At 40.4% G+C, this 288358-nt stretch overlaps 1 protein-coding gene across 7 annotated transcripts; it reads right to left on the minus strand.

Annotated features, from left to right (window-relative positions):
* Window positions 1–45067: 45067 nt before the first annotated feature.
* Window positions 45068–216201, minus strand: ATP11C (ATPase phospholipid transporting 11C). Of its 7 annotated transcripts, none has more exons than XM_055565175.1 (31): window positions 216156–216201; window positions 215239–215337; window positions 138665–138784; window positions 132390–132479; window positions 130086–130166; window positions 127840–127947; window positions 114747–114875; window positions 112818–112921; window positions 110419–110469; window positions 109391–109455; window positions 108961–109042; window positions 107908–108058; window positions 107121–107318; window positions 102189–102350; window positions 101370–101521; window positions 100294–100365; window positions 98116–98189; window positions 96139–96242; window positions 95490–95671; window positions 93865–94128; window positions 89828–90002; window positions 85124–85226; window positions 83354–83499; window positions 79231–79290; window positions 70910–71037; window positions 65392–65527; window positions 62891–62956; window positions 60586–60689; window positions 57022–57175; window positions 50577–50681; window positions 45068–47629 (listed from the first exon to the last, which is right to left on the minus strand). In XM_055565175.1, the coding sequence occupies exons 2-30, from the start codon at window positions 215263–215265 to the stop codon at window positions 50580–50582; spliced, it is 3390 nt and encodes a 1129-aa protein (XP_055421150.1). In that variant the 5' UTR covers window positions 215266–215337; window positions 216156–216201; the 3' UTR covers window positions 45068–47629; window positions 50577–50579. The 7 variants fall into 7 exon arrangements, 6 of the variants coding, with proteins under 6 accessions (XP_055421150.1, XP_055421149.1, XP_055421146.1 ...); XR_008708645.1 differs by lacking the exons at window positions 215239–215337; window positions 216156–216201 and adding exons at window positions 56836–56902; window positions 209835–210307 and having other exon boundaries at window positions 47596–47629; XM_055565174.1 differs by lacking the exon at window positions 216156–216201 and having other exon boundaries at window positions 215239–215416.
* Between the last annotated feature and the right edge of the window lie 72157 nt (window positions 216202–288358).

The following is a 288358-nucleotide window of genomic DNA, read 5'->3' on the forward strand; positions in this document are numbered from 1 at the left end:
TAAAAGCCAAGGTCCTTACCATGCCATTTATGATCCAGACCCGTTACTTCTCTGGCTTCATCTCTGTCTGTCTCTGTCTCTCTCTCTCTCACACACACACATACACACACACACATAACTTCTGCAACACTGGTTCTCTTCCCATTCCTTGAATTTGTCAGTATTTTTCCATCTCAAGGCTTTTACACTGATTGTCCCCTCTGCCTAAAACACACCCTCAGACCCCTCTGGTGACATCCTACCCTCTCTTAGGTCTTTGTTCACTGTCACCTTGCCAGTGCTGAAATGAACAAGAAGCCAGTCAAAGCCTTACATTCGTCATACATACACAGTGAGGGGTGGGCTTTGGGTGAAAAAGAAATGAGAGGACGGCCTCTTGCTGGGTTCGGAATAAGACCTGGATCAGACAGGAGGTATCTCTCTTAGGGGGCTGACCTCTGCTTCTGTGCTGGAGCAGGTGAGGAGCAGGTTTTTTATTGAGCCTTCAGAGAGTGCTTGGTTGAGAAGATACCATAAAGGGACTTTTGCTTTCAATCCTTGGGAGCAACTCCTAAGACTGAAATGCCTCCCAGTGCCAAGCATTTGCAGGCATGCCTGAGAAATGCAATGGATAAAATGAATCTCAATTTTCTGATGGATTTTTAATACTTTTATCTGTTTCCTTTATAAGAAAGTAAACTTACAATTTCACAAATTGTAATAGTTCAAATTGTAAGAGAACACAGGTTTCAGTCATAACTGATTTAACAGCCTCAACCCTCCAGGACACAACTAAGAACTAGGAAAAAAACAAAAAGCTTTTAGGAACAGAAATAGACACACAGATATAGATACTAGGTAAACTAGTGGTTACCAGGGGGAATGGGAAGGAAGGAGGAGCAAGATGGGGAAGGGGATTGAGAGGTGCAAAGTACTAGGTATAAAAGAAGTACAGTATGGGGAACACAACCAATATTTTGTAATAACTTTATTTGCAGAATAATTTATAAAAATACTGAATCACTATGTTGTACTATTGAAACTAACATAATATTGGATAAGTCAAGTATACTTCAATCTTAAAAAAAAAAGCTTTTATGCAACCTGAAGAGATCATACTAAAGTTCATATACATTACTATTAATAGAAGCAGAATCCCCACAACCGTACTCAGTCTATTTACTCATATTTTGCAAACAACACTAACACGTGTGGTTCTCTCGTTTTCTAGCTCATAACACACCAGAATGGGCAACGAAGGAGGGAGATTAGAGGATCAGGCAGTAACTGCTGGCTGGTAGAAACAGTTAAAATAACAGCAGCAAGAAATGGCAGCTATGAGGGGTGGGAGGAAGGCACAAGAGGGAGGGGATATATGTATACATATAGCTGATTCACTTTGTTGTAGAGCAGAAACTAACACAACATTGTAAGGCAACTACGCCTCAAAAAAAAAAAAAGAAGGAAAAAGAAATGGCAGCTAACAGAGAGGGGATATATGGAAAGATTAGAAAACCAGGCATTGCAAATTAAGAGGCAGAACAATCTGTGCCCAATTTAATATGAGGACAAACAGACCCATCACGGTTTAGGAGCCCTTGAGGCAACACTATATAGAACAAATTAAAATAACTAATGCTATTATAAGGATAATCTTGAAACATCAGGAAAAGATGCAATTATTTCCAGGTTCAGGAGTCAGGAAGATAAATAATCTTTTTGAAAAGCTTTCCATCTAAAATGGTTAGATTGGGAAGAGGGAAAAAAAATCAAGCTCTAAAAGTGCTGAAACCTCAGTTACCCAGAAAACCGTTTATGCGGAATCACTCAGAAATTAGTGTTACCCAGTAAGTGACCCTGGAGAAGGCAATGGCACCCCACTCCACTACTCTTGCCTGGAAAATCCCATGGGCGGAGGAGCCTGGAAGGCTGCAGTCCATGGGGTCGCTAAGAGTCGGATACGACTGAGTGACTTCACTTTCACTTTTCACTCTCATGCATTGGAGAAGGAAATGGCAACCCACTGCAGTGGGTTTCTTGCCTGAAGAATCCTGGGGACAGGGGAGCCTGGTGGGCTGCCGCCTATGGGGTCGCACAGAATCGGACACGACTGAAGTGACTTAGCAGTAGCAGCAGTAGTAAGTGACCCATTATCATTGGAATCCATTTTATACCACATTGCAACATATATTAAATAATTAACTTTTGTTGTGATTTACACATCTTTTTTGTTGTGATTTACACAGCTAAACTCTAACAAAATCAAATCTGCAGTGAACAAGTTTTCACAACTACTTCTCTGTTACAGAGACAGTTTGCCTTCTTTTGGACTGCAAGGAATGAAAAACATATCTTTCTTTTTTTTTTCTTTTTTTCTCCGTCATCGGGTAAGGAAAGTGTCAGGGGGAAGACACCTCTATTCAAGGCAAGTTCAAAAGGTAATTTTATACTAAGTATGGGCGCCATCTAGGCTAGATTTTCTGAGTGATGAAGATAACCCATAGAAGTCATTTAAGGAAAGAATTTGCATGCCAGGAACTGTTTGATGGGTGCCACGGATGACTGTAAGAAACAATTTCACTTCTTCCCAGCTCTAGACCTATGGGTTCGCTCTCCCTGAATGAAGAAACCACATATCCAAAACTGAACCCCAAATTTCCTCTCCCTCCTCCATTCCTGGTCTTTTATCTCTCCCTGCCTCATCACTTTAACGAGAAACCTGCATTTGACCTAATCTCCTGCGCTGTTCCTCAAACCTCACAACTAGCCACCAAGTCAAATCAATTCTACTCTTTCAATTCCCGAAAAGGAGTACGTCAAGGCTGTATATTGTCACCCTGCTTATTTAACTTATATGCAGAGTACATCATGAGAAATGCTGGGCTGGAAGAAGCACAAGCTGGAATCAAGATTGCTGGGAGAAATATCAATAACCTCAGATATGCAGATGACACCACCCTTATGGCAGAAAGTGAAGAGGAACTGAAAAGCCTCTTGATGAAAGTGAAAGTGGAGAGTGAAAAAGTTGGCTTAAAGCTCAACATTCAGAAAACGAAGATCATGGCGTCTGGTCCCATCACTTCATGGGAAATAGATGGGTAAACAGTGGCAGACTTTATTTTTGGGGGCTCCAAAATCACTGCAGATGGTGACTGCAGCCATAAAATTAAAAGACGCTTACTCCTTGGAAGAAAAGTTATGACCAACATAGATAGCATATTGAAAAGCAGAGACATTACTTTGCCAACAAGGGTCCGTCTAGTCAAGGCTATGGTTTTTCCAGTGGTCATGTATGGATGTGAGAGTTGGACTGTGAAGAAAGCTGAGCGCCGAAGAATTGAGGCTTTTGAACTGTGGTGTTGGAGAAGACTCTTGAGAGTCCCTTGGACTGCAAGGAGATCCAACCAGTCCATTCTAAAGGAGATCAGCCCTGGGTGTTCTTTGGAAGGAATGATGCTAAAGCTGAAACTCCAGTACTTTGGCCACCTCATGCAAAGAGTTGACTCATTGGAAAAGACTCTGATGCTGGGAGGGATTGGGGGCAGGAGGAGAAGGGGATGACAGAGGATGAGATGGCTGGATGGCATCACCGACTCGACGGACGTGAGTTTGAGTGAACTCCGGGAGTTGGTGATGGACAGGGAGGCCTGGTGTGCTGCGATTCATGGGGTCGCAAAGAGTCGGACACGACTGAGTGACTGAACTGAACTGAGCTTCTCTCCTTCTCCCCATTCCCTGAACTGACTCAGTCCATGCCTTTGTCCACTCCCGCCCAGCTTGTTCCAACTGCTCTCTAACTGGCAGCCCTATTTTTGTACTTCCTCCTCTGCTCCATATGCCACACACTGGGTCCTCCCTACAACCTCCAGAGTCGTATTTGCAAAAGTAAGAAGCTCTACCACACACTAATACAGCCCACCACTGTGCGCCCTGTGCGCCCATACAACCCTATGCAGCAGCCTTGCTCTATTCCTCTATTCACAATGCTCTGATGGCTCCCCACTGCCCTACAAAGTAAAGCCCTTTAACATGCCTGATCCAGCCTCTGCCTACTCCTCCAAATTGATCTCCTGTGTTTCCCACACTTTCCACTCCCATCATTACAAAAAGACTCCCCCAACCTACGATGCTGTCCCCTTTCTACTCTTTTGGCCACATCTTATTTCCTCCTTTGCCTACATCTTATTTCCTCCTTTGCCTAGATGACCTCTCCCTACCTTTCCCCACCACATTCCGTGCTCAGTCTCCAATCCACCTGGACATTTGGCTGCATCCTTAAAGTTGCAGATCCTTCTTCACCCTCTCCCTGAAGTCTTCACTTAACTTCCTCTGTCGAGTCAGCAGAGCCTTTTCTGGCTACCCCACAACGGATCCTGCACAAACAGGTGTAATTTGTTTTATTATACACCTTGGCACATCCTGGTAGCGAGCAGGCTCTAAATGATCATCCTTGAAATGATCTCTCGGAAAGTTCTGTCCCGTGATGAAAAGCCTTGTAAATATATGTTTTAAATGGATGAATAATTTTTAAATAGATGAAATCCTTTCCACACATAAAACTATCATCCTAGGGTGTATGTCCTAACAGCCAAGTTAGCTACAGACCACTCCCAGGACGTTCTGTTGGTCCAGCCAGCTACTAAAAATGCTGAAAGGCAAAACAGCACAGTTTGCCCACGTAAAAACACAGCACAGCAACCGGTGTCATTCAGGTGCTGTGACTTATAATGCTGAGGCGACAGAAGCCTGCCAACACGCTAGAGCCTACAGAGGTAAGGAGGATGAAACACCGCACCCAACTATAGAAACAGAGAAATCACTGGAGTAGAAATGTCAACTTCGAGTTCATAGCACAGCTAATTTGATGTTTGTTAAGAAAGCATACATTTCTTCTATGGAGATTTTTTTTCACTCTCAGGAAGATGCAAGAGGCAAACACAAGACACAAAGGACTCCCCACACTTCCCTGAGCTGCCCAGGTTCCAGTGAGGGTCTGGTGTAAGCATTTCAAGCCATTTCAGACGCTCAACACCTGAAGAAGGAGCACGTGCCCCATTACCACACTCCCCTTACTGCTTGATCACACCTGGAAACCCATAGTACGTATGTATGCTAAGTCGCTTCAATCGCACCGGACTCTGTGCGACCCCAAGGGCTGCAGCCCGCCAGGTTCCTCTGTCCATAGGGATTCTCCGGGCAAGAATACTGGAGTGGGTTGCCATGCCCTCCTCCAAGGGATCTTCCAGACCCAGGGATGGAACCCGCGTTTCTCACACCTCTTGCAATGACAGGCAGGTTCGTTACCACTAGTGCCACCTGGAAAGACTCGGAAACCAATAGTACCCGTCCCCAAAAATCAAACGTGGAGGGCTTCTGAAAGAGAATAAGCTGCTGCCTTGGCTTACTGCAGTCTAACCACAGGGGTTGGCCTAGAAGGAGGCAGAGTATTTTGAACATGTGTGGTGGCTATTTGATTTTTCAGAAAATTGTCTCCAAGTCTATTTCTGGGGATGCCAAAACTTCCTGGGCCAGGCTGAGCACCTGCTAAGGCAAAAGCACCACGGGCTGCCGAGGAAGACACATCCGTGAACTGCAGTACCTCGAAAACTTGCCTGAAAAGCCCTGACTGAACGTAAGATAGCAGAGCTGCACCCTCCCCATCGCAGGGCCCCTCTGGCGGGGTAAACACGTGTGCATCGGTGTGTGCACCACGGCCGCCAAGTGACCGCGTCCACGGTCCCCCAATAGCCGCTCTCATCCCTCACCCACACCGCGAAAGTGGCAGACGAAAACTTCTGCCTTTATAGTGAGGACCCCGGGGAGACAGGAAACTCGTGGACCCAGCTAGAAGGACGCACTAGTCCGAGTGAGAAAGCCAAGGCACCGGCGGCACGCTTTCTCTACAACGCCCCCTCCCAGCGCGGTGCCAAAGGTCTCCGACTCCGAGCACTTTTTTTTTTTTTTTTTGGATTTGCTTTCCCCAAACGTGCGATTCAACCCCCAGCCCCCGCTTTTCCAGCATTCATACAAAGGAAATGCACTTTCGAGAGGCGGGGGCGGGGAGCATCTGGTCGGCGGGATGCGGAGTTGGAAGATACGGCGCAGCCCCACCTCCCCCAGCAAGCTGGTTCAGGTCCCTTCTCCGCTCCTCGCCCGCCCCGGATACGTCCTCGCACCACCCGGACCTTCTCACGGTCCCGCGGCAGCGCAGCCCCGGGCCGGAGGAAAACGGCGGGCCAGCCAAGGGCTCGGGCGGCAGGGGAGGGCGAGGGAGCGGGCGCCGGTGGAGGAAGGACAAAGTGCGCCCGGCAGCCGGGCGGCCGGGGCTGGAGCGCGCGAGGAGAGGGGCGCGCGAGCCGGGCGGGGGGCGGCGGGCGCGAGGGGGGAACTTACTTGCGACGGAAGCTGCTTGCAGCAGGCTGAAGTAGCTCTTGCTGTACTTATCGGAAATCCGCACGCGCTGCAGAGCCATGGACATGTCCACCTGCAGAGGGATGTCCTGGGTAGCATGCACTAACGCGCCGCCGTCCCGGTTCCAGGGCAGTTCCCAGATACTGCCACTCGGGGCCAGGGTCCGGGGCTCCGGTATCCCCGGCGCGTGCCCGGGGGCCGTGCCCAGGTGGTACCGGGAGCCCGCCGCCGCCGCCATCCTCAGCGGGGAGCTCGACCGGGACAGCTGGCCCGGCCCGCCACCGCCGCCGCCGACCTCCACCGTGCGTCCGGCCCCGCTGGTCCGGGCTCCGGCGGGGGCGTTCAGCTGCCCGCCGGCTCGTTGCCGACGCCACCACAGCCCGACGACCCCGAGCCCTCTCGTGGGGACGCGGGCGCCAGAGGCTGAGAGCGCGGCGCGCCCGGAGGCCGGGAACTTGCTCGGACTTTTGGGCTCCAATGGGCGCTTCTGGCCGTGGCCTCAGAGGGCGACTCCTCCCGGGAGCGCACACACGCCCCCTTTTAGCTTCCCGAAGGATGGGGGGCGGGGATGTGGAGGAGGGACTCCGGTAGCCCAAAGGGAGAACCCCTGCAGAGACGCCCATTGTCGGGGGAGGGGAGGCGGCAGGGGCGAGCACAAGTGGTGGGAGGAGACGGCCCGGCCTTGCACTCCTAGGGTAACTCTTGAAACTCGAGCATCCCATCCGGCTAGCCCTGGCCAAGACAGATTCGCCACGCGCGGGAGTGGCTCAATGAGAACGCTTGCTCGTGGCCCTGCCAAGATTGCCTACCCTTGCCGGAGCCAAGAGTGTGCTATAGCCCTGGAGGGTCTGAACGGGTCTGTGCCCTCCCCCCACCCCCAATGCAAACACCCACACCCACACATCCCGCCCCCTTGGGGGTGCTAAGTCCTGAGTCCTGATTCTCAAACGCTGGGGTCTCAGGAAGCGCCCTGTAGAGACACCTGGGCTGCCATCCCTCTCTGGCTTTGGAATCTTGGCGTGTCCTAGAGGGCTCCGGAACGCAGAAGAAAACCGGAAGGCAAGAGGAGGCGACCCCTTAAAGAAGCAAGAAGTGGGAAGGAAAGGAGTCGACCTCTTCCTTGTCCCAAAGCCCCCGGAGATGGGGTCGATGAACTACCGGACTCCGCAGAGCCGTGGTGGGGGTGGGGGTGGGGGTGGGGGGTGGCGGGGTGGGCGGGGGTGGGGGCGGTTGGGGCGGTTGCTGCTCAGAAAGCTGTGGCCACTGGGGGAGAGGCCTGGGGATGTGAGCATAAAAACTGCAAGTCTGAAACTGAGTTAGTGCCATCGGAATTCACCACGAGTTTGCTTCAGCGCTACAAGTCTTTATGGGAATTGCAACTGCCATTTCTTTCTTGTTGAATCCTTATTCTTCTCAAAATGTTCTGGCAAGAGAGTGGTCTGATATTACATAGGCCAATTATTCCTGGTCCATCTTTTAAAGGCTCTATGGGAAATCACTGATCTACACCTCTTGAGAATGCGTGCAGCCAAATACAAAAGGCAAGAGTTATGAAAGGGAGGAAAATATACACACATTCACACACACACACACACACACACACACACACCCCCCCTCTTCCTCTAGGCAGTTTCAGTTCTGTCTGAATGTGTCAAGTTAACAGGCACAATGTTTTCCAGCCCCTCTCTTGAATGTGTGGAGACGTCCCCCCTCTACATTGTGGACAAGATGACATTAAGAATTACACTGACACCACAGTTGTTCTTTTACAACTTTATTTTAATAACTAAGTTAAAGATAAATAAAAATAGCAGTTTCTAAAACTACTAAAATGCCTATATAGGAGGATATTTTTTATAATCATAGGGTGAAGAAGGCTTTACTTAGCATAACAAAAAAAGTATGAGATTGATCCACATATGGAAAGATGTCTTGCTGTACTGTCAAGTGAAGAAAGATGCAAAAAGATATTTATAGTTTGATCCCACTTCTTAAACACTATACCTATGTTTATGCTTAGAAAGTGGTTAGGAAGGATACAAATTGCTAACAGCAGTTATCTCTGGAGGGTAAAATTAGGAATCAACTAATTACGGGGAGCTATCACTTTTTGCTTCATAGGTAATTATATTAAAATTTTCACAATGGGCATTTTTTTTTTGTAACACATTTTCTAGATAAAGACGGAAACAAAAAATAAACTTAAGTTCTGAAGGGTATTAGAAAATTAACAATGAAAAAGAATTTTCTAATTATAAAAGGAATAGATGCCCTGATTTCACATTATGCTACAAAGCGATAGTAATCAAAACACTATGGTACTAGTGCAAAAACAGACACATAGATCAATGGAACAGAATAGAGCCCAGAAATGAATCCACACTTATATGGGCAATTAATCTATGACAAAGGAGGCAAAAACATACAATGGAGAAAAGAGCCTCTTCAGTAAATGGTGGGCTTCCCTTGTGGCTCATCTGGGAAACAATCTGCCTGCAATGCAGGAGACCTGGGTTCGATCCCTGGGTTAGGAAGATCCCCTGGAGAAGGAAAAGGCAACCTGCACCAGTAGTCTAGCCTGGAGAATCCCATGGACTGTACAGTCCATGGGGTTGCAAAGAGTCGGACATGACTGAGCAACTTTCACTTCACTTCACTTCAGTAAATGCTGCTGGGAAACCTGGACCACTTTCTCACACCATATACAAAAATAAACTCAAAATGGACTAAAGACTTAAATGTAAGACCTGACCTCCTAAAAGAAAACATAGGTAGTACTCTGCTATATATTGCATAAAAAGTTGTTAAAAGAGTAAATTCTAACAGTTCTCATCACAAGGAAAAATATTTTTTTCTATTTTTTAAATTTTATATCTATATGAGATGAATATTCACTAAACTCATTGTGGTCATCATTTCATGATGTATATAAGTCAAATCATTACACTGTATACATTAAACTTATATAGTGCTGCATGGCAATTATATCTCAATAAAACTGGAAGAAAAAAAGGATCACAATCATTAAAAATAAATCAAAAAGATCAATAAACTGACATAAAATTTAAAACTTCTGTGTAATTAAAACTCATTAAAAAAGTCAAACCACAAATGGTAAGTCTTTAGTAAAGAAATAGTTTCCAAAACAATAAGATCCTTCAAGAGATATAGAATAGCCAAAACAATCTTGAAAAAAATACTGTTGGAGGACGCACACTTGCCAGTTTCACAACTTACTACAAAGCTTCAATAATAAAGTGGAAATAGTATGATACCAACATTAGAACAGACTTATAGGTCAGTGGAATATAACTGAGATTCCAGAAACAAACCCTTACACCTAGTGCTAAGTGTTAAGTTGCTTCAGTCGGCTCCAACTCTTTGCGACTCCTTGGGGACTGCAGCCCGCAAGGCTCCTCTGTCCATGGGATTCTCCAGGAAAGAATACGGGAGTGGGTTGCCATTTCTTTCTCCAGGGGATCTTCCCAACCCAGAAATCTAACCCAGATCTCCCGCATTGGGGGCAGATTCTTTACCGGCTGAGCCATGAGGGAAGCCCAAGAATACTGGAGTGGATAGCTTGTACCTTCTCCAGGGGATCTTCCTGACCCAGGAATTGAACTGGGGTCTCCTTGCAGGCAGATTCTTTACCAACTGAGCTACCAGGGAAGCCCAGACCTAGAGTCAATTCGTTTTTGACCATGATGCCAAGACAAGTCAATGGAGAAAGAAAAAATTTTTTTAACAAATGGTACTGAGACAACTGGATATCTATGAGCAGAAGAATGAATTTGGACCTGTACTTTACATCATATACAAAAAATATTCAAAGTATATTAATGATCTAAATGTAAAAGCTAAAACTACAAAACTTTTAGAAAAAAACAGAGGCATAATCTTTATCACCTTGAATGTGTCAACTGTTTCTTAGATATCACACCAAAAACACAGCAACAAAAAAGCAGATAAACTAAGTATCATAATTTTTTAAAAATCATTCAAAAACACTATCAGGGAAACTCCCCTGGGAGTCCAGTTTCTAGAACTCCAAGCTTTCACTGCTGGGGGGTGGGTTCAGACTCTGGTTGGATAACTAAGAATTCTACAAGCCATGTGGTACAGCCAAAAAAAAAAAAAAAAAAAAAGGAGAGAGATACTATCAGGAAAATAAAAAGACAACTCACAGAATGGGAGAAGATATTTGGAAATCATATATCTGTCAAGAGTCTACTGTCCAGAATATATAAACAATTCCTACAACTCTTAAGATAAAAAAGACAAGCCAATTTCAAAGTGGACAAACGATTTAAATAGACATTTCTCCAAAGAAGATATACAAATAGTCAATAAAGAGGTGGAAAGATGTTCAACATCATTAGCCATCAGGTAAATCCAAGTCAAAGCCACAATGAGATACCACTTCAAGTCCATTAGAATGATTATATTACAAAAAAGACAGACAATTACAGGCATTGGTAAAACAGTAGAGGAAATGGAACCCTCATTCATTGTTGATGAGAATGTAAAATTGTGCAGCCACTGTGGAAAACAGTCTAGCAGTTCCTCAAAAAGTTAAATATAGAGTTACCACATAACCCCAGCAATCTCACACCCATAAATCTACCCAGGAGGAATGAAGAAGTGTTCACACAGAGAGCTGTACATGAATGTTCAGAGCAGCATTATTCATAATACCCAAAAGGTTGAAACAACTTAAATGTCCATCAATAGATGAATGGATAAACAAAATGTGATATATCCATACACTGGATTATTATTGAGCTTTAAAAAGGAATGAAATTCTTGTACATACTACAATGAGGATGAACCTTGAAAACAAGATGCTTAAGTGAAAGAAGCTAGTCCCAAAAACCACATGTTTTATAATCCCATTTATGTGACATGTCCAGAATAGGCAAATATATAAAGACAGTAATAGAATAATGATTGCCAGCGAATGGGAGGATGGAGGGAGTATGGGTAACAACTAAAGGGATTAGAATTCCTTTTTCGGGAGATGAAATATTTCAACATTCATTGTGCTGTGCTGATGGATGCTCAAGTATGTGACTATGCTAAAAGCCATTGAACTATTTTTCTTGAGGTATAATTGATTTACAACATTATATTAGTATTAAGTATACAACATAGTGATTCAAAAATTATATAGATTATATGTCATATATACTTATTATAAAATATTGGCTATATTCCCTCTGCTGTGTGTTCCCTATATATACTTGTTGCTTATTTATTTTATACATAATAGCTTGTACCTCTTAATCCCCCACCTATTGTTCTACTCCCACCTTACCTTTCCCCACACATAACTATAGTTTGTTCTTATATCTGTGAGTTTTATTATATTTTTTGTATATTGTTTTTAATTTTTTTATATATTGTTTTAGTTTTTTAGATTTCACATACACTATTTATCTTTCTCAGTCTGACATTTCACTAAACATAATACCCTCCAGGGCCGTTCATGTTGTTGCAAATGGCAAAATCTCATTCTTTTTTATGTGAGATGTAGTTCATTGCATATATATATACCACATGTTCTTTATCCATTCCTCTGTTGATGGACAGGATTTTAGTTTCCTGATCAGGGAACCCCCCTGAAGTGGAAGTGTGAAATCTTAACCACAGGACCACCAGGGAAGTCCGAAATGTATAGTTTAAGTGAGCAAAATGTATGTATTTTAATTTTATTTCAATAAAGGTGTTAAAAATAATATCCTTAACATGTAAAGAGTATTTATAAATTAATAAGAAAAATGCAATGGAAATGGTCAAAAGATAGGAGATAACTCTAAAAAATTTTAAAACCTAATATATACATAAGCATATATATATATAAATTTTTTATTTTCATATTTGTAAAAATAAGCCAAAAAAGTCTCAAAATATCATTTTCACTTGCAGAATTGGCAAAGATTTTTACAATACTGAACATCAGTTAATGTGGCCTGCCAAGCACTTTCATGTACTGCAGGAGTGTAAGTTGACACAAACTTTCTGGAAAGCAGTTTGGCAATCAGTATTGAGACCCTAAAAATGTACATATCCTTTGACTCAGCAAATCTCCCAGGAGTTTCCCCTACAGAATTAATCAGAGATTTTGGCAAAGATTTATATACAAAGACATTCTCTATATCATTATTTATTATATTTCCAAATTGGAAGCAACCTACATTTCAAACAATAGCAAGATTAATAAATTATGATACATACCAAAATCAATTATGCAGTTATCAAAAATGACATTCCCTTGAGATGGAACTGTTCTGTATCTTGATTGTACTAATGTCAATATGCTGGTTTGATAGCATACAATAATGTTACAAGATACTGTCATTAGGGGAAACTGGGTGAAGAGTATATGAGATCTCTCTGCATTATTTCTTACAACTGCTTATAGATCTACAATCATCTTCAAATAAAAATTCTAATTTTTTCAAACTGACATTCTTGAAGAATTTATTTTATTTTTATTTTTGGCTGCACTGGGTTTTTGTTGCTGTGCTCAGGATTTCTCTAGTTGCGGCTTCAATAGTTGTGGCGCATGGGTTCAGTTGCTCCGCGAAATGTGGAATCTTCCTGGACCAGGAAGCGAACCCATGTACCCTGCATGGCTGGCAGATTCTTAAACCCTAGACCACCAGGAAGTGCCTTGAGGGATTTTTCAGACCATGAGAAAACATTCATGATCTGATGGTGATTGGGTTGTCTGTATGCAAAATGAATATACACTGTAATCTCAACTGCATGCCATCTGTAAGCATTGAGAAAATGTTGGAAGAAACATTGAGGAGGGAGGGAGGGAGGGAGGTAGGTAGGTAGGTAGATGGATAGATGATCAGAAGATAAACAGCCAGCCAAGCAAATTGATAAAAGAGAGAGAAGGCTGGGATTACATGAGCTCCTTGTATGTCATCCGTACCATGGATTCCACAGTCATTAGAAATGACTACCTCCTTCACATTACCTCCTCTGTGAAGCTTGGCCACAGTTCCTGAGCCACTCCCCTTCTGTCATGACCCTTTGTCCTATCACTGATTCTCATCAGTATGAGGACAGGAAAAAGAGCTTATTAAGCACTGTCTTCCAGGGCCTGGAATATAGGTGACACTTGAAATATCAGTTAATTGAATGGGTGAATAAAATAATAATGGATGAATAACAGTTTTTTTAATTTACTGTGGACCATTACTGGAAAAAACATAATCTCAGGGTTTCTCAAGGCTAAAAGAAGAAAATGTAACAAACTAGTATGTATAAAATAGACAAGCAACAAAAATCTACTGTACAGCACAGAGAATTATGCCCATTATCATATAATAACCTCTAATGGAGTATAATTTGCAAAAATACTGAATCACTATGCTGCACATCTGAAACTAACACAGTATTATAAATCAACTATATTTCAATAAAAAAGAAGAAAATGCATGACTCTATTCTTCAATTTGCAGAACACATTCAGATCCACCTTCGTGCAACTGCTCTTAGGTGCAATCGTTGGGGCCCTTGCTACAGGTCAAACAATAGAATATGATTGGAAATCAGGTCATTTGGTATTTCATTAATGTCCTTGGATGAAGGCTGAGGATGAACTAGGCTTATAACAAATTCCTCTCTCTAGTAACAGTGATGAGATAAGCTTTCATCCCATTTGCCTAAATCCATAAATCTCACCTATCCTAGGTAAAATAGAGGGAATCTGAGTAACACAAATCAGTTCAGTTCAGTCACTCAGTCGTGTCCAACTCTTTGAGACCCCATGGGCTGTAGCATGACAGGCCTCCCTGTCCATCACCAACTCCCGGAGCTTACTCAAACTCATGTCCATTGAGACAGTGATGCCATCCAACCATCTCATCCTCTGTTGTCCCCTTCTCCTCCAGCCTTCAATCTTTCCCAGCATCAGGGTCTTTTCAAATGAGTCAGTTCTTCACATCAGGTGGCCAAAGTATTGGAGTTTCAGCTTCAGCATCAGCCCTTCCAATGAATATTCAGGACTGATTTCCTTTAGAATGGATTGGTTGGATCTCCTTGCTGTCCAAGGGACTCTCAAGAGTCTTCTCCAACACCACAGTTCAAAAGCATCAATTCTTCGGCGTTCAGCTTTCTTTATAGTCCAACTCTCACATCCATACATGACTACTGGAAAAAACATAGCTTTGACTGCACGGACCTTTGTTGGCAAAATACTGTCTCTGAGTAACAGGAATAGTAAATTAGGCAGAGGCTTTGAGAAACCAGAATCTCTGAAATGCTGAAAGTGGAAGGGGACAAGACATTCAAAGGCTCCCTTAGTTGCTTCTTACTACCTTTGATTTTGAGATGTTCTGTTGACATGTGTGAGGATTACCAAATAAAAACTCATTTGCAGAATAGGAATAATAGCAACCTCACAATTTGTAGAGATTCAGTCCAGTTCAGTTCAGTGGCTCAGTCATGGCTGATTTTTTATTTTTTAATTTTTTGGTTGTACCACACAGCCTCTTAGTTACCCAGTTCAGTTCAGTTCAGTCGCTCAGTCATGTCTGACTCTTTGCAACCCCATGAATTGCAGCATGCCAGGCCTCCCTGTCCATCACCAACTCCCAGAGTTTACCCAAACTCATGTACATCGAGTCAGTGATGCCATCCAGCCATCTCATCCTCTGTCGTCCCCTTCTCCTCCTGCCCCCAATCCCTCCCAGCATCAAGGTCTTTTCCAATGAGTCAACTCTTCACATGAGGTGGCCAAAGTATTGGAGTTTCGGCTTCAGCATCAGTCCTTCCAATGAACACCCAGGACTGGTCTCCTTTAGGATGGACTGGTTGGATCTCCTTGCAGTCCAAGGGACTCTCAAGAGTCTTCTCCAACACCACAGTTCAAAAGCATCAATTCTTCGGCACTCAGCTTTCTTCACAGTCCAACTCTCACATCCATACATGACCACTGGAAAAACCATAGCCTTGACTAGAAGGACCTTTGATGGCAAAGTAATGTCTCTGCTTTTTTTTTTTTTTTTTTTTTACTAACTAGAGATGTACAAATTTATTTTTTTTCTCTCTGCTTTTTAATATGCTGTCTAGGTTGGTCATAACTTTCCTTCCAAGGAGCAAGCGTCTTTTAATTTCATGGCTGCAGTCACCATCTGCAGTGATTTTGGAGCCCCAAAAAATAAAGTCTGACACTGTTTCCCCATCTATTTGCCACGAAGTGATGGGACCAGATGCCATGATCTTCGTTTTCTGAATGTTGAGCTTTAAGCCAACTTTTTCACTCTCCTCTTTCACTTTCATCAAGAGGCTCTTTAGTTATTCTTCACTTTCTGCCATAAGGGTGGTGTCATCTGCATATCTGAGGTTATTGATATTTCTCCCGGCAATCTTGATTCCAGCTTGTGCTTCCTCCAGCTCAGCATTTCTCATGATGTACTCTGCATATAAGTTAAATAAGCAGGGTGACAATATACAGCCTTGACATACTCCTTTTCCTATTTGGAACCAGTCTGTTGTTCCATGTCCAGTTCTAACTGTTGCTTCCTGACCTGCATACACATTTCTCAAGAGGCAGGTCAGGTGGTGTGGTATTCCCATCTCTTTCAGAATTTTCCACAATTCTTTGTGATCCACACAGTCAAAGGCTTTGGCATAGTGAATAAAGCAGAAATAGATGTTTTACTGGAATTCTCTTGTTTTTTCGATGATCCAGTGCATGTTGTCAATTTGATCTCTGGTTCCTCTGCCTTTTCTAAAACCAACTTGAACATCTGGAAGTTCACAGTTCACATACTGTTGAAGCCTGGCTTGGAGAATTTTGAGCATAACTTTACTAACGTGTGAAAGTGAAGTCGCTCAGTTGTGTCCAACTCTTTGCAATCCCTGGTTCCTCCGTCCATGGGATTTTCCAGGCAAGAATACTGGAGTGGGTTGCCATTTCCTTGAGTGCAATTGTGCAGTAGTTTGAGCATTCTTTCACATTGCCTTTCTTTGGGATTGCAATGAAAACTGACCTTTTCCAGTTCCATGGCCACTGCTGAGTTTTCCAAATTTGCTGGCATATTGAGTACAGCACTTTTACAGCATCATCTTTCAGGATTTGAAATAGCTTAACTGGAATTCCATCACCTCCACTAGCTTTGTTCGTAGTGATGCTTCCTAAGGCCCACTTGACTTCACATTCCAGCATGTCTGGCTCTAGGTGAGTGATCACACCATTGTGATTATCTGGGTCGTGAAGATCTTTTTTGTACAGTTCTTCTGTGTATTCTTGCCTCTTCTTCTTCATATCTTCTGCTTCTGTTAGGTCTATACTATTTCTGTCCTTTATTGAGCCCATCTTTGCATGAAATGTGCCTTGGTATCGCTAATTTTCTTAATGAGATCTCTTGTCTTTCCCATTCTATTGTTTTCCTCTATTTCTTTGCACTGATCACTGAGGAAGGCTTTCTTATCTCTCCTTGCTATTCTTTGGAACTCTGCATTCAAATGGGTATATCTTTCCTTTTCTCCTTTGCTTTTGGCTTCTCTTCTTTTCACAGCTATTTGTAAGGCCTCCTCAGACAGCCATTTTGCCTTTTTGCATTTTTCTTGGGGATGGTCTTGATCCCTGTCTCCTGTACAATGTCATAAACCTCTGTCCATAGTGTAGAGATTAGATGTGATTATGTTACACAAAGGACTGTATCAAGTTGCACACTGTGATAGGTTCTTTGCTTTGTACAATAAGGTGTATCTGCCATTTTTGTCTGCTTAGCAGCTGTGTACTTCAGTATTTCTATGCAGAACCATCCCTGTTCCACTCTAAATCTACGTGGTGCACATAAGACTGCCAGTAACCGCATGCCCACCACCCCATTCCAGGGTGGAAAGGTGACCCAGGCCTAGTAGCTCGGTGTATTCTGTTTCCTTGGCCACTCTGATAGGTGTAAACCAGTAAGATAGTATCCCAGGACTTTCTGGAGCCAGTGAAAGGGAGAGTAAATCTTTGCTGGAATTGTCAGTTCTAAGAGTGAGGTAAGTCTGAGAGTCAAAGAGAGCCTGCAGTTGCACAGATTAAGCCATTTTCTTCTGTGCTTAAAACTATTTGCAATTGGATTTCTTTCATTTGCAACCAAACAAACCCAACTAATATGCTAACACATAATCTCATCTAATTCTGGGTTGGCATCAGGGCACCTTCTGTATGTATGCATAAACCCACAAAAGCATGTTGAACATAGAGACATCCCTTTGACACCAGACCTCCAAGATATTATAAACTAATTGATCTGAGCCCAGGCCCTGCTGGGCATGACTTAAAATTAATCCCTCCTCAGGAAATTCCACAGAAATCTTTTCATTCATTATCATTTTTAAAGATTTATTTATCTATTTATTTATCTTACTTTTTGGCTATGGTGGGTCTTCATTGTTGACAACAAGGGCTTTCTCTAGTTGCGGCGAGTAGGGGCTATTCTCTACTTGTGGGGCTTGGGCTTCTCACTGCAGTGGCTTCTCTTCTTACAGAGCATGGGCTCTAGGGCACGCAGGCTTCAGTGGTTGTGGCACTCAGGCTCAGCAGTTTCGGCTCCTGGGCTCTAGAACACAGCCTCAAAAGTTGTGGCTCACAGGCTTAGTTGCTCCGCAGCATGTGGGATCTTCCTATAGCAAGGATTGAACCAGTGTCTCCTGCAATGCTAAGTGGATTCTTTATCACTGAGCCACCAGCGAAGCTCCTCAGAGGGAAATATTTTAATTTCTGTCATTTGTTAAAGGAAGTGAATACTTCAAACTTTGCCCTGTTTAGATGGTCATATGGTTTTGGGTTTTTTTTGGCCATGGTGCCTGTGGGATCTTAGTCTCAAAACCAAGGATCGAATCTGCACCCCCTGTATTGGAAGCAGGGAGTCTTACTCACTGGACCGCCAGGGAAGTCCCATTTTTTTCTTTCTTTTTTTTTCAGCTTTGAGGTATAATTGAATTAAAAAAAAAAAAAAACAACAGTACCTTTAAAATGCTTTCAGAATATCTCCAATGCAGTTATACTTGCAGTGGAGAAAACAACTGCTCCTATAAAGGTTGGCAGTCCTTTTATGAAACGCTTTGGGTACCTACCCAGAGTATGAGAAAATATTGGAAATGTAAATGTTAACTACTTGGGACTAAATTTGCGTCAGAATTAGAAATTTGGAATCATTATTCCCCAACTCGAATTTTTGGCTAGGACCACCTCTTTCCACATTAGCCATGATGAATGAGTTCAGGCTTAAACAATGAAATGGAAATCGATTCTACTGCTGAATTTCTATACTACCCAAACAAGTAGTTATTACGGTGGACTGGAATTCTGAAGAGTGTTCATGTAAATAGCTTAATTTTAAAAAACCATTTTAACCAGAGTGGTTATATAAGTCACATGAGGATAAAAGAAGTGCAAGTGTTCAATCTAAAAAATAAAAATTAATAAATTTTCAAAAACTAATTAAAACAGAAACAGACTCATAGAGAATAAACTGGTGGTTGCCAGAGGGAGGGGGTGGGGCATAGGTGAAATAGGTGAAGGGAGTTAAGAAGTACAAACTTCCAGTTATAAAATAGTCACTAAAATAAATAAGTCACAGAGGTGTACAATATGGAATATTGTCAATAATATAATCACCTTGAATGACGACAGGTGGTAACCAGACTTATTGTGGTGACCATTTCAAAATGTATATAAATTACTGGGCTTCCCTGGTGGTTCAGATGGTAAAGAAGCCTGCAATGCGGGAGACCCGGATTCAGTCCCTGAGTTGGGACGATCCCCTGGAGAAGGAAATGGCAACCCACTCCAGTATTCTTGCCTGGAGAATTCCCTGGACAGAGAAGACTGGCGGACTACAGTCCACGGGGTCGCAAAGAGTTGGACACTACTGAGTGACTAACACTTTAATTTTTCATAAATTATTGAATCTGTGATGTACACTTCAAGTTAGTATCATATTCTATGATACAATTATACTTCAATAGGTAATAAACCAATGCTAAATCCATAATTATATTTGTTCCCTCATTATTTCTCAAACATATATTCTTTAGTAACAATGAGCAGTGAAATATATAAAACATGCTATTTACTTTATGTAAGGCCAAATTTAAAGATGCAAGTCTTTGTAAGATTAGCAGGTCACAATATAGAGAACAAACTAGTGGTTACCAATGGAGAGAGGAAAGGTGGAGGGGCATGATAAGGGTAGGGGAGTAAGAGGTACAAACTGTTAGGTATACACTAAGCTACAATGGGACTTCCCTGGTGCTCCAGTGGCTAAGACTTCGGGCTCTCAGTGCAGGGGGCCGGTTCCATCCCTGGGCAGGGAACTGTATCCCGTAAGTCACATCTAAGAGCTTGCATGCCGCCATGGTGAAAGGGGGAGTCCATGTGCAACAAATCACACTTGGTGCAGCCAAATAAGTACATTAAATAAACAAATATTTTTTAACAAAATAAAATAGATTTTTAAAAAGATCAGTAGGTCACAATCTTCATTTGCTATAAGCCAGGGTTGCTGTTATTACTACTACTAATAATAAAATTAATGTGTCCCACCCTCATTTTCACAGTTCATTTTCATTCATACTTTAAGTACTTTTTCATCTCTTATCTCCTTTGATCCTCCTAAGAAACCTATAAGGTCGATGCAGTTTATTTATCCCCACTTTCTAGGTGAGGAAACTGAGGTTTTGAGAGACTGAGTTGCCTGAACTCATGCTATTAGTTTGTAGGAAAACTAGAACTAGTCAGTTAACTAATTTTAGCATTTTTGAGGTGAGGAAAATCACACAAATGAATTGTGATTTTCAAATCTGGACCTTGAGTATATTATTCCAAACCAAAATGTTTTTTTAATTTCTCAGACTTCCTCTTTCCTAAAGCAGTCATAGTCCTTACAAAGTGTAGTCTCCCAATCCATGAAGAAATTCACCTATTAACAATTGTAATATCATCATTTAAGATTCTACTTTTCTAGTACCCATGCTTTTTTTTTTTGGTAGTAGTTGTATTGAGACAGAATTCATATACCATATAATTCTTCCATTTAAAGTGTATAATTCAGTGCTCACAGTTGTGCAATGAGCATAATAATTTAATTGTAGAACACTTCATCCCTCCAAAAAGAAATCCATACTCTTTAGCCATCACCTCCCAAGCTCCCCCAGCAACACCAGGCCTAGACAGCTACTAACCTACTTTCTGTCTCTGTGGATTTTCCTATTCCGGACAACTTTATAGAAGTGGAATCATATAACATGTGACCTTCTGTGTCTGATTTCTTTCATGTAGCATACCATTTTCAAGGTTCATCTATGTTGTAGCATGTGTCAGCACTTCATTTCTTTTCACAGTTTAATATTCCACTGTGAGACTCCCCTGGTGCTCCAGTGGCTAAGACTCTGTGCTCTCAAGGCAGGGGGCCTGGTTTTGATCCCGGGTCAGAGAGCTAGATCCCACATGCTGCAACTAAGACCCGACACAGCCAAACAAATAAATAATAAAGAAATGTTTTAAATAATATAATATTCCATTGTATAGTTAGACCACACTTTGTTTATCCACTCATCAGTTGGTGAGGGACACTATTGAGACCTTGATACTTTTGAACTAACAAAATATTTTTTCTCCTTAAGCACTGTCATTTAAAAAGTCTAATCTTGAATGTGCACAGTTAAAATTTTAAACCAGAGCTACACTCACTTTCAAAGCTTAGAACCACCCTTTCCTGTGTAAAACCCTTCCAAGGTCACTTACTGTTGGCTAGCTGATTGACTCTGGGTTACTTGTGGGGTTGAGCATCTTTTCCTGTTTCCAAGTCCTTTATCAGTTCTCTTGGAATCTGTACCCTTCATCTGTTTCCACAGGTCCAGAAGGAGTAAACTTAGAATGAGGTGTGAATGTAAAAAAAAAAAAGATCAGTTAGGGAGAGGGAAGCTAAGACAGGGTGATGATGAGAGGGGAAGAATGGGGGCCTTAGGCTCAATTCCCAGCTCTCTTCCTTGATCTTGAACACCTCCTTTTCCCTAATTTGGATTTCCTCTTTTCCTCCCCCCTTTTTCATCCCAACCAGATTTCTTTTCTTAGGATCTCATCCTTCTTCCTCTATGATAATTTATTCTACCCAAGATCTTTGTCTGTCATCCTATCTGGAGACACTCAAGCCAAGACAGAACAGCCTCATCTGAGCCTCCCCCAGGAGGAACAGTGTGTTACAGAGATAAAGATAACCTTAATCTCAGTATTTAGTAAAATGCTGATTTTTTTGTGTAACTTGTAACAAATACCCTTGCAGTTGCAGAAGAATTTCACCATCACTACCAGGTCACTGAGCCTGGGCTGTCAATTAAGACCTGGATAGTCTATAGCATTGGACTGGATTTCAGCCACTAGTTGTGCTTCTGTTTCTATTGCAGACCCCTCCTGGGCCACTGTGGTTCTTATGGACATGGATGCAAGGGACACTCCTTTCCCCACCTTCTTCCTGCTACATGGAAAAATGAGCCTGAGTGTTTTGAAGCTGCAGATGAAAGTCTATTGATTTATTACTATTGATTTATTCTCTAAGACACCACACTATTTTTGTTTTTAAGTGTATAAATCCACAAAGATGAAGAGAATGGGAAAGGGCCTCTGAAAGAGAAGATTTCACCACAATTTGGAAAGTCAAAACCGGATAAAGGCTGATTAGATATGAGAGAGCCAAAGCTGAATAGGGGGAGGCTGGGACTCACAGAAACCGGATGTGGATCAAATGGAGCCAGTTTGCCTAGGAGAACCCTGGAAAGTCTGGGGATTTGGAAATATCAGGTACTCTGAAAGGTGACAGTGAGATGTGAGCCTAAAAACAGGAAGATTCATGAAAAGACTTTGTGTGGGCAAAGTCCTTACTGTCCCCCCAGCTGCACCCCTTACACCTTAGACCCCAGCCACACATACCACTCTCACTCCAAGTGAAAGAGCAGAGATGTTGCAGCAGAAATGAAAGGCCTTCAAAAAAATCCAAATTCTGCTACTCAAGGGTCTCCAATCATAGGGCTCTCTTTCTTTCTTTCTTTTTTTTATTTTTTTTTTTAAGATTTCTGAATTTACTTTTGGCTGTGCTGGGTCTTCATTGCTGCACGGGCTTTTCTCTAGTTGCAGAGCAGGGTCTACTCTCTAGTTGCAGTGTGCGGGCTTCTGATTGCAATGGCTTCTCTTGTTGCAGAGCACGGGCTCGATAGAATCGTTCAACTTTAGCTTCTTCAGCATTACTGGTTGGGGCATAGACTTGGATTTCTGTGATACTGAATGGTTTGCCTTGGAAACAAACAGAGATCATTCTGTCATTTTTGAGATTGCAAATAAGTACTGTATTTTGGACTCTTTTGTTGACTATGAGGGCTACTCCATTTCTTTTAAGGGATTCTTGCCCACAGGAGTAGATTTAATGGTCATCTGAATTAAATTTGCCCATTCCAGTCCATTTTAGTTCACTGATTCCTAAAATGTCGATGTTAACTCTTGCCATCTCCTGCTTGACCACTTCCAATTTTCTTCATTCATGGACCTAACATTCCAGGTTCCTATACAATATTGTTCTTTACAGCATCGGACTTTACTTACATCACCAGTCACATCCACAACTGGGCGTTGTTTTTGCTTTGGCTGCATCTCTTCATTCTTTCTGGAGTAATTTCTCCACTCGTTTCCACACTTCTCCTAGACTGATATAAGTCACCAAATGCAATGACAGACCAAGATAAACAGCAAAAATGATCTGGCCCCACCTCCTTCCCCACACTCCTAGCACTCTGCTTCCTGGTACACTTTGTTCTGCCCACTTTAGCCTTCTTCCTGTTCCTGCAACAAGCGCATTTTTAGGTCTCTACTCAAATGTTACCTCTGCAGAGATAACTTCCCAGGCACTCTATTTAAAACAACAGCCCCCCACCAGTCCACCTATTACATTGTTTCATTCATTTGTAGCAAAGATGATTTCCTTCAAGTAGATTATATGTTCACATTTCTTAGTGGACTGTACAATTACCTTCATGAGCTTGGAAGCTCCAGGACAGGTACCTTTTGTGTCTTGTTTATTGTATCATCATCACCTGAAACAGTGCCTAGTCCTTTATTTGACAAGATGATACATGGATGGATGGGTAAGTGAAAAAAATCCATGGAAGTAACAGACATAACTCAGGGAATGGAGACCTTTAAAAACAATGCTAATTGTTTATACACTGGAAGATTTAAGTCACTATTATAAACTATAAACAATAATAGTATACTATGGAAAAGGAATGGGCTTCCCAGGTGGCGTTAGTGGTTAAGAACCTGCCTGCCAATGCAGGAGACATGAGATGCAGGTTCAGTCTCTGGGTAGGGAACACCCCTGGAGGAAGTCATGGCAACCCATCCCAGTATTCCTGCCTGGAGAATTCCATGGATGGACAGAGAAGCCTGGCAGGCTACAGTCCATGTGGTCACAAAGAGTTGAATACAACTAAGTGACTTAGCATGCACGCATGCATGAAAAAGGAATAATCAGAGTTTTAAAAAAAGAGAGAGCTCTTAGAGTGGAAAATGATTGGCAACATTTTTAAAATTCCATTAAAGGGCCAATTTCAGGCTACTATCTCGATGTCACTGAATGTCAAGTTGGGAAAAGAGGCACAGTGTTGGTTGGGACAGGCTGCTCTGAGTCGATTCCTGGGCACCACTGAGGTACAGGGGGGCTGATGCATTAGAAACTGTGATGTGCCATTCAGGTCCCTCTTCTGGAGGTAAGGATTTATTCTTCCATTTGTTGAAAATGCTGCCAGATAAATTGCTTCCGCTGTCAGCACCCCACAGGGATTGCCTAAACTGAAAACAGCTATCCAAGCCAAGGTCCTGGTCTCTGCCAAGGGCAACCCAATGACTGAAGAGCATGGGGTATCAAGATCTAGCTCCCTTGCTCCAAACAGGAGCCACTCTGACAAATAATCCCATCTCCAGATTTTACTGGAGGGGCTGGATGAGGCTTCTGTTCAGGATGCTTCACCAGTTGACTTCTGCCAAATCCATCTTCCTTCTCTTCCCAACTCCTCCACAGGAGTTCATCTCAGTAACACGTCTTAACAAGACTCCTGTTTCTATTTTCTTTCTGACATCATGAATTGATGTCAACAGATGATAGTAAGGAGGAAGAGTAGGGGTAGGAATTCCTCTTCCTCCTCCTCACTGTTTTTAGAGTGGAAAACTGGGTTTCTAGGAAAGTATAGTGTGGGTTGCCTGGCAGTGTTGAGTGAGAGAGCAGAGACAGAAAGAATGAATTCAGAAGGCCCAGAATCCCACAGAAGCCCAAGAAAGAAAGAAGAAAGAAAATGGGGAGGAGCATTTCAAAGATATCAGAAAAGAAATAGAAGAACATTTTTTCTAGAACTGAAAAATACAAGTATTTATATTAAAAGGGCCCATCGAAAGCAAAATGAGATAATTTTTAAAAAAGAAGTACACTGAAACACACCCTTATGAATTTTTCAGGATACCAGGGATATGAAAAAGAACTCAGATATTTCAAGAGGGGTAAAAATAAATTGGGATTGAACTTCTCAGTAGCAATACTGAATTCTAGAAACTACTGGAAAAAATACATGACAAATGGAGGGAAAATACTTTTCAATTTAGAATTCTTTATTGAGCCAAAATCCCAAAGAAATATGAAGGTAGACTGAAGATATTTTACAGCCATGCAAAGAATATTATTTAAAAAGTCTGTCACCCATAACCTTTCTTAGGATGTTACTAGAGAATGTATTCCCTCGAAATTAAGAAGTAAATCAATAAAGAGGAAGACAAGGAATCTAGGAGAAAGTGATTCAGTCTACGAGCACAAATCAGGGAAATGCTAGAAAAGTTGATGTGTAGGAATCCTGGAAAACAACCAGCTCAGGAGGGATGAGAACAGAGGGCTCTGAGATGGAGCTGCCCCATCTCTTTGTACCTCCATCTAACCAAGTTCAAGTACGCTTACACTGGGGCCTTTTTGTCCACCCATGGAAGCTTTAAGAACTCTGCAGCTCATGGGGGAATTTCCCTGCTGGTCCAGTGGTTAAGACTCAGGCTTTCACTTCCGCAGAGCAGGTTCAATCCCTAGTCAGTGAACTAAAATCCCACAAGCCATGTGGTTTGGCCAAAAAAAATTAAAAAAAAAAAAAAGAACTCCGCAACTCAGAGAAAGAAGAATTGGAGTCTCCAACACTTCACTCTTAGAAGGCCCCCAGGCTCCTTACACAAAGGGGTCCTTCTCCAGAAATTTCCTCCCCTCCAGAAATCAATATTTTAGAGCAAGAATAAGACGTCATTTTGCCTCAATAGATACCACTCCACCAAAATGTGAGGAAGAATATCACATTCTTTCACAAAATTGTTCTTCAGACCTTTGATTTCTCTTCGTTCTCCAAGTCTATGCTTCCCAGCCACCTTTTAGGGACCAAAGTGGTTTCCAGGCATTTTGGTCCTGGGAAAATATGTTTAAAATGAACTGGTCACAGGTATGGAAAGGTCTTGTACTGACTGCAAGGGAATAATTTAATGTTCAAATTTATAAGCCAATCTTCCCTAAATTCAGGTAGCATGAGGCACCCTCTCATGTCCTAATCACTATAGGGCTCAGAGTCTGAGACTCTTGGATTCCATAGAGAACCGCCCCACCACCACCACCAACATACAGCTGTCCCATGAAGGTCAAGAACAAAGAGCCAGCAGACCAATATGGTGCACCAGGAATCCCAGCTTTACACCTGGTGAAATCCCAAACCAGAACTGGCAAATTCATGCCTGTGTTTCCTTGAAGTCCCTAATTATTTTAGGAGACATCTGAAGAGGAGATAAAGAACTAGGGGAGAACTCTGAAGTAGGTACCTCAGTCTGCATGTATGAATACACCTCAACAAGAGCTGCAGGGACTTCCCGAGCCGTCCAGTGCCTAAGATTCTGTGTTTCCACTGTAGGGGGCTGGGTTTGATCCCTGGTCAAGGAGCTAGAGGGCTTCCCTGGTGGCTCAGTCAGTGAAGAATCCGCCTGCAAAGCAGGAGACCTGGGTTTGATTCCTGAGTTGGGAAGACCCCCTGGAAGAGGGCATGGCAACACACTCCAGTATTTATGACTGGAGAATCCCCATGGACAGAGGAGCCTGGTGGGCTACAGTCCATGGGGTTGCAAGGAGTTGTACACGACTGAGCGACTAAGCACAGCACACAGGGAGCAAGATCCCACATGGTGCAACAAAGACCCAGCATAGCCATATTAACACAAACAAACAAACAAAAAACAAGAGCTAGCTCTAGAACTGTGTGGGGTTCTAGGGAAAGGAGTGCAAGGGACTGGCTATGGTGGATGCTCTTTTGATAGTATGATTCCAAGATAGACTTACTCATGCCTAAATTCATTTCTTGTATTAGTCTAAGGCAGAGAAATCCTTACCACAGATATTGGTTCTTAAGACTGTTGATGCTTATTTTCTGTTTCCTCAGCCAAAAGGAACCTTGGCATATCACAGCCTCTCCCTGGCCCTGAGAACAAACTCATGCTTGTTCTTAACTTCAAATTAAACATGAATATTTGGAAGAATGTTTCAAAACCAACCTGTTTTAGCAACTAAAAGTATAGAGAAGCCTTGACTTGGAGTAGAACTCAGAGAACAATTTTATAAGCCATACACTGTATCACAGTGAAGGAGGAGGACCTACAACTATTTTAATTACAAGGACAAGGCTGGGAAAATGGAGCTTCCACTAGAAAGAATTAGCCTGCCAGGTTGTAGGTTGTAAGCAAAATAATTGTATATGTGTGTTGATTGGTTGATTTACAATATGTTAATTTCTGGTGTACAGCAATGTGACTCAGATACATAAACAGATACATATAGATGTATATGCATACATATACATTCTTTCATATTCTTTTGCATTATAGTTTATTACAACATATTGAGTATAGTTCCCTGTGCTATACAGTAAGTCCTTGTTGTTTACCTAATTTATATATAGTAGTGTATATCTGCCAATGTCTATGTCTGTCAATTTCTATGTCTGTGAGTCTATTTCTGTTTTATAAATAAGTGCATTTGTATCATATTTTTTAGATTCCACATATAATATCATATAGTGTTTGCCTTGTCTTACTTCATTTAGCTTGATAATCTCTAGGTCCATCTACATTGCTGCAAATGGCAATATTTCATTATTTTTTATTGCTGAGTAGTATTCAGTTGTGTATAGGAGGGTTCCTTTTTGTTCACACTCTCTCCAGCATTTATTATTTGTAGACTTTTTCATGATGGCCATTCTGAGGAAAGTAAGATGATACCTTTGCAGTTTTTATTTGCATTTCTCTGATAATTAGTGACATTGAGCACCTTTCATGTGCTTATTGGCCATCTATATGTCTTCTTGGAGAAGGAAATGGCAACCTACTCCAGTTTTCTTGCATGGAGAATCCCAGGGACAGAGGAGCCTGGTGGGCTGCCGTCTATGGGGTCGCACAGAGTCGGACATGAGTGAAACGACTTAGCAGCAGTATATGTCTTCTTTGAGGATATGTTTATTTAGGTTTTCTGCCCAGTTTTTGATTCGGTTGTTTGTTTTTGTTGTTGTTGAGTTGTCTGTATATTTTGGAAATTAATCTGATATCAGTTGTATCATTGGCAAATATTTTCTTCCAGTTGTCTACATCATCTCCTCCCTCCCTACACTTCTAATTTCAACTTCTACCACTCTCCCTCCATTTTGGTCCCACTGATCTCTTGGCAGTACCTCCAATATGCCATGTAAATGGATCTGTGCACTGGGAACAGCCAGGATAACCCTCATACGTTCATCCATATATCCTTTTCTTGCTTATTTCAACTCTCCGCTCAAGTGTCACCATGTCAGAGAGAACTTCTTCCACTACTATATCTAAAACAACATTTTCTGAACACTTGCATTGATCGCATGTTCATTAAACTTCCTTTGTAATGTAAAAAATGCCTGACATAAAGGTAATTGGACACAGAGAAAAAAATACTCGCAAAATATGTGACAAAATATACTTTTCCCTAATATACTGATACAAAGGGTTCTTTCAAAAAAGGAATGAATAAAAATGAGCAACCGAATAGAAAAATGAGAAAGGAAATGTAAACTGTCAAAAGAAGAAATACATGCTTAAAATATTTAAACTCACAAGAAGCAAAAAAAAAAAAAAACAAATACTACAAAGAGTAAAGCACTATTTTTCTTCTAAACCTATGGTTGACAAATCTTTTCTGTAGTAGAAATAGTAGAAGTTTCCATGTTGTGGGTCACATACAGTCTCTGTCGCATAGTCTTCATCATCTTTTTTTTTTTTTTTTTGGTTGCACTGCACGGCTTGCAGGATCTTAGTTCCTCCACTGGGGATCGAACCTGTGCCCCCTGAAGTAGGGAGCGCAGAGTCTTAACCACTGGACCATCAGGGAAGTCCTCACACCAGAATTTTAAATACGCACATTCTTTGCTCCAAGAATTCTCCATCTTTGATTTTATATCAGAAGTTAATTCAGTAAGTGTGCAAATATTTTGGTTGAGAGTGCATTGTCACTCCATTCACAGTAGCAGGCAGGAAGAGGAAAAGGAGAAAGCTGCATAGGCATCAAGCAGGCAATAGTAAAATAATCCATGGTTGGCACTAGTGGTAAAGAACCCACCTGCCAATGCAGGAGACATAAGAGATGAAGGTCAATCCTGAGTCGGGAAGATCCCCTGGAGGAGGGTGTGGCAACCCAGTCCAGTATTCTTGCCTGGAGAATGCAATGGACAGAGCAGCCTGGGGGACTAGAGTCCATAGGGTCACACAGAGTCGGACATGACTGAAGTCACTTAGCACGCACTCATGAAATCAATAAAATACTACACAGTGATTTCAAAGGATGCTATATATCTGAATCAGTTAACGTGAAAAGGTCTTCATGGTCTTTTTGGTTAAAAAAAATATATATTTATATATGTAAATATATACATGTAAATATGTGTGTGTGTGTGTGTGTGTGTATATATATATACACATAAAATGGTGTGTTTATCATGGTTTATTTTATACAAAATTATACACGTGTAGTGTGTATGTATAGCCGGGACTTCCCTTTAGCTCAGATGGTAAAGAATCTGCCTGCAATGCAGGAGACCTGGGTTCGATTCCTTGGTCAGGAAGACCCCCTGGAGAAGGAAATAGTAACTGACTTCAGTATTCTTGCTTGGAGAATTCATGGACAGAGGAGCCTGGTGGGTTACAGTCCATGGGGTCACAAAGAGTCAGACATGACTGTGTGACTAACACACACATGTGTATAGCCATGTTAAGTATATACGCTTGCATAGAGATAGTCTGAAGCATATAGTTAACGGGAGTGGAGTAAGATGTTATATGACTTATATTATTAGGTATTGCTTAATTTTGAGAAGGTATCATCATTATAATCAGAAAAAATACAGCTCTTATTAAATTAGAAAAACATCAGGTGAACCAAAATTGATTTTTGCCTGAAATGCAATAATTTTCTTCCAAAATTATTCTTACAATAGGATCATGGTAGATATTTTTCACCATTTGAACAAATAGTTTTACTGGCTTCTTGTGTTTTTTCTTGTACTAAAAGTACAAAGTTACTCGTTAATTTATCATCTTATGAATATTCTTTTAGGAAATCAATCATGCATTTAAATTTTTGCCACTTCTTTTTCTGAAACTCTGTGTGAACATTCACTGACATTGTAAGATCACCATATTCTCAAACAAGGGCACGGAGAATGGAACTAGAAGAACATCACACACTGACCACTGCTGTACAGAAGCTGGGGCGTGGGAGCGTACAGAGAAGATGGATGGTCAGAGCACTCCAAGTGCATCACTCTGTAATTTGCAGGCAAGTCGTCCTCAGTTACTATATCTTGCAAGTTTGTGTATTTGAAAATGAACATGTTAAAGAACATAAATATCACAGCCTTGTGGTCTACATAGCACTTCACTTGTACCATGTTTTACACAAATGAGTAGCTTTTATGGATCAACAATGTATAATTCAGTATTCAAATAGCCCTTACTGACAAAATAGGACTTCAGATGAAAGCTCTTACCTCAGAAATGGGATGCCTTTATTCTTGGAGAAAAACTGTTATTTTTTGTGTTTGCATTTTTTTTCTTTGATTGTAAGAGTTGTACATGCTCATTGTGGAAGATTTGCAAACTATGAATTGTCCGACTCTTTGTGACCCCATGGACTGTAGCCTACCAGGCTCCTCCGTCCACGGGATTCTTCAGGCAAGAATACTGGAGTGGGTTGCCATTTCCTTCCCCAGGAAACTATGCAAACTATGGAAAAGCAGAAAAAAAAACAAAAACAAAACCTAGCCTTAATTCCATTATCTAGTGGCCACCATGATTAATATTATGACATTCCCCCCAGTCATTTTGAGATCATACTGTTTATAATTTTGATTTTTTTTTTTTTACTAAGAATTAGAGTGTACTCATTTCCCATAAGTGTGAAAAAACACATCTTGGATTTCAATATCAAACTAGTCACAAAGTAAGGGTAATGGGTTACATTTGTACAACGTGTTCTTCCACAGTTATATCGTTAAAAATTTCAAATAGACAAAAACGCATTTTAAATACCACAAGGAAAATCAAAGTGGAAAAAAACCCACTAAAATTTAAATACTGGAGTAGACAATGTTTTCAATCAAATGGTCAGAAGATTTTTTATAATCCAAAGGAGGGTCAGTGTTACTCACAGCCTTTGATGACACTTTAGTGATGGACAAAAAAGTTAAAATTGCTATTTAAGTTGTATATACAGGCCCACTTTAAGGCATAAAAAGAAAACAAGATAAAAATCTGTCATCCCTTTCTAGTTCCAAAACTATTCAACAGAACAGATAATTTAAATGTCAGAAAAAGGCTTTTCAAAAGCTTCCAGAAATATTGACAAATTATATAAATAATTTTCACCTAATATTTTTGTCATTTAAGAGGTATTCTTAATAAAAACCACTTTCTGAAGTCTTCACAATTTTACCTGTTAAACAATCGTGCTATTCAATGAAAATTCAAGGCAAATTTATATTTAGATTTCAATAGTACATGTTCATCCTTAAAGGTTATAATTTGTTTTAAATAGCACAACCATCTGTCCTGTGATGGCTCACATGAGTTTAATTATTGGAGAAGTTTGAGTGGAATTTCTCCCATGAATACGCATCCTGCTGAACTGTACTGAAAACAAGAGATTTGACTCTGACATTTTTATCCTACAATAAAATTACAGTTGAGTTCATGATTTTTCAGTGGTGTAGATCACTATTGTCTGCTACCTTATACATTACATTCAGCTCCCGTCTATCATATAATATCATAAAGCAGTTGCTACTCTTAGAATAATTTTCTTTATTCTTATTTCCTTCTTTTCAAGTTTGTTTAAGTTGTCATTTCCACTTTTTTTTTCAATTTTACCTTATTTTTATTGTGGTAACAGTGGTTATATGTTTCATGTTTACAACCTTATATTTCCACTTCTGTACACTATAGCATGGTCACCTCCAAAAATTTAACCATCCATCCACCATATAGTTGACTCACTTTACCTGTTTCACTGTCACCCCCAGTCTCCATCCCACTGGTAATCCACTACTCTGCTCTCTAAATCTATATGTTTATTTTTGTTTGGTTTATTTAGTTTCTTGTTGTTTTTTTTTTTTAATATTCTACATATGAGGGAAATCAAACAGTATTTGCCTTTCTCCCTACAACTTACTTAACATAGTTCCCTCAACGTCCATCCATATTGTTAAAAATGGCAAGATTTCATCTTTTTAATGGAAGATGAGTATTCCATTATATATATGTATGTATTCCATATATCGGAGAAGGCAATGGCACCCCACTCCAGTACTCTTGCCTGGAAAATTCATGGGCGGAGGAGCCTGGAAGGCTGCATTCCATGGGGTCGCTAAGAGTCGGACACGACTGAGCGACTTCACTTTCACTTTTTACTTTCATGCATTGGAGAAGGAAAAGGCAACCCACTCCAGTATTCTTGCCTGGAGAATTCCAGGGACAGAGGAGCCTAATAGGCTGCTGTCTATGGGGTCGCACAGAGTTGGACACGACTGAAGCGACTTAGCAGCAGAAGCAGCATTACATATATATATATGTATTCCATTATATATAAATACATATATATGCATATATATAATATATATAATATTAAAAAGCAGAGACATTACTTTGCCAACAAAGGTCTGTCTAGTCAAGGCTATGGTTTTTCCTGTAGTCATGTATGGATGTGAGAGTTGGACTATAAAGAAAGCTGAGCACTGAAGAATTGATGCTTTTGAATTGTGGTGTTGGAGAAGACTCTTGAGAGTCCCTTGGACTGCAAGGAGATCCAACCAGTCCATCCTAAAGGAAATCAGTCCTGAATGTTCATTGGAAGGACTGATGCTGAAGCTGCAACTCCAATACTTTGGCCTGATGTGAAGAATTGACTCACTGGAAAAGACCTTGATGCTGGGAAAGATTGAAGGCTGGAGGAGAAGGGGACGACAGAGGATGAGGTGGCTGGATGGCATCACTGTCTTGATGGGCATGAGTTTGAGTAAACTCTGGGAGTTGGTGATGGACAGGGAGGCCTGGCATGCTACAGCCCATGGGGTCGCAAAGAGTCAGACACAACTGAGCAACTGAACTGAACTGATAATATATACCACATCTTCTTCATTCATTCATCTGTTGATGGACATTTAGGTTGTATCCATGGCTTGGCTATTGTAAATAGTGCTGCTATGAACATAGAGGTGCATGTATCATTTCAGGTTATACTTCTTGTCTTTTCTGGATATATGCCCAGGAGTGGGATTGCTGGATCATATGGTAGTTCTATTCTTAATTTTTGTAGGAATCTCTATTCTGTCTTCCACAGTTGCTGTACCAATTTCCATTTCCACCAACAGTGTAGGAGGGTTCCCTTTTCTGTATATCCTATTTAACACTTATTTTTTTATCTTTTAGATAATAGTCATTCTATCTCGTTGTGATTTTAAGTGTCCCTGATGATTATTAATGTTGACTATCTTTTTGTGTTTCAATTACTGTTGGCCACCTGAATATATAAGGAAGAATTCCTATAGCATTCTCTGAGTCAACGTGGTCCTGTCAACACCTTGATTTCAGACTTCTAGCCTCCAGAACTAAGACAGAATACAATTCTAAGTCATGAAGTCCGTAGTAATTTGTTCTTCCAGCCCCAGGAGAGTAATTCAGGGACACATGGCTTGAAAACAGTATACGTGAAAATATCTGGGCCAAAAGTCAGATGTGACTGATAAAGAACGCTAATGCTGCCCTGAGCCACAGTAACAGAACCAGTTAATAGAACAAGGAAAGAAATTTTTGACAATATAGCCAGAGTATTGCACTTTGTGCTTAGTACCACCTTTCAGGGATGAATGGGAGCCTAGTTAGAGGCAAGTGACCAGGACGGTGATCATTTTGGAAAGCTGTTCACACAAAGGATGATTTGACATCATTAGAGAGGGGTATCCTGTAAAAGGGGTGAATGACCATGATAGCAATCCTAAAAGATGTGAAAGGCTTTGTCAAAGACAGAGTCACCTGATTTTGTGTTGTTCCAGGAGGCAAAATTGGGTCCAGCAGGTGGAACATAAAAGCAAGATAAAAGTTATCTAATGTCTGTTGATTGTTGTTCATTGTTTTTGTTCAGTCGCTGAGTCATGTCCGACTCTGGATCCCACAGACTGCAGCACGCCAGGCCTCCCTGTCCATCACCAACTCCCAGAGTTTACTCAGACTCATGTCCATTGAGTTGGTGATGCCATGCAACCATCTCATCTTCTGTTGTGCCCTTCTCCTCCTGCCTTCAATCTTTCCCAGTATCAGGGTCTTTTCAAATGAGTCAGCTCTTTGCATCAGGCCAAAGTATTGGAGTTGCAGCTTCAGCATCAGTCCTTCCAATGAACATTCAGGACTGATTTCCTTTAGGATGGACTGGTTGGATCTCCTTGCAGTCCAAGGGACTCTCAAGAGTCTTCTCCAACACCACAGTTCAAAAGTATCAATTCTTCAGTGCTCAGCTTTCTTTATAGTCCACTGTCACATCCATACATAACCACTGGAAAAACCATAGCCTTGACTAGATGGACCTTTGTTGGCAAAGTAACATCTCTGCTTTTTAATATGCTGTCTAGGTTGGTCATAACTTTCCTTCCAAGGAGCAAGCGTCTTTTAATTTCATGGCTGCAGTCACCATCTGCAGTGATTTTGGAGCCCCAAAAAATAAAGTCTGACACTGTTTACCCATCTATTTGCCATGAAGTGATGGGACCAGATGCCATTATCTTAGATTTCTGAACGTTGAGCTTTAAGCCAACTTTTTCACTCTCCTCTTTCACTTTCATCAAAAGGCTCTTTAGTACTTCTTCACTTTCTGCCATAAGGGTGGTGTCATCTGCATATCTGAGGTTATTGATATTTCTCCCGGAAATCTTGATTCCAGCTTGTGCTTCATCCAACCCAGCGTTTCTCATGATGTACTCTGCATATAGGTTAAATAAGCAGGGTGACAATATACAGCCTTGACATACTCCTTTTCCTATTTGGAACCAGTCTGTTGTTCCATGTCCAGTTCTAACTGTTGCTTCCTGACCTGCATACAGATTTCTCAAGGGGCAGGTCAGGTGGTGTGGTATTCCCATCTTTTTCAGAATTTTCCACAGTTTATTGTGATCCACACAGTCAAAGGCTTTGGCATAGTCAATAAAGCAGAAATAGATGTTTTTCTGAAACTCTCTTGCTTTTTTGATGATCCAGCGGATGTTGGCAATTTGATCTCTGGTTCCTCTACCTTTTCTAAAACCAGCTTGAACATCTTAAAGTTCACAGTTCACATACTGTTGGAGCCTGGCTTGGAGAATTTTGAGTATTACTTTACTAGCGTGTGAGATGAGTGCAGTTGTGTGGTAGTTTGAGCATTCTTTGGCATTGCCTTTCTTTGGGATTGCAATGAAAACTGACTTTTTCCAGTCCTGTGGCCACTGCTGAGTTCTCCAAATTTGCTGGCATATTGAGTGCAGCACTTTCACAGCATCATCTTCCAGGATTTAAAATAGCTCAACTGGAATTCCATCACCTCCACTAGCTTTGCTCATAGTGATGCTTCCTCAGGCCCACTTGACTTCACATTCCAGGATGTCTGGCTCAAGGTGAGTGATCACACCATTGTGATTATCTGGGTCGTGAAGATCTTTTTTGTATAGTTCTTCTGTGTATCTTGCCACCTCCTCTTAATATCTTCTGTTACGTCCATACCATTTCTATCCTTTATTGAGCCCATCTTTGCATGAAATGTTCTCTTGGTATCTCTAATTTTCTTGAAGAAAAATTCTTACTGGAGAAGGGAATGGCAGACCACTTCAGTATTCTTCCCTTGAGAACCCCATGAACAGTATGAAAAGGCAAAATGATAGGATACTGAAAGGGGAACTCCCCAGGTGCCCAATATGCTACTGGAGATCAGTGGAGAAATAACTCCAGAAAGAATGAAGGGATGGAGCCAAAGCAAAAACAACACCCAGTTGTGGAAGTGACTGGTGATGGAAGCAAGGTCCAATGCTGTAAAGAGCAATATTGCATATTAACCTGGAATGTTAGGTCCATGAATCAAGGCAAATTGGAAGTGGTCAAACAGGAGATGGCAAGAGTGAACATCGACATTTTAGGAATCAGTGAACTAAAATGGACTGGAATGGGTGAATTTAACTCAGATGACCATTTTATCTACTACTGTGGGCAAGAATCCCTTAGAAGAAATGGAGTAGCCATCATAGTCAACAAAAGAGTCCAGAATGAAGTACTTGGATGCAGTCTCAAAAACAACAGAATGATCTCTGTTCATTTCCAAGGCAAACCATTCAATATCACAGTAATCCAAGTCTATGCCCCAACCAGTAATGCTAAAGAAGCTGAAGTTGAACGGTTCTATGAAGCCCTACAAGACCTTTAAGAACTAATACCCCCAAAAGATGTCCTTTTCATTAAAGGGGACTGGAATGCAAAAGTAGGAAGTCAAGAAACACCAGGAGTAACAGGCAAATCTGGCCTTGAGGTACGGAATGAAGCAGGGCAAAGGCTAATAGAGTTTTGCCAAGAGAACGCACTGGTCATAGCAAACACCCTCTTCCAACAACACAGGAGAAGACTCTACACATGGACATCACCAGATGGTCAACACCGAAATCTGATTGATTAAATTCTTTGCAGCCAAAGATGGAGAAGCTCTATACAAGTAGCAAAAACAAGACCGGGAGCTGACTGTGGCTCAGATCATGAACTCCTTATTGCCAAATTCAGACTTAAATTGAAAAAAGTAGGGAAAACCACTAGACCATTCAGGTATGACCTAAATCAAATCCCTTACGATTATACAGTGGAAGTGAGAAATAGATTTAAGGGACTAGATCTGATAGACAGAGTGCCTGATGAACTATGGACGAAGGTTTGTGACATTGTACAGGAGACAGGGATCAAGACCATCCCCATGGAAAATAAATGCAAAAAGCAAACTGGCTGTCTGAGGAGGCCTTACAAGTAGCTGTGAAAAGAACAGAAGCAAAAAGCAAAGGAGAAAAGTAAAGATACACCCATTTGAATCATTTATCATGCAATATTAATTATCTCAAACACACCAAAAATCAGAATGCTTCTGAGACATGCAAATAGTTATGCCAAAGTCTATGCCTTAAAACATCTATAAACATAATTCAGAAAAAAAAAGGGCCTTTTTCTCATCATTGCATCTGCAATGCCTGGTCTTCCTCTATGAAGAGAAGGGCCAGCGAGAGGGCTGATTGGTGGCCCCCTGGGAACCTGGGACAGCTGTGGTGGCTGGACTTGGAAGCATGGAAGTGAAAGCAAGAAAGAGTAGCAGCCTCTTGTGGAGCTTGTACAAAAAGGGAACACAAATGGGACAGTAAGTTCCAGCTCCTTAGAATTCCACAGAAGAGGGGCACCACTCAGAAACAGGTTGGAGAGGCCTGGAGGAAGGTCTTGAACCAAGGAGATTTTACATGATTCTGGAGGCCTTGGGATGGTGAGTGGGCCCTTTTCTGGAGAGCTCAGTAGAGTTTGAGATCCAGGCACGTCACGTTCTGACCCACTTATTCATCTGCATTTCTAGTCAGTTACATGTTGTTGTCACTTAAAAACTAATTGGTGGAAGACTTCTCTGTTGGTTCAGTGATTAAGAATCCACCCACCAAATAGGAGACATGGGTTCCAGCCCTGCTCCGGGAAGATCCCACTTGCAGGAGGACAACTAAGCCCGTGCGCCACAACTACTGAGCCTGTGCTCTAGAGCCTAGGAGCCACAACTGCTGAAGCCTGCATGCCTAGAGCCTGTGCTCTGCAACGAGAAGCCACTGCAAAGGAGAAGCCCATGCACCGCAATGAAGAGTAGCCCCTGCTCACTGCAACTAGAGAAAAGCCCACACAGCAATGAAGACCCAGCTCAGCCAAAAAATAAATAAGTAAATAAAATCTTAAAAATCAGTGGGGAAAGTTAAGAGGAAGAGAGCAGTTTTAGATCTATACACGTCACAAACTCCAATACTTTGGCCACCTGATGGAAAGAACTGACTCATTGGAAAAGACCCTGATGCTGGGAAAGATTTAAGGAAAGAGGAGAAGGGGACAACAGAGGATGAGATGGTTGGATGGCATCACTGACTCAATGGACAGGAGCTTGAGCAAGCTTCAGGAGTTAGTGATGGACAGGGGAGCCTGGAGTGTTGCAGTCCATGGGGTAGCAAAGAGTCGGACATGACTGAGTGACTGAACTGACTGACATATTACAAAAATAGCTGTAGCTGACAGCATGGCACAAATACAGGAACCATCGTGCTTCCAGTAGGGCACTGTGCTGGATCTCCACAACAATGACCCAGTGCCATCAATGGAAAGTAACGTGGTAGCTGGTGCCTTCTGCATATGGAGGCAGAGAACAGTGCAGCACATTGGAAAGACTTCCACTAAAGAAAGTTTTGGTGCTTAAATAAGTAAACTGCAGCTATCTAGAAAATCTAACTATGTAGAAATTTGACAGTGCAGGATGAAGGAGAAATTGCTTAAAAATAATGTGAAAGGTAGTTGTTAAGGAAATATCGCAAACTCAAGGGGAGGTGCTCAATAAATATATTTAAAAAATCAATTCAATTAAATCTGTAACCCTGCCTAGTTCCCGGCTGCATAAATGAATGTGAGTGAATGAATGAAAACTGTCCTTCCGTGGGTCCCCCTCCTCAGGGCTGCTCTATGTTCTTGGAGCTAATGCTAAGGTTTTGGAGACAGACAAGGGAAACTATCTGGCCCTCACTCATCATCCACACTTACACTGCAGAGATCCATCATCTGATCTACATGATGTCTCCTACAGCCAGCAACTCACCTGGCTCTTGCCATGCGGAGGCTTGAAATTGTCTGCCAAGACTGGCTGGCTGGGATCCTGTCTGCCTAGAGGTACTGGGCTGTTGCTGCTTTGCAGGAAAGCGTAGGTCTTGCCTGCCCTTTGCACTCCAAGACTCCTTTCTCATGTCTCCTCCTCAAGACACTCTATGGCCAAGACTCCCCTTTGTCCTCTCCTCTGCAAACCTTCTATATTCTTCTTAAAGATCTGCCTTTGGAACACAAAAGCCAAAACCTGTGCAGCTTTTGGTACTATATACTTCTTAAAGTTGTAAACTGGGGTTGGCTATCGGTTTGAATATGGATAAGGCAAAGGGGAAGATGCAAAGAACACTCCTCCCCCAGCTTGTCATCTCTCTCCCTTGGGAGTTCAAGCCGGTTGAGCAATAGGCTCAGGCATCAGTCAGTCAGGGATAAAACACACTGGTTCATTTGTTATGTATTTTGTTAACCAGAATCTCTGGTCCCAGAATTGCTCTAGGCATTAAGAATACAGAAGTGCCTAAAGCAGACAAAATAGCCATCTATTATTTGCAAAGCTGCATTTTAAAACTTGGTTCAGCTTGCGGTGGAAATGACATCCCTGAATTGAATTGATTCATGTAGTCAAGAGACTTCACTGGCTGGAAAACTGAAGTCACCCTTCCAATATGGCTTCCTGTCCCCAGTGAGCTTATTGCACAGAAGATCCAGGAATGGAGAAAAGAACAGAGCAGACTCCAGGCTGGCAGCTATAAAAGAGAAAGGGCCAGAGCAGACTGAAATACACACACGTGTACACATGTGCACCACAAAATAACCCCTTCTGCTGGCTCACCAGTTAGCACTTGAGTGAGTGGAGAGGGGCAGAAACCTTGTTCTACATGCTTTAGAGAGTGAGAGTTCATATTTTATTTAGGCAGAAACATAAGAGGGAAAACTATTCCCTTTGTTGATTGCAGCTTTTTATTGAGACCCCTTGTGAATTTTTCTTGAATTTGGAATGTGACATAGGTGAATTTATCTAGATATGCTTACTCCTTCATTTAGCTCTAGTATTTATGCTACAGTGTCTTTATTATTACTAATTGAGAAGGCTGTATTATACAAAGGCCTTCTACTCCATTAATTATGTATCCATAAATCATATGACTCACACAAAATGCCTTACCGAAGTGAGTTCAGATTAGAGGCATTTCTCCAACTTTCTGCTCTGCTGTTCTGTGATAATGGGGAGTGACCCCTTCAAGCCGCTTCTCAAGGAACCTATGGCAGGCACCAGCTGGAGGCTGTGGGGCAGGCGGGAGAAGCCAAGGCATTTGTACCTCAGGCTGTGTCTCCAACGGTGGTTGATGCTTGTGTGGGCCCAGCTGCTCCAGATAGGTCTACCATCATTCCTGTTTCTGCCAAGTGGACCAGACCCCAGGATCCAGGATCTCCACCTTCTCCTTGTCCCCTCAGCCTGAGTGCTTCTGGCCTCCTGTTGTTGTTCAGTCACCAAGTTGTGTCCAACTCTTCATGACCCCATGGACTGTAGCACACCAGGCCTCCTACTCTTTCTAATCTCTGGGCGGCTGCTTTACAAAGAGTCCCAATTGAGGACTTCCCTGATTGCCTAGTGGTTAAGACTTTGCCTTTCAAGTCAGGGGGTGCAGGTTTGATCCCTGGTCAGGGAGCTAAGATCCCACATGTCTCACGGTCAAAGCCATAAAAAAATCCAAAGAGCCCCAGCTGGCTTTGCCCCTTTGCCATCACTTGTGTAATCAATTCCCTTTTTACGTTCCCTCCGTTTTAAATACATGGAATGGTCTGATTTCTACTTTGAAGCTTGACTGAGGATTTTGGCTTGAAAACTATCTTCATTTACATCTTTCTCAGATCATGAAAATGAACTCCGTCAACTGAGTGGGAAGGAAAGAGTGTTCCATGGAAAACTGATGTCTGATGATGAATTCCACGTTAGATGGTCTATGCAAAAAGGTTTCCTTGGTCCAGTGTTTGGAGTGGGTTAAAAGAAGTCAAATGGGTTTAATATTAGAGTTCTTATAGAGTTGTAACTTAGGGCAGTAATACACAGAACTTCCCAAAGTTATTTAACCAGAGAGTGCTCTCTTTTAAGGATTTTCTAATAACATTACCCAGGACTTTAATGCTTCATACAACCCAGTTTGGGAAATAATAAATAATTACTTCAGCCAGACTTTTTGCCGGGAGTGAGGTAGAATCATTTGAGATGGACAGTGCCTTCAATATTCCCACGTTCTTTAAGTGATGTACATATTTTAGATACCAGGTGGCTAGGTTGATGTCTCATTATTAAATTGAAAGGGGTTATTTGCATTCTCTAATGTCAGAAAGTGAAGCGGAACTGAAGAGCCTTTTGATGAGGGTGAAAACAGGAAAGTGAAAAAGCTGGCTTAAAACTCAACATCCAAAAAACAAAGATCATGGCATCTGGCCCCATCACTTCATGGCAAATAGATGAGGAAAAAGCAGAAACAGTGACACTTTATTTTCTTGGGCTCCAAAATCACTGCAGATGGTGACTGCAGCCATGAAATTAAAAAAGACGCTTGCTCCTTGGAAGAAAAGCTGTGACAAACATAGACAGCATATTAAAAAGCAGAGGCATCACTTTGCTGACAAAGGTCCGTATAGTCAAAGCTATGGCTTTTTCAGTAGTCATGTATAGATGTGAAAGTTGGAGTGTAAGGAAGTTTGAGTGCTGAAGAATTGATGCTTTTGAACCGCAGTGCTGAAGTGGGGAAGGCAATGGCACCCCACTCCAGTACTCTTGCCTGGAAAATCCCATGGACGGAGGATCCTGGTGGGCTACAGTCCATGGAGTTGCGAAGAGTCGGACACAACTGAGAGACTTCACTTTCATGCACTGGAGAAGGAAATGGCAACCCACTCCAGTGTTCTTGCCTGAAGAATCCCAGGGACGGCGGAGCCTGGTGGGCTGCCGTCTATGGGGTCGCACAGAGTTGGACACGACTGATGTGACTTAGCAGCAGCAGCAGCAGCTGAAGAAGACTCTTAAGAGTCCCTTGGATTGTAAGGATATCAAACCAGTCAATCCTAAAGGAAATCAACCCTGAATATTCATTGGAAGGACTGATGTTGAAGCTCTAATACTCTGGCCACCTGAAGTGAAGAGCTGACTCATTGGAAAAGACCCTGATGCTGGGAAAGATTGAGGTCAGAAAGAGAAGGGGGCAACAGAGGATGAGATGGTTGGATGGTATCACCGACTCAATGGACCTGAGTTTGAACACACTCTGGGAGATAGTGAAGGATACAAAGCCTGGCGTGCTGCTGTCCATGGGGTTGCAAAGAGTCAGACATGACTGAGGGACTTAACAACAATTTGTATTCTCACTCAGATGAGGCGGGGGAAGCTGGGTTTGAAAGATCAAACTTGCCTCAAGAACCACCTGAAAAAGCAGTACTTGAGGGAAACCCAGTACAAAATCAAATTAGATGAAAGAGAAATTCTAGCCTAGGGCATTCTGAGGGCACTTGCCTCAACCTTAAGGGCACTAGCATGACTCTTGTTCATGGTCTGATATGGGTTAGACCATCACATCCAGATGGGCCCACAGGAAAACTGACTTCAGGAATTTCCTCTTTAATTTTTGTAGACTCCAGCAGATATGCTTGAGAAGTGCTAGACAGACTGCAGGGTAGAGTAGCAGAAAACACATGGATCAGACCTAGGTTCAGTCCTGAGGGCCCAGGGACAAGATAATTAACTTATCTGAGCCTCAGTTTCTTTATCTGTAAGAATCCAGAGTCTCATGATTAATCTCTACACAGAGCTGCTGTGAAGATTAAATGAAGTATGTTAAAAACATTCTGTAAAGTGCGATGCAGATATTTGTTAATAAATTATAGTCTTCTAGAGTCAGCTCAATGCCTTCTCCCATTAATATCTGTATGCTTCGTTATGTTCTAGCTTTATTTTTCAAATTATGATTTTGAAATAATCTGCAAAAACAGTGCAAAGAATTCTCATATACATACTCTCCACTCAGATCCCCCCAAATGTATACAATCACAGCAAAATTTTAAAAATCAGGAAATTAACATTGATATAACCTATATATCACAAACTTCACCAATTACCCCACCAATGTCCCAATTTCTGGTCCAGGATCCGAGGATCACACGCTACACTTGTTATCATCTTCCTTTCCTTTATCTGGGCATCCCTGGGTCTTGGTCTTTAATCATGTTAATAATGTTGATGATTACAAGCCAGTTAAAGTGTAGAATACCCTCAGTTTGGGTCTGATGCTGTCTCATAGCTGATATCAAAAAAGTGTTAATACTTATTTCATAGGGTTGTGGGGATTACTAAAGGAGTGAATGTATGTAAAGTCAGTGGAACAGTGCCTGACACATAGTAAATGCTGCTTAAGTGTTAGCTTATATGATGAGCTAGGAATTTAGTGACTTTACTGGTAGGAAATCTGTCTTAACAAATTGATGAAGAGATCAAAGAAGCAGCAGGCATTTTAACTATGAACATCTGTTGCCTTTCCCTACCCAAAGAGCCAAGGCCAAAGGCCCATGGCTAGCAGGAACTCAGCTCCACCAAGAGGGGCACTGATCAGCCAGTGGCCTGCCCATAGGATGAGGACTTTTTCGCTCTACACAGCAGTGCTTTTTCACAGTAGGTCCACATACTAGGAACTGAGGTCACATTTCCTTACCCATCCGTTGCTGGAAAAATGTGTCAAATAAAAAATGCTGTGAAATAATTAAGCCCCTCATTTTCCTGACAACTATTCCCAGAACTCAGGCTTTCAAGCTTCGTTAGTATGCACCCAGCGCTTCAGTCGCGGACACATTCACTGAATAACCATAGTGATAACCTCAGCCCCTAACCTTTGTTCTTACTGAAGGGGCCAAACCACTCAGTCCGTCACAATACTTACTTCACTGGCCAATCCTGGGCAGACTCCACAGTGAGGCAGTGCCTTACCAGGCTGGATGGGGGAAGGGAAGGAAACCTAAACAGACTAACTCCAAGAAGGTAGAAAGAATCTAAGACACATGTATGAAAATTTGGTAAATAACAACTATTGATTACAAGTGTCAAAGCATCAACAAAACCCCTTTATATAAAAATACCAATGCATTTCTCTGGCTAGTAAATGCCATTTTACAAAGCAATTATGATCTTTTACCTCATATGCTGATCTTTTACTTCATTTGCTCTCCCCTCACCCCCAAGACACCACTTTACAGGTGAGAGAAAAGAGGATCGAGGGAAATGGCTTAGTGGCAAAACTGAAACTTGAACTTGTGTCTCACCTCCTCATAGAGCACATTTCCTACTTAACAAAAAAAGAGGAAATGCATTTTCTCAATGTAGGTCAAAGACTAACAGGATTAAAAGATGATAAAAATACAGAGACGGAAGTGTACAAATGTAATGAAACCAGCTACCCAGGTGACTAGTTTCTTAGGAGTCAAGGAAAGCAGGGTTTTTCAAGGAAAAGGGACACTCACAAGGCATTAGAGGCAGGCTGAGCAACAACAGAGGGAAGGAAGGGAGGGGGAGGGGTGCGAGGGAGAGAAAGATGTACACACACACACACTCTATTGTAAAATCCCTGCATCTTTGGCTACTTAAGAATCAAATGATTTCAGGAACTTCTCTGGTGGTCCAGTGCTAAGACTCCACATTCCCAATGCAGGGGTCCAGGTTCCATCCTGGGTCGGGGAGTCAGATCCTGCATGCCACAACTAAAGATCCAATGTGCTGCAACTAAGACCCAGCGCAGCCAAATAAATAAATCAATATTAAAAAAAAGAACCAAATGATTTCAATGGGATGCAGACGTGGACCATATATAGCACAACGTCCAACAAGTGAGTACTGCCTAGCACACAGCAACCTAGCAATACATATTTGCCAATTTAGCTGGACTTTTCTGTATACAGCAACCAGATCCAGCCTTATTCAGAACTCCCAAATGTCAGAACATCCCCAAATTAGTTCTGCCCTCAAATGCCAGTTTGTACGCAGAAATGGTCAATCTTTTGTGAGCTGTACAGGCAAAGCAGAAATTAGGAACTTATTTCCTATAACCAAATTTCTTCCATATTACTTTTATGTCAAACAGACCTTTACAAAAAAGAGACTGAAAATGTCAATTATATCATACCAAAGTTTATTGATTACATCAAACAAAATTTCTGTAATGAAAAAGGCAAGTTGCATTCATAAAAGATGGCATTCACATTCATTATAGAAAGCAATGATGTAAAAAATTGCTGAAGTGAAAAATGTAATATTGCAGTCCCATTTTGTAAGCTGAAAAATGATTTTGTCAACACTTGCATAAAATCTGCATTTATATACTGCATGTTATTAAAAAATTCTGTCACTAAATTATTATGAATTTTGCAAATTTAGGCTTACATTTTATACTGTTGCTGGTGTAAATGTGGTAGATATGGAATTTATGTTTTCAGTTTAGTAGTAACATCCTCAAACAATGGACAACAGTTATGAAAACTATAAGGACAGTTTGTAGTTCAAAATTATTCAAATGATGGGTATATGATCCTATTATTACATTTTATCAGTTTCTCTGGCACAAAATAAGGTGGTTAGATTGTAGTGATAGGAATACTGGATGGCTTACTTCTGCTAACCTCACGCCAACCCTTTTTTTTTTAAGCTCCTTAGTAAAATATCTATCTTTTAAAAAGTCAAGTCAGGTCCCTTTCAAGAATCTAGGCCATATCACACATCACTGTCATCGTGAATTTGAGCTGCAGTGTAATGTGTACCTTATAAGACAGACTTTACATCCCCCTTCCTTATCTTTCTTCCAGGTTGCAAGGAATTTTACATGCCACCAGTTATATTTCTGCTATCCTAGATATTTTGATTATGTCAAACCTCCAATGGTCTGCATTAAACAAGGCTCTCTAGTCAAGGTGGGCTCTTTGTATTCACAGTCTCTATAATTCTTATGTAAAACAACAATAATAATACAGCAACAATTATAAACACAAGAACAACAACAAAACATCAAAAGCTTTCCTGGCTCTGATTTTTAGCTCTTTGGAATAGTAGAGAATATACTGACTTGGTTTCCAGCAGACTACTTCAAATACTAGGCTACTAAAACACAGCACACTTAGGAAGGCGTGATGACACCTAACAAATACTCAAAAATAATACTGATAGATGGTAACAAATGAAATAATGAAAAAGGGTCAGTAATGATGGAAGGGCTTCTGACAACTGAAATTATGTCCTTTTGAGAATTTAAGAAAAATTATACCTAAACATTAACACAAAATATAAGTGGAAGAATCAAATATGTCAAACGGACTTTATAAATACATTGGTATAGACTGAATCTAATACTTCTCCAAATCAGGGTACAATATAAACACTAATAATAGTACAGGCATGCCCGAAAGACAACCAAAAATGGAAACTGGAACAAAAATACCTTTTAAAAGACCATTTCAATCTAGGAGTCAAATGTAGTCACTTATATCCAAAAAAAAGTGTATGTTTAATTTTAACATTTAATAAAGACATATCACATTTATTTTTGTTTTAAGTGAGCTCTTTAGGAGGCTATAACCTCCCTCTAGTCCAGTAAGTGGAGGATTTAACCAAGGTGAATCTTGTGGTTTAGAGTTAGACCATTACCCTAGCCATGTTTGCTAAGAGAGACAATATTCATGTTCAGAGTCATGTTATGGACCCTTCCTCCTTCCCAAATTGCCAAGTTAAAAAAAAAAGTGCTGCATATGCGCACAGATGCAACCACTTTCAAACAGAAACTGTTAACAGTTTCAAATAAGCTATTCTTCCTTCCTCTCCACAAAAAAATTATAAAAGACTGATGTTCAGAATGCCATTTTAATGTAACTGTGGTTTTGCCCATTTTACCCCTGATCCCAGTAAAACTAATATTGGAAAAATCTGTTATATCTTTAACTATTTTGAGGGTCACTGAAGTGACTGGAAACGATTTCTTTTCAAATCTAGTAGTCTTCCACCCATTAAGTGTAATTCAGAAGAACAAAAATAAATAATTTTTTTTTTTATTTTTGCAAAAATACCCAGGGTTAACATTCTTTCCACCTTTCAATGCACTTTTTGGCAAGGATAATCAGCATGTAGGTGAACAGAAAGGATTACCTACTATCTGATGCACTGATTTAGTTCTTTTATATTTTCAAGTATTCCTTTCATATGTGGAAAAAATTTAAGATCATCATTCAGTAGGAACAAGAAATGTGATCCTAACAGCCCATTTCTTTTGCCAGGCAAAAAAGTAAGTTTAGCAAAATCTATTCATTCCCATTGCATGACTTCTACTTTATTCTATCATATTTAAATCCATTCACAGAGTTCATGGGTTAAAAGAGCACCCATTTGGTAGTTATTCTATCTAAAGCCAGAAATTCTATATATTCTTGCTTCCAACTTTCATATAATTCATAACTTAGCGCTTTGGCCATAATGGCTACTTATAATAATTATAAATGCTTAAGAGAGTCATTTGGTATTTTACTGGACATTTATTCTGAACCTCAGACATAAGATAGTGGTTTAGTTAGTTGCATATCAAGTATCCTGAGATGATAACTTTTTGAAGTTGTTTCTTCATGCTTTCTCTTTTATCTGTAACCACTGTCAATATGCTTGTAGGACAATAACATAGGCAGTTCAAGATTCGGATTCTGAAAGATGTAAAATATACGGAGTTAAAACATTAATTTTAATAATAATGTGAAACCATCTGTTTAGCACTTAAAAAAATAAATCATATAGTAAATTTTGTTATGAGAGTACACCAATTGTCTTTAAAAAGCTGTCAAGTTTTATTCACATGCTTGGGGAAGAAAGTGACACAATAGCCAGTTTTTATCTTTTCTTCATCTGTCAGCTGAATAGATTCAGACTTGCTTTTTGCTTTTGGATTGCTCCAGGGTTCTCCTAAGAACTGTTACCACTAGGACAGCAGAGGCTTAGCTGACTAGGATCCCTTCTAGCTGTGAGCCCCACCCCCATGAAAACAGGGACGTTTTATTTAACTTTTTGTCTCTAGCACCCAGTCCAGTGTCTGGCACACAGCAGGTACTCAGGACATGATGAATGAATGAACTGATCACTGGTTTTTGGTTGTGTTAATTATGACAAACTCTAATATTCAGTTTTGAAAGATTGTTAAGAAAGCACTTTTACTTAAAGAAACATGTTTCCTCTCTATAATACCTAAGTTAATTTTTTTCTGATAGATCATTATGAGTCAATTGACTCTTCTGTTTCCCTTATTCATTATCTTTTTAGAAAAGAAACCACAGAAAACACCCTAAGAAATCTAGATTCTTCATCCTCTAAACACTATCACACACTATCATTAGGATGCAGCATGAGAATTGGTGCCTGTAAATCAGGTATGTGGAGAAGTACAAGTCCTATTGTCAAGGAGGTGAACCTAACCTTGATTCAACACTCAAAAATTCAAATTTTAAAAACTTGAGTAATGGAGGGCCTTAAGGGGTGTACTATTTTCTTCCCCTTTTAGTGCACCTTCCTTGCCATGCTTGGACTAGAAGTCCTGTAGAATACCTTCCATTTCTTTTGATGTTTCATTTTCTTATACTGGGAGCTTCCCAGGTAGCGCTAGTGGTAAAGAACCTGTTTGCCAATACAGGAGATGTAAGAGACGCAGGTTCGATCCCTGGGCTGGGAAGATCCCCTGGAGAAGCGCATGGCAACCCACTCCAGTATTCTTGCTTGGAGAATTCCACGGACAGAGGAGTCTGGTGGGTTATAGTCCATAGGGTCACAAAGAGTCAGACATGACTGAAGCAACTTGGCACACACACACATTCTCACATTAGTTCTTCAGGTAGCAGGGGCAAGTTGACACTAACCAAAATAAGGCTGACATTCACACGAGAACTTATATAAGGAGTCAGGCAGTTTCCTTAACAAACAAGGGACAAACTCGGTGGCTAAACTAATTGCCAGATTTCTTTTCCTTGGAGAAGAAATAATGTAATATGAAAATATATTCCTAGAAGAAATAATTACTTTAAAAATAAAACAATTGTTTTTGAAAAAAAGAAAACAAAACCTTACTTAGCTCTAACACTGTAGGAGTTAAGGCCCTGGAGAGACCAAAAGCAGTAGCAATGTCTGCTACCCAGCCTAGTCTCCCAAACCACAGACCAAGCTAAGTAAAGCAATCCAGGGGGATAAAAAATTCACTAAAATACACCACACAACTTAGGACACGGCTATCTGGGACAAGATGGTCAAAGACTTTGAAGGCTACTGGGAAGCAGATTCATTACTGAGGGAAAATATTTTGGATGGCATCACTGACTCAATGGACATGAGTTTGAGTAAACTCCAGGAGTTGGTGATGGACAGGAAGGCCTGGCATGCTGCCGTCCATGGCGTCGCAAAGAGTCGGACACAACCGAGCAACTGAACTGAGTCACTCCAACTGGGTAAAAGGAGGCAGACTGAGACAAAATGAGTCGCCTCCCAAAATAACACTGCAGATACAGACTGTGATGAACTGTAGGAGATAGAAGAACCAATGGCTTCAATATTTTAGCTCAACTTTTATCCTTTGCTGAAGGGTAGGGAAGCTGATAGCTGATCAAAAAATGGGCCTATGAAGTGGCCTCACAATTGTTAGCATCAAAGTGAACTGATGTGCAATGTCATTCATGATGATCATTAATTTTTATGTGTGCATGAAAGATGCCCTGCCCTAAGCTGTGTGGAATTGTTTCTAAGCTGACAAATTTGTAAACCTCATTCATGAAGTACTTTAAACGTCCATGGATGGATAAAACACCTTGAAAGGCCTGGGATGACAGAGGCCTCTGCAGTGGGAAACAGAATACATATAGAGGAATTCCTCCCATGGCATATCAATTCCTTCCAAATTTTTTTTTGGGGGGGAGGTAAATGAAATAACATGTTATATGATGAATTTACTCACTTTTGGAAAAAATAATTATGATGCATTCTAAATCATTAGGCTAGCATCCCCCTGAATGGCTAGGAAAGCTTTCACCTCCAAAAGTTGAAATACTTAGCTTGAATAAAACTTGACACTACAAAAAGTGATTAGAGTAGATTGGTTCATTACCATACACTTGGGGATCAGACATTTACAAAGACATCAATATATACCTGCAAACACAGACATAGCACATGGAGGTGCAGACACATTGAATTATTTCCACATAATTCCCAAAAGAACATGCAATACTAAAACTCACTTGATATTATACAGATGCAATTTTGGAATATTTATTTTTAATTTTCCAAATGATCTTTTAAAATCCAATTATATTTCCTGATCAGTGGTAACAAGCATTTTCATGTGATGCCATGAAAACATGCCCCTTACAAATTAAATATATTATATTACTCTTCAGCTCTGGAAAATGCATAAAATTTTATTTTGGGGCTTAGCAAATTTAAAATATGTATTTCTCCATATTCCAAGTAATGCATCTTTATATTTTTTCAAAGAATAGTATAAAGTTCACCACACCAACAGCAGAGAAAATTTAGAGAGTGATATTTTCATTTTTTCTTTATAATGCTGTTAATCTGTTTCTTTAAAGCCAGCCCACTTGTTGTAACACTAGGTACCTGTTAAAATATATTAGATTCATCTGAGAATGTTCGTAAAAGAAGAGGTCTGACTGAAGGTCTGGTGGATAATGAGTCAGATGCCTTTTTACAGCTTAGATTGCTCTGTAATAGTGAGGTAAAGATACTTAAAGCATTTAAAGATTGGTAACCTACCTGGTGATAAAAATGTAGGAATAGAAAAATCATTTCCTATAAGACTACTCTTCTGGCCAAAAGTACACATGATTATACTATAGCAAATGCATAACATTTAAATGAATACACTTAAAGACCTAAGAAAGTCTCCACCTCACATTGAATTGTTTTCATGGTAGAATACAGACATTAGTAGTACGTGGCAAACTTGAGTTTTTGAAATGACACTGGTAAGTTATGCGGTAGATGAAGGCAATATGGTTTGATTAGTAAACCTTACCATCCTTTTGGTGAACACCTCTGAGAGTTGTTCTGGTACTCTGAGTGTACTGAACAAAGAGAAATTTGTGCAAAACATTCCTATCTTAGTGAACAGACTAGCTCTAACACGCTGTGGCTTCTACTGTGTACCAGGAACCAGTGGGACTACAGACCTACAGTCCAGGTTTTTGATTCTCCATTGTGACAATTGAGAAGGTGAACAAATGATTAAAGGAAAATGGCAAAATATTCTTAAGTATCAAACAGAAGATATAAAGATGAGTCATGAGAATTTTTCATAAAGAATCAGAAAATGGTGTCAAGCAAATGAGAATGCAAGCAAGTTGGTACATTAAGAAAGGAAGTCACCTTATTCACTCCAAGAGAAACTGTGATTGCTGGAAGTTTGAGAAAGCATGAAGATAGTAGATGTTCCTGAGGAAGGGAGGCGTTTCGTTACCTTGTTCACAATTGCACAAAAGGTGGAAAATTGCAGTAGAAAAAAGAGAAATGCAGAAACCAAAAAGAAAGAAAAAAGTAAATATTCTCTGAAATGTAAGACATTTAAAAGAAACCTTGAGAATTAGAAGTCGAAATGACGTTAGTTTTAAAGACGTTACTTTCTGAAGTAAAAGCAGAGTTAGAGTTAGGAATAGTTTATTGTATGAGCAAACTGCTATTTCTCTGTATATCAATTTAAAAACTTTTGGTTCATGGGAATATTCACTATTTTGAATAAAATAATTTAAAAGTATGTTTCTCACTGAAATAAAGCTCATCTCTAATCATTAATTCACTAATTTACACTGTTTACAATTCAATGATCAAAGAGCTATGCTCAGGATCCATCACTGACCTATCTTCAAGTAACTATCTCATCTTGTCCAGTTGCACACATGTAATACAGACTGACCTTGGGCATTTTCAGGTTAAAAACCTAATCAAAACTAAATAATGGAAAAACTGTTGGTGAAACCACACTTTCGTACCATTTACCTCTGAACCAAAGCTTAACTTCCGTTATTCTAACGTAATTTCATTGGTTTTCCCCCTTTTTTCCTGTAGAAACTCTTTAAAAGCATTGCCTGAAAAGCTATGAATTTTTCCTTTAAAACACTAAGAAAAAGTGAAAATCAATGACTTAAAGTTTAGTTAGAAAACCTAAGAGGTTAGTTTTTTCCCCCTTATTCTGTGCCTGAAGCTGTAGGCTAATTTATAGACTTGGTATGGTATTGCTCTAGCAAAACAGATGAGTGGTGAACTACGGGGATGAGCTTAACAATTCTGCTAATCAAGATTACCCATATTATCTACTTAGCAACTAATAGAAATAGGCTTAACAAAAAGAAACCAGCTAAAGTAACACATATATCTAGCAGAGTCTAATAAACGTTTATACTTCCAAAGGAAAAATTTTGTTTATTCATATATGCTTTAACATAACTACATTTCTCCTGTTCATATTTTACCTTAATAAAATTGGTGACATGTTGGTAACATGCAAATTACCAATTGATAAAAGCTAGAGAGATTAATATTTAGTTTCTGAGAAAAAAATTTTAATTGTTTGCCTTCTCTTTTGTAGGCAAAAGCCTTGCAACAAGATTAACATGATACCAAACCCCCCACCCTGTGTTTAAAATACAAGCCCATCTATTTAAGAGTGTAACTTGAAACACATTTTGGTGCGCTCAGAATCTTGTATCCAACTGTCAGAGATAAAAGTTTTTCTATGAAGTAGAAATTTTAGGGATTTATAGGCTACTTTATAAAGGAAAACAGAAATATGAGAGTACAGAAGGCAGTAGAGAACATGAAAAGAGTAAAGCAATAAAAAATTGATACAGCTAGCAACTGGTTGGGGGCGGGTAGCGGGGGTAGAAGCTTGAGAGATAACAAACAAAACAGTATGAAATTTCCACATTCCTTTGCAGTCATCTAGGGAGCTTTGACACTGGCTCAATTAGCAGTCTGTCAAAGAGGCCAATGCATAAAGGTCCACCTCCACAGCCACGATGTTAAGATTCAACTTTATTTTTGTCTAATCTAGATCACAGGGCTGTTACCCTTAGAGCTCATGGTTGTATGAGACACTGTAAGGATTTCAATAGTCATCATCAGTCACTATTGTTACTAAAGGAGAAACTATATTCTCTAAAGTGCTTTCTCTGGGAATTTTGCTCAGATACCTGACATTCTTCCTTCTCCTGGCTGCCACTCTGAAAGAGCTCCCTATGTAACTGAATGTTTGCTTTTGTTTGTGCAGACGTCACTTGCAAGGTATAGCCATGTTGCCGCATTCATTCTCATTACATTATAGTGTTTCCATGTCTACTAGGCAAAATCAAGCCTCCTTTTGATCATGGTGGTTTCCATGGGAAAACTTAACATAAAGATACATGGAAAATTCCTCCGCCTGAAACGGTAACTGGTATTCATTCACTAGTTGGCTAGAGGGTCCAGGTGTATTTCATTGATTAAGAGCCAGTCCAACAAAAGTGCTGAGAAGGGACATGGCTTTTCTAAGTACCCCAAATCGTAAACTTTATATTTCCTTTGAAGTGTTATCTGCTGTACCCACTGTTCAGTGCTCAATGATAATTTCATCATATACTTGTTGGCAGCTTAGAAGCTAAAGAAAAGCCCTATGATCCTTAATGATGGGATTTTAGCTCAAAAATTAACTATGCTGCTGAAAATAAGGGTGTGAAAATGTATTTACCTCCTGAGTTAAATGACTGAGGGAATCTATTTTGGAAGATAGCAGAGTTTTTTATACTGCTAGTATCAAGACAGAACTCAGCTGTGGTGGGGGCTGCCAGACTGGCCTTTTTACCGGAGGCTTCTGGAGTTAGTGACTTGGACCCTGAGATGGCTCAGCTGTGCTACAAGCCATAATATTGACTCTACTATTCTGTTTATACCTGCTTTCAGAAGTGTTCTAAATAAATCCCTTTATAACTCAACTAGAGTGAGAGCTCCCTGTGAGCTGGAATGATCAACCTAGCACAGCAGCTAGCTTATCCTGGACCCTCGGGCAAAGTGTTCTGAATTGAATGGAATTCAACAGAAGGCTGCTTCTACAACAGTTAAACGTAAATGGCTTAGCTTCCTTCTCAAATTCCTTGGAGACATTTTCTCTATCCACTACCGAGTTTCCCTTCTTAAAGCAGCTGCCAAGACTCACAGGCAGATAGCACAGGCAGTCTACTTGCCACAGGCATTTCTGGCTCTCCCTGCAAAGGATCTGACCCTTACTGGTTGAAGTCAGGGGGATCTTCTACTTTTAGCTAGGGACACACACTCTACCCCATTAGGGAGCCTCTCAGGAATGAGGTGGACCCAGTGTAAAAGAATCTCTTGCTGCTCTTTAAATGAGGCCAATGTCTTAGCAAGGGATACTGAATAAATAGGAAGTCACCCAGAATGCCAGATTGTTGCTCATTGAAGTGTGAGTTGCTCAGTCGTGTCCAGCTCTTTGCAACCCCATGGACTGTAGCCCACCAGGTTCCTCTGTCCATGGAATTATCCAGGCAAGAATACTGGCGTGGGTAGCCATTTCCTTCTCTAGGGGATCTTACTGATCCAAGGATTGAACCTGGGTCTTCCACAGAGCAGGCAGATTCTTTACCATCTGAGCCACTAGAGAAGCCTTTAAGATACTCTTTCTTTGAAGAAAGATTTTTGAAGTGGCCTCTGCCTCTCTGATGTGGCCAACTAGAGCCTTGTGTAAATAGATGGCTTATCAGAGAAGTCATGGCTGCCATGTTTCAGTTGCCCTTTATGCATTGATATGCACTACTTTGCTCTTGCATTTTCTCACAAGGGGGAAAAAAAGGCAGTGCTGATGAGTGCCCACAATGTTCTGTCTTATCTGCAAGTTTCAAAATCCCATAGGGTCTGAAAAACCATTTAGCCTTTCAGACTTTGGATGTTAAAGAGAGATGTTCATCAGTAGGTGGTTCAACACATGTTCACTGGTTCAATGATGACAGGAATAAATGAATGAATGAATGAAGGTGATTATGGGAATTCTGGTTGTTCTAGCACATCAGCATGCCAAGCTACAGCACAGACACTAGAATTCCTCCTATCATGGACATAATTCATGGCAAACAAAGTTCATGCTTAACCCTGGAAATACTCTATACTGCTAAGTAAAAAGGGCTGCAGGCCCAGAACTCCATGCTTTCTTTCAACAGAAGTCTGGAATCTGCTGTTTGCATGGAAAGAAAATGTTCTAAGTCTTTATCTGTGACTGCCTTGTAGCATCCCTCCATTTAATGACCATTTAATTTATGTAAGTCACATCCAGCCAGTGTCATTTTTTTTAAAGGGCCTATGGAAGAGGATAAAATATTATGTTTGAAGGTTTTGATTTCTGAGATTTTTTGTCTCATCTTTAGAGGATGAAGCTTTGTCAACTTATAAGCTGGCTGTGAGCCATCGTTTAGCATGAGCTCCATTACCCCAAATAAGAAAAACATCAAGGAGCTCCTCAGAGTGTATTTCCAAATACAGAGATCCTTTGTAGACAAATCTCTATTATGACAGGCACCAAAATATTTCTTACCATGACATTTTTAAAATTTGGTTTCATACAAATTGCCACTTGAGCCATTAGAGAAGTAACCTGTTATAACCCTGTCCAACTGGTATTTACAAATAAATGCCACTTTCCCATTCTAAGACTAAACACCAGGCTGGAGGGAGTCAGTAGTGGGTCTACTGGAAGGATTAGAGAGATTAAGGTGGTTTTAGCTAGGTTAATGTTACTGTGTCCACTTTCATCCATAAGGCATGCAGAAGCATGGAATTAAGGCCAGTTCTGACCACCTAACCATATAGTGATTGGCCAGTTTATACCACGAATCAATGTGGCTTGTGCCACTGATAATCTGATTGTTTTTCATTGGGGTTGATACTGACTTGGATTATGAAGCTTCTCTTTTATACACCCAATCACTGAAGATTTTTCCCACTATAGACATTTTAGTTCCCTATCCTATATGATGCCAACCACTGGAATCTACCAATAGGAAAAAAAATAAAAATCAAGATGAACCAGTTTTCTGGCTAAACTGGCAAATTTAATCAAACAGATCAGGTAGATATACCTTAGACTACTTCTTGAAAATACTGCCTTGGAGGGGCTATAAGATCTAATTGGTGTCAGTATGATCGAAATAGGGTTTTGTTGGGCAAAATTAGCTAGTGTTGGCAGGAATGAGACATATTTACTTAACTTGTAGGTCAAAATTTGCCAGAAGTTTTATTTTTCTAGGCTAATCTACCTTTTTCAGTTTAAAGGCTTTTTAAGAAAGGTTCAACAGATATCAGACAATGCAGGCCCAAGCAATTAGGCTGACAGAGGGTAATAACTTCGCATTGCTGCAAAAAATTTATCATATAAGCAGCAAAAATAAAAACACACTCATAAAACCATCTTAAATTTTTACAAGTGTGTTTGAGAGGGGAAGGATGTAGAAACCACATCCAGGGAATTCTCTTTGGTTTAAATATACTCTTGGACAGACAGGGCTAGAAGCAACACAGAGATTAAGCAGCACTATAATTAAAGGAAGGGGAAAGGTTTGAAAGAGGCAAATTGGGATTATCAACTGAAAAAAAAGTCTGAAATAACCACAGGGAAATTTCTAAGGTTAAAGCCGGAATGCTTTGTTTAAAAAAAAAAAAAAAAAAACTGAAACGTTGGTGTGGAAATTCCCAGCGTGAAAATTCTAGGCTAAATAAAAAAAAAAAAATCATTTTTTCTGTTTAAAGTTCCATATGGAGCATATGAGATACTCCATATGGATCACTAAAGGTCACATAGAACACTATTAAGGAATCTACTTACCACCTGCATTGGATAACGAAGTTTTTTATTATACTTTTTATGCAGATGAGGAAATTAAGTGATGAACCTGTAAGGAGGGGTTTAACATGCTGTAACTAAGGCAATTCTCTAAATAAAGTTTTTAGTTCACGGCAGATATTGAAGCCCCTTAGAAAAATCAGTTTATAATATAAAGTTAGTTCTTACCCTGGTACTTCTTCTTCTTACACTCCTTAATACAATCCTGAGCATCTCGGGGGAAAGGCTGACAAATATTAGAAGAATTATGGTCAACCATACGGATACAGATGACAGCATTTGAGCAAATACGAAATACATTCTCTGTTGTTTCAAGAATGGCCTAGAGTGGAAAGAGAATACATAATGGAAAAGCAAATCAGTTCCTGTTATATGAAACAGAAATGTTACTGAAACTAACTGTTGCATTTAAAAGGAATCCTCATTATATACATTAATAAAAATAATCTTTAGAACAACCAAAAGTAGTAAACAGATTTCATTTACTAAATGTTTGGAAAGAAAAGGGATGATAATCAAAGGGGAAAATGCACTTGACTTGAAAGTAATCAAAGGGATAATAAAATGCACTTGACTTGAAAACAACTAAGCGATCTATTTTAAGGTTGCCAACTGGAGAGTATTTATTTGCATTCGAAAATGCTGGCACTTCTGACATATTCAAGAGAAATGATGATTAACTTTTATGTTAACAAACATTTTACTTCCTTGGCTGTTTTATTAATGTAAGAAAGGATTTGTGCTCTACATTTGGAAATTTAAAAGACATTTTTATTACCGCTGCCCCACCTCCACAAAACCCCTATGTAAGCATAATAAGGACTGTAGTTTTTCTCTCTCAAATGTGAGAAATCTACCATTCTCATCTACAAATATATACTGAGTACCAGAGTGTGCAAAGTAGGTTGCCAAAAGAATATTGCTACACACATTAAGCCTTGGGGTCCAGAAATCCAGGAGGATGCTACATTCTGCCGGGTTTAGTCATCCATTGAACCGTTAGGCGGCCACTGAGAAGTCCAGCCAGTTGCCCTTCCCTGTCTGAGCTGAACCACTGAGAGACTCACTACGTTAGCATGAATGTCGTCTGAAGCTGAGGGGGAGGAAGTGCAAAGCAGCTGCTTGAGCTCAGGGCATGTACCAAACTATCCTTGGATTAGGAGCCTTAGGTATGTAAGTGGCTGGTCCCATTTAGTAGATGACAAATAGTGCTCACTGAAGATAATGGAAAAGCAAATGAGTTCCTATTATATGAAACAGAAGTGTTACTGAAGCTGCCTGTTGCATTTAAAAGGAATCCTCATTATGCACATTAATAAAAATAATAAGATACACTGGTTTCTCATTTAAACACTGATGTTTGTGCACTGTCATGCAACATAACATGATCACATCAAGCTCATGGCTCTACACAGATGAGGACTAGACTGTGGAATATATGTGCACCCACTACCCACTAGATTGTGGGGCTTCCTAGTAGCTCAGTTGGTAAAGAATTCGCCTGCAATGCAGGAGACCCTGGTTCAATTCCTGGGTCAGGGAAGATCTGCTGGAGAAGGGATAGGTTACCCACTCCAGTATTCTTGGGCTTCCCTGGTGGCTCAGTTGGTAAAGAATCCGCCTGCAATGTGGGAGACCTGGGTTGGATCCCTGGGTTGGGAAGATCCCTGGAGAAGGGAACGGCTACCCACTCCAGTATTCTGGCCTGGAGAATTCCATGGACTGTATAGTCCATGGGGTCACAAACAGTTGGACATGACTGAATGACTTTCACAGAGCACTAGATTGCGAGAATAGTAAGGTGGAGAAACTTAAGAGTTTTCTAGGGCTCCTACCATAGAGAAAAGATTTCCACAGAGCTCAAGTCCCACTCTAATGCAGAAGAGCACCCTGACAAACGTTCCAGGCAGCTAAGACACAGTAAGCATCCAGCAGACAATTCTGACTGCTAGTTACTGGGTATTCCTTTGCATAGTGCTCATAATACTCTGTTTCTAAAAGCTCCACAGTTTTCTTTCTGATTTTGACAGTATCTATGGAGTCTTGCAAGGGAGCAGTAAAAAACAAAAGATATTATTTTTAGAAGGGTTTTGGAGCTCAGAAATCATTCTCACTGCCTGTCCCTGAAGAGAGGTGAGTCATCATGTCTCAGGGTTGAGCATGTCCGGAGACTAGCTGTAATCAGCGTTCAGCTGAAGTTTTACAATTTCTAGTCACATTTTGCTGGTTGATTTATGATTAATATAAATTTTATATTCATGGAGTAGCTCAACTCAGACAGGTCTACTTAAGGACAGCACTAGAGGCAAGAAAGTAAAACAAAGATTTATTCACATTTCATTTTTAGTCAGCATCTCTAATCAATAGAAACAGGTATGACAATATGTTAAAACGTGTCAACGATTTGTTTTAATCAATAAGGAACAGTCTGGAGAGAGTGAGAAACTGGTTCAGTTTGCTAGAAACATTTCATTCTTGAGGAAATTTTGCACAATTAGCTCAGATGCTGACTACACAGATTCCTAGACAGAATTATGGTCCTGTGGGTAGATCTTACTATTGTATATCACATTTGGTTAATCAACTTTGATGCATTTGTATATTATTAAAAAAATAGAGACTTCCTTCAGTGTCACTGCTTCAAATAAATGTGTCAAATAAATGCTGTAAGTATACTTTCTGGAGTTGCTACTTCTGCAAGTGATTCGGTTTTCCATATTTTTATTATTTGAGGCTTTTATTTTAAAAAGCTTTCCAAAACAGTATGAGTTTATTCTAATTAAGTCTCAAGGGACATAAACATGGTCCTCTGTGATAATGTGGAATGTTTTGTATGTACAATTTTGCTCAAACTAGTGAAAATATGTATGCCTGGAATTTCAACCAATGGATTGCTTTAGCCCTGTTCTCTGCTGTTGGTTTCCTTGTCAGGGGAAATCACCAATGAATGAAAACAACTGTGATATTTAAAAATAAAATATAGGCCTCTGGCAGTAAGGAAAGGAGATGAAACTCTGATTTTAATTTCTAATGACTCTCCCAATCACAGCTTATGTGCACTCACTGGACTCTCGTCTTCTTGAGGCAGGGGTATAGTCTATTCATTGCTGTATCCCATAGAGTGCCTCATGCAAAATGGATTCTGAATAAACATCTACTGAACCAAGATGAATGGAATGAACTTTAAATCCAAGCTGCAGAGTCCACCTTTACCTTCCCCAAAACAATGGGATGGTGATTTCAAGATATAACCACCCTCTGAGTATTCAGTGATATCTATTCTGTACCTTGAGCACATCTGCAGTAGCAAGAATGAGAGTGATATACCATAAAGGGAGAACAGGGTCCACATGGATAAGGCTGTATCTACTGGCCACTACATTGTGCAGAAATTTCATAGGATGAGTATTTCCACTGGAAATCATATAGGAGAGGCCATGCTAGAAATTAGTTTCACTTTACAGAGAGATGTTTATATACCTTCAAGCTGAAAGATTTGCACAAGGGCTACCAGAAGGTCAAAAAGTCTTTTGAGTAATTTGTGCAGTCTATAAACTTACATTTAAAATCTCACCTAAAATTAGCAGCATTACTGGCTAGAAGTAACTTCCAGTCCATTAATATTGAAGACTTGCCATCTTATCAAAACTTTAAAAGTATAATTAATGTTGGCACATATAATATACATATTCTTAATATTTACATATCACTCCCATATGTTTAGTTGCTTACCATATAATTCCTCCCCAGAAGAATGAGAAAAATACATAAAATGCTAAAGAACCCCAAATCACAAGGTGGTTGATCCATGTCCAGAAACGAGTATCCAAGGCGAGCTGAAAAGATACAACACAGGAAATTTCATGATGTGTACACACCACACCAGGCAGTGTCTGGTGGCATTCAATAACTCATACATGATATCTGTGGGAGGATCCAGCTTGGCCAGGCAACCAAAGCCGAACGGCACTAGAAGAACAGAACCCAGACTTCCCAAAGAGCTTTGCCCCAACATATTTAGATGCCAGAGTACAGGCATGGAGGTATGGACAAGGAAGTACCCACTGCAGATGCCTCACTACTGAAGGAAGGACAAGGAATGAAGTCATGGTAAGATCCCGGACACTGGAGCCCCCATGTCCTTAAGTGGTGGTGGTCAGGAAGCTGATGGCAAAAAGAGAAGGCCTAGCTGATAGAGGCAGGTATACCGAGGATCAGGAGAAGAGGGAAAGAGTAGCTAGGAAGAAAAGACCAACTACACAAAGGAGTCATGAGACCTCAAACACAACATAAGGGAGGTTACTAAATGCAAAGGCAACTAGCTGTACATATCAGGCATCATGGAACCACAGATTGCGGGTCTATGTAACATGCCTTTCAATTGCAAACCCCACAGCTACTCCATTGAATCAATAACTTTTTCAGCTGCCTGAGATTTTAATCCTTTCATGTTTCCTCCAGGACTGATTGTTTTTTCTGACTGTGGCACCTGGGATTTTCACATGCAATCTAAAAATAAAAAGTATGGTCCACTCTGCTTTCTTAAAATTTCTGGGCCACAATGCTTACTATCCAGGGCATTTCATTCTTGAAGAGGAGGTGGTGTCTGTTTTGTTACTTGCTGTTCTGACACCCTGCTCCTCAGCTCTCTGTTAATAGTCTCTCATTCATAAACAGGATATTGATAACATTGTGAATGCAGCCCAGTCTTGAATCCCCTCCACCCCACCCCCCACCAAGCTGCTAGGAAACATGTCACAGTAATACTCATGTAAAGAAGATGGACTGGATGGCTTTTCAGAGACAGATGAAAAATGTTGCAGTAAGGCCAACTTTAACTATGAAGGGTGCTTGAAGGCCCTGGGGCCATATACAAGGCCAGGGGTAAAAAAGGGTGGAGAGAATCCCCTTTTAAGTCATGATCCTATGAAATATAACAGTAAATAATAATAATTAGCATCTATTGTACCAATCTCGTTCTATGTGCCAGACACTACTTTAACTGCTTTATACATATTCACTAATTGACTTCTCATAAAAAATCCCAGGGGAGGTAGGTGGTCCTTTTATTTCTATTTCATAGAAGAGGAAATAGAAATGCTGAGAAACAAGGTCACTTGCCCAAGGACACCCAGCTAGTAAGTGGCTAAACCGAGTTGAATTGTAACATTTTCTAGCAAGCCTAAAATATCACTGAAATAGTACATGAAGAATGCAAACATGTTAGTTCTATTCAGTACGACAAATGGATCATGTATAAAAATGCAGAGGGGAAATGGTTAGAGGCCCTTTGTCAATTATACTTCTGAATCTAGTTCTGATCAATGGGCAGAATGAAATTCATTTAAAGGTACTCATTCTTGGACTCCATGTGAGGTGTTTATTACTGGAATGATCAAAATAATTCGATTATACCTTCAACTGTAACGGTGGCCCAACTCATGAGTCTTAAGGGCAGTATTCAACATACAGCATTATTACACGGCTGCATGTTAATGACAACGATTTTGCCAAAACTGCTTTCCTTGAATGTTATCTGCCATATATTCTTATGCATTTCATCACTAATATGGGTAAATTTCAGTGATGAACACATTATATGAAATATCATCACTACCAAGCTCTTTGGCACACATATTTTGCTCACAGACACTTATTTTCAACTGTCTTAAGTATCCAAATTCCTTTAAGGACTGGCCTTCTTAAACAGATATATAACTTTAAAAAATATTCAAGTATTTAACATGGAAACACACACACTCACAGTCCATTTATATACCACTTCTCATAACATCTCAAAAACAGCAGGAACAAAGGAAGAGATTTCCAATATAAATTAAAAAAAAAAGAGGATAGAAAATATACTGGAAAAAAATGGATCACAAATAGTATACAAATGTCGAAATCTCTAATACCACACATAATTTTAATAAGCATTCAGACTTGAATAACAGCTCACAGTAAAAATTAAGATATATTAGTATAAGACCAGAAAGTATTAAAAAAAATATGGTGTTAAACATAATAAAAATCTAACCTTCAGAGTTACGGTGAATACCAAGACTGTAAAAATAATGGTTCCAAATGTCCAATTTCCATATACCTGAAAAACATTCAACAATTACATGTACCATGAATACACAAGCCTGCTTAAAACAATAAACAGCCAGTTTAATCTTGTGTGTAACTGACAAGGATTTTTGTATAAATTGTTTAGGGAAATATCTGCTCAAAAGATCAGGCCAATATGTTGGCTTTTACTGTGAGCCTAAATTTTCTTGAAGAGGTACACCACATGTGTGGTTGCTAGGGTTTATTTCATGAATCCATGTAGCATAAAACAAAGAACAGACTAGCATGATACAGGCAGGAAAAATTCTGTTCCACTACCAGTAACGTTCATAAGACAACTCATTTGGATGTCTCCTGTCTTTACAGAGTTTGATATGGGCTTTTCCTGTCAAATTGCTCTGAAAGTTAAAGTCACTAAGTCATGTCTGACTCTGCGACCCCATGGACTATACAGTCCATGGAATTCTCTAGGCCACAACACTGGACTGGGTAGCCTTTCCCTTCTCCAGGGGATCTTCCCAACCCAGGGATCGAACCCAGGTCTCCAGCATTGCAGGTGGATTCTTTTCCAGCTGAGCCACCAGGGAAGCCCAAGAATACTGGAGTGGGTAGCCTATCGCTGCTCCAGCAGATCTTCCTGACCCAGGAATCGAACCAGGGTCTCCTGCATTGCAGGCGGATTATTTACCAACTGAGCTATCAGGGAAGCCCAATATACCTCTAAAGATCTCAAACAAGGACTAATTTGCAGACAAATGAACTTACATTTTAAAAATAGAGTATATGGTGATATGGTGACAGGGTAACTAGACTTATTGTGGTGATCAATCAGTACATACAAATATCAAATCATTATACTATACAACTGAGGCATATGTTACATGTCAGTTATATCTTAATAAAAAACCAAAATAATTTTGTGGCTATAAATATTACAGCTGTTAGTATGAGCACATCAAAGAAAAGCAGATACCATGTATAAATCCGAACGATGGCAATGAATGGCACATATGCTTACCAAATGCTGTCAAGATCTGAATGCATAACATTAAAACAGAAAATGAAATGTAAAAGGTTTTTAAAAAATAAAAACAAAAAATTAAGGTTAATAGCAAAAAAAAAGGATTTGATCAAATCATACATGGTGTTATGTTTAACTTCTGATAGTAGTTCTTATTACAATTTTAGCAAACATACAATAACGTCTAATTCATTTGGACTTCATGAACTCAAAATGAGAGATGAATTAAACATAGGGTGGGTTGAGGCTCTCCATGCACCACCAGTAGAGTTTGCTGAGCAAATGAACCATATCAACAGAATTGTGGGAGAGTATAGTCAGCTGTCTATAATTTATGTACCAAATAAACATAAAATAAAAAGGTAAAGTTACAGAATCAAGTCATAAAGCTGAAGGGATCTGAGAAATCATACAATCTAATTTCTTCTGCTTACCACTGGGCAAAGGTGACTTTGAAAACTGAAGTGATTGGCCTGAGGATGCACACAGATTCACTAGGGAACTCTCCCTGGCAAATGCTATATGTACCTACACTAAAGTACTAAATCTATATTTCATCAACACTTACTCAGTGATTGAACTGATTTCTGTTAGTCCAAATTAGAGAGGTTTTAACTGTAGTACCTAATTTCAGTATATCATTCAAATTCACTGAGCCTATCACTTCTGTAGTAGATGGTGATTGCATGGTTCTAGACATAGTCATTGTACTCAGTAAAGTCTTTTTGAAACTTAGCTTTGCTTCACATGATTATAAACTATGAATGACCATAAAAGAGGAAGCTGAGAAATAGCAAAGAACCTAGTGGAAGCAGCATGCAAGGTGGGTTCGATTTTCCACTGTGTGGCTGCCAAAGACCTCACCCCATCAGCAATTCTCTCCTAGAGCACAGCCAGGGCAAAGTCACCCCAATGCAGGTGCTGACCTACGGAGTCGCTTGCTGGGAAGACACTGGCAGGATCAGTGTAGCCTTTCTGGAAAACACTATGCACCCATGTGGAAAGGAAGCAGGAAGAGAAGGGAATTCCCTAATTATTGGGCAAATACTACAAACATATGGCAGCTACCTCCTTGCACTCTAAGCACAGACTAAGAACTGAGTGGGGACAGACTTGGCTTTTAAAACAGCAAAACCCTGGCTCACATCAAAGTGTACAGATTCAAAGTCTAAAGTCCCAAGAATTCTGTTCATCTAGTAAAAATTACAGCCAAGTTAAGCTTCCAGAGGTTTGCACATAAGCTTTCTAGTTAGGTGTGCATGCAGGAAGTGATTTTTTACTTTGACATTTCAATTGTTCTAAGGATGCTGTGAGAACTAAATACCATACCTTTAAGAAATAATTTGCAAAATGATTACAGCTATAGTATGTGTATGATAGACCCAATGCCTATGGAAAAAAATTAAACCATGCTTATAACAGCAAAACACGTAATTTTTTTTTACCTTTCCATTTTCGTCTAAGGATGTAGTCTGAAAAAGAAAGTAAGTCCCAAAGAAAAACACTGTTCCTTCAAATGCAGCCAGAAATGTCCAGTATAGGAATGGGCCCAACTGTAGCATGGCGTTTCCAGATATTTTCCTATTGAGAAATGGGAAAAAACACAAGTTAACGAATCTCTGTAGGCTGTTTATTTAAAGATACAGTGAAACGCTGAAGGTGCGCATGGGGTTTGACCCTGTTTATAGAATGAAAGTTCCTCGTGAGGGATTGGTAGGCTTTCATTAAAAAATCAAACGGAGACACAGGTTTGTCTTTGTGTAATCACCTACTGTCTGAGGTGTTGGAGTAAGTTGTTATAGTGCTTCTAAGTTACGATTCTGATCACTGATAATATTAATATCATCAATAATAATAATCAGCTCATTTATTGAGTACTTATTATACGCTTATAAAAATGGGTTAAGAGTTTTATATAGTCCATTTGTGTACACACAAAAACCACGAGATAGGTATTCTTATCACTACCATTTTCAAATAATGAGCCTCAAAAAGGTGTATCATAACTGTTTCCAAACTCTGATCCACACTGGAATCACAAGGGGATCTTTAAAGACATTGATGTTTGGCTCCCACTCTCATTCTGATTTAACTGGCATGAGGTATAACCTGGCTAACCAGGACAATTTTAAAACTTCCCAGGTAGGAGTTCCCTGGTGGTCCAGTGGCTAAAACTCTGTGCTCTCAATGCAGCTGACCCAGGTTCCATCCCTGGGCAGGGAACTAGATTCCACATGCTGCAACTAAATATACTACACACTGCAACTCAAGAGTTCTCTTGCCACAACATAGATCTTCAATCCCACTTGCCACAACTAAGATTGAGCACAGTCAAATTTAAAAAAAAGTACAACTCCCCAGGTAATTCTAATGTGCAGTAAAGTTTGGGAACCACTAGTACAGCTATATGCCAGAGCTGACTTTAAATCACATGCTCTCAACCAAACAAGCTACCATGACTTTGTAACTATAATTATAAAAATACTTCTTTTAATCAAGATCTCTTCCTGGGAATTTAACCTTTCTTAGGTCTTTGGTGCCCTTTATATTTTTAAAATGAGTCAAATAACATGTCTGAAGCTGTACAGCCAGGCTTTGATAAATGGCGGGTGGACAGATCCAAAGTTTAACATCCATCAAAAATAAGAGTGTTCTGGGTACAAGTCAGGATGTCGAATAAGGCTACCGATTCTAATGGGACAGAGCTACAGAAATAAGATAGGTCTGTGCATGGAATTCTTTAGTTCTATTTCAAATTCCTCTTAACATGTATCAAAAAATCACTCAAATAGAGCACCTGTTGCCAATATTATGAAAACTGTCATTGAGCTGTAATGAATAAGAAAGACCTTTGTAATGTAAGTGCAACTGATCCCTGTTCTGTTGGTATGGAGTGCTATGGGCTTTCCTGAAAAACAGCAATTAAGCAAATTTTACCTACTAAGATGTCCAAGTGCACACAGAAATCAGCAATGGAGCTGCTGCTGCTAAGTCACTTCAGTCGTGTCCTACTCTGTGCGACCCTACAGATGGCAGCCCACCAGGCTCCTCTGTCCCTGGGATTCTCCAGGCAAGAATACTGGAGTGGGTTGCCATTTCCTTCTCCAATACATACATGCATGCTAAGTTGCTTCAGTCATGTCCGATTCTGTGCGACCCTATGGACAGCAGCCCACCAGGCTCCTCTGTCCATGGGATTCTCCAGGCAAGATTACTGGAGTGGGTTGCCATTTCCTTCTCCACAGCAATGGTGGGGATGCATAAAGCTATACGCTGCTATTTGCCCTAGAAAGCTGCAGGAGGAAACAGGTAACTGCTTTCCAGAAATGAGCTCTACCCACAGCCAGTAAGTCACATTCCCAAGGCAACTGGGAGCCACTGGGAAGGCAATTCTCTTAAAGAGCCTTGAAAGGAGCACCCAGCAAATGCCAGCCAATGAGGGTTTTGAGAGTCACTGAGTGCGGTTGAGGCAAGAAGTGGTTCCTCTCTTTCCAGCCAGTCACTGGATTTACATCACGCATTGTGGGAAGAAAGGAAGTAGCGTCATGGTGTGTTGGGTTATAGCTGAGGTTTTCCAGCTGAACTCAGGTGAATGACGGACCTGCTGTAACTTAGAATGTGGTAGCTAATGTGAAAGGAACAGGAGGGAATGAAGATGAGGGGTGCTGACCAGCAGCACAGGCCTGAGCATTTCCATATAATCGGAGGCAGCAGGTATACCAAGACCTTTCTTTTGCCTTTTAAAGTGGTAGAAGACTATGCCTCTACCCTCGAAACAAGTACTACAGTTTACTTTTCAAATTTCTCTCAAAAAATACGAAAAGATCCAGTTATGTCACATTTCACATCAAAACTTTTGGTAAACGCCTGCATCACTAAGACCATGAAGGTGACATCTATAATATGTTACATAAGGCCACACGTCACATTAAGTGGTATAAATGTGGAGAAAGCCACATATGAAGACTGGAGTTTCCTGTTTACAAAGGAACACTCAGAGCAATGGAGCAATCTCCAACACAGTGACAGGCTGAGAGCAGCGTCTTGTCAGGGCAGGCAGGCAGGAAACCGCCTTTTGGGCTATGTGATAGGTATGCCCTGGCTTTCATCTCTCCATCAGATGTGGAAACTATACCCTCTATGCAAAATTGTTTAAAAATTCATGACGAGGCTTCCCTGGTGGCTCAGTGGTAAAGAATCCACTGGCCAATGCAGTAGACATGGGTTCAATCCCTGATCCAGGAAGATCCAGGAGCAACCAAGCTCATGAGCCACAACTATTGAGCCTGTGCTCCCTAAGAGAAGCCACCTCAATGAGAAGCCCATGCATATCACAACTAGAGAGTAGCCGCTGCTTGCCACAACTACTGAAAGTCCCACATGCACCAACGAACACCTAGCACAGCCATAAATAATAAATAAAAGAATAATTAAAAAATCATGAGCTACACCCGTGTGTCGTTACTAAAACTTCATAGAAACCCTTACAAGAATTTGTACTCAATAGGTTGCTTCAAGTTTTCAACATTCTTAATGTGCAAAAGTGCTCAGCATAGCCCTGAAGTTATGTGGAGAAGGGTGTTATTAATAGCACAGTAAGATTATATAGCTCCCATCTATTGAAAATTTTGGCATGGCAACCCACTCCAGTATTCTTGCCTGAAGAATACTCATGGATATAGGAGCCTGGTGGGCTATAGTCCATGGGGTCGCAAAAAGTAGGACAGGACTGAGCGACTAAGCACACTGAAATTTACTATGTGCACCGCTGTGGGCTTCCCCGGTGGCTCAGTGGTAATAAATCTGCCTGCAATGCAGTAGACTTGGGTTTAATCCCTGGGTCAGGAAGATCCCCCGGAGGAGGGCATGGCAATCCACTACAGTATTCTTGCCTGGGAAATCCCATGGACACAGGTGCCTGGTGGATTAGAGTCCATGGGGTCACAAAGAGTCGGACATGACTGAGAGACTGAGCATGCATGCAGGCACCACTGTAAGTTTTTCCATGTAGTCACTCATTTAATCCTCCCCCAAACACTGTGATTAGATCTGTTGTTACTGAAGAGGAAACTAAGGCCCATCTCAGTCAGGTGACTTCAGCAAGGGCAGAGCTGAGATTAGGGCATAGGCAAGGTTACAGCTCTTGGTGGCACTGAACAAGAGGCATTCGGCTCCCTGCCACCCAAATCCCTCTTTCACCAGAGTCACTGCACTACTGGTCTTCACTTTAGTTGTTGTCTGAAGATAGAACACTGCTGCTCAAGATTTGAAAACCACCAGCTTGTGGAAAAGAGCACAGGTCTGGTCATCAGGAGGAGGGAAATTGGATCTTGCCCTGGCCTCTCATTATACCCTCTATCCTTAGGCAAGTCATTTCTTGGCCTTGAGTCTTCATTTATTTAAACAAGAGGGTATGAGAGCTCATGCTCTGGAAGATTTATACCAAGGGTGCTATGATTCTTCTGTTGATCAAACTATACCCTTTCCAAGAAATACTAGAGCGGAACACAGTAACACCATGAGGAAGCAATCAGCAAATACCAGATTGGGGGAAACTCTACAAGGTAAATGATCAGGTTTTGTTAACAAATAAATTGTCATAATAACCTACAGATTAAGAGAGTCTCAGAAGCCTATTAACCAACTGCAGTATATGGGCCTTATATACAGTTTCAAATAAGCATGCTATAAGACATGAGTCAACTGGAAAAAACCTGAGCATTGACTGGATATTTGACAATATAATGGACTTGTTAAATTTTTAGGTATGGTAGTGTACTGAAATAACTATTTTATATAATGATTGATATTTGCTTTAAAATAAGTCCTTGATAGAGAAGACAAGGTTATTAATGAAGTAGGATTGGCCGTGAGTTGATATTCAAGCGGAGTGGTGAAGACAGGGAAGTTCACTACATAGTGAATACAATAGTATTGTTGCTACTTCTGTGCATGTTTTAAATTTTTCATAATATCTTTAAAATGAGAACAAATTTATAACTCTGGTTAAGTCTAACAATTCCTAATTGTGAGTTTTATGAGTCATATACCTTCACTTTGCACAAATTAACCTTACTCAACTCACTCTATTGCAGTTGCTCCCCACTATTCAATAATGCTTACAATCTGCAGTAAATTAACATCTTTATCCTTAGCTGTAGGCTTCACTTACAAAAATCCAATTTAATCAAAGGTTAAGCAACTGGGGCTAGTGCCAAGTACCCATCCAAGAGAAAAACAACTATTTCCAACTAACACAACATGAATATAAAGGCTTGATGAGTTAATTATTTTCTTCAACAATGCCATTTTAGAATGGGGGCTAACAAGGCAGGGAGGCTATGTTTCAGGGGCAGTTTACAAAAGAAAGCCTAACATAACATCGTCAGTTCAATCTATTATATCTTTGGGTGGCCCTTTTTTGGGTGAGGGTGTTGTTCAGTTGCTAAGTCGTGTCTAACTCTGTGACTGCATGGACTGCAGCATGCTTCCCTGTCCTTCACTATCTCCCAGAGTTTGCCCAAACTTATGTCCATTGAGTCGGTGATGCCATCCAAACATCTCCTCCTCTGTCCTCCCCTTCTCCTCCTGCCCTCAATCTTTCCCAGCATCAGGGTCTTTTCCGATGAGTCAGCTCTTCACATCAGGCAGCAGGTGAGGAGATGGCAGGTAGTTAAAACTAGTCTGTCTTCATCTAAGACTCTAGAACTCTATGACAATGTAGGCAAAGTTTTAGGAACTACTGATTCTGAACTAAATAATTTCACCCATCCAAGTATAAGACATATACCTAGGACAAGTCATTTTCCAGCTGGATGGTTTAGTTTAAGTAGCTAAAAATTCAGAACAGAACCATGTAATCAAACCAGGAGGGAAGTTCTGTGTCCTTCTGACCTGCAGATAAAATGAAACCCACAACTTCGAATGTCTGAGGGGATTTTACCTTACGTATGTTCAACTTACATGTACAATCGGGGATCTGAGGTCAATGTGTCAATATTGATGTGCTGTTCCAGTAGACTGTAGGCCAGGATGGGCAAGGATGTGAAGCAGATATTGTACATTGTAAGGTAAGCAGCATCATACAGTGGCTATAATGACAAACCACAAAAGAGAAATAAATGTACTGGAACAATCATCTGCCAGAGGATATTAAACTGTCAGGAAAAATCACAAGCTAAAACAAGACAGTTTCCTTTCATACTTTGTGTGACAGCACAAAAAGGTTTTGTAAATAAGGTCACTCTGATGAGTATAGAAAAGAAACTAACATATTGTAATACATCATATTAATATACTCTCCCTTTAAAAACAGGCTCTTATTCAGAATGTTTACATGCTATAAACTCTATTTCTAACAGATACTAACCAAGAACTTTTCAAAAATTTTCAGTGAATGAAGACCAATTAAGTATAAAAGAGGAACTCCTTAGGAAAACTAAATACAAGCAGTGGCCAGCCTGTGTCACAGTTTTTTGGCTTAACATTTTACATGCTTTTAAATACCACTATGACCCTCTCCGGACTGTATTTATGATACGAATGTGGCCATTTACTAAGGATTAAATAAATATATTCACAAAAATCAAAGCTAAACATATTCATATGGTCATGACTCTTTCTTGCCCTGAATTCCGTAGGCTCCAGACTAAACTTCCTGCTGGTTGTCCCATAGGACAACCTGCAATTCACAATGTCTAAAAGCAAACTCATTCCCTTTAAATCCGCTTCCTCCCATGTTCCCTACTTCAGTAAGTGGCCCCACAATGTTTGCAACCCTAGTATATACCTTGGTGCCCGGTACTGCTTACTTGCTCAAGACATTTTTTTTGAATTGAGTGATTTTCTTTCTACCTCATTAGCCATTCCTTCTCAGGCTCCTCTTCTTCCTGAGCCCTCTGTGTTGGCGTGTTCCAGCACTCCATGTGTGGAACTTTATACTCGCTCTCTAGCTGATCTCATACAGTCCTGTGGTTTTAATACAACCCATTCACTGAAAATTCCTGTATGTAGCCCAGACCTGTTCCATATGACCAACAGCCCACTCAATACCTCCTCCTAAGTGTCTAGTAACTTTCAAATTTATGTCCAGAACTGTCCTGACTTGTCTCACCTGAAATATGCTTCTCTTGAAGTCTTCCTCATCTCTGGAAAGGGCAACTAAATTTTTTTGATCAACCAGAACTGAAATCTTGTATTTATCCTTGACTCTTCTCTTTTTCACAATCCCTATCCAATCTATGAAGAAGTGTTTACTGGCTCCACTTTTAAATACATTCAGAACCACATTACTACTTAGCCCTTCCACTCTGACCATCATGCAAGCCTTTAGTTGTTCTCCCTGCTTCTTCTCCCTTTGACCCGTAGCCTATTCTCAACAAAACTACCTGAGCAGCTATACTAGAAAATAAGTGAAATCAAATCACTGTTTTGTTCAAACTCTCCAGTGGATTCCTTTATCTCTAAAAGTAAAGAAGTTTCTACAATGGTGGGGCTGTAAAGTCCCCCTTGATCTGGCTTCTCTTTACCTGTCTGTCACCTTCTTAGTCAGACCAATCTTGATTTAACTTGCCACGTCCTCTCTCTTGAACACATTTCCTCCACCCTGTTTTTCCCGTCTTATAGTACTAATCACCTTTTAATTTACATGATAAATTTATTATGTTTACTGTATCTCTTTTCACACTAGAATTTAAGCTCTGTGTGGGCAGGGATTTTTACTTGTTTTATTGATAGCTGTAGCTTATGAAAAAGCAAAGCAGCCCATGACACCCAAGAGTTGGCCTGGCACTCACAGCTAGGCACTGGTGCTCTGTAGAACACAAACAATTTCACAAAACAGCAACATCAAACAAGGCCACTGTGATTGTGATGGATGGAGACAAAAACACTTGACCACTCCATAACCACTTCTGAACACAGACACAAAACATTGTCCAGATCACAATAATGACCAACATCTATGTTCTGGCTAATCCAGGTGACTACTACTTCTTGACCAATGACATGTTAGCTTCCTGGACAAGATTTACTAACATGGCCAGTCATAAAATTAATCCCATTTGCTAACAGCAGCCAGCAAGGCCCTACTATTTCTTAAAACCTTCCCCAAATCACCTAACTCAAGCCCAAATCTTACTAGACTTTTCTAACACTCTCTTTCTAAGAGGCTCCATTGTTCCTCATGGTGTACATTCTTTCTGTTGCATTGACTAATAAACCTAGCTTGATGAACTGCAAGTGTTCTCTTGGCTTTGACAATCTTGAATTCCTAGAACAGAACTTAGCTTGCAGGAAGCATTCAACAAAATCTGGATGAATGAATGACTAGACATTGGAAGCTATAACGTATTTGTATAGGACTGATCTGACATTATAAATATTCCTTTACTGAAAAAATATTAAGGTGTTTATAATGAACCTTGTTTTGATGAAAATATTTTGATGAAAATATTTACTGAGTTCAGTAATTTCTACACAGTGCTACATGTTGTAATATAACTATTACCTATGACCTGAATACACAATATCCCATATTCACATGTATCTTTTACACATACAAAATGTTTCTGATTAATAAAATGCATTTAAATTTAAATGTGACACAAATTAACAGAATTATACATTTCTCAATCAACGTCTACTAAAGATACAATATCTATCATAGTGGACGTTGATTCAAAAAGATTGGTAATGACTTGAATAGAGCATCAGTTCATTCATTAGTTGACCTCAAAAACATATGCTGGGAAAAAAAAAATTTACTGAGTGTTTACCAAGTGTGAAATACTGAGAACAGAGAAGATTCATGCCCTGTATGCAAGGAGTTCGAATTCTAGAGGGGGAGGCAATTGCTTCTTGGCCTTTCAGCTAAGATCAAGTGTAGAGGGGGAGGCAGCGTGGTGACTGTATAGCGAGCTGGGAGAGCCTAGAGGAGGGGACCACACTTCTCGCCTGCAGCAGACACAAAGCAAGAGATAATGTATGCAACCTTTTCAATGAGCTTAAGAACACATAATACATATAAGACGGAGACAAAATGTGGTCCACTGGAGAAGGGAATGGTGAACCACTTCACTATTCTTGCCTTGAGAACCCCATGAACAGTATGAAAAGGCAAAAAGATAGGACACTAAAAGAGGAACTCCCCAGGTCGGTAGGTGCCCAATATGCTACTGGAGATCAGTGGAGAAGTAACTCCAGAAAGAATGGATGGACGGAGCCAAAGCAAAACCAATACCCAGTTGTGGATGTGACTGGTGATAGAAGCAAGGTCCGATGCTGTAAAGAACAATATTGTATAGGGACCCGGAATGTTAAGTCCACGAATCAAGGCAGATTGGAAGTGGTCAAACAGGAGGTGGCAAGAGTGAACGTTGACATTTTAGGAATCAGCAAACCAACGGACTGGAATGGGTGAATTTAACTCAGATGACCATTATATCTACTACTGTGGGCAGGAATCCCTTAGAAGACATGGAGTAGCCATTATGGACAACAAAAGAGTCCAAAATGCAGTACTTGGATGCAATCTCAAAAACGACAGAATGATCCCTGTTCGTTTCCAAGGCAAACCATTCAATACCATGGTAATCCAAGTCTATGCCCCAACCAATCATGCTGAAGAAGCTGAAGTTGAATGGCTCTATGAAGACCTATAAGACCTGTTAGAACTAACACCCCAAAAAGATGTCCTTTTCATTATAGGGGACTGGAATGCAAAAGTAGGGAGTAAGGAAACACCTGGAGTAACAGGTAAATTTGGCCTTGGAGTACAGAATGAAGCAGGGCAAAGACTAATAGAGTTTTGCCAAGAGAAGGCACTGGTCATAGCAAACACCCTCTTCCAACAACACAAGAGAAGACTCTACATGGACATCACCAGATGGTCAACACCGAAATCAGATTGATGATATTCTTTGCAGCCAAAGATGGAGCTCTATACAGTCAGCATAAACAAGGCGGGAGCTGACTGGCTCAGATCATGAACTCCTTAATGCCAAATTCAGACTTAAACTGAAGAAAGTGGGGAAAACCACTAGACCATGCAGGTATGACCTAAATCGAATCACTTATGATTATACAGTGGAAGTGAGAAATAGATTTCAGGGATTAGATCTGATAGACAGAATACCTAATTAACTATGGATGGAGGTTCGTGACACTGCACAGGAGACAGGGAGGAAGACCATTTTCAAGAAAAATAAATGCAAAAAAGCAAAATGGCTGTCTGAAGAGGTCTTACAAGCAGCTGTGAAAAGAAGAGAAGCCAAAAGCAAAGGAGAAAAGGAAAGATATACCCATTTGAAAGCAGAGTTCCAAAGAATAGCAAGGAGAGATACGAAAGTCTTCCTCAGCAATCAGTGCAAAGAAATAGAGGAAAACAACAGAATGGGAAAGACTAGAGATCTCTTCAAGAAAACTAGAGATATAAGGGAACATTTCATGCAAAGATGGGCTCAATAAAGGACAGAAATGGTATGGACGTAACAGAAGATATTAAGAGGAGGTGGCAAGAATACACAGAAGAACTACACAAAAAAGATCTTCACGACCCAGATAATCATGATGGTGTGATCACTCACCTAGAGCCAGACATCCAGGAATGTGAAGTCAAGTGGGCCTCAGGAAGCATCACTACAAACAAAGCTAGTGGAGGTGATAGAATTCCAGTTGAGCTTTTTCAAATCCTAAAAGATGATGCTGTGAAAGTACTGCACTCAATATGTCTACAAATGTGGAAAACTCAACAGTAGCTATGGGTCTGGAAAAGGTCAGTTTTCATTGCAATTCCAAAGAAAGGCAATGCCAAAGAATGCTCAAACTACTGCACAATTGTACTCATCTCACACGCTAGCAAAATAATGCTCAAAATTCTCCAAGCCAGGGTTCAGCAATACGTGAATGGTGAACTTCCTGATGTTCAAGCTGGTTTTAGAAAAGGCAGAGGAATCAGAGATGAAACTGCCAACATCCGCTGGATCATGGAAAAAGCAAGAGAGTTCCAGAAAAAACATCTATTTCTGCTTTACTGACTATGCCAAAGCCTTTGACTATGTGGATCACAATGAACTGTGGAAAATTCTGAAAGAGATAGAAATATCTGACTGCCTCTTGAGAAATCTGTATGCAGGTCAGGAAGCAACAGTTAGTACTGGACGTGTAACAACAGACTGGTTCCAAATAGGAAAAGGAGTACGTCAAGGCTGTATGTTGTCACCGTGCTTTTTTAACTTATATACAGAGTACATCATGAGAAATACTGGGCTAGAGGAAGCACATGCTGGAATGAAGATTGCCAGGAGAAATATCGATAACCTCAGATATGCAGATGACACCACCCTTACGGCAGAAAGTGAATGCAGATGACACCACCCTTATGGCAGAAAGTGAAGAAGAACTAAAGAGCCTCTTGAAAGTGAAAGAGGAGAGTGAAAAAGTTGGCTTAAAGCTCAACATTCAGAACACTAAGATCATGGCATCTGGTCCCATCACTTCATGGGAAATAGATGGGGAAACAGTGGCAGACTTTAATTTTTGGGCTTCCAAAATCACTGCAGTTGGTGACTGCAGCCATGAAATTAAAAGATGCTTACTCCTTGGAAGGAACGTTATGACCAACCTAGACAGCATATTGAAAAGCAGAGACATTACTTTGTCAACAAAGGTCCCTCTAGTCAAGGCTATGGTTTTCCCAGTAGTCATGTATGGATGTGAGAGTTGGACTGTAAAGAAAGCTGAGCGCCAAAGAATTGATGCTTTTGAACTGTGGTGTTGGAGAAGACTCAAGAGTCCCTTGTACTGCAAGGAGATCCAACCAGTCCATCCTAAAGGAGATCAGTCCTGGGTGTTCACTGGAAGGACTGATGTTTAGGCTGAAACTCCAATACTTTGGCTACCTGATGCGACAAACTGACTCATTTGAAAAGACCTTGATGCCGGGATAGATTGAGGGCAGGCGGAGAAGGGGACGACAGAGGATGAGATGGTTGGATGGCATTACCAACTCAATGCGTTACCAACTCAATGGACACGAGTTTGGGTAAACTCCAGGAGTTGGTGATGGACAGGGAGGCCTGGCGTGCTGCAGTCCATGGGGTTGCAAAGAGTCGGACACAACTGAGCAACTAAACTGAACTGAACATAGAAGATGGAGATACTTTGCACATACAAAGATTTAAGTTCAGCAAAATATATTACTGAACTAAAAAGTACCCCCCAAAGGTGTTAGATTTCTGTTAATTCTCAAGGGAGACAAATAGTCTGTTGGCACACTGCACTACATTCTCATTGAAAACCATCCATTCATTTTTTGGCTTATGAGAAATTGAAAGGAAAAAAAAAAACAAATAGATTGACTGGTGTGTAATTTAGTCTTGAATTTTATTCAAACAAAAGGATCATCAATCTATTTTTGTTCCACTATGGTACTTTGAGTGTATATGAGAGATAATTATAATTTTTAGATGCATAATCAGAGGAGACAGAAAAGTCCTCAAAACAAACAACAGGTTTGACAATACGGTTGTTGTGAAACCTTTTATGAATGGTATCTTTTCATGAAGAAAAAAGACCAGTCTATTCCAGCTTTACTAAACAAAGAGTTGATTTTTGTTTAAATAATCTGCATCCTGGTGCCATTTCTACCTTCTCCATGGCTCATATCTAAGTTCCTGGGTTGCAGAGAACACCTGAAGTAGACCTAAACTGAAAAAGGCTGACTAACCTGTATGTATTCCACCAGTGAAGTTGCTTAGTCGTGTCTGACTCTTTGCGGCACCATGGGCTGTAGCCTACCAGGCTCCTCCTCCATCTATGGAATTTTCCAAGCAAGGGTACTGGAGTGGGGTGCCATTGCCTTCTCCAGGAAGACACTCACTGTACTGCAAGCTCCATGGGGTAAGAGCTTTGATCACTGTTACATTCCCAATACTTAACAGGGCACACAGTAGGCACTCAAGAAGTATTTGTTAAATGAATTCACATACCAGTTGAGCAACTGAGGAAGGCAAACATCAACTCCTATGAGAACCTAAGCAGACCCTAGACAGCCCAGGGTTTCAAAAACCCAGGGTTTCCTTTCTTTCTTCATACAATTTTTGTTTGGTCAACATGGTTTTAAAAGCCAGCTTCCCTGTATCAGTTTGCTTCAAAAGTTCAAAGTGTCTTTTTAAAACTTGCGTTCATCATCCATGGAAGTGAGGAATTAAAAATATTTTGAGCAATAGCAATCTGAATGTTCAAGGAAAGTGTAACTATCAGAATTTTAAAAATTGTTACCAATGTTGTTACTTTCTAATACAAGAAGGCTGATGGCACATCCTACAGCCAGTAGATAACTAATTCATAAAGTGATCAGCTTAGCAGGCACCGTGGGGCTGATGACATGGCACTGATATAAGAGACAGCATACAATGTAGCAAGGAGGCAAGTTTAAGAGAAAGATAGCAGTCACTTCCTATTGGAAAGAATACATTCTCTAAAAATACTGCCAAGAAATTAGGAAAAAAATCACTTCCTATCACGAGGAATGGGGCAGGCCTTGAAATATAGAAACTCAGTTTCTAATACCTGTGATGATGTTACCAGAAGCTCAGCTTGGTAAAAATCACTGAATTGATCATAGGTAAACTACAAAATTTCTGAGTCATTGAGCATTATAGCTCCCTTAGTCAGCTATACTTCCACTAGAAGCAATGCAAAATGTATTTCAGCTGTTAAAAGAAACCTACAAACGTGCCTGCTCATCCAACCACTTACATATCAAGTCAACATATAGCACATTTTGTATGCAAAAAATGTTCAGAAAACTACAGAGGGCTACAAGTATAGAATTCTTTAACTAATCCAAGGCTTTATCCAGAAATTACTGCCTCTTGGCTAGCTTAAACATCAATTTTTTTTCCCTAGAAAATCAACTTGAGAAAATGTAAAGATAAAAAATTTTATTTGATGAAATATAAATATAGTATAACAATTTAAAGTTATTGTAAAACATTATATACACTGACAAAAAAAATTTTTTTAAAGGATCTCAATTCTAATAGGATGTACCAAATAACTTTCAAAAAGAAAATAACAATAAGACCATTACTGAAGCAAAGACATAAACTTTTGTTATTGGTCAAAAACCAGGCCAAGAAGATCAACTGTTGAACCAAGAGAAAAAAAAAATCCTTTTATTTTGGATATACCTCTTTAAGTATCTACAATCCAGTACACAAAATATGATTTATTAACAGCAAGTATAAACTACATTACAACAAATACCTAGGGAAACCAACCTGCTGTGAGAATCCACAGAAGAACTGGTACAAAAATTGTGGCAAAATGAAACAAAGGTTCTGTAAAAAAAAAAGAAGAAAAGGTTTAATATGTTTCACTCCATCAACTTTTTGAAACTAAAACAGGAAACTGTATTCAATAGTATAGGCAGTCCTAAATGCTTCTAATGTCACAATGCAATAAACTTCTACTCCTGAGTTGTAAGGAAACAATTCAAAACAATAGATTACATTCATATTGATATCAACTTCTGCTCTTCCCAGGCAGAAGATAACCTCACTTACTTTATGAGATCCTCTTGGTGTTCTAGAGAAGAAATGAGCTCATATAAAATGAACACCTAATGGTACTGCACCTTAAATGCCAAGTGGGTTTGTAAAATCATCACAAAGTAGACTGACATAAAGCTCTAAGTGTATATTTTAAAGTCTGTTAATGCCAATAAATAGTCAGGAAATTACTATAGTATATATTGACACAAACAAGTATCAACTAATGGTTTATTGCCTTTGTTACTGCCTCATTAAACAACCAACTATTATTATTGATCATCTACTACAAGTGAAGATGACACTGTGTGATACAAAAAAAACAAAACCTCTCATTTCTAAGTGAGTTATCACTTAACTGGGAGAATATGAAAAACAGATTAAAAAAATACAAGCTGAGAATGCATAAGGCAGTAAAAGCCACCAGGTGAGAGGATAAATACTAAAATTAAATTAACGTCTTCAGGCAAAACTACCAGCACTAATGTTTTCAAATGAGTGCTGTCCTTCAATATAGGCTTTGACTGTATTTGAGCACTGCTGTCACTTGCTCATGTGTCTCTGGATTTCTCTTTGGGCAGCCCCTTCAATAGTCCATTTTTGAGCCACGTCAAAAAACCATCTCTTTCCTTCTGTCACACGTTCTCACTTAGCTAATTTCCCATTCTGGGAGACTTGAGGCTGTTTTTAAAAATCCAGTGGCTCCTCTGCCGCAGCTGAGGATATTTAGGTAAATACACTGCAGGCTGTGGAGGTCATTTCTAAAGAAAACTGCTACACGTGTTTTGAGTAAGTCCTACAGCACCAGAGTGTCAGAGCTCCCAAGGTCATTCTCTGGAAGGGCAACACTCATTTGTATAGATCAATTCTGGCAGAATGCAAAATACTGTGGGTCTACAGTACTTTATGTATATAAAAGAAGTGCTCTGAGGAAGAGACAGTGCTAGGTGTGGATTATGGGGGTGCTTTGTGGGAAGGGGAGGTCTGACTCTCCCATTAGAGTAACAGTTCCATGAAAATAAGGACTTTGCCTGTCTTATTCCATTATGAATTCTCAAGGGCCTGAAATAATGCTTGGCACATGGTAACACATTCAAGCATATTTGTTGATTGAATGAAAAAAGAAGTTAGACTGTGAACTAGGTGTTAAAGATGAATACGATATGGTGATAGCAGGAACCAAGGCAAGACCATATGTATTTTAAACATATCACGTAGCACAGGGTGGGGTGCCTTAAAAGCCAGACTAATTCTTAGACAAAGGAGAGTGAAGTTTCTGGAGGACAAGTTGAAAAGTGGCATTTTCTAAACATTAACCTGCTGAATTATGTAACTGAGTGGAGAAACAGAAAGGAGGAAGACCTGTCACTGCAGGGCAATAACAACTGGAAGATGCAAAGGCAAGATAAGAGGAAGGCAGGCATCTTAGCTCAGCCAGAGTGGGCAAACATATTAGAGATCATCTTGGGACGAAAGGCAGCATAAGAAAGGAACTATGCTAAGTCAGTAACTAAGGTGAAAATGGGCACAGAGATTCTAATGAAGACAGAGAGTTTCTGCATAAATAATCCGCTAAATTGAGAACAGGGATATGTAACTTACTGATCACTGGTAAACATTAGCCATCTTAATACTTGTTTTGTTTTTCTTAACAGAGTGTTCCTTCCATCTGGTGGCAGTTGCTTGAATTGCAGGCCAAACTCTTAAAGAGGCAAACAAGCTTCTGGAACAGGATCAGAATGCTAGGCAGATATGTATGGCCAAAGCTTCATGGGCTCCCCTTCAAGGGGGAGGTAAGAGAGAACAACCATCCATCCCCACGTGAGGCTGTTAAGTTACTGAGTCCAAGGCCCCGTAGACTCTATATAAATAACATAACTACACCGAAATGGCAGAAAAGGAGAAAAAAAAAAGTAACTTTGGAAACAGTATTTTGACTACATACTCTAAGGCTAAAGAGCTAAAGACAGAAGTGCGCACACACATATTTCTCAAGTTAGTCAGGCTTGTTTCTCACAGGAATATATGAGTTAGCAATTCTGGAACTACTTTAAGTATAAACTTGAGGATTTAGCAAATAAATAAATAATGCAAATGAGAACCAGGTTTCTCACTGCTGAAGAAAGGAGTTCAGTTCAGTTGCTCAGTCGTGTACGACTCTTTGTGAAGAAAGGAGTTACTAATATGGAAAAGGGAAAGGTTAGATAGAATGAACCTTGTCGTGTTGCCTTTAATCAAAGGTATCCATACAAACTGAGTTCAAGTATTGAGCTTATAAGGATACCAATGACAATGAGCACAACGAGCACCAGATCTAGATTTCTAAATACCATTTGTTAAAAAAAAAAAAAAAAAAAAAAAAGGACCAGAGATCCTTGGAGAAAAGTCTGAATCCAGGACTGGGGAAGGAAAAAATACAAGAGGCGCCTAGAATATCATGTGGTACCAGAAAAGACAAGACTTAAAAAAAGGTGATGGTCAGGCATGGGTATATCCAATGGGTATAAAGTTTTAGTAAGTTCTAGAGATCTGCTATACTTAACAGGACTGTATTCTTCCACCTAATAATCTGTTAAGGAGATAGAGCTCTTGTTACATGTCATCACAATAAAATAAGTTAATGATGGGGACATGGTGAAAGGACACGGGTGCCAAGTCTGTGACAATCTGAGGAACAGTGAATGATGGTAATGAATTTCAACACAAAATAAAGTAGCTGGTTTACTGGAGAATGCTCTTTTCAAACAAAATTACACAAGCAAAACTGAGGTGCCCTGAGACCCTCAAAACACCATCTGAATCAATGTTTCAAGTTGACATTATCATGAATGGGACATCCTGACAACACATCCTCCTGATATGATGCCCTCAGCAGGTTGCAACAGCGCTTCTGTGGTAATTGTGCCCAAACTTGAGTATAACAACAGGCAAATATTAGACAAACCCAAATTGAGGGACATTCAACTAACTCAATGGCCAGCATTCTTCAAACATGTTAAGATCATAAAGACAAAAAAGACAGGAACTATCCCATGTTAAAGAAGACTAAGGAGATCAGGATCCTTAAATGCAGGCATGAGCCTGAAATGGACCACAAAACAAATATCTGTGGGACCATTAGCAAAATTCCAATACAGTATATAGACTAGTTAATAATGTGCTAATTAATATCAATTTATTGATCTTGGTAACTATGCTGCGTGTTATCTAATGTGCTAACAGTGGGCAAAGCTGAGCAGAGAGTATACGAGATTTCACTAATTTTGCAACTTTTAAAAAGTACGAAATTATCTCAAAATGAAAACTGAAAAAACTTCAAAAAAATAAACAGAACAGAATATAGGATAGGAGATCAAGTTCTGGTACATGGTTAAAACAGGTAAACCTAACGTATATGTTGCATAAATTATATCTAAATTTATATATCATTTATATTACTATATATCATATAGTAATGTCAATAGGATAAGTCATTGGTGCAAGGGTGGAAAAGATTGGAAAAGCACAAGGGAACTTTCTGGGGTGATAGAGATGGTCAATATTTGATTCTGGTGGTAGTTTCATGGATGCAAACATTTGTCAAAATCAAGCTATTAACATTTAATGGGTACACTGTACTGTATTTAAACTATACTTCAAGAAAGTTTACTTAAAATTTTTCATCTCAAATCTCTTTCATTAAAAGGAATTTCTGGTTTCTGATTCATTAAACACACCACCTTTGTTTTACTGACCACAAATTTCAGGGCTAAGACACTAAAAGAAATACGAAAAAAGAACCAAAAAACCCTACAACCAAGCTAAGTCAATGCTGTGTTAAACTCTCATAAATTACAAATATTTTATCACATACCTTATAGAAGAAATACTGGACAAGGTGTGCAATTCTCACATAATATAGATGTCCATGAGCCAGCAGCAGTTTCTTTAAATGTTTAAACTTTGGGACCGCATAATCGCTATTCCTGGATGCTTGGCGACCTTCTTTGCCTTTAATACCTAAAATAAGACAATCTCCATAGGGTATTTGTATAGAGTAAGTAACCACCTCATCTGTTACTTCCAGGTTTTTCTTGCTTACAAGTACAGTTCAATTGAATAGTTTAGCATTGTTTTCTTAAGCAAAAAGTGCTTTTATCGGTGAGATTTATCAATAAAAAGTAAAATTGTTTAATTGGCAATTACCTATTTATAACAAAACATAAAACAATTAATGAAATCATTATTTTAATCATGGTAAGGCAAAAATTATACTGAGGAAAAATTTTAATCTGAAAAATATCTTGAAGGTACTTGGTAAGTGATTAATTATACATGGCACCAGACTAGGTGTTATACTAAAGCAACTCAGAAACCTGGGGTTTATGGTTTAAAAGTAAACTGAAGAGTTGTAATGAGATGGTTAAGTCCTCATACCAAATGATACTCTGAGCAGTGGTTAGCTAACACTTAGTCCTGTCCAAAATGTCCATAAAGCAGCTGGTTCACACCAAAGGTCCTTGAAATTTGCTCTTGTCCAAAATGCCCATGAGCATACTTGGTCCACACCAAATAGTTCTGGACAGCACCAAATTTCAAGGGGGCTTCTCAGGCGGCTCTGTGGTAAAGAATCCACCTGCCAATACAGGAGATGCGGGTTCAATCCCTGGAGGGAAGGGGAGTTCCCCTGGAGGAGGGCATGGCAACCCACTCCAGTATTCTTGCCTGGAGAATCCCATGGACAAAGTAGCCTGGCAGGCTATGGTCCATAGGGTCACAAAAGAGTCAGACACGACTTAGCGACTAAACAACAGAATTTCAAGGACCTTTTGGTGCGGACAAAATGCACTATGGACATCTTAGACAAGATCAAATGTCCTGCAAGGCTGAGTAGCAGCCCACGCTCAAGCTTGAGCCCATGAGCTCAAGTGGTTTCAGGCCATTTCTGGTCAATAGCCCATGAGTCGAACTAGAGTTCCACAGTAAATAGGGTTACTTCCAAATGGAAAGAATTTGGGAATCCAAACTGCTTTACAATAACTTCCAAAATACTAATAATGCTATTATTTCTCCCTCTCCAAAAATATTCTGGGGTGTTAGGATTGCTGCCTCCCAGAAACCTAACAGGGGGCAAAATGGTGAAGTCCTAGAGAATCTGCTGTTGCATGCCAACATGTAAATTCACCACTACAGCCCAAACGACCATGCATAGATATCGGCATGAGGAAAATCAGCCAGCCAGTTATCATTTCTAAGTTCCAAGCAGTTAAGGACCTCAAAAGATACAGTGCAGCAACATAAGCAGGCGATCTGGCCAGTGGTGAAAAATCAATAAAATTTCCTGCATGCTGGCAAAAATGAGAGCTAAATGATCAATCACACGGCCAGGAGGTTTCAGAAATTTGGTTTACTTGGCTAATAAAATAATATCCTCCAGCCTGGTATTGCTACATTCCCACCAGGGGTAGGACTTATGCATGGGCATATTCCATTGTCAGATGAGAACCTTCATTTGATTAACAATGATCATTCCCGAATTCAAATTCAAGATGAACAACCAAAACAATCTCTAGAATAACAAGACCACTCTACCTAAAAGCAATACTGATACCTTACAGCTGCCATCTCATTAGATGTTTCTTACCTATGCCCACATGGGATTCCAAGATCATGCTAACATCATTGGCACCATCACCTATCGACAGTGTGATTGGGCTGCCTTTTAAATTCTTCACCATTCTTACAATCTAAATGTTAAATACAAGAGAGGTATAGAAAAGGTCAAAGCAGAATGTGAGCTTGTACTCCACGGGGGTATTTGCCTCATTCACACTTGTAAATGGAGGCCTTGCAAACAGAAAGGTGGTCTGTGCATATAATAGTGTCGAATTCTCAGGGGAGAACAACACAGCTTTTCAAAACGTAACACCAGTGCCCACTCGTTTCTGGTTTTGCTAATGGATGAACTGTCTAATCCATGCCTTCTACCCACATTAGAGAGCAGAATGCATCCCCTCTTGTCACTGCTTCACATATCCTTTCAGATCAGGTAGTGAAGGAGAAGAGTGGAGACCAGAGAGCTGATTTAGGGTAATATGCATGGAGCAACCAGGACAAAAGTGGGCAGTGAGAGGATAATGGCTTTGGTCACCTCTGCCTTTCTCCTCCCTGCTGACACTCCAACCACCCTTGGGTACACCCCAACCCTTATTTCCATCTAGCTGCCAACTAAACTTTACCAAATCTTTGAGTGCTCAATATGATTTGATCTCTCATACAGGTAGCTGCATTTTAAAAGGGGGCACCCTAAAGGTGATGGATGACCTTTGCAGAAAGATGCCTGAGATGTATATAATGCATCATCATTCCCTGAGTGTCTTTTAAAGATACGTTGATGGCACAGTGCAGCTCAACGCTGTGTTCATGGTAGGTACTGAATAAAAGAAACCTTCTCCTGGCAGAGTTACTGTGGGAAGAATATTGGGTAAGTGGCTGTCCTCCTACCAATGACTGCTTTACGTGTCAACCCTCAAAACCCCGTGGAATCTAGCAGCTTATGTAAATCAGTAGTTAAATAATGTCTTGCAAAAATTTTGTACTCTCAAAGGCTTTCACCAGGTAACATAAATAAAATCCATTCCCACATAGATTTAAAATAATTTATATGAGGCAAAACCACCCTGCAGTCTTTTCTTTAAACAAAATTCAGTCAGGTTTTAGTTAAATTGCATACCAAAAAAACCTGACGCCCAATCCATTTGACACAAAAATGATGTTACTAGGAAATGCCAGGTTTTCCCCAATCCTTCACCTCAACTTGGTTCAGGTATGGCAAAACCAATACAATATTGTAAAGTAATTAGCTTCCAATTAAAATAAATAAATTTAAATTAAAAAAATAAAAACTTTATGAGTGTCAGAAATAATCAGTGAGTCAAAGACAAAAGTAAACTTGTTTTTAATGGGCTACATTACTGGTTTAACTAATTGCACCTATTATACTGTATGCAGTAATGACCTAAAAGAAGAAAAATGCAGTCAGAAAAGGTCTAGGAAATGCAATAAAATTATCAAGGGTGACAGCTTCTGCATGCAAATACAGATTAAAAAGATGAAAGCCAGTTATTGCGGAAAGATAAAAGGATATATTGCTATGGACCACAAGCCCATGAAAGATCTAGATAGATAAACATCAAGTTTTTTTCCAGAAGTTCCAGGTCACTGAGATTAAGAACTCTTCAATCTCTAGATAGCCTCACAAAAAAGAAATCAATTTACCAAAAAGTATTTATTGATCTACTATAACTATATGCAACACAATGTGCAAAAGTGAAGTGCAAATATTCAAAAAGGGTATGTGGCTTGGTCACACACCTCAGGAAGCATATAATGGGGAATGGATACAATAACATCAGAGAACCAGATTAACAATAAAAGATAATAATACTCAATATTTATGCAAGAGAATATATGACAGTGTCATCTAAGTTGTCCACATAAGAAGGCCTATGATGTCAGAGAAAGGAGAGGACACTACAGGCCAGAGTGATGAGAAACGATTTTATAGAAGGAAGCGTGGGTTGATCTAAACCATAAAGGACTGGTAAGATGTGCATGGATGGGGAAAAGGGTTTGGAGGAGTATTCCAGGGAAAGGGAAGAGCACAATCTAAGGCATACTGACAGTTAAGTCCAATATATGCTCAGAAAATGGGTCTGATTAGACCAGACCAATTGAGTTTTCATAAAGGGAACATGGACAGGTAGATAATATAATATGGGGCCATATTATAAAAGTGGTAACAGGGTGCAGGAGAAAGGAGAAATGAGAAGAAAAGGCTAGACTGCAGGCTGAGAGAGAAGTTAGTCGACATGGATTTCAATGAGCTGTTAAAGTCCTGAACCTGGAAGGTAATGGAAAGAGATGGAAAAGACAATGTACTAGGAAATGGGCAGAATTTCGTGACTGAGAGCACACGGAAGGGTAAAGCAGAGGAGATGTTAACATACAGATCTAGAAGTACAGTGAGCTCAGTAACACTTGTAAAAAAAAAAGACAACGAAAATGACAACTGGACTCTAGAGAAGGTTGAACTGAGGTGATAGTGACACACCCAAGAAAACATATTTAGTAAGCAACTGGAGAAATCAAGTGGAACTCCAACGACTCGGACTAGAGAAGTGATTTGAAAAACACCTATGAGTAGGTGATAGTAGATGGTAGGTGATATTCTGGAAGAGGTGATGATAGTGAGAGAAATAAAAGAGACTAAGGACTGAACGACGGAGGGCGGGGGGGTGGTGCTCCATGTTCTGGGTGGGAGAAGCAGCATGGTGTTAGGAATTCAGATACTGGCCTGGGCAGTGGAGCAGTCAAAACCCAGGTGATCAATCTGAGCAGCAGACAATGAATGTAGGGGGAAAATAAAATGGAATGAGGTATTGCCTTTGATTAGAGGGACAGATTTCTATGGATATTGTTCTGATAGGATCTGCTTCCCCAGCCGGGGCTAACAGAGGCTCTGAAGCTTGAAGAAAAGAAGAGCATATGATTACAGTAGAAACTGAAAGTGAGAAGGTAGGGGACGGAGTCTGTAAAGGAGAAGCCAAAGACACAGAGCCAGCCCCTGGGTCTAGAGCAAGCAGCTGAGGGATGGGAAGAAGCAAGACCAACGCATATAAAAGAATATAGTGTACACAGAAGTGAAAAGTTGTGTACCTGACACTCTAAGGTTCCAGAGATGCAGTGAGTACAAGGAGGCAAGGTGAAGCAGATCAATGCAAGCTGGAGGAGCTGGAAAGGACAGCACATGGTGGGTGGCCTCTGCACTGGGTTTTGTTAAGAATACAATTTTTGTTAGGTCAAGAGGAATTCAGAGACAATTCCAGATGAGGAAACGATATGAGGGAAGTCCTGGAAGTTGGCGTGAGCATGGCACATGGGAAGGGACACAAAAAGGGAACAGCCAATAGGAGTGGAGGATTCACGCTGGATGTGGGAGTGATGGTGGACTCAAAGTGTGTACAGACACATGGAAAGGGTTGACAGGGGTGGCTGCCATATTGAGTCATCTGCCCTTCATCCTAAGGGACTAGGAAACTAATAAAAGGTTCTGAGCGAGAATATATGATGGGAGGACAGTTTTAACAAGATTAATTTGGGGGTATGGGGAAAGATATGGAAGGGGGGAGGGCGAAAGCAAGGGGATTAGTAAGATTAAATGAAACATTCTGTATATAAAGTCCTAAGGGCTTGCTTGCACTAGGATGGAGATAAAAGGTTTAAGAAGATGGCACCAAAATGAGAGCTATGACAAAAGGTAGGAACAACAGGACATGGTGATTATATGGAGTGAGTGAGAAGAAAAGGGTCAAAGGCAGTTTGGAGACTTGGGGAGCAAAAGAAAAATGTCACTGGTGACAGGAATAATAAAGAAAAAGGATAACCCAAACTGGCCTGAAGGAGAAAATTATAAATATCTGTCTTGGATACTAGAATTTAATGTTATAGAGGGAGTCCACATAGAGCCGTCTAGCAGGCAGCTAGAAATATGTGACTTAACAAAAAGGACAAGTCAGTCAGAGTCATAGAAAAGGATGTGCTTATCCAAAGATAGGATGTAAGTGAAAAGCAAATGAAAGACACAGCCCCAGAAAAACCCGATAATCAGGGAGAAGACCGAGGAGGAAACAAAAAAACACCATGTTGCCAAGATGGAAAAAAAAGAGGACCGTGGACTATCTGGTTTTGCCATATATCAAAATGAATCCACCAGGATGGGGAACACATGTATATACCTGTGGTGGATTCATTTTGATATATGGCAAAACCAATACAATATTGTAAAGTTAAAAAATAAAATAAAATTTAAAAAAAAAAGAAAAAAAAAAAAGAAAGAAACCAAGTGAGGAGAGTTTAAACGGGGACATAATTGCAGTGTTGACTGCAATGGAGAAAGGAGGAGAAAATGGAAGACAGTGCAACGGATTCGGCAAGGAGTTTGCTGCTCTCCTCCAAGAGATCCTACAGACTAAGATGGGAAGAAAGTATGCATGGAGCAAATGGAACAGTGGAGCCAGGAGTAGTGGGATGAAGGCAGCAGGCACCAAGCACTCATTAGAGAAGTCTGAAAGGTGAGCAACTGGACAGCCAGCTTGAGGGGACAACAAGGTGAAGCACAGGTTTAATTCAAATTGGCGGGAAGGCTCCTGAGTTGGACCACACAGAGGAAGAGGCCAGGGAAGATATAATAAGGTACTCAGGGCCCTTTGAAGAGAATTAAAAGTGATCATTTGTATGTATGTGTACAGAAGTACCCAGAATGGAGCATCAACTAATATCCAGTTACCTGAGCTTTCTGTAACGGGGCCATCCGACAGCAGAGCACTGCTGTGCACTTCATGCAGATCTGTAGGAAAATGCTTTTGTAATTGTTAGAACCAGAGTCTTGACTAGAGTTTAATATAAGAGACAGAGTGGAACCATCAATGATTAATCCGTATTCCTGATGTTCTGTCCACGCTCTGAAAAAGAAAAATAATGCAAATATATTTGAATCTACTATACATTGCTTTTTAGGAACTTGAAAAAACCACAAAAAGCAGACTTATCATCAATCTGGTTCCTGGACCTGTGAATTCTGAAGAAGCAACCATTTCTATTAATGGCACAATAGAGACTTTCTATCACATCTTTGAGGCTCAAGTTGCCCAGATAGATGTCATTAAGTTCTAAATATAAAAATAATGAAAATCTAGTAGCCAGTCCCCGTATAAGAAACTCAAGATGAATTTTGGAAATTACAGTTCAATCAGTAAAACTCTGATATGAAGACAAATCATTAGTCAATCTGAAAACTGAACGATGCAGGGAAAAGACAAAATGGCTTTGGGGTATACAAATCACAGAAGATATTCTTAACATTTTTGCCTGACTGACAAAACCTATCAATATATCTGGCTTCTCAAATATGACCAACTACCAAAAAGACAAAGTGTTCATTAAAGAATTCCATACAATGATTTATGTTCTTTAAATAAGTATCATATTATACTAGATTAGTGATTTTCGACCATAGCTTTCCCATTAGAGTCACTTAGGCAGCTTTTAAAAAAGCCCATGTCCAAGGTTTATCCACAGACAAATTAAATCTGAGTGTCTTAGACAGAGCTTGGTTAGACTGGGTTGGCCAAAAAGTTCACCTGGGTTTTTCCAGAATAGGTTCATTCATAACATGGAAAAACCCGAATGGACATTTTGGCCAACCCAATATATAGGTGTGTTTTAAAAGGCTCCATAGGTTATTTGCATGCATAGCCAGGACTGAGCAGTATTAGTTGCCAGGAAAGACAAATATAATGGGTGCCAACTATTTGAGAAAACCATATGGAAGGAAAACTTACAACTGAAAAAATGCTACCAATTAACATTTCATTTTTTTGCAATTATGAAAAAACCAGCAATTAATCAATTTCTGCTCAGGCAATCTTGGGTGCCATTTGAGAATTGCTGCAGAAGTGTTAAACACAGCAGGGTCTCATCATTACAGATTCATTCATCTAATGTTATGCTTCTCAAAGTTTACTGTTTAAAGAGCTGCTGTTTTACAGACTATGAGTAGTGAGAGCCTAATATGCCTCATCATTCCTTCCTTCCATATTTTGTTTCACACTATTATGAGCATGTTTTATTCACTAATTAAAGAGATATCAATCATGCATTCCTTTGCTCCCCTACTCACAGAGCTGACAATGTACAGAAAACAGTGGCTCAATAATCAATCAAGCAATATCTGTAAACATCAACTCTAACTATGCCATACAGAAAAACAGAAAGAATTATTAACTAAGCTTTTTCTGGAGACTAGAAAATCTCCTTGGGGTGAAAGAGGCACACATGAGAGCAGATGCCCCACTAAACATGATAAATGGTTAACATCTGAAAAGAACAGATACATATATAACTGAATCACTTTGCTATACACCTGAAACTAACACAATACTGTTAATCAATTGTACTCCAATATAAAATAAAATAATTTTTAAAAAGGTTAATATCAGCCCCAAGCTTGGGGCTGGTGCACTGGGATGACCCAGAGGGATGGTATGGGGAGGGAGGTGGGAGGGGGGTTCAGGATGGGGAACACGTGTACACCCGTGGCAGATGCATGTTGATATATGGCAAAACCAATACAATATTCTAAAGTAAAAAAAATAAATAAATAAATAAAAAGACACATATAATGTGTTATGACTGTTAAAAAAAAAAAAAAGGTTAATATCCAGTGATTGGGAGAATAAATACACACCAGGAAAGAACAATGGGTTCTTTATGAGGTATGACATCTGAAATGGAACTTGAAAGGACAGAGAGGTGAAGAAAGAGAGAATGTATGTGTGGTGTGTGTGTTAAGTTGCTTTAGTTGTGTCCGACTCTTTGCGACCCCATGGACCGTAGCCCACCAGGCTCCTCTGTCCATGGGATTTCCCAAGGCAAGAATACTGGAGTGGGTTGCCAAATAAGTTGAAAAGGTCACCTGGGGTCTTTGATATGACCTAATTCTGTGGGTAATGGAGACCCACTAAAGGTTTCTGAGCAGGGTTATGATATGGGCAGTGCTTTACACCTAAGGACCAGTCATTGGGCAGAGGGGCTTAAGTGCTTTGAGGCACAAATTACTAGGAATCTGATAAAGCCCCAGTGGAGAGAAGGAGAACATGGGTAGGGCTTGGGGGCGGATTTACAATGGAAGAGACAAAAGGAGCAGAAGTTGGTGAAAGGGATTCTGTGTCTCATGCTTGTGTAACTTGGGGAAAGACTTTACCCAACTGCAGATGAATGAAGAAGAGGAAATGTTTTGAGATGGCGAGTACAATTTTCCATAAGCCCTGGCTTTTACACAAGTGCCCAAGAGCTGCTGAATGGTGCTGTAGATTTAACTGTGTCTCTCATCAAGTCCCATGTTGAACCCTAACCCTTAGGGTGAGGGTATTTGGAAATGAGGCCTTTGTGAGATAGATAGGTCTAGATGAAGTCATGAGGGTGGGGCCCTCATGATGGGATCAATATCCTTATAAGAAGGGGAAGAGACATCAGAGCTTCCTCTCTCTCAGCTAAGAAAGGATACAGCCCACTTTCTGCAAGCCAGGCAGGGGGAACCTCACCAGAACTCAGCCATGTTGGTACCCTGATCCCAGACTTCTGGCCTTCAGAAATGCAAGAAGTTTCTATTGTTTAAGCCCCCTGCTCTGTGGTGTTTTGTTATGATGGCCTGAGCAGATTAAGATAAATGCACAAGTAAAACACATGTAATCTGGACTGCCTTTGTAAGTACCATTTGGCTAAAGGAAGGAAACACTTATCACAGACAATTAATAAAAACCTGTTTACTCTCACTCATGTCCAAGTAACAGAAGAATAACAGCTGTTTTAAAATTGGGCATCGCCTCATGATTGCGGGTTGTTCATTTTTAAAGCCTGTGAAAACCCTAGAGATGAGGACAGAGATACAGCAGAGTTGTTAAAAGCATAGGCTCTGGAATTGGATAGACCTGTTCTACATCTTATTAGCTGTGTTATCTCGAATAAGTTACTTCATCTCTCTGAGCCTTAGTTTACCCATTTTTAACATGAAGAAAATTAGTTGTTACTGGGTTGTTGTGAAGATTAAATGAGAATAATTTAAAGTGCTTAATGCTGTTCCTGGAACAAAGAGTGTGCTTAAGAAATGTGAAATAGTATTACCTAGGGGTCTTTGGATTTAGAAGAGGAAATCGATTTGCTTATGGCCAAGGTAAATTCCAGTAATTGGTTTAGACAAACCTAAGCCATGGTCAATGTATCTCTGGGTATTGAACTACTGTGGATCAGTGCCTTTCCTTGAGAACCCTAGGTTCTACAAGTTCTTCCTAAGCAGCTTGCTGAAAGCAGTCAAGTGGCTATGCTATCAAGTGTTTGGTCTCCTTTGAAGCATAAAAATTCACATAGAAAATGGCTCCAGGACCTCAACCTGCACAGAAACTGTTACAGAAACTGACTTTATTACATTCAATTTAAGAGACCATGAAAAGGGATATTTTTTTCTTAACATGGACCAGGCCAGGATATCAATGCTAAATACTCAGACCTTAAATATTTAGAAAATGAACCACTTTTCTAAAGCTCAAGAAGTGTAGGTTTTTTTAAAAACAGAAACATGAGGTGAAAAGTGCCAAATAATCTCAAATAGGCCATTAGCCAAGTCCTCAGGGAAGGTTCTAACTCACAGGGATAAACCACCTACAACCAACCAATGATAAATTAGAGAAAACAGAGTCTTCTGCCTAAGTAGCTCTGGTTTACATCTGTACCAAGGTCTAAATATGACAAATTGATGCACTTTCTTACTTTTTAAGGCTTCTAGTACTTTTAGGAAATTCATGCAGCAGCTTCTTACGATATTCAGTCAACAACTCATGTAATCGATCCTCTTTCCTTTCGCTTTCTTCAATCGTCTTGGTGGTCAGTTCCAAGAGCTCGGTGTTGGTTTGGAAAAGGCGGCAGGCATAGCAGGTGGATTTTGCAGTCTCCATCTTGTCGCCAGTAAGCACCCAGACTTTCAGACCTGCGGCATGCAGGGCTTCAATGGTCTCAGCGGCTTGATCTTGTAGCCTGGGAACACAAAGGAAACCTTGTTATCTTTGAAAATTCCTGACACAGATTCTGCAAGAAGGCTTGTTAAAGAGAGTATTCTTATAATTCATAGCAATTTTGGAATCTTGACATGTTTTAATAGTTACTTTTCTTATATATCCTCTACCCTTTCTAAGCATATTCTTGTTGGCATAATTTTACTTATTAAAGTACATTTCAGACAATGAGGTTTTGAAAGTTCATGACCTCTCTTAAGGTTACTGGTATCTAATGACAGAAATAAGAATCATCACTCTTAGCTAAAATGTTCAGAATCTCACCAAATGGTCTTACTCATTGTCACTTTAACATATTTCATTATGTTGTCTACAAATACTTAATGTGGTTCAAAACTGAAAAGGCCAGACACATCCTAATGAGATACTGAGAGAAGTCAGCAAATTCCCATCCCTGAGGACCTTGAAAGCCAAACATTCTAAAAGACAATTTAAGCATAATTTTCAAAGGGAAGGACAGAAGAAGGATACTTCGTATTCCTTCTGGCTAGAGAATAACAATGAAATTGTTGTTTAGTTGGCAAGTTGGTCTGACTCTTTGTGACCCCGTGGACTGTAGCCAACCAGGCTCCTCTGTCCATGGGATTTCCCAGGCAAGAATACTTGAGCAGGTTGCCATTTCCTCCTCCAGGGGATCTTCCTGACCCAGGGATTGAACCTGCATCTCCTGCATTGGCAGGCTGATTCTTTACCACTGAGCCACCAGGGAAGCCCAAATTATGCTGTATGAATTCTATTAGAACCTTTCAACATAGCTGAATCTATGTTTATAACTTTGTGTTTGGGTTAAGCCTGATAATTCGCATTCATTACTTCTAGAAAACTCCCAAAATAGAATCTAAAACATATTTTTTCAAGCAGATCAATTTTGGAGCCCTATAATCATGTCCGGCAGAGCCAATTATTTTAAAAATGTGCTCTAGTCTGTTAAACCAGGTTACAATGAGTTCTCATGTTGCTTGCTCTACCTTGAATTTCCCTTCTGCTCATATGTCTGTCAAAATCATATCCATTCTACCAAACACCACCTGAATGATACCTCTAGCACACAACTTCCTGCACATAGTAAGACTACTTCATAAATATCTGTATAAATGAAGGGAAGGCATAGGAAGTACTCAAAAGACCTTAGAGATGACAGATTCATATTCTTCTAAGTCACAAATACTTAACTCAAAAATTATTTCCACAAACAGTTCAAAACCTGGTGTACAGACAAAGCTAAATCAAAGATTTCAAAGCTTGGAATAAATAACCAATCTGGACAGATACTACTCTAAATGATTGGTCATTAAAATAACAAGAGTATCATTTTCTAGTTACTTGTCTTCCACTGCAGTGGCTCCAATTAAATGCATGTCTGTCTCAATCTCATCGAAAACCTTTTCCATTTTTTCTTCTCTGTCTTGTAAGGCCATTTTTGCCTCTATGAGCTGTCTGTTAACTCTTTCATAATCATCTGGAGCAATTTCTTTGAAGGCTATACAAAGTGTCCGATACCCCTCCTAGAAGCAAAGTAGGAGATCTCTAGTTATCCAAATAACAAAAACAAACAAAATACACTCTTTAAATACTCGTGCTTTATCATACCAAAAAAAAAAAAAAAAAAAGAAATTCTGACTAATTTCCTTTTCAGTTAAAAAAGGGAGAAAAAACAGATTGCATTAGGTTAACATTCAACTGGGTTCAGAATAACAAAATAATACCTCTTGGGTTTAAAAAAACACAAAAGCAGAACATAAAACAAAGATTCTTGAAAAGTCTTCAAAGGCTGCAAATTTTGAACAGAAACTTGCTCCAGGATGTTTTATATTAAAATAAGGAAAATAATATTACAAAATCCCCCAATACAAAAATAGACCATAAAAATAAGCTAAAATTCATTTAAATTGTCCTTTATATAGCAATCCACAGACACAGTCATCTCTAGCATTTTTCCCTCTCTCTATTGAGGGGTGGGGTGCAGGCTCACCATCGCATTATGTTCCACATGGACTTTAATTAAGTCGATTTCATGATTTTGTACCCTGGGGAAAACTGCTGAGTCGGCTCCTTTACAAAAGAGAAGTATGTCTCCTAAAATAAAGAATCAGAGTACTTGACTTACTTAGAGTTAGATTGGTATTGGGATTTTCATAACAGTAACTATTACGGTGGCTTCTCCCTCCCAGCAGCTGTGTATCCTGAGACTGCCTTGGAATGTTCACCCAACTGGAAGCAGACATCTTGACCTTCACTCTGTCAAGACAATATCCACCACCTCTGAGGACCAATAAGGACACAACTAATACCCTAGAGTTTACAGTATGCACCTCTGTTAAAAGATATACCCTGTAAGTGAATCACTTGTGTCAAGGAGCTGCATCTGACTAAATTCACTATGAGGATGCTGTCAACCATGGTCTAAAAGCCACATGTAGCATTTATGGATGTCAAGGAGCAAACTCAAGCTCAAACAAGAAAAAATCATTTTCAAAGCTTAAACATGTTAGCTTTTAGCAGTAGCTTGCTGATTTTCACTGGAAACTGGAGAATTGCTCTGTAGAATGCTATTATAAATACAGCTTTATACCAGTCTGTGTACCCAGGAGCATAGACAGTTGACCTTTAAGAAAGAGATTCCAACCTTATAAGGCAAAGTGCTAAGTTCAAGAAGTTAAAAAATGGTAGCTCTGAGGTCAAGGCCCTTGGGAGACCACTTCCTCAGACATCTCACCATCTGCAATAGAATGCAGACATGCACAGGTACAGGTAAGAACAGAATTCTACACATTAGGTGTATTTTTTTTTTTTTTTAATTTCTCTCACAGGGACCTCCCTGGTGATCAAGTGGTTTAGAATCTGCCTTCCAATGCAGGGGATGCAGGTTCAATCCCTGGTCTTGGAAGTAAGAGCCCACATGCTGTGGAGCAACTAAGCCCATACGCCACAATGAAGAGCCTGCGTGCTGCAACTAAGACCCGATGCAGCCAAATAAATAAATAAATATTAAAAGACACTTCTCTAGCATATCCATGGTGTGTTTAAAAGTCATAGAACAAATTCCACATTCACATATAATGAAACCAACGTTGTAACTTTGCAGTCACACCACAAAGTATGAATAAGGATGGACATATTCCCTCAAGGGTCTGTCTATATCTTCCCATTCTCATATTATGAAAGTTTCAACCGATTTAATCCTAAAAAGTTAATTAATAGGAAATAAATCAAGAATATTTTGAAAAACCACCTAGAGACATACATACAGAGACACACACAGACACACACTTATACAGAGGAATCTGAGCCAACAAATGAAGCAGCAATGCTACCCCATGGGTATTGCTGAATCTGAGCATAAGGCATCACAGCCACCACAGCTTCTCCTAAGAACATGGGTGAACCCTGAAAGGATGGCACTGGTTCCCCTGCAAAGGGCAAGCTTCTTTATTGTGTGAAACAAAGAGCCCAGGGTGCTAGAGTAAATCATGTGCCCTTTCCCAGCAGTGGGGCCTTGGTCATCTCTGGCTCACCTGCTCCCAGACAGTGTAAAGCATTGGGGAGTTAGGATGGTCAGGGAGGGAGAACCAGCAACTCTCTACACTCAAAAACTACTGCTAGTAATCGCAAATCATGCAGTTGTAGTGGGCTGCCACAGGTAGACACTGGTGGTGATTGGTCAGTACCCTGAACTGTAAAAAAAAGTCACCCTTTCTGTTCCTGTTTGGATATCCAAGACTGAGAAGTGGAGCTCACTTTTCAAGAAACTTCATATATTGTCATACTAGGGGTTCTGCCACTGATAATTTGACAAGCTGAACAGGTACTTATGTAAATACATTCAGGGATATATAAGAGCTTTAAGTAATCAAACACTACTACATGAAATGTTTTTCTCTCTTGAAGTAGTTGATCAACAAATCTACAAATGGAAAGAAAGAAAAAGTCAAGTCTTAAATATGCATACCTGTTTGAGTCTTCACAATTACACTCATACGACGGCGGACAGCATCAAAGTTTAAGGTGTGAAGAAGTTCATACCTTTAATAGAAAAAAAAAAAGTGAGAAAAGTGAAATACCAAGACCACACTGGGGAAAAAAAAAAACACACAACAGAAACATTTTACATTAACAGAGCTTTCCTCTTGGATTAAGGGTCGCTGCTTGTGTGCACAAGGGTTCTTTCCATTGTGTCTTTGGAATTTCTCTGCACTTGGAACATGCTGTCAGAGGACACTAGCGGTGGTTAAGGGGTTCCTATACCTTCTCATTATATGACTTAAAATAGTAAGGGGAGAGTGACTGCATAGGAATGAGGTACAAAGAGCTGTCCCACCAAGCCATATCTAGAGGCTATCTAGAAATAGTCCCATCCTGCCACTTATTTTAATCATCTACGGAATGCCTACTATGTGTTGGGCACAGTGACAGATGCTGGAGAAGACACATGAATCTTCTCTTAAGGGGCTTATCATATGATAAGGATGTGTGTGTGAGTTAGTTGCTCAGTTGTGTTCGACTCTCTGCGTCCTTATGGACCGCAGCCCACCAGGCTCCTATGTCCGTGAATTCTCCAGGCACGAATACTGGAGTGAGTTGCCATGCCCTCCGCTAAGGGATATTCCTGACCTAAGGATCAGACCCACGTCTCTTGCATTGCACGCAGACTCTTTACCATCTGAACTACCAGGAAAGCCCATGATAAGGGAAGCAGAGGTTAATGAAGTGACTACCTCCTAGTCTTCCAAATACTGAAGTAAAGGAACACACAGAGGAGATGTAGGAGCACAGAAGGAAGGCCTCCTGGAGGAGGTTTTGCCTGAGCTGTGTCTTGCAGCAGTGACATGATAGAGAAAGGATATCATGGCACTCTGAGTATAGAGAAGAGCGTGTGCAAAGGCAGAGCAACATGAGAGCACATGGCCCGTGGCGGGACTGACAGTAGTCCACATAAGGCTGAGATCTAGTTGATAGGGGTGCAGCAAGACAGGTAGGTAGGGATTAGGACCTGACAACATTGTGGGCCATTGCAGATACTTGGGATTTTATCCTAATGGCAATAGTAATCCATTGAAGGGTATAAACAGTGGAATGACATGATCAGCTCTGTGTTGCACTGGCTAAGCTATGCAGTAGATGAAATGAAGAAGAAAAATAAGAGTTATTTGAGAAAGTGTGCGGAAATAGTTTCTTGAAAATAAATAACTTATATACAACTATCTGATTTAAAAGTATTTACTACCAAGCTTGTCTTTGATGGGAGTGAGCAGGTCACTGGTTTGGGGATATAGGATATGTGTGTAAGACATCTACTTGTAGCATAATGTCTCATTTGCTATTGGCCAGATGGGGGTACTGTTGTGAACTGGCTAGAATCTGGACTTTGACAATAATTCGGCTCCTTCCTGGCAGTCAGGCCAAAGAGTCTTCCTCTGGCTCTTGAACATTCCTTTCCAAAGAGGCATATTCCCTAGCAAATTTACATGCGTTACAGGTTTCTGAGATGGGTCTCAGGAGATGCTAGGAGTCCGAATGAAAGTCAGATAATTATATTTCAAGTTCTTATAAAGGATATAAAATTAATCAGAGGGCCTAAATAAAACCTGTTATTAAGGCAAGGTAGATTTGTTTGTTGGGATCTCTGTAGCAAAAAGAAAAAAAAAAGGAAATGTGGAGCTTACTACTGCATCAGAGTACTACCCTGGGGCTCACACTCAAGTATCTAGAATAAGAGAAAGTTTCTGACACCAAAGCTATTATGACTGGCAGGGCGTGTAATCCCAGAATGATTCGTCAGGTTCTAGACAGCAGAAGGTTTCATACATGTTCACTGATTTTTCTTGCAGCATGTGCTGGAGACCTGAAATGGCATCTAAAATTCAGAAAAGTCCAGGCAGATGCTCATTCAGGCTACTGGATCGATGTGTGAACAAAACTGAAATCATTTACACCTCAAACGCTAATTTCTGCCACTCTATGAAAAATGTCTTCTACTCCAGCTACATTTATATAAAACTCTTACCTGGGAGAGCAGAGTCTTATATTTATAGATGCAATCACTTCCTTTTGCTGCCCTTCCTAAATCCATCTAAAGCTGACTGTGGAGTTAAGAAGTGAGAATCATCAAACATACGGTGCTACTTACTCTTCTATTTCTTTTCTTTGGTTCTCTACTCTCATATAGCCATTCTGAACACCTACAAATGTGAATCCATACCTGTGAAACAAAATAAAAAAGACCACTGTGTATTTTTAAAGAATGATGAATTTCCCTTTGCACTGGGGTTATTCATACTTGTTCATTGTTTTCTTCTTTTTCATAAAACCCCAATCTATAGCTGTACTTCCTTTTACTTGCTGAGATATAACGCAGACCAAGTCAATGCCCAGTCACAAATCATAACCAAAAAAAGAGGCAATTTGTAATTTCAATTCTGTAGCTAACACATGGGGTGACCTTTTATCCACTTAATCATCTTGGGCCTCACGGATAAAGCAGGACTTTCAGTAACCAAATGATATCAAAATTGCTGGGAGTACTTCAGAAATAACATGTGTTATATGAAAAGTGACCATTGTTAGAAGATTTCCAAAATATAATGTGAACATTTGGACTTCTGGCTGGAATGCACAAATAGTGATGAAAGTTACAACTATGCATTGCTATTTTCTTTTTGGTCTTAATTGGTTAGGTTTGGGAATTTTTTCCAACTTTCCGATAAAGTAGCTTGGCTTCTTATTAAAGAATAAGGATACCCATAAGACAAGGTTATTGAAGCAAATAAGAGAAAAAAACAAAATAATGCCTGTCCTCCTGTGATTTCACTTTCTTTGGAGAAATAAAAGAAATGTTTGATTTTTTTTTACTCTTTGAAAATGCTAATGTATTTTTCTACAACTTATTTTGGGGTTTTAAAATATCATTACTTACTGAGGTATAACTAATGGAGAACTGCAAATATTTAATATGTGCAACTGGATGACTTTGGAAACATGCGTATGTCTGTGACATCATCATCACAATCAAGGGAATAGATATCCTGAAATTTCTCAGTTTCTTTGGATCTTTTTGCTTTTTTGTTGTTTGGGGTAATAAGAACATTTAACATATGAGATCTACTCTTTTAACAAACTTTGAAGTGAGAATACCATATTGTTAACTACAGGGAGAACATTATTATTATCCTGAAATTATTCATCCAGCATAACATATGTGCTTACTTTTTAGCTCCTTTGACCAAAGCTATTTCATCTGGTGAAGATGACATATAGGTTAATTCAGATGACTCTGTAACTCCATCAACAGTATCATTTGGTTTAACTTCTACAGTGTGACATAAACACAAGGCACGCAGAAAGAGCTCTTCTCGATTCTGTTGAACAGTGACAGAAAAATGACTATATTATTTTTACTGTGATCACTTGGTAAGTAGTCAATGAACAGAGAAAAGTTATTAATGTGAGAGTATGTTATAACCACCAGCAAATTGAATAGCAGAGATTTATGAATTCCTAATACTCAAATGAGCTATATATTCTCCTAATCCCTGCCAACATGCCTGGTCCCCAGCTAACATACCTTAGGGGCTCTATCAACTCATTCTTACTGCAGTGCCACCTAATCCCAAAGCAGTGACATCTCCATGGCCTAAAAGAATGCATTCAGTTCTAATTCACAATCTGGCAATAGCTCAGGTGCATGGAGACTCTGGTTCATTTAATGCCTAGACACTCCTGGGGCTTGAATGATTTCAGTAGACATCATTCTTGGAGTAGCTCATATTTTTAAAGATAAAGCACCAAATATGATCACACAGTGAAAGATTTACCCAAATGCCATTTCTCACAATGTTCACTTTTTATAAATTCTACTTGTTTACAAATTCCAGAAGCGTCCATAAAATAAGAAAGGTGAAGTTGCAACAACGAACAAATGGCTATTCAAAAGTCTATGTCACGTGCCCAAATCCTTCATTTCTGTTAACATATGCCTATCTAAATTGATTTCTCAAGACAAAATGGTAACGCAAAAAATGCCACCTTATCAGCTCTGTCCAAATATGGTAAGGGTCCATCAGTTTGAGAGAGTCCATCAGTCTCCTGAGCTACACCTTTATACTTATGCCCATCTATGCAGCATTCAATGAATTCCATGCTGTTTTCAGTAAGTGTTCCGGTCTTATCAGTAAATACATAATCCACCTAAAAACAAGAATACAAACATATGCATTCTTACTTTCTTCAATGTGATTAACTTTTAGTTAGCATGGCTATTTTCATATCCACAGAAATCACCTTTTCCAAAGACTTGTCAAATGTCAGACAATGACAGAAGCAGTATTATCAAATGAATGAGAAATGAACATGTATTTTTTAAGATTCTGAAATAGTATCACATGTCTAAGGTTCTTGTTGTTCATTTGCTAAGTCGTGCCTGACTCTTTGGTAGACCTACTCAAATACAGGAGATTAGTAGGAAGGAAAACTGTGGCTATTTTGTCCAAACTAAGACTCCTTCAATTTAACACCTACATGTTTTGATATAAAGAAGTTAACATAACAAAAGTCAATAAAGAAGTTAACATAACAAAAGTCAATTTTCCAAGCAGGAAACATTTTATGGACCACTTATTTCTCTATCTCTGACACACACAGAAAATATATTTGATAGGAACTAAATTAATTCGGCCCTGGAGAAGGAAATGGCAACCCACTCCAGTATTCTTGTCTGGGAAATCCCAAAGACAGAGGAGCCTGGTGGGCTATATAGTCCATGGAGTCGCAAAGAGTGGGACACGACTTAGCAACTGAGCATGCACGTAAGCAAATGGGATGTAACAAAAGTTTTCCTTGAAAAGTAAAATTTTCTATAAATATACTGGATTGAAGTGAAATGCATTGTGTCTTATATGTATGTAACAGTTACAGAATATAGACAGACAGGGGAAATAATAATAACAGTTACTTAATTAGGAGACACAATAAGTCAATAAATGATCAAAAACATAAATGAAATTTCTTCCCCAATACTATGTATATTTTAAGATACTCCTCAAAAAAGTCTCCAAATTAAAAAAAAAGGAGCAGAGTTTATAATGATAGGTTAAAGTATAAGCATACTTTCATAAATAATGGAAAAAATAAGCTATGAAATAAATTTTCCATGTAAAATAAGCCTTTTTGAGCATTTCCATTTTATCTCAGTTTTTATCTCTTCTATTTATAACATCTGGCTTTTGGAAACCCACAATTTTATCCTCCTTTTTGGCAATTTATGCTTAAATAGTTAAAATTACGGGCTGACAGGAACAAGCATAAGTACAAGATTAAGGTTTTTATTATGTAAGGGAGAAAGAGATGAACTGCGGCAGTAGCTGCTTTCTAATTATTTTTCAAAGCTTTTCACGGTAGCAGCACTGGCACAAATATAGCATTCCAATCTTCTCTTTTTTCTGTTAGCCAGCCAAGTTTGAATTCTCCCTTTAAATTAATCCAAGTGCTATTATTCCTGTATCATCTAGATTTTTCTAGTTAAAGTGAAATTCTTTGGGGCTTTTTGTGTGATCAAAATTATTAACCTTCATTGTCTTCCAAAAGGTTCTCCTGGGTTGGTGAAGCTCCTATAGCTGACTGAGCATTAACCCATTTTGAAATCTTTTATAGATTACAAAGGTAATAACTTTAAAAACATAAAGTGCAATTGTTTGCCTATATATAGCAGTTTGTACAGTATGGATCTGTCTACAATGAATCTCAAGGGTATAGGCCAACAAAGTATACTGTGATAGAGGGATTATCAAACTGTAGTCTGCAGCACACTCAGTTGGAGGGTGCTTGTTAACTCAGATCACTGGGCTCTATCACCAGAGTTCCTGACTCAGTAGCTCTTGGGGTGGGACAAGATAATGTGCACTTCTAATCAGTTCCCAGGTGATGCTGATGCTGCTGTTCCTGAGCTCATGCTCTGAGAACCAATGATCTAATATATGCGCTATACTAAGGGCAAGAGGAGGAGAAGATTGGCTATTATTAAAGAGTATCCTCATACTTATAGGAGAGACAGGGCTGACGAGTGAGAGGCTACTGCCTGCCTCTGATTCTCATCAGCCTCTTCCTCTTTAGTGGTAGGTTTGAGCAGGTTGCAGACCTTCTCTATCAGTAAGCAAGTTCAAAGTCATCAATTTATGGACAGAAAGCCTAAAGTGAGATAGCTGTTTAAGAATAGAGAGAGCCCTAAGATAAAGGCTGAACACGTGAAATCATCTAGTTTACAGGTCAAAATATTTTTTATGGTTTAAACTTAGTGAAGACCTTCTATGGAGTCATGGCTCCACCACCCAGTAACTTTGTGACCTTGGAAAAACTCCCATCTCTCTGAACATTAAACATTAGCCTTAAATAATCAAAGCTGCTGCACAAGGCTGTAAAGATTACTAAATATGCTTGCAAGCTCTAAGTTGTTACATAGATGTTGACTGTCATTGCTGCTGACCTGATCAAAATCACAGTACTGGACTCTTTCCATCATTTCATAGTCCCTATAATTTTTCTGATTATCACCACATTGCTACAGTTAGGGTATGATAAGTGAATTTCTTCAACTATATGGTGAACAACTCGAGGTTTTCTTGTTTACTTTGTAACAGTAGCCCCCAGAACCAAGAACGTATCTTAGATAACACAGAACTTTAGTGCACAACCACTAGATTGAATTACTGGAATCAGAGTATATACTCTGGCATACTGCTGGGCATAGCTGAGAGACTGAGAGGGGATATGAAGGAACAGACTATCCCCACAATTTTTTAAAGGTTAAAACCATTTGGTTGTCTAAAGGACAGATGTCTAATCATAAAAGACCCCATTCTATTCCAATTGAACTGAGCAGTCTACTTCTTTTTGCTTTTCAAGTCAAAGACAAACAGTGTTCTAAACATATCTTCCTATTTTCTTTTAATACCAATGTGGGTCACTTTGAAAGAGGTTAAGCAAGTGTTTGCAATGGTACTGATGGAAATTGACACTGCTCTTAGGTAAAATAAAAGTCCTATAGATTTTAAACTATGACTCATCAAGGAGGAAACCGGTTACACTTGATTTTGTGTGTACTGGTCCACTAAATGCAAAACAAAATCATTTGAAGACTTCCTTGCATTTTCATTTAGGCTGTTTCTACACATACAAGCTGATGTAAGTTGGTATGATGGTAAGTTGTTTTTATACTGTACAAATATAAGTGGTGGTCTGGTTATTACCTTAGTTGGTTAAATGATGATCATACCCAAAAAAGCAGGTTTTAGTGGGGGAAAGAAGTGGTGGCTAAAATGAAAACTGGTTTGTTTTAACTGATCAGATTTATTATTAATAGATCATTATCCAAAGCTCTATTTTACTTTCTGAAGTATGAATAAGTCTAGATGATAGGAACAAAACCACATCCTCGTAGATAAGATGGAATCTGATGAGGTGGAGGTCTGGCCTGGATAGCCTGCCTATCTCTCATGAGAATTAGGTGCCACATGTGGAAAGATGGCTGTTCTATTTGCAGCAGCTGGGGACTAGCCATGTTCACCCTTGGGTAGGTTAATCCATGCAGTCAGGCACTGAATCTAGAAGAGGCAGATCAGCTGTCAGGGAAAAGTTCACCAGAGGTGGCTTATAACTCATTTTTTTTTCCCATGCAAAAGAGTTGCAGAGTGATGCCTTTTGCTGGGACTAGAGCAGTTCTACCAGGCTCAGTCCCTGGATGAAAAGTTCTGGTTTACAAAGGCTAAGGTCAGCTGTGGTCACTGAAGTGACCTATAAAAGAAACTTCTGGGAACAATATATAAGGGAAAGGCATTTGCCTGTTCATGGCTTATTCTATCCTCTGTGACTCAGTGTCTCTGTGGGAGGCAGATGCCACCCTCTGGGATCCTGGAGTCCTAGAGTCAGGTCTCAACACAATGGTATCTGGAGAATCCTTTCAGCTTTGTGACTAGTTGTCAAGAGGATACTCTAGTTTAGGCAAAGGTTGTGTAAAGAACAGAAATACAGAGTGGGGGTAGTGGGAGACTGAATTCAGGAGCAGAGTTTTGAGGTATAGGTGCAAATCGGTACCATTTAAAACAACTGTGAGGCCCTGTCTCAGCCACACAGTTCCATTAACTGATTCTGCATCTCCTAGTCCCAGAAATGACATTTCCACAGCCTTGACATTCTAAATATAAAGAGAAGAAAATGCAAGCCAAAACACTCCCTTCGGCTTGTGAAAATCATTACGTGACATAGTAAATTCAGATAAACACAAAAACTTTCTCAATACTAGTCAGAAAAGAACCCAAGAAGTCACCACTTGAAGAATTACAGCTAGGCTTCAGCCTAGCATTTGAAAACAACCTGGGTTAGCAAGAAGTTCAAAGCTTGGACTACACTGGTACATGAAGCAAAAAGCATTTAGTGGAGTGCATGCCCTCACATCTTCCCTTCATTTAAATTCTTGCACAGAATAAACAACTCTGCTTTCTAGGTCTATATTCCATCTGATCAGAAATGTTCAAGAAAACATACCAAGAAAATGTCCATAGGACAACTCTGGTCAATTTGGTTTATGGAACAAAATGTATTTATAAAATAGCTTTATTTACACTACCCCACATTCTATCCCTAAATGATTATAGATGGTGATGAAGACTACTTGTTTTCTGTTTCAAAGCAATAACCCATAATCAACACCACCAACAGGTTGAGCTTTAAAGAGAATTTCTGTAACATTTAAATTTAATACATAAATCGGGTCTTTCTCAAAAATGCCAGCAAAAACTGACACTATAGTTAAGATAACATCACTTGCCTTCATTACATGCCTGCATAAAGAAATTTTTATTGAGTTACATTTCCAAATGTGAAATGGTCGCAAACACTGGTGATCCAGACTACAATAAAAGCAATTTTCACTATGTTACCTTATTTTAAGTAAGAATGAGTTCTTACCTGACCAAGTTCTTCATTAAGGTCTGATGTGTTAACCAGGGCTCCTTCATTAATTTCTTCATCATAGAAGTCGTTATCCCATGAAATGAAGAAGGAGCCCAAGAATTTTTGCATTTCTACTGTGACATACATGGAGACAGGAATGATAAAGTTGAACAGAACCATAAATGACAGGAAGTCGGTGAACATTTTCAAAACCTAAAAAAAAAGGGAATAGTTCATAATTAAACACACAGTTCCATCAAGCAAGTGTAATATACACTTTCTATCTTTTAATTTCAATGCTGAAAGCACTGCTCTTGCTATAAAAAAGAAACTTCCCAATGACACTATATCATTGGTCAACATTATCATCATAGCATGTGAAAACATGTAAAACACCCTGAATTTTGTCACTTTTGTTTAGTGAATGTACCTTGACTTAACACTTCTTAAACTTCCTTAAGGTCTCTGCTTCTCCCACCCTCAGATATGAATGTAGGATCAAAGTTTTCATGTAGGTATCCATTATGTTTCTATCATGATATATCACAAGATCATAACATATTAACTTGCCAGACCTTTGGGCCCAGTTGCCTAAAACTCTTAACCTAAGAGTTAAAAACAAGGATATACACCTAGGGTTAAGAAAAAAATGCTAGAATGTCTTAAAGTTAATGGCTTGGGGCTACCATACAACCAAGAGAAATCCCTAATACCAAGGTATCATTATCTAAGCAGTATTTCAATTAAGGGTGCCCCTGTCACAATGTACTAGGGTTACGATTTTCAGCATAAAACAAATTACCTTCCAAGTTTCCCGTTCTTTCTGGGTCTTTTGGTTATACCAAGGTTCATCATTATGTGGGGTACTTTGCCAAACATACTTTAGAGTAGTGCATATTGCAGCTTTGGTCAGTAAGATAAATAAATACACAATCAGGAAAGCGTTAATGGATCTGAAAAATAAGATATTATGAATTTAAAAACCACTGAAATACTGAAGATATCAACTAGGTATAGACTAAATTGTTCAGTTTTCTAAAGCTTCTCCTATGTACAACGTGTAACCATAGTGCAGGCCTGTATGGGTGAACCTCAGTTATCACTGCTAAAGCATTACTCTTGACTGGTAAAATGGAAAAGCCAGTCCTAACCGTAATCCAAAGTGAAATGGCTGATTAGCTCAACACACCTTTAGTAAGGATCCTATAAAGTGACAGAACACACACACCATTACCTACTCAACCCTTATAAAAGGAGTAGATTGTTTCCAAACCTGAATCCTAAAGGTTTGGAATAGAGGGTAGAGAAGCAAATGTGAAATAGTCAAGCTTAGTGTGGATTCTTTTAATCCAAAAGTAGAGCTATGAAGAAGGTGTTGCTGATATACTGCATGTCCATGGCAACAGGAGAGTAAGGTGCCAGTGCAAATGGCTTTGAAGGTGTGTCAAGTACCACACAATTATTTGCAAGAAGACCATTATCTGTGTTGTGCCAACTCCTTACATATAGCAACTGGAGGACCCCAAACCATTAACTGTCAGCAAAAGAGAATAAATTTTACCTAAACTCTGCCCGTGAATAGCTAAGTGAGCTTAGGTAAATCACTTATCATCTCTAAGACTATTTCTCTATCTGTAAAGTGTTCAGACTAACAGGAATTACTCCAAGTTGCTTAGAGGATTAAACCAAATCAGCCATACAAAACAATGAGCACAGTTTCTGGAACAAAAGAAGTGCTTAAAATGGTAATGCTATCACAATTTATGTTGTTTTTTCATACTGTTGATACTTGGAAATATTGAGAAGTAACAATTTCAGTTCAATAACAAGTAAAGAAATTGTGAGGCACACTAACTTTTCAACAGCAGAACGTTTCTGAGATTTCCCTTGGTAGTTCAATGCCATTTTGGTTTCCATTCCAGTGTAAACAGCAACTCCTAAGGAATAACAATATGATGAAAATTAGGTTACAAATGAGACTGCCAACCCAACTCCCCACCCAGTTGGATCTACCAACTTTTTCAATCTATAAAAATAGTAATTCTAAACTCTCTTCTATTTACCAGTTAATAATCATTTACAGTATATTTTTATAGTATAATTTTAATCAACATAGTTTGTCATATTTCAAGTTAGTTTACCATCTTATAAATTCCCAACACCTAAAAAGAGACTTAGACTAAATGGAATTAAATACCATGTTCAATTTTTTTACTGCACTATTTATGAACATTTAGGTATTAAAAGGCCTATTTCTAGTAAGTATATCTTAAAAAAACGTTCACCATATATCTTCTTGGTATTTTTTAGTGTAGCTCCTTTCAACAAGAGATTTTCAGGTCCCAAAGACCTAAACAAAAAATGAACACAACTTATTCAAAGAGTCCAACTAATAGCACCATCAACTTTGGGGACATAGTTTGCTCTTGCACACATCTATTTTCAAAAGATTCAGGATGCATCTGTCTACTTATATGCTTACTAACACAAGATGAGTTGAAAAATCCTCCCCTCTGAAGTTACTTAGGGTATAGCACAAATAGAAGCACACAGTACAGGAGATGCCAGCAACACAGAGACGTAAAGACATGCACAGAGGTAAAAGGACTATGAGTCATGAAAAGCCAAGATAACAGCAGACAGCAAGAAATAGAAAAAGTGACTGTAAAAGACTGGAAAAGCAAAAGTAAAGGAAGGAGACATGGTGCTGTATTTATAGAGTGCAAACACGCCTTTGAGGGGGGATCACTGAGCTCCTGGTGTTTAACTTCCTTCTGAGCACTGGCTATAAAGGCCAAGTGGAAAAGTTAAAATAACTGGGTGATCGAAGAGGGGAAAAAACATCCCTTTTTATATGAACTGTTTCATTATCAACTATTAAGCCTTTCATTTTACATAAGTCCAGCTAATTCTTCCAGCATTTTGTCTACCATCTAGTTCCTAAATTATTCTCCCTTAAAACACTGCTTTCCAGATATACTTCCAATATGGTCAGGCACTTCACAACCAAGGACAATCAACAGAGTACATAAAACATATTTGGGAATAATGGTCAAAGAAGTCTGGAGTTGTACAATTTTAGAAACCCTCATCATCACTTCCAACACCACCCTCTCCCAGGACACACACACTCTGAGCCACTGCCACTACAACCCTACCAATCACAAGGTGACCCATCAGTGGCTAGTTACTCCAGATTTATTCACTTTTCCCCCATCCCTTTCTATAAAAGAAAGTATTTAGCTATTTTAATGGGCTTAAAAGAGAAACATCCCTCCCCTAAAAGGACAGATTAAAGGAATTATAAACTAACCTGGCAACAGCTTCAATACTATTACTATAGATATTGATTCGGCCAACAAACCTGCAAAAAGAATATAATAGCACATGTGTCTTCTATATCTAGATAAAATCTATTTACCCCAAATATGGGAATGAATCAAAATACAAATAATGCAAAAAAAGATAAGACAATAAACTACAAAAGCCTATTGTCTGAATTTTAAAAGAAAAAGCTAAGTTGAACCAATATGGTATGTAATATTTTCATCTCATTTTTAAAATATTACAGATTATAAGAATGTAAACAAAGATTCTAAGTTGATTTTCAAGATCTACTTGGCACCACGCATGCACACAATACCCCTCTCATCTAAACTTCATATAAATAATTGGCTTCTATTTTACATTTATGTGAAGAAAGGGTTCTGGTGCTAAACCATCTTTCAAAACCATAAGTTCAGTAATTCTTTCACTTGAGCATGCATCAGAATTACTGAAGGGCTTCTTAAACCATAGATTTCTAGGCCCCATCCCCAGCCTTTTGGTTTAGGTAAGAATTTGAATCTGCATTTCCCACAAGTTTCTGGTGATGTGGATGCTGTTGGCCTGAGATCATCCTTTGAGAAACAGCCATTAGGGAACACTTGATAGATTACCATCTTGGAAATTTCCAAGCTGTGTCTTGCAGCTGATCTGAATACTGAGCTTGATCTGATCAAGTGATCAGATATATGGCTATGCACATGGTAATCTACATTTCTGAAAAATATGGTAAAAAGTTATAAATCCTTAGTAAGAATGTTATGAGTATTCTATTATGTAATTATGATTTTTTTCAGAAAAACTGAACTATTATTATGAAATATACAAAATATGAACATCTGCATTCATTCAACATGTATTAATTGCACCATTACTATGCCTCCTAATAAGCAAGAAAAATGTGTTCCTTGCACCAAATTACATAATCAGGCAGTTACAATGTAAGTGATGATTACTAGGGTGGTGGAGGTATTAGGCTGGCCAAAAAATTTGTTTGGGTTTTTCTGTACAATGTTGCAGAAAAACTCCCAACGAACTTTTTGGCCAATCCGATAGAAGGTATTCTGAAGTCACATACCAAGGGTACTCAATCTATTAGAAACATTAGGAATAACCTTCCCTCACTAAAAATCTCCTTCATATTTAAGGTAACTGAAAAATTTAGGAGTTACCCTATAAATATGTAAGGATCTATATTACTCTCTAACTCACAAAATCAGTCACTCCCCTTCCTGTGATTCCATGCTTCCTGAAGGCAGCAAACAGCTATTCTGCTCTGTGATCCTAAGTTCCTACTATCAAGGTGGATACAGAAGAAGGGAAAAAATAAAGAAGGAATGATAGGAAGGAGGGAGGGTATAATTCTTATAGAAGTATGAGAACTTTCTTTTTCCACTACTGGGCATTGTTGTAAGCCACACCCCACTATTTGGTCCCCTTTTACAATCAACAGCATTCATTAACAAGATGAGTACCATGGGAGATGGATGCCATCTGTAATGGCAGAGGAGAATATAATTAATTGGCTCACTTGGCCATAAACCCATTATTCTACCCTCATTAATACCATGCTCTAATCAACGAAACTAATCAGCAGTCTTAAAAATCAAATGCCTTCCTTGGTGATCCAGTGACTAAAACTCTATGCTCCCAATGCAGGGGACCTGGGTTCAATCCTGGGTTGGAGAACTAGATCCCACATGCTGCAACTGAGACCCGGCACAGCCAAATGTGTTGTGCTGTGCTATGCTAGTCACTCGGTCATGTCCGACTCTTTAGCCAAATAAATAAATAGTACAAAAAAAAAATCAAATAGCAAATTTTTGACAACCCACAATGACTGTTAATCAGCAACTCTACTCCAGAAAGCCTAGGCGTAGCAAAACAGAGGAAATCACACCATTTCACTGCTCCCTCAACTTAGCCGTTCATTTGGACAAGAAACAGCCTATATACAATACTTAGTTCATCATGATCCTCATAAAAAAGGATACAGTGCCTACTAATTGCATGGTCCCACATTTCCTTCTCTCTTTACTGTTGGATGACACATAAAGTGTTTTATTTTTGTTTTAATTAACTCTGTCTAGTGCACAAGTTTGATAGCTCAGGCTTATGGGATTATATAATCTTAAAATGTGATGGACGGCCATGTCTACAAATAAAAATAATAAAAGAAAAACCACAAGTGAGATGCCTGAGCCCACAATAATTTATCTTAGGCTGGTAGTGAACAAGGCTGATTTGATTCATTTGCCTGCCAGAAGGAAGGAACAGCTCATAAAAACACAAATGAAAGGAGGTGGTAAGTGGTGGGTATTTCAATACTGATGGCAAAGAGAAGCAAAGCCATCAGACAGCAGTAAAATGAAACCAGGTAATTCTTACTTGTAGAGGTCAGGTTGAGGCTGTTCACATTCAATTGCTGCTCTGAGGTTATCAATGGATTCGACTGTACGCAGTTCAATGGTATCACGTACCGCATAATGTGTCTAGATGAAAGCAGAAGAAAAAACAAAAACAGCCCCCCAAAAAAAGAAAAAAATCATAATCATACACCCACCTGATTTCAGGAACACTATGTTTTTAGTAAGAGGCTTTGGCAGAATAATACAAATACATCTCCAACTAGATAAACTTTATGGTATTATTCTTAAAATATATTACAATAATTAGAAAGTGAACTCTGCTGTGAAGGGATTTCAAAGATAATGAGAAAACTAAAAGCTTTTCTTGATACTGACAGCAGAGAAAATTCCATTTGCACCATGCATATAATTAACTGAAAACCCCATGAAAAATTTAAAGCACTTTTTTCTCCCTCCTATTTATAGAACTGAGACCTATTATTTTGCTCACCATAGTATATGGTGAAGTTAACATACAAATAAGAATTGAATCACCCTTTTGGTCATAAGAATTGAATCACCCTTTTGGTCATAAGAATACTAACATTTTGCTAACGGAAAGAAAAAAAATCATCAATAGTTCCCATTACACAAACAGCAAAATTAATGATCTTGAAAATGCTTCAAGTAGCTACAACTCATGTGAGGAGCAGAGACATGATGTATCTTGCTTTAGTCAGACAGTTAGAATATTCTACTAGGGTATATTATGTACTTACTTGATTGACCCAGAACTCAGGGCAGGTTCCAGTGAATCCTTTTATAAATCATCAAAGAAGGGCTGACACAGACTCAAAGACTACACTACTTATGCTGAAGGAAAGCTGTTGCATGATCTTTGGAGAATATTATGGAATTGCCTGAGCTATATTTTAAACTATCTCCTGATGTTGAAAACCTATGTACTTTTAGCTGATTTGATCAGATTAACTTAAGTAGAAAATGAAACCACTTGAAAGTTAAGTTTTCTTCTTCTAAACAACTTTGTCCCTTATTAGGAAATCTTGAGGTAGACTTCTCAATTTTCACCTTGACATCCCCTTAAATATAACTTTGTTTTCGAATAGTTGAAATGGGACTAGTTCATCACCATGCCCCTGAAGTGGTAACAAAATTAGTTATCTAACAGGCATTTAAGTTCCTTTACCACACACTGAATTCTCATCCTCGAGTTCAGATAGCATAAACAAGTGGAGGAAAGCCCTCAAGAAGATACACGGAGGTGAGCACATGAGTGCTCTTCCTTAAAGGCAGCAGCACATAGAGGATAAATCTTTATGTCCTGTGGAACTCTGGATGATAGACAAGAACTGATTGTGCCAGAAAGTACCAGGGAAGTCAGTTATCCTCCAATTTGAACAAATTTACTCTCACACATTTTTAATTCTTCCTAGTTGCAATAAAGCAACTAGTTTGCCAAACTATACCCTAAGGTATTTTTTAAAAGTAATCAAGCCAATAGCTTAGATTTTCAAAATGCCAGGAATAAACATTTTTAAAAAGAGGATATTGATCACTTTAAAAAAAAAAAAAAAACAGATCAAACTTAGAGTACCTTAGATGAAGGTGAGAGTACCTTCAGATGTAGTTATTTTCATAGCTATATAGTTTCAGCCTAAAGAGCACTTTCATTTTAAAAGCCTAAATACAATGTGGAATGGGTTAATGTCAATATGAAATGTAAACAGTGCTATAAAAATGTGGTGGCTTTTATCTGGGGTGTAGATTTCCTCACCCAACACCACCCTTTCCCCCAAAGCTGAGTATTTGCTTAGAAGTTTCAAAGACAGTTATATAAACACTGTCTTCAAATACAAAATTTCCACAAATAGGAAAAAATAAGGTAAAAGATTAGGGGCAGTGGGACGGAATATTGCATGATTACCCATCCTTAGCTGAGAATGTTTACCTTGCAATTCGATTCCCCATCAAGACTGGCTGTGGTAACATAACAGGTTCCATCAACTGTGCAGGATGACAGAAGAATAAGATCACAGGGAAAGGTTTCATCTGCCTGTACTTCTACTATATCACCAACCTAGTACAGACAGAAAAATAAGTATCAATGTTCTTAATTCCAAACAAAGCATTTATTATACCTCCAACTAAAGGCAAAACAGTAGCAAAAGACCTCTCCCCATCTAAGGCTTAGAATGTCTCAGCATCCTATACCACGTGAAAGGTGACAAAACAATATTATTCAACATTCAGAGTCCTCTTTAAGGTCACAAGGACTTACGATGCTTTCAGATTACCTCAGTATTGAACTTTAATCTCTGATACGTGATTTCATTACCCAGGGACTCTTTTGCTCTCTGATATGTTTGGCATTGGTGTTTGATAAGAGAATGACCATTATCATTTCATGACTGAATCAAGAAAATCTACACATTTTCATTTGAGTACTTCAAGAACACTGGGCAGCTGCACTCCCACTCTGCATCAAGATAAATATTTCTAAATGCTTTGCCTTCCATGTGGTAATAGTTATTAGTGTCGGGTGACAGTTCTCTTTTCAGTGCTCAGAAAATCTCACTTAATTAGAGAGGCATTAGGTAATTTTCCAACAATTCATCTGCTATCAGTTAGTGCCCAAAGCTCAAGTAGAGAAAAAACCTGAGAGAAGAAACCATGAATGATTTCTAGTGCATAATTTAATAATGTACGAAATCAATCATAATGATTAAAACACCGATCTTTACAACTTGATTTTATGTCCCAGCTCTGCCACTTAACTATATGACCTTGGGTTAAGTGTCTTTGATGATTACAACTACCTCATAGGATTAGTTTTGAGTATGAAATGAGGATACAAGTAAAGTGGTTCGCAAACTACCTGGCACAAAGTTACCAACTGATAGTTGTTTATTAAATTATTACTAATATCCTGCAACTACTTTACTTCGAACTTATGAATAGTCATAAAGTTTTTTAGAAGGATGTAAGAAATTATCCAGCCCAGTCCATTCCAACATTTTCCATGCCATGACACACATAGAAAATGATAAATTAACACTTTTTTTTTTACAGCACTCCCAGATAAAGGGAGGAGGCTGCTAGTGAAAGAAGACAACCCACTTTAGGGAGTCAATATCTAGCTTACCAGCTTGGACACACTGGTTATAAAACATGGAACTAATAAATGACACACCTGCCTTCCAATTGCTACATAATTTGGCAGATAAAGATGAGGGTTTCAAGATCTATTCAGAAACGATTTTATTTTCTTTGCCAATTTTAATCAGTAGCCATGAACAACAGCATCAATAATGAAACTAATTTGTAAATAATATTTTATTCTCTTGGATCTTTCCTTCTTCACATCCGTAAATACTTATGTTGCTTAAGCACAATCTATGCTTAAATACACAGAAGCAAAAAAAACAAACAAAATCCTAAAGCATCTCAGAAGAAGGAAACACTCATCTAAAGGATGGAAGATGATTCCCAGGCACTGATAGATATAAACCACAATTTCTTCTACAACACTGACAATCACCTCAGATAGGAAAACGTCTCTGTACCTGGAGTGCAAGTTAAGGCTGGTAAGATGGACTGGGGCCAGACCACCAAAGGTCTGACAGGTCAGGTTCAGGTGTTGAGGCCTCACCCTGAAGCCAAGGGGGGACCGAGAAAGGACTTTTAAAGAAAGGGGAACAACATGGTTCAGTTAGACAATCAACTCTAGGGTTGTTTCCACTTAACTTGTACAAAGTCAACAAGAGAACCTCACCATCCATTATGACAAACATTAGAAAAAGTCACATAATCAAGAGAACTGTAAGTTTTTTGAGTTCATCAGAGAGTTGAGGTTGCAGGGCAACCAAGTTAACTGAATTTCAAAGCGCAAAAAGTCCCTCTGAGGAGAGGCGGGAGAAACTGACTCTTTTACAATTAACAAAGCGCAGGAGGAAGAGATGGCTGTCATAAAAGTGCACAGGAAGAAAATAACTAGATTTTCAACCAACTGTAAAAGGCTTGGGAGGGGCCAATGTGACAGTTTCAAATCTCTGCAAGCCTCAGAGAAAAGAGGAGACCATAAGCACACATCAGTTCTTCTCTCTGGGCATCCACTGGGTGCTCACGAGAAAGGTACAGGCATACAGGTTTGACTGAGTGCTGTGGAGAAACAGGCAAAATATGCTGCAACTGTGGACCCTTTCCTCATAGGGTGCAAAAGCCATCTGTGCCTAAGAGCAAGGCAAGAAACCCTCCCTGGCAGGGTCTCAGGGACATGTAACTCCTGCTAGTGGAGAGGTAGAACAAAGCCATCTGCTGCTGGGGATAGACAGGAAACACCCTCATATTGAGGACCTGGTACTAATAAAAGGCAAAGTTCAGCTGCCAAGGGACATTGAGATGGAGATCAGGAAAGAGTGCTGAAAGTTCTACCCTGAGGCAAAGGTGCATAAAGGCTGCCTAATAATGAGAGAGTAGGAGAATCAAGAAACCACTCGGATCCCATCAGGAACCCTGCAAAGAATAACAAGAAAGATAAATTTACCATTGGGGGAGGAGAAAGGGCATACAGAGAGGCATCCACTGTGTCTCAGGAATGCAGGACCTGCTGAAAGCAGATAGTGGAACAGGAACACTGAGAAAACCCCTGTGGCAGCCCAGCCGTGCAGGAATTTAGAGTCCACGGAGGTACTGAAAGCATCAACATCTACAGCAAACTCCAAAGCCAGCCAACTCCTGAACAGACTGACTCAATCCCCAACACTGATGACTGGCTGACAGAAGAGGTATGACCACTGCAGACCAGAAATACAGGTTACCTGCCTCGATCTCTAGCATTCTTTTCCATGCACTGTCCATTAAAAACATGAAATGCACAAAATCAAGAGAAAAATGACCTATCATCAGATTTTAGAATTAAGAAACAGGGATAGAAAATTAGCTATGAGTAAAATACTGATATATTTACTGGAGGGAGCTTCTGGTTGTCCAGGAGTTAAGACTGTGCATTCCCAGTGCAAGGGGGCATGGGTTCAACCACTGGTTGAGGTACTGAGATCCCTCATGCCTTGACCACCACCCCCCCGCAAAAAAGTAAGTATTTACTAGAAAACACAGATAACATATATGTGCAGATGAAGAATTTGGGCCATCAAGATAGGAACTTAAAAAAAAAAAAGCAAATAGAAAAGTGAGAAATGACAAGCATGGCATGAGAGATAAAGATGTCCTTCAATGGGCTTATCAGCAGACTGGATATGATAAAGGAAATCATCAGTAAAACTGAAGAAACTCTTCCAATATTTCTAATGCCAAAACCCATACCCTTTCCCTTACAAATGACTATGCTTTTCCACTGGAATTCCTCAAGGCCTGCTGCTCTTCTCTATGTTTTACATCAGTTCAGTTCAGTTGCTCAGTTGTGTCTCACTCTTTGTGACCCCATGGACTGCAGAATGCCAGGCCTCCTTGTCCATCACCAACTCCTGGAGTTTACTCAAACTCATGTCCATTGAGTTGGTGATGCAATCCAACTATTTCATCCTCTGTCGTCCCCTTCTCCTCCCGCCTTCTATCTTTCCCAGCATCAGGGTCTTTTCAAATGAGTCAGTTCTTCGCATCAGGTGGCCAAAATATTGGAGCTTCAGCTTCAACATCAGTCCTTCCAATGAACACCCAGGACTGATTTCCTTTAGGATGGACTGGTTGGATCTCCTTGCAGTCCAAGGGACTCTCAAGAGTCTTCTCCAACACCACAGTTCAAAAGCATCAATTCTTTGGTGTTCAGCTTTCTTTACAGTCCAACTCTCACATCCATACCTGACTACTGGAAAAACCATAGCTTTGACTAGATGGACCTTTTATGGCAAAGTAATGTCTCTGCTTTTTAATATGCTGTCTAGGTTGGTCATAACTTTCCTTTCAAGGGGCAAACGTCTTTTAATTTCATGGCTGCAGTCACCATCTGCAGTAATTTTGGAGCCCCCCAAAATAAAGTCTGTCACTGTTTTCACTGTTTCCCCATCTATTTGCCATGAAGTGATGGGACCAGATGTCATGATCTTAGTTTTCTGAATGTTGAGTTTTAAGCCAACTTTCTCACTCTCCTTTTTCACTTTTATCAAGGGGCTCTTTAGTTCTTGTTTGCTTTCTGCTGTAAGGGTGGTGTCATCTGCATATCTGAGGTTATTGATATTTCTCCTGGCAATCTTGATTCCAACTTGTGCTTCATCATGTTTTACATGATTCCACCCAAATTTCTATTTCCACCTAAAACATCTCCTCTGAGCTCCAGGCTTGACAATTCCATCTGGCTATCTAATAAGAATCTCAAAATGAACATGGCCCAAACCTGTTCTTCTCCCAGTCCTTTCCAACTTATTTAATAGCGCCAGCATTTTGTTTAATAGCACTACCTAATACAACCAGTTGCTCAGGGCAAAATCAAGGAGGCTATCTTTATTCTTTTTTGCTCTTTTTCTCACTTTCCCCATGGAATACATCAGTAAGTCCAGATTTTATCTACAATAAATATCCTGACTAGATCCATTTATCTTGATCACGCAATAGGAGGGACAAAGTTGTGCTTATGAGCATGGATGCCACATCCAGACTTCCTTCAATTCAAATCCCAGCTTTCCCACTTATAAGTTATGGACAAGTTTCTTAACCTCCCTATGCCTCAGTTTCATCATCAGTAAAGAGGGGATAACAAAAGTACCTATTTCATAGGACTGTTGTAAAGTAAGAGTTAATGAATTAACAGAATGTAGAAGGGAGTGCCTGGCATATTTATGTTACATATAAATGTTAACAAATATTTCTATTTTTATTGTTATTGTCTTTTCTACTATCACCCTATATAACCTTACATTTTGCTTATACTACAGCAGTAACCACCTAACAGGTTTCCCTCATTCTACTTTTGCTCATGCCTCTACTTTGCTTGGGCTTTCCAGGTGGCACTATGGTAAAGAATCAGCCTACCAATGAAAGAGACATGGGTTTGATCCCTGGGTCAGGAAGATCCCCTGAAGAGGACATGGCAACCCACCCCAGTATTCATGCCTGGAGAATTCCGTGGATAGAGGAGCATGGATGGCTACAGTCCTTAGTGTTGCAAAAGAGTCGGACACGACTTAGTAACTGGGCACACTAACTACTTTGCTTAATCTTCAAAGTTGCCTTTCTTAAGAGTAAGATCAAGTCACTCTCTAGTTTGAAACCCTTTAAAAAATACCCAGTGCACTGAGGATACAGAACAAGTCACTCTCCTGTTCAACAAGAGTATCCACACTCCCCAGCCAAGCAATCACTCGAACACTTTTAGTTTATAGGCATCTCTTTATAACACAAATACTCCAGAAAGGGCTTAATCAAGCAGCATTTCACACAACGGCATCAACTAATGTAACTGAGATTATACCCGGCTGAGGTTAGCCAAAGATAAGTAGCCTAGTGAGAAAAGGTGGAAGATGGGGGTCCTTCTAAGGCAGTGGGGGTGGCAGCAAAAACAGAAAGAGGAAATGAGAGAAAAGGAGAGAAAAGTGGGAGACTTTATTTACTTTGCAATTTTATTTCATAACCTGGGAGCAACAGATTTAATACTATGAATCATTTATGCTGCCTTTGGTTCTTATGTGAACAAAAAGCTGAGTTTCTACTAATGGTTTGGAAACTTCAGATCCTAACCACTCCAGTTCATCACAAGGCCCTCCCTTCTGGGATGCGGAAAATAGAAAAAAGAGTGGGAGAAATACAGTTTATGTCAAACTTGGGTAACTCTCCCAGTCTGTGCCCTTCCTCCCATCATTACTATAAGAAGGTATAAGATGGTTTACTTATTGCTGGGGATATGGAGAACTTAAGCTTGAAATTCTGGGTATTAAGTAAATAATTCAGCGGTGATAATAATTGATAAAACAATAGAGAGGACAGTATCATTTTGTATGAACTCATACCACAGCCCTGAACAATTCTGTTCCACACATCTTCTTCCCTTGCTCTGAAGAATTTGATTTCCATTAACTTTCATATTTTAATTCATATTCATATAGAAACATTCTTTTAACAATAACACAAAATTGACAAACAATTTTGGAAGATTAACACAATTGGAAGATTAACATAATTGACAAACCCTTAGCTACAATAAAAAAAAAAAGACTCAAACATCTGAAAAAAGAGGAAATCACAACTGATGCCAGAGAAATAAAAATTTTACGATTATACAAGACTACTACAATTACATGCCAATTGATAAGTACCTAGAAACATACAACCTACCAAAGCTGGATCACTGAGAAATAAAGAAATCTGAGCAGATCCAAAACCAGTGAGAAGACTGAAGTAGGAATCAAAAATCTCACCCAAAAGAGCCCAGGATTAGATGACTTCACTGGAGAATGCTACCCAGCATTTGAAGAAGAAATAACAATCCTTCCTAATCCTTCTAAAGAATCAAAGAGGTAGGAACACCTTCAAACTTATTCTGAGCCCAGCATTACCCTGATATTATCACCAGAAAAAGACACTGCAAGAAAACGACATACCAATTTTCTCAACAAATAATGATACAAAAAAAATCTTAAAATACTAACAAATTAAAAATCAGTAACATTAAAATGATCATGCTCCATGACCAAATGAAATTTATTATTGGGATCCAAGAATATATATGAAAATCAATCAATATAATGCAGCATATAAACAATGTGTTGCATGATCATCTCAGTTAATGCAAAAAAGACATTTAGCAAAATTCAACACTCTTTCATGATAAAAATATTTAATAAAATAGGAAGAGAAGTAAATGATCACAACCTAATAAAAGTCCAAAGCTACTATCACACTAAATAGGCAAAGACTAAAACCTTTATCTCTAAGATCAGAAACAAAGCAAGGATGTCCACTCCAGAACTATTATCAATCATTGTACTAGAAGTTCTGGATAGAACAATTAGACAAGAAACAAAAAAGGTATACAAATTGGGAAAGAAGTAAAATTATCCTAATTTGCAGATGACATGATATTATACGCAAAAAAACCTCTAAAAATTCCACCAAAAATGTTAGAACAAATTAATTCAGCAAAGTTGCAGGAACTAAAATCAACACTCAAAAATCAGATGCATGCCTATACATTAACAATGACCAGTCCAAAAAGGAAATCAAGAAAACACTATCCTTTACAATAGCATCAAAAATGATAAAACACTTAAGGAACAAACTTAAAGAAGTTAAAGAGTTGTACACTGACAGTTACAAAAGCACTGCTAAAAGAAATCAAAGAATACAAAGCAAATGGAAACGTATTTCAAGTTCACAGATTGAAACACTTAATACTGTTAAAATGTGTATACCATCCAAAGTGATCTACACACTCAGTGGACTTCCTATCAAAATACCAATGGCATTTGTTTCAGAAATAGGAAAAAAAAAAAAACCCAAACCCTTACATTCATATGAAATCTCAAGGGACCATGAGATCTTGGAAAGATCTGCAAAAATGATTTTGAAAAGGAGAAACAAACTTGGAGGTCTTGCATTCCCAAATTTCTCCAAACATACTAGAAAGCAACAGTAATTAAGACTGGCATAAAGGCAGATACATAAGATAATGAATTGAAAGCTAGAAATAAACTCTTGCACATAAGGTCAAATGACTTTCTACAAGTGTACCAAGACTATTCAATAGAGAATGAGAGTTTCTTCAACAAACAGCTTTGGGAAAACTGGGCATCTACTTATAAAAGTATTGATAGAGTTGGATTCTCACCTTAGATCATATACAAAAATTAACACGAAAAGAATGAAAGATCTAAATGTCAGACTTGATCCTACCAGACTCCTAGAAGAACATGGAGAAAAAGCTTCAGGACATCAGACTTGGCAATGATTTCTTGGATATGACACCAAAAGCACAGGATAAAAACCAAAATTAGAAAATGAGAATACATGAGCAAAGAAAACAATCAATAGTGAAAAGGCAACCTACAGAATAAGAGAAAATATTTACCAATCATATAGCTGATGAGGAGTTAATATCCAGAAAATAATCAATAGTGAAAAGGAAACCTACAGAATAGGAGAAAATATCTGCCAATCATATAGCTGATGAGGAGTTAATATCCAGAATATATAAGGAACTATCATGACTCAATTACAAACAAATACCCCAATTAAAAATTGGGTCAACGACTTGCTTCCCTGGTGGCTCAGACGGTAAAGGGTCTGCCCACAATGCAGGAGACCTGGGTTCAATCCCTGGGTAAGGAAGATTCCCTGGAGAAGCAAATGAAAAACCACTCCAGTATTCTTGCCTAGAAAATTCCATGGACAGAGGAGTCTGGTGGGCTATAGTCCAGGGGGACACAAAGAGTCAGACACGACTGAGCGATTAACACTTAACACAAGGACTTGAACAGACATTTCTCCAAAGAAAATACACAACAGTCAATAGGCACATGAAATGATGCTCAACATCACCAATCATTAGGAAAATGCAAATGCAAACCACAATGAGATATCACTTTGTATCAGTCAGGATGCCCACTATCAAAAGAACAGAAAGTCCTCAAGAGGACTGGGAGAAGTTGAAAGCCTTGTGTATTCGGCACTAAAGTAAAATGGTACATCCATTATGGAAAACAGCATGGAAGTTTCTCCACAAATTAAAAACAGAATTACAATACAATCTAGAAATTCTACTTCTGGGTATATATCTAACATAATTCAAAGCAAGAACTTGAGCTATTTGCACACCTGTGTTCACTGCAGCATTATTCACATAGCCAAAAGGTGGAAGCAAGCCAAACGTCCATCAACTGATGAATTAATAAAGTGTGGTATATACATACAGTGGAGTATTATGTAGCTTTAAAAAATGGGAAATTCTGTCATGTGAAGATATTATACTAAGTGAAATAAACCAGTCACAAAAGGACAGATACTATACATTTCCTATCACAGGAAGTATCTCTCTAAGGTAGTCCAAGTAACAGCAACAGAAAATACAAAAGTGTTTACCAAGGGCTAGAGGCAGGGTGAATAAGTGTTCAGTGGATATAGAGTTTCAGTGTTATAAAATGAAAAGGTTCTCGAGATCTGTTGTACAACAATGTGAATACCTAATACTACTGAACTGTATACTTAAAAATAGTTAAGATGGTAAATTTAGTGTTAAAGTTCCACCATTCTATAGATAAGCAGATTGCACTCATTTCACATGCTATCAAGGTAATGCTCAAAAACTTTCATATGCTAGGCTTTAGTACTACATGAACTGAGAACTTCCAGAAGTACAAGCTAGATTTAGAAAAGGCAGGGGAACCAGAGATCACATTGCCAACATCTGTTGGATCACAGAAAAAGCAAGGGAATTCCAGAAAAATATCTACTTCTGCTTCATTGACTATGCTGAAGGCTTTGATTGTGTGGATCACAACAAACCATGGAAAATTCTTCAAGAGATGGGAATACCAGACCACCTTACCTGTCTCCTGAGAAATCTGTATGCAGGTCAAGAAGGAATAGTTAGAACCAGACATGATGGAACAATGGACTGGTTCAAAATTGGAAAAGGAGTACATCAATGCTGTATATTGTCACCCTGCTTAGTTAACTTATATGCAGAGTACATCATGTGAAATGCTGAGCTGGATGAAGCACAAGCTGGAATCAACATTGCCTGGAGAAATACCAACAACCTCAGATATGCAGATGATACCACTCTAATGGCAGAAAGTGAAGAGAACTGAAGAGCCGCTTGATGAAGGTGAAAGAGGAGAGTGAAAAAGCTGGTCTAAAACTCAACATTCAAAACATGAAGATCATGACATCCAGTCCCATCACTTCATGGCAAACAGATGGGAAAACAATAGAAAAAGTGGAACAATGGAAATATTTTCTTGGGCTCTAAAATCACTGCGGACGGTGATTGCAGCCACAAAATTAAAAGATGCTTGCTCCTTGGAAGAAAAGCTATAACAAACCTAAACAGCATATTAAAAAGCAGAGACGTAACTTTGCTGACAAAGGCCTGTAGAGTCAAAGCTAAGGTTTTTCCAATAGTCATGTATGGATGTGAGAGCTGGACCATCAAGAAGGCTGAGTGCCAAAGAACTGATGCTTTCAAACTGTGGTGCTGGAGAAGACTGTTTAGAGTCCCTTGGACAGCAATAAGATCCAACCAGTCCATCCTAAAGGAAATCAGTGCTGAATATTCATTGGAGGGACTAATGCTAAAGCTGACGTTCCAATACTTTGGCCACCTGATGTGAAGAGCTGACTTACTAGAAAAGACCCAGATGCTGGGACAGATTGAGGGCAGGAGGAGAAGGGGATGACAGAGGATGAGATGGTTGGGTGGCATCACCAACTCAATGGACATGAGTCTGAGCAAACTCGAGGAGATAGTGAAAGACAGGGAAGCCTAGTGTGCTGCAGTTCATGAGGTCACAAAGAGTTGGGCACAACTTAGCGAATGAACAACAACACAGACAAGTATTAATAAAAACACAGGCATTAGAGCCTTAATATTCTTTAATTGTGAAGGAATATCATTTATTTTTCTAATTCTGTTCTTATTTTTTATCCCAATATCACAATAAAGTAAAAATAAGTAATACCTTAAGACTAGAATACAATATTTGTAAAAGACACATCTGATAAAGGACTGTTATCCAAAATATACCAAAAGGACTGTTACCAATTTTCACAATATGAAAATGAGCAATCTGATTAAAAAACTGGGGAAAAGACCTAATAGACACCCCACCAAAGAAGATATTCAAATGCAAGTAAGCATATGGAATTATGCTCAACACCCTCTGTCATTAGGGAATTGCAAATTAAGACCAAAATGAGATATCACTATACAGTCTTTAGAATGGGCAAAATCTAGAATACTGACAACAAATGCTGGCCAGGATATGGAGCAACAGAACTCTCATTTACTGCTTATGGGAAATGCAAAATCGGGAGCTATGTTGGAGATAGTCTGGAAGTTTCTTATAAAACTAAACATGTTCTTACCATTGATCCAGATCACACTCTTTGGTTTTTACCAAAATGAACTGAAATCTTATATTCACACATAGAGCTGCATATAGATGTTTATAATAGTTTTATTTCTAATGGCCAAAACATGGAAGCAAGCATGATGTCCATCAGTAAGTGACTGACTATTAAATACACTGGTACATCTAGACAATGAAATATTATTTAGTGCTAAAAAGAAATGAGCTATCAAACCATGAAAAGATGGAGAAAACTCAAATGCATGTTTCTAAGTGGAAAAAGCCAACTTGAAAAAGCTATATACTGTATGATTTTAACCACATGACACTAAGAAAAATGCAAAACTATGGAAACAGTAAAAGGAAGAGTGGTGACCAGGGGTTGGAGGGAGGGATGAATAGGCTAAGCACAGAGGATATTTAGGGCAGTGAAATGATTCTGTATAATACTGTAATGGTGGAGACATGTCCTTATACATTTGTTCAGACTCACTGAACATACATGATCAAGAGTGAAAACTAACTAACCTAAACTGTGGACCAGTACTGTGATAGTGATATGATATGTCATTGGAGGTTCACTGATTGTAACAAATATGCCACTCTGGTGGGGGGTACTGATTGTGAGGAAGGTTGTACCTGTGTAGGGAAAAGGACTGTATGTGAACTCCATAATTTCTGTTCAGTTTTGCTGCTCTAAAGATTAAAGTTTACATTAATTAAAATAAAATTTGCTAGGTATAAAAACTATGATTTGGACAAGTCAAAAATTTTATCAACAGGAATCTTATTGTATAGTAACAGTCAATGGCTAATTTGAATAAAAAATGAAACTGTCTGAGATATTAAAAAAACAACAACACCTTACAACTATCATATATGGTGGTGGAATATAAAATGGCATATGGCTGCTGTGGAAAACAGTTTGCTGCTGCTGCTGCTGCTAAGTCGCTTCAGTCGTGTCTGACTTTGTGCGACCCCAGAGATGGCAGCCCACCTGGCTCCCCCATCCCTGGGATTCTCCAGGCAAGAACACTGGAGTGGGTTGCCATTTCCTTCTCCAGTGCATAAAAGTGAAAAGTGAAAGTGAAGTTGCTGAGTCGTGTCCGACTCCTAGCGACCCCATGGACTGCAGCCTACCAGGCTCCTCCGTCCATGGGATTTTCCAGGCAAGAGTACTGGAGTGGGTTGCCACTGCCTTCTCCAACCGTTTGGTGATTCGTAAAAACTAGAATCACCACATGACCTAGCAACTCCCCTCCTAGGTATGTACTCAAAAGAATGGGAAAGAGGTGTTTGAAACAAAAACTTGTACATGAATATTCATATCACCAACAATCCTAATAGCTCAAGCGAAGTCGCCCAGTCATGTCCAACTCTTCGCGATCCCATGGACTGTAGGCTGCCAGGCTCCTCCGTTCATGGAATTTTCCAGGCAAGAGTCCTGGAGTGGTTTGTCATTTCCTTCTCCAGGGGATCTTCCCTACCTAGGAATTGAAGCTGGGTCTCTTGCATTGCAGGCAGACACATTACCATCTGAGCCACCTGGGAAGCCCCCTAATAGCTCAAAGGTAGAAAGAAAACAAATGTCCATCAACTGATGATTGGATAAACAAAATGTGGTATGGCTATATTATGCAGTATTATTTAATCAAAAGGAATGAAGTAATGATACATGCCACAACATGAATGAACCTCAAGAAGATAGCAACAAGCAAGAGAATGCAGACATAAAGGCCACATAGTATATGATTCCATTTATGTGAAATACCTACAATAGGTAAACCCACTGAGACAGAAAGAAGATGAGTGGTTTCCAGGGCCTGGGTGAGGGAAGAATTGAGGATGACTACTTCATGGCTATGGGGGTTTACCTTTTGGGGCAGTGAGAATGTTCTGGAACTAGACAGTGGTGATGGTTGCACAGCACTGAGAACGTACGAAATGCCACTGAAGTGTACATTTTAAAATGATGTGTTCTCACTATAATTAAAAAAAAAAAGAATGTACTACAAAACTTAATACCTTGATTTTTTCACTCTCTTTTTTCACTCGCTTTGCATTTTCAATAATGTAAACAGTGCTCTTATTGACTTCATTGTCGGCCCTGTGCCTCAGCCAATCCTCATATCCCTAGAAGAATAAAAATAAGGACATAGTCAAACTCACATAATGAAGTAAAGTTGTCAATAAATTTCTACAACCCCTTCTCTGAGTCACAGCAGATACTTGTACTTATAATATTACTTTCAATGCAGAATAAAGAGACAACACTGTAAATTTTTGCAGCAAAAATGAAAATATGCTTTCAAAATATTCCTTAGGTAAAAAGCTTTACTGCATTAAAAGGTTCCTCCATTCTAGAGCTAAGTATTAATAAAAATACAGGTAATAGAGACTTAATATTCTTCAGTGGTGAAGGACTATGATTTATTTTTCTAATTCTGCTCTTAGTCAAGTTAATGTTAATGGTCTCTACTTTTTAATTTGAGAGACATTTTTCCAGGTTTTATTTTCTTATAGACCAAATTACTTAAACACATTCTTCTATATTAGACTGTTGGGAGTGATCATCTCTGAGGAAATATAATTCCTTCCCAGACACACAGAATAGAAAGACCAAGTAGGAATATTTTGGAACAGTATCTATGATAAGTTTTAGAGATCAACAGTTAAATTTCTCCACTGACTTGGTGACAAAAGAAAATATAAATTGGTGTTCATTTTTTAGAATTAAAAGTAATGAGTTCATTTTCCTTTGGGCTTTCTTTGGTCTAGAGTAATTTAAGCCAAAAGAAGTAAGAATGGAGGAACTCCATTTGTTTGAGCACCATCTCCTTTTTTTACATCATTTTGCTTTTTTTTCCTTATAATAGTGTCTGTGGAGAAGGCAATGGCAACCCACTCCAGTACTCTTGCCTGGAAAATCCCATGGATGGAGGAGCCTGGTAGGCTGCAGTCCATGGGGTCGCTAGGAGTCGGACACGACTCAGCTACTTCACTTTCACTTTTCACTTTTATGCACTAGAGAAGGAAATGGCAACCCACTCCAGTGTTCTTGCCTGGAGAATCCCAGGGATGGGGGAGCCTGGTGGGCTGCCATCTCTGGGGTCGCACAGAGTCGGACACGACTGAAGCGACTTAGCAGCAGCAGCAGCAGGGTCTGTACCTTTTCAAATATAACTGTTTGAAAAGTCTCTTGATCACCTTCCCCTTTTTCTCTCAGGTGCTATATTGATTCCTATCCTGTCCTTCTTTAGGGCAATGCTTAGACTATCACTTCATATGGGAACTTTCAGTGATGTCAGTGAGGAAACAAAGGCCCCAGCATGAACTAGTATTGGGAGTAAAATGAATCAGTAAGAGCTTTTTGAAAACCAAACAGGCTATTCTTGGAACCAGCAATTCTATGATGTTAAAGAAAATAATCTTAACAGCCTCAGGGAAATAATATCCCCAAAGTCTTTATTTAGCAACCAAACACTTGATAAAATATCCTTTCAGTTCTGGGTAGACAAGATAGAAGACCAGATAACCCCAAGAAGAAAGGTAACCATGTTCTCAATATTGTTAAGCAAACCTTTATTTTGGACATTCTTTGGGACACTTTCTAAAGGACTTTGATAAGTACTGTCTAAAAGTCTCCTTGTAACCTGTCAGCTTCTGGTACAGGAAAAACATTGTTAACTACTCCTTAACCACATTTCCTGTTTCCGTTTTTCAATTTCATTGGGATTTGTCAAAACACCTCTTCAGCAGCATCAGGAAAGACAACAGAATTAAAGTATTTATACTCTTGAGTTCAGAGAAGGAAATGGCAACCTATTCCAGTACTCTTGCCTGGAGAATCCCAGGGACAGAGGAGCCTGGCTGGCTACAGTCCATAGGGTCAAAAGAGTTGGACATGACTGAAGTGACTTAGTGCGCGCGCGCGCGCACACACACACACACACACACACACACTCTTGAGTTCTCTGCTATAGATGGCAATTTAAAAAGTCCACAAGAATGGGAATTTTTCAGATAGATACAACACATTAAAAAATGCAATGCACATTACAAATTTACCTCCCACTCCCTGAGTGAGGTGTACCTTCTACCTACTCTCCTTTTAGGGTTATATTCCTCCCTCCAAAAAATAGGAATAAAGGAGCAAAGAAATTAAAGATGTGTCTTATAACCATTTTAATGGGTTTTCAATAAGAACAAAATATAAACTCTCATGTCAGACAGGACTGAAATGCAAGCATAATTGTAAATTAGAAATTTACCTGCTTGATGGCTGTAACAGTTATAACGAAGAAAAGTGGAAGTCCACTGGTAATTGGGCTAGTTGGTGTGTCTACTGTTACCTAAGTAAAGAAAGTAAATTGAGAGTAAAATGAAAAGCTGCCATTAATATGCAGTACTTACATGCTACAAACATTTCAGACAAAAATGTAAACAAAACATATCCCAGTAGCAGCATGAATGTTAACTTTCCTTAAAACAAAAGCAATCCACATAGCCGTTAGTTTAAGAAAATAGTTCTAAATTTAGACTTAGTTTTCATGCCAGCTTGGACTAACCCCTAGACTGACATATATCCATTCATTTACCACCTGTCTGTTGAGTACCATTCTGTCAGCCTTCGTGCTATTATCAGCCAGGGTCTAGAGATGCTGCTTTATTTTAAACAAGATGGAGAAAAGTTCCTGCCCTCATAAGAGCTGGCAACTTACAGTGAAAACCAGACATTAAAACAAGTCAGATTTGAAGAGTATATAGAAGTTAACTAGATGGAAGGGAGGGCATCCTAGACGCAGTGAGGTGCATATAGAAAGTCTCTACGGGAGGAGGGCATGTGAGAAAATAAAGGAAGCCAGCAGCAAAAGAGCACGTGGTGTGAGAAGAGGCTGGAGGAGAGACGGGGCCAGACCTAGCAGGGCTCTCCAGATAAAGTTCATTCTTTATCTCACAAACAGTGGGAAATAATTGAAGCTTTTAGGCAGGGAGAGGTCACGTGAACAGAACCACATTCCAAAAGGTCATTCTCATTGCTTTGTGGAAAATGGAATGGAAGGGAACAAAAGTGGAGGGAGGGAGTCCATTTAGGAAGCTAGTACACTTATCCAGGTAAGAGATGATGGCTTGGACAAAGGTGGTAGCAGCAAATAAAAAAAGAAGTTCCAGAGACATTTAGGAAGCAACACTGGTAAGGAATTTCTTGTAAGTGGTGGTTAAAAATATCTCCCAAGTATCTGATTAACATGGCTAGGTGGATGTTGTCATTCATTGAAATAGGAAATCTTGAAAGAGAACTAAATTTGAGGCAAAGAGGATCACGGGGTCACTCTCCTTTTACATAGCTCTGTGCCTTCTTGCACACACTGAGATATCAGTCTGGATTCCTCACCACATAAGCTCTCTAATCTTTCAGGTCTTAAAGTCACCTATTCTTTGAAGTCTTCTCAAGCTTCTCTTGGGTAGGAAGAAAAATCATAACTTCCACTGTGTCCACACAGAATTTTGCTCATACTAGTTTTATGACATTTACCACATTAAATTGAGTGAAAACATGATTGTCTTTTTTGGCTATAATGTAAAATTGCTTTTGGGTAGAAAAGGCAATCTTGATCTTTACTGTACCTGCTAAAATCTTTGTTATCTGGACCACTGCCTGGCACACAGGTGCTTGCTGAACTGAACTGAAGTGTGCTGCATGCTAAGTAGAATGATTGTGTGCATAATCTTCTGCACAGTTTATTTATTCTATGCTGTTCTATAAGACATCTCACCATTGATCTAGAGGAGCTCCGCCTCAAATGACCCATCATTCGTGACTGAAATTGGTTCTTCCCCATATCACAACCCAGACTGGTTTTAACTTGCAGGGCTAAATTGAATTATAGTACTATTTACTCAAAGTGGATAAACAGAAGCACTTAAGATCAGCAAGGCATTTGAGCAATTTTATTGGGATGTTTTTGCTTTGCTTTAAAACAATGAAATGAGGAAAAAAAATACCTTTAATGTAGTAAAATTTTCAAAGGGTAATTCTGGCAAGGGAAAGATTTTAATAGCTTATAGACTGAAAGATGGAAGATGAAATTTAAAATGTCTAAAATTTAAAACACAAAACATTAGTAGGAACACTGAGAAGCAAACCAATGTACAAGGATTTCATCCTTAAAGTAAATAAATGAGGAAAAGCAAAACTGGTAATCAAGAAGATAAGTGATAAATTTTCAATTAAACTGAAACAGGTGCTTAACAAAGTGAAACTATTAACTTGAACTATTTTCAATTTTCATACATACCACTATATATAAAAGTACACAATGCATGTTTGTCTAAGATGAACAAAGATATGAAATCCATGAAAGTTTAAAAAAAGTAACAAAGTCTCAATAAGTTTTCTAGTGAAAGAGCTACTTTAGAAATATATAAAATTGAGTACAGCTTAAAATATATTAGTACTTTAAAAAGTGTTATTATAATAAGCCATGAACAACTTTTTAATCACATAGCATTTCAAGGTTAGAAACGGAATGAAAATCTGCTTGAAGAAATGAAGTTTCTAATGGAGCTCTTACCTGTATAAGAAAAATTATAAGAAAATAAAAATTTGCAATTCTTCTAAACTGTTCAAACAGATTCTTTGGGAGGAAATTCCAAAGTGTATACTATATGGGAGGAAAAAAAAAAGATTATTAGAAAGGAAACTTGAAAAAGATTCCAGATTATCACAATACTTTGAAAGCATGTTAAAACCCAAACCTCACAGACGAATAAGTGTGTGCTTAGAGGTATAGCATAAAACACTCTGCAGGAGTCAGGTTTTCACTTGGAGCATTCTAACTGGGCCATCTGTCCTTCAGCTTTGCTTTCCCTGGCCCAATCTAAATTAGGTTCCCTGTTATCTGCTCTCATATCACCCTATACTTCCCTGGGATCACGTGTTTCAGTGAATAATTATATGTGTGCATATTTTAATTAAAGTCTCTCCCTCAAGAGGCACTGAGATCTAAAAGCGAAGACTATTCATCTAGTCTTTTTATTACTTTTCTCCAACTCCTAGCACAGTGCCTAACATAAAGTAGACACTCAATAAATTAGTTGGATGAATGAATGAACTAATTAAATTAATTTTTCTGGCTGTGCTAAGCTTTGGAAAGTTTATCATCATCACAGATAAAATTCTATCCCTATCACTGTTTCCCACCTCCATGACAGCCTTGGTATACACATAACCTTAGATCATAGACAGCTTACATTTTAATCAACAACATACCAACCTTGTACTTTGATAACAGGTAGTAGGTAAAGGTTTCAATGCTAAATTGTACACGGGCAGGAGGAGAAAACTCTTGGGCCAGCTGTCAAATCACAAAGACTTTCTCACTGGTACGTTAAGCTCAAGGACCAGGGCATTTTAAAATCATCCAAAGTTGGATTTTCTAGATGTCTTAATAAAGACCAGAAACCAGAAAGAAAGAAATGTTTCTTAACCTAAAGATTTAAGTTTATACTTGCACGGTCTCCATTTGTGAGAAAATATTCATTTATTAGGTAAGGTGACTGAAAAAGCCCAAGTTGCAGAGCATGATACAATAGATGGGGCTTTACTACTAACCTCCCTTTAAAAGTTATATAGGCCCAAGGTTCAGGGAAACCCAAGAATAGAAAGATGAATGGAGGCAAATATATTCAGTGAAGCAGCTGCATTACAACCAACAGCCCACCTAAAAGGTTCTTCTCCCAGGGTTCATAGAAGTGCCTCAGGGAAGCCCATTCAACTTGTGTGTGGATGTGTATCACTTGGGAGAAGAGAGTCCACAGTTTTCAGATTCCCAAGGCAGCTTGTGACCAAAAAGAAAAGGGATCAAAACCACAGGTCCAGTCACTCTGAAGCTGCCCTAGTTCAGATGAGCACTTAACTGTCCCGATGACTGAAGGTCAGTTTTCTAAAACAACAAACTAAACTCCAACAGGCTAACAGCTGAGCTTCTGGCTCATTGACCTTCTGTTCCTTAAGTAAAGGGTTTTAAATTAAACAAACAAACATTGGGACTGTGAGAGTCCTCTGTGGGGTGTGAACATGTCGAAGGGAACATTTTTGTTGTTGTTTCTAGGCCCCCACTGTGTCCCTCTGTTTTAACTTCCTAAATGAACTGCTTCCTTAAGGAACTCTGGTCAGTCTCTTGATAGGCAACTATTACTACATGCCCTCTTCTTTCCTATATCAGATCATGAACTACTAAGAGGTCAGAGAACATATAACATAAGCTCCCTTCCCTTCCATGACTAGAACAGTGTTCAGCATGCAGAAGGTATACAAGAAATGTTGACCGAAACTTGTGTTTTGGCCATTTCCTCCACTGCTCTAACTAAAAAGTAAATTAAGCTTCTTGTCTCTGTTATAATACAAATGCAATATAGCATACATTATTTCAATGCAGACTAAGAGAAGCCTACTTTTAAATAGTGTTCTAATTAAAACTGAAATGGAATGAAAGCTGCATATACCAAGTTATTCAAATTGACTTGTTTACCTAAAATGTGAACTCTCAGACTTAGCTGCTACAAACCAAAAATAATGTTAACTCACAGGAAGAAAATGTTTAGAGCATTTGTTTCATACATGATGTTGAAAATGGACATTTTTTGGGTCAAAAGTCAGTTCTTGCTCAGAGAAGTCAGTAAGTGGATCTTCTATACTATCTTAACATGTAAGCCTAAACTAAAAAAGCAACCCTGACATCTAGAACACGTTTTAAAAGTTTCTTGCTGGCTCAGACGGTAAAGCGTCTGCACGCAATGAGGGAGACCTGGGTTTAATCCCTGGGCCAGGAAGATCCCCTGGAGAAGGAAATGGCAACCCATTCCAGTGCCCTTGCCTGGAAAATCCCATAGGCAGAGGAGCCTGGTAGGCTACAGTCCATGGGGTCGCAAAGAGTCGGACACGACTGAGCGACTTCACTTTCATTTTCTTCAAAAGTTTCTTCAGAAAAATGCCAGCTTCCCAAGTATGTGCAATGCATTTTCATTTTCCCTAGAGTGAATTAAACAACTGGTACACAACTGTGGCCTTTGACTGAAACAACTGTGGGTCCCTCCCTCACACATCTATCATCTAATTTAATTTGAAATCAAAACCTTGTAACTTTGATAAATAACTTTCCTAATTTAAAGTAGAGAGTATGAAGGGAATCTCAGTTTTGAGAGTCTATTAAACTGAAAATTTTAAACAAAAGGAAACTTTAGAACACTACTTGTTTTTACCCAAAGTCCAAAATTTTTCCAATTTAGCCTTTAAAATGCTGATGGGAAAGCTAAAGCTCCAAATAACTTGTTCTAATATTTCTGTGTATCATGAGAAAAGGGATAGCAGCTAAAATGAAGTAGTTAACTATGTAAAGTGGCAAAGTCAACAACCAGTTGTGAAGGAGCACTGACTTTTCTTACTACTGGCATTTGGATGCGATGTAACAAAAATAACTGTACTTGAAGATTAGTTGTAAATAAGCAAAGCTCTAGGTTGAATAACTGTTCACTTTGCTAAATGACTGTACCACGTGATTATCAACTCTCCTTGATGTAGGCAGTAAATCCAATTTTGAGCATCACAGCAGCCTTCTTTCATTTTCATTACCAATGTTAAGCAGAACTTTCTGCTTTTTCAAAGTATCACTCTTTCTACCATAAATTCAGAACGGCAAAAGGAGTTACCAAGACAGTGCTACATTAGTATTTAGTAACTTTAGCTTAAAAGGCACCTTCAGGGAGTTTGATAAAATGCAAAGACATATCTAAGAAATTCTACTGATGCTTTTGATTTTTAAAATGAGCGAAAATGCTAATGTAATTTTAGTCTTGAAACTTTAAAACATTCTTTCACATAGGAGAAGTTAAGTTTAACCTTGGGCATAGCTTCAAAGAGTTAGGAGGAGCTCCCTGATTCTTATCCCACGAAGGGCCTTCAAGATGAGGCTCAGAAGTTTTAAATGAAAAAAAAAAAAGTAGAATAGAGAAAAATGATGGAAGCTAAGATCTTAAAGATCTAGTTTCTTTTGCTGCAGAAGGGGATTTCCAAGTTTTGTACCAGTTACAAAATTCTAGTGATTCCCAAAGGTCCCTGCTCAGTGCACTAAAATAGGAAGGCCAAAGAGAACAAGTTTTTCTAAACAAAGTATTTGTGCATCCCAAAAGAAGAAAAGGATGCTAATTTTATAAGTTAATAAAACTTAAATTTTTATCAAAGTGTTATTTTCAGTGTTCCTGTATTAACAGGACTTATTCCCAGTGATATTACATTACTGATGGCATCTGTAAACAAACAAAAGTCAGCCAACTGAGAAAGTTATTTTTATTATCGAATGGTTTAGAAAGGAAATCAACACTTTCTACAAATGTTGTACATTTCTTCAATTAAAAGTGTTGTACGTTTCTTCAATTAAAAGATTCTGGTGCAAATACCATCATCAGCCAAAGGGCAATGTGAGGAAGAGAAAGTCAAATAATGAAACATTTTTCTCTCCAAACTGGGCCTGAAGGCTTCTTTTTAGCATATTTGAAACACAGGAGACTGAGGAAATCAGTACTACTGCTCAGGACTGCAGTAATAATAATAATCACAAAAACACTGAATTGTTATTGCATGCCAAGCACAGTGCTTCAGTGTTTTCTGTGAATTACTTTATCCGCATCACAATCCTGTGAGATAAGTAGTTAATAGCCCCATTTTACAGATAAGAAAATGGGGACATAGGAAGGTTATATAACTTGAACTTCAAACACAGATCTCCTGTTTATAAGGGTGAAACTCTTTACCAATACACTATATGCTGTTCCCTTATAACTATTTATTGTACTAAAATTTCATTCTTTTTGTGAAGTCAGTATACTGTCAATTCCTTTTTTTCTGCTCTATAGCTGTTACAAAAAACAGATCAGTTAATAAGCAGTTAACTAGACAAACTGTAAAAATAAAATATCTACAAAGAAAAAGATGTGTTAGTCTATCAATGTAGACGCATTCACTACTGTGGTTTCTAAAAGACATACATACATACTGTATATGCAAATATGTTTAGAACCAGTTTGTATTTGCCCATGAATTCCTTATTATTTAAAAAACATCCTATTGCATTGTTTTGACTACTGGCAAAACTAAAGTTAAAATATGAAAAATATTCTATGAAATACAAAAACAGTTGAGAATTAATTGAGTTTTATATGTTCCTTTAATATGCAAAAATACATGGTATATTACAACAAGTAGATTTTCACTAGCTCAGTGAAAAGTCGCTTGACTATCAGTGTGTCACTTTATCATTTTCCAGATAAAGCAGTATGGGAAAAAATAATTTCCTAAAAGTAAAGAATAGAAAACTGAGGGAGGAGCCCGAATAGCACAATGATATGAAAACAGCTCTTTATTCAGAGCCACTATATCTTATAAAGCAGTTCTGTTCCTGGCTTATCACTAACTTTGCTTCATGACCATGACTAACTTAAGTTCTCTGGGTTTGCTTTCTCCATCTGTAAAGTCAGGGAGTTGAACAAGAGGATCTCTTAGGATGTTTCAGTTCTATATTAAGTCCATGATTCTGAGCCAAAGGACTACTACTGACTGTTTTCTTGAATACTAAGGGTGAGTCACAATTTTCGGTGAAAGAACTATTCACTATCTTGGGCACAGATACACAAACTTCTAGCTGACAATAAATTTCTGCCGGTTAAAGATTAACAGGAAACAGACATTTAAACTCAGAGTGTTCTATAGTCCAATGGATCTGCTCATTAGGTAACACAGTTTTCAATCATTCTGTCCATATTTTACATGCTACTCTCCCAGCTAAGTACAATCTATCTGCATTATATCACTACCCAAACAGAAATCACATGTTTGAAAATTAAAATGTTACATTTGCAAAGGAAGGGTATAACTTTGTGTTTCAGATCCTCGGTGTCTGTCAACATGCCATGAACCAATATTTACCAACATTTGAGGTCTACCTTATCATGCTGCATGAAGAAGCGAGGAAAATTATCAAGATCTGTGCCATACTAGAAGACACAGCAGTCTCTAGATGGTGCCAGTAATCTAGCACCTAGCACCTAACCTCCTCAGTCAAGGGGAAAGATTAGCAAACTAATACTTGTAGATTGATGACTACTGGGTACTGAGTTATAAATAATGCTTTCATGTATGGAACATAAGCTCCATTTCACTAATGAGGACATTCAGACTGAGAGATTAATTTGCCCAAAGTCACACAGCTAGTAAATGATCAGACCAGGATTTAAACAGGTCTTCAGGCCACTTCTTTTAGCATTACACAATGCTAAATAAAGTAAGATGATTATTCAAATGGTAACATAGCTATGGTGATTGAACCCTTAACTGTTCAAGCAGTGCACAGAACAGAATGTACCCTTTAGGACCCAGGAGTGTACTTGAGAAGCTCTGCAATAGAACAGAAAGAGATACAAATGTCACTCTAAGATAACACCCTCTGGAAGAATGTAAATTATTTACAACTCAGTCCATCTACACAAGGGCAATTCAGGAAGCTTTGGGCAAGTAAATAATTCCACTTTTAGCACACTTTAAGGCTTAAAGTCATACATATAATCAACAGGCATGGTGAATCATAATGGAGAGCAAGGAAACACTCTTTCAGCTATAATGAGACAAAGTGATGCTTTTAAAGAAACTTTTGGTGGAGTAACTACTACAGTTGGTCTATGATTGGTACAAATGCACATTCAGGAATGCATATATAAATGTCTCAGCTTACAGCATAAATAAAAATAAGTATTATTTGGCTTACTATATGAACATCTATTGAGTTAAACAACTTACCTTAGATGAGATTATTCTATTATCACAAAATTTTTGTGCAATGTATGCTTCAGTTTCTGAAACTGGATGATTGCCAACAAATACTGTGCGCGTACCAACTCGCTTCTCTTCTCCAGCACACTGACCAAGAGAAAGAGGAAAAAAGATCAGTTTTTCATCACATTTCTCCATGCTTCTACCGAACACAGAATTCTTGTCTAAGTGTCTAAGCATCTTTGGCTATTGTCTAGAGAGAGAGTAGTAGGGAGAGTAGAAACCTTGTTAGGAAATTCAAACTCCACTGTTAGTAAAAGTTTTGTTTAGGCCAACTGCTCTGAGGCCAGCACTGCAATTCTAAATGTTTAAATTGAAGTATCCTAGAGAAAGAGTATTTTTACTGCCAAGCATTTTCTTTCATCTACAGGATCTCAACCATCACTGTCACAGCAACACACTAATTTAGAAAAGGTCAGATTGGGAATATTTAATTTATTACACAAGAAGCGTTGAAGACAACCTTGTAAATTTCATTATCAGACAGGAGAAAGCAGAATGCAAAATTCTTATAAACTGAAAATAATTGCTTCACAGGAATATAGAATGGCTACCTCTATTAATGGAGTGATCAACTATTTCTAGAAAGAAAAGTTGCAATTCTTTGGCTTTTCAAGGAAAGATATTCTTTTGTGATCTCTCAGAACTTATTGCCAAAAAGTCCCATTTCACACAATATAACTCTAATGCCCATTCTGTATTTTTAAAAAGTAGATTCATTGAATCTAGAAGCTACAAGATTCAGGTCCATTTTTACCTCACAGTTTTGTTTCATTGAGGCTTCACTCTGTTTTCTCATCTTAAATCAGGATAATATACTTTCTTATATAAATCTAGAATAGTTCTCTTTTTTAAGTTTTTTAATTAATCTATTTATTTTAATTGGAGGATAACTACTTTACAATATCGTGATGGGTTTTGCCATACATCAACCAACATGAATCAGCCACAGGTGCACATATGTCCCCCCATCCTGAACCCCCCTCCCACCTCCCTCCCCACCCTATCCCTTTGGGTTGTCCCAGAGTACTGGGTTTGGGTGCCTTGCTTCATGTATTGAATTTGTACTGGTCATCTATTTTACATATAGTAACGTACGTGTTTCAATGCTATTCTCTCAAATCATCCCACCCTCGCCTTCTCCCAGAGTCTGCAGGTCTGTTCTTTACATCTGTGTCTGTTTTGCTGCCCTGCATATAGGATCATCATTACCATGTTTCTAAATGGAATAGTCTCGTGTGATGGCACTGTTTTAACATGTTTGAGACAACCATTTATTTAAGTCAAAGGAAGTATGATAGAAACCAATATCCACTTCTTTATTTCCTTATTTTTTTTTTTAAAAGAGCATAATTCCACAACCTAAAATGTTTTAAAGTATATAGCCACAAAGATTTCTGTTCAGTGATCTATTTAAAGGTCAAAGATATAACTCTCTACCCCTAAAATAATCATTTTAAGCAAGACTACTTAGAGGTTGCAAAGTTCTCCAAATGTCTATGTTTTGGTGTATTCCAGTCTGAATTTCTGTACCTCAAACAGATACAGGGAAAATAATTTCTCTGATTGAAAAAAAAATTACCCTAAAATATGGTAAGACCTCTTGCTTCACCATTTTCATTTGAAGTTTATTAAGTAATTATCTAGTGGGGTCTGGCCTCCAAAATCAATAGGGAATCACTGGAAAAGTAACTGAGATAAATTGAAGTAGGAGAGATTTAGGCTGTATATAAATGATAACTACTGGAAATACACCCTGGTATGGGCAGTATTCTTGCCTGGAGAATCCCAGGGACGGGGGAGCCTGGTGGGCTGCCGTCTATGGGGTCGCACAGAGTTGGACACGACTGAAGCGACTTAGCAGCTTAGCAGCAGCATATGGGCTAAAAGGGAGCTTGTGGGAATTCAATCTACGGCAATCTGGAAAAAGTCACAAAGTCATCAATGCTCTACAACTGCTATTCACCCGCCTGCCCCAAGACAGGGCATTAGAACAACTGACTGTACAAGGTCCTTCGCATGCTAAGGGTCAGTGATTAACACCTAAATTTTCAAACAGCTCCTGGAAACCAGTAAACAATACCTTTACCTGAATGGTAACTATATACATTTTGATTTAGGGACTGACTTTATCTGCAACTGTAATATACAGGGTCTGAACACAGAAGAGCACTACATTTCCCATAATACCCATTTTGCAAAAAGTAAATACACCTTTTTAAAAGTATAGTTTACTCTGTTCCCCTCCCCTAGCTTTCTGTTGCAAGTTACAGTCCCACTGTAGTCTCTACAACAGACCAGAAATTGTCAAGTCCATACACACAATACAATTTAAATTCTTTCATTTAATAGTCACATGGCTATCTAGTTTTTCACACAAGAAGTGGCTATAGAGCAAGAACCACCTTTCATGCCAGTTCTCAGATCATTCAACAAATGAAAAGGGGGAAGAGGAAAGAGGTAGACAAGTGAAGCGGGATGTTTCCTGCACTGCCACTACGGACTGTTTTCCTCAGTTAACAGTACCCACAGATTAACCTAAAACCAAACTGAAGTAGCACTATCCCAATTCTGAATTGTCTTCGACTTTCTTCTGTGGCAGATAACTTTCCAAAGTACAAAAGGAAGGTACGAGCATAAAGCAATTTTTCAGGCACGTGATATTTTTATGAATTTTATGAATGCTATGCATTTGTATAGCATTTATAGTTTTACTAAGAGCTTTCCTCATACTTCATCTCTGATTTCTTTCAAGTGACCTCTATCTCCATTAAATAGGAGAAAATGGATTGAAATTGCTGTGCAGGTTTGGGGAGGGAGAGAGGGGATGGGAGATCCAGACAATGATCATTGTTAGATGAGGAAATAGGAGCCTGAGAAAAGTTGTAGAATGTATGCTCCTGAGGATTTTTCAAAAAAGGGCAAAGTCTCCTCAGGTCAGGCAGGTTGGAGTTTGGAGCTGCCTGAGGACTGGGTCTGGGGTGGGGTTAAATAGATGACTTTTCCATGTTTGTCAACCTAAAAATCTGATGAACCCGCAATTTCTGGTAGAATTTGTTTCAACTCTGTAATGTTGCTTGGTTCACATAAAAATAGCAAAACTGACTATATGTGTAAATTCATTGTAATTTTCCACTTCTGCCAATGTAGTGTTAAAGCAATGGTTTTAGCTCCTATGATTTTGAATAATGTAGGTGCCTTAGCCAAGGGAGAGAAACTCTAAATAGGAATTATTAAAAAAATCCTGTTTGGATGACACAATGTAGTCTAGAGTGGGAGTGTATGATTCCTGCCACTTCGTAATTAATTTTAATTCATTAGGAGTCCATCCTGTGTTGAAGTGCTTCCCATGCAAATGTCCTTAGGAATGGCATTTATTAAAATTGAAATGAGCTGGCACCAATTCTATTTTAATGACATATCATACACACTACAATTAAAAGGGTGGAAAATATTTAAAACTATATTTATAGTGTATGAATTAACACAGAAGTCAATTTAATTTTCTTATTCATGCTAAAAATCACCCTTTTGTACTCCTGAATTATAAACTAAATCCTGTTTTTAAAAAAAAAAAAAAAAAAAACTCCAATAATTTATTCAAGACATAGTCTCTCAATAAACATCAGAGTAGGGCTTTCCTGATGGTCCAGTGGTTGAGAAACTGCCTGCCAATGCAGGGCACACAGGTTTGATCCCTGGTCCATGAAGATCCCATATTCTGCAGAGCAACTAGGCCCATGCACCATAACTACTGAGCCCACACATCTCAACTACTTAACTCTAACCCCAGAGCCTGTGCTCTGCAACAAGAGAAGCCACTGCAATGAGAAGCCCACACACTGCAACTAGAGAGGAGCCTCCCCTCACCACAACTAGAGAAAAGTCCATGCAGAGCAAAAAATAAAATAGATAAATAAATCTTAAAAAACAACAACAAAAACCGAGAGTAAAAAGGTACTGTTATTCAACTAATACAATCTTAAAATCCTATGCCTTTGCTAGTCATAAACAAAAAAAAGCTGCTGGAAGTATAATTTGTTTCTTGATTGTCTCTAGACCAGTGACTCAATAAGAAATGAGGGAAAACAGAGAACTCAACACAAGACTGTCATCATGAAAGCTAGCACAGTTTCTAAAACACAGCTCACCTCTCCATCCATTCCACATATTGGCAGACTTGAATTTATCCCTTAGTCATAGATCAGTGGTTCTTAAGTCTGGCCACACATTGGCTTTAAACATAATATCAATGGCTGGGTTTTTTTATTTAATTTTTCTAGAAGCTCCCCAAGTGACAGTTCTAATTTGCAGTCAGGACTGAGAATTACTGCTACAGAACCTCACTCTTTGAATTAATGACTGACCTTAATGAATATCCTACAAGTTTTTAGTACACCAGGCATAATGCTACACTTCTGAAGCAATCAAAATAATTTAAATAATTAGCTTTTCAAAAGACAAAAAATGCAAATAACCATCAAGTAGTAACCCCTCCAAACATTTTAAGCTGCTCACAAAATGAGATTCTTCGTCAATACTCATCTACTACCCATTGATCATTCAGATCACTGATAATGAAAATTACAGGCCCTGAAAACATGCAAAGCTACTCGGGTTATCAGCAAATAATCAATAATGTAATCTCCAACAATCACAGCACTACTTTTATTGATCATCAAACTGCTCTCTGTGAGTTACTAAAGCAAGAGGACAGCTTTCCTTATCAGTGGGTTCCACGTCTGTGGATTCCAGCAACATCAGACTGAAAATATTTCACTAGTGGGGGAAGATCCAGAAATTCCAAAAAGCAAAACTTGAATTTGTCACGCACCTAAAAACTACTTACATAGCATTTACATTGTACTAGGTATTGTAAATAATCTAGAGATGATTTAAATTATATGGGAGACATATGTAGCTTACATGCAAATACTATGCCATTTTACAGGACTCAAGCATCTGAGGGTCCTGAAATCAATCCCCTGCAGACATTGAAGGACTACTATATTTACTCTAAACTGAACAAAAAATCCTTATTAATAATCTGAACACTTGGCAATGATTTTAAACTATTCTCCATATTCCACCCCCAAAGCTATTTTTTTTCTCTGAAGCTCTAGTGTTTTTGAACAGTATAATCAGTCTTTAAAAGGCCAAATTCATGAAAGAGAGAGCATTTCATGAAAATTTCAGCATTTCTATACTAAAGTTGGAAAAGTGAAAGTGAAAGTCGCTCAGTAGTGTCTGACTCTTTGTGACCCCATGGACTGAATAGTTCATGGAATTCTCCAGGCCAGAATACTGGATGTGGGTGGCCTTTCCCTTCTCCAAGGGATCTTCCCAACCCAGGAGTCGAACCCAAGTCTCCCACACTGCAGACTGATTCTTTACCAGCTGAGCCACAAGGGAAGTCAAGAATACTGGAGTGGGTAGCCTATCCCTTCTCCCGGGGATCTTCCCAACCCGGGAATTGAACAGGGGTCTCCTGCATTGCAGGCGGATTTTTTTTTACCAGCTGAGCTATGAGGGAAGCCCACTAAGGGCGGAAGTTCTGCATAAAGTTAGAAGCACTCCAGTGCCAGGCAACATTTCCGGTGTATTAAGCTTCCTGGTTAAGATTTCTTCAGTGGTCATATTGCTAAGGCTTCTAAGCCCATCTCATTATAACAAGCCAAGAATAGCCTTCATGCCTTATTTACAGTCATAACTCTAAAACGAGTCTTAAAAATAGCACTTTTCTGATTTTGCTTTTCCTGCATCTTCTTAAGTGATGAAGCTGTCTCTCCTTTGTTAGAAGAAGTGAAGCAAGATTGAGCCAGGGCATTTTGTCTTCTTGCCTTTAAAGCTTAATTATGGTTATATTAATCAATACTCTCAAACACCTGAGCAAAACACAACTGAATATCCAAAGTACATCCCTAGGCGTGCAGGTAATCTCTAGGCAGGCATTACCCAATGGCAGCACATTTAATTGAATAGAAACTCCTACAGGAAAATGATATTAAGCGCCACAAAAACACTTCAATCAGCAAGTACAAAGCTTAGGAAAAAGCAGTGACCGTGAGGACTTGGGTTTGGAAGCTCAGGGTAAAGCTTTCATTATCTAAATGTGATCCACTGAGCAGTTTAATTTCACCGGGAACAATTAATTCTAAGTGTTCCCTCTGTGATCCTTTTCCCCACCATGCCTCACCCCAAGGACCTCAGTGCTATAGAAACGGGGCTCTAAAGAAGAAATGCAGCAAGTTTCTCACAGGGTAGCTATTAGAGTCGACAGATTGAAAGTGCTATAAGCCTTTAGTGATTCAGGAGTCTAACAGGAATTTTTTTAAAAATAATTCAGAGATTCTTTCATTTATAGAAGGTAACCTGAGACAAAATTCAAGCTGGGGCTCAGGAACTCCACTTTTTTTGGTAACAGCATCTCTCCTAAGGCAAACTTAACTCGAGATGAACTGGACACATCTACAAGGCCTCAGAAGTGACTTTTCATTTTCACTACACATATCTACACACCACCATGCATTCCCAACACTTAACCGGATGTTACTAATCAACAGGGAGGTACACAACTTCTAAGGATTGGAGAAACAGTAAGGCTGACTGACATGCCAGCCACACATTTACCATCACCCTCAGGAAATGGGTAAAAATACACAGGCAAATAGAAAGCAAGTCTAAAGAAGGCCCAGGACCTCAAAGCCCAACCAGGCTGAAAGGGAACAGAATAAAATACAGATCACAAACCTCAGAGGCAGGAGAGGAAGGTGGGACCCTCTGCATACCGACACCCAGAAATTTGCTAACACAATGGCAGGCAAGTCACAGAGAGAACACTGCAAATTATCACACTACTTGTACCAACCCCTGTGATTTTTGTAAAGTTTCCCAGAATTTGGGAAGATGGCCAATTGGGGCTGGCAAGTTTGTGTACATCTGAAGGAGGTACTAGAAGTCTTGGTTTGTTCCTTTAAGACTTTGAAGGGGTGCTCTGGTGGCCTGGCCTCTATTATCAGGTCATTTGACATCTTTTTTGTTACTTTTATCTGAAGTCTTGATTTGCCTTTGTAACTTTTGATTTTAAAGCATTATTTTAAAATATTAGTATTTTACACTACACAGCATTTTCTCCACATCTTGTAAGTTCTTTTCTAACCCATGCCTGTAATAAATGGACCAATGTAAGAAGTGAGGCTAAAAATCAAACTTTTGAGGAAAATTCAACTGAACTTTTAGTTCTAAGCAGGTATATAGTATAAAAGGAAGAGATATAACCTAGGTATTCACGGTGATACAAGAAGTCCCCCCACTGTAAGAGAGTATTGGTCATAGTGTACACTGAAGTGTCAAAAAAAGGCATACCAAAATAAATATAATACTCAAGCAGATGGTTTTTGTAGCAAAATCCCTTAGAGCTGGAAGATTTTCTACTTTGCATTTAGTTTTTTTCCCTTTGGCCCTGCAGCATACAGGATCTTAGTTCCCCACCCAGGGATGAAACCTGTGTCCCCTGCAGTGGAAGCGTGGAGTCTTAACCACTGGGCCACCAGGGAATTCCTTTCCCCACTTTTTAAACATCTCATAGGAAAATTTTATCTCAGAAGCAAACAGTAATATGTAACAACGGCAAGGGAAAGACCCACTGGCTATTAGGGTGAAAAATACAAGAGACAAATTCTCAGCCAAAAATCTTTCTAGGTCACCAGAGGAGAATTCTTATTACAGCATAAGAAGAGATGAACTTTGGCTAGAACAAAAAACATATTGCAAAAGAGGTGTCTGATGTCCTGAACAGAGTTTTATCTCCCATTTTAGTAACAGATTGTTATTATAAAAGTGATAATAAGTTTCCTAGAAAGGTCTAGCAGTTCAAATATATGCTGGAGCATGTCCACTGAAACCAACGAGTACATTCCTCTCCCCAACCCCAGGGCATTGTTAAATATCACACACAAAGCAAACTAGCTAGAAAAAAATGTCCAAGTTATAATTAGTTTAAATAGCACATCCAGGCTATAGCTTTAAAAAAAAATCTCCAACAACAGAGGTAGGTAAAAAACAAGTTTCCATTGTGGAGCATCACCGAGTTGAATAACCAAAGAAAACAAAGCGGGAGGGGCCTTACACAAGGTCGCCACTTCTTCAGTGACCATTTTCTACCCTTCCATTCAAGAACATCGTGGCCCACTTCTTGGCTCAAATTACAATGTCCTAAAGAAAAATCTGTTCTTGAAAAAGGCATCCTCCCTAGAGGTGAAGGCTTTTACAGGAGAAGCAGTAAAGTGTGATACCTGGGAAAAACCGAGCTTTAATTTAACAGTTAAAAAAAAAAAAGGTAATGAAACTTAAATGACCGCCTATAGTAGCATTAACAAAACACCCAGAGATCACTTTAAAGGACTTGAAAGGCTATCCAGGTGAAAAAAGGATGGTGCTTGCTGATATTATCCAATTATGTGAATATTAAAACTCTAGGAACTGCTAGCACAGAACCAGGCAATGGTCTCACACGATTCAAGTATATGTATTTGATTTAAAGCAAGGAAGTTCCTGGCTCTACAGAAGAGGCATACCCAATTCTGATGCTACTCTTATTCAAGAAGGCAAGTTGAGTTACGGTCTATTGACCGAGAGCAAGCTCTTGGTGTTGAAAACACCATTCATGAAGAGGACCAGAGTGGGCCAGGGAGGCTGACAAATGTTGTATCTAGAAGCATGGGAGGGCCACTCAAAAAGTCCCCTGAGGCTGCTGTCCACAACACAGACCATTAGTCCTTTGAAACAGATCATCTGACACCATGGGAATACAATTAAGAATTTATTTTTCTGTTTGTTGGCAAAGCACATGGTCATTTGGGAACTGTACTAGAATTATTTGGCTCCCTAGGTGGCTCAGTGGTAAAGAATCCACCTGCCAATGCAGGAGATGTAGGTTCGACCCTTGGGTTGGGAAGATTCCCCTGGAAGGAAATGGCAAAGCCGCTCGAGTACTCGTGCCCAGAAAATTCCATGGACAGAGGAGCCTGGAGGGCTACAGTTCATGGGGCCACCAGGAGTCTCATGCAACTGAGCACGCACCCCAGCCATGTACACACGTACCCAGACACTGGAACACACACACTGGAATTATTTACATTGTCTCTAAATCTCACTTCTCTTCCAAGGTTTTGGATTAGTAACTGGTGTACAGTATAAACACTGGGTGCTGCTATAAACATAACAGGTGATCTATTTGTAATTATTCTTAAAACATGCTTAAAAGAGACATTAAAAATCAGCAATATGTTTGAAGTATAATGTATAACCTTCAGAGTACTGAAGCACAGAAAGAAGAACATATACAATATCTATTAGTTATTGTGTGTAGTAACATTGATTTGGTTTGCAAAATTTTAATATTTGGCCTTTTAGTACTGCCAAGTACGAATGCCACACAAAGATGGATTACCAAGAATATTAGAAAACTCCATTCAATGTTTCACAAACTGCATTACATGGAATAAGTTAAGAATGAGGTTCCTTCCAGAAGGTGGAAAGTTACTCCTGTAACCTCTCCTCCTGGCTGTTCACAACAAATATTTACACAATAAATGCTTTAAAAAGTCTTACAGTAAAGAAGCCTCTATCTTTGTGTCAGTCAGCACTTCCCATAGAACTCTCCCCCCAACCCCCAAGGAAGATCCAATGACACTGGATTCTGTAAAACATGGCTTGGGCAATGCTACTCTAGTGTATTTGTTACCTCATCACGATCAGCTATACTGGCAAAGTATCCAAAGGTATAAGGCGAGATAATTGCTGAATTTGTGACAATTTCACCCATGATCCCAGGTGTGTGCTTTTGCTTCTAAGGCTTAATTATGAGAAGCAAGAAACCAGGAGATCTTAGTTTTAATTGCCTTCTACCACAGACTGATGTGTTTGTGTCTCAGGGGAAGTCCTGGAATAGGTTTCTTTAGTGGTAACTTGGGGAGAGCTTGACTAAATAATCTGATCTGAAAGGCTGCAGGGGAATTGGAAGTCAAACCTTTCTAGCAATAAAATTTGAAATGTGGTTTTGGTTGCTGTATTATTCACCACTTGTTTCAGCCTGGACCAAAAATCCAAAAACAAACAAAAAAACCAACTGTTGAAGGGAGGGGGAGAGATGACCTGTTAGAGGATAAAGAATAATATATAAGCCAATATACATGAGAAGATAATGTATTCAGGATGAAATTTATTTGTAGGCTTCAAAGTAGACAAGAAAGGAGAAATAAAAGGAACATTATGAAAAATTACAAATATCAGGGCAAAGCTTCAGGGTGCTAATTTCAGTAAGCTAGAAGGTTCATTGGCTCTTTGGGGCTCTAAGGATACCCATTTAAAGCACCACAGTGCCAATGTATTTAATGGTAACATTTAGATGTGAAAAAATGAATGCCTTCTCAAATGTACCTGTTACCCAAGAGAATCACTTTCCTCTGATAAAATGGAATGAAATTTATGTCCCGGCACCCAAGGTACAAACCACTTCACGTTAAAACAGGTTAGGATTAACTGCCATAAGTGCAATCTAAAAAAATAATGAACCACTTAGAATTACAAGTTTTACTTGTACAAAAGGATTTTGCTATAAAATGAAACACATGCACACAGATTTAAAACCACTTGAAAGAATTTTTATTAAACCAGACACATTCTAAATGTATGACCTCCCAAAAACAAACACTACTCACACCAAAGGTCACACACACCTCTAAACCAGTTTTTTTTCTTGATTTTTTACCAGATAGGACAAATAATAGTTTGAAATTCTATTTAAATGTATGATTGAAAATAGCAATGGGATATTTCCAAAACACACATAGGGGGTATCTAGAACAATTATAAGAATTTACAGCCAACATTAAAATTACCTGGCAAGCTTTGATCAGGAAAAATGCTTTGAGCTAAATCATGAAACAGCACAGCAGTCACAGCATTAAGCGACTGAGTCAGTGGAACACAAGCAGATTAGTCATGACCAGTACTGGATAATTAAATGTTCGCAAAGACTCCATTCTCCTGATTGTGATGAATTTCACTCTAATTCACGTTTTCATTAAAAGCATGTGTGTATGCAAATATGTTAATATATTTGAGCTCATTCGTACTCTGTGAACTCAGATATGATATAAAACTTTCTAAATGTTGACAATCAGAAAATAATTACAGCATTAGTTAAGGTTAGAAAAATGGCAGAACCTGAAAGAATGGAGGCGGCCCTCAAAGGCTGGCAATTAAAGTGTATTTGCAAATATGCAAATATTAATTAAGCATTATTAATGAGAGCCAATTTATGGTGGACTGATGACTATGAATGGGTAGGAATAATCTGAGTATTCCAACATATTCTGCTTACAGCCCTATTCTGTTTTGAGCCATTAGCTACAGTTCTGTCGCAGACCAAAAGCAAGCAGGTACATCTACTCTCTGGGAAGAAAAGCTAAGCTTAAAATAAATGAGCAACAAAGGAAAATGAAAAGTAAAAGGGGACAAGTACAAATGTGTCAGGCCAAAAGAAAATTAGCTGTGATGAGAGCATTCTGCTATAAGACAGCATGCGGCTTCCTCATCATTCTCAGTATGCAAAGTCACTTCAGTTATGTCTGACCTTTTGAGACCCCATGGACTGTAACCCACCAGGCTCCTCTGTCCATGGGATTCTCCAGGCAAGAATACTGGAGTGGGTTGTAATATCCTTCTCCAGGGGATCTTCCCGACCCAGGGATCAAATCTGCATTCCATGCGGTTCCTGCATTGGCAGCCAGATTCTTTACCACTGCGCCACCTGGGAAGCTCCCATACTGCTCTTGATCTTAAGACATCTCCAAAGAAGAGCTTTTAAGCAACATGTATATTTAGAAGGAAGACATTTGTTTAAATGTCAGATTAGTCCTTTAGACTTCATCTTCTATCTTAAAAACAGAGGTAAGAGGAAAAGGTGGGATTCTCCTAATACTTGCAAACCTTTCTTAGAAGGCAATGTACCAGAGTAACACTGGACATAGATTTTATGGATTTAGAATCCAATTCAGTCCAGTGTACCTTTGAGCCTCACTACAATTTTTCATAATGTTGAGTAACAAAGTGATGAAGTACCAAAGAATGAGATATTCACTGCAAATAAGGGGCAGTTCACTCATGCATTTTAAAGATAAAGTGCTTCTTGAATGGCTAGAGTTTAAAACAAATATGGAAAATAAAGAGTGTTGAGACTGTAAAGAAAATGGAATCTCCATAGTGGTAGGAATGTAAAATACCTCAGCATTGGTGGAAAACATTTTGATGGTTTATCAGAAAACTAAGCAAGTAATTACCGTATGAGTCAGCAATTTTATTCCTACTTATACATCCAAAAGAACTGGAAACCAGGGTTCAAACAAAAACTTGTGTATTAATATTCAGAGCAGCATTATTAACATAGCCAAAAGGAGGAAACAACCCAAATGTCCAACAACTGATAAACAGGTAAACAAAATGGAATACTGTGGAACATTATTCAGCCATAAAAAAAGTGAAGTACTAATACATGCTACAACATGGGCAAACCTAAAACAAAACATTCTGTTAAATGAGAAGCTAGATACAAAAGGTCACATATAGTAGAATTTCATTTATATTAAATATTCAGAATAGGTAAATCTATTAAACAGAAAGGAGATGGTGGTTCCCAGGAACTGGGGAGAAAGTGGAGACAGGGAGTAACTACTTAATGGGTATAGAGCTTCCCTTGGAGTGATGAAAATGTCATGGACCACGACAGAGTTGATAGTTTCACAACATATGAATGTACTGAATTCCACTGATTGATTCACTTTAACATGGTTAATTTTATGCAATGTAAAGTTCATCACAAAAAAAAAAAGTTAACACACTTGCCTTAAAACAGGTCACAAGGCTTGATATAGTTGATGCATCCATTCAACTAGTATTTATTAAGTTCTTACTGTGTGCAAGACACTGGAGATAGGGTGATAAATAAACAGAAACAGTCCTTGCCTTCGTGGAGCTGAGAGTGTAGTAGGAGACAAGACACTGATCAAATATGTATCAAATCAGCTAAGTGCCAAGAATGACAACTGCAGACTATTCTGAGAGCTCACCCAGCCATGACCACACAACAACCACATATAACACAAACCTGATCATATTCTCTAATCCTTGCTTTAATAAGTCTCCCACTGACATAAAACTGAAAACTAAAATCCTTCTTCTGACCTGCAAGGTCTTGCACAGAATCAGGTCTCTTCCTCCCACTTTTCCAGTCTCTCCCCCCTGTTCACTCTGGTCTTCTTTCCAACTCTTGTGAGCTCCACACACCTTCTTGCCCCAGGGCTTCTACTCTATAGCTTCCTTCCACTAGAATACTCCTCCCTCTCCAGTTTATCTTCTGGTAACCACCTTTCAGATCTCCCAACTGTCACTTCCTCACTAAAGCCTTCCCTGATAGCAACTCAAATCAAGAGAGACCAATGACCTGTTCTCCAAAATCCGTGTCTGCTACATTCTAGGTAGCTTCAGTCGTGTCTGACTCTGTGCGACCCCATAGACGGCAGCCCACCAGGGTCCTCCAGCCACAGGATGCTCCAGGCAAGAATACTGGAGTGGGTTACCATTTCCTTCGGGAATTTACAATAAGCAAAGCAAAAAGAAAATCTCAATTCAACTTTTCAAAAAGTTATTAACTGCAAGATTCCCCCAAACTCTACTCAAACATTCTTGTCAACAGTTACCCAAAGAAATCTTTTATGAATTGCTTGACTTTGCATAAAGCACATTTTTTTAACCTTCTGCTTAGTTTCAGTAAAAACAAGACAGTTATTGTGACAATAAGAACTTTGTATAGTCCACTGACACTAACTCGTTAAACATAATTTAATACAACTGGCTATTGTGATGCCTTCTTAATTGATTTGCATATACTTCAGACCATTTTATCCTGAGCAGCATTCAGATTAATCATTTCCAGTTGATTAAATAGTTGATTAAAAATGGTGGTTATGGTCATTTCTATTAAATAAAAAAGTCAAGCATCAGTCCAGGAATATAATCCTCAATATACTATTTTGATTCTGTGAAGAAAATCAGATTAGATTTACATTACTTTGACTTCCATGAACACAACCTGCCACAGCGTACAAGGACAAGTTGACAAGGTTTTCAGGAAAAGCTATCACCCAGCCGGTGTGCACTATGGAAAGAGGCTAGGACCAGGGCAAACACAATTCAAATCATCCAGTCACACACTGTTCTCTTTTAAGTCTATCTCATTTAATAATCATAAGCTAGGACAAGGTATTTTTGTAGCACGGATTTCTCTGCAAGCAGAGAGGAGCAATTTCACTGACCTATAGAAAGTTCCACACAAAAAAGACTGTGCTAGGGAATTCCCTGGGGGTCCAGTGGTTAGGACTCAGTGCTTTCACTGCTGTGGCTGGGGTTTCAATCCCTGGTTGGGGAACTAAGATCCTGCAAGCCATGCAGTGCAGCCAAAAAACACTCTGCTAAAGCTGTCAAAGGACATTTAAACAATATAACATTATCCCTGTGCTTTCTGGAAGTGAACATAAATTGCATTTTTGAAATAACATCTTAATGATTAACAGACATTATTTGTACACACATTTGACATAACAATTAGTAATGATGCTTGCACACAAATGAGTAAAACAACAGCATGCAATCAGCATTTCCATTTCTTGGATCATAACTTCCAGTCTTCGAGAGCACTATTGGGAAATCAACACAAAATGGAAATACCCAACTCCATGCAGTTTTCACCCATACTGCTAAATGTTTAAAAGTCCAAAATGCCAGTTCAAGACTTATGACTAATCCCTACTAAGATCATGTAGTTGCTCAGGCACAGTTATTCTAGACAGAGTTTCAGACTAGTGCACGTCCAAGCCTTGGGTGATTCTGGCCTCTTTCTAATCCAGAATATGATCCAAATCATTTAAAAATCTACTGGGTATGTCACATGTGGCATGCTCCAAAGCTAGAATCTGGATATAATGACAAGAAAACTTACTTTCTTTTCAGTTTTATGCTGTGCTTGATTTCAAGGCTTCTCTATCATAACCTGACCTAGTCTACCCATTCTAACTGCATTTTCCACTAGCAGTCCCCCGCCAGAAGGCTCTGCTCTCAGCAAACTGGTCTCCCTCCTCATTTTCTAAGTATCCCAGTTTATTTCTAACTGCTGTTCTCCTGGACTGGAATTACCTACATAAATCTCCTTGAAAAGTTAACTGAAGGTTCAACTAGTGATCTACAAGATCCTATAACATAAGAAGAGCTGTAGATACATAAAATTTACAGACCTTTACAAATTAATTTACTTTCCCCTCAAGGCGATTCGGAGAAGGCAATAGCACCCCACTCCAGTACTCTTGCCTGGAAAATCCCATGGACGGAGGAGCCTGGTGGGCTGCAGTCCATGAGGTCGCTAGGAGTCGGACACGACTGAGTGACTTCACTTTCACTTTTCACTTTCATGCATTGGAAAAGGAACTGGCAACCCACTCCAGTGTTCTTGCCTGGAGAATCCCAGGGATGGGGGAGCCTGGTGGGCTGCCGCCTATGGGGTCGCACAGAGTCGGACACGACTGAAGTGACTTAGCAGTAGCGGCAAGATGATTAGCCAGTGATTCTTGGAGCTCTGTGCCTCATTCACTTAGTATACATTTGGGACTTGATTCCTCGATGAAGATAAGCAACACCTAAGTGTGTGTCTGGAGTCGCAAAGAGTTGGATATGACTGAGCATGCACACGGGAGAAGGCAATGGCAACCCACTCCAGTACTCTTGCCTGGAAAATCCCATGGGTGGAGGAGCCTGGTAGGCTGTAGTCCATGGGGTTGCTAAGAGTCAGACATGACTGAGAGACTTCACTTTCACTTTTCACTTTCATGCTTTGGAGAAGGAAATGGCAACCCACTCCAGTATTCTTGCCTGGAGAATCCCAGGGATGGGGGAGCCTGGTGGGCTGCCGTCTCTGGGGTCGCACAGAGTCGGACATGACTGAAGCAACTTAGCAGCAGCAGCAGAGCATGTACACACTCAAGCAAGTGTATGTCATAAGAAGATGAAGAATTCTCTAGATGGATGGATGGAGTGGCAGAAGGTGTATGGACAAACAGATATGGCACACTCACTTGATTAAACCAGCATGGTCCAAATCAGAGTATTGTCTACAGCCATTCGAGATCACCAAGGATCATTAAGTGATGACCTGAGACGAGAATAATTTGATCAAGGCTAGTAGCTCACAGTTTAACTGTCTTGTAAATATCTTCTAATGGGTATATTTTTAATACTCAATCAAGAGACATTCTGCCATTTGCTATTCTAATGGCCTTCTTTCAGCGAGCCTGGCAATTACCAGGTTGTTTCAAAGGGGTCACACAAGATATAGTGAGGAAGAGAAGTGTACCAGCTCAGTACGTCGGTTCTGGAGCCAGATGTCTGGGTTTAAATCCTGGTTCTGCCACTTACTACACCTAAGAGATCTTGGCCAATTTCCTTAATGGTACTGTGTCTGTTTCCCTATGTGTATAAATGAGGATGATATCAATGACTTAGAAGGCAGTTGTGAGACATTGCCTTGATACAGTAAGTGCTGAAAAAATGTCAGTTGCTTTTATATAGCACAGTGAAATAGCTAATTTCTTTGCTGCCATTATCTAGTTGCTTCCAACCCAGATTTTTTAAAAATGTGTAAAAAAACACAACCTTAATGCAAATAATTGAAATACATCTGTAGGGTTATTACCCTGAAACACAGTGCCACAAATAAAGTCTATGTGAACATTTTCTTGACTAGAATAAAAACAGAAAGATACAATCTCCGTGAAACTGAAAAGGAGAGAAAGGAAGCACGCCTGCAAAACCCTAATGATCATGAGCATTTCTTTAAATGAACTACTGCTCAGATTTCCTACTAACTACTGATCAGGGCTTCCCTGGTGGCTCAGTTGGTAAAGAATCTACCTGCAATACGGGAGACCTGGGTTTGATCCCTGGGTTGGGAAGATTCCTTGGAGGAGGGCATGGCAACCCACTCCAGTTTCTTTCCTGGAGAATCCCCATGGACAGAGGAGCCTGGAGGGCTGCAGTCCATGGGGTCGCAAACAGTCAGACATGACTGAGTGACTATGCACACAGCACTGACCAGATATTATCTAATCAATACATGAGCATAAGACAGAATAGTTCACTGTGACTTTACTCAGGACTTCAACATACTTCATTCAAAATAACTTGCAAAAAAGAATCTAAAGTCAACTTCAGATGGGTTCTCAAAGGTTACAGCACCCTAACTTGATTAAACGAGCCTGACTCAACTTCAGGGTTGGAATTTGGGGAGTCTCAGCAAGTGGAGGCTCTGGGTTAGGCACTAGGTGGGAGGCAGAAATAGCTACCACGTGAAACCACATGGACGCAACTATGAGAAGGCACTGGCTCAGCTCTGCCACATGTGCAATGCTGAAGAGGCCAGAACCCAGAGGGAGGGGTAAGCATACACAAAGGCAGGCAGCACCCTAACTAAAGGGGACAAGCGGCTCTGGACAGAGAGAAGGTAGCAGGTTTAGATCTGGAGATAGCGGGTCTCTACCTTATCAATCATGCTTATGCTTGCCAAATATTGTCCCATTTGTTTTTCATATGATCGAAATGATTTGTTTTAGGAATAATTGAAGTTTAAGAAAGAAACTCCCTCAGCAAAAGTTGACCACTATAGAGTTTGCTAAGACTGTTCTCTGACAATCTCCTCATGTAAATTTCATTATGAATCTTTCGATTTTAATGTGATTCTCCAGAAGAAAGTTTGCCTACACATTTATACTTAAAGGTTTATAGGAAAGGGCCACACATTTGATTGACCTTAAGAAATAGTAACTCTTGCAAAAACACAGATAACCTCTAGCTATTAACTAGTATATAACAAACTGGAGTAAGATTTGCTAAGGGTTTCCATTTTACTAATGTCCATTCATGGCCTCCCAGGTGGCTCAGTGTTACAGAATCTGCCTGCCAATGTAGGAGGCATGCATCAATCCCTGGATTGGGAAGATTCCCTGAAGGAGGGCATGGCTACCCACTCCAGTATTCTTGCCTGGGGAATCCCCATGGACAAAGGAGCCTGGCGGCCTACAGTCCATGGGGTCACAAAGAGTCAGACATGACTGAGCAACTGAACAACAACAAATTTGCTTCCAGTATAGTAAACACTTGATTTCCTTCTTAAATAATCCACTCACCCAACTCCAGACCCCTATGAAAAAAAATTCCTAACAGCTAAATTGTAAGATTTTGTGGTGTCAGTGGCTATAAATCTCAGTAATAATCACCTCTGGACTGGGCTTAGTAGACTGGAGTCTGATTATCAAGATTAAAGAGCTAACCAAAACTGGCTTTGTAAATGTTTAAGTAAGGTTGGGTTGAGCAACTGTCTGTGGTATAATGCAATCCACCATGTCACTTCTAAGATTTACTTTTTGCCACCTTTTTTCATTATAAATAAATAACTAGATATATTTATTTAGGTGAATAAACACCTAACCACCCAGTTACTATTGTGAAAGTAGAAATTGGATTCTGATGGTGACCATAAAATACAATGAAGAAATTCCTTCATTCACGCCTGGGAATAAACATTTAAAAATTTTTAAAGAGTACTATGTGAGCTGACTGACATGTTAAGAAACTTTAATGTGATAATCATTTCTCAATGTATGCATGCATGCATGTGTGTGTACTCAGTCGTGTCTGACTCATTGTGACCCCATGGACTGTAGCCTGCCAGGCTCTTCTATGCATGGAATTTTCCAGAGAAGAATACTGGAACTGGTTGCCATCTCCTTCTCCATTCTCAATGCATACATATATCAAATCATTATGCTGTACACTTTAAACTTACACAATGTTGTATGTTAATTATACCTTGATATTGTTGAAAAAGCCTCAAAACAGAAAAAACAAAAACAGATAAGTATATTGTAACTAAGGATTTAGGCTGCACTTCTAAAACAACATCCTCATTCTTATAGCTTCTATTTTGCACAATGTTGAGTCACATTAGTTAAAATAAACTGTAGTCTGGCGTGGGAAGCACATAACCTACAACTCTAGTCAGGTTCAGACCCAGACAGCATTTGAAGAGGGAAAGAATTGGTGGGAGCAATTTCCAGGTATATCTGTGACACCCTGAACTACTCTTTTCCAGCAGTTTACAAAAAAAAAAGGGAAGGGGGCCCCAAATCTAATCACTTCCACCCATGACTCTCATCCAACTTCCTCACTTTATCCTGATCCTCAGACTGCTCTATGCTTCTTTCATCACCCCACATTCACGATACCAGTTCCCCTTCCCTCTCTTGCTCCTAACTCAGTGGTTAAACTCTGCCCTGCAAAATCTGCCATCCTCATTAACCAAACTCTCTACATCGTTAACATCAAAAAATGTTCCCTACAAATACTTGCCTTCCCTAAGCCTTGAAAGTGAAAGTCGCTCAGTCATGTCTGACTCCTTGCGACCCCATGGACTATACAGTCCATGGAATTCTCCAGGCCAGAATACTGGACTGGGTAGCTGTTCCCTTCTCCAGGGGATCTTCCCAACCCAGGGATCGAAACCAGGTCTCCCTCAATGCAGGTGGATTCTTTACCAGCTGAACCACAAGGGAAGCCCTAAGCCTTAGCTCTCTTCTGATGATTCTTCCCCAGAGAGGTGAGGGGTCGGTCTCCTCTTGCCTCTCCACTGCTTGTGCAGTCCATGAATCCAATCTCCCGAAAAGCGTGTCCTCCTTTTGGGGTCATACGATCTAGAAATACAAGCTTTTACCCCCTCCTCCTCATGGACAGCATGTCTCCTGGACATTTCCCCTTACTCATTTGTGTCACTGGAGGCCTTTCCATCCCATCTCCTACCATCATTCTGTGAAATTTTAATGTCTGTGTGACAACTAACTCCATAATCCTGTTTCATAATTTTTGGACATCGTTATCTCAAGTGACCATTACTAACCATCATCTCTACCAAATAGCTCTCTGGTCACTTATTGACATCAACAGCAGACTTTGAAATTTAGCTTTAAGCCCCATGCCCTATGTTTCCTCTTACCATTGCACTTAGAAATACCATCATCCATACAGACAACTCATCCAGAAACCTACCTACACTGTCAAGTCTCAGAACTCTTTTGCTCTAAGGATCTTCACCTTTGCTCTACTTTAGCCAACTGCTCTAGGCTGACAGACTGGGATTTATTAATATCACCTACTGCTTCATCTCTGACATCTCGAAGGAAAAAAGCACGCTCTTAGTCTTTTAGCTCTTTCACTCCCACCATAGCTCTTTAAAACCTCTGGTCTCTTGATCCCACCTTCAGTTTCTCAAATTCCTTACCTTCACTTTTTCTATAAAGTGTTCACTCATAGAACCTATTTCTCACCAGCTCGGTCAACTTCTTCCCAACTAGGCTTTCCACAATAGACCTACATTAAGTCTTTTTTTTTATTTATTTTTTTTTTTTATTTCTTTTTTTTTTTTTTTTTTTAATTTTATTTTATTTTTAAACTTTACATAACTGTATTAGATTTGCCAAATATCAAAATGAATCCGCCACAGGTATACATGTGTTCCCCATCCTGAACCCTCCTCCCTCCTCCCTCATTAAGTCTTAATTCCAGGACCAGTCTCAGAGATCGCTGTCTTCATTCCTGCATGAACAAAGCTAAGAACAGTTTTGTTAAAAATCACACTAATGTCAAGTTCATGGCATTACAAAATCTTCAGTGCCACTCCATGAACGTCCTACTTGTTCTCATTGATTGTACCCTCCACTTATCCTAAGCGCCTATTTGAAAGCTTCATGACTCTCAAGTCCCATACCACACTCCTCTATGCGGATGACCTTGCTCCTACCTCTGCTGGGCACTTCATACGTCCCTGTTGTGTGTGAGCATCAGGTCTTACCCTCCAGTTTTAGAAGAGGGGTTTCTTTTCTTGTTCTTGATTGATAAAGAGCTTTCACCTATGCTCCTGATCTCTATCTGCCCATCTTTTTGCACCAATAATTACTCCATCTCCCTTATACTATGAACCATTTTATTTCCACTCTCTATCTCCCCTTGGTTTTTTAGCTTTAGTGTTTAGTTTAAGTCCTTATTTTCTTAAACACACATACTTTTCTTGACAATGCATCCTCTTCCAGCCTTATCTCTCTCCTTCCCAGTATAAAATAAAGCCCAGTATAAAGTAAAGTTCTTTTAGGGCAAGGATTTGGGTTTTTGTTGTTGTTGTTGTTTTGTTCCCTGGTACACCACTAACCTAGAGCAGGGAATGGCACATAGTAGAAGCTCAATAATTAGTTGCTGAAAAATGAGTCACCACTCATTCTGTAATCAGAAGAATACAGTCAGTATGTCTCCTTCCTCACCTCCTCTTTACTCCTCCAGCCCTTTCTTTGTAGGCTGGTTCCTGCCCCTACTCCCACAGGTCTAACCTGCCAGATCAAATGGACAGTTTCTAACTTAACCTCTTTCTAGCACTAACACTAAGAACCATCTTCTTTGCTTCCATGACATCACACCTCCTCTTATGTCTCTGGATACTCCTTTTGAGCTTCCTTTGCCAAATCTGCTCGTCCTATTTCCCTGTATTCAGCCCTCAGCTCTCTGTCCTTCACCACTCCTCATGGCATGCTCTCGCTGGGTAACCTAATCCATAGGCATGGCTTTAATTACCATCTATATGATGACACCCGAAAAGTATACATCTCTAGCCCCAGACTTCTCTTCTGCACTCTACACATGTTAACACTGAGGGCTCGGGTTCCAAAGAACAATATTAAGTTCTTTACATGTATTTATCCATTTTCTGCTCACAACCAGCTCATTAGAAAGGTGCTGTTATTACTGCCTTGCACAGATGAGGAGGCCGAGGCACAGAAAGGAGAGCAACTTACTCAAGGCCACACAGCCAGCTAGTAAGCGGTAGAGCTTCTTAACGGTGATACAAGCACCTATCTTTTTCTTAAATAACAACTTTATTTCTATATAATCTACGTGCCATGGATTTCACTTATTTAACAACAGTTTTTCTTATGTTCATGGTGCTGTGCAAACACCACCACAATCTAGTTTTAGAACATTTTTATCACCCAAAAAAGAAATGTGGTACCCACTAGTAGTTATTGATATGAGCAGTTTTAAACTTTGATTTTAGGAACTGAAACCTTCTGAGAAGTACATTTTTAAAAGCAATTATAATGTGTGAAGTCAGTTAAGACAAACTGGTTTCTTTAAGTGTACATATATTATTTTTTACAACACAAAAGATTCTTTTTTGTGTGTTTAAAAAAGGAGTTTTCTACCAGGACTGGATTTACCCATATGGTACAAGAAATTCAAGCAAGAAAGAGCTAAATATTCCTACAACCAGACAAATATTACAGCCTTACTGTGTTATCAGAAGGAAGACACAGTAAATTCTCACAGGAAGAACAGTAAAAAGGAGAATATCTTTAGGAGACTGTATAAAGAATGACCTCTTTTTACCTACACAACTTACATTTAATAACCATGTGTCTAATTACATGGAAAATGAAACCAATTGTATGAAGCCAGAAGAATACATAAATGGAAATTATCAACAGCATCTATGGTACAAATGAAAAGAAACTGCTTAACAGAAGAAAATTTAAAAGGCTTTTTAAAACAGAAAAGTTCATTAGACTTTTAATGACTATAATTAGAGAAGGTATTTCCATGCTGCTCCAGGTGGAGTGACACAGCCAGAGTTAAACTGCACCACTGAAGCCAGCTTTCCTTGTGCAATAACTGCAAAGCACTACTGAGTTATTTTCAATCTAATTTGCCATTTGAAGACTTGGGATAGACCAGGAAAGAAAAATTCAATCAATTTATATGCTATACGTGATACGAGGTTAGAATCACCAGTGAAGAAAAGCATCAGTAGCCAATTTTAAGAAACAGAAGTCTTTCACATGGCTTGCTACAAGCTCTTCCCTCTCATACATACTGAACCTAAATTGAGGTTTGAAATGTGTTACTTCAAAACATGTCAGAGGCAGATCTCATAGCTCCTAATAATCCTGAAACCATCACTGGTGTGAAAAGCTCTTTATTTCCATCTGGGATAAAGGTATGAACTCATCTCTTGGGGCTGTGAAGACTCTCTGTTCAATTCATACATCATCAATCAAGTGCCTACTATGCCCCAGACTCTATCTTCAGTGCTGGCAAGCAGGTGTAATCCTTTGCTTCACAGTTAAGTGTAGGTGCGGGGGGGGTGGGTGGGGGAGGCAAAATATGAGACTATGATAGTAGAACAGCCTGGATTAATCAGATTGTTCTGTTTTTAGACCAAGTATTCCAAACTTTTTTTCTAAACAACATGGTGAGTTCAGCTGCAAAAACCACGTGGGTCATGGCAGGGAGAAAGAGAACAGTTTCAAAGGAAGTGGAAGGGGGCAAGGGTAGGTCTGAGAAGCATAAAAGTATTCTTTCACTTACTAACTAATTCATTCCACAAATATTTTGCAAGGACTGATGATGAAGCTGAAGTTCCAATACTTTGGACACCTGATATGAGGAGCCGACTCACTGGAAAAGACTGATGCTGGGAAAGATTGAGGGCAGGGGAAGGCGGCGACAGAGGATCAGATGGTTGGATGGCATAATCGACTCAATGGACATGAGTCTGTACAAACTCCAAGAGATAGTGAACGACAGGGAAGCCTGGTATGCTGCAGTCCACGGGGTTGCAAAGAGTTGGACACAACTGAGCGACTGAACAACAACAACCTACTATGTCAGGCTCAGAAGCTAAAAAGAATCTGCCCAATCTCCAAAAGAGGTTTTGGTTTAGTGAGCACAGTAAATGAACACTGACATTGCATGCTGACAACTGAGATGAGAATCAAGATCATTGTTGCTGTTGTTAATGGTTAATAACTATTTAGGATTTACCACATGCCAGGTACCTTTCATGGAGAAGGCAATGGCACCCCACTCCAGTACTCTTGCCTGGAAAATCCCATGGATGGAGGAGCCTAGTAGGCTGCAGTCCATGGGGTTGCTAGGAGTCGGACACGACTGAGTGACTTCACTTTCACTTTTCACTTTCATGCATTGGAGAAGGAAATGGCAACCCACTCCAGTGTTCTTGCCTGGAGAATCCCAGGGATGGGGGAGCCTGGTAGGCTGCTGTCTATGGGGTCGCACAGAGTTGGACACGACTGAAGTAACTTAGCAGCAGCAGGTATCTTTCAAAGCATTTCATATGTATTAAGTCATTTACTTCTGAAAACAACCTGATAAAGTAAGCAGTTATTAGTTTTCCCATTTTACAGAAGAGGAAATTGAAGCACAAGATTATATGACTTAGTTTAGGTCAGGTGGACTTCCCTGGGGGCTCAGACGGTAAAGCGTCTGCCTACAATGTGGGAGACCTGGGTTCAATCCCTGGGTCAGGAAGATCTCCTGGAGAAGGAAATGGCAACCCACTCCACTATTCTAGCCTGGAAAATCCCACAGATGGAAGAGCCTGGTAGGCTACAGTCCATGGGGTCGCAAAGAGTCACACGTGATTGAGCGACTTCACTTTCACTCGGGCTTCCCTTGTAGCTCAGTCGGTAAAGAGTCTGCCTGCAATGCAGGAGACTTGGGTTCGATCCCTGGATCAGGAAGATCCTCTGGAGAGGGAAATGGCAACCCACTCCAGTATTATTGCCTGAGAATCCCATGGTCAGAGGAGCAGGCTACAGTTCATGGGGTCGCAAAGAGTTGGACACAACTGAGCAACTAAGAGCACAAACAGATGAGTGACTTTCACTTCACTTCACCAGGTCAGGTGGCTAAAAAGGAACAGAGCCAAGATCTGCATACTGACTGACCTTCAAGCTTGAATCCTTAACCCCAATACCATACTATCTTAAATAAATGTAAAGATCAAGATTATGTAATCCTGGATAATAATCCTCACAACAGAGCTATGAAGTAGGTTTTATCATCCCCACTTTAGAGAGGAGGAAACTGAAGGACAGAGAGGAGAACTAAATCACTTCAAGTCCTCCAGCTAAGCAGCAGAGCCAGAATACAAATACACATCAGCCATAAATCTTTTTATAGATCAGAAACGTGAGCTCTAATCTAACTTTACACTGGGAAAGTAAACCACTATGTATACACTTCTTCCAGAGTAGCAGTATCATACTGAAATACACTCCAGTTCTTAAAATGCCTTAGGCACAGGGTACCTTGGGGAGCAACTTTGGCAGCATCCATGTCTGAATTAAACAGTTACCACAGAAAATAATAATTCTTGAGGACTAGCAATTCGCACTGCACTTTGATATGTTTTGATAAGAGCAGAACCGCCCCGGAAGAGAAGACAAATAGGACATAGGACTGACATTACAGTTTTGTTGGTAGTAGAGTTGGGTCTGATACAATTACACATTGTGCCACACAGAGAATTGTTCAAGGAGAAATTTTGTTACTCGTGAACTTTAATTCCAAACTGATTTTATCTATTAAGTCTACCACATAGGAAAATGCATTTGTTTGCATCATTCCTGAGAAGCATATAAAATAGCACTCATCAGAGCCACACAGCAGCCTGAGTCACATGCAAATACTAAGATGCTCTATTTAAATGTAAACAACTTACATTACATACAAATACTGCTTCTGAGTTAGAAGAGAAACTAGAAAAATTTTATTAATGGAAAATGCAACATTTCCAAAAAGTCTGAAGCCTTAAGAAAAAAACATTCCTCAAAGTGTTTTTTAAGAAAAAATATTAGCAAAAAAAGTATTTTAGAATAACTGAAGCATATGTAATTGTGTTAAGGATTCTTTACCTATCTAAAATAATTTCCAATTTATAATACATAAAAATGAATCACAGTGTATGTCTAATAAAAATATTAAACTATAGTTTTACAACTATTAAATTTACTCTGCTCTTCGAATACAGGACTTTTTACCTACGAATCATACTACAAGTTTCTTAACTTTAAGAAATCCAAGGTTGTTTTAACGCTATGCCAATTTGTGAAAAGTAGCCAAAACTTCCCTAAAGAACAAATTATCAACATTTGAGATGAACAATAATGGTACGATTTCTTATCCAAGTGTGTGACTGACACAGATAGTGGGGGCGGGGGTCAAGAAGACCTTGGATCAAAACCCCAGCCCTGCTGTTTACTAGCAAGGTATGTTGTATTTGGCAATTAAACTACTATGTGCCTCAGTGAAGCCATACTATATTCCTATAAAGATTAAACAAAATAACATATATATAGTGCCTAACATAGTTGGAACTCAGTAAGTGTTAATTTCCATCACCACCACCCACGCCTCCATTTTCTGAAAAGAGTAAGGAACAAATATTAAATACTACTTTTGCCAGATGGAGCTTAGTACACATAGTTTCACTTTCCAAGATACAAAAATGAGTGGTTTTCTGCCTTTCTGCATCAGATTTTGGGAAAGTGACTAAGATGCCAACCCTATGTAGATGTCAGTCTTCATAAGCCTAGACCAATTTCCTTCCTGGCTGCAAAATATGGAGGGCTCTGAAACTGATGAAAATGAAACAAGGAGGTAAAAAGGATGTCAATAGAGACAGATCTACTAGATCAAGCCCAGCCTTAAATTATATGATAGTAACAATATTCCTCAAAAAGTGAAATCTGCATGGGCTTACTGCTCTAATAAAGGTTGAAGTCCCAAAGTTCCCATTTTTATCTAAAATGTTTATGGTTTTCCTTTAGATATTCACATATCTAATTTAAACAAGCTGTTGTAATATTTATTAAAAATCGAAAACACTAATATAAAGATAGAATAATACTGTTGAAAAATCTGTTTTAATTCCATTCACACATTTATTTCACAAAGATTTGATTCTTTCAAGCAATAACACACTAAGTTATGGAAATGCAGACACTGAGCACCTTTTCATGTGCTTATTGGCCAGATGTATATATTCTTTGGAGAAATGCCTATTAATATCCTTTGCCCAAAATATTGAAAAGATACTCAATATTGCTAATTACTGGAGAATGCAAATCAAACTACAATGAGGTATTACCTCCACACCCACCAGGGTTCACTGGTGGCTCAGTGGTAAAGAACCTGCCTGCCAATGCAGGAGACACTGGTTCGATCCCTGGTCCAGGAGGATCTTACATGCCTCAGGGCAACTACGCCCATGCTCCACAACTATTGGGCCTGTGTTCTAGAGCCCAGGAGCCACAACTACTAAAGCCTGTGCACCCAAGAGCCTGTGCTCCACAACGAGAGAAACCACTGTAATGAGAAGCCCTCACACCACAACTAGAGAGTAGCCCCAGCTTACCGCAACTAGAGAAAAAAGGCTGTGCAACCAAAAATAAAATAAATAAATAAATTAAAAAAAAATACTTTGGTGATCTGAGACAGGCTGGGACCTGGGACCCTTTGCTGCACTGCTGCTATGCTTGCACCTGTACATACTGCTCCTCGAGCAAAACACACAGAAACTATATGGGACTAAAAGTAACTGCATGCATGCACACCTGGGGCAAATTCTGCACCTCAAAGATACACAGAGACCAAAAAAAAAAAAAAAAAAAAACACAACCAACTGTCACTTTTGAAGAGCCTGGAGCAAAAACAGGGTACTGAGCGTGCTCCCTGTACACAACACCACCTAAGTCACCCCCTCTGGTCTGACCCCTGGACACACCCCTACCCTCACTCCATATAAGGGCATAAGCTAGCCCTCTTTCAGGGAGAGGGCAGGCAACAGGGAACCTGTTGTTTGTTGTGGCTCCCCGCTGCTGCAGCAGGGCCCCAATAAAGTTTTGCCTGAATTTCTTGTCTGGCCTCTGATCAATTTCTATTGATTAGGGAAGCCCAAGAACTCTGGTCTGTAACAATTTTACAAACAAGAGTAAATAAAATATAGAAAGATGTTTATTAACAGCATTGTTTAAAAGAGTAAAAAAAAAAAATTTTAAATTAAATAATCCAAATATCCATCAGGAAGGGACTGTTTAAACTATCTGTGAAATATCCAAACAATGGACTATTGTGCAACTGTCAAAATATAGGAGTAGCTCAGTATATACCAATATGAAATTATCTCTAACATACATCAAGTAAAAAAACAAATTAAAGAATATGATATATTGTATGATTCCAATTGTATATATAAAGATATATGTGCATGAGCATAAATGTATGAGCATATGTGTGTGTGCACAAGTGTACATATGCTTCAATTCAATAGACATAAAAACAATTTGAACACCTAGAGAAAAAATTTAACAGTGGTTACCTCTGGGGAATAGGGTTGTAAATGAAGCAGGGATATAAACTTTTTTATATGTTCTGTAGCTTAAAAAAAGTTTTAACCAAATATAAAACTTTTCAATTAAAAAAAATCTTGATAACTGTTAAATTTTTCTCAGTCATACCTATCCTAGTTATATATAAAATGTAATTGAGAGAATCTGAATTAAAATAAGTCACTCCTATTGATATTAGGACTAGACAGATATGGATTTGAATTTTAAGTTTTTATAAAGCTCACTTCAGTCTCTGTTTGGCTGACACAAATTGAGTATTTTAAGACAACTCAAACAATTAAAATACAGGAGTGCTATCTTAATACAGCAAAAAAAAAAAAAAACTTACTTCAATCACAGTTAATGTTCACAGCATCTGAAAGATTCCACATCAAGCTTGATCATATGATCAAATATATGATTTGAGTCAATCCTGAAGAAAATGTGACACCCTGAAAAAACTTTAAAGATTGACTGTATAGATTCACACTTTCAACAAACATTTATTGAGCACCTACTATGTATTAAGCAATCCGTTAGGAACCAGATACTATGATAAATATTACTAACGGAAACATGTATAAAATACTCCAGGGAATTCCCTGGCAGTCCAGTGGTTAGGACTCCATACTTTCACTGCCCAGGGCATGGGTTTGATCCCTGGTCAGGGAACTAAGATCTCACAAGCCCCCCAGATCCCCCCGCCAAAAAAAATCTCTAATGGGCACAGAGCTGGGAGAGATTCATTCTGTCCAGGTTGTCAGGGAAGAGAGCTCTAGGACAGCTTCACTGAAGAAGCCACACTTGAGCAGGTCTATATCAGCAGGACTTCATCAGAGAATGGGAACAGAGGCAACTCCAGAGAGAGGGGAAAGCAGGAGCAAATGCCTGGAAGTATCTGGCAAACCCTAGAGGCATCCGAGCCTGTGAATAACCCAGTATGGCCAGAAACCGGGTACTGCGGCGAGGAGGAGTGGTTAGAGAAAGGAGACTAGAAAGGAAGGCCTGAGAAAACCTGTGAAGGAATCTCAGTGCCCTTACCTAGGCTGCAGCATAGAGGTAACTGGATAGGCAAGAGTGATAATTTTAAAAAGCACGCTCTTGATTAAGAACTGTAAGAAAATAATTACTTGAAAAGTCACGATAATGGTTATTTTGGAAGGAGGGAAGGCTTATGATCTACCTGGATGGAGATTTTAAACATGTTTGCCCTGTAGTATCGTGTGTGTGCTCAGCTGTGTCTGACTCTCTGCAACCCCATGGACTGTAACCCACCACATTCCTCTGTCCATGGGATTCTCCAGGCAAGAAATACTGAGAGTGGGTTGCCATTTCCCTCTCCAGGGCATCTTCCTGACCCAGGGATCAAACCCATGTCTCTTGTGTCTCTTGCACCGGCAGGCAGTTTCTTTACCTCTAGTGCCACCTGGGAGGCCCAGCTTTCTATTTGTTCTATTAATTTTTGAGGATGATACTGAAACTCTGAAACTAAAAATCTTAATTTATCTACTTAAAAAAATACCTGTAATATATAGTGGAACTATATGTAACTTTGCTCTGTATTTTCCAAGTTTCCTGTAAATGTGTTATCACACTTTTATAATTCAAAAAAAGAAAAAAGAGATGTGTATAAACATACATAAAGGAGAAGCTCTTTAGTGAAATCAATAACTCAGCAGTGAAAGACAGAAGTAAACGGCTAATATACCAAGTGAACTATTCCACTAAAAGGGAAAAAAAGATCTGTAAGGCAATGGCTGTTGGGTCAAAGAGCTTCCCAACCTGATGAACAAAAGTCAAAGGAGGGGACTGTACCATGTAGCCACGTTACATTCATGTGTCTGGGGCATATTAGGTATATGTAACCTACGGAAGAATTATAATAGAAATTTGAAGGTGAGAGAGATGGGCCAATGAAAAAGAGAAGAAAGGTATTCCCTATTAGGTCAGAGCACAGTGGAGGAGTAAGCGATTTTACTTATGTAAAAGCCAAAATGAACTGTTCTTACTTGAGAAGAGTTGGAACCAGCAACTGTGTGAGAGAGATTAATTACAGAATGGGCCAGAAAAGCCCATGCCCCTAGAGAACAGGCCCTCACCAACTTTTAAAATATGCACCTAGAAATATTAAGATTTTTACCCTTACACCCTAGCTTCTTTAACTATGAAAAAGTGAAAGTGAGTCACTCAGTCATGTTCGACTCTTTGTGACCCCATGGACTGTAGCCCACCAGGCTCCTCTGTCCATTGGGATTCTCCAGGCAAGAATACTGAAGTGGGTTGCCATTTCCTTCTCCAGGGGATCTTCCGGACCCAGGGATCGAACCCAGGTCTCCCACATTGCAGGCAGACTCTTTACCGACTAAGCCACCAGGGAAATTCCTCTTTAACTATATAATAGTAATAAAACCTAGCTACCATTTATTGCACAAATACTCTATGCCAGGCACAGTCCAAGCCCTCAGCATATCTACTTGGTGGAATCCTCACAGTGAGCCCAGGATGTAGGTGCCAACATTATCCTTTTCTTACAAATAAAGAAACGTGCGTCCTTTCAAGTAGCACCTATGGAGAAACAAGACATGAGGGAGAATGCAGAGGACAGAACTGGGCCTGGGCAAAAAGGAGCGCCTGCCTCATACGTAGTCCAACCCAGGTCACCAGGGCAAAACATTACATAGGGATTAGGAGCTAAACCTCCCGTTGCTGATAAAGAGTGATTTTTGAGACCTTATCCTTGGCATGTCTACCTCCTCTGGCAACATGTAGCAGAGGCAGGCGGTTGGCAGTGACACTGAGATTTGGGATCCTGGCCAGCTCCCTGTTTCCTTTCATCAGAAATATGGCCAACATCTGGCAGCTTCGGCAAATGTCAAAATGAATGAGTCTCCACTAATTCATATGTTACAAACTGGATTGTCAAAATTGGTCCAATTCCATTATGGAATTACAGTTCAGCTGCACTAAACACTAAATACCTATGAGCCATTAGGTGGGCCTTTTAAATCTCTTTGCTCTATGGAAATTTCTATTCTGGTAGCAGTTGTAAGAGATTTGATCTTTATCATACTCTTCCTGGCAGCAGTAAAATTCCATTTCCATCAACGCCGTTTCCTCTCAGGAAAGAAATCTCTCAGGAAATACTCAAAACATTGTTTTTAACAAAGTTCTCAAATATGAATCATTTTCAACTGCCAGGAAAAAAAACCTGCCCCCACTGTTTTGCATCATAATATACTTTGCCTAAAATGACAGTTTTTGGGCAAGGCATACTTATTTGACTCGGCTCAAACAGTTCACTCTGCCTCAACTATCTTCTCCTTTAATTCTGCTTGTCCAAGTCCTACCAACTCATTCATTGCTTCAAAAGATTATTCCCTGAACACCTACTAGTTTTTCAGATGGCAGGGGTTCAAGTAAGTGTATCAAAAATTAACAAGGCAGAGATCTGGGAATGATCACTGTAGACAGTGGGCCCATCATCTGACATGCTGAGAATTTCTTTCCTAGAAAAGTTTCCTAGAAGAGAAAACATTTAAAGTTGGTCCTTTAAATACAGGCAGGAGGAATTCAACACAAGAGGAAAGGCACTTACAGAGGCTAAGAGGAAGGCCTCCAATGACAGGGTGCACAATTGAGCTGCTACCTCAGAAATTCATCCTAATGTTTGTGCCAAAGGCCCACTTCCAATGGGTTGCACCTGACCAATGACTGAGCACAGCAGGGGCAGGACTGTACTGACCTTTGGACTTTGGGACTCCCCAAAGGCTTTTCTGAACCTCCCTTCGACTGTACAGCAGTCTAGACAGCTTTCACCCAAGCTACTCTGTCTCCTCTTCACTAGGGGTCAGACTTGCATCATGGACTGGCATCATGGGCACGCCCACCCTTCCCATCTCCTCATCCTGCCACATCTCTCACACAGGCGGTTGGTTATAAAATCCTTGCCTGTTTCATCCTAAATATCTCCTTCTAAGAGGACTCAGACTAACAGCATTTTAGACAGAGGGCTCAGCATGAGTAAACACCAAGAGGCATGAAAAATCAAGGTGTGCTCCGAGCACCTAAAAATATTAAGATTTTACCCTCACACCCTTGCTTCTTCTATTGTATAATAATAATAAAATACGCTATGCCAGGCACAGTCAAAGCCCTCAGAATGCATTCTGGTTGAATCCTCACAGCAAGCCCAGGATGGAGGTGCTGATATTGATCCCCCTATTACAAATGAAGAAACCTGTGTCCCTTCAAGTGACACCTGTGGAGAAACAAGACACGAGTGAGAATGCAGAGGACAGAACTGGGCCTGAGCACAAAGCTCGCCTGCCTCATGCATAGTCCAACCAAGGTCACCAGGGTATTGAGATTTGCAATCCTGGCCAGAGGAGTGGGTATGGAGGAAGAAGCTGGAGAAATAAGAGAAGGCCTTTTCTGTCCTGCTTGGACTTGGGCCTCTGAGAAACAGGGAACCATCAGAAAATTTTATGGGAAGGACATGTGCTTTCAAAAGACTCTCTTGCTGGCAGAACGAAGAATGGACTGGAGGAAACAAAATGGAATCACGTCTATGTTCCCATCTTGTTTTGTTGGCTTGTCAGGTCTAAAGAGTAGAATACTATTCTTTGGTTTGTTTCGCCTTAATCTTTATGTCCCTATAATGATTAGAAAAGCATTTAACACAAAGTCAAACCCAAGAGGCTGCACCAAATCTACCAGCCTGGCCACACCTCACTGTGCTGTGCTTAGTCGCTCAGTTGTGTCCAACTCTTTGCGACCCTATGAACTGTACCCCACCAGGCTGCTCTGTCCATGGGATTCTCCAGGCAAGAATACTGAAGTGGGTTGCCATGCCCTCTTCCAGGGGATCTTCCCAACCTAGGGATTGAACCCAGGTTTCCCACATTGCAGGCAAATTCTTTATGGTCTGAGCCACCAGGGAGGCCTCTTACCTCACTACCCAACATTTTAATTAAAACCGTCCCAAAAGTTTAATGACCAGCCTTTGAACATTCCTCCTTGGACGCTAGAAGTCTCTAACCAGTCTAGATAGGTAAAGTTACACATATGAAATGCAGAAGGTCTTCTCCAAACTATCTCCATGAAACTACTTGTTTCATGAACTCTCTCTGAAGCTGTCATCAGTCACATTTGTTGATTCTAATTGTGGGGGCAAAGGTAGTCATTAAACATTTAGTTTTCAAACGGTTTACTAGGTCAATAAAGTTTAGAGAGCCAGATCAGGCTTAAGGGCCAGAGGTCTTATGCAAAGAACACTGGAAAAAATTCAAAATTGGGTTCTGGGTACTGGCGCAATATCCAAAGGTGATCTTTGGGAAAACATATCCCTTAGGTCAATTTTTTCATCATAAAGTAAAAATAAGACCTACTGTACTTAAGGTGTAAATTAAATTAGAAGTTGTGGTTAAGGTGCAGGTGCTTTGACAATATGTAATATGTTAAAGACTATGTATCATATAAATATGTAATATGACAATACAGTAATATGTAAAACACTTCATTTTCACTTAAAATGTGTTAAGAGGATAGATCTCAAGAGTTCTTAACACATACATACAAATAAACATAAGGCAGGAGGAGACTTTCTTGGAGGTGATGGATATGTATATTATCCTGACTGCGGTGATAATTTCAAGGGTATATGGATATGTTTAAATCCATCAAATTGTATAAATTAAATATGGGCAGTAGCACTCTGTATAACAATCACACCTCAATAAAGTTGTTTTTTTAAAAAAGAGGACTACTGACTGCCAATCCTGATTTGCAATAACACCAAGAGATGGTATGATATTATCCCCCAAATTCTCAAAATACAATTGATTTTCCTTTCGTCTGTCAAACAGCATTTTCAGTTGGAAGTGTACTGCTAGGAAATCAAAGAATAATGAGAATCAATTCCCAAAAGGCTATGGATTGGTGATACTAGAGCCAAAAACCCTCCTTAGGTCTGGGCAGTAGAAAGCTCACTGGATGACAGCCTGATGTCCTTTCTCAAGTGTCAGCCTTTTTCTCACTGCTACCTCCTGACCTGACTGACGAAATACAGAAGAAGCTGTTGGGCTCTACTTGTGATAACCAAAATAACCTTACCAAAAAAAGGAATCATTACCTCCAAACAGCCTGAAGTGGTTTTTGTCAGAGAAGACAGTTTTGATGACTCAGAAACTTGTCAGATCTGCATGAGCGAAGGCACTCAAGCTGGCTATCATTGGTTGGCTGCTCATGTAAAATCAAAGTGGTCTCTCCAGTCCTTGGGGCCGAGACAACCACTTCCAGATCACATGTACAGACACACATGCACGCAATCATTTCCAGAGCCCAAGCATTCAGCAGGAGGTTTTAATCAAACTTGCAAACTGATTTAGTAAAGTGAGTATTGTTTTGACTTGGGATGTGGGTAAAAAGTAGAGGAAACCAAGTCCATTCTTAAAAAAAAAAAAAAGAAAGACTTGTTCTAGGCTATTTTGGCAAAAGAATTAAACTACATAAATCACTTTCCAAAACCAAATTATTTCCAGTTATAAGGTGTGTTTAATGGTAGGAAATCAGTAATGAGGATAGTAATGGACACCATCATATTGAGCACATTCTATGTGCATGGCACTTTATTCTTAACAACCCAAGTTAAGAGTCTACAATTCAAATAATAATAATTTTAAAAAAGAGTCTCAGAGATACAAATGTGCCACAAATCAAATAAATGACAGAGATATGATGCAAACCAAGATATCTAAAAATGTCCAGGTTTTTATATGGCAATGAAAGGTGGTAGAACATTTCTCCCTTTCCTAATCTCAATCAGTCTCTCCTCCACCACCCTCCCTGCAGTCTTCCACCCAGTACCTGGTCCCCTGCCCTGACTGTCCGCTGCCACATGCAGGCACTCATTTCCAGGGAGAGGTATTAAAATGTGTTGGGCTTATCATGGGTTTTTACAAAACAAACCTGTACTTAAGTTCTGAGCGTGCCATTGACCAGCTCCAAGACTTCAGTGGTACGAACTGCTTGTTGGACCTCAATCTCCAATTAAGATTAAATTAACATACACATTGCCTAGTATTAATATATAGACACTCATTATATTTGTTGCCTTTCCCCTCACTCCCTTTTGATAGCCGAAAGATCAAATAAAGATGAAGAAGAAGCACTCTACATGCATTGTATCATAGGTAAAGTTAGCAAGGATGGAAGTGGTCCTAGTAACCTATATAACACTCATATGTTCAGGAATTGCCAACAACTATGCAGCATCTAGCCATGATTTTTATCCATGAAGTATAAGAGAATAATATACTATAGTCATTTGGGATTTGGTCTACACATGCGAGGTTCATAATTCTTAACTTAATGCCATTCACAATATCAACAGTTCAAGGAAGAAAATCCATGTTTATTTATATACATGCAGAAAAAACTGTGATATTTGACAGCCATTCACAATTTAAAGAAAAACACACTTAACTAGAAATAGAAGGGAACTTTCTCAGTCTGAAAAAGAACATCTATGAAAAAACCTACAGTTTATACTTTATGGTGAAAGACTGATTTCCCCCTAAGATCAGGAACAAGGCAAGGAACCCATTCTTACCATTTCCATTCAACAGCCTACTAGATAGAAGTCCTAGTGCAGTAAGGTACAGAAAATAAAGATACACAAAGTTGGAGAGGAGAAATAAAACTGTCTTTATTCACAGAAAACACAATTATCTAAGTAGAAAATCCAAAATAATCCATAAAAAAATTAGATCTAGTAAGTGACTTTACCAAGGATGGAAAACATTAAGACCACTACACAAACATGAACTGTATTTTTAGATACATTAATGAACAAATGGGAGGCTAAAATTTGGATAAGCACCATTTGCAACAGAACCAATAAATACACAATACTCAGGAACCAATCTAACAAAGTATTGTAAGATTTATATGTTGAAAATTACAAAAAACAATGATGAGAGAAATCAAAGACATAAGTAACTGGAAAGACAGTGTGTTCATGGATTAGAGGACTCAACATCATCAATACTGCAATTCTCTTCCAAATCAATTTATAGATTCCATTCATCCCTAATTCAGCATTCAAGTAAATGCTCAATAAAATCTAAGCCAACTTCTTCTTGAGAAATTTACAAGATAATTCTAAAATTTATATGGGAAAACAATCTAGGATAACCAAGACAAGTTTGAAAAAGAAACAGCTGAAGGATTCAAAACAACTGATTTTGAGACTTACTATAAAGGTACACTATTCAAGACAGTGTGATATTGGTAAAAAGAAAAACACATAGATCAATGGAATAGAAACTGATCCATATATATATATATATATATATATATATATATATATATATATATATAAGCATACCCTGGAGAATACTGTGGGTTTGGTTCCAGACCAGTGCAAAAAACAAAATATTGTAATTAAGTGAGTCACACAAATTTCTTGGTTTCCCAGTTCATATATGAGTTAAATTTACAGTATACTGTAGTCTATTAAGTGTACAATAGCATTATGTCTAAAAAAATTAAAATGTACATTCCTTGAAAAATAAAAAATAAAAGTAAAGGATACTTTATTTTTATTGCAAAAAATACTAACCATCAACTTGGTCTTCAGCAAGTTGTAATCTTTTTGCTGGTGGAGGATTTAAAATATGATGAAAATTAACAATGTGGCACAGAGACACAAAGGGAGCAAATGCTGCTGGAAAAAAATGGAGCTGACAGATTTGCCTGATACAGGATTGCCACAAAACTTCAATTTGTAAAAAACGCAGTATCTGCAAAGTGCAATAAAGCAATGTACAAAAAAACGAGATCTTATATATGGTCAACTGATTTTTGATGAAGATGTCAATTTAATTCAACAGACAAATGACAGTCTTTTTGTCTTTCAACTAATGATGGTGGAACAATGGGACATATCAAGATTTTTAAAAAAGAACCTCAACCCAAACTTCACTGTATACATACAACCTGAAATGGATCATAGACTGAAACATAAAACCGAACGCTACAAAATGTTTAGAATAAAATAGAAGTAAATCTTCATGATCCTAGGTCTGGTAACTATTTCTTATATAGGACAGAAGTAGCATGAACCATAAAAGAAAAGACTGATCAACTGAAGTTCATAAAAACTTAAATATTTTGCTCTTTAAATAGTAAGAAAATTTAAAAGAAATAAAAATAAAAAGACAAGCCACAGACTGGAATTTTTAAAAAATGGCACAGTCCCAAGCATCCAGTATCATGCATCGAACCTGGACTGGCAACTCATTTTATACATGATATTTTACATGTTTCAATGCCATTCTCCCAAATCTTCCCACCCTGGGACGACCCAGAGGGATGGAATGGGGAGGGAGGAGGGAGGAGGGTTCAGGATGGGGAACACATGTATACCTGTGGCAGATTCATTTTGATATTTGGCAAAACTAATACAGTTATGTAAAGTTTAAAAATAAAATAAAATTAAAAAAAAATGACACAGTCACTTTGAAAAAGAGAGTTTTGAAAAACACATCATAAGATCTAGCCATCCCACTCTTTGGTATTTACCTAAAAGAAATAAAAATATATGTCTACACAAAAGCTAAACTACAAATGTTTACAGCCACTTTATTCATAATCACTGCAAATTTCAAACTATCCAAATGGCCATCAACTGGTGAAAGGATAAACAGATTGTTGTACATTCATAAAGAATGTAATAGAAGGCAGAAAACTACTGATAAATTCAATGACATGGATGACTCTCAAAAGCATTATACTAAGCAAAATAAGCCAGACTCGAAAGGCTACATACTTTGATTTCACTTAAATGAGGTTCTGGAAATGACAAAACAACAGTGACAGAAATCAGAGCAGTGGTTGCCAAGGCTGGCAATATAGATAGGAGACTGACTACAAAGAAGCATGAGGGAACACTCTGGATGACAGAAAAGTCTATTATCTTGATTTCAGTGGTGGCCATGAGCTACATAATTTTGTCAAACTTCATAGACTTGTATATGCCTGAAAGTGAAAGTCGCTCAGTTGGGTCCAGCTCTTTGCGACGCCATGGACTATAGCCTGGCAGGCTCCACTGTCCATGGAATTTTTCAGGCCAGGATATTGGAGTGGGTAGCCGTTCCCTTCTCCAGGGGAGCTTCCCAACCCAGGGATCGAACCCAGTTCTCCCGCATTGCAAGCAGATTCTTTACCATCTGAGCCACCAGGGAAGCCCTGTACATGCCTAAAAAGGGTGAATCTTACTTTATGTAAGTTATATCACAATAAACCTAAAATAAAAAGGTATACTATCTCAGAAATGGCTGACTATTTCAGGCAGAGATCTACATCTAATAGAACTAAAAGTGCTGGGTTTTGACTAAAAGTTTAAGATCCACAATTAAAGAAGAGGAAGATAAGGAGGACAAAGTTCATGACAGTTTTGTGTGTCCTTCACTGCTCACTGATATAATTATGTACAAAGGGTAGTAGGAAGGTGCTAAATGTGTAATTTAGGAACAAAATACTCCATTTGCTACTTATTTGAAACACATCAACTTAAAATGATAAATGGCCATTAACTGTCCTCACCAATTGCTTGAGTTTGTAGATGACTCTTTAAAGGATTGCTTAACAAGACAGGAACTTGTTCAAGTACTAATTCTCCTCAGTTTACAAATGTTCTGATTTATCAAACAGGAATGAAGCCAATTTCATTTTGTACAATTTCTTTCTCTTGATTAGAGTTTTGAAGAGACACAGCTTATCTTGGCAGCAGAGGCTGCCAGGTGGGAGAAGGTGAAGAGTTGTCTATCATTCCCCCCACCCCTGAAGGGTCTTTCTCCCTGTTGGGTAGGCTGTTGGTGATAGGTCCCTCGGTTGGGAAGACCCCATGGAGGAGGACACAGCAAGCCACTCTGGTATTCTTGACTGCAGAATTCCATGGACAGAGAAGCCTGACAGGTTACAGTCCATGGGGTTGCAACGAGTCAGACACAACTGAGTGACTAAGCACTTGGTGATAACTGCAGGCAGGTGTTTGGTTGTGGCTAAGCCAGTGAGCGTGGTCATAGGTTGGAAGGGAGCTACAGTCAAAATTGTGGTAGGAGTCTTTTTAAGTAGCACTTGCAGTGCTCCAAGGGAGACCTAAAGTAGAAAACAGACACCACAGAAAACTTGTACTCATTTCTTTACTTATCCGTTCACCAAACAAGTATTTATTGACTGCCCATTCTGGGCCAGTCTTTGCTAAGGCCAAAGACAGAGATAACTGCCTGGTCTAGTTTACAATCTTTGGGCGGCAGGGGTGGAGTACATAAGGTGTAATAGCAGCCAAAAGGTCAAAGTACAACTTAATCGAAAAGGGTAGAGTTGAGATTTATTCCTCCCTGTGTACCATTTTCCATCAGGCTTTTACAGTGCCCTGGAGTTTATGGTGAAGATAGACTGGCAGTCATTCTAAGTAGCAGGAACAACATATACGAGAGAAGTGCAAGCATGATGTAGCCAGGAAACTGCACGAAATTTGGGAGCACTGAGCGCCTGATGAAAAATGGTGTGTATGAGACTGGAGAAGTAGGCATGAACCAGAAGGCTTTACAAGTTGTGCCCAAGAACCAGATGTCTGTTCCTGGGTGAAGACAATGAGGGTGGGGGCCTATTAACAAGGAAGTAACAAACCAAGGTTTGCATTTAGAAAGATGATCTCAAGGGCAAGTCAAGGATAGACAGAGGCAGAAAGGAGATTCCTCTCTTCACTGAGCAACTGAAAAAGTGGTGGACCAGAAAGCTGATGTTAACTGGAGCAACAGAAAGAACCTCTCCAGAACCAACCTTCAGTCATGCAGAAGAAATGACCCCTCCCCCACACCCACTACAGGTCTCTAGTTAGCAATCATGATTGTTTATTTCTCTATTCCCTCTAGAGTAGCAGCTCCCTAAGGACAGGAATGGTGACAAACAAGACACACACACACCTGCAACGCCTGGCTAAAAGTAAACCTTCAGTAACTGTGTTGACTGAATAAATAAATGAATGAATTTATAGTTTTGGGCCCAAGAAACCAGTTGAGAGCCGTCAAAAAAATAACTGATGAGTTATTTTACCATCACATGGAAAGCTGAACTAGATGTCTCTGAAAGTCTCTTCCAACAGAAAGATTTTATGATTTGAGGCCTCTTCCTGTGAAGGTAACAAGTGGCTGAAATGGGGATACATGAGATTTGTTCTAAAGAAAGACAAAAGAAGTGATCCAATAAAAATGGTAAAGAGTGGGTTTATGATATCAGGGAAAAAAACAACTAAGGCAGCTAAAAGCTGATCAATTTTTACAAAGAGAATGGAAAAAGCTGTTGTCATAATTAAGCTTCTAAAGGCAGGCAGTATGGTAGATCAGGCTCCATTGTCCCTCCATACTGGAGGGAAGGTACTTGGAGATGGACTCAGAAGCAAGCTCTAGGAGGAAATGCAAGCAGGCAAGAGAGTGTGATTGGAAAAGGAGAGTGGGCAGCACCAAGCAGAGGTCCAGATAGGTAGGTGATCAGTTAGTGAGCATCAGGATACTCAGCAAGGAGAAAGCAGACAATATGATAACAGGTAAATCTGGTAAAAAGCAATTGGGACAGTGAGCATCTTCATCAACAATGGGCAGCAGAGCCCCAAACATCAGCATGGACCTAGGCAGAGTTCAAGTCCCTGAGAGGCATGGCTAAAAGAAAGCATGTTTCTACCCTTAGAGCAACTAAGGTACCAACCACTGTACCCAGACAAGGACTTCACCAAGGGGCCCAGGTTCTGCACGGAAGTACTGAATACAAGGCCAATCTTCATCACAAGGAACTAGGCAAGAGCAGCCTTACAAAAACATAAGCACACACAGTCAGAATGGCACGAGCAGACATGCTGATCTGCTGAGGTTTCCAAATTTTCTCCAACTCAGGACAGCCTGGGGCCCAAAGCCTCATTCGGGGCTGACCTGCCCCAACTGTGTCCTCTGGAGAGAAGCGAAGACAGGGAAGTCAACAGGCCCTCATAGCCCTCCTGACAACAGACAGCCTAAGGCAAGGCCATGAGCAGAGGAGACTGGCACTGAAAGAGAAATAGCAAGTCTGTAACAGAGGAAGGACCAAGGACAAGGACTATGGTCTTCAGTGTACAGTGGTCTCTGTTCATCCATCACCATCTTCTCTACCTACCACCACTTCCCTAGTCCAGAATATAGATCTTAAAAAGCTCTACAGCTCATACGTATTACCTAGAAATCTATTTTTCCTAATGCACTGCCTCATATCATACCATGGAATTGAGTGGACAGCCCATATTGCTACTCTTGTTTCCCATCCTGAACAACAAACTTATAAGGGGGTATAAGCAATGCTGTGGCCTATCCACTCCCACTATGTGGACGAAAATCTGAGGGCCACCAAGGGGAGACACAGAAAAAAATTACCCCAAAAACTACACAAGTAGTGGCAGAGCCAGCAATAGCACCCAGATGTCTCTGCTCCTTTCGTGTTTGCAGTGTCATCAATTCTGGTAGAGATGTCTGTTATTAGGAAGCAAAGTTGAGTTAAATGCATTCATTCCTAATTTTTAACCCTTCCCACTGAGCTCACACACAGCCCAACAGAAAATCTCTTTCCATTTGCACAGATACACATTGGTTGATACATGACAGAATGGAAATCTACTAGAGGTCATACAATTTAGATTATCCAACTCCAAAGCAACACAAAGCCTCAAGCAACACCATCTGATTCTGAGGTCTTGCTGCTGTGGAGAATTAATCAAATTCATCCTAGAGGCTCATCTGCTGCATGCTCATTCCTTGATATCAAAACTCCCTAACAAATTTCAAAACAAGATTCTCTGGTGACTTCTCTTCCTAGTACTTTCTGATCAGAATCCATTACCATGACTAGCATTTGAGGAATGTAAATAAGTAGGAGGTTGCTTGATCCCTAATATCTATATAATCCTATGTACTTAAACAAAAGCTGGGAAGATAGATAGAAAGGGTCTCATTTCCACTGTTACTTCTGAATATGAAATGAGTGAAAAGAGAAGGTAAGAAAGTCTAATTTAAACTGGTAAATCATGAATAATTAAGATGTCATAATATTTGAAGAGTGTGGTTTAAATTATTTAACAATATTCATCAGTGGTCAAACAGAATTTTGTTGAAAATCTCAGTATATTTAGAAAAGCTAAACAAATATACACCATACACCAACAACTTGACCTTAATCAACTTTTGTTACCTACAAAGTACTGGCTATGCCTTAAATAAGGTTCATTTCTCTAAGCCATAGAGTGGGACTTGGGGTGAAAAAACCCTAAAATTTACCTAAAACCATGTTTTCTTTAACTCAAAGTAACATCTGTTATGGAGAAGGCAATGGCACCCCACTCCAGTGCTCTTGCCTGGAAAATCCCATGGATGGAGGAGCCTGGTGGGCTGCAGTCCATGGGGTCGCTAAGAGTCGGACACGACTGAGCGACTTCACTTTCACTTTTCACTTTCATGCATTGGAGAAGGAAATGGCAACCCACTCTAGTGTTCTTGCCTAGAGAATCCCAGGGACGGGGAACCTGGTGGGCTGCTGTCTATGGGGTCGCACAGAGTCGGACACAATTGAAGCGACTTAGCAGCAGCAGCAACATCTGTTGAATGAATAAATGAAAGAAAACATATTCCCCTCCAGAATCACAGAGGTAGAAAAACCAGTAAAAATCTCTTAAAAAAAACTTCACAGCGAAGAAACCTGACAAATGCTACCCCAGCCAAGTGATCAATTAACATTATCAGTGAAAAGTCATGTTGACACTATGCATGGCAGATAAGATGTGATGAGGACAGCCCTTCACTTTTCCAGTCTTCTTCCAAAAAAGCCATTATCTGCACCTCATCTTGAGAAAAAACATCAGACAAATCTTATTTGAGGGATCTTCTACAAAATCCCTGGGTGGTATTCCTCAAGACAGTCAATGTCATCAAAACCAAAAAAAGGGTGAGAAACTGTCACAGCCAAGAGGAGTCTAAGGAGACAGGATGACTAATTATGGTATGGTATCCTAGGTGGGTTCCTAGAACAGAAAAAAGAACATTAGGGAAAAAGCAAAGACACATGAATATGTGAAGACACGTGAATAAAGTATGGACTTCAGTTAGTAATAACATAACAGTATTGGTTCATTAATTGTGACAAATGTACCATTACTAATATAAGATAATAAGGGTGAACTCTCTGTACCATCTTTGCAAATTTCCTATAAATCTGAAACTATGCTAAAATGAAAAGTTCACTTAAAAAAAGTTTAAAACAAATTCTAAAAATAAGTGGGATTCTTCCATACCTATTTGTACAGATACAAATATACATACGAGATATTAGTAACATTAACAAATTAAGAGTCTAAACCTAAATATTCTTTAACTCTTTTGGGGCATGTCTCTCAAGTGGACAGAGTCCCCTTAGACCTTATTAGTCAAAACTTGGGTTAATAAATGTACGCAGGTAAAAATTCCCCAATTTTTCCATCTGCCTTGCAACAGATGTTTTATCTTCAGTTATTTGAAATATATCTAATTATAATGAGGCATGTGGCTTGCTATTTTGTCTATTGAAGAGTCAATCTAGAAGCCAAAACCACTAATAATATACTCAAGGCTAATTTCAGCAAAAAGTTTATTGTTTATTTTCTATGTGCCTTTCACTCTGGAACAATCTTTCTGAGAAGTGTTTTAAGTGTATTTTAGGAGCCAAGGACATGAATTTGGGATGTGGTGAGGAAAAGAGTAAGTGGGGCTGCTGGAGACAATGTTCCTATGAAGCTAACCCTGGTCATCGGTCTCTGAGAAAGACTGTCATTTGCTTTAATTCCTTCTCCCTCATCCTTCACTCCCTTCAAATCTGGTGATTTCTAGGAATGAACCTTCTTTATGATATATGCTGTATATTATTTGGTTTGAAGAAGCCTTGAGTTTGTGAAGTAAAGCAATGCTCTTTTTCAAAGCTCTCAGTTCTTAAAATATCAGAACTTGCAAAAAGCACATGCAGGGTTGTCATTGTCCCTTCAGATCAATAGCTCAGTCACTGCGATGAGATATTAAAAAAGGAGTTAGGAAGACAAGCAAATCTTTTGGGCTGCATCTATTCTGGCAGAAACACAGTGGAGAGGCACCAACATATTAAAAACCATTTTAGCAAGTGAGTTCTTGCCAAGCAAAAGAAAATCCTGGGCCACTCTATCTATCCAAATGTTTTCATAGAGGTTTTAGCTAGCAGGCAATTAAATTCTAAGAACAGCTACAGGCAAACAGATGCTTGGAGGCTAAGAAATAAGAGTACATGTGGGCAACAGCTGGACACAGGAGTATTTGCAAAACCACCTAACTTCCCCTAACTTCCGCAGAATGAATATTCACTGAAATAGCCACTTTACTTTCAAATCCCTTCATCAGCTGAAACACATTTCACAATTATAAGCATTTGAAACATGTAAATCACATATACCTGTCTACTGATTAAAGTAAAACTTAAGACACCAAAAAAACAATGGTGAAGGCACCACTCAGTGACAAAGATGTTACTTGTTTCAGAAAAACAAGCTCTTGAGACTTCCCTAGTAGTCCAGTGATTAAGACTCTGTGCTCCCAATGCAGGGGGCAGAGGTTCGATCCCTGGTCAGAGAAATAAAATCCCACATTCCTCGTGTGGTATGGCCAAAATAAATAAAAGTAAAGCACTCCAACACTAGAATCATGAGCATTATCAGTTCTACAATCATTTCCTGGAATTGCAAGGCGTGTCTGACTCTTTGCGACCTCATGGACTGTAGCCTATCAGGCTCCTCCATCCATGGGATTTTCCAGGCAAGAGTGCTGGAGTGGATTGCCATTTCCTTCTCCAGGGGACCTTCCCGACCCAGGAATCGAACCCGGGTCTCCCGGATTGCAGGCAGACACTTTATCATCTGAGCCACCAGGGAAGCCCAGATGGGGAGGGAGGAGGGTTCAGGATGGGGAACACATGTATACCTGTGGCGGATTCATTTTGATATTTGGCAAAACTAATACAGTTATGTAAAGTTTAAAAATAAAATAAAATTTAAAAAAAATTAAAAAAAAAAAAGTTAGATTCAGGCTGGTGAAGGCTGAAAAATACTATGTAATTTCTAAAGTCCAGGTTTGGCTGATTGATCAGGCAGACCTTGTTTACATTTCAGTTGATGTCTTGAGACAACAGTTGATAAAATGGGGGCTGGCGTAGGGTGACAGCTGAAAAGTGGTTTATTAACACCTGCTATTGATTAGAAACAATGTACCTAATTTCAAAAGTAGGTTTAAGTTGCACTTCATATTTTACATAGCCATAATCAACCTTCAGTCAGTATCTTTATAGAACCCTGGTTCTCAAATATTATTCAGCATCAGCATCACCCGGAGGGCCTGTAAAACCAGACCGTCAGGCCCCACCCTCAGAGTATCTGATACAGTAGGTCTGAATCAGAACCTGAGCCTCGTATTTCTAACAGCTTCCAGGTGCATTGATGCTTATCTTTTGTAAACATTCCAACAACTTTAAAAAGCCTAGGATTCCGACTTTCCTGGTGGTCTGGTGGTTACGAATCTGCCTCGCAATGTAGGGGACAAAGGTTCCACCCCTGGTCGGGGAACTAAAGATCCCACATGCCATGGGGCAACTAACCCGGCACAGTCTGGAGCCCATGTGCTACAACTAAAGAGTCCTTTCATCACACCAAAAGACCCTGCATAACCCAACTAAGATCCTGTGTGTCACAACTAAGACCCAAAGCTTACAAAGAAATATTAACAACACGGTAAATGAAAATGAAAAAAATAAATAAATAAAAAAAAAAGGAATATTAACAACAAAACCCAAAAAACACCTAGGATCAATGTAAACACCAAAATAAAACCTAAAACAAAATTTACATATTTGGGAATATTTTGCCATTTTTCTTCAGCAATAAATATTTCTTAAGCATTTATTCCTATGCCCAGGACTATACCACACACTGGCTCTGGGTTCCGTTCACTTCACTCACTCAGTCGTGTTCCACTCTTTGTGACCCCATAAATCGCAGCACACCAGGCCTCCCTGTCCATCACCAACTCCCGGACTTCACTCAAACTCATGTCCATCGAGTCGGTGATGCCATCCATCCATCTCATCCTCTGTCGTCCCCTTCTCCTCCTGCCCCCAGTCCCTCCCAGCATCAGAGTCTTTTCCAATGAGTCAACTCTTCGCATGAGGTGGTCAAAGTATTGGAATCTCAGCTTCAGCATCAGTCCTTCCAATGAACACCCAGGACTGAGCTCCTTTAGAATGGACTGACTGCATCTCCTTGCAGTCCAAGGGACTCTCAAGAGTCTTCTCCAACACCACAGTTCAAAAGCATCAATTCTTCGGCACTCAGCTTCCTTTAAAGTCCAACTCTCACATCCATACATGCTGCTGCTGCTGCTGCTAAGTCACTTCAGTCGTGTCTGACTCTGTGTGATCCCAGAGACGGCAGCCCACCAGGCTCCCCCATCCCTGGGATTCTCCAGGCAAGAACACTGGAGTGGGTTGCCATTTCCTTCTCCAATGCATGAAAGTGAAAAGTGAAACTGAAGTTGCTCAGTTGTGTCTGACTCCTAGCGATCCCATGGACTGCAGCCGACCAGGCTCCTCCACCCATGGGATTTTCCAGGCAAGAGTACTGGAGTGGGGTGCCATTGCCTTCTCCGCATCCATACATGATCAGTGGAAAAGCCATAGCCTTGACCAGACAGACCTTTGCTGGCAAAATAATATCTCTGCTTTTCAAAATGCTATCTAGGTTGGTCATACTCTCCTTGCAAGGAGTAAGTGTCTCTTAATTTCATGTCTGCAATCACCATCTGCAGTGATTTTGGAGTCCCCAAAAATAAAGTCTGACACTGTTTCCCCATCTATTTGCCATGAAGTGATGGGACCAGATGCCATGATCTTCGTTTTCTGAATGTTGAGCTTTAAGCCAACTTTTTCACCCTCCTCTTTCACCTTCATCAAGAGGCTTTTGAGTTCCTCTTCACTTTCTGCCATAAGGGTGGTGTCATCTGCATATCTGAGGTTATTGGTATTTCTCCCGGCAATCTTGATTCCAGCTTGTGCTTCTTCCAGCCCAGCGTTTCTCATGATGTACTCTGCATATAAGTTAAATAAGCAGGGTGACAATATACAGCCTTGATGTACTCCTTTTCCTATTTGGAACCAGTCTGTGGTTCCATGTCCAGTTCTAACTGTTGCTTCCTGACCTGCATATAGGTTTCTCAAGAGGCAGGTCAGCTGGTCTGGTATTCCCATCTCCTTCAGAATTTTCCAGTTTATTGTGATCCACACAGTCAAAGGTTTTGGCATAGTCAATAAAGCAGAAATAGATGTTTTTCTGGAACTCTCTTGCTTTTTCGATGATCCAGCGGATGTTGGCAATTTGATCTCTGGTTCCTCTGCCTTTTCTAAAACCAGCTTGAACATCTAGAAGTTCACGGTTCATGTATTGCTAAAGCCTGGCTTGGAGAATTTTGAGCATTACTAGTGTGTGACATGAATGCAATTGTGCGGTAATTTGAGCATTCTTTGGCATTGCCTTTCTTTGGGATTGCAATGAAAACTGACTTTTTCCAGTCCTGTGGCCACTGCTGAGTTTTCCAAATTTGCTGGCATATTGAGTGCAGCACTTTCACAGCATCATCTTTCAGGATTTGATATAGCTTAACTGGAATTCCATCACCTCCACTAGCTTTGTTCGTAGTGATGCTTTCCAAGGCCCACTTGACTTCTCATTCCAGGATGTCTGGCTCTAGGTGAGTGATCACACCATCGTGATTATCTTGGTCATGAAGCTCTTTTTTGTAGAGTTCTTCTGTGTATTCTTGGCACCAGTTCTTAATATCTTCTGCTTCTGTTGGGTCCATACCATTTCTGACCTTTATCGAGCCCATCTTTGCATGAAATGTTCCCTTGGTATCTCTAATTTTCTTGAGATCTCTTGTCTTTCCCATTCTGATGTTTTCCTCTATTTCTTTGCATTGATTGCTGAGGAATGCTTTCTTATCTCTTCTTGCTATTCTTTGGAACTCTACATTCAGATGCTTATATTTTTCCTTTTCTCCTTTGCTTTTTTGCATTTCATTTCCATGGGGATGGTCTTGATCCCTGTGTCATAAACCTCCGTCCATAGTTCATCAGGCTCTCTATATATCAGATCTAGTCCCTTAAATCTGTTTCTCACCTCCACTGTATAATCATAAGGGATTTGATTTAGGTCCTACCTGAATGGTCTAGTGGTTTTTCCACTTTCTTCAATTTAAGTCTGAATTTGGCAATAAGGAGTTCATGATCTGAGCCACAGTCAGCTCCTAGTCTTGTTTTTGCTGACTGTATAGAGCTTCTCCATCTTTGGCTGCAAAGAATATAATCAATCTGATTTTGGTGTTGACCATCTGGTGACGTGCATGTGTCGAGTCTTCTCTTGTGTTGTTGGAAGAGGGTGTTTGCTATGACCAGTACGTTCTCTTGGCACAACTCTATTAGCCTCTGCCCTGCTTCATTCCGTATTCCAAGGCCAAATTTGCCTGTTATTCCAGGTGTTTCTTGACTTCCTACTTTTGCATTCCAGTCCCCTATAACGCAAAGGACATCTTTTTTGGGTGTTAGTTCTAAAGGGTCTTGTAGGTCTTCACAGAACCGTTCAACTTCAGATTCTTCAGCGTTACTGGTTGGGACATAGGCTTGGATTACTGTGATATTGAATGGTTTGCCTTGGAAACGAACAGAGATCATTCTGTCGTTTTTACTGGTTGGGACATAGGCTTGGATTACTGTGATATTGAATGGTTTGCCTTGGAAACGAACAGAGATCATTCTGTCGTTTTTGAGATTGCATCCAAGTAGTGCATTTCAGACTCTGTTGTAGACCATGATGGCTATTCCATTTCTTCTAAGGGATTCCTGCCCACAGTAGTAGATATAATGGTCATCTGAGTTAAATTCACCCATTCCAGTCCATTTTAGTTCACTGATTCCTAGAATGTCGACATTCACTGTTGCCATCTCCTGTTTGACCACTTCCAATTTGCCTTGATTCATGGACCTGACATTCCAGGTTCCTATGCAATATTGCTCTTTACAGTATCAGACCCTGCTTCTATCACCAGTCGCATCCACAACTGGGTGTTGCTTTTTCTTTGGCTCCATCCCTTCATTCTTTCTGGAGTTATTTCTCCACCAATCTCCAGTAGCATATTGGGCACCTACCAACCCAGGAGTTCCCCTTTCAGTATCCTATCATTTTGCCTTTTCATACTGTTCATGGGGCTCTCAAAGCAAGAATACTGAAGTGGTTTGCCATTCCCTTCTCCAGTGGACCACATTCTCTCAGACCTCTCCACCAGGACCTGTCCATCTTGGGTGGCCCTACACGACATGGCTTAGTTTCATTGAGTTAGACAAGGCTGTGGTCCATGTGATCAGATTGGCTAGTTTTCTGTGATTATGGTCAGTGTGTCTGCCCTCTGATGCCCTCTCACAACACCTACCGTCTTACTTGGGTTTCTCTTACCTTGGACGTGGGGTACCTCTTCACAGCTGCTCCAGCAAAGCACAGCCGCTGCTCCTTACCTTGGACGAGGGGTATCTCCTCAAAGCCACCCCTCCTGACCTTGAACATGGAGTAGCTCCTCTCGGCCCTCCTGAGCCTACAGGATTTACCTATAGCAGAGGGAATTATGGGACTTCCCAGGTGGCTCAGTGGTAAAGAATCTGTCTGCCCAGCAGGCGACACAGGTTCAATTCCTGGGTCAGGAAGATCTCCTAGAGAAGGAAATGGCAACCCACACCAGTATTCTTCTTGTCTGGAGAATCCCATGAACAGAGGAGCCTGGCATTCTACAGTCCATGTGGTTGCAAAGAGGCTCTGGGTACAGAGCAATAAATAAGTAAAACCATACATGCCCTTTTAAATCTTGTTCTATGAAGGAACAAGATTTAAAATTCTGTGGAAAATTTTTAAAGAGATGGGAATCCCAGACCACCGTACCTGACTCTCGAGAAACCTGTCAAGAGGCAACAGTTAGAACTGGACATGGAACAATGGACTGGTTCAAAATTGGGAAAGGAGTATGTCAAGGCTGTATATTGTCACCCTGTTTATTTAACTTCTATGTAGAGTACATCATGCAAAATCCCAGGCTGGATGAAGCACAGGCTGGATTGTGCTTGTGCACAATCAAGATTGCTGGGAGAAATATCAATAATCTCAGATATGCAGATGACACCACTCTTACAGCAGAAAGCGAAAAGGAACTAAAGAGTCTCTTGATGAAAGTGAAAGTGGACAGTGAAAGCTGGCTTAAAAGTCAACATTCAGAAAAATAAGATCATGGCATCTGGTCCCATCACTTCATGGCAAATAGACAGGGAAACAATGGAAACAGTGACAGACTTTATTTTCTTGGGCTCCAAAATCACTGTAGATGGTGACTGCAGCCATGAAATTTAAAGACGCTTGCTCCTTGGAAGAAAAGCTATGACCAACCTAGACAGCATATTAAAAAGCAGAGACATTACTTTGCCAGCAAAGGTCCATCTAGTCGGTTTTTCCAGTAGTCATGTATGGATGTGAGAGTTGTTCTATAAAGAAAGCTGAGTGCCAAAGAATTGATGCTTTTGAACTGTGGTGTTGGAGAAGACTCTTGAGAGTACCTTGTACTCCAAGGAGATCACACCAGTCCATCCTAAAGGAGATCAGTCCTGAATATTCATTGGAAGGACTGATGTTGAAACTCCAATACTTTGGCCACCTGATGTGAAGAGCTGACTCATTAGAAAAGACCCTGATGCTGGGAAGCATTGAGGGCAGGAGGAGAAGGGGATGATAGAGGACGAGATGGTTGGATGGCATCACCAACTCAGTGGACATGAGTTTGAGCAAGTTCCAGGAGATGGTGATGGACAGGAAAGCCTGGCGTGCTGCAGTCCTAGGGGTCGCAAACAGTTGAACACAACTAAGTGAGACTAAACAACAACCACAAAGCCAGGAGGCAGCTAACAACTAGATCCAAGATTCATAATGAATTACAATTTCAGGAAGACCTAAGTAAGAGAAGTACAAGGTGCTATGACCCTGTTGAGATGGGTAGTCTGATTCTGCAGGGGTCAGTGAAGGCTTCCTTAAGGATGCCTTGAGTTTAGTAATGAAGAAACAGAAATGGGGCCATTAGGGGAGGATTCCACAGTGTGGGAGCAGTGTGCAGGAGGAGGGCAGGGCCCCAAGGGAAGGCCAGTGTGACTGCAGTGTACAAGGCAAGGGGCAAAGGTCAGGGATGTTATCGCACAGGTAGGCAGAGCCTGGTGCGCACAAGAAGAAGCTGAAATCTTGCTCTGTGAGGGGAGCCACTAGGGATTCAGAGCATGAAACTGACTTAAACTAACGTTATGTTTTTAAAAAGTCAGCTGAGCTGCTCTGCAGAGATGGATTAAGCATGGCAAGAGGGGATCCTCGAAATATTCAGGGGGCATAATCTTGGGGATTTGGTGAGGCCCTAGGTAAGCTGAAGTGAGGGAGAGGAGGAAAGATTCAAGAGTAACTTCCAAGACTATAAAAAGCTGTGATTAGTAGTGCTTTTCCAGTCTAACTGGAGTTTTTCTCTGTCAGGTAACATGACAGGCAAAAAAAAAATGTATTTTATCTGTGCCTAGAAAAGAACTGGACTCACAAAAACACTTAAAACAGTAGCAGAATACATCAAATGCTTCCCTTTTCCAAGAAGAGAAAATTCCTTTTGAGAGCATTACATATTTAGCTCAAAGTTAACCTTACAGTCTCCTTTCATGACCGTGGAAGCAAAGACTGTCAGGGTCACCATCTCATTCTGTGGTCTGTGAACTACAAAGGCATTTTATTTTTACCTTTCTTGTGGCATTTATCACTTTCTGCCTTGTATGCTCATTATGTATATGTTTATCTTATCTCCTTTCCTAAACTGTAAATTCTCTAATGAAAGATAATGATTATTAACACGGAAATAAGCCCAGAACAACCTATGGGAGTATTGGAGATGGAAAGGGCATTAGAGAAACAAACAGGCAGAAAATTCGTTTGTCTCATTAACCCAATGAGTTGTCATTAAAAAAAAAAAATGATGTAGAAGTAGGAAAAGGTGCCTATTATGTATTTTACACTGACATATAACCTAAAGCAGCACTCAAATATAATTAAAGAAAATAATGAAGTATTGGAAACTATTGATTTCTGTAATTGGAAAGGCAACTAAGCACGATTTTGGATGAGTAAGTGTGAACACGAAAATACTTCCATTCTTTCTAACCACATCCTTAAAACTGCATTGAGAGGGGTTGACTGAAATTAGCCAGAGTTCTACAGCAGAGTCAAATCATCAAAACTTCCTACACTTAGGGGGAAAAAAACAATCACCCTCCCCCACCAATCCCACTCTGAACTGAGCACTACAGAGGGTTTCTTGGTCCCTTCTTTTTCAGGGAGCTAAGCCTACCATCAAAGATCTAAGAAAAAAAATTATCTCAGACAGATGCCTCAGTCCAGGTCCTAGCGTGATAATTCATCAACTCATTGTTTAAGGCTTTCTTCTATTGCTTGTTCTCAGTGAAAGTGTAGTATTTATAATGATGCCTTTTCCACTAACCTAAATACTTTCAGATAAGGTCCAAGATTCAGGCGTGTAAAAGCCTACCCTGCACATGGCAACCTCAGAACAATTCAGAATATTTCTTGCTCACAGACTTCAGAGCTTTAAGCAAATGACACCTTCCCAATGAGGGCTTCCTTTGTTGCTCTATTAAAAAATTGCAACCTCTACCACCTGATTTTTGCCAACAAAGGTTCGTCTAGTCAAGGCTATGGTTTTTCCTGTGGTCATGTATGGATATGAGAGTTGGACTGTGAAGAAGGCTGAGCGCCAAAGAATTGATGCTTTTGAACTGTGGTGTTGGAGAAGACTCTTGAGAGTCCCTTGGACTGCAAGGAGATCCAACCAGTCCATTCTGAAGGAGATCAGCCCTGAGATTTCTTTGGAAGGAATGATGCTAAAGCTGAAACTCCAGTACTTTGGCCACTTCATGCAAAGAGTTGACTCATTGGAAAAGACTCTGATGCTGGGAGGGATTGGGGGCAAGAGGAGAAGGGTACGACAGAGGATGAGATGGCTGGATGGCATCACTGACTCGATGGACGTGAGTCTCAGTGAACTCTGGGAGTTGGTGATGGACAAAGAGGCCTGGCGTGCTGCGATTCATGGGGTCGCGAAGTCAGACACGACTGAGCGAATGATCTGACCTGACCACCTGATACTTCCTACCTTTTACCACTCATCTCTAGCATACAAGATATTACACTTATCTTGTTTATTATGTCTCCCTGTCTACTGGTTGTCCCCCTAAATCTGCTCTTTCTTTCTTCCTGAGCACCTAGCTTTCCAGCTATAAACTACATTTTCCTATCTCCCAAAGGCATGTGTTTAACAGTGATGTGTGTAATTTCCTAGTCATTTTCCTAAAGAAGCTTGCCCTGGATCCCTCTTTCCCTCTGGCTGGCTAGAACTCAAAAACCAAATGCTGAGGGAGGCAGAACTGCCCCACTACTCTGGGATCCTAGATGTGCGTACATGCTCAGTTGTGTCTGACTCTTTTGTGATCCCATGGACTGTAGCCCAACAGGTTCCTCTGTCCGTGGGATTCTCCAGGCAAGAATACTGGAGTGGGTAGACATTTCCTTCTCTCATGCAATAGAAGCTGCCTCTGTCCTGGGTTATTATTAATGCATGCCAGAGACACGAAGGGGCTTCCCTGATGGCTCAGATGGTAAGGAATCTGCCTGCAATGCAGGAGACCCAGTTTCAATCCCTGGGTCCCAGAAGATCCCCTGGAGAAAGAAATGGCTACCCACTCCAGTATTCTCGCCTGGAGAATTCCATGGACAGAGAAGCCTGATGGGCTAGAGTCCATGGGATCACAAAAGAATCAGATGTGACTGAGCAACTAACTTAACTTTCACACTTTTCAGAGAGATGAAGATCTAGCTTTTTCTGGCCATTGTATTTTCGAACTCTCAGCTTCCTCTTTACCCTAACAATACCATCCCCCATTAAAATCAAAGATCCATGAGTGCCGAAATTTTTGTCTGTTTGCTCACCACTGCATCCCTAGCAAGTAGAATAGTGCCTGACACATGGTAGGGTATTTAGTATTTGTGAACTGATTAAATAGACAACTTCATTACCATCACTTCCACATCTTCAAACCACCTTCATGGCTTCAAGAAGTTCAGATTACAAGATCCAAATTGCTCCTAAGAAGTTCCTATAGCCCATTAATTGCCTCCATCCCCCTCCTCCACTGAGTATGCCCTTCAGCCCCATTTAGCCTCCTCTGCAGTTTCCCAATGTGCCTGGCTCTTGCCCAACTCAGGGCCTTTAAACAACCGGTTTCAGTAACTACTCACAATTTCCACTGCAGAAGTAGACCCTCATTCTTTCAGTTATCTGCTTACATGCCATGTCCTCAGACAGAACTTGCCAGCTACCCTATCAAAAACAGATCCTATTTCTGCTATCTCTGTTTCTAATTCATTTCACTCATAACTCATGAAGTGAATAATTAGAATATTTGCTGCTTATTTTTTAAATTGAAAATTAGATTCTAAGTTCCATAAGGACACGAAGCACTTTTTATTTAGTACTCAATCCTGTTTGCTTAGCATAGTGCCTGGATGGTCATAACAAGGCAATAAAGGGGTGAATAAATGAACTCCACTAAAGATGCTGAGTGTTCATTTTTAAATATTTTCAAGTAGACAGGAGTTTAAACCATACACAGCTCTCCCATAAATATAGTCTTCAAATGCCCTTAACTACCAGCATGACAATAATGTAAGTTTCTACTTATGGGGATATAAACTAATGTATATTCTGGTGCTTTTAATTGTTTTTAATTGTTTTTTCTGTTTTTATGTAATTTTGTTTTTAATGCTTGTACTTGTTTTCCTAGAAGGATTAGCATTACTACTTTGTAGTTGCTAACGACCACATGGAATTTGAATGACTCCTATTGGTATGATGGACCAAAAGCAGCTTTTACTAGGATGTCTCAAATGCAAGTTCATATGGGCATATACAATTCAAAATAAAGGATGATTATGTTTTGAGGGCATGCCAACTGGCCTCCCAGGACCTCAGACCCAAAGATCAAAGATTCTTTCATCTCTCAGGTCAAGGTTTCAGTTCATCAACTTGCTTCTGGATTATGTAACCTGGAGGTGGCCCTCTAGAACCGTGTGGGCACCAGCCAAATTGGGTACTGCAGAACACTCTAGAGGTATTCAGTAATTCAGGCTTTAAAAAGTGTTGTTTCCTCTCATGTCTTTCTGTGGTGGTGGATATACAAACATACACATGGGATAAAACTGCAGAGAACTAAATACACAATACACACAAATGAATACAAGTATAACTGGAGAAATCTGAATGAGATCAGTGGATGCTATCTATGTCAATATCCTGGTTGTGACATTATACTACAGTTTTGCAAGATGTTACCATTAAGATAAACTGGGTAAAGAGTACATGGGATCTCTGTTATTTTTTACAATTGCATTATCTCAAATTTCAATTAAAAAGTGGTGCTTCGACACAGAAACTTTAGGATTCTGCAGGATTCAACTGGTTATTTTCTGAAGAAACCAGGAAGGAAGAGGCTGGGGAAATGAGAAAAAGAGAAGTAGGAGTGAATATGAAACCTCATAATGGAAGAGATTACTGAAAGAACACGGCAATCTCTGAAAATATACACACATATCCTTTCTACTTTAGGTCACAATGTTAAAGAATAAAAGACTGTTACAAAACAGCTAGATCAACTCCTGCATTTTAAAGTTCTGAAAAATGAGGCTCGAAAAATAATTTTCCAAATTTCAAAACTTTTAAAAAGAATAAAAAGGAGACTAGTTTTCCAACTTTGGAATAGGGAAGGAATGCTTAAACAAGACACAAAGCAGTAACCACAAAGAAAGAACCAAAATTCTGACTACATTAAAGCTAAGAATTTCTTTATCAAAAGACATATATATATATATATATATATATATAAAGCTACAAACTAAGATATTTGCAAAAAATGTAATCAATAAAGGATTAATCTCTGATTATGAAAAGGACTCATAGTTATAAATCAGTATATGATCAATAACCTAATAGAAAACAGTTAAAAGACATGAACAAGTATTTCAGAGGGGAAACATAAAGGGCCCAGAAACATATGCAAAGATGCTTAACCTCATTAGTAATCAGAGAACTGACAAAATGTAAGACGTCAACCAATATCAAAGGCAAAAATATGAAGCAATGGGAACTCATACATTGCTAGTGGTAATTCATATGGTAAAACTACTTCGGAGAACAATTTCACCTCCTCTTGTAAAGCTGCATGTTTCTAGAGTTATTACATGTATTTGTCTTCCTATAGATGTGGCTGAGCATACATGTATTTGTCTTCCTATAGATGTGGCTGAGCATGTGTTTATATATGTGTATCCTACATACATTGGGAGGAACCTCTTTCATAAATATACACTAAAAGACATATTTTTCTGGTCATACAGAAAAAACTGCAAAATAACCTATAAGTTCATCGACAGAAGAATGGATCAATTCTAGTAGATTCCCAAAGTAAAATATTATTATATTATTGAGCAGAGACAACGAATCAACTACAGCTACATGAAAACTTATGAAGAATCTTAGCAATTTAATATTGAGTAAAAAAAAACAAAACAAAAAAAACCAGTATACTATCTCTATAAGCTCAAGAAATACTGATGATCCAAGAGCCCTCACAGTTCACAGAGGAGGAAACTGAGGACATAGGTTACAAAGCTGAGGCTGGAATTTCTTTTTGTGAACTCCCAGTCACTGAATAACCTTGGACAAGCCATCTGCCCTCTATTTCTTCACCTGTAGAATGAAGAGGCTGGACAATTAAAACATCTCTAAGATCCTTTACCAGTTCTAGGATTTCAGTGAACCTTACAGACCATGTAGCAATCCAAGTCCTTCACTTTACAGATGAGATGGTAAGGCTAGAAGACTATGGGCAATTATAGTAAAGTCTTCTACTCCTGGGCTGTACACACTTTAGATTTGTTCATTCATCTTCACATGATCCTAGGACATAACTGTGATGGTTAATTTTATGTGTCAACTTGACTGCACCACATACTGCCAGATATCTGGTCAAACATTATAGGGGGTTTGTCTGTGAGGGTATTCCTGGATGAGATTAATATCTGAATTGGTAAAGAGAGTAAAGCAGATTGTCCTCCATAACATGAGTGGACCTCATTCAACCAGTTGAAGGCCTAAATAAAACGGAAGGACCAACCAACCCTCCTCTGAGTAAGAGGCAGCTCCTCCTACCTAACGGCCTTTAAGCTGGGACACTGGTTTAACTGGCCTTGGGACTTGAAGTGAAGCACTGATTCTCCAGAGTATCAAGCCTGCTAGCCTTTGGACTAAAACTTATGCCATCAGCTCTCCAGGTTTTCAGGCCTTTGGACTTGGACTAGAATTACACCACTGGCTCTCCTGGGTCCCCAGCTTGCTGACTCCAGCTCTTAAGACTTGTCAGCCTCCAAAATCACGGAAGCCAATTCCTTGTAAGTTTCTTTTTATGTGTACATATGTCTGTATAAATATATACATGAAGAAACTTACATAGTTACACAGAAATAATACTAAAGTAGTAAATATATAAGTATTTACACACACACCCCCCTTATTAGTTGTTTTTCTGGAGAATCCTTACTAATACAATAAACAAATGTGTATAATGAACTAAAGTTTGCAAAGCACTTAAAACAGTGTCAGGAATTTACTACTCTGGTTTTAGCTGTTATAATGGTAAGAAGGCAAAGACAATTCAGAACTAAAACAATTCCATAAACCTACAGAGTATCAGTGGGATCAGAGATCAGTAATTCAAGGCACTGAATTTGGAATAGTTATTTTTGTACATAGCCTAACAGAACACAAATCTTACGTTGAAGGCAAAAAGATAAAAAACTCATTTCAAATTCTGATCCATATAAAATAAAAAGATTACTTCCATTCTCATGTATTAACGGCTTAAATGAGACTCTTAACACTATCATTTCTAACTGGTACTCACAAAACTGCAATAAATTCACTAAAGATAGTAACATTAAAAGTACTTACTCTTCAATATAACTATTTTTGAAATTTAAAAAACAAATATTTGTGAAACAGCTAGATTAAAAAATTATCAAAAAGACTTAAAAAATGAAAGAAATACTTGAATCAATAAATATGATATTTCTTATTTATTGTGAAGTGAGTACTTTTTTGTATTTATTATTATTAGGACCGTAGCATGGGACTTGTTGGATCTCAGTTCCCTGACCAGGGATCAAATCCAGGCCCTGGCAGTGAAAGTGCTGAGTCCTAACCACTGGACCAGAAGGGGATTCTCAAAGTCAGTATGTTTGAAGTATAGTAGCAAACTTCAACTTTCATGAACTTTAAGTTGGCTTAAAACTCAACATTCAGAAAACTAAGATCATGGCATCTGGTTCCATCACTTCATGGCAAACAGATGGGGAAACAAGGGAAACAGTAAGAGACTTTATTTTGGGGGGCTCCAAAATCACTGCAGATGGTAACTGCAAGCCATGAAATTAAAAGACACTTGTTCCTTGGAAGAAAGCTATGACCGACCTAGATAGCATATTAAACAGCAGAGACATTACTTTGCCAACAAGGTCCATCTAGTCAAAGCTATGGTTTTTCCAGTAGTCATGTATGGATGTGCGAGTTGGACTATAAAGAAAGCTGAGTGCTGAAGAATTGATGCTTTTGAACTGTGGTGTTAGACAAAACCCTTGAGAGTCCCTTGGACTGCAAGGAGATTACACCAGTCCATCCTAAAGGAGATCAGTCCTGAATCTTTATTGGAAAGACTGATGCTGAAGCTGAAACTCCAATACTTCGGCCACCTGATGCGAAGAACTGACTCTTTGGAAAAGACCCTGATGCTGGGAGAGATTGAAGGCAGGAGAAGAAGGGGACGACAGAGGATGAGATGGTTGGATGGCATCACCAACTCTATGGACATGAGTTTGAGCAAGCTCCGGGAGTTGGTAAAGGACAGGGAAGCCTGGCGTGCTGTAGTCCATGGGGTCACAAAGAGTCGGACACAAGTGAGATGAACTGAGCAAACTTCAACAAAGTGAATGTTGAAAATGTGTATACAACAGTGATGCTCATAAAGTTTTTCATTAACTACATCAGACAACATTAAATACATTATAGTGAAAAACAGATACTCTATTGTATATATTTAAAACACAGCATTCTAGAGGAAATGAAGTCATTTCTAAAATGTGAGTAATGCTTCTTTTTTAACTGAACACAACACTGATGTCTAAAGACTGGACAATTTTACCTCTCAGACAAGCTTTCAAATTCTATGATTATAAATGGGAAATAAGATTAAAAATACAGACAGTAATCAAATTTCATTTATTCATTCAACTTTTATTGAGCATATTACTACATGTCAGGCACTGAAACATTAGCGATATAGCAATAAGCAAAAATGGTCACTGGAGATGGAAATGGCAACCCACTCCAGTATGCCTGGAGAATCCCATGGACGGAGGAACTGGGCAGGCTACGATTTAGCGACTAAACCACCACCACCACCAAAAATGGTCACAATTCTTACTTTCATGAAACTTACTAGACAGAGGGAAGCTTGATACTATATAGGTTAGCAAACAAATATAATACGCAAATGTAAAGTCAACTGTGATAAAGAGTATAGAAGAAAGGTTCATAGTACTATGAGAACCTGGGAACCTGCCATAGTCTGTGGGAAGGATTAGGGACAGTGTCCCTGGGTATGTGAGATTAAGACAAGCCCTGAGAGATGAGTAAAAGTTCAGGAACTGACTAAAAGAGAGAGGTTTACCAGACAAGGGAAATAGTATATACTAACATCCTTTGACAGACAGAAGGTAAAAAGTGAGGATGACTTTTTGCAATAATAGAAAAATTCATCCTAAAATCCACATAGCCTTTTCAACAAATGGTGCTGGGAAAACTGGATATCCACATGCATAAGAATGAAGTTGGACCTTTAGCTTACACCAAATACAAAAGTCAATTCAAAATGGATTAAAGATCTAAATGTAAGCCCTAAAACAAACAAACAAAAAATCCTAGAAGAAAACATAGGGGAGAAGCTTCATGACTTTGGATTTGGCAATGATTTCTTGGAGATGACACTAAAAAAGCATATGCAACAAATGCAAAAACAGACAAACGAGACTTCATCAAATTAAAAAACTTCTATGCATCAAAGGAAACAATCAAAAATATAAAAAGGGAAACAAACTACTGAGTGGAAGAAAATATACAGAAAGCATATATCTGGTAAAGGGTTAAGATCTAAGATATAAAGAACTCCCACAACTGGACAACAAAAAATTACCTGATAAAAAATATGTAAGCCACATGAATAGACATTTCTCCAAAGATGATATACAAATGGCCAAAAGTATGAAAAGATGCTCAATGTCACTAATCATCAGAGAAATGCAAATCTAAACCATATAAACACCCATCAGGATGGCTTCTTCCAAACATCACCCTCTCCAAAGTAGGGGGTGGGGGAGTGTTGGTGAGGATGTGGAGAAACTGGCAGCCTTCTGCAATGGTGATGGGTATGTAAAATAGTGCAGCTACTATGGAAAACAGTACAGATGTACCTCAAAAATTAAACACAAAACCACCATATGATTCAACAATCCTACTTCTGCATATATACCCAAAAGAATGAGATCTTGAAATCAGGATCTCAAAGTGATTATCTGCCCACTTTTGTTAATAGCAGCAATATTCACAATTGTCAAGAAATGGAAGCAACCCAAATGTCCATCAATAGATGGTTGGATAAACAAAATGCAATACATAAACAGAGTATCATTCAGCCTTAAAAAGGAAGAAAATCATGTCACATGCTACAGCATGGATGAATCTTGAGGCTATTATGCTAAGTGAAATAAATAAGAAAACTATGTAGGACTCCATTTATATGAGGTCACAATAAGAAAAATATGGTAAAAAAAAAAAAAGAAAAGAAAAATATGGTAGGACTTCATTTATATGAGATATCTAAAATAGTCAAATTCCTAAAAACAGAAAGTACAGTGGTAGTTACTAGGGGCTGGGGGAGTATGGAATGGGAAATGAGGTGTTGCTGTTTAATGGGTAGAGAGTTTCAGCTGTGTAAGATGAAAAAGTTCTGGAGATCTGTTGAACAACAATGTGAATATACTCAACACCACTGAACTATGAAAAAATAAAGTGAAAGTGAAAGTCACTCAGTCGTGTCAGACTCTTTGCGACCCCATAGAGTCCATGGAATTTTCCAGGCCAAAATACTGGAGTGGGTAGCCTTTCCCTTCTCCAGGAGATCTTCCCAACCCAGGGATTGAACCCAGGTCTCCCACACTGCAGGCAGATTCTTTACCAGCTGAGCCACAAGGGAAGTCCAACTGAACTATATACTTTAAAAAGTTTAGGATAAATTTTATCTATGTCTTTTAACAGAATTTTTTAAAGTAATAAATACAGAAGAGCTGTGGAAACGTTTGGCAGTTCCTCAAAATGTTAAACATAGAATTAAATATTTAACCCAGCAATTCCAAATCTAGGTACACAGCCAACAGAAACGAAAATGTGTCCACACAAAAACATATACAAAAATGTCCAAGGCAGAATTATTATTCATAATAGCAAAAAAATATAAACAATCCAAATGCCCATTAGCTGACAAATGGATAAACAAAATGTGGTATATCTATTTAGTGGAGTATTATTCAGTCATAAAAAGGAATGAACTACTGATACATGCTACAATACAAATAAGCCTTGAAAACATGCTAAGTGAAATAAGTCAATCACCTGATACTGGTCAGGTCTTTATCTAGACAGTACTGGAAAGTCACTGAAGGCTTTCAAATACACACCTGTGAAAGATCCCTTTGATGCTGTGTGGAAGGTGGATTGGAGAGTGCAGAAGTAGATGAGATCATCTACTGCAATGGTCCAGATAAGTGATAGTGGTAGCTTGGACTTGGATGGTGGTAGGGATGGCAAAGTAGAGAAGTGGATGGCTTTGAGGAACTCTTTCTGAATTAGAATCTATTGGATTTGCTGAGAACAGATGTAGGAGATAAAGGGAAAGGCGTTATTAAGGATGACTGCTAGGGTTCTCAGAGAAGGCAATGGCACCCCACTCCAGTACTCTTGCCTGTAAAATCCCATGGATGGAGGAGCCTGGTAGGCTGCAGTCCATGGGGTCGCTAAGAGTCGGACATGACTGAGCAACTTTAATTTCACTTTTCACTTTCCTGCATTGGAGAAGGAAATGGCAACCCACTCCAGTGTTCTTGCCTGAAGAATCCCAGGGACGGGGGAGCCTAGTGGGCTTCCGTCTATGGGGTCGCACAGAGTCAGACACAACTGAAGTGACTTAGCAGCAGCAGCAGCTACGGTTCTAGCTTGAGCTACTAGGTAGAAGATGGTGCCATCTGTTGAAAGAGGGAAGACTGGAGGAGGAACAAATGTGAAAGAGAAGAGATGCTGATGACTTGGACTAGAGCGGCAGTCATGATGATTAAGTACAAGTTAGCATCAACAGCCTGTGGTGATGAACTCTGTGGGAATAAGATGCAATTCATGTTCTGGTAAGGTACAATGAAGGTCAGAAAGATTCCCTGGAGAAGGAAATGGCAACCCACTCCAGTATTCTTGCCTGGGAAATCCCATGGACAGAGGAGCCTGGCGGGCTACAGTTCATGGAGTCATAGAAGAGTTGGACATGACTTAGTGACTAAACCACAAAGGTACAATGAAGGTCAGATCTGAATGTCTATTAAGAACCATGTTGGGACTTCCCTGGTGGTCCAGTGGCTGACACTCCAAGTTCCCAATGCAGGGGGCCCAGGTTTCATCCCTCATCAGGGAACTAGAGCCCACATGCTGCAACTACAGCCTGCTGCTACTGCTGCTAAGTCACTACAGTCGTGTCCTACTCTGTGTGACCCCATAGACGGAAGCCCACCAGGGTCCCCCGTCCCTGGGATTCTCCAGGCAAGAACACTGGAGTGGGTTGCCATTTCCTCCTCCAATGCGTGAAAGTGAAAAGTGAAAGGGAAGTCGCTCAGTCGTGTCTGACTCTTAGCGACCCCATGGACTGCAGCCTTCCAGGCTCCTCCATCCATGGGATTTTCCAGGCAAGAGTACTGGAGTGGGGGGCCATCGCCTTCTCCCAACTACAGCCTGGTGCAGCTAAATTAAAAAAAAAAATAGAGAGCTATGCTGTTTAATGACAGTGAAACAGAAGTGTTACTATAAGTAAGGTGCTCCTGGACAAATGCTGGATCCCCAGCTTTTTAAAATGACTAACAGTACTCAAGATAATAAACTACCATATTGTCCCCATGTAGTAAAAATTTCTGGAAGTGTGCACTTATTATGTAACCAGGAAAACCAAATAACCAGTCATATAATGTTATTATGAAGCAGGGTCATGAAATACTACCCCAAATGCTTATTCCATCCCAGTTTCTGTATCAAATCAGAAGATTGAGGACCACCATCATTGGAATAATGGATTTCAGAAGAGTGTCTACTGGCACTCCTGCCAATGGAGTTGGTGCACTAGTCTGAATGCCGGCGGCACTTCCTGTGTGTACCTTCAGGAGGATAGCACTGATTACCTGCTGCCTGGGGAGGTTGCTCTTATGCGTGGTCTTCTGTCTCTAATAGACTGCAACCTACTGGAGAGCAAGTCTGTGCCTTACATACCTCTACAGTAGGGCACGGGTGTTCAAAGGAAGCTTCTGATTCATATGGATGTTTTCAGAAAAGAAGCCAAAAGTAAACTGTGCACTACATTATAGATCCCTTAATCTATATTACTGCAAGCTACATTAATTGTGAAGCTTCAAGAACATCCCCACTGCTTACACAACAGGTGTAACTTACATAATCTGCTCTACCCAGCTGTTACTTATTTGTGACAGCTCCCTCCTGGCTTCTGCTCCCCGTTGAGCTGCAGGATTACTGCATCTTCCAGTATGATTTCCTAATTTATTCTTTGCCCCAAATCATAACAGAATTATTAATTTTCTTTTTTGATAACAGATTAAAAAAAAAAGATTGAAACTAAGAATAACCAGAGATACCACTGAGGTTTTCCATGATCACAGAACTCAAAAATCCTGAAGTAAAGTACTACTTATAAACATTTCCATAAAATTCATTCATTAGCCCAAGAATTTAGACTTCCTTTTGGCAGTCTTTCCTATATAATTATCCTTGACCAAATACTCTTCACTATGCCTGCTCTTTGGACCTGTGTTACCCAAAAGGATTTTTAAAATTGGCTGCTTATAAGCTAACAGCTAAGCATCACAGAATGGGATGAAGTAATGATGCTAATGAGTGTTGGCTGGGACTATGGGTAAATGAATGGAACATGGAGAAGTTGGGGCAGTGACAAAAGTCAGAAAAACTGAAAATCCACGAATTCAGTGATGCTCCAGAGAGGAAACCAGCAAGTGTTGACGCTAAACTGGCAGAAACATCAATACTTCCTGGCTCCCCCACTGGGTGCATCAATTTATCACCGGCAGGCTGCTCTTCTGCTACAAGCGACAGTGAATACATTCAACGATCTTCAAAGCAATGACCTATCATCCAGAAGCACGATGTGTACAGCAATGAGAACAAGGTGATGATTGCTGGGAGTTTCAGACAGACTCAGTTCTGCTGCTTGATTAGCTTAATGACCAAGGGTCAGTCATTTCCCTTCTCTGAAAAATACCAGTATTTCCTAACAGTGAAAAAGTTAACCGAGCAGGTTTGACTGCTATTCTTAAAAGTGTCTGCTTACAAGGTTGGTATAGACACAGCTGGTGTCTGGGGAATTGGACGTGGGGAAGGTTCCCACCATCCTAAGTGGTAAGAATAGCTCGCTGTGCCTCAACTGTTGGCACAACGTTATGGTTTATGCTAAATACCTGTTTTCCTTCTGGGAGTCTGAAATTCTGCATGTACCAGGCAGAGGAGGTGTGTCTATGTGACCAGCTCCCAATAAACACCCTGGGCACTGAGTCTCTGAGAAGCTCCCTTTGGAGACAACACATTGCTGGGAGGAATTAAGCACAACCTGTGTGACTCCACTGGGAGAGGACTGTTGGGAGCTGTGCCTGGGTTCCTGCAGACATGGCCTCTTGAGCCTTTTCCCTTTGCTGACTTTGCTTTGGAGCCTTTCTCTATAATAAATCAGAGCTGTGAGGACAACTATATGCTGAGTCTTCTGAGTTCGGCCAGTAAGCCATCGAGCCTGGGCGTGGTTCTGGGGACCTCTGGCACAATTGGTATGTGCTGAATAGCCTACCAAACTTCAACAATCATGCCAAGTAGGTGTGATGTTCATTCTATAGGTGAAGAAAGGAGACTTCAGAAACAGGAACAGAGTGTACACAGAAAATAAACACTTCAGTGTTTATCGAATATGTGTGTGAAAGTCACTCAGTCGTGTCTGACTCTTTGCAACCCCATGGACCATACAGTCCATGGAATTCTCCAGGCCAGAATACTGGAGTGGGTAGCCGTTCCCTTCTCCAGGTTATTGAATATGGATGTTCTCCAATTTTTTGTGAACTGAGGAACTACCTGGAGTGCCTGCTAAAAATGCAGTTTCCTGGCACCTATCACCTGAGACTTGGATTCAGTAGGTTTGAGGCTCAAGAATGTCTATTTCTAATAAGCTTCCCAGATGATTCTTCTGCAGGTAGTCTAAGGACCACACTTTGGGGAACAGTTTGATGTACAGGAACTACAGTGCCCAATTCCCAAGCTAGGATGTAAATGGCAAAACCAGGACTTGCACTAACCCTTTTAAACAAGGTTAAGGCTCTTTTCTCAACAAAACTGCTTCCCTCAAACTCCACAATTCCTCTGGTTGCTCTGCCTTCTCACTGCAGGTATCCACCCAGCACCAAATACCAAGTGGAATCCGGAATCCAAATAACGCTCTTGGGAGAGTGAATTCTGCAGCTTTGGTTTTCAAAAAGATTTGATGTGCTGGTGGCAACAGAAAATATAAGCTTATGCATGGGATTTAACAAAAAGAATATGAATTTGTTTATAATTTTAGAAGTTGAGAACAGGATATGGGTTATAGTTTTCTGTGACTGGCCAACAAAGGGGAAGGCACTAAACATAATCTTTTTTGCTGGTCGAGAAACTAGCGTCAAGTAAATGCTAAAGCTTTTCCTTTTTAAGTGGGTAGGAAAGTATAATTTTTTTTCTCATTTAGAATAAATATAGTGTAGTATTTTGTAACTGAAAGGATGTTATTTTTAGTGCCATGCACTCATTGGTAGCCCAGTCTGAAACACATAAGCTTCTCAGTAGCTGGTCATTTTTCAACTTCTATTACTGACTCAGACTATGCTATCAATTCAGAAAGTATTTATTGAGCATCTACTGTTTACTTGATGCTGTGCTAAAGGCATAATCATTATCAAGAAAACTGCTGATTTTTTCAATATCTACATGAAAAAGAGACTAGAAAAATATAGCCACACTACTTTATGACAACATATAATGGAGGAGTCAAAAAAAAAAATACACAGTATCTGCTTGAACAATCTTCACCAATCCTCCCATATTTCATTAAATAAATATAGGGCAAAAAATGGATGACAATCTGTATTTCACAAATACATATTAACCTCCCAAATCTGGATATCCACAGTCCAATATTATCTATAAACCTCAAACAATCAGTAAGTCAGCCAAACCAGCAATCCCTCCACACACTGCAGTAAGTGTGGGGCTGCCTGCCAATGTACTGGCACAGGGCACCCCACGCCCATATCTGCAGTGCTGAGTACTCATTCATCACTAAACTGCAGTAGTGTTAACATATGCTGCAGTCGTGCTAATGTTTGTTTTACAGTCACCACTGACCTACCCTTATCCCAGGCCAGGAAGGTTACTGTTGCTGCTGCTGCTGCTGCTGCTAAGTCACGTCAGTCGTGTCCAACTCTGTGCGACCCCATAGACGGCAGCCCACCAGGCTCCCCTATCCCTGGGATTCTCCAGGCAAGAACACTGGAGTGGGTTGCCATTTCCTTCTCCAATGCATGAAAGTGAAAAGTGAAAGTGAAGTCACTCAGTCGTGTCCGACTCTTAGCAACCCCATGAACTGTGGCCTACCGGGCTCCTCCGTCCATGGAATTTTCCAGGCGAGAGTACTGGAGTGGGTTGCCATTGCCTTCTCCGAGGTTAATGTTAAGTGAATGTAAACAAACTTGAAAATAGCACCTACTTCACTTATGGAAGCCTAGAACCTCACTCTGCCCAACCAGAAAATTCCTTCCAATCTGAAGAATTCCAGATGCAAAAGATTATTCCATATAAAGCACTACAGATGTACAGGGAACTCCACCACCTTGAGGGGGAAAAAAAGTGTTTTTCATTTGTGTCCCATGCTTCCACCTCTTTGGGAGAATTTATACCAAGTTAAACAAGCAGTCAACCTTAATGATTTTTTCCCATCACTCAACAAACCAGTATTTGAATTCACTCATGAGCTAGTTCTCTGCACATCATCCAGAGGCAGGGATGTTACTTATGGTTCTCTAGGGGCCACTAGTAGCTCAGATGGTAAAGAATCCGCCTGCAATGCAGGAGACCCTGGCTGGATTCCTGGGTTGGGAAGATCCACTGGAGGAGGGCATGGCAACCCACTCCAGTATTCTTGCCTGGAGAATCCCCATGGAAAGAAGAGCCTGGGCTACAGTCTATGGGGTCACAAAGAGTCGGACATGACTGAGTGACTAAGCACAGCACAGGGGCCACTGGCTATACTTTACCTTTCAGAACCCACTGCACACTGGTCAACCGGCAGCCTACATGAGGAAACAAGCTCACCTGGATAGTTGTATCAATATGAAATTGGCCAGCTTTACCTGCTCAAATCTCACTTCTGCTAAAAGCTCGTTAAGAGCACTGGAAACTACCTGATTTATAGGCACTCAGTATCACCCACTAAAGGGTTGAATTATGCACAATAATCATAAACAGAAGGAGCAAACAGTAAACCCTTATAGGTGTTCAGAAGACATTCCGAGTTTTATGTTGCTGAATCAGCAAAACCCAGATCAGGATTTTAAAAAAAAGACAAAACTTGTTTTCAGGTTATCTAATATTTACTTCAAGTAGTAGTGATTCATTCCTAAATAGGTGTCCCACTTTACAGAGAATCAGACTAACATCTATTTGCAAAAGAGCCCTTTGTGATGTCCAGGTCATATTGAAGGTGTCAAATGCAACAAATTCCTTTTTATCTGAAATCCAAACAACCAGAAAATAATCAAAATTGTTCACTCTATTTCTAGTAGAAAGACAAACAAGTAAGCATATAATAGTAACTTATTCACAAAAAAGCAAGTTGCATGGTTTGTCACAAATGTGTTACAGAGCAGTCACCACGTCCTCTAAATCCACAGCCGTGTACGTAATGACCATCAACACTCATGAAGACAGGGAGTTTGTCTTGCTCACCAATGTGTCCCAGGGCCTACTATAGTGCCCAGTATATAACAGATGTTCAGTGAATATTTGTTGAATGAAATAACGCTCTGCAAGATCATAAAATGGTGTAATCATCTAAGAGATTATACTATGGTCAGTATAGATATATTTATTCTAATAGTTTAAAAATTGGTAATCAGTACACACCAATGTTTAGGTTCTGATCATAGTTCCAATATGGAGGGGTGTCCCCACACCAACAAGCAATTCTCAGACATCACCTGAGTGTCCCATAATTCAACTTATAGGCAAGAGTACTGAAGTGGGTTGCCATTGCCTTCTCCAATTTCTGACGAGAGGTAGCATCAGATACCCCAGGTTAGGCACTCAGTCCCACAGGACTCCCCCAGCCAGCCACTTCATACACCAGCAGCAGGTCCAGGTTATTAGCTGTGTTTCTGACCAACTGACTACAAACTGGGCTTCCCAACAACCTCCACCTTGGGTTTCAGACACCAGACTCAATCCAGGTTGTTAGCAGTACTTTTGACTGACTGACTATAAATCAGAGGTTCCACTAGAGTGGCTTACAGAACTCAGAGAATCACTTTACTTCCTAGATCACTGGTTTATTATACAAGGATCAGCCAAATGGAGGAGATGTATAGGGCAAGGAATGGGGAAAGGGCATGGAGCTTCTGTGCTCTCTCTAAGGAGCACAGCCTGCTCTTCGCAAATCTCCAACCTGGAAGCTCTCCAAACCCTGTTTTTTGGGGGGGTTTATACAGGCTTCATTAATAGGCATGATTGACTAACCCATTGGTCACTGGTGACTCAATCACCAGGCCCTCTCCAATCCCCAGAAATCAGGGGAGTGGAACTGAAAGTTCCAACCCTCTAATCAAAGGGTTGGTTTCCCTGGTGACCAGCCGCCAACCAGAGATGCTTTCCCAATTCACCTCATTAACATTATAAAACACACCTTTATTGCTCTCAAAGTCAGAAATGCCAAGGGTTTTAGGAGCTCTGGGCCAGAAACAGGCAAAGACCAAATACACATATATATTTGTTATTATAAATCACAGTATCACACCCAATTAACTGGAACTCCTCATTTTTAACCATTTTTCATAAGAATTTCATAAATATCACTATGAGCAGAAGCTATTATTTATGTGAAACATAAAAATTTTTCATTCAAATATTTATCAAACACCTACTATGCACCAGGCACTGTGCCAACTGTCCCTGCCCCCAGCAGCTTTCAACGTCTAGGGCAGCCTTTTTCAACTGGAATTCCTCATCTACAGATGCATGCACAGGAGGTAAGTATAACAAAACGGATTCTCTAGGACATTAGGAATGGATTCTCTCCCAGTGGAGAAAGACTAATGTAAAGTGCCACAGAAATTAAAAGGAAATGACAGGGGCTTACCTGGTGTCCAGTGGTTAAGACTGCGGTTCTACCGTAGGAGGTGCGGATTTGATCCCTGGTGGGGGAAGTTCTTTATGCCGGGAAAAGGGACCCCCGCCCTCAAAGAAATTAAAATACGATAATAAAAGTTTGCTTTTAAAAGGGGCAAATTCACCTGTTAAACACAGCCATGGGGACTTCCTGGGTAGTCCTCTGGCTGGGACTTTAAGCTCCCAAAGCAGGGAGCCCGGGTTTGATCCCTAGTCTGGGAACTGGATCCCAGGTGCCACAACTGATGCCCAGTGCAGCCAAAATAAATCATTAATTTTTAAAAAAATCCAGCCATGTATGAACTACCTGGTAGGGGCAAAGATGAACAGGCCATTTGTAATGCTGGAGTAAATGCAAAAATACTGCACTACATACATTCAGATAACTTGCTAAACATAATAAAACTCATCAATATTTTCCATGCACAGCAATGTGAGGCTGAGGATTTTAGTAAAGTGAAACAAGAAAAAAAAGTATAATTACTCTGATAATATTAATTCAAAGAGAAAACAAAAAACCTTGCTCCAAAAAGACCCCCAAATTACCTGAATTTTATTCACTGTCTCCATATATTGCTTCACTAAATTGGTCTTGCCTTGGACTTGAGGCAGCAGACAGATGGGCCCCAAGCTGAGCAGCTGGAGTTTGTCCCCTGTGGACAGATACTCCAAGACAAAGATAACAGCCAGAGGAGAGGAGCTGCCCAGATAAGAGATAGACCACACATTCCTCATTCTCGAGGTCAAGGAGGCCTTCCCGACTACACAGGCGCAGAAAGCCTCCTCGAATGTCAAAAGGGAGGGGATGCACCCCACAGTAGGCAATGTCAACCTACCCAGAGGCCTCTTCACTAGACTCCATCTTAGCCAAGAGAAGTGGGTGCACACATGGGAAGATTCTGAGATAAACTAAACTGCAGACTCAGAGCCAGGCAGAGCAAGATTATGAGGCAAAGGAAACCCGGAAGAAATACCCCATGTAAGTGATTCAAACTAACACAAGGGCACAGCTCTCTCTCTGAGCCCACCTATGTATGTCTATCCACACGTACACTTTTTCCTCCTAATAAACACTTTACTTATTTCACTACTTTCCATCTCTTTGTGGCAATTCATTTCTACAAAGCCAAAGGGCCAGGGTCTTGTCACAGGCCACTGGCCCTGGTGGTCTAGTGGCCAGGATTCAGTGCTCTCATTGCTGCCACCTGCCTTCAATCTCTGGCCCAAAACGGAAATCCTTCTTCAAGCCACTGCAGGCAAAGGCCACCAGAGATCAGACTCAAAGAAATACATTAGCTACCTATTTCATTATTTTGAATATTTTTTTATCTTATTTTGAATTTTCCTTAAAATACCTTATGCAGTCAACTTCTTTTCAGTCCTGGGTGTCTTCGACAGATACAACATTTTCTATGTGATGATATTACTATATGCTGCATGCTTTATGGAGCCAAAACAGTTTGAGAGCTACTAGAATCAGAGAGAGAAGTTTTTTCCCAGTATTTCAACTCGAAACTTAAGCTTTTATATGTCAATGATCTAGAAATTCACACCTATTTAACATCATTCTCTGACAGGTTAGTTAAATAGCATCCACCTGGCCAAGTCCCCTGAACTACTTTATCAAGTAATGTCTTGTTTGTTAGCATGAAATAAGTGAATAAGCCAAATGGGGGGAATTCTTGTTGTTTAGATTCTCATTAAACCTTTCAACTCATGTGAAAATGCTAGTGTAATCACTATGAAACTCACGAAGAGTAAAAGATAGAATAAAAGTCCCTGACGCTTAAGTCTCAATTAGTCCAGACTTCCAATTAAACATTCTTTTACAGGAAAGTAAATTGTACAGAAAAAACTACCATTGTTTATTTTATTTATGGAGACTGGAGATGTTGACTGAGAATAGGCTATATAGTTTTTATTATACTCTCAGACATCCCAACTCTTAAATCTTTTAAGACATCCCCTACATACCTAAATCCAAAAATCCTATACCAAATCCACCAATTTATTTCTACCATAAAATTGTCAGAAGTGAAGTCATAATTCATCAAAAAGGAAATACAATTTTTTAATGGCAAAGACATCAAGGCCGTGTCTTTAGAAAATGCAATGAATCACTATTTCTTTTAGCTCAAGCTAAAGAACTTTACCTTATGGCAGAAAGTGAAGAGGAACTAAAAAGCCTCTTGATGAAAGTGGAAGAGCAGAGTGAAAAAGTTGGCTTAAAGCTCAACATTCAGAAAACTAAGATCATGGCATCTGGTCCCATCACTTCATGGGAAATAGATGGGGAAACAGTGGAAACAGTGTCAGACTTTATTTTGGGGGGCTCCAAAATCACTGCAGATGGTGACTGCACCCATGAAATTAAAAGACGCTTACTCCTTGGAAGGAAAGTTATGACCAACCTAGATAGCATATTAAAAAGCAGAGACATTACTTTGTCAACAAAGGTCCATCTAGTCAAGTGGTCATGTATGGATGTGAGAGTTGGACTGTGAAGAAAGCTGAGCGCCGAAGAATTGATGCTTTTGAATTGTGGTGTTGGAGAAGACTCTTGAGAGTCCCATGGGCTGCAAGGAGATCCAACCAGTCCATTCTAAAGGAGATCAGTCCTGGTATTCTTTGGAAGGAATGATGCTAAAGCTGAAACTCCAGTACTTTGGCCACCTCATGTGAAGAGTTGACTAATTGGAAAAGACTCTGATGCTGGGAGGGATTGGAGGCAGGAGGAAAAGGAGACGACAGAAGATGAGATGGCTGGATGGCATCATGGACTCGATGGACGTGAGTCTGAGTTGGTGATGAACAGGGAGGCCTGGCGTGCTGAAATTCATAGGGTCACAAAGAGTCAGACACGACTGAGTGACTGAACTGAACTGAAAGAACTTTCTCTTTCAAAACTGGAGAACCTGGGCCTGGAGAAATAAATGGCGTTTTTAAAATGATTCGGCAAATACTGCTGCTGCTGCTGCTAAGTCGCTTCAGTCCTGTCCGACTCTGTGCAACCCCATAGACGGCAGCCCACCAGGCTCCCCTGTCCCTGGGATTCTCCAGGCAAGAATACTGGAGTGGGTTGCCATTTCCTTCTCCAATGCATGAAAGTGAAAAGTGAAAGTGAAGTTGCTCAGTCGTGTCAGACTCTTAGCGACCCCATGGACTGCAGCCTACCAGGCTCCTTCGTCCATGGGATTTTCCAGGCAAGAGTACTGGAGTGGGTTGCCATTGCCTTCTCTACTGAGCTGTAAAAGATGATAGTACTTCCCATGTTAGGTTTAAAATCTAAGTGAAAGTCGCTCAGTCGTGTCTGACTCTTTACAACCCCACGGACTATACAGTCCATGGAATTCTCCAGGCCAGAATACTGGGTAGCCTTTCCCTTCTCCAGGGAATACTTCCCAACCCAGGGATAGAACCCAGGTCTCCTGCACTGCAGGCCAATTCTTTACCAGCTGACCCACAAGGGAAGCCCTTCAAATGTAAAGCCCTGTCCTAACATGTAGTATCTAGTTTTCAGTGACCAAGAACTACAATCAACACCACTGGAATTTATATCACATTCAAAGTCAATTTCAGATGTACACAGGTACACAAGAAAAACACTTAATTTTGAAAGGAATTCATAGCCCCATCTCCAAAATATAAAAGCACACAACTTAGACTACATCTATATTGCTGTGCAAGGCAAAGACGAACCTAAATCTTTAGTTGTATCCTTCTAGTGATGTAAATGGGAGTGCCACTCAGTCTCTACCAAGGAAAAGATGAGGACAGCATTTTGCTTACTGACTAGGGGAGCTAAAAACCGCCCCCCACCAATTATTTCTGAAGTCATTCTTTAGCAGTAAGTATTTGATAGTATATTTCACATTCCATCCAAGGGTTTGCAGATTAATTCTTTGCCCTAGGCCTAGGGCTCAGATACAACTCCTGAGAAGCTTTCAGTTCACGGCACTGGTAGAAATTCTGGAGACTTAACCAGAGTCATGGTTGCTCAGGAAAATGTGAGCAGTCGAGTATTCCAGCCGAAACAATGAGGTCAAAGCTCCTTTCAGTGTAAGCATATTCTCCGCAGAGATCTTGGACGGGGATGCAAAGTACTAGCCTCAAAACCTGCAGGCTGGCACCTCAACAACTGCTGCAAATTCTACTGCATGCCCTGCCTTCCCCGGCCAGCACTGCTTCCTTACTAGACTCAAACAATGCAGACCACTCTGAGCAAAAGAAAGATGAAGGGGGCTTTTAGACTGATACTTTTAGACAGGTTGTTTGGTTTCAAATGTTCAAATCCTTAAAAAGGGTGGGGGGGAATGTCATCATCTCAATGTTGAGCTACCGAATATATTACAAACCACAGTCCAGTTGTTTTCCAGTATAAGAATGCCATGTGAAAAGATTATCCTCTTCCCAAATATTACAATTAGTCTTGTCACCTTTCCTTTTCTAACACCCCCAAATAACACTCAGGATCACAAGAATCTACATGAAATAGGACTATGAAGCACAATGTTTTTACCTTCTCAGGCTAAATGTGAGAAACCAATTTTAGTCACTTGCTTTAGCAAAGCATACAGTACAAGCCAATTCCTACGGATTTCAAAATCCTGATAGGCACAACCTCTATTGCTGTGCCACAGGTAAACCTGCTCCAATTTCATAAGACATGCTTCTGGTGAGGTAAACCTTTAGAAAAACATTAACAGCACTCTTGTGATAATAATAGCCTAGAAGGGGACATACAATTACTTCGTTTAGCCAGGATACATTTGTGAAAGTTTCAAATGCAGAAAAAATAACGAGAGCAAATTCATCCGATGCGTGAAAAATGCTAGCAATGCTTCGATTACGAATAATCGCAGGAAAACAGCCAAACCGACAAGTTCTTTAACAGACCTTGTAAGGGGGGTTGGTAGGCGCGCACAGCACTCAACCATTTCTCCTAAGGCCAGGAAAAACATTTATTGACGAATCCTTCCTTTCACATTACTGGCAGAAATAAAATCCTATTCCCGCCACCTCATCTTGCAATTAAGGAAGTTGCTACTAATAGCAGCATAGAAGTAGATGGTCCCGGTTTCACTCCATTCTTCACGTACCCTCTAGGAGTGAACAGGTTACTCAAGGAAGTCAGTAATCGGTTTTCCGGGTGCCAAACTTCCTCGGCAATAAAATTCCCTTTTCTGGGGATCGGGGAGGCGGGGGTCGACGTGGACTGAGGAGTCCAGCCGCAGCTCGCCTCCTCCCCCGGGTCAGGGTCTGGGGCGTTCGGGGCTTGGCGAGGCTTCAGCCCCGGCGCTCGCCTGGCAGCGGCGGTGCAGCCTCCTCGCGTCTCCACCTCGACTCAGCCCACCCCGACGATCGCCCTCGCTTTTATTAAACCCTCAAGGTGAGAGGCTCAGGCTGGGTCTCCAAAGTTTGCCCGGCCTCGGGTGAGCAGCCGGCCGAGGCCCGGGCCAGGCTGAGCCCGGCCCCAGCCGCCCACCCCTCAGCCCCCAGGGCTTTTTTGGACCACGGTGACAGGTCTAGGTTTACCTCCATGTGCTCGTGGCAGAGGAAACAAAAGAAAGCAACCTCCCTGATAATAAAACGCCATCTTCGAGTAACTGGCACACCGAGGGACCCCTGGGTCGGAAACCCCCGGGGGTCCTCCACCATCCAGCTTGGAGGGCGCCCCCCCCTCCCTGTCCGAGGCAGTTTGTAAGGAACAGCCCAGGGAAGCTCCGGATAAATGGGTCGGGGTCGGGTGGCGGGGTGCTCCGAGAGCCCTATCTGACTCCCCACCCCGACCGCCCCGGGCAGCGTCATTTCAGTGAAAATGTAAGAGCGGGCGCCGCTGGTGTCTCCCAGAGACGCACTCTTCCCCTCAGGAAACTGTTCTGAGGGACCGGGCGAAGGGGCTGGCGAGCAAGCGAACCGACACGCGGGGAGCCGCAGCGAGTGTACTTACAAAACGATTAAAGCTCCGGCGGAACATCGCGTCGAAGGCTGCCGGGCGCCGTGCTGGACTCTACTGGGCTGTCTGAGAAGGCGCCGTCCACACACGACACTGCGGCGTGGGCCGGCGGCGCGAAACGGTCGGCGAGGCTCGCGGCCCCGCCAACCGCCGGCCCTCCGAACTCCCCCCGCCCCCCTCGGCCCCCACCCCACCTCACTCACCCCCTCCCGCCCCGCCCCGCCCCGCCCCGCGCCGGGGGCGGTGGCCCCGCCTCTCTCGCAGCAGCCCGTGGAGATAGCGAGCCGAACGCGCGGGGGAGGGATGGCGGAGGAGCGCTAGGCTCCTCTCGCGGGAGGGGGACGCCCAGAGCTCTCCACCAGCGCCGGGCTCGGAACCCCGCCGTCTGCACTCTTCCCTGCCGCGGAGCCACCGCCCGCTTTTCCGCGGTCAGCCCGCGTGCGCCCGCCCCGCTCGCGGCCACGGGGGACCCTCCCGAGGCGCCCCGCACCTCACCTCGCCTAAGCCCGACACTACTCCCCTGGCTCGTGCGGGAGCCGCAGCCTACCCTGCCCCGGCCCTAATTCGTCCGCCGCTCCGCTTCGCTCACAGCCCCTCCTCGGTCCGCGGCAGCCGCGCCGGCCGTCCCGCACTCGGGCCGGGGAGCCACAGTGCAGCCTGCCGGCCCGCCCCGAACCCGCCAGGCAACCGGGCTCCCCGCTCCCGGCGGGGCGGAGCCGGGTTTTGCGTGAGGAGCCGGGACCGGCGGGGCGCTGTGGAGACCCCAGCGCGGGCGGGGCGCGGGCTGGGGGACTAATTATAAGAGCCCCCCTCCTCGTGTGCCGAGGCGCGGATCTCCCCACTACCCTCGCTTCGCTCAGCTACCTACGCGCCTTTCCCTCCTCAGGTTTTTTCTCGTCCTGTCTCCTCACCTAAACCATCTCACTTCCACTTTCTCTCTGAGGTTGTAAAGTCAGGCTTTGTGTCGCCGCTGCTGCGCAGCGGGGCGGGATTTCCCTGCCACCCCCAAGCACCCCCCCCTCTTCCCGCCTATACCCCAAGCCCCTCCCTCTAGCCCCGCCCCTTCGCTTCTCGCAAAGCATCCTGGGAGTTGTAGTCCCGCCATGCCCCCGATTCCGCCTAGTACCGCGGGCTGGGAGCTCCCCCATTCGCCCGCTCTGGGTTTGCCCAGAGGGTTGAAGGAGGAAGTGGCTGAGACCTGAGGGCTGAACCGCGGTTCTCGGCTCGGGCTGGAAGTGGAGGCCACTAGCGCTCTTTAGATTCCCCGCGGTGGGAAATGTGAAAAGGATCTGTGAGGCAAAGCCACGAACGCCCGGAACCTTCCCTGGGACGTGAAAAATTGTGCACCAGGAAACGCTCTACCCTCTCGGCTCCTAGTTTAGAATTGGAGTTTGGGAAACTTTACACATTACATAGGAAAGCCGAAGCTAAAATTGCCTTGAGACTGGCCATCCCAACGCCCACGTCGCTCGGTTTGCACCGCCCTTTACGGCGTGCCCCGAGGCTGCTGGAGCAGAATGTAGATTCCTCTGCAAAAGTAAAGAAGAAATTAGTCAAAGGAGATGAGAGGCATTAATAGAAGCCTCTGCCGCGGCACCGTCTCCTGCCAGTGAAGCGCTGGGGACAGGGCCAGCTGCACCGCGGGCCTCCCCTGGGGGTCGTGAAGGGCCTTTAATGCTGGGCACGGACACGTCTCCTTTCCCCTCTGGGGTTTAGATCCATTTCAACAGATCTTTTCTGGGCATTTTCTTTGTACTCGGCTGTGTTAGGGGCTGGATACAGCGAATTCTGAAAAGACCTCGCCAGCGTGGGGCGGGGGAGGGGTGCCCCACTGTGGTAAGGGGCTACTCACCTGCAAAAACATTAGGTTAGAAAGTCCTGACTGCTAGATGAGAGGCTTCAAGTGCTGAGAGCACCGGTGCACCTCAAAAGGAGGTCTGGGAAGCTTTCTCGAAAGCACTGGAGGTTAAACTGGACCTTGCTATGTGAGAAAGCTTTAGAAGGAGCCCCTTGGGCAAAGTCCAGGGTGGAGGGAGGGGTCAGCGAGGACGTGCCAGATGATCTAAGAAAAAGAACACACACTCTGGGCAGACGCCCAGGATGTGTGCGCAGGCATGGCCCCGAGAGAACTCGAAAACTCATTCAGTTCAGTTCAGTTCAGTCACTCAGTCGTGTCTGACTCTTTGGGACCCCATGAATCACAGCTCGCCAGGCCTCCCTGTCCATCACCAACTCCCGGAGTTCACTCAAACTCACGTCCATCGAGTCGGTGATGCCATCCAGCCATCTCATCCTCTGTTGTCCCCTTCTCCTCCTGCCCCAATCCCTCCCAGCATCAGGGTCTTTTCCAATGAATCAACTCTTCACATGAGGTGGCCAAAGTATCGGAGTTTCAGCTTTAGCATCAGTCCTTCCAATGAACACCCAGGACTGATCTCCTTGAGAATGGACTGGTTGGATCTCCTTGCAGTCCAAGGGACTCTCAAGAGTCTTCTCCAGCACCACAGTTCAAAAGAATGAATTCTCCGGCGCTCAGCTTTCTTCACAGTCCAACTTTCACAATCCATACATGACCACTGGAAAAACCATAGCCTTGACTAGACGGACCTTTCTTGGCAAAGTAATGTCTCTGCTTTTTAATATGCTATCTAGGTTGGTCATAACCTTCCTTCCAAGGAGTAACCCTCTTTTAATTTCATGGCTGCAGTCACCATCTGCAGTGATTTTGGAGCCCAGAAAAATAAAGTCTGACACTGTTTCCACTGTTTCCCCATCTATTTCCCATGAAGTGATGGGACCAGGGGCCATGATCTTTGTTTTCTGAATGTTGAGCTTTAAGGTAACTTTTTCACCCTCCTCTTTCACTTTCATCAAGAGGCTTTTTAGTTCCTCTTCACTTTCTGCCATAAGGGTGGTGTCATCTGCATGTCTGAGGTTATTGATATTTCTCCCGGCAATCTTGATTCCAGCTTGTGTTCTTCCAGCCCAGCGTTTCTCATGATGTACTCTGCATATAAGTTAAATAAGCAGGGTGACAATATACAGCCTTGACGTACTCCTTTTCCTATTTGGAACCAGTCTGTTGTTCCATGTCCAGTTCTAACTGTTGCTTCCTGACCTGCATACAGGTTTCTCAAGAGGCAGGTCAGGTGGTCTGGTATTCCCATCTCTTTCAGAATCTTCCACAGTTTATTGTGATCCACACAGTCAATAAAGCAGAAATAAATGTTTTTTTGGAACTCTCTTGCTTTTTCCATGATCCAGCGGATGTTGGCAATTTGATCTCTGGTTCCTCTGCCTTTTCTAAAACCAGCTTGAACATCAGGAAGTTCATGGTTCACATATTGCTGAAGGCTGGCTAGGAGAATTTTGAGCATTACTTTACTAGCGTGTGAGATGAGTGCAATTGTGCAGTAGTTTGAGCATTCTTTGGCATTGCCTTTCTTTGGGATTGCAATGACAACTGACCTTTTCCAGTCCTGTGGCCGCTGCTGAGTTTTCTAAATTTGCTGGCATACTGAGTGCAGCACTTTCACAGCATCATCTTTCAGGATTTGAAATAGCTCAACTGGAATTCCATCACCTCCACTAGCTTTGTTCGTAGTGATGCTTTCTAAGGCCCACTTGACTTCACATTCCAGGATGTCTGGCTCTAGGTCAGTGATCACACCATCATGATTATCTGGGTCATGAAGATCTTTTTTGTACAGTTCTTCTGTGTATTCTTGGCACCTCTTCTTAATATCTTCTGCTTCTGTTTGGTCCGTACCATTTCTGTCCTTTATCGAGCCCATCTTTGCATGAAATGTTCCCTTGGTATCTCTAATTTTCTTGAAGAGATCTCTAGTCTTTCCCATTCTGATGTTTTCCTCTATTTCTTTGCATTGATCGCTGAGGAAGGCTTTCTTATCTCTCCTTTCTATTCTTTGGAACTCTGCACTCAGATGCTTATATCTTTCCTTTTCTCCTTTGCTTTTCGCTTCTCTTCTTTTCACAGCTATTTGTAAGGCCTCCCCAGACAGCCATTTTGCTTTTTGCATTTCTTTTCCATGGGGATGGTCTTGATCCCTGTCTCCTGTACAATGTCATCAAGCTCTATACATAGTTCATCAGGCACTCTATCAGATCTAGTCCCTTAAATCTATTTCTCACTTCCACTGTATAATCATAGGGGATTTGGTTTAGGTCATACCTGAATGGTCTAGTGGTTTTCCCTAGTTTCTTCAATTTAAGTCTGAATTTGGCACTCAGGAGTTCATGATCTGAGCCACAGTCAGCTCCTGGTCTTGTTTTTGTTGACTGTATAGAGCTTCTCTATCTTTGGCTGCAAAGAATATAAGCAATCTGATTTTGGTGTTGACCATCTGGTGATGTCCATGTGTAGAGTCTTCTCTTGTGTGGTTGGAAGAGAGTGTTTGGTATGACCAGTGCATTCTCTTGGTAAAACTCTATTAGTTTTTATCCTGCTTCATCCCGTACTCCAAGGCCAAATTTGCCTGTTACTCCAGGTGTTTCTTGACTTCCTACTTTTGCGTTCCCCATTAGGATCTTCAGAAACGCCTGGGAAGTCTGCACTTGATAGTGTGAGCCACTAGTAGCCTGTCCTCATTGCCTTAAGTGCAGGGCACATAAGGTAGGTTCCCAAACTGTCCTGGTTGCCTAGAAGTAAAACCGTCCATTTCCACTTCTTTCTCTATTGTGGTTCCTTGCATTTACTCACCCTTGAGGCCATGTCTAATGATTTTTAAGATTTATGTTAGATGTCTATTAATCTGCTGTTGTTTAGTCCCTCAGTCCCCGCCAGGCTCCTCTGTCCACGGGATTTCCTGGACAAGAATACTGGAGTAGGTTGCCATTTCCTTGTCCAGGAGATCTTCCCGACCCAGGGATCTAACCTGTGTCTCCTGCATTGGCAGGGTTATTCTTTAACACTAAACCACCTGGGAAGCCCAATCAGATATTAGGATATTTTGTTATATTGGCAAAATGGATCTTAGATTTTGCTCTCTAATATTTCAAAGATGTATTTTCAAATAGAAAAAGTTTTGCTGACTACTTTTGTTGAGGAGAACGACTAATGTAATTTAATTCACTTATTGTTTGTTGAATACCTACTATGTGGCAGGCACTGTTCTAGATATTGACTGGAATTTGTGGGTTGAAGAGGTTGTTATCAATTGTTCTAGGCAAAGCTAGAATCCTTATCAATAAGAGACATCGTTATCAGTGAAATAGGTAATAGAAAATGAATTTAGACATTTGGATATGCAAATGCTTACTAGTAAATAATAAGTAATATCTTTCCATATGCAATTTGTGAAATAAATTTTAAAAATGTACTTAGCTTATAGATTCAAACAGACCAAATTAAAAAACTTTAGAGAACTGGATATTGGTTTTCGGTGTTCTCTCAAACATCGTTTTGTGAGTATTTTCTCATATACCATTGCCATTTTGTCCAGCTTAAAAGCAAACCTTTTAGGATCTTCCAAGATATAGAAATATTGTTGGTCAAATTTTCATTTGTTACTGTAATTCCACCGTCTCTCCCTCATCTTCCTAGTTTGTTGCATCACAACACCTATATTCATGGGTCCAGACTAATTTGCTTGACTATAAAAATGCAATCCCACAAAAATCAAATATGCTCAGCAAAACCTGCAATTTATGCAAGGTAGTTTCTTTCCATATCCAAGTGCAACCTGAATTAGAGTTACTCTCACACACATTCAGATTACTTTGTGAGTTTTTGTGGGTTTTTTTTAGACAAGAAGAAATTATTTTTGTTCTTTTCAGTGCCTCTTCACAGCTTCCAAAGAAAACCCAGGTGTTGTAGGAAGCTGTTGTCAATGGCTATGAAAAGCAGACCATCAGCCAGCATTTTCATTCGGCCAGTTCCATAAACAGAACTGCAAAAACTAACTTCCGGTTGTCTGAACTGTCAGACCCCATGGTATATAACACCAACTCTCATGGTGCCTCAGCTGACTGCAGCTGAAGCCCCAGGCTCCTTGTAGGCAGGAGTTCAGAGGAAGCAGTTTCCTGTCCTTTTTACCATCTCAACTCGACTAGAGCTAATGCATACTGTCCCAGAAATGGAAGGGAAACTGTTCTTCCTTGACCGTTTCAACTCTGCTGCCCTATTTCTGTGCAAGCCCCTCGGTCACCTCAACCCCTCAGAAATCTCACCATGGCATGTGGGTAGACCATCCAGTGGGGACTGGAGGCTGTTCAGGCTTGGAAAGGAGGGAGGCAAACTGCTTCTGGGGTCAATTGGTTGGTCAGCAATTCGGGGATTCAGCAGGAGGGTGAGGAGAAGCGGGAGGAGTCCCCTCCTCCATCTAATACTAAAAAAAAAGGAAAAAAAAATTGAAGCTGTTATATGAGCATGCCTATCACTGCCATCAGCAAGTTAAAGAAATTCCAAGGTCTCTGCTGAGCTTTTGAAAGTACCTCATAAGACTACCTTTTGCCCATTTGAAATTTTGCTCTCCCTTACAAAGCTGCCCTTAACGTTTCCTTGAAACCAGTTTTACCCGTATCTTTCTAACTCTTGGCCTTCCCCAGTTCATTCCCCACCCTGCAACCATAGAAATCTTTAGAAGGCAAATCAGATCAAATCACTCCCCTGCTTATGACTTTTCAGTAGCTTCTCATTGGTTTCAGGATAAGGCTCAGATCTTGCCTGGACCTCAGCTTCAAGGCTCTGAATTCTCTAACCCCTGTTTTCCTTTCTAGCTCCTGGTGAGCCTTCTCTCCCCCTGATGCACCAAGCTCCATCCTCTCCACTGGCCACCTTTTATTCCTTGAGTTCCCAAAGTTCCTTTTCCCCTGAGAGCCTTTGCACTTGCAACCATCTCCGCAGGAATGCTTTCATAGCCTTTGCAATTTGTCTTTCAGATTTCAGCTTAAATGTCACTTTGTCAGATGAGATCAGGGTTCCCTGTTATAGTGCTCCAAGTAGCCCATATTAATTACATTGAGGATACTGTACTGACAAATGAGGTTAGTAATCATGGAGAACAGAAGTCCAAGGGGATTGTGGATGATCTAATATTGTGTTGCTTTTAAGAAAGGGGAAGTAGATGTATTCTAGTAATCATGATATCAAAGGCACACACAGTTCTAGAACCAACTGATAAAAGGATAGGATATTTTATTTTAGTGGAGGGGAAAAGGCAATCACAAGTAGCTACAGTGAATTCACTGGGATATAGTTTGGCCTTCAAGATTCTGATAAAATTCTTTTGTAGGATGAAGGGAAAGTAAATTGGAAAGGATGGTGTTGTAAGAGGTCTAAATATTTATCTTCCATAATAAGAAGGCAATAAGTATTTATCTAAAAATGGAAAGATCGAGAACCATCAGTATAAGGACATTATTTAGCAATATGAAAGTAAATGTTAGAGAAAACAGTTAAGATTATTGAAAGTGGTTGCTTTCCTAGTACAGATCAGAAGTTAGGCAAGATAGAGTAGGGGTCTGCTCTTTTGCTTAAGAAGTCTTATTAATCTATTCAAGTTTTTAACTATGAATATGTATTACTTTAAAAAATAAAATTAACAAGAAGAGTAAATAGCATTTTGAAAGGACAGAAAGAAAGGAGAGCATTCAAGCCAAGAGAAACAGCAAAAATATGAGGCAGTAAGTAAACCTCTCTAGGGGAGCAGTGAAAGATAATTCAATAACTATCATTTATTGAACCCTTGCTGTGTGCCAGGCACTGTGTGAAGCACTTTGTACACATTACCTCATTTATTCTCATTAACCCCATAATGTACCCTTACTATCCTCATTTTATAGATAAAAAATTTGAGAGGTTAGGGAACATGCCCAAAGTCAGAGCTTGACAATTGCAGAGCAAAGAGTCAAACAGGTCCATGTGACTCCTCATCCATACCCTTAATCACGACATTTTGAAAGCATAATTGACAAGGTTTCATCACTGATGTAATTTATGGAACAAAGGAGGGAGGTGAATCCAAAATGACTCTAAAGAATTCAGGCTCAGTGAGTGGAAGAATGATGTTTATTCATTTGTTCATTTCAACAAATATTTACTGACTGTTGATTACATCCAAGCAGTGTGAAGGACCTATAGTAATGTACCTGAAAAGTGTGATCCCTGCTCTTACAGGGCTCATCATCAGGCTCATCATCAGTCACACATTGGAAAATCATTCAGAGGGAATATCAGTAGAGAAAATTATGAGTCGTTTTAACTGTGTTGAAGTAACAATAGAATGCTCTAATACAAATGTCTAGTATGCATTGAAAATGTGGTTTTAGAGGTTGGTATAAAATGCTTTAAATCTCAAAAGTTTTCCCCTGGTCAAGGGAAATCAGAACTGAGGAGAGCTATTTCATTTAATGCTTCAGAAATTCTGCATGAGCTTTAAGAATGCAGTTTCAGTGGTGGTTGGGCTGGAAGCCAGATGGCAGGAGTTTATAGATGTAACCCATTCATTTGCAAAGCTCAATGGTAGAAGAAGGAAAAAAATATTATATTGAATACAATTGTTAGGAGGACCATCAGGATTAAGCACTACCCCTGCCCCAAACTAAAGGAGACATAAACATGTTTAAAAACAGAGAGGAGAACAGACTTTGTGGACACAGGGTGGAAAGGAGAGGGTGGGATGAATTAAGAGAGTATCATTGAAACATATGCATTACTATATTTAAAATTAGATAGCTGTATGATGCAAAGAGCTCAAATCTGGTGCTCTGTGACAACCTAGAGAGGTAGGATGGGGTGGGTGGTGGGAGGGAGGCTCCAGAGAAAGGAGGCTACGTACACCTATGGCTGATTCATGTTGATGTATGGCAGAAACCAAAACAATATTGTAAAGCAATTTAGTTCAGTTGCTCAGTTGTGTTGGACTCTTTGTGACCGCATGGACTACAGCATGCCAGGCATCCCTGTCCATCACCAACTCCTGGAGTTTGCTCAAACTCATGTCCATTGAGTCAGTGATGCCATCCAACCATCTCATCCTTTGTTGTTCCCTTCTCTTCCCACCTTCAATCTTTCCCAGCATCAGGGTCTTTTCCAGTGAGTCAGCTCTTCACATCAGGTGGCCAAAGTGTTGGAGTTTCAGCTTAAGCATCAGTCCTTCCAATGAATATTCAGGACTGATTTCCTTTAGGATGGACTGGTTGGATCTCCTTGCACTCCAAGGGACTCTCAAGAGTCTTCTCCAACACCACAATTCAAAAGCATCAATTCTTTGGCGCTCAGCTTTCTTCACAGTCCAACTCTCACATCGATATATGACTGGAAAAACCATAGCTTTGATTAAATGGACCTTTGTTGGCAAAGTAATGTCTCTGCTTTTGAATATGCTGTCTAGGTTGGTCATAACTTTTCTTCCAAGGAGCAAGTGTCTTTTAATTTCATGGCTGCACTCACCATCTGCAGTGCTTTTGGAGCCACCCAAAATAAAGTCTGTCAATGTTTCCATTTCTTCCCCATCTATTTGCCAGGAAGTGATGGGACCAGATGCCATGATTTTAGTTTTCTGAATGTTGAGTTTTAAGTCAACTTTTTCACCCTCTTCTTTCACTTTTATCAAGAGGCTCTTTAGTTCTTGTTTGCTCTCTGCCATAGGGGTGGTATCATCTGCATATCTGAGGTTATTGATATTTCTCACAGCAATCTTGATTCCAGCTTGTGCTTCATCCAGCCCAGGGTTTGTCATGATGTACTCTTCATATAAGTTAAATAAGCAGGGTGACAATATACAGCCTTGACGTACTCCTTTCCCAATTTGGAACCAGTCTGTTATTCTATGTCCAGTTCTAACTGTTACTTCTTGACCTGCATACAGATTTCTCAGGAGGCAGTCAGGTGGTCTGGTAGTCCCATCTCTTTGAGAATTTTCCAGTTTGTTGTGATCCACACAGTCAAAGGCTTTGGCATAGTCAATAAAACAGAAATAGATTTTTTTTCTGGAACTCTCTAGCTTTTTCAATGATCCAAAGGATGTTGGCAATTTGATCTCTGCTTCTTCTGCCTTTCCTAAATCCAGCTTGAACGTCTGGAAGTTCTTAGTTGAAACCTCACTTGGAGAATTTTGATCATTACTTTGCTAGCTTGTGAGATGAGTGCAATTGTGCGGTAGTTTGAACATTCTTTGGCATTGCCTTTCTTTGGGATTGCAATGAAAACTGACCTTTTCCAGTCCTGTGGCCACTGCTGAGGGTCAGGAGCCATATTAGGCATTACTGACAAAATGGAGGCACGGTCCCAACCCCCTCTCCTCATCTCACAGGCACGGCCCCAGGATGAAGTAGTTAGGCCTTGTGATTCTGACTTGTTCTTTCCTTTCTTAGGTTGAGTTGACTGGAAAGAATGTTAAGGTGCTTATTCTTCTTGAGAGAAACATGAGAAAGCACAAAACCTTTTGCAGTTGTGCCCAGAAAATAATTTGTTCAAGAATCTTTACAAAAAATGTTCCAGGATGAGCAGCTTGAGGCCATAGGAAGGATTATTATCTGAGACCTGTTTGTGAGGGGAATGTTTATGGCAGAAGAAGTTTGCTGAGTTTAGGGTTTAGGATTAATTAAGAATAGCTAGAAGCCATTTTGAACTTAAGAACCTTGAGCCTTGAGAACTCAATGAACAGTATGAAAAGGCAAAATGATAGGATACTGAAAGAGGAACTCCCCGGGTCAGTAGGTGCCCAATTCTCCACTGGAGATCAGTGGAGAAATAACTCCAGAAAGAATGAAGGGATGGAGCCAAAGCAAAAACAATACCCAGTTGTGGATGTGACTGGTGATAGAAGCAAGGTCCGATGCTGTAAAGAGCAATATTGCATAGGAACCTGGAATGTCAGGTCCATGAATCAAAGCAAATTGGAAGTGGTCAAACAGGAAATGGCAAGAGTGAACATCAACATTCTAGGAATCAGCGAACTAAAATGGACTGGAATGGGTGAATTTAACTCAGATGCAGGAAATTACAGCTTCTAGGCCTTTGAAAGATCTTTTAAATCAAGGAAATAGAATGTCAGGGCTGTTGGATACTGGAGCAGATGTCTCTTGCATTGCTGGAGAAGATTGGCCCTCGTCCTGCCCGATGCGTCTGACCAATGCCGGCTTGGTAGGAATGGGGTCAGTGCCCTCGGTTGCTAACAGCTCATAAATTTTGACATGGTCAGATGAGAAGGGGGCACAAGGCACCTTTTGTCCATATGTGATTCCTTCACTACCTTTTTCTTTAAGGGGGAGAGATATATTATCTCAGATGGGAATGCTTTTATATAGCCCAGATGAAAAGGTTACTAACCAAATACTGCAAATGAGGTATAATCCTGATAAGGGGCTTGGTAAAGATCAGCAGGGAATTGCTCCTCCATTAGAGGGGGTTCCTAACACGAATAGAGAAGGTCTGGGATATTTAAATTTATCCTAGAGGCTGTTGTTCTTGCTGCTGACCCTATTACCTGGAAATCTGATGATCAGGTATGGGTGGAGCAATGGCCCTTAACAGCTGAATAGCTGCAGGCAGCTGAGGATTTAGTTATGGAACAACTGACAGCCAGCCATATAGAACCTTCTAATAGCCCCTGGAATACTCCTGTTTTTGTTATTAAGAAAAAATCAGGAAAATGGAGATTGTTACAAGATTTGAGAGCTATAAACGCAACTATGGAAGACATGGGGGCCCTTCAGCCAGGTATCTCTTCCCCAGTAGCTGTGCCCTTTCAATATAATGTGATAGTTATAGATCTACAGGATTGTTTCTTTACCATCCCCCTAGCTGTTCAGGATTGTAAAAGGTTTGCTTTCAGTCTCCCTTCAGCTAATTTTAAACAGCCCTATAAAAGGTTTCAATGGAAGGTTTTGCTTCAGGGAATGAAAAATAGCCCCATCTTGTGTCAGAAATTGGTAGACCAAGCTGTGCAAAATGTTAGAGGAAATTATAAAGATTTATATTTGATACATTATATGGATGATATTTTGGCAGCTCATCCAGGACAGAGCCTTGTTGCAATAAATTTTATCTGAATTGATTGAGGCCTTGGAAAGCTGGGGTTTAAAGATAGCTCCAGATAAGATACAAGTAAATCCTTTTTCTTATTTAGGGAGGGTATTAAACACCCATACTGTGAGTAATGCCCCTTTGCAGCTTCAGAGAGATCATTTACTAACTTTAAATGATTTCCAGAAATTATTAGGGGATATTAATTGGATATGTCCACATTTAAAACTGACTACTGCAGATTTAAAGCCTTTGTTCGATTGCTTAAAAGGCGATCCTAATCCCAGTTCTAAGAGGGAATTGACTAGTGAGGCTCTTGTTAAAGTGTATGAGGTTTTAAATGATCAGTTAATTAAGATTAATATTACCAGAGGATGGGATTTAATTATTCTCGCCACAGAGCATACACCTACAGGATGCTTGAGGCAAGAAGGCCCATTGGAATGGCTCCATCTACCAGTGACCCCAAGAAAAATAGTTTTGTCTTATCCAAGCTTGGTGGCACAATTAATTATAAAAGGTAGAAAAAGAAGTGTGGAACTTTTTGGAAAAGAAGTAGCAAATATAGTGATCCCACTCAATAAGGATCAACTGCAATTTCTTTTACAGCATAGTGATGAGTGGCAAGTTGCCCTGATAGATTTCAGGGGGCAAATTTTGTTTCATTTGCCCTCAAGCAAGAGTTTTTGAAGGAGAAACTGTTTGTAATGTCAAATATGTGAATTGTTTTATATCAAATTGTGTTGATGGGAATGATTATACTAATTATAAGGCTGTGATGATTGTAAAGCAACCACCATATTTGGTGGTTCCTGTAAAATTAGAGGGACAATGGTTTGATGATTATGCATTGAAAGTTTTGTATGAATTTAATGGCTTAATTTCTCGACCCAAGAGATTCATTACAGCTCTGATTGTGGGAATAACTGCCTTGATTGCCATAATTGCTTCAGTTACAGTTTCTGCTGTTGCCCTGTCAAAAGAAGTGCGTACTGCCTTGTTTGTCAATCAGCTGTCCAGAACTATCTCCATAGCTCTTACTACACAGGAAATTATAGATAGGAAAATAGAAAATAAGGCCAATGCTTTAGAAGAAGCAGTCCTACTTATAGGGCAAGAAATTACAAATTTAAAAATTAAGTTGTCTTTAAGGTGCCATGCTGAATTTAAATGGATGCACGTTACCCCTCTACAAGTGAATGATTCCGTACATTCTTGGGAATGCATTAGGAATCATGTTTTAGGCATCTGGAATCATTCAGATTTTAGTATTGGTATTTCTAAGTTATATCAGGATATTCAGAGTATGAAACAGGTGGAGCCTGACTTTTCCTCTCAATGGCTTTCTAATTCCCTTTTTAAAAATTTGAAGGAATATCTTTCCTATGGATCCATTTTATAATAATGATTAATGCGGCTATGTGCTTATGCCTGGTGATTTCGATTTGTGTATTAGCCCCGTGCCTTTTCAGAATACTCAACCGAAGTGTCTCTGCTTTATCTACTGAGTTTCACACTTATGCTCTAAAAAATAAGAGGGGGAGATGTCGGGAGCCGCGTTAAGCATTACTGAGAAAATGGAGGCATGGCCCCAACCCCCTCTCCTCATCTCACAGGCACGGCCCCAGGATGAAGTAGTTAGGCCTTGTGATTCTGACTTGTTCTTTCCTTTCTTCAGTTGAGTTGACTGGAAAGAATGTTAAGGTGCTTATTCTTCTTGAGAGAAACATGAGAAAGCACAAAGCCTTTTGCAGCTGTGCCCAGAAAATAATCTGTCCAAGGATCTTTACAAAGAATGTTCCAGGATGAGCAGCTTGAGGCCATGGGAAGGATTATTATCTGAGACCTGTTTGTGAGGGGAATGTTTATGGCAGAAGAAGTTTGCTGAGTTTAGGGTTTAGGATTAATTAAGAATAGCTAGAAGCCTTTTTAGGAGATAATGATCTTAAGATGCTAAGGGCAAACAGGATTTAGAAAGATAAGAAATAAACTGAGGAATGTAGCATGAGTTACAATGTAATCACAAGTTAAGTACAGTAAATCTGGGTGGGGGAAACTAAAAACGTCAAACCTTTGACCTAATGCTTTTGTCAAAGTATAAAACACAACCTGAAGCTTGAAATAAACATGTAGTCCCATACTTTGAGTCAAAGGCTACATCAAGATGTAGTCCCGTACTATGAGTCAGAGGCTACATCATTGTCCGCTGACAAACTTGAAATAAAGAGGCAGTCCAAGAAAACTGAGAGGCTGTCATCATCGCCGACACCGTCCATCTCTTCAGGTTGAGTACCTGGCTGCTGGAGCTGGACTCCGGAAGCTGAGTTTTCCAAATTTGCTGGGATATTGAGTGCAGCAGTTTCACAGCATCATATTTTAGGATTTGAAAAACCTCAACTGGAATTGCATCACCTCCACTAGCTTTGTTCATAATGATGCTCCCTAAGGCCCACTTGACTTTGCACTTCAGGATGTCTGGCTCTAGATAAGTAATCATACCATCGTGATTATCTGGGTCGTGAAGATATTTTTTGTATAGTTCTTCTGTGTATTCTTGCCACCTCTTCTTAATGTCTTCTGCTTCTGTTAGGTCCATACCATTTTAGTCCTTTATTGAGACCATCTTTGCATGAAATGTTCCCTTGGTATCTCTAATTTTCTTGAAGAGATCTCTAGTCTTTTCCATTCTATTGTTTTCTTCATTCAGGTATGACCTAAATCAAATTCCTTATGATTATACAGTGAAAGTGAGGAATAGATTTAAGGGACTAGATCTGATAGATAGAGTGCCTGATGAACTATGGACGGAGGTTCGTGACATTGTACAGGAGACAGGGATCAAGACCAGCCCCATAGAAAAGAAATGCAAAAAAGCAAAATGGCTGTCTGGGGAGGCCTTACAAATAGCTGTGAAAAGAAGAGAAGCAAAAAGCAAAGGAGAAAAGGAAAGATATAAGCATCTGAATGCAGAGTTCCAAAGAATAGCAAGGAGAGATAAGAAAGCATTCCTCAGCGATCGATGCAAAGAAATAGAGGAAACCAACAGAATGGGAAAGACTAGAGATCTCTTCAAGAAAATTAGAGATACCAAGGGAACATTTCATGCAAAGATGGGCTCGATAAAGGACAGAAATGGTACGGACCTAACAGAAGCAGAAGATATTAAGAAGAGGTGCCAAGAATACACAGAAGAACTGTACAAAAAAGATGTTCAAGACTAAGATAATCCTGATGGTGTGATCACTGACCTAGAGCCAGACATCCTGGAATGTGAAGTAAAGCGGGCCTTAGAAAGCATCACTACAAACAAAGCTAGTGGAGGTGATGGAATTCCAGTTGAGCTATTTCAAATCCTGAAAGATGATGCTGTGAAAGTGCTGCACTCAGTATGCCAGCAAATTTAGAAAACTCAGCAGCGGCCACAGGACTGGAAACAATCAGTTGTCATTGCAATCCCAAAGAAAGGCAATGCCAAAGAATGCTCAAACTACTGCACAATTGCACTCATCTCACACGCTAGCAAAGTCATGCTCAAAATTCTCCAAGCCAGGCTTCAGCAATATATGAACCATGAACTTCTAGATGTTCAAGCTGGTTTTAGAAAAGGCAGAGGAACCAGAGATCAAATTGCCAACATCTGCTGGATCATGGAAAAAGCAAGAGAGTTCCAGAAAAACATCTATTTCTGCTTTATTGACTATGCCAAAGCCTTTGACTGTGTGGATCACAATAAACTGGAAAATTCTGAAAGAGATGGGAATACCAGACCGCCTGACCTGCCTCTTGAGAAACCTATATGCAGGTCAGGAAGCAACAGTTAGAACTGGGCATGAACAACAGACTGGTTCCAAAGAGGAAAAGGAGTACGTCAAGGCTGTATATTGTCACCCTGCTTATTTAACTTATATGCAGAGTACCTCACGAGAAACTCTGGGCTGGAAGAAGCACAAGCTGGAATAAAGATTGCCAGGAGAAATACCAATAACCTCAGATATGCAGATGACACCAGCCTTATGGCAGAAAGTGAAGAGGAACTAAAAGGCCTCTTGATGAAAGTGAAAGAGGAGAGTGGAAAAGTTGGCTTAAAGCTCAACATTCAGAAAATGAAGATCATGGCATCTGGTCCTATCACTTCATGGGAAATAGATGGGGAAACAGTGGAAACAGTGTCAAACTTTATTTTTTTGGGCTCCAAAATCACTGTAGATGGTGATTGCAGCCATGAAATTAAAAGAGGGTTACTCCTTGGAAGTAAAGTTATGACCAACCTAGATAGCATATTCAAAAGCAGAGACATTACTTTGCTAACAAAGATCCGTCTAGTCAAGGCTATGGTTTTTCCAGTGGTCATGTATGGATTGTGAAAGTTGGACTGTGAAGAAAGCTGAGTGCTGAAGAATTGATGCTTTTGAACTGTGGTGTTGGAGAAGACTCTTGAGAGTCCCTTGGACTGCAAGGAGATCCAACCAGTCCGTTCTAAAAGAGATCAGTCCTAGGGGTTCTTTGGAAGGACTGATGCTAAAGCTGAAACCCCAATATTTTGGCTACCTGATGTGAAGAGTTGACTCATTGGAAAAGACTCTGATGCTAGGAGGGATTGGGGGCAGGAGGAGAAGGGGATGACAGAAGATGAGATGGCTTGATGGCATCACCAACTTGATGGACATGAATCAGATCTAATCCTTTCAGCCTATTTCTCACTTCCACTGTATAATTAAAAGGGATTTAATTTAGGTCATACCCAAATGGCTTAGTGATTTTCCCTACTTTCTTCAATTTAAGTCTGAATTTGGGAATAAGGAGTTCATGACCTGAGCCACAGTCAACTCCTGGTCTTGTTTGTGCTCGCTGTATAGAGCTTCTCCATCTTTGCCATGAAGAATATAATCAATCTGATTTCAGTATTGACCATCTCATGATGTCCATGTGTAGAGTCTTCTTTTGTGTTGTTGGAAGAGGGTGTTTGCTATGACCAGTGCATTCTCTTGGCAAAACTCTATTAGCCTTTGCCCTACTTCATTCTATACTCCAACTCCAAATTTGCCTGTTACTCCAGGTATTTCTTGACTTTCTACTTTTGCATTCTCTTCCCCTATAATGACATCTTTTTTGGGTGTTAGTTCTAGAAGGTCTTGTAGGTCTTCATAGAACCGTTCAACTTCAGCTTCTTCAGCACTACTAGTCAGGGCATAGACTTGGATCACCATGATATTGAATGATTTGCCTTGGAAACGAACAGAGGTCATTCTGTCGTTTTTGAAACTGCATCCAAATACTGCATTTCAGAATGAAGCGACTTAGCAGCAGCAGCAACAGCATGCTCATATATCTCTTTTTGATCTTAAATCATTTGGTCATAGATAACTTACCATGAGAAGATGATGGTGGCCTACCACGAGGCTGGCCATGCGGTGGTGGGCTGGTTCCTAAAACATGCAGACCCCCTGCTCAAGGTGTCCATCGTCCCCCAGGGCAAGGGGCTCAGCTATGCCCAGTGCCTGCCCAGGGAGCAGTACCTGTACACACGGGAGCAGCTCTTTGACCGCATGTGTGCCATGCTGGGCTGCCATGTGGCTGAGCAGCTGTTCTTCGGACGGGTCACCACGGGGGCCCAGGAAGACCTGAGGAAGGTCACCCAGAGCGCCTATGCCCAGATTGTGCAATTCAGGATGAGCGAGAAGCTGGGCCAGGTGTCCTTCCATCTCCCGCGGCCAGGTGAGGCGCTGGTGGAGAAACCCTTCAGCGAGGCCACAGCCCAGCTCCTAGACGAGGAGGTGTGGCGGTTCATCGGATCCGCACACGTGCGCACCCTGGACCTGCTCATGCACTACCGCGAGCAGGTGGACAAGGTGGGCAGGAGGCTGCTGGAGAAGGAGGTGCTGGAGCGGCCCGACATGGTGGAGCTGCTCGGGCCGCGGCCGTTTGTCAAGAAGATCACCTACGAGGAGCTCGTGGAGGGCACGGGCGGCCTGGAGGAGGACACGGCCCTTCCCGAGGGTCTGCAGGGCTGGCGTGGGGGGCCCGCTGCAGGAGAGCCCAGCCTGGCACCTCCGCCTGGAGAGCAGCCTCTGGGACCCCCAGGAAGCAAATTAAAGCACATGTAACCCGAAGCAATGGCACCCCACTCCAGTACTCTTGCCTGGAAAATTCCACGGATGGAGGAGCCTGGTGGGCTGCAGTCCATGGGGTCGCTAAGAGTTGGACACGACTGAACCACTTCACTTTTACATTTCACTTTCACACATTGGAGAAGGAAATGGCAAGCCACTCCAGTGTTCTTGCCTGGAAAATCCCAGGGACGGGGGAGCCTGGTGGGCTGCCGTCTATGGGGTCGCATAGAGTCAGACACGATTGAAGTGACTTAGCAGCTTAGCAGCAGCAACTTACCATGAGGCCACAGGTATGGATTGAGGAGGGGCCGCAGTGTGGCAGGAAGAGGTGACAAGGGAGTCTAGGCCACCTGCTCGTGAAACTAGCATGTCTTCAGAGCCTGCTCAGGCTCCATCCCACATGGACACCTTCCAGAAGATGAGGGAATACTTCTGGGCACCCCAGACTTTATTGCCAGGGGGATGAGATAACAGTGTTTGTGATGGGCAGCCTGTGTCTTTATTCTCACTTGGCCAGCCATTCTGCTGCTGCTGCTGCTAAGTCGCGTCAGTCATGTCCGAATCTGTACGACCCCATAGACAGCAGCCCACTGGGCTCCCCCATCCCTGGGATTCTCCAGACAAGAACACTGGAGTGGGTTGCCAGTTCCTTTTCCAATGCACGAAAGTGAAAAGTGAAAGTGAAGTCACTCAGTCGTGTCTGACTCTATGAGACCCCATGGACTGCAGCCTACCAGGCTCCTCTGTCCATGGAATTTTCCAGGCAAGAGTACTGGAGTGGGGTGCCATTGCCTTCTCTGGGCCAGTCATTCAGTCTCCACTAGAACTATCAGCAAGCCAGGAGATTCTTGAAAGCCCTCCCAGCAAAACAGGAGATTAGTTGAGTGAGCAAAGCAGACATCCCACCAGGTGTCTACTAGACACCCCCCCCCTCCCTCTTTCCAGCACTGCCTTACTGCCTTTTCCTAGCCTCTGTTTCAAGAGCCCAGTGTTCTTCCAAAGTCCCCCTTTATGAGTAGAGGAATGAGATCTGATAAATCTATTTAATTTGAGAATTTGGGGACTTTAAAAAATGTTGAGATAGTCCAAAAGAACTGCAGGGAATGAGCAACGCTGAGCCAAAGTTATGAGTCTCCGATGGTGGGATTGAAGTGTCAATAAGGAAACTACCTGGGTGTGTAGGGAGGGTTCACTCACCTTCTGCCCTTCAAATCACACCTTGTGACCACCAATTTCTTTGTTGTGGTACATGGCCTTCCCATTGCCATGGCTTCTCTCGTTGCAGAGCATGGGCTCAGTAGTTGGGACTTGTGGGCTTAGTTTCCCCACAGTACTTGGGACCTTCCTGGACCAGGGATTGAAACCATGTCCCCTGCATTGGCAGGCGAATTCTTTACCACTGAGTCACCAGGGAAGTCCCATACCTTCTCTTTTACAGTTGTGGGGAAGGCCAAGTTTCCTTTCTGCCCTAATCATCCTACCTTTCAATATCCAACACCTCCTCCTTCCTCCACCCTCCCTTCCTCCACCTTCCCTGAGACTCTTACCACACCTGTGATTTATGAGACTCTTCCTAATCAATCCTGGGTAACAGAGAACACCCAACAGTGAAGAAAAGACCAAACCCATCACATAAATACTGTACTTACTTGTTTTGTTAGCACTCAGAGTGAAGCTTGCTTCCTTCTCTGTGCTATCTCCGTGTACAGAATGCCCAGAATCACCCAGGCAACCAGATAGAATGGAACTTTAAAGAAACAATCATCTTTTCATACCTCACTAGAAATTAATTAGCTCGTCTCCTGCAGACCAGTACTAATACTATCAGAGGTGATGTCTCAACTCCTGCTCAGTTCTAGGCCATAATTAATAATCAGGCTATTTCTCTGTCATTCCGTGACTGCTGGGCAATCTCCTTTCACTAATGGCTTCTTTATGTTACCACAGGGCAGACAAGCTTCCAGTGACCCTCAAGCTTCCACAGGAAGTTTTAGCCAGATCTAATCACTATGGGTCTCCAGCAGACACACTCTCCTCCCCATCCCAACATTGTTATTACCCAAATGAAACTGTTAAAGGAATAGAAACGTCACAAAAGGGTACAGTTTATGAACCAATTGTGTACACTTTAGCAGGGAACAGTTTTTCTTATATTGAATACTTACAAGATTGTTACCTGCCTTATCTCCTTTGGGCTGCCTCCCCCAGTTATGTGTCAGTTTACCAGAAAGCTGGTGTTCCCTGAGGCACAGAACTCTCAACCATTGCCTCAATTTAATTCACTTTAGCAATGGTGCTTCCTGGATGGTGTACATATTTGTAATACATATAAAGTTCCTGATATCATCAATTTTGTATTTAATAAAGGGATGTGAGATCACTGCACTTTTTGACAGTCGGTATAATATTAGTTGTTAATATTATTTCATGGGAAAAGTCAGTATCTTCTTTGGTTTAAATCACAGCTGCCTCAGGAATATATGGGAATTTTCCTAATCAGTTTTTGTTCTTGGCCCAGATCATAAACAATATTCATGATCTCAAGTGTACAGAGAACTTATTTATAGCCTTGACATATTTTTCCATGAACTGTTTAAATACCAACAGAGTCTCAATGTACCTGGCCAGGAAAATAATTGATTTATGTTTATGTCTATTGGTGACCTTCCATAGAAAGAAATTAAGGATCATTTGAGTATAAAGAGGGCTCAAACAAAACCTTGTGTGCACCAGGACCCAGAGACCCCACAAGAGACTGAGCCAGACCTGCCTTTGAGTGTTTGAGTATCTTCTGCAGAGGCACGGGTCAGCAGTGGCCTGCCGTGGGGACAGGGGCTCTGGCTGCAGCAGACCTGGGAGGTGGGGCGTGTGGCATAAAACCTCTTGGAGGAGGTCACCATTAGCCCCAGCATAGAGCCACTGAGCAGACGACCTACACACTGGAGAACAATTTTATCAAAGAAGTTCTCACACTGTTGCAAAAGTTCTAGGGCCACAAAACAGATTCCCCACCCTGGGGATCTGGCAAAGGGACTGAGAACGCCCAAAGACTTTGACTTTGAAGGCCAGTTGGATTTGATTACAGAACTTCCACAGGGCTGAAGAAACAGACTCTTGGAGGGCACAAACAAAACCTTATGTTCACCAGGACCCAGAAGAAAGGAGCAGTGGCCCCACAAGAGATTGAGCCATACTTGCCTGTGAGTGTTCAGGAGTCTCCATCGGGGCCTGCTGTGGGGTCATGGGCACTGAATAAAACAGTCCTGGGAGCCGTGTGAAGGAGGTTGCCATTACTGCCATTACCCTTACCATAGTTTAGCCTCAGGCCAAACCACAGGGAGGGAACACAGCCCCACCCATCAACAGAAAATTGGGTTAAAGATTTACTGAGCATGTCCCCACCCATCAGAACAAGACCCAGATTCCCCATAGCCAGTTCCTCCCATCAAGAAGCTTCCACAAGCCTCTTATCTTTAACCATTAGAGGGCAGCAGACTGAAAACCATAATCAAAGAAAACTAACCAAATTGATGACATGGACCACAGCCTTGTCTAACTCAATGAAATTATGAGACATGCCATGTAGGGCCACCCAAGGAAGATGGGTCATGGTGGAGAGTTCTGACAAAATGTGGTCTACTGGAGAAGGGAATAGCAAACCATTTCAGTATTCTTACCTTGAGAATCCCATGAACAGCATGAAAAGGGAAAAATATATGACACTGAAAGATGAACTCCCTAGGTCAGTAAGTGTCCAATATGCTACTGGAGAAGAGCAGAGAAATTGCTCCAGAAGGAATGAAGAGATGGGGCCAAAGCAGAAACAATGCCCAGTTGTGGATGTGTCTGGTGGTGAAAGTAAAGTCTGATGCTGTAAAGAACAATATTGCATAGGAACTTGAAATGTTAGGTCCATGAATCAAGGTAAATTGGAAGTGGTCAAACAGGAGATGGCAGAGAGAACATTGACATTTTAGGAATCAGTGAATGAAAATGGACCAGAATCAGTTTAGTTCAGTTGAGTTCAGTCGCTCAGCTGTGTCCGACTCTTTGCAACCCCGTGAATTATGGAGGCAGCACGCCAGGCCTCCCTGTCCATCACCAACTCCCGGAGTGCACTCAGATTCACATCCATCGAGTCAGTGATGCCATCCAGGAATCTCATCCTCTGTCGTCCTCTTCTCCTCCTGCCCCCAATCCCTCCCAGCATCAGGGTCTTTTCCAGTGAGTCAACTCTTCGCATGAGGTGGCCAAAGGATTGAAGTTTCAGCTTTAGCATCATTCCTTCCAAAGAAATCCCAGGGCTGATCTCCTTCAGAATGGACTGGTTGGATCTCCTTGCAGTCCAAGGGACTCTCAAGAGTCTTCTCCAACACCACAGTTCAAAAGCATCAATTCTTTGGCACTCAGCCTTCTTCACAGTCCAACTCTCACATCCATACATGACCACTGGAAAAACCATAGCCTTGACTAGACCAACCTTTGTTGGCAAAGTAATGTCTCTGATTTTCAATATGCTATCTAGGTTGGCCATAACTTTGCTTCCAAGGAGTAAGTGTCTTTTAATGTTATGGCTGCAGTCACCATCTGCAGTGATTTTGGAGCCCCAAAAAACAAAGTCTGACACTGTTTCCACTGTTTCCCCATCTATTTCCCATGAAGTGATGGGACCAGGGGCCATGATCTTAGTTTTCTGAATGTTGAGCTTTAAGTCAACTTTTTCACTCTCCACTTTCACTTTCATCAAGAGGCTTTTTAGTTTGTCTTCACTTTCATTTTCATCAAGAGGCTTTTTAGTTTCTCTTCAATTTCTGCCATAAGGGTGGTGTCATCTGCATATCTGAGGTTATTGATATTTCCCCTGGAAATCTTGATTCCAGCTTGTGTTTCTTCCAGTCCAGCATTTCTCATGATGTACTTTGCATATAAGTTACATAAGCAGGGTGACAATATACAGCCTTGATGTATTCCTTTTCCTATTTGGAACCAGTCTGTTGTTCCATGTCCAGTTCTAACACTGTTGTTTCCTGACCTGCATACAGATTTCTCAAGAGGCAGGTCAGGTGGTCTGGTATTCCCATCTCTTCCAGAATTTCCCACAGTTTATTGTGATCCACACAGTCAAAAGCTTTGGCATAGTCAATAAAACAGAAATAGATTTTTTTTTTTCTGGAACTCTCTTGCTTTTTCCAGGTCCATCAGATGTTGGCTGGTTCCTCTGCCTTTTCTAAAACCAGCTTGAACATCAGGAAGTTCATGGTTCACATATTGCTGAAGCCTGGCTTGGAAAATTTTGAGCATTAGATAGCCATTATATCTACTACTGTGGGCAAGAATCCTTTTGAAGAAATGGAGTAGACATCATAGTCAACAAAAGAGTCTGAAATGCAGTACTTGGGTGTGATCTCAAAAATGACAGAATGATCTCTGTTTGTTTCCAAGCAAACCATTCAATACCACAGTAATCCAAGTCTATGCCCCAACCAGTAATGCCAAAGAAGCTTAAGTTGAACAGGTCTATGATGACCTACAACACCTTCTAGAAATAACACCCCCAAAAGATATCCTTTTCATCATAGGGGACTGGAATGCAAAAGTAGTAAGTCAAGAGATACCTGGAGTAACAGACAAATTTGGCCTTGGAGTACAGAATGAAGCAGGGCAAAGGCTAATAGAGTTTTGCCAAGAGAACACACTGGTCATAGCAAACACACTCTTCCACATCACAAGAGATGTCCATGTCTTTGCATGGACATCCCAGATGGTCAATACCGAAATCAGATTGATTATATTCTTTGTAGCCAAAGATGGAGAAGCTCTATACAGTCAGGACAAACAAGACTGGGAACTGACTGTGGCTCAGATAATGAACTTTTTATTGCCAAATTCAGACTTAAACTGAAGGAAGTGGGGAAAACCACTAGACCATCTTTGCATGAAATGTTCCCTTGGTATCTCTGATTTTCTTGAAGAGATCTCTAGTCTTTCCCATTGTGTTGTTTTCCTCTATTTCTTTGCATTGATCGCTGAGGAAGGCTTTCTCATCTCTTCTTGCTATTCTTTGGAACTCTGCGCTCAGATGCTTATATCTTTCCTTTTCTCCTTTTCTTTTCACTTCTCTTCTTTTCACAGCTATTTGTAAGGCCTCCTCAGACAGCCATTTTGCTTTTTTGCATTTCTTTTCCATGGGGATGGTCTTGATTCCTGTTTCCTGTACAATGTCACGAACCTCCGTCCATAGTTCATCAGGCACTCTATCTATCAGATCTAGTCCCTTAAATCTATTTCTCACTTCCACTGTATAATCATAAGGGATTTGATTTAGGTCATACCTGAATGGTCTAGTGGTTTTCCCTAGTTTCTTCAATTTAAGTCTGAATTTGGCACTCAGGAGTTCATGATCTGAGCCACAGTCAGCTCCTGGTCTTGTTTTTGTTGACTGTATAGAGCTTCTCCATCTTTCAGGTGTGACTTAAATCAAATCCCTTATGATTATACAGTGAAAGTGAGAAATAGATTCAAGGGATTAGATCTGGTAGACAGAGTGCCTGAAGAACTATGGACGGAGGTTCATAACATTGTACAGGAGGCTGTGATCAAAACCAATCACAAGAAAAAGAAATGCAAAAAGGCAAAATGGTTGTCTGAGGAGGCCTTAGAAATAGCTGTGAAAATAAGAGAAGCAAACAGCAAAGGAGAAAAGGAAAGATATACCTATTTGAATGCAGATTTTCAAAGAATAGCAAGGAGAGATAAGAAAGCCTTCCTCAGTGGTCAATGCAAAGAAAGAGGAAAATAATAGAATGGGAAAGACTAGAGATCTCTTCAAGAAAATTAGAGATACCAAGGGAACTTTTTATGCAAGGATGGTCAAAATAAAGGACATAAATGGTATGGACCTTACAGAAGCAGAGGACATTAAGAGGTGGCAAGAATACACAGAAGAACTGTAGAAAAAAAGATCTTCATGGCCCAGATAACCATGATAGTGCGATCACTCACCTAGACCCAGACATCCTGAAGTGCGAAGTCAAGTGGGCCTTAGGAAGCATCATTATGAACAAAGCTAGTGGAGGTGATGCAATTCCAGTTGAGCTTTTTCAAATCCTGAAAGACGATGCTGTGAAAGTGCTGCACTCAATATGCCAGCAAATTTGGAAAACTCAGCAGTGGCCACAGGACTGGAAAAGGTCAGTTTTCATTCCAATCCCAAAGAAAGGCCATTCCAAACAATGTTCACACTACTGCACAATTGCAGTTATCTCACATGCTAGCAAAGTAATGATCAAAATTCTCCAAGTGAGGTTTCAACAGTACGTGAACTGAGAACTTCCAGATGTTCAAGCTGGATTTGTGAAAGGCAGAGGAACCAGGGACCAAATTGCCAACATCCATTGGATCATTGAAAAAGCAAAAGAGTTCCAGAAAAACATCTACTTCTGCTTCATTGACTATGCCAAAGCCTTGACTGTGTGGATCACAACAATCTATGGAAAATTCTTCAAGAGCTGGGAATACCAGAGCACCTTACCTGCCTCCTGAGAAATCTGTATGCAGGTCAAGAAGTAACAGTTAGAACCAGACATGGAACAATGGACTGGTATGTCAAAGCTGTATATTGTCACCATGCTTATTTAACTTCTATGAAGAGTACATCATGTGAAATGCTGGCCTGGATAAAGCACAAGCCAGAATTAAAATTGCTGGGAGAAATACCAATAATCTCTGATATGCAAATGACACCACCCTTATGGCAGAAAGCAAAGAACTAAAGAGCATCTTGATGAAAGTGAAAGAGGAGAGTGTAAAAGCTAGCTTAAGACTCAACATTCAGAAAACTAAGATCATGGAATCAGGTCCCATCACTTCATGGCAAATAGATGGAGAAACAGTAAAAACAGTGGCAGACTCTTATTTTCTTGGACTCAAAAACCACTGCAGGTGGTGACTGCAACTATGAAGTTAAGAGATGCTTGCTCATTGGAAGAAAACCTATGACCAACCTAGACAGCATATTGAAAAGCAGAGACATTACTTTACAGTCAAAGGTCTGTCTAGTCAAAGCTATGAGTTTTCCAATCATCATGTATGGATGTCAGAGTTGGACCATAAAGAAGGCTGAGCAATGAAGAATTGATGCTTTTGAACTGTGGTGTTGGAGAAGACTCTTGAGAGTCCCTTGGAGTACGTGCAGATCAAACCAGTCTAACACAAAGGAAATCAACCCTGAATATTCAGTGGAAGGACTGATGCTGAAACTGAAGCTCCAATACTTTGGCCATGTGATGTGAAGAACTGACTCATTGGAAAAGACCCTGATGATGGGAAAGATTGAAGGTGGAAGGAGAAGGGGCCAACTGAGGATGAGATGGTTGGATGGCCTCACTGACTCGATGGATTGAGTTTGAAGAGACTCCAGGAGTTGGTGATGGACAGGGAAGCCTGGTGTGCTGTAGTCCATGGGATTGCAAAGAGTTGGACAGGACTGAGCAACTGTACTGACTGAAATATAAAGAAGAGATAGGAAAAGCCAAAAGTTTAGCAGACTACTGTGATGAGAGGTGATCAAAATGTATATATTTTGTGTACCTCATATTTCCATAATGTAGTTCCACAATGATCTTTGCTATCTTTTAGAAGAAGACCTATGCTTATCTCAATTTCTTCCTCAACTATTGGGATGGCAAACATATGACATACATATTGCCACTCCCCACTCCCACTTTCACAGCAGGCAGTGGTAGTCCATCTTCGCATCTTTGTCACTGAATTTGGAGTAATTGCATAACCTTTTGCAGTCCAGCTCTGTACACAGCTATGTAAATAGATGACATGGGTCACCTGAGATGAAAGCCATTTGTCTTTTTTTCTCCTTGAGGGGTCATATTGTTTCTTAGTCAAGGATCAGTGGTGTCAATGAGTAGAAACTCTTTCATGCTAGCTTTAGAAGGGGAAATTTATTATAAGACTATGACAACCAATATTACAGCTATCTGGTCTATGAAATACAGTGATTGCATTTGGAATCGGCAAGCAGAAACTGAGGTTGCTTTTCTTTCTCTCGGTGATCACATAGTGTTTCTCTTCTACGCTTCTATTTCCTTTGACTCTCATTTCAACTTTCTACCTAACTGCCTTCCCAGTCTGACTCGTCCTGTTATATTTTTTTAATTTTTGAAAAAACTTATTTATTTGGCTGTGCCAGGTCTTAGTTGAAGCATGTGGGATCTAGCTCCCTGATCAGGGATCGAACCTGCGCCCCCTGCATCACCATTGCGAAGTCTTAGCCACTGGAACACCAGGAACGTCCTTCTTCCTGTTATTTAATTCAAGCATCTACATAGTTCTCTCACTAGAGTCTCTGTGTCTTTTACTAAAAATTTTCAAGAGACAAACTGTGTCAGCCAATTAATTTGTATTTCTAGGATGTCAGTTGTCTACTTTTGGTTCAATCAGGTTTAAGAGAGAGGACTCTCATTGTGTGAAGAACTGTCCCTCCCAGAGCCATGAACATGCCAAGTGAAAGCTGAAAAAGTTGGGTCTTGGTGGGCAAACTGATTAATAATCTGTTTACTATATTCTCCTTTTGTCTTCCTTGAGTGCAGTTGCCAGATGAAATACAGGAGTGGTGTGTACTCAGTTGCTCAGTTATGTCCAGCTCTTACCACCTTATGGACTGTAGCCGGCTAGGCTCCTCTGTCCATGGAATTTTCCATGCAAGAATACTGGAGTGAGTTGCCACTTCCTTATGCAGGGAATCTTCCTGACCCAGAGATTGAACCTGTCTTGGCAGGTGGATTCTTTACCCCCTGAGTCATCGGGGAAGCAAACTACAGGAGGCTCATTTATAGTTGAATTTCAGATTAACTATGAATATTCATTGACATATGTATGCCCCCCAAATTATTCATTGTTAATGAGAAATTCAAACGCGAATGGACATCCTGTGTTTTAGTTGCTAAATTTAGCAACCTTGTCCCTGAGTCCTCTCTTGGACTCACGCCTTGGGCTGATGCAGAAATGTTTTCTAATAAATCATTAGGTGTTATCCATAGAGGGTGAGTAAAAATCCAAAAACTGAAATATACTCTTGACTAGCAGAGATTCAGTATGGCCATAACAATAGTCCACATTTAGAATATTGCATGGTTTACTATTATTGGCTCTATTTTTAAAGACTTGGTTTTTCCTTCTAGATTGATTTTAGGACAGATTTTTTTTGGTGGAGTGGGTGGATTGTCTCTTCCAAAGAATAGAAGCTGTTGAGGGGCAGAGTCTGACTCGTGGTAATTTGATGTCACTCAGTGGAATATTTGGAGCACTATGAGTATATCACGAATGCCCCAATTTCAAAAAATATATTTCCTGGAAGAGTTTCTTCAAAAGAAATTGAAGAGACTATCATCTCTACTTTCTTGAGTCGGATTTGTTTAGGGTTTGGGGGACTACCCATTCCTCTTCAATAATCAAATCAAAACCAAAGTACTAATTACAAGGGACTGATTTATTCATGAATTGTTGGCCAATACCCAATAACCCAACATACAGTGCTGTTAAGAGGTAGATTGTGGATGCAGCTTAGACTTGTGACTTAAGAAGGAGACTTCTGACTTTCCACTCAAATTATAATCCTGAGACCAACCTACATATTCATGTGCAGAAGGAAAGACGAGAGGAGAGGGAAAGAGAGAGAGATGACTAGAGTTTTAAATCAGGATTTAGTCCACTTACCCAATCAGAAAAATGGATGTGAACCCCAGGACTGCATCGCATGCCAAGGTGGTAAAGAGAGCATTGTTCTTGTTCAATTGCTCAGTCGTGTCCAGCTCTTTGCAAACCCCTGGACTGCAGCACGCCAGGCTTCCCTATCCTTCATCATCTCTTAGTGCTTGCTCAAACTCATGTCCATTGAGTCAGTGATGCCATCCAACCATCACATCCTCTGTCATCCCCTTCTCCTCTTGCCTTCAATCTTTCCCAGCATCAGGATCTTTTCAAATGAGTCCGTTCTTTGCATCAGGTGGCCAAAGTATTGGAGCCTCAGCTCCAGCATCAGCCCTTCCAGTGAATACTCACTGTTGATTTCCTTTAGGATTGACTGGTTTGATCTTTCAGTCCAAGGGATTCTCAAGAGTCTTCTCCAACACCACAGTTCAAAAGCATCAGTTCTTTCACGCTCAGCTTTCTTTATGGTCCAACTCTCACATCCATACATGACTACTGGATAAACCATAGCTTTGACTAGACAGACCTTTGCTGGCATAGCATAAACAAAGAGAGAATAGCAAACACAATCACCTTTCAAGATAATGACCTTACACACTCATGATGTGTGGCCTGATGCAGTTTAACTCTGTACAATCAGATTAGTCACTCCTTTTCCTGTGGGGATGGGGTATGAAAGGACACTTCCTCCCTAACACTCCCCTATTATTTTTCCATTATTTGGTCTTAGTTATTTTTAAGGTGACAGCAGACTTCACCAAGTATATTAGTTCTGAGGGCTGCCATGATAAAGTACTGCAAGCTGGTTGGCTGGAACATCAGTTGTTTTCTTTTTTTAATTTTTGGTGGCATCACATGGGATCTTAGGTCCCCAGCCAGAGATCTAACCTGCATCTGAACCACTGGTCCAGCAGGGAAATCATTGAGACATCACAGATTTATTCTTTCACAGTTCCAGAGGCTAGATGTCTGAGATGGGGGTGTCAGTAGGGCCATGCCCTCCTCTGAAGGCACCAAGGATGGATCCTTGCCAGCCCTCTCTCCTCAATTCTGATAGCTCCCTAGCCCGGGGTGGCACAGCTCTCACCTGCACATGGCATTCTCTCTGTTTTCTTGTCTGGGTCCAACTTTACACTTTTTATAACAGCACCAGTAATACTGGATCAGGGGCCCACTCTAGTATGATGGGTCCTCATCTGATGCCTGCAGTGACCCTGTTTCCAAGTGTTACATTCTGGGGATTAGGAATTTGGGGGAGGGGCATAGTTCAACACCTAATGCCAAGGTTTTCCAGTTCTTGTAATCCACGCATCCCTTACAGTGTCTCCAGAATTTGTTTCTCCTCTTATTATGAGTACTTCTTACAAAAGTGTTTCAGTGTGGATGTTTGTGTGGCAGACCTTCTGAGGCCTTATATGCCTGAATAAAACTTAATCTATATTATTTGTGCTACAGCAGAAGTGTACAACAAAATATTAGCTTTAGAGAAAGAAACTAAACCACAAAATCTGGCATATATAGAGGACCCATGGGATGTTATGGTCATGAAAAAATATTTTTTTCCCTCCAGTCCAACATCTAGTACCTAGTTAATGAATGGGGGAGGGGTTTTTTGGGAAGCTGCCTACAACATAAAAGTGGTTGAAAGCTCTAGAACACCATAAATCTGTCTCAGACTTGCATGATTTCTTGCATATAACAGTAATTTAAAAAGAGAAGTAGCTTGAATTAGTGTTTAGTAGCCAAGACTGGTTTTCTGACAATCCATGAGTCTAGCAATTAGTATATGGCTCTTGAAATAGCTTACCCCACACCATTTTAATTTTTTAAGTGACTTTCAGTATGTTCTTATTTTTTCCTGTAAGTAACCTCAAGAGATCAGCATAGAAAACTTAATTTTTCTGCTGGGGCTCTCACTGCCCAGAGAAAGATGGGACTGGGAGCCTGGGTGGCCCGGGACCTCTGGTAGTGGCAGCTACAGAAATCTGATGATGCAGATCGCCATAGCAATTGTGAGACAATTTCAATAACTGGCTGATACCCTAAAAATGCACTTTACGTTGGAAGCTTCACTGGAGGCCATGTCACGTTATCATGCTACCTTAGAAGATGAGGTACAAGACTGAAAGAAGAAGTTACGTCAACTCACAAGTCAGATTGATGATCTTACAGCAGAGCTGGAAATCTTCAGAATGTCTGCACCTGAATGCAAAAAATTAAGTTCTTCGACAGCAATTATTATCTATGAAAATACAAGCAGCATCTCAAGGAAACTTAGAGCAGTTATGAGAGAAGAATAACACTTCAATAAGAAGTCAGATGGAACTCAGAGTTAAAGACTTGGAATCTGAACTCTCCAAGGTGAAAATATTTCAAGAAGATTCTAATACAGGAGAGTTGGAAAAATATAAGCCGCTCTACCTAGTAAGAGGTAGAATTTAGAAAGTCATTTGCAAACAAACTAGACAAGACTAATGAGAGGCTAGCAGAGATCAGCAGCAAACTTGTGGTGGAGAAACAGCAGAACAGACCTTGAATCGTCACTCCTTACCACGAGGCCAGTCCTAAAGCCTATTTGTGTTTGAAATATCAATAGTAGTTTAGTGCTCAATAGAAATATTACTCCAAGAGCAAATGTAGTGTTTTCTATCTCAATTCCACGCCCTTCAAATAACAGCATGGAGACTTACTTGACCAAGATGCAGTGGGAGTTGCAAAAGAATATAACTAGAGAACTAGAAAAACCTGCTGCTGAATTTGAATCTGGTTCCTAAAGACTGTCTCCTCTAGGACCTACAGATGAGTCAAATCTATTTCAGGACCTACTTTTGAAAACATCACAAGAATATGTGCAGATTTTGAAGAAAAAGTATATGATCTGAAAGACAAATAGTAAATGTTTCCCTACTGCACTGTTTTCATGACATTTTAGTTGTTTCCCATTAAACATGATGAGAAAAATCTTTAAAAAAAAAGAAGCCTTTGTTTTTGACAATTTCACTTTGTCTTCATTGTTTGTTCAGTGAAACTGAAGTTTATAAAAGAGACTTGTTTACACAACAGTGATATAGTCCTTTTTTGAGCAAATATCAAGAGTTGACTACCTTCATACCTTCATTGTTACTAATTTATAATATCTTCCATTAGTCCTTTGGTACTTTAGAATTTTATTTCATTTTGCTGTGGATACTTTTTGCTTATACAAACGTGGAAATTTAAAGTAAGTAGCTCAGTCACATTCTTTTTTTGTTAATTGAAGTATACTTGATTTACAACTTTGTATTAGTTTCAGGTGTTCAGCAAATTCACTGATATATTTAATATATATATATTTTCAGACTATTTTCCATTGTTGGCTCTTATAAGATATTGGATATAATTCCTTGTGCTCTACTGTAACCCTTATAACATCTATTTTATGTATAGTAGTTTGTTAATCCCAAACTCCTAATTCCTCCCCCCTCCTTGCCTTTCCCCTTGGTAACCATAAATTTGTTTTGAATATCTGTGAGTCTGTGTCTGTTTGTAAATAAGTTCATCTGTATCAGTTTTTAGATTCCCCATATAGGTGACATCATACAATATTGTCTTCCTCTTTCTTAGTTCACTTAGTATGATAACTTACTAAGTAAGTTAGTCACTTAGTAGGTCCAACCATATTGTTCCAGATAGCATTATTTCATTCTTTTCTATGCCCGAGTAATATTCCATTTAATATATATATATATACCACTTCTTCTTAAGCCAGTCATCTGTTGATGGGCACTTGGATTGTTTCCATATCTTAGCTATTGTAAATAGTGCCATTATGAACACTAGGGTGTCAGTCACGTTCTATTGTTCTGATTCACAGCCACACAATTGGACATTTTTACTTATTTATTTGACTATGCCTGGTCTCAGTTGTGGCATGTGGGATCTTCGTTGCATGTGCAGGATCTTCAGTTGCAGCATGTGAACTCTTAGTTGCCATGTGCGGGATCTAGTTCCCCAACCAGGGATCAACCCCAAGGTCCCTGCATTGTGAGTGCAGAGTCTTAGCCACTGGACTACCAGGGGAGTCCCACAATTGGGACATTGATTTTCTTATTTTGCAAACTGGCAGAGAAGGTATAGATATGATAGATACAGTCCATTCAGTCTTTTCAGGACTAATTCTAGCCATTCATTAGCATAAGGAGAAGGCAATGGCACCCCACTCCAGTGTTCTTGCCTGGAGAATCCCAGGGACAGAGGAGCCTAATGGGCTGCCGTCTATGGGGTTGCACAGAGTTGGACACGACTGAAGTGACTTTGCAGCAGCAGCAGCACCATTAGCATAAGCCTTTCTTTGTTCTTTTGCTCTTTGTGATTACCTGCCTTTTCTTAAAAAAAAAAAATTAAATTGTAGTATAGTTGTTTTGCAATGTGTTAATTACTGTTGTATGAAAGTGATTCAGTTTTACATATATATATGTATATATATATATATATGCATTCTTTTTTAATACATTCTTTTCCTTTATGGTTTACCATAGGTTGGAAAGATAAACCCATTTGAATGCAGAGTTCCAAAGAATAGCAAGGAGAGATAAGAAATTCTTCCTCAGTGATCAATGCGAAGAAATAGAGGAAAACAACAGAATGGGAAAGACTAGAGATCTCTTCAAGAAAATTAGAGATACCAAGGGAACATTTCATGCAAAGATGGGCTCTATAAAGGACAGAAATGGTAGGGACCTAACAGAAGCAGAAGATACTAAGAAGAGGTGGCAAGAATACACAGAAGAACTGTACAAAAAAGATCTTCATGATGAAGATAATCACGATGGTGTGATCACTCACCTAGAGCCAGACATCCTGGAATGTGAAGTCAAGGGGGCTTAGAAAGCATCACTATGAACAAAGCTAGTGGAGGTGATGGAATTCCAGTTGAGCTCTTTCAAATCCTGAAAGATGATGCTGTGAAAGTGCTGCACTCAATATGCCAGCAAATTTGGAAAACTCAGCAGTGGCCATAGGACTGGAAGAGGTCAGTTTTCATTGCAATCCCAAAGAAAGGCAATGCCAAAGAATGCTCAAACTACCACATAATTAAACTCATCTCATACGCTAGTAAGTAATGCTCAAAATTCTCCAAGCCAGGCTTCAGCAATACGTGAACCGTGGTTTTGCTGGTTTTAGGAAAGGCAGAGGAACCAGAGATCAAATTGCCAACATCCGCTGAGTCATCAAAAAAGCAAGAGAGTTCCAGAAAAAAACATCTGTTTCTGCTTTATTGACTATGCCAAACCTTTAACTGTGTAGATCACAATAAACTGTGGAAAATTCTGAAAGAGATGGGAATACCAGACCACCTGACCTGCCTCTTGAGAAATTTGTATGCAGGTCAGGAAGCAACAGTTAGAACTGGACATGGAACAACAGACAGGTTCCAAATAGGAAAAGCAGTACGTCAAGGCTGTATATTGTCACCCTGCTTATTGAACTTATATGCAGAGTTCAGTTCAGTTCAGTTCAGTTCAGTTGCTCAGTCATGTCCGACTCTTTGCGACCCCATGAATTGCAGCACGCTAGGCCTCCCTGTCCATCACCAACTCCTGGAGTTCACTCATACTCATTTCCATCGAGTTAGTGATGCCATCCAGCCATCTCATCCTCTGTCATCCCCTTCTCTTCCTGCCCCCAATCCCTCCCAGCATCAGAGTCCTTTCCAATGAGTCAACTCTTCGCATGAGGTGGCCAAAGTACAGGAGTTTCAGCTTTAGCATCATATGCAGAGTACATCATGAGAAACGCTAGGCTGGAGGAAGCACAAGCTGGAATCAAGATTGCCGGGAGAAATATCAATAACCTCAGATATGCAGATGATATCACCCTTATGGCAGAAAGTGAAGAACTAAAAAGCCTCTTGATGAAAGTGAAAGAGCAGAGTGGAAAAGTTGGCTTAAATCTCAACATTCAGAAAACTAAGATTATGGCATCCGGTCCCGACACCTCATGGCAAAGAGATGGGGAAACAGTGGAAACAGTGTCAGACTTCATGTTTCTGGGCTCCAAAAATCACTGCAGATGGTGATTGCAGCCATGAAATTAAAAGACGCTTGCTCCTTGGAAGGAAAGTTATGACCTACCTAGACAGCATATTAAAAAGCAGAGACATTACTTTGCCAACAAAGGTCCGTCTAGTCAAGGTTATGGTTTTTCCAGTGGTCATGTATGGATGTGAGAGTTGGACTATAAAGAAAGCTGAGCTCTGAAGAATTGATGCTTTTGAACTGCAGTGTTGGAGAAGACTCTTAAGAATCCCTTGGACTGCAAGAAGATCCAACCAGTACATCCTAAAGGAGATCAGTCCTGGGTGTTCATTGGTAGGGCTCATGCTGAAGCTGAAACTCAAGTACTTGGGCCACCTGATGTGAAGAGCTGACTCATTTGAAAAGACCCCGATGCTGGGAAAGATTGAGGGCAGGAGGAGAAGGAGATGACAGAGGATGAGATGGTTGGATGGCATCACCGACTCAATGGACATGAGTTTGGGTGGACTCTGGGAGTTGGTGATGGACAGGGAGGCCTGGTGCTGCAGTTCATGGGGTCGCAAAGAGTCAGACATGCCTGAGCGACTGAAGTGAACTGAATTGGATATAGTTTTCTGTGCTATACAGTGAGACCTTGTTATTTATCCATTCTGTATATGAAAGCTTGCATCTGCTAACCCCCACCCCTCAATCCCCTCTCGCTTGGCTACCACCAATCTGTTCTCCATATCCATCAGTCTGTTTCATAGATAGGTTTGTTTGTTTCATATTTTAGACTCTACATATAAGTGATATCATATGGTATTTGCCTTTCTCTTTCTTATTTTTTTCACTTAGTGTGATAATCTCTAGTTGCATCCATGTTGCTGAAAATGACATTATTTCCTTCTTTTTATGAAGGAGTAGTATTCCATCATTATTCCATCTTTATCCATTCCTCTGTTGATGGACATTTAGATTTATTTCCATGTCTCGGATATTGTGAATAATGCTGCTTCGACATAGGGATATATATATCTTTTGGAATTTTAATTTTGTCCAGATATATGCCCAAGATTGAGATTGCTGGATCATATGGTAATTCTATTTTTAGTTTTCTGAGTTTCCTTACTGTTTTCCGCAGTGGCTGTGCCAGCTTACATTCCCAGCCTTTTGGTAATTTTAATATGGATTAAAAAGTAGTTCATTTTGCTAGGAAAATTGGTGACTAAGGGAATAGTTTGATGATAGAAGGTATCTACATATTTTTTTTCATTATCAGCAAATTTCTTCTGTTTAGAGAAAAGTGACTATATGGTTCATATATCTTATTTTTTAAAGTAAAATATTTATATATGACAGATTTATGGCAATTTATTTCTTCATCTCCTTCAGCTGTCTTTTCAATGTGTTATTTTGATTCAGGCACATCAGGGAATAATTCTAAGTAGAACTATTCTCAAGTAACACTACCTCAAAGTTGTTAAAGAGTACTGGAGTGGGGTGCCATTGCCTTCTCCGAAGCTATTATTAGCCCTTGCTTATTTCAAAAACGGCCCTTACTATATATTATATAAATAATTGCAAAACTAATTAATCATGATTAACCCTTGTTTTGTAAGGTTGCAACAGCAGAGGAATAATTGAGGGTTGTATATAGGTTGCCTTTAAGGAGATATTTGACTGAAGCTCTCAGAAAGCTTTCTTCCTACTTCTAGTTCCCTTCCTTTGTTGCTTCTAATTCTTAGGAATTTCACGATGTGGCAGGGACTGGAGGATTTTGAGAGTCGATAAAACTGGAGACTTTTAAATATCCTTCATCTGGTGTATCACTTCTCTGTGGCCACTTAAAGATCTGCCAACCAGGCACATGCCACCGCAAGCTAGCATCCTCAACCCTGTTAGCCCAGTAAAATGTGGTCTTTTAGCTGAATGAGCATTCCTTCAGCTCTTCACAGCCCCCTCTCCCCACAGGAGATAGAAGAGAGGATCTCAAAGTATCCTTTCAGCTACATGTTTATATAATTTCTTTTTGAAAAATGTATGTATTTATTTTAATTGGAGAATAATTACTTTACAATATTGTGATGGTTTTTGTCTTACATCAACATGAATCGGCCATAGGTATACTTGTGTCCCTTCCCTCCTGAACCCCCCTCCCAGCCCCGACCCCACCCCATCCCTCCAGGTTGTCACAGAGCACCTGCTTTGGGTGCCCTGGCCCTGCCTCATACTTCAAACTCACACTGGCTATCTATTTTACATATGGTAATGTATAAGTTTCAATGCTGTTCTCTCAAATTATCCCACCGTCTCCTTCTCCCACTGAGCCCATAAGTCTGTTCTTTACATCTGTGTCTTCTTTGCTGCCCTGCACATAGGACTGTAGGTAATATCTTTCTAGATTCCACATACATGTGTTCAGTTCAGTTCAGGTGCTCAGTCGTGTCCAACTCTTTACGACCCCATGAATTGCAGCATGCCAGGCCTCCCTGTTCATCACCAACTCCTGGAGTCTATCCAAACCCACATCCATCAAGTCAGTGATGCCATCCAGCCATCTCATCCTCTGTCGTCCCCTTCTCCTCCTGCCCCCAATCCCTCCCAGCATCAGGGTCTTTTCCAATGAGTCAACTTTTTGCATGAAATGGCCAAAGTGTTGGAGTTTCAGCTTTAGCATCAGTCCTTCCAATGAACACCTAGGACTGATCTCCTTTAGGATGGACTGGTTGGATCTCCTTGCAGTCCAAGGGACTCTCAAGAGTCTTCTCCAACACCACAGTTCAAAAGCATCAATTCTTCAGTGCTCAGCTTTCTTTATAGTCCAACTCTCACATCCATACATGACCACTAGAAAAACCATAGCCTTGACTAGACAGACCTTTGTTGGCAATGTAATGTCTCTGCTTTTAAATATGCTATCTAGGTTGGTCATAACTTTCCTTCCAAGGAGTAAGTGTCTTTTAATTTCATGGCTGCAATCACCATTTGCAGTGAATTTGGAACCCCCCAAAATAGTCTGACACTGTTTCCACTGTTTCCCCATCTATTTCCCATGAAGTGATGGGACCAGATGCCATAATCTTAGTTTTCTGAATGTTGAACTTTAAGCCAACTTTTTCACTCTCCTCTTTCACTTTCATCAAGAGGCTTTTTAGTTCCTCTTCACTTACTATACAGTATTTGTCTTTTTCTTTCTGACTTACTTCACTCTGTATAATAAACTCTAGGTTCATCCACCTCATTAGAACTGACTCAAATGTATTCCTTTTGTAGCTGAGTTATATTCCATTGTTTATATAATTTCTTAATTTTTTTAAATTTTAAAATTGTTTAATTTTCAAAAATTTTATTGAAGTAAAGTTGATTTACAATGTGCTAACTTCCATGTTTATCGAATTTCATGTAGAAATATATGTGAGAAGTGTTTGAAATCTGATCTTTTAACACTTTTTTTTCTTTTAAGTGATAGATTTTTAGAAAGCACTTTACTGAATAAAAGGAGCAAAATATAATTAATTTCAGTTCCATTGTTACTGTTGTGTTAGTCACTCAGACACGTCCGACTCTCTGTGACCCCAGGGCTTCCGTGGTGGCTCAGATGGTACAGAATCTGCCTGCAATGCTGGAGACCTGAGTTGAATCCCTGGGTCTGGAAGATCCCCTAGAGAAAAGAATGACTACCCACTCCAGTATTCTTGCCTGGAGAATTCCGTGGATAGAGAAGCATGGTGGGCTACAGTCCACAGGGTCACCAAGAGTTAGACACGACTGAACAATTAGCAATTTTAGTTCCACAGCCAGGAAAAATGTATGAGTTTTGGAGATGAAGGTAAGGAATTCGGATTAAAGGGAAACAGTGCGGAAGGTCTTAGAGGGAAGGACCACGTTTGAAACTGGCTTCACAGCGACCCCTGGTGGACGGAAATGTAAGGAAGCCAAGGACTGACTGACATACAGCCCTGACACTTGCTGGACCAGGAAATAATAAAAAGGGAGACAGACCGAAGAAAGGTATCATGACGCATAAGACAACGCTGCAAGAAGGCTAGGAAATAGAGATTCAGAGCCCTCTTACTTAAACCAGGACATTTCCAAGAAGACCTATAGACTATCCTTTGAAGTCATAGGAGTTATTTTAGGTATTAACTTGTATAAGCTTTCACTGCTAAAATTTTTTTTTTTTTTTTGCAAAAATTCTTCTCTAACTCAGGGTACATTTTTTTTTTACATATTTTATATTGGTTTTATATGTATGCACCTAGAATTTTGCACGTTGAATGAGCTTCAAATATTCTGTAGACTCTACTCTATAACTAAGTGTGATTTAAAAAGGAACATACATACTCATGCTGATAACTTGTTCTTAAGGTGTCATTATCATTGGTTGTCACTGGCAGTTAGTCATTTTTATTAGATATTATTATTCCCAGCCTTTAAAGTATTACAACTCTTTAGCTTAAGAATGGTAAAGAGAAGAGAGCTTAGATTATTTGGCTTTGCCTACCAAGACTTTGGTTGAATTTAAACTGAAAAACTATATACAATTTTGACGTTGGCTATTTTCCAAGCTACAGATAGCTCAGATAAACTCCAAAATCATCTTGCAATATGAAGCCAGATTACCCAATCAAATTTTAATTTTGATTTCAAAAAGTTTAGACTGAGGTGCTGTCAAATGTTGGTCACCATCATCTGAACAAAGAAATCGCATACTGATTTGATAATTTATGTTAAGATAGTATTAATTTTTATCTGAGATAATAGTATTGTGTTTATATATATATATTTAAAATTTATTATCTTTTAGAGATATAAATGGGAGGGCAATGGATAGAAGTATAAATGAAACAAAATTGGCGATGCGGTGATAACTGTTGAATCTGAGCAATGTTTATATGGGCATTCATTCATACTCCTTCTACTTTTTTGTTTGAACTGTTTTTCATACTAAACCATAAAAATTTGATCAGAACTTTTGCTTCTATTTGTGAATTTTAAAAAGACCAGGCTAGCCCAGAAGAGTTCTAACCCTTTACAGTGTATCTTTTCAAAAGTGTAATAGCAGTAGGAAATCAAGTCTGTAGCTCCCATGATGCTTTTTAATTGCATTTTCCACTCTTAAAACTTTTATGCATCAGCAGCTACTTCATGACATCTGTGAATTTCATGATAACCTTACAGACCCCACCAGGGTACTACCAGTAGAGGCAGAGGCTATGGGGAAGTCAGATCTGAATGAACATAAGACATCTTTATATGTTCCTGGTAGGTTAAGAGAATATCCAGATTGATTAAAAGTCAAGTAGGGATTTTGCTGACACCAGTGTACTGGGTGATCTGTGAATAAACAGATACCCTAGAAACTGAGAGTGAGAAGGCAGTACAGCATAATGAAAATTTGAACCTAAGCCAATCATTTCTGTCCTTTATTGTGCCCATCTTTGCATGAAATGTTCCCTTGGTATATCTGATTTTCTTGAAGAGCTCTCTAGTCTTTCCCATTCTATTGTTTTCCTCTATTTATTTGCACTGATCACTGAGGGAGGCTTTCTTATATCTCCTTGCTATTCTTTAGAACTCTGCATTCAAATGGATATAACTTTTCTTTTCTTCTTTGCCTTTGGCTTCTCTTCTTTTCTCAGCTGTTTGTAAGACCTCAGACAACCATCTTGCCTTTTTGCATTTCTTATCCTTGGGGATGGTTTTGATCACAGCCTCCTGTACAGTGTTATGAACCTCTGTCCATAGTTCTTCAGGCACGTTGTCTATCAGATCTAATCCCTTGAATCTGTCATTTCCACTGTATAATCATAAGGGATTTGATTTAGGGCATACCCGAAAGGTCTTGTGGGTTTCTCTCTGTTCAGTTCAGTTCAGTCACTCAGTTGTATCTGACTCTTTGCGACCCCATGGACTGCAGCATGCCAGGCCTCCCTGTCCATCACCAACTCCCCGAGTTTACTCAAATTCATGTCCATTGAGTCGGTAATGCCATCCAACTATCTCATCCTCTGTCATCCCTTTCTACTCCTGCCTTCAATCTTTCCCAGCATCAGGGTCTTTTCAAATGAGTCAGTTTTCTGAATCAAGTGGCCAAAATATTGGAGTTTCAGCTTCAGCATCAGCCCTTCCAATGAATATTCAGGACTGATCTCCTTTAGGATGGACTGGTTGGATCTTCTTGCTGTCCAAGGGACTCTCAAGAGTCTTCTCCAAAACAACAGTTCAAAAACATCAATTCTTTGGTGCTCAGCTTTCTTTAAAGTCCAACTCTCATATCCATACATGAATAGTGGAAAAACCATAGCCTTGACTATATGGACGTTTATTGGCAAAGTAATGTCTCTGCTTTTTAATATGCTGTCTAGTTTGGTCATAACTTTTCTTTCAAGGAGCAAGCATCTTTTAATTTCATGGCTGCAATCACCATCTGCAGTGATTTTGGAATCCCCCCAAAATAAAGTCTGTCAATGTTTCCATTGCTTCCCCATCTATTTGCCATGAAGTGATGGGACCAGATGCCATAATCTTAGTTTTCTGAATGTTGAGTTTTAAGTCAACATTTTCACTCTCCTCTTTCACATTCATCAAGAGGTTCTTTAGTTCTTGTTTGCTTTCTGCCATAAGGGGGGGTGTCATCTGCATATCTGAGGTTATTGATATTTCTCACAGCAATTTTGATTCCAGCTTGTGCTTCATCCAGCCCAGCATTTCTCATGGTGTACACTGAATTTAAGTTAAATAAGCAGGGTGACAATATACAGCTTTGATGTACTCCGTTCCCAATTTGGAACCAACCAACATGCTGCTCCATGTTCAGTTCTTACTCTTCCTTCCTGACCTGCATACAGATTTCACATGAGGCAGGTCAGGTGGTCTGGTATTCCCATTATTTGAAGTATTTTCCACAGTTTGTTGTGATCCACACAGTCAAAGGTTTGGCCTAGTCAATAAAGCAGAAGTAGATGTTATTCTGGAACTCCCTTGCTTTTTCAATGATTCAAAGGATGTTGACAATTTAACCTCTGGTTCCTATGCCTTTTCTAAATCCAACATCAACATCTGGAAGTTCATGGTTCATGTACTGTTGAAGCCTGGCATGGAGAATTTTGAGCATTACTGTACTAGCATATGAGATGAGTTCATTTGTGCAGTAGTTTGAGCATTATTTGGCATTGCCTTTCTTTGGGATTGCAATGAAAACTGACCTTTTCCTGTCCTCTGGCCACTGCTGAGTTTTCCAAATTTGCTGGCATATTGAGTGCAGCACCTTCACAGCATCATCTTTTGGGATTTGAAATAGCTCAACTGGAATTCCATCACCTCCACTAGCTTTGTTTGTAGTGATGTTTCCTAAGGCCCACTTAACTTCATATTCCAGGATGTCTGGCTCTACGTGAGTGATCTCACCATAGTGATTATCTGGATCCTGAAAATCTTTTTGTATAGTTCTTCTGTGTATTCTTGCCCCCTCTTCTTAGTGTCTTCTGCTTCTGTTAGGTCCATACCATTTAGTCCTTTTTGAGCCCATCTTTGCATGAAATGTTCCCTTGGTGTCTAAGTTTCTTGAAGAGATCTCTAGTCTTTCCCATTCTATTGTTTTCCTCTCTTTCTTTGCATTGATCCCTGAGGAAGCCTTTCTTATTTTCCTTGCTAATCTTTGGAAATTTCTGCATTCAAATGGGTATATCTTTCCTTTTCTCCTTTGCCTTTGGCTTCTCTTCTTTTTACAGTTATTTGTAAGGCCTCCTCAGACAACCATTTTGCCTTTTTGCATTTATTTTTCTTGGGGATAGTCTTGATCCCTGTCTCCTGTACAATGTCATGAACCTCTGTGCATAGTTCTTCAGGCACTCTGTCTATCAGATCTAATCCCTTGAATCTATTTCTCACTTCCACTGTCTAATCCTAAGGGATTTGATTTAGGTCATATCTGAAAGATCTAGTGGTTTTCTGAACTTTCTTCAGTTTCCATCTGAATTTGGCAATAAGGAGTTCATGATCTGGAGAAAGCAATGACAAGCGACTCCAGTGTTGTTGCCTGGAGAATCTCAGGGATGGGGGTACCTGGTGGGCTGCCGTCTATGGGGTTACACAGAGTCGGACACAACTGAAATGACTTAGCAGCAGCAGCAGTTCATGATCGGAGCCACAGTCAGCTTCAAGTCTTGTTTTTGCTGACTGTATAGAGCTTCTGCATCTTTGGCTGCAAAGAATATAATCAATCTGATTTGGGTATTGACCGTCTGGTGATGTCCATGTGTAGAGTCTTCTCTCGTGTTGTTGGTAGAGGGTGTTTGCTATGACCAGTGCATTCTCTTGGCAAAACTCTATTAGCCTTTGCCTTCATTCTGTACTCCAAGGCCAAATTTGCCTGTTACTCCAGGTTTCTTAATTTCCTGATTTGGCATTCCAGTCCCCTGTAATGAAAAAGACATCTTTTGGGGGTTTGTTTTTTGGTGGTTTTCTCTAATTTTCGGGGTGTTTTTCTCTACTTTATAGAATTTAAGTGTGAATTTTGCAATAAGGAGTTCATGATCTGAGCCAAAGTCAGCTCCTGGTGTTGTTTTTGCTGACTATATAGAGCTTCTACATCTTTGGCTGCAAATAATATGATCAATTTGATTTGACTATTGACCGTCTGATGATGTCCACATGTAGAGTCATCTCTTGTAATGTGGCAGAGGGTTTTTGTTATAACCAGTGCATTGTTTTGGCAAGGCTCTATTAGCCTTTGCCGTGCTTCATTTTGTACTCCAAGGCCAAACTTGCCTGTTACTCCAGGTATCTCTTGACTTCCTACTTTTGTATTCCCGTCCCCTATAATGAAAAGAACATCTTTTTTGGGTGTTAGTTCTAGAAAGTCTTGTAGGTCTTCATGGAACCATTGAACTTAAACTTCTTCAGCATTACTGGTTGGGGCATAGACTTGGATTACTGTGATATTGAATGGTTTGCCTTGGAAACAAACAGAGATCATTCTGTCATTTTTGAGATTGCACCCAAGTACTGCATTTTGGACTCTTCCGTTGACTATGATGTCTACTCCATGTCTTCTTTTTTTTTTTTTCCAGTGTTATTTATTTATTTATTTTACTTTACAATATTGTATTGGTTTTGCCATACATTGACACGAATCCACCATGGGTGTACATGTGTTCCCCATCCTGAACACCCCTCCCACCTCCCTCCCCGTCCCATCCCTCTGGGTCATCCCAGTGAACCAGCCCCAAGCACCCTGTATCATGCATTGAATCTGGACTGGTGATTCATTTCACATGTGATAATATACGTGTTTCAATGCCATTCTCCCATATCATCCTGCCCTAGCCCTCTCGCACAGAGTCCAAAAGACTGTTCTATACATCTGTGTCTCTTTTGCTGTCTTGCATATAGGGTTATCATTGCCATCTTTCTAAATTCGATATATATGCGTTAGTATACTGTATTAGTGTGTTTCTTTCTGGCTTACTTTACTCTGTATAATAGGCTCCAGTTTCATCCACCTCATTAGAACTGATTCATATGCATTATTTTTAATGGCTGAGTAATACTCCATTGTGTATATGTACCACAGCCTTCTTATCCATTCATCTGCTGATGGACATCTAGGTTGCTTCCATGTCCTGGCTATTATGAACAGTGCTGCGATGAGCATTGGGGTACATGGTTCTCTTTCAATTCTGGTTTCCTCAGTGTGTATGCCCAGCAGTGTGATTGCTGGGTCATATGGCAGTTCTGTTTCCAGGTTTTTAAGGAATCTCCACACTGTTCTCTATAGTTACTGTACTAGTTTGCATTCCCACCAACAGTGTAAGAGGGTTCCCTTTTCTCCACACCCTCTCCAGCATTTATTGCTTGTAGACTTTTGGATCGCAGCCATTCTGACTGGCATGAAATGGTACCTCATTGTGGTTTTGATTTGCATTTCTCTGATAATGAGTGATGTTGAGCATCTTTTCATGTGTTTGTTAGCCATCTATATGTCTTCTTTGGAGAAATGTCTATTTAGTTCTTTGGCCCATTTTTTGATTCGGTCATTTATTTTTCTGGAATTGAGCTGCGGGAGTTGCTTGTATATTTTTGAGATTAGTTGTTTGTCAGTTGCTTCATTTGCTATGATTTTCTCCCATTCTGAAGGCTGTCTTTTCACCTTGCTTATAGTTTCCTTTGTTGTGCAGAAGCTTTTAATATTAATTAGGTCCCATTTGTTTATTTTTGCTTTTATTTCCAATATTCTGGGAGGTGGGTCCTAGAGGATCCTGCCGTGATTTATGTTGGAGAGTGTTTTGCCTATGTTTTCCTCTGGGAGTTTTATAGTTTCTGGTCTTACCTTTAGATCTTTAATCCATTTTGAGTTTATTTTTGTGTATGGTGTTAGAAAGTGTTCTAGTTTTATTCTTTTAAAAGTGGTTGACCAGTTTTCCCAGCACCACTAGTTAAAGAGATTGTCTTTTCTCCATTGTATATTCTTGCCTCCTTTGTCAAAGATAAGGTGTCCATAGGTGCGTGGGTTTATCTCTGGGCTTTCTATTTTGTTCCATCAATCTATATTTCTGTGTTTGTGCCAGTACCATACTGTCTTGATGACTGTGGCTTTGTAGTAGAGACTGAAGTCAGGTAGGTTGATTCCTCCAGTTCCATTCTTCTTCTCAAGATTGCTTTGGCTCTTCAAGGCTTTTTGTATTTCCATACAAATTGTGAAATTATTTTTTCTAGTTCTCTGAAAAATACTGTTGGTAGCTTGATAAGGATTGCACTGAATCTATAGATTGCTTTGGGTAGTATACTTATTTTCACTCTATTGATTCTTCCGATGCATGAACATGGTATATTTCTCCATCTATTTGTGTCCTCTGTGATTTCTTTCACCAGTGTTTTATAGTTCTCTATATATAGGTCTTTTGTTTCTTTAGGTAGATATATTCCTAAGTATTTTATTCTTTTTGTTGCAATGGTGAATGGAATTGTTCCCTTAATTTCTCTTTCTGTTTTGTTATTGTTAGTGTATAGGAATGCAAGGGATTTCTGTGTGTTGATTTTATATCCTGCAACTTTACTGTATTCATTGATTAGCTCTAGCAATTTTCTGGTGGAGTCTTTAGGGTTTTCTATGTAGAGGATCATTATATCTGCAAACAGTGAGAGTTTTACTTCTTCTTTTCCAATTTGGATTCCTTTTGTTTCTTTTTCTGCTCTGATTGCTGTGGCCAAAACTTCCAAAACCCTGTTGAATAGTAGTGGTGAGAGTGGGCACCCTTGTCTTGTTCCTGACTTTAGGGGAAATACTTTGAATTTTTCACCATTGAGGATAATGTTTGCTATGGGTTTGTCATATATAGCTTTTATTATGTTGGGGTATATTCCTTCTATTCCTGCTTTCTGGAGGGTTTTTTTTTTTTTTTTTTTTTTTAATCATAAAAGGATGTTGAATTTTGTCAAAGGCTTTCTCTGTATCTATTGAGATAATCATATGGCTTTTATTTTTTAATTTGTTAATGAGGTGTATTACATTGATTGATTTGTGGATATTGAAGAATCCTTGCAACCCTGGGATAAAGCCCATTTGGTCATGATGTATGATCTTTTTAATATGTTGTTGGATTCTGTTTGCTAGGATTTTGTTAAGGATTTTTGCATCTATGTTCACCAGTGATATTGGCCTATAGTTTTCTTTTTTTGTGGCATCTTCGTCAGGTTTTGGTATTAGGGTGATGGTGGCCTCATAGAATGAGTTTGGAAGTTTACTTTCCTCTGCAATTTTCTGGAAGAGTTTGAATAGGATACGTGTTGGCTCTTCTCTAAATTTTTGGTAGAATTCAGCTGTGAAGCTGTCTGGTCCTGGGCTTTTGTTTGTTGGAAGATTTCTGATTACAGTTTCAATTTCCGTGCTTGTGATGGGTCTGTTAAGATTTTCTATTTCTTCCTGGTTCAGTTTTGGAAAGTTGCACTTTTCTAAGAATTTGTCCATTTCTTCCAAGTTGTCCTTTTTATTTGCATATAGTTGCTGATAGTAGTCTCTTATGATCCTTTGTATTTCTGTGTTGTCTGTTGTGATCTCTTCATTTTCATTTCTAATTATGTTAATTTTTCTCCCTTTGTTTCTTGATGAGTCTGGCTAATGGTTTGTCAATTTTATTTATCTTCTCAAAGAACCAGCTTTTGGCTTTGTTGATTTTTGCTATGGTCTCTTTTGTTTCTTTTGCATTTATTTCTGCCCTAATTTTTAAGATTTCTTTCCTTCTACTAACCCTGGGGTTCTTCATTTTCTAGTTGCTTTAGGTGTAGAGTTAGATTATTTATTTGACTTTTTTCTTGTTTCTTGAGGTAAGCCTGTATTGCTATGAACTTCTTCCCCTTAGCACTGCTTTTACAGTGTCCCACAGGTTTTGGGTTGATGTGTTTTCATTTTCATTCGTTTCTATGCATATTTTGATTTCTTCTGTGATTTGTTGGTTATTCAGCAGCATGTTGTTCACCCTCCATATGTTGGAATTTTTAATAGTTTTTCTCCTGTAATTGACATCTAATCTTACTGCATTGTGGTCACAGAAGATGCTTGGAATGATTTCAGTTTTTTTTTTTTTTTTTTTGAATTTGCCAAGGCTAGATTTATGACCCAGGATGTGATCTATCCTAGAGGAGGTTCTGTGTGTGCTTGAGAAAAAGGTGAAATTCACTGTTTTGGGGTGAAAAGTCTTATAGATATCAATTAGATCTAACTGGTCTATTGTATCATTTAAAATTTGTGTTTCTTTGCTAATTTTCTGTTTAGTTGATCTATCCATAGGTGTGAGTGGGGTATTAAAGTATCCCACTATTTTTGTGTTATTGTTAATTTCCCCTTTCATACTTGTTAGCATTTGTCTTATATATAGCAGTGCTCCTATGTTGGGTGCATATATATTTATAATTGTAATATATTCTTCTTGGATTGATCCTTTGATCATTATGTGTTGTCTTTCTTTGTCTCTTTTCACAGCCTTTGTTTTAAAGTCTATATTATCTGAAATGAGTATTGCTACTCCTGCTTTCTTTTGGTCTCTGTTGGCATGGAATATCTTTTTCCAGCCCTTCACTTTGAGTCTGTATGGGTCCCTTGTTTCAAGGTAGGTCTCTTGTAGACAACATATACAGGGGTATTGTTTTTGTATCCATTCAGCCAGTCTTTGTCTTTTGGTTGGGGCATTCAACCCATTTACATTTAAGGTAATTATTGATAAGTATGATCCCATTGCCATTTACTTTATTGTTTTGGGTTCAAGTTTATACACCATTTCTGTGTTTCCTGTCAAGAGAAGATCCTTTAGCATTTGTTGGAGAGCTGGTTTGGTGGTGCTGAATTCTCTCAGCTTTTGCTTGTCTTTAAAGCTTTTGATTTCTCCTTCATATTTGAATGAGATCCTTGCTGGGTACAGTAATCTGGGCTGTAGGTTATTTTCTCTCATCACTTTAAGTATGTCCTGCCATTCCCTTTTGGCCTGAAGAGTTTCTATTGAAAGATCAGCTGTTATCCTTATGGGAATCCACTTGTGTGTTATTTATTGTTTTTTCTCTTGCTGCTTTTAATATTTGTTCTTTGTGTTTGATCTTTGTTAATTTGATTAATATGTGCCTTGGTGTGTTTCACCTTGGGTTTATCCTGTTTGGGACTCTCTGGGTTTCTTTGACTTGGGTGATTATTTCCTTCCCCATTTTAGGGAAGTTTTCAACTATTATCTCCTCAAGTATTTTCTCATGGTCTTTCTTTTTGTCTTCTTCTTTTGGGACTCCTATGATTTGAATGTTGGGGCGTTTAACTTTGTCCTGGAGGTCTCTGAGATTGTCCCCATTTCTTTATTTCTTTTTTATTTTTTTCATCTCTGTTTCATTTATTTCTACCATTCTATATTCTACCTCACTTATCCTATCTTCTGCCTCTGTTATTCTACTGTTGGTTCCCTCCAGAGTGTTTCTGATCTCATTTATTGCATTATTCATCATATATTGACTGTTTTTTATTTCTTCTAGGTCCTTGCTAAACCTTTCTTGAATCTTCTCAATCTTTGTCTCCAGGCTATTTATCTGTAACTCCAATTTGTTTTCAAGGTTTTGGATCATTTTCACTATCAATATTCGGAATTCTTTATCAGGTAGATTCCCTATCTCTTCCTCTTCTGTTTGGTTTGGTGGGCATTTATCCTGTTCCTTTGCCTGCTGTGTATTTCTCTGCCTTTTCATCTTGCTTATATTGCTGTGTTTGGGGTGGCCTTTCTGTATTCTGACAGTTTGTGGTTCCTCTTTATTGTGGACGTTCCTCACTGTGGGTGGGGTTTAACTGGTGGCTTGTCAAGGTTTCCTGGTTAGGGAAGATTGTGTCGGTGTTCTGGTGGGTGGAGCTGGATTTCTTCTCTCTGGAGTGCAATAAAGTGTCCAGCAATGAATTTCGAGATGTCAATGGGCTTGGTGTGACTTTGGGAAGCCTGTATATTGAAGCTCAGGGCTATGTTCCTGTGTTGCTGGAGAATTTGCATGGTGTGTCTTGCTCTGGAACTTGTTACCTCTTGGGTGGTGCTTGGTTTCAGCATAGGTATGGAAGCATTTGATGAGCTCCTACCCATTAATGTTCCCTGGATTCAGGAGTTCTCTGGTGTTCTCAGGATTTAGACTTAAGCCTCCTGCCTCTGGTTTTCAGTCTTATTCTTACAGTAGCCTCAAAACTTCTCCATCTATACAGAACTGATGGTAAAACATCTAGGTTAATGATGAAAAGTTTCTCCACAATGAGGGACACCCAGAGAGGTACACAGAGTTACATGGAGAAGAGAAGAAGGAGGAGGGAGATAGAGGTGACCAAGAGGAGAAGAGGGGGAATCAAAAGGGGAGAGAGAAAGCTAGCCAGTAATCACTTCGCTATGTGCTCTCCACAGTCTGGATCCCTCAGAGAGTTCACAGAGTTACACAGAGAAGAGAAGAGGGAGGAAGGAGATAGAGGTGGCCAGGAGAATAAAAGCAGGAATCAAACAGAGAGAGAAAGATCCAGCCAGTAATCAGTTCCCTAAGTGTTCTCCACAGCCTGGAACACACAAAGGGATTCACAGAGTTCGGTAGAGAAGGAAAAGGGGGAGAGGAGAGATAGAAGCGACCTGGTGGAGAGAAAGTAGTGTCGAAAGGGGGAGAGAACAATCAGGCCAGTGATCTCACTCTAAAGTAAAAATGGGTACTGAAGATTGGGTTCTTAAGGGTACAAAGTTGATAACAAATACCAAAAAGCAAAAATTAAAAATCTAGAGTAGTGATTAGATTCTCAAAAATACAATATTGAAAAAAAAAGTCACAAAAATTATAAAATATATATATATGAAGTTTGCTTTAAAAATAGGGTCTTTTTTTTGACAAGGTAATAGTAGATTATAAAAATTCAAATTAAAGGAGTAATAGGGATCTTAAAAATATATTTTTTTTAATTTAAAAAGTGGTAACAGTAAAAATATATCTAGGACTTTCTCTGGAGCTGTTGCGGACAGTGTGGGGTCAGTTCATTTTCAGATAGTTCCTTGGTCCAACTTGTACTTCTCAAGGTCTATAGGCCCCTTCCTGTGTAGTTGGTGCTAGCTGCAGTGTTTTAATCTATTGCACCTGTCACTTCCAAAGTGGTTCCCTCTGTTTATTTTAGCTTCTTCTGTTTGCTGATCTCTTCAGTGTCTAATTTCTGCCATGACACAAGGGGAGCGGTGGTGGTCACTTTTTTTAGGCTCACTTGTTCAGTCGTGCTGTGGGGAGGGAGGAACACTGCAAACAAATAGCACTGGCATGTGCTCACAGTGATTCAGCCACCCTGGGTTTGGCCCCACTCATGGCGTGTGTGCTTTCCCAGTCTACACTGCTCAGGCTCTAGGTTGCTCTGCCGGGGACTGTCTGATGCTGGCCCTGGGTTGTATGCACTCCCCAGGTCTAAGCTGCTCAAGTTCAGGTTCTTGGGTACTCCACAAAGGTGCAGACTTAGTTGGACCTGCGTTTTGTGCCCGTCCCAGGTCTGAGCAGCTCAGATGACCAGGTGCTTGGCAAGCACAGTCGCCCCCAGTTGAAGGCTGTGACTTATCACCCTACCTGTCCCAGCCACTCGGTTTTCTGGGTGTAAAATGGGTGCGTCTTCTCAGGTGTGCCCTGTGTGTCTTCTGGGGAGCTGATCTCTGGCTTTGACCCTCCTGGTGGATGTCAACTGTCCAGAATCACAAGAAGTCTTTGTTAGCAACGAAGCCTGCTTACAGTTTGGTATAGGATGCCTCTCTGGGGCCACGATTGCCCCCTTCCAGCTCTGGCTGCCCTCGCCTGCCTGTCTCTGTTGGGGTATGGGCCGGTCTGCAGCTGGCTAGCTCTGTTCAGTCCTTTGTTCTGTGAGCGGGCCTGGCAGTGTCTTAGGTTAGGGCTTTTCGCGGGATAGCTATCCCACAGTCTGGGTTGCTATCTCAAGCTAATTCCCTCAGATTGCCACTGGGGCATTCAGGCCCAGTCCTTACCCTAAGCAACGCAGCCCGCTCCTCCCTGTCCAGCCCCGCTTGCTAGTGGGGGATGCCAGCGTCTGGGCTGCTGCTCCACTGGAAGTCGCTGTTAGGCACGTAATCTGTGGGTTTTACTTATTTATTTATTTTTCCTCCCAGTTATTTTACCCTCTGAGATTCCAAGGCTTACCACAGACCTGCTGGAGAGAGTATTTCCTCATGTTTGGAAACTTCTCTCTTTTTTAAGACTCCCTTCCCCAGATGGATCTCTGTCCCTCCCTCTTTTGTCTCTCTTTTTATCTTTTATATTTTGTCCTACCTCCCTTCGAAGAAATGGACTACCTTTCTGGGTGCCTGATGTCCTCTGGCAGCATTCAGAAGTTGTTTTGTGGAATTTACTCAGCATTCAAGTGTTCTTTCGATGAATTTGTAGGGGAGAAAGTGGTCCCCCTGTTCTATTCCTCTGCCATTTTAGGACCGCCCCTACTCCATTTCTTCTAAGGGATTCTTGCCCACAGTAGTAGATAAAATGGTCATCTGAATTACATTTGCCTATTCTTTTCCATTTAAGTTCAGTGATTCCTAAAATGTCGATGTTCACTCTGCCATCTCCTGTTTGACCACTTCAAATTTACCTTGATTCATGGACCTAACATTCCAGGTTCCTGTGCATTATTCTTTACAGCATTGTACTTTACTTCCATCCCCAGTCACATCTAAAACTGGGTGTTGTTTTTGCTTTGGCTCTGTCTCTTCATTCTTTCTGGAGTTATTTCTCCACTGTTCTCCAGTAGCATATTGGACACCTACTTACCGGGGGAATTCATCTTTCAGTGTCATATCTTTTTGCCTTTCCATACTGTTCATGGGGTTCTCAAGGCAAGAATACTGGGCAGAAGAAAGGACAGAAATGGTATGCACCTAAAAGAAGCAGAACATATTAAGAAGATGTGGCAGGAATACACAGAAGAACTATACAAAAAAGATCTTCATAATCCAGATAGTGTGTGGTGTGATCACTTGCCTAGAGCCAGACATCTTCAAATACGAAGTCGAGTGGGCCTTAGGAAGTATCACTATGAACAAAACTAGTGGACATGACAGATTCAAGTTGAGCTATTTCAAATCCTATGAGATGATGCTGTTAAAGTGATTCACTCAACATGCCAGAAAATTTGGAAAACTCAGCAGTGGCCACAGGACAGAAAAGGTCAGTTTTCATTCCAATCCCACAGAAGGGCAATGCCAGAGAATGTCCAAACTACCACACAATTGAACTCATCTCACACGCTAGTAAAGTAATGCTCAAAATTCTCCAAGCCAGGCTTCAATAGTATGTGAACCGTGAATTTCCAGAAGTTGATGCTGGATTTAGAAAAGGCATAGGAACCAGAGATCAAATTGCCAACATCTGTTGGATCACTGAAAAAGCAAGAGTGTTCCAGAAAAACATCTACTTCTGCTTTATTGACTATGCCAAAGCCTTTGACTGTGTGGATCACAACAAACTGTGGAAAATTCTTCAAGAGCTGGGAATACCAGACCACCTAACCTGCCTCCTGAGAAATCTGTATGCAGGTCAAGAAGCAACATTTAGAACCAGAGAGGGAACAATGTACTGGTTCTAAATTGGGAAAGAATTAAGTCAAGGCTGTATATTGTCACCCTGCTTATTTAACTTATATGCAGAGTACATCATGAGAAATGATGGGCTGGAAGAAGCACAAGCTGGAATCAAGATTGCTGGGAGAAATATCAATAACCTCAGATACGCAGATGACACCACCCTGATGGCAGAAAGTGAAGAAGAACTAAAGAGCCTCTTGATGAAAGTGAAAGAGGAGAGTGGGAAAGTTGGCTTAAAGCTCAACATTCAGAAAACTAAGATCATGGCATCGGGTCTATCACTTTATGGCAAATAGATGGGGAAACAATGGAAACAGTGACAAACTTTATTTTTTGGGCTCCAAAATCACTGCAGATGGTGACTGCAGCCAAGAAATTAAAATATTTGCTCCTTGGAAGAAAACCTATGATCCACCTAGACAACATATTAAAAAGCAGAGACATTACTTTGCAGATAAAGATCCATCTAGTCAAAGGTGTTGTTTTTCCAGTAGTCATATATGGATGTCAGAGTTGGACTATAAAGAAAGCTGAACACCAAAGAGTTGACGCTTTTGAATTGTGGTATTGGAGAAGACTCTTGAGAGTTCCTTGGACTGCAAGGATATCCATCCAGTCTATCTTAAAGGAAATCAGACCTGAATATTCATTGGAAGAATTGATGCTGAAGTGAAATGCCAATACATTGGCCACCTGATGTGAAGAACTGACTCATTTGAAAAGACCCTGATGCTGAGAAAGGTGGAAGGCAGGAGGAGAAGTGGACAACAGAAGATGAGATCTTGGATGGCATAACCAACTCAATGGACATGAGTTTGAGTAAGGTCTGGGAGTTGGTGATGGATGTGGAAGCCCGGCGTGCTGCAGTCCATGGTGTTGCAAAGAGTTGGACATGAATGAGTGATTGATCTAAAGCCATCATAGATTAATTTCTTGATTCAATCAATTACTAGATATGATCTTACCATATGTTACAGAGCATCAATTAACTCATATAATACTCCATATAATAGGGGACTGTTGGAGATTAAATAAAATATGTGAATGTGAGGAAAGTGTTAACACAGCAGGTCTGGTTGTTTGGTCCTTGTATGTCAAGGGAACTGGAAACTGTGATTTGACTATTGACCAACCCTGGGGGAATGTTCTAATATTAACTGGCTCATGATGATGTTTTGTTCACCTGATTGCTTTGTACAAACATCAACATCGATGTGCATCTGGTGTCATTGTTGGGATCCTGAGTTTCACTTGCCATGGCTGGTCATGGAGCATGACATTACTATGGGATCCATTCTCAAAAAGCCTCGGATGCGGAGGCTTCCCTGGGCAGAGCCATGTTGCACACATGCCTCTAGTTTATTGCTAGACAAGAGAGCATGTCCTAGATGACCCCAGAGGGGCAAGTACTCAAAAGCCATGTCCAACCTCTCTGATTCACCTGAATAGACGTCTTTTTCCTGTTGCTCTTGGTTTGTATATTTTTGCTCTAATAAACCTCAGCCATGACTATAATCTGCTTTTGAGTCTTGTGAGTCCTTTTGCTAAATCACCCAAATTGAGGGGAGGACATAAAGGGTCTAGTATAGGACATAAAAATATCCCGGACATAAAGGGACTAATACAATGTCTGGCAAGTAGTACACATCCAATATATGCTAGCTATGGAATTTAACTGATCCTGCTGAATGTGACAGAGGACTAACCTCACTGTACTAGAGTATAGGCTGGGACTCCAGGATTTTGTCTGTTTTTCTGAACCATGCTCTTGGAAGTGGGCAGGGATAACCTCTCATCAGTGGGGGAAGTTAGAAAACCTAACTCCAAGGTTTTCCCCTGGCCTCCCAGCCCTGCTGATTCCAAGTGGGACAGTACCATGTGAAGAAAATGGGTAGATATCCGACCTCTATCTGAGCCATTCTGAGAATGCACAACAGGGCAAACTCTTTTTGTCATTTTTAAGGGTAACAAAAAGAATCAAAAACCTTGAGAGTGGGGCTGGAGCCTGGACCCTTATTTTGGTAGCAGTCATCAGAGGCAGTGGTATTAGAAACGAATATTGGGACTTCCCTGGTGGTCCAGTGGCTAAAACTTCACAGTCCCAATGCAGGGGGTCTGGATTCTATCCCTGGTCAGGGAACTAGATCCCACATGCTGCAACTAAGAGTTTGCATGCCATAACTAAGAACTGGCAAGAGGGATGGTATGGGGAGGGAGAAGGGAGGAGGGTTCAGGATGGGGAACACATGTATACCTGTGGCACATTCATTTTGATATATGGCAAAACCAATACAATATTGTAAAGTTAAATAAAATAAAATTTAAAAAAATAAAATTAAAAAAAAATAAAGAATTTTGCATAAACAAAATCCGCCCCCCCCAAAAAAAAAATAAATAAAAAAGGAACTGACTATCAGGAATTTCCCCAATGCAGCCGGAACCAAGCACACAGAAGCACACGGAACACAAGCACACGGCATGCACTAGGCACCACAGAAAAACAGTCTTAAATTGTGAGGACACTATGTCAAAGTTAAAAAAAATAGTTGGGTTGAGACTTCAGTTCAGTTCAGTTCAGTCACTCAGTTGTGTCCAACTCTTTGTGACACTATGGACTGCAGCACGCCAGGCCTCCCTGTTCATCACCAACTCCCAGAGTTTACTCAAACTCATCTCCATCTAGCCAGTGATGCCATTCAACCATCTCATCCCCTGTTGTCCCCTTCTCCTCCCACCTTCAATCTTTCCCAACATCTGGTCTTTTCAAATGAATCAGTTCTTTGCATCAGTGGTGAAAGTATTGGAGATTCAGCTTCAGCATTAGTCCTTCCAATGAATATTCAGGACTGATTCCTGAATATTCTATTCCTTTAGGATGGACTAGTTGGATCTCCTTGCAGTCCAAGGGACTCTCAAGAGTCTTCTCTAAACCACAGTTCAAAGGCATCAATTCTCCCAGTGGATGGATCACACTGGGTTTGCCACATCCTAAGGTGGTGTGTACTTCCCGGGTCCACACTGCTCAGGCTTCATGGTGCTCTGAAACTGTATTGTCCCAAGTGGGCCCTGCGTTTTGTCCAAACCCAGTTCTAAGACACTCAGGTTTTAGGGTACTCCACAAGAGCACAGACTCAGATGGGCTGTGTGTTTTGTGCCCTTCCCAGGTGCAAGCCGCTCAGCCGACCGGGTGCTTGGCAACCTCACTGTCCCAGGTGGGCCATGGATCTTATGCACCTCCCCGGTCGCTTGGTTTCCTGGGTGTGCCGTGAGGGCGCAGTCCCAGGTGTGCTGTGTGTCTCCTCTGGGGAGCTGATCACAGGGTGTGACACTCCTGGTAGATGTGAACCTTCCAGGATCTCAGGGAGGTATGGTTAGCAATTGGCAGCTTGCTCACAGTTTGGTGGATGACGCAGTCTCTGGAGCCAAGATTGCAGCAACCCCTTTCCTTCTGGCTCTGGCTATCTCACAGCTGCCTCTCTGCTTCCCAGGAGGAAGGACCCTAACCGGCAGCCGGCTTGCTCTCCTTTGGTATTTGCTAGGGCACAATCTGGAGAAGGCAATGGCGCCCCACTCCAGTACTCTTGCCTGGAGAATCCCATGGGCAGAGGAACCTGGTGGGCTGCAGTCCATGGGGTCGCTAAGAGTCGGACACGACTGAGCGACTTCACTTTCACTTTCCCTTTCATGCATTGGAGAAGGAAATGGCAACCCACTTCAGTGTTCTTGCCTGGAGAATCCCAGGGACGGGGGAGCCTGGTGGGCTGCCGTCTGTGGGGTCGCACAGAGTCGGACACGACTGAAGTGACTTAGCAGCAGCAGCAGCAGCAGAGCACAATCCATTGTTCTGTGTTCGTGCCAGGGGTCACCATGGAATGTTAGATTTTATGGGGGGAAAGGCCCTTTTCTTCCTTTTTTGTCTCTCTGGCGATCCTAGGATTTGGGTTGCTCTGTCACATTAGCTCCATCAGATTGTTCTCAGGGCATGCAAGCCTGGTCCTTACCCTAAGGACCAACCGACAAAGCACCCCGTGCCTTCCTGCCCAACCCACATTCACTGGTCAAGGATGTGAGCGTCTGTGCCACTTTGCCACTGGTAGTTGCGGTTAGGCACGTGTCCTATGGGTTTTTTTCCCCCTCCGGTTTGTTGCCCTCTAAGCTACCATCTGGGCTTCCCTGGTAGCTCAGATGGTAAAGCATCTGCCTGCAATGCAGGAGACTCGAGTTTGATCCCTGGGTCGGGAAGATCCCCTGGAGAAGGAAATGGTAACCCACTCCAGTATTCTTGCCTAGAGATTCTCATGGATGGAGGACCCTGGTGGGCTACAGTCCATGGGGTTGCAAAGAGGTGGACACGACTGAGTGACTTCACTTTAAGCTTCCAAAGTTCCCCACAGACACATCTGTGAGAAGGTTTCCTATTGTGTGGGAAGTTCTCCTCCTTCATGACTCCTCCCCAGGATGGGACTCTGTTCCTATATCTTTTGTCTCTGTTTCCCTCTTTTATATTTTGTCCTACCTCGTTTGGAAGAGATTGGGCTGTTAAATATTTTCAAGTAATATTTTAAAAATCAAAATGAATGCAAAAAAAAAAAAATCCATGTTGTACAAAATATGAAATATTTTAAATAAAGACAGGATCTGACCCTGTGCTAGCCCCTGCCAATCCCAACTCTGTGTCTTAAGTCTGCAGGGCCATCCTTATCTTGTCCATTTTAAAAAGCAGAGGGGCAGGTTCCAAAGACTCAGCCACTGCTTCTAAACAGGCCTGTGAACCCAAGAGCTCTAGAAATGTCTCTAGCCTTCTGCCCCAGGACTCGGCTCCTGGGCTTGTGTTTGATGACTCTCTGTGAAGAATGCCTTTTCCTGCTTTCTCTCCCCTTAGATCTCTCTAAACTTTTCTGATTTCCCCCCTTTTATCCAATTGTCTTCCTCCCAGAGTCTGGCCAGCACGGTCCCCACTGGATAGTACCCAAGCTTGTCCTAGCTCCCTCTTGGCTAAATTAGAATCCTTTTCCAGGTGAGAGGGAGGAAGAAGAACCTTTCCTGGGTTTCCACCTCATGGCTTTCTACTGCCCTCCTCTGGGCCTCAGTTACCACTGCAGTTCCACCACAGGCCTTCCTTTCATTTTTCCCATTAGATTTTTTTTCTAATTAAAAACATAGCATATGCACCTTATAAAAGTTTCAAATCACACAGAAGTATTTCAGCTTTTCTTTATCCCTTCAGTTCTTCGGACCCCTTGAAAATTGCTTTAAATATTTGGTACCCATAGCCTGCTAAGATACCTTTATTTTTCATTGCATTTTAAAATTCTGTGAGGAATATTTGAATCTATTCTCATTATGAAAAATCAAAAATATAGAAATATGCAGAATAGGAACTTCTCTGCTGGTCCAGTGGTTAAGACTTCTCCTGCCAATGGAGGGGTGCGGGTTGGATCCCTGGCTGGAGAACTAAGATCCTACATGCTGTGGGGCCAAAACACACACACACACACACACACACACACAACATAAAACAGAAGCAGTATGTATGTAATAAATTCAATGAAAACTTTAAAAATGGTCCACATCAAAAAATCTTAAAGAACTATACAGAATAAAAAGTTACAGTCTTGGCCAGTGGGGGAAGGGCCTCTGCACCAAAGGGGCCCAGTCAGCCGGTGGCAGACTCCCAGTGAAGGCACCTGGAAGAGTAGGCCGTGAATCCGCAGGCTGGGGTGGAAGCCCAGTCCGTCCCCAGACCTCCCTGGGACTGGACTCTGACCGAAAGGGCCTAGTGTGCATGGTGAGGCCAGAGGCAGCCTAGGGCCTCGCACTGTATGCTCAGTTTGGTTTTTTTTTTTCCTCCTGGAGCTCGATCCTGGCCTGGGAGTGCTTCCGGCTTCACATTCTGCACCCTTGGAACTTTGGTTTAGTAATGCTGGCAAGGTCTAAGTGGCCCCAATGTGGAGGTGACACCGGGTTTCTTTTTCCACCCGGAAAATGAAAGCCTCTGGAGGGGTATACATTCTCTACCAGATCATGAGGTTTGCACACTTCGGAGACTCTACTCCCTTGGTAACAGCAACTTCTTGCCGTGAATAGATGACTTTCTACTCCTTGTGAAGACTTTGTTAAGAAGCAGGAATAGCTTGAGGATTCTCTAAACAGACAGTGGTCTAGAAAACAGAAATATCTAGAAAACAAATAGTGTATATTTTCAGCCAGGTGCATTTTTACATTTCTGTTGAGGGCCGTGTCTGCTACTGCATCTGATGGTATCTTAAGAGGGCTTCCACTCCAGAACCTAGATTCACTTCTTTCCTTGTGTCCTCACAACACTATGGTTTTGAAAAGCTATCCTTAAACTGCATTTGCTGGTGTTGGCTCAAGTCTAGACCTACGAATATATGGCTCATTTCAGACTTAACAGTTGATAGAACTATCAAGTGAAATTCACTTTTATGATCAGAATGATTCCAAACTATTTATTCTTTTGACACATTACACCTTAGTTCTGCTATAGCTCTTTATAGTCTTTTGGTTTGAGACTTGAAAAATCTCAAAAAAAGGAAAATTCCTTATCATGATCCAATATCTGCTTATTGAGCACTTGTGCTGTGCAAAGTAACATGCTAGCTCCTGAAAAAAAAGTCACAGCCTTTTCCTTATGACCCCATTCTTTTCCCATTCTAGAGGTGATGACACAAATGGTTCATGGGCATCTCTCAAATCTTTTCCTACACATTACATGCCTACCAAGTACATTAAGATAGACACAGCCACATAATGTACGTAAGTGGGATAATTCCATGAGTATAGTTTTTCAGAGTTTTAGAAAATTACACAACTACATGTACACTCCTATTCATAGCAGCATCATTCACAAGAACCAAAAGGTGAAAACAACTCACATGCCCATCAACAGATGAATAGATAAACAAACTGTAGTATGTGCATACAGTGAAATATTATTCACCCTTATAAAGGATTTAAATTCTGAGACATGTTATAGCATGAATGGATCTTGAATATAATTGTGCTAGGAAAGAAGCCAGTCACAAAAGACCAAATAATGTATGATTAGAAGGCGATGGCACCCCACTCTAGTACTCTTGCCTGGAAAATCCCATGGACGGAGGAGCCTGGTAGGCTGCAGTCCATGGGGTCACAAAAGAGTCAGACACGACTGAGCAACTTCACTTTCACTTTCATGCATTGGAGAAGGAAATGGCAACCCACTCCAGTGTTCTTGCCTGGAGAATCCCAGGGACGGGGGAGCCTGGTGGGTTGCCGTCTATGGGGTTGCACAGAGTTGGACATGACTGAAGTGACTTAGCAGCAGCAGCACACCTACATGAGCTACCCTAAAATAGTCAAATTGATAAAGATAGAAAGTAGAATGATGGTTACCAGGGACTGGGCAGAAGGGAGAATGCAAAGTTATTGTTTGGTAGATACCAAGTTACAGTTTAGGATGCTAGAAAAATTCTGGAGATGGATGGTGGTGATGGTTTTTAGTGTATTTAATGCCAGTGTGAATGTATTTAATACTACTGAATTATACACTCAAAAGGGTTAAAATGGTAAATTTTAGGTTATGTATATTTTACCACAATTTAAAAACTGGGGAAAATACCACACAACTAGTACCTGAATGATTTCTTTGTAAGAAAGTCAAACATAAATATTTGCAGTGTAAAACATGATGAACCCCACTGACCACTTCCCGCCTCCATCCTATTCTGGTCTCCTGAGGTAAATGCTTGCAGACGGTCTGGTGTGCGCTCTGAGTCTTATCTGTGAACTGACATACATTACAGAGCAAAGTTCTGGGGCCAGACTGGGTTAAAATCCTGGCTCTACCATTGGCCAACTTGACCCTTGCCAGTGGGGTCATTGCCCAGTGACCCTTGGGCAAGGTAGTGTTTCTGTGCTTTAGGTTCTTCACTTGTAAAGGAAGAATGGTAATTGAAGCTTCTGAATGAGGGTCCCAGTGATGATTATACTAGATAATGTACTTAGCACAGTACCTAGCACTTAAGTGGTCAAGAAATGTTAGCTTGCTATTGAATGTAGTGCATTCATCTTTAGAGATTGAGGAAAGTAAGCCGGCAGATAATACAATAAAAGCAGAAAGCAAGGACTGGATGAAATTTGAGGAGGGAGGCCAGAAAGGGCAGCAGAAGAACCCAAGAAAGGAAATGAATGGCTGCCAATCAAATCTAGATTCTACCAATGGAACAAAATGTAGAGGAGATACAAGGAAACACAGAGAGAGGCACAGTAATAAAGGAGACTATCATACACTACTCTCAGTAAAAGACAAATCAAATGGACACAAAATTATTAAGGAGATAGAAGATGTAAATGAAATAATTGATAGAGTCCATCTTATGGATATACATAGAATTTTGCACTTCCTCTTATTTTCTCACAAGCATGATGAGTTGTTTTATCTGCTTGGAGTGGGAAATCAATTATTTTGGAAAACCACTTCTCCTGACCCCAGCCTGGTTCTGGAAAGGGGTAGCAGTGATAGAATCCCTCCTAACTGGCAACAAGGACGGGCATGTGGCTCAGGCTAGACCAGTAATCATTTCCTATCTTTGGCCATAGTGGTTGGTTTATAGTTGGCCATGTGACTCAGGACAGGTTAACCAGAGGTCTTTAAGTTTTTTCAAACAATTTGGGCTAAGAATCTCCTTTAGCACCACTGGTGGTAAACCTGATATGGGAAACCTGAATTCACCATATGGTAAATTCAAGGATATGAATTCAGAGTTGCCTGTGCCATGGGACTGTTGGTAGGACTAAGCTAACTAGAAAGAATAAAACTGACATAAAGAGAAACAGAGATGCAAAACAGAGTTTTCCAAGGAGAGTCACAATTCTGATTGTTCCCAAGGCCATCTGTATCACTGCCATTTGGTGGGTTGATTATACGCATCTGTATATTCTTGAGCCTTGAACAACACAGGCTTGAACTGCATGTGCCTACTTATAGGTGGATTTTTTCCCCCAATATTTTTTCCCCATGATGTGGAGCTGAGGATGTGGTGGGTCAACAGTGAAGTTTTCAACTGCAGGGAGAATTTGGAAAACTCAACAGAGGCCACAGGACTGGAAAACATCAGTTTTCGTTGCAATCCAAAAGAAAGTCAATGCCAAAGAATGCTCAAACTGCTGCACAATTGCACTCATCTCACATGCTAGCAAAGTAATGCTCAAAATTGTCCATGCCACAGTTCAACAATACATGAACTGTGAACTTCCAGATGTTTAAGCTGGATTTAGAAAAGGCAGAGGAATCAGAGATCAAATTGCCAATGTCTGTTGGATCATGAAAAAGTGACAGAGTTCCAGAAAAACATCTACTTTTCCTTTATTGACTAGGCCAAGCCTTTGACTGTGTGGATCACAACACACTGTGGAAAATTCTTAAAGAGATGGGAATACCAGACCATTTCACCTGTCTCCTGATAAATCTGTGTGCAGGTCAAGAAGCAACAGTTAGAACTGGACATGAAATGATAGACTGTATCCAAACCAGGAAAGGAGTATGTCTGGGCTCTATATTGTCATGCTGCTTATTTAACTTATATGCAGAATACCTCACGAGAAATGCTGGACTGGATGAAGCACAAGCTGGAACCAAGATTGCCTGAATTCATGATATGGTAAATTCAAGGATATGAATTCAGAGTTGCCTGCACCGTGGGACTGTTGGTAGGACTAAGCTAACTAGAAAGAATCAAACTGACATAAAGAGAAACAGAGATGTGAGACACAGAGAGCTTTCCAAGGAGAGTCACAATTCTGGTTGGTCCCGAGGTCATCTGCATCGCTGCCTTTTTGGTGGGTTGATTATATACGTCCATATATACTTGAGCTTTGAACAACATAGGCTTGAACTGCATGGGCCTACTTATATGTGAATTTCTTTTGCCCAATAAATCCCAGAATGTGGAGCTGTGGATATAGAGGTCAACAGTGAAGTTTTCAACTGCAGGGAGAATCGAGAATTCCTGCCCCTAACTCCATGTTGTTCAAACATGAACTGTATTCCTTCTCTTGCTGGTTGGAATTGGGGCTTATGTCATTTCAGCCACAAGAGTTGTAGTTAATATGAACTGGTGTGGTATGTGTAAACAATAGGATAATACCACAGGATGTTTCTGGGCCATTAATAAAGGAAAGTGGGGCAAAGGGAAGCCCAACATGCTTGTTCATAGGACAGCAGCCCCCAGCCACTCCTCTGTGGCACAGGGCCTGCTGCTAAGGTGTGATGAGGCCGAGGCCAACGTTGACCGAAATTTCCAATTGCCCCCTTCCCACATTTGGCAGTGCACCCTGTCATTGCAGGCTTGAGCATTTCCAGTGAGAAGGATGTTCTCAACTTCCCCTCCTAATTCCTCTGTGCTTACCCACAAGACTTCCCTGCCAGTGCAGTGCATTTATCTCCTCACCTGCACATGCTCACAGCATGTGTGCACATGTGCCCTCAAATGCCTTCACGAACACACACGTCAGTATCCATGAGACCTCAGGTGAGATTTCGTAGAAGAAAGCATCTGTAGGACAAAAAATTTTGTCTTGTTGACCTTTAAATTGTTGGTGTTTAAATCTCATATGCCTGTTGTGCTCTAGTTATTGCCACATAAACAGCAAGAAGCCGTTTTGATCTCAGCTGCCTGTCCAGTCTCATTTTATTCAGTGTCCGACATTAATGAACTGGCAGTTCATTACTTTCTCGGTCTTGAGCATCCACCAAAGGAGATCCCGACAGATGAGTATCCACTTCACCATTCTTTGCCTGTTCTGCCCTCCTGTGGGCAAGGGACACAAATGCTTTGGGATTTAAGCCCCAAGTTCCATTTGAAAAATATCATGTATGAAATGAGTTGCCAGTCCAGGTTTGATGCACGATACTGGATGCTTGGGGCTGGTGCACTGGGACGACCCAGAGGGATGGAATGGGGAGGGAGGAGGGAGGAGGGTTCAGGATGGGGAACACATGTATACCTGTGGCGGATTCATTTTGATATTTGGCAAATCTAATACAGTTATGTTAAGTTTAAAAATAAAATAAAATTAAAAAAAAAAAAAAAGAAAAGAAAAGAGTTCTAATGGCCAGAGATCTGTTTCCCTCCAGGGGCGAGGAAGAAGTGGGAAGGACACCTAGAGAAAACATGAGTTTTAAACCAAGTAAGACTGACTCCTTTTGCTGAATCCTTACAACCGGTTCAGACTGGAGGATTTGCTCCTCTGAATGCAGCGTCCCTCAGAGGATCTAGCATTTATTAGCTCTGCCAGGTACCAGGCAAGGAATTCCTACAGCAGTTCTCCTGGTGCCCATTGTATTATCTTCATCTTACAGATGGTCTATTGAGGCTGGGAATGCTCTATTGAGGCTGGGAATGCTAAGTAGTGTGCCCACTTTCCCAAAGCCAGGACGTGGCAGGAGGTTTTGAAAATAAACTGGAAATGTAAACAGGAAATATAAAATATAACATATCATTAGGACATGGCATAGAAATAATCTAGGTTATATCTATCTGTCTATATGTTGTGGTTCAGCCATTAAGTCACGTCTGATACTCTGTGACCCCAAGGACTGCAGCACGCCAGGCTTCCATGGCCTTCACTAACTCTTAGATTTTGCTCAAACTCATGTGCACTGAGTCAGTGATGCCATCCATCCATCTCATTCTCTGTTGCCCCTCTTCACCTTCTGCCCTCAGTCTTTCCCAGCTTCAGGTCTTTATTATGAGTCGGCTCTTCATATCAGGTAGCCAAAGTATTGGAGCTTCAGCATGAGTCCTTCCAATGAATATTCAGGGTTGATTTCCTTTAGGATTGACTGGTTTGATCTCCTTGCCATCCAAGGGACTCTCAAGAGTCTTCTCCAGCACCACAAGTCAAATGCATCGATTCTTCTGCACTCAGCCAAGAAATAACATGAATCCTCACAAACCTATTAACCTGAGAACACCATCAGTGCCATTGAATTTCCCAGTGTATCCTTATAGTCCTGCCTCACTGCCCTTAGATACTGACTTTTTTCTTTCTTTCGTTTGGCTGCACTGCCTGACCAGGGATTGAAACTGCACCCTCCGCAGTGAAAACACAAAATCCTAACCACTGGACTTCCAAGGAATTCCTGATCCTGACTTTTAGAACATTACTTTGGTTTTCAATGATGCTTTATCCAAGAAGTATGTGTCATTAGTTTTGCTAAATTTTTAAGTTTATAAAAATGGGAAAATATTTTACATTTCTTCTGTAGTTTGCTTTACTCAACTCATAATTGCTTGTGACTTCCATCCATGTTTCTGTGCGTACTTTCAGTTCTTTTCCTCCCTAATGTATAGGACTCTATTATATGACTATACCAGAATGTTCTCATTCCCTTCTCCTGGTAATGGACACTTTACTTGTTTCTAGCTTTCCACTATTATATCCAGTGCTGCTGTAAATCCATGTACCTGCCTCTTGATGCCTAGGTTTGGGAGTTTGTCTTGAGAACATACCTGGAAGAGAGTGGCTGCATTTTAGGGGATGCAGATGTTCAACTTTTGCATGATAATCTAATATTCTTCCCCAATATATTTGGATCAACTTATAGTCCCACCAGAGTATGTGAGAGTTGCCATTGGTGCAAATTCTTGCTATCATTTGAATTTTCCATAACTTTACATTTTGGCCAAATTAGTGAATGTAAAAAAAAGTGGTATGTCACTGTGATTACTAGGAGTTTGTCAAATTTGTTTTCAGAGTCAATGGCCTTAAGCTGAGTTACTGAATGGGGCAAAGGGATAGTATTCCAGATGGATGAACCACTTTAAAAAGTTTCTTTGTCCATTTGGGCCACTATAGCAAAATACCACAGACCAGGTAATTTATAAACAACAAAATCTCTTCCTTACAATTCTGGATGCTGAAGTCCAAAATTGGAGTGCCAGCCTGATTATGTAAGTGCCCTCTTCCAGGTCACAGACTTCTCCTTGTATCCCCACAGGATGGAATGGACTAGGGCTCCCGGGGGCTTTCTTCTTATAAGGGCACTAATCCCATTCATGAGAAATCCACCCTTATGACCTGATCATCTCCTAAAGGTCCCATCTTCCATCATATTGGATATTAGGATTTCAACATATGGATTTTGAGGGGACGCAAACATTCAGATCATAGCAGAAAGAGTTCTGAGTCAAGTCAGAAGTTAGTACATTTAAAGAAGAGAAAAAAGTCACCACAGGTGGAATGCAATGCCTTCACTGCTGCCCAGTTAGCTAACCTCTCAGTACCTCATATCTTACCTGACTTGACCTGTGAAATCTGCCAGATCCCACCTGCCAGTGCTGATCTCTGACCAGCTCTCAATGTTTGCATCATATAATATGGTGAAGTTGTGTTTTAAGTTTAACCAAGTTGATTCACACTGGGTCTTATTGCTTCTTATCTTTTATCAGATAGGTTTAACATTTGAATGAACTTCCAGAAGATTATTTCAAAATATCTTTCTTATCATCCCTTCACTGGTTTCTTGTCAATTCCTCTTTTATTATCAGACTTTAAAATTGATTTTTGAAGCACATGTGGACTCTCATATGGAGTCCTGAAAGATGGGTGAGAATGAGTTTTCAGGAATTTGTTTTAGAGGTTTCTTTGGCCAGAATGTGTATAGACCCTTCTAACTCAGTAGCTGCGAATTATGGTTATGTTTATTCTTTGGAAAATATAACTGCTGGTTGACTGTGTGTGATTCTATGTGAGGTTTCACCCCTCCCACCATCTTCTTGGGCTTTTCTTTCACCCTTGGATGTGGGGTATCGTTTTTTGTTGTTACCCAACATTCTCCTATCTATGGTTGTTCAGCAGTGAGTTGCAGTTTTGGAGTTCTCACAGGAAAAGATGAGTGCTCATCCTTCTACTCAGCCATCTTATTTTCTTTTGTATAGTTCTTCTGTGTATTCTCACCACCTCTTCTTAATATCCCCTGCTTAAGTTAGGTCCATACTGTTTCTGTCCTTCATTGTGCTCATCTGTGCATGAAATGTTCAATTGGTATCGCTAATTTTCTTGAAGAGATCTCTGGTCTTTCCCATTCTATTGTTTTCCTCTATTTCTTTGCATTGATCACTTAGGAAGGCTTTCTTACCTCTCCTTGGTATTCTTTGGAACTCTGCACTCAGATGGGTATATCTTTCCTTTCCTCCTTTGCTTTTCTGATTCTGATGATGGCCCTCAATGAACCGCATCAACTGGTATTTGTGCCCTGGTACAATCCCTGCCGCATGAGCTTCTGGCTGGCATGAACCAATAGGATGCTATGTAAGGGATACAGTGTCAGTTCCAGACCCAGTGTTTTTTTTTTGTTTTTGTTAATATTCAGCCTTTATTTTTTCCCAACTATATTGCTATGTTATTGATATATAACACTTTGTAAGTTTAAGGTGTACAATGTGATGGTTTAATATATGCATATATTGTGAAATGATTACCACGAAATAAGGCTAGTTAACACACCTATCACCTCACATAGCTACGTTTTTTGTGTGTGGTGAGGACTTTCCAGATTTAATCTTTAGCAAGTTTCAAGTATTCTATGTAGTATTGTTAGCTATAGTCATCATGCTACACATTAGATAGGCAAGAAATCGTTCATCTTATAACTGGAAGTCTGTACCCTTTGACCACCTTTACTCATTTCTTCCTCCTGGCTTCTCCAAAAACCACGAATCTACCCTCTGTTTCTATGAGTTTGGGTTTTTCTTTTCTTTCAGATTCCATGTATAAATGAGATCATAGAATATTTGTCTTTCTCCGTGTGACTTCATTAAGCATAATGTCCTCCAAGTTCATTCATATTATCACAAATGGCAGGATTTCCTTGTTTTTATTGCTTAATAATATTCCACCTTGTGTGTATACGCACACATGTGTACACTCACACACATACACACACACTACAGTTTCTTTACCATTCATCTGTCAATGGACACTTAAATTGTTTCCATGTCTTGGCTATTGTGAATATGTTTGCAGTGAATATGGAGGTACAGCCATCTCTTCAAGATAGTAATTTCATTTCCTTCAGATATATACAGAGAAATGGGATGGCTGGATTATATGGTAGTTCTAGTACTAATTTTTTGAGAAACCTCTGCACTATTTTCCAAAGGGGTTGTACTAATTTACATTTCCATCATCAGTGTACAAAGATTCCATTTTCTCCACATCTCTGCTAGCATTTGTTATGACTTGTCTTTTTATAATAGACAGACTTTCTAACAGATTTGAGAGGATATCTTATCGTGGTTTTGACTGCATTTCCCTGATTATTAGTGATGTTGAGCACCTTTTCATGTATCGGTTGGCCATTTGTATATATTCTTTGGAAAAATGGCTATTTAGATTCTTTGCCCATTTTAAATCTGATAATTTGTTTTTTCTGTTACGTTTTATGAGTTCCTTATTTATTTTGGATATTAACCCCTTATCAGATAGATGGTTTGCAAATATTTTTTCCCATTCTGTAGCTTGTCTTTTCATTTTGTTCATTATTTCTTTTGTTGGGCAGTGGCTTTTATTTTTGATGTAGTCCTATGTGGTACATTTTGCTTTTGTTGCAAGCAAAAGGTAAAATGGCCTAGTATTCATGAAGGCTGAAGGAAACATTCATTTTGGGGATTTCTTAGCCATGTAGTAAAAAGTCTAATGAGGGAGTGGCCAAGATAGTGGAGTAGGAAGACCCTTAGCTCACCTCCTTCCATGAAATTTATACTACTTACAGAGCAACCATTGAAGAATAAGACCTGCAGACTAACAGAAAGTTCTACAATGAAATTTACAAAGAAGGAACCACAAAGAGTTGGGTAGGAGGGCCAGATATATGGTATAGTTAAGACCAATAACTCCCTGAGCAGGAAACCCACGAAGGGGAGAATAATTACAACTGCAGAGGTTCTCCCAAAGAAGGAAGGCGTCCAAGCTCTACATCAGGCTCCCTAGCCTGGGGGTTCTTGGCCAGGAAGACAAGCCTCTAAAACATTTGACTTTGAAGACCAGAGGGCTTAGTTTCAGGAAAGCCAGAGGCCTGGGGGAAATAGAGACTCCTCCCTTAAAGGGTGCACAGAAAAGCTCACATGTTCCAGGACCCAGGAAAGAAGGAATAATTTGGGATGAGCTTGGGTCAGATCTACCTGTTGACCTTGGAAAAGCCTCCCAGTGAGGCAGGAGGCAACTGGAGCTCACCCAGGGGTCACAGACACTCTGGCAGCCACTTTTGGGAGCTTGTTCTACCACAAAGACACTGGTACTGGCAAATATCATTTTGGAATCCTTCCAACCTATTTGCACTGGTACCTACAAGCCTGTTGGCACCAGTACTCAGACAACTCAGGACAAACAGCTGGCCAGGTGGTGACACAGCCTTACCCCCCAACAGGTAGGCTGCCTTAAGACCCTTGAACCTCTAGCCACACCAGGACTAAGCCCCCTACACCAGGGAGCCTTGGAACCTCCCCCACACCTTCAGGGCCCTGCAGCCAGCCTTTGATATCCTGCCCTGCCTAGCAACATTGTTACCTGGAGCATTCCATGGAGGAGGAGCCATGGGGTGGCAACAATAACTGAACACACACACCCCCCTGCTTATGAGCAGTTCAGTTCAGTCACTCAGTCGTGTCTGACTCTTTGCGACCTCATGAATCACAGCACGCCAGGCCTCCCTGTCCATCACCAACTCCCGGAGTTCACTCAAACTCATGTCCATCGGCAGGGTGATGCCATCCAGCCATCTCATCCTCTGTCGTCCCCTTCTCCTCCTGCCCCCAATCCCTCCCAGCATCAGAGTCTTTTCCAATGTGTCTTGCATGAGGTGGCCAAAGTATTGGAGTTTCAGGCTCAGCATCAGTCCTTCCAATGAAGGAAGGGCTGATCTCCTTCAGGATGGACTGGTTGGATCTCCTTGCAGTCCAAGGGACTCTCAAGAGTCTTCTCCAACACCACAGTTCAAAAGCATCAATTCTTCGGTGCTCAGCTTTCTTCACAGTCCAACTCTCACATCCATACATGACCACTGGAAAAACCATAGCCTTGACTAGACAGACCTTTGTTGGCAAAGTAATATCTCTGCTTTTGAACATGCTATCTAGGTTGGTCATAACTTTCCTTCCAAGGAGTAAGTGTCTTTTAATTTCATGGCTGCAATCACCATCTGCAGTGATTTTGGAGCCCCCAAAAATAAAGTCTGACACTGTTTCCACTGTTTCCGCATCTATGGCCTATGAGCAGGCCAGCACCAACTCCAAAACTCCACAGTCTAGAGTCAGAGACCACAGAATACTATGTATAGAAGAGCCTAAAGACACCACCCAAAAATCTACCTGACCTCATCAATAAATTAGGATACAAAGTCAATAGGCAGCAATCTGGTGTGTTTCTACATACTAACAGTGAACTATGAGAAAGGGAAATTTACCAGTGCAGGAAAATGAGTAAAATATCTAAGAGTAAATGTAACCAAGGAGGTAAAAGACCTGTGCTGACTAAAAACACATGTACAACTTGAGAGTTGTGAGTTAAGTTTTATTTGGGGCAAAATTAGGACTGCAGCCCAGGAGGCAGCATCTCAGAGACCTCTGAGAGACTGCTCCAAAGCAGCAGTGGGGGAAAGACAATATATAATATTGTGGTGAAGGCGGAGTTCAATACCACAAAGCACTCATTTTACAAAAGGTTTTTTGTTAGTCATGGGGATCTGATGTCACCATGAAGGGATTTAGTGCTCTGTAGAAATGCAAAAAAAAGCAAAATGGCTGTCTGGGGAGGCCTTACAAATAGCTGCGAAAAGAAGAGAAGCGAAAAGCAAAGGAGAAAAGGAAAGATATAAGCATCTGAATGCAGAGTTCCAAAGAATAGCAAGAAGAGATAAGAAAGCCTTCCTCAGCAATCAGTGCAAAGAAATAGAGGAAAACAACAGAATGGAAAAGACTAGAGATCTCTTCAAGAAAATTAGAGATACTAAGGGGACATTTCATGCAAAGATGGATTCAATAAAGGACAGAAATGGTATGGACCTAACAGAAGCAGAAGATATTAAGAAGAGGTGGCAAGAATACACAGAAGAACTGTACAAAAAAGATCTTCATGACCCAGATAATCACGATGGTGTGATCACTCATCTAGAGCCAGATATCCTGGAATGTGAAGTCAAGCGAGCCTTAGAAAGTATCACTACGAACAAAGCTAGTGGAGGTGATGGAATTCCAGTTGAGCTCTTTCAAATCCTGAAAGATGATGTTGTGAAAGTGCTGCACTCAATATGCCAGCAAATTTGGAAAACTCAGCAGTGGCCACAGGACTGGAAACAATCAGTTGTCATTGCAATCCCAAAGAAAGGCAATGCCAAAGAATGCTCAAACTACCACACAATTGCATTCATCTCACACACTAGTAAAGTAATGCTCAAAATTTTCCAAGCCAGGCTTCAGCAATACCGTGAACCGTGAACTCCCTGATGTTCAAGCTGGTTTTAGAAAAGGCAGAGGAACCAGAGATCAAATTGCCAACATCCGCTGGATCATCGAAAAAGCAAGAGAGTTACAGAAAAACATCTATTTCTGCTTTATTGACTATGCCAAAGCCTTTGACTGTGTGGATCACAATAAACTGTGGAAAATTCTGAAAGAGATGGGAATACCAGACCACCTGACCTGCCTCTTGAGAAACCTATATGCAGGTCAGGAAGCAACAGTTAGAACTGGACATGGAACAACAGACTGGTTCCAATTAGGAAAAGGAGTTTGTCAAGGCTGTATATTATCACCCTGCTTATTTAACTTATATGCAGAGTACATCATGAGAAACACTGGGCTGGAAGAAGCACAAGCTGGAATCAAGATTGCTGGGAGAAATATCAATAACCTCAGATATGCAGATGACACCACCCTGATGGCAGAAAGTGAAGAGGAACTAAAAAGCCTCTTGATGAAAGTGAAAGTGGAGAGTGAAAAAGTTGACTTAAAGCTCAACATTCAGAAAACGAAGAGCATGGCATCCAGTCCCGTCACTTCATGGGAAATAGATGGGGAGACAGTGGAAACAGTGTCAGACTTTATTTTTTGGGGCTCCAAAATCACTGCAGATGGTGATTGCAGCCATGAAATTAAAAGACGCTTACTCCTTGGAAGGAAAGTTATGGCCAACCTAGATAGCATATTGAAAAGCAGAGACATCACTTTGCCAACAAAGGTCCATCTAGTCAAGGCTTTGGTTTTTCCAGTGGTCATGTATGGATGTGAGAGTTGGACTGTGAAGAAGGCTGAGTACCAAAGAATTGATGCTTTTGAACTGTGGTGTTGGAGAAGACTCTTGAGAGTCCCTTGGACTGCAAGGAGATCCAACCAGTCCATTCTGAAGGAGATCAGCCCTGGGATTTCTTTGGAAGGAATGATGCTAAAGCTGAAACTGCAATACTTTGGCCACCTCATGCGAAGAGTTGACTCATTGGAGAAGACTCTGATGCTGGGAGGGATTGGGGGCAGGAGGAGAAGGGGACGACAGAGGATGAGATTCCTGGATGGCATCACTGACTCGATGGACGTGAGTCTCAGTGAACTCCGGGAGTTGGTGATGGATAGGGAGGCCTGGCATGCTGCAATCCGTGGGGTTGTGAAGAGTCAGACATGACTGAGCGACTGAACTGAACTGAACTGAACTGAACTGTACATATGAGGAAATGCAAGGATTGAGAACATAAAATCTCTTCCTAAAAACATCTAACTATCTACAAACCTGTCCCATCAGATTCCGTGGAGCACAGAGTGCCTCACTCCACCCTGAACTCCCTCAGGGATTGTTGAAGGTCAGTAGCTATAGAGGCATATGGCAAAGGCCTTTGTTGTTCAGTCCTTGGCAATGCTCTTGGTAAGTGCTAATTTGTAGTTCACACGGCCCCCTTGTTGTCATAAATCTGACCATACTTTGGGGGGCATTTCATGACCATTTTGTCCTGCATTGCTGGGAAGGCTTGTTCCCAGTTCTGAAGAAGGTTTTTTTTTTTTTTTTTTTTTTTTAAAGAAACTCAATGTGCTATTACTGGACTAGGTCTTAATAGTCAAAGATCTCCAGACACCTGTGTTCTAGTTATGGTCCAGGAGAGTATTTCGTCTTGTTGCATCTTTTCATACCTCAGTA

This window comes from Bubalus kerabau, chromosome X (genome assembly GCF_029407905.1).
Source record: "Bubalus kerabau isolate K-KA32 ecotype Philippines breed swamp buffalo chromosome X, PCC_UOA_SB_1v2, whole genome shotgun sequence".
NCBI classification, from domain to species: domain Eukaryota; kingdom Metazoa; phylum Chordata; class Mammalia; order Artiodactyla; family Bovidae; genus Bubalus; species Bubalus kerabau.

Bases quoted from the DNA above. Each gene is read 5' to 3' on its own strand.
- ATP11C (XM_055565169.1), bottom strand. From the start codon at position 210,023: ATGAGGAATGTGTGGTCTATCTCTTATCTGGGCAGCTCCTCTCCTCTG. The intron at 110,470-112,817 runs GTAAGAATTACC...TTCTTTTTGCAG, and splicing joins CCTCAACCTGACCTCTACAA to GTTTGTTGGCCGAATCAATA. The intron at 65,528-70,909 runs GTAAGTTGAACA...ATTTCTCAATAG, and splicing joins TCAGATCCCCGATTGTACAT to GAAAATATCTGGAAACGCCA.